The sequence below is a fragment of the Myxocyprinus asiaticus genome, chromosome 40 (assembly GCF_019703515.2).
Source record: "Myxocyprinus asiaticus isolate MX2 ecotype Aquarium Trade chromosome 40, UBuf_Myxa_2, whole genome shotgun sequence".
Lineage (NCBI taxonomy): Eukaryota > Metazoa > Chordata > Actinopteri > Cypriniformes > Catostomidae > Myxocyprinus > Myxocyprinus asiaticus.
In genome coordinates this window covers 1,570,223-1,828,127 of record NC_059383.1, presented here as the reverse complement: position 1 = coordinate 1,828,127, position 257,905 = coordinate 1,570,223, and the positions used below count along the sequence as shown (strand labels likewise).

The following is a 257,905-nucleotide window of genomic DNA, read 5'->3' as shown; positions in this document are numbered from 1 at the left end:
TGGTTAATAAGCGATTTTATCACACTAAAATCATGTTAACTCATATAATGTTTACATCTTGCAGCTATACATTTAAAATTGATTTTAGCATTTATGAACTGGCCCCATTCACTTCCAATGTAAGTCCCTTACTGTAACGGCATATTTTAATAAGAGATGAATAGCAATTATGTTTTGTGGTAATCAAGATTATGCTACAGAAGCTGCTGATTTAGCTTAACTTGTACTGTATCTGCAACATTACATTTTTCTTTACTTTTTATGTTGAACTATTTAGTTAATTTACTTCATTCTGCAAGCAATACCATTGGATTAAGCTGTATATTAAAATAAAAAAATAAAGTTCACAAAAATTATTCCTTGTCAAAACATGCTTACACAGCCTAAGTGTCTTCTTACATGAGTAAACTGATAAAGTTAGAATAACACTATGTAACACAATTTTTGTTCCTGGGTAGTAAGTGTTATTTCTTAATAGCTTATGCCTCAAAAGTATAGAAAATGGCAATTATTCCCCACAAACTTTGCTTTTGTGACCAGGACAGTGATATTTTGAAATGTACTCATTTCCAATGAGAAAACGGGCGAATTTGTGTATTTTCGTTCACATAAAGTCAGAAAAAAACAACATATGAATCCAAAATCCTTCCTTATCTGTGGTCCAAACAAGACACCGGCTTTGACCTTTGCCTCAGACAGCTTAGGGAAGAAGTCTTGACAGTACTTGAAGGCTGCCGACTTCTTATCTAGAGCTCTGACAAATTGTTTCACAAGGCCCAATTTGATGTGCAGTTGTGGCATTAGCACCTTCCGGGGGTCCACCAGTGGCTCCCACTTGACGTTGTTCCTCCCCACAGAGGACTCAGTCCGCTGTGGTCAGTCCCGCCTGTGGTAGTGTGCCTTGGTGTCCCTGCTGTCCTAAAGCCATAGATAGCAGGGAAACTTGGTAAAACCACCTTGGAGACCCATCAGGAATGCCACCATTTTGAAGTCTCCTATGACCTCCCAGCCGTACACATCATACTTCAAGGTGTCCAGCAAGGTCTTGATGCTGTTGTAATCCTCTTTGAGGTGCACCGAGTGAGCCAGGGGAAGAGACGGGTACTTGTTACCATTATGGACCAGCACGGCTTTGAATATTACTTTAGTATAAATACATGTTAATTTGGATTCATATGTTGTTTTTTTCTGACTTTGTGAACAAAAAGACACAAATTCGCCCGTTTTCTCATTGGAAATGGGTACATTTCAAAATATCACTGTCCTGGTCACAAAAGCAAAGTTTGTGGGGAATAATAGCCATTTTCTATACTTTTGAGGCATAAGCAATTAGGCAATAACACTTACTACCCAGAAAAAATAAATACAAAATTGTTACACAGTGTAATCAGCAAAATTCACTGAAGAAATGTACATGAAAGTATATTCATTTATATTGTACTGTATTGATCAGTTTTGAAGTTTAATCTTTTTGCAGTTGCTGTCTGTAAATATATTGCACAATGACTACTGCATCAGAGATGCAATGACATAAAAAAAAAAAAAAAGTCCAAGCCACTCACGTTGTATAGCGATAAAAACCTTTATTCAACCGGGCTAAAACATCTTAAAAATATGTTTTAGGCCAATGCGTTTCAGCTAAAAATATAATTAGGACACAATTTCCCAGTAAAAAGAGGCACAGTATACAGTGCATCCGGAAAGTATTTACAGCGCTTCACTTTTTCCACATCTTGTTATGTTACAGCCTTATTCCAAAATGGATTAAATTCATTGTTTTCCTCAAAATTCTACAAACAATACCCCATAATGACAACGTGAAAAAAGTTTGTTTGAAATCTTTGCAAATGTATTAAAAATAAAAAAACGAAAAAAAATCACATGTATATAAGTATTCACATCCTTTTGCCATGACACTCAAAATTGAGCTCAGGTGCATCCTGTTTTCACTGATCATCCTTGAGATGTTTCTACAACTTAATTGGAGTCCACCTGTGATAAATTCAGTTGATTGGACATGATTTGGAAAGGCACACACCTGTCTATATAAGGTCCCACAGTTAACAGTGCATGTCAGAGCACAAACCAAGCCATGAAGTCCAAGGAAGTGTCTGTAGACCTCCGAGACAGGATTGTATCGAGGCACAGATCAGGGGAAGGGTACAGAAAAAGTTCTGCTGCATTGAAGGTCCCAATGAGCACAGTGGCCTCCATCATCCGCAAATGGAAATAGTTTGGAACCACCAGGACTCTTCCTAGAGCTGGCCGCCCGGCCAAACTGAGCGATCGGGGGAGAAGGGCCTTAGTCAGGGAGGTGACTAAGAACCCGATGGTCACTCTGACAGAGCTCCAGCGTTTCTCTGTGGAGAGAGGAGAACCTTCCAGAAGAGCAACCATCTCTGCAGCACTCCACCAATCAGGCCTGTATGGTAGAGTGGCCAGACGGAAGCCACTCCTCAGTAAAAGGCACATGACAGCCCTCCTGGAGGACTCTCAGACCATGAGAAACAAAATTCTCTGGTCTGATGAAACAAAGATTGAACTCTTTGGCCTGAATGGCAAGCGTCATGTCTGGAGGAAACCAGGCACCGCTCATCATACCATCCCTACAGTGAAGCATGGTGGTGGCAGCATCATGCTGTGGGGATGTTTTTCAGCGGAAGGAACTGAGACACTAGTCAGGATCGAGGGAAAGATGAATGCAACAATGTACAGAGACATCCTTGATGAAAACCTGCTCCAGAGTGCTCTGGACCTCAGACTGGGGCGAAGGTTCATCTTCCAACAGGACAACGACCCTAAGCACACAGCCAAGATAACAAAGGAGTGGCTCCGGGACAACTCTGTGAATGTCCTTGAGTGGCCCAGCCAGAGCCCAGACTTGAACCCGATTGAACATCTCTGGAGAGATCTGAAAATGGCTGTGCATCGACGCTCCCCATCCAACCTGATGGAGCTTGAGAGGTCCTGCAAAGAAGAATGGGAGAAACTGCCCAAAAATAGGTGTACCAAGCTTGTAGCATCATACTCAAAAAGACTTGAGGCTGTAATTGGTGCCAAAGGTGCTTCAACAAAGTATTGAGCAAAGGCTGTGAATACTTATGTGAATTTTTCATTTTTTATTTTTAATAAATTTGCAAAGATTTCAAACAAACTTTTTTCACATTGCCATTATGGGGTATTGTTTGTAGAATTTTGAGGAAAATAATGAATTTAATCCATTTTGGAATAAGGCTGTAACATAACAAAATGTGGAAAAAGTGAAGCGCTGTGAATACTTTCCGGATGCACTGTATAGTTGTGTCTATCAATGGAAACATCAACAGCTGATTAACAAGTGTGAGAGGCTCATAAACTGGCTATAATGTTGCCAAATATTCTGAAGTGAAATAACCAACAAATATATATAATATATATATATATATATATATATATATATATATATATATCACCAAAATAATACTACTAAAAAAATAAAATATCAATTAATATCAATATTTGTAACAACCTAAAAAAAAGGTGTACAATCTTTTTCTTCATAAACTTCAGGCAACATAGTGCCTCAGAGTGCATATTTCCAAAAGTTTCTTTTTATAGTTGATGTTTTAATCTGGTACCACCTCTTATCAAACATGGGATAGACTATTCCTGTCACTCGAAGGGAACTATCACTGCAATGGCCAGCTTCCTAACAATGTGTTGTCACTGGATAAAGTAAACTGAAAGTATGAATGGCATAGGCCTATTTGTGTTATAGTTTAAGGGAATTATGTGCTAATCCGCTCGCAACCAAAATAGACGTGGAAAATGTTTTGGAAAAACTGGAAGATCTCGAAAATAGGAGCCGAAGAAACTACGTATGGATTGTTGGAGTTCCTGAGCATGAAGGCAGAGATATGGTGAAATTCCTAGACAAGCTCTTCCAGAGTCTGCTCGACATAACAGGCCATTAGCTGGAAATCGAACGAGCTCACAGAGACCCGGCTCGCAGATCTGCTGAGGGAAACAGGCCCCGATCAATTCTGGCCAAATTTCTGAGAACATCCGATAAAGATCTCGTGTTGCACGAGTTGAAGAGCAAAGGAAGAATCAGAATATTCTTGGAAGAATATTTCTTGGAAGAATCACAATATTTTCTTGTTCCCGGACTTTGCGAATTCGACGAGAGAAACGCGATTGATTCAAGGAGTGTAATAAACTCTTGCATCAACGGAAGATCGCTTTTGCACTGATGTTTCCGGCCAAACTGAGAATAGAAAGGAAGGATGGCCGCAGGGTGTTTACGTGTCCCAAGCAAGCACTGTCCTTCATGAATACATTGGAGTGAGTAATCCATTTGGTGTTTCTCATGTGAGTGGATTGACTCACTGAAAATACACTCAACAGTCTGAGGAAGCTGGGCGCCATTTTTGTTTTTGTTTGTGTTGGTTCCGCCTAGCGGCTGGAGTTTGTTTTGTGGAATAACACTTCTCCTTCAAGAAACTTTTGCATTGACGGAGGATCGCATTTGCACTGGGGTTCCCGGCCAGATTGAGAGTGGATGCTGGGGATGGCTGCAAAATATCTACATGCCCACACAAAGGATGTCTTTTATAAAGTTGACGGACTGAGTAAGTCATGGTATATTTTTTTTATGCGGCCTCTAAGTGAATCGGGATGCATGTTTTGTTTCTTTTTGTGATGTTCCGCCTAGCGGCTGGAGTTTGTTTTGTGGAATAACACTGCTTCGGGACAGTTGTGGATGAATCTGTTCATTCCTTGTGCTTATGCCTCCTGTTGGCTGGAGTTTGTTTTGTGGAGTATTTTTGCAAGACATTGGAATGATTACATCACCTGCTGCACTCATAAACAGTTGAACACTTGAACACTTGTTTGTCTGTCTGAGGAAACTGAATGGCTTTATAACAGTTGGAATTTGTTTTGTGGAGGAACACACCTTCGAGGCAGTTCTGTGAATGAATCTACAAGTTCTTTGTGTTTATCCTGCCTATTGACTGGGGTTTGTTTTACATAGTATTTTCTGTTATGTAGTTTTGTCTTACAAAATTTGTGCAGAAGCACTGGACTTGAGCAATCCGATGGCAATTTTTTTTGTGGGGGCTCTTGTAGGCGTACATGGACCTTTTAAGTTTAGAGGGATTGACGCCGGTTGGCGCTGTCGTGTGCAGGGTTAATGCGCACGTTTTTCTTTTTTCTGTTTGTTTGGTTCAGGGGGGAGTTCGGGGTTTGATTGTTGCACTAATGTTGGAATGTGGTCTGTATAATCTTGTTTTTGACACAATTTATTTTGTCTATTATATCAAAATGTCAAATGTCAATATGAGTGGGTTTTCTTTCTCCACATGGAATGTGAATGGGTTGGGGCACCCCATAAAAAGAAGGTTATTTATTTTCTTAAGCGTAAGAAATGTGATAAAGGTGTTTCTTCAAGAAACGCATCTTTCCTCACAGGAAGCTGAAAAATTTGGGAAGATGGGGTGGACATATTTTCTTTAGTGCTGGCTCAAATAAGAACAGGGGGGTCATTATATTGATAAATAAACATCTCCAATTCAAATGTCTCAAACAGATTAAAGATAAATTAGGGAAATCATTATAGTTTTAGCAGAAATTCTGGGGCAAAGGTTGGTTTTGGCTAATATTTACGCACCTAATGTTGATGATCAGGGCTTTTTTATTGATCTTGAAGGGATGTTGCAAGCCGCTGGAACCCCTCATAATATAATATTGGGAGGAGACTTTAATCTTTTGATGGACTCAGTCCTTGATCATAGTGAAGCAAAAGTGTGTAAGCCCCCTAAAGCAACATTGGCGCTTCACAGGATGTGTAAAAATATTGGTCTTACAGATATTTGGAGACTTTTGAACCCATCTGGTAGGGACTATACATTTTTTTCCATCAGTCCATAAGATTGATTCTAGAATAGATTTGTTTTTATATATCTAAGTCCCTCATTTCATCTGTTGTGGATTGCTCAATTGGAAACATCTTAGTCTCAGATCACGCCCTGGTGAGTTTAGAGGTGTTGCCACATACGGAGAAAAATAAATCATATAGTTGCCGCTTTAATGTATCCCTTTTGCAAAATCCTGATTTCCAACAAATGTTAAAGTCTGAAATCAATGTTTGTATGGAGACCAAATTGTCCTCAGTATCTTCTGGGGGCGTGGCTTGGGAGGCACTTAAGGCAGTTCTTAGGGGTCAGATCATACATTATGCCTTATTTACCAAAAAATCCAAAGCAAGAGAACTTGTGGAGTTGGAAGGGAATATTAAAAGTGCAGCGCCGAATGTCATCTGATGGCCTCAGAGAATTGACCCGACTGAAATACAGATATAATACTATTTTGTCGCAGAAAGTGGAGTTTTGGTTATTCAGGGCAAGACAGTCATACTTTGAGTCAGGGGACAAATCAGGGAAGCTTTTGGCTAGATATATAAAGCAGAGAGATTCTTTTTCTACCATTCCCTCAGTGAAATCTGCTGGTGGTGAAATTTTTACCTCAGCCATTGATATTAATAATGCCTTTAAAGAGTTCTATCTTGATCTTTATAGTTCCATGTATTCGTCTACTGTTGAAGATATTAGACAATTTGTGGAACCATTAGAACTCCCTAAATTGAAGACTGAGCAAAACCTTGGAGGAGCTTGACGAGGTAATTAAGACCTTACCTACAGGCAAGGCTCCGGGGCCAGATGGATTTGCCGCTGAATTTTTTTAGATCTTATGCTACAGAATTGGCTCCACTTTTGTTAGAAGTTTATACGGAATCATTAAAGAATGGAAAGCTTCCCCCAACCATGACACAAGCCCGGATCAGTCTGATTCTCAAAAAGGACAAAGATCCAAGTGTGTAAAAGTTACCGTCCAATTTCCCTGATCCAGCTAGATGTAAAATTTTTGGCTAACCGATTAAGTAAAGTTATGACACCTCTTATACATATAGATCAGGTGAGGTTTATTCGGGGCCGTAGCTCTTCTGACAACATTAGGCGTTTCATCAATATTATGTGGTCAGTAGCAAATGATCAGTCTCCGGTCGCTGCCATCACACTTGATGCCGAAAAGGTATTTGATATGGTAGAATGTTATTATCTTTTTAAGATTTGGGAAATGTATGGGTTTGGAAGTACATTTATTGGTTGGATTAAGTTACTTTATAGACACCATGTAGCAGTGATACAAACAAATGGATTAATTTCAGATTATTTTACTCTGAATAAGGGCAATCGGCAGGATTGCCCTCTTTCCCCATTATTGTTCTGTCATGCCCTGGAACCATTAGCAGCCACGATAAGAAAGGAGGATGATTTTCCAGGGGTGATGGCGGGAGGTGTGGGGCATAAGCTTCTGCTTTACGCAGATGATATTTTATTATTTGTCTCTGACCCTACTAGATATATGCCTTGCCTCCACAGAATTATTAATTCCTTTTCCAAGTTCTCAGGATACAAAGTCAGTTGGTCTAAATCTGACTGTACTGTCCAGTAACGGCCTTCCAGCCGGGCGCCTTACAGTGGCCCAAACAGGGCATTAAGTGTTTGGGGATTTTATTCCCAGCAAATTTGTCTGATTTAGTCAGAGTTAATTTTGATCCCTTAATAAAAAGATTTTCGAATGATGTGGGCAGGTGTGCTTCATTACATTTATCTATGATTGGGAAGGTTAATGTTATTAAAATGAATTGTATTCCAAAATTCAACTACCTGTTACATTCTCTCCCTGTAGATGTCCCCCTCTCTTATTTCAAACAATTTGATAGCATAGCGAAGTCCTTCATTTGGAATTGTAAGCGTCCCAGATTACATTTCAATAAGTTACATAGGCCGATTGACAAAGGTGGGTTAGGCCTACCCAAGATGTCTCAGACATTTGGCTCATTGGTCGCTTCCACCTGAGAGAGCCCCTCCCTGGTTTTGTATTGAAAAGGAAGTTCTTGCCCCTATTTTGCCACTGCAAAGCCCTTCTATCAAACTAATTGGAGAAGTTAAGTCACACCCTATTATCTCGCATTTACACTCGATATGGACAGAAGTGTCCAGAGTGTTTTACTCGGATATTTATTTAAACGTAGCCTCGAGCATATGGCCGAACCCTAAACTATGTATTAATAAGCCCCTTTCTGTTGTTCAGATTGGATTGTGAGGGGGGTTAATACACTCGGTGACCTATATGAGAGGGGAGTTTTGAAAATTTGATTCAACATTTTGGGATTCCCAGATCTCAATTATATAAGTATTTACAGCTGCGCCACCTGCTCTACACTGTTTTTGGGAGTAGCACGCACCCCCCTAGAGTGGCAGATACTCTGGGAGTGGTGATTGCTGCTTTTGGGAAGGGTGATGAGGCATCAGTGTATTACTCCCTGCTAATTTAGAGTCGGGACGGAGCTTTAAACTCTCTCAAAAGATTATGGGAGGAAGATTTAAATTTGGTATTGGAGGAGGGAGTGTGGGCTAGGATTCTAAAAAACGTCAAGTCTGCATCTAGAGATGCAAGGGTGCACCTTATGCAATTCAAGATTTTACACAGATTTTATTGGACCCCTTCTCAACTGTATAGACTTGGTCTTAAGGACACACCCACCTGCTGGCGATGCCATTCAGAAGATGGAGACACCACCCATATGTTTTGGGGGTGTCGTAAGATCCAAGAATTTTGGTTGAAGGTGCAAAGTTTTGTATGTGATGTGTCGAACACTCAAATCTTGTTCTGCCCCAGACTCTGTATTTTGGGTGATGGGGAGGCCATAAATTTGATTATTGTAGTTTTTTTAGTTTTTTTATATGTGTGTGTGTGTCTATATTCTATTGACCACAGGGGTGTTCGTGGGTGGGTCAGGGTGGGGTGGGAGATTGGTAGGGGGAGGGGTTATAGTGGGGGTTTAATGTTAAAAGTGATTGATTCATTATATACATATATATATATATATATATATATATATATATATATATATATATATATATATATATATATATATATATATATATATATGTGTGTATATATACAGGTGCATCTCAATAAATTAGAATGTCGTGGAAAAGTTCATTTATTTCAGTAATTCAACTCAAATTGTGAAACTCGTGTATTAAATAAATTCAGTGCACACAGACTGAAGTAGTTTAAGTCTTTGGTTCTTTTAATTGTGATGATTTTGGCTCACATTTAACAAAAACCCACCAATTCACTATCTCAAAAAATTAGAATATGGTGACATGCCAATCAGCTAATCAACTTAAAACACCTGCAAAGGTTTCCTGAGCCTTCAAAATGGTCTCTCAGTTTGGTTCACTAGGCTACACAATCATGGGGAAGACTGCTGATCTGACAGTTGTCCAGAAGACAATCACTGACACCCTTCACAAGGAGGGTAAGCCACAAACATTTATTGCCAAAGAAGCTGGCTGTTCACAGAATGCTGTATCCAAGCATGTTAACAGAAAGTTGAGTGGAAGGAAAAAGTGTGGAAGGAAAAGATGCACAACCAACCGAGAGAACCGCAGCCTTATGATTGTCAAGCAAAATCAATTCAAGAATTTGGGTGAACTTCACAAGGAATGGACTGAGGCTGGGGTCAAGGCATCAAGAGCCACCACACACAGACGTGTCAAGGAATTTGGCTACAGTTGTCGTATTCCTCTTGTTAAGCCACTCCTGAACCACAGACAACATCAGAGGCATCTTACCTGGGCTAAGGAGAAGAAGAACTGGACTGTTGCCCAGTGTTCCAAAGTCCTCTTTTCAGATGAGAGCAAGTTTTGTATTTCATTTGGAAACCAAGGTCCTAGAGTCTGGAGGAAGGGTGGAGAAGCTCATAGCCCAAGTTGCTTGAAGTCCAGTGTTAAGTTTCCACAGTCTGTGATGATTTGGGGTGCAATGTCATCTGCTGGTGTTGGTCCATTGTGTTTTTTGAAAACCAAAGTCACTGCACCTGTTTACCAAGAAATTTTGGAGCACTTCATGCTTCCTTCTGCTGACCAGCTTTTTAAAGATGCTGATTTCATTTTCCAGCAGGATTTGGCACCTGCCCACACTGCCAAAAGCACCAAAAGTTGGTTAAATGACCATGGTGTTGGTGTGCTTGACTGGCCAGCAAACTCACCAGACCTGAACCCCATAGAGAATCTATGGAGTATTGTCAAGAGGAAAATGAGAAACAAGAGACCAAAAAATGCAGATGAGCTGAAGGCCACTGTCAAAGAAACCTGGGCTTCCATACCACCTCAGCAGTGCCACAAACTGATCACCTCCATGCCACGCCGAATTGAGGCAGTAATTAAAGCAAAAGGAGCCCCTACCAAGTATTGAATACATATACAGTAAATGAACATACTTTCCAGAAGGCCAACAATTCACTAAAAATGTTTTTTTTATTGGTCTTATGATGTATTCTAATTTTTTGAGATAGTGAATTGGTGGGTTTTTGTTAAATGTGAGCCAAAATCATCACAATTAAAAGAACCAAAGACTTAAACTACTTCAGTCTGTGTGCATTGAATTTATTTAATACACGAGTTTCACAATTTGAGTTGAATTAGTGAAATAAATGAACTTTTCCACAACATTCTAATTTATTGAGATGCACCTGTATGTGTGTATATATATATATATATATATATATATATATATATATATATATATATATATATATATATGTTTTTTCTTTGTGTTAACTTATGAATCAATATATTTGTACGATTGTTGGCTTAGAGACATTTTCCAAGAACATGTCATGTGATTTTTTTGCTGTGTTTAATTAGTCTACAAAACGAATAAAATCTACTCAAATGCTCTTTAAGTGCCCATTCTCTCATGTGCCATCTGCAGCCGAAAGCCTTTCACACATCTGCCCAAAGTATATGCATCTCTTTTCATCCTTCTTGTGTCTGTATTCTTCATATTAACACACTTTTATACACCCATCTTTGTAGTAGTCTCAGTGTCATCATAAACAGTTTAATCGGCAAAAACAAATACAACTTTGGATATTAAAAATATATTACTATATGTTTAACATAACATCAACTAATATTAATAAATGGTTAATAAGTATTGTTCATTGTCAGTTAATGTTAACTAATGTTGTTAACAAATGGAAGCTTATTGTAAAGTGTTACCATAGAATCATTACATTTCTTGCGATTCACATTCCTACAAATTACACATTATCTACTGCACATAAATAACTTGAAATCGTCATTGGTTAGTAAAACAGCTTCTTTTATTGATCTCGTGTGAATTATATTCATAGAATGATTCATGAAGTCATTGATAACACATTTTAATGTCACATGTTGTATATGTAGTCTTGAGTTTCCTCATATTTTAATGTATCTCTAAACCTCTCCCACAACAGTGTAGCGGGTGTATGAATGTTTGCGAACAGTATGTCTTTGCTCAACTGTTTTGAACTTTTTTTTTTTTTTTTTTTTTTTTTGCTCTGAGTGAAGAACGAAGAAGCATTTCGCCATGAGTGTGCTGGGGCCTTGAGTCATTGAAACTGGCCATATATTTGGCCCTGAGGACAGTATTACAATCCATTGATTTTCTGAAAATCTAGGAATGTAAATCATCAATAGGATTTCTGATTATTTTCAAATCAAGAAATGTATCTCAGTAAATGAGTATTCCAAGCTCACTTTCAAATTATTATTGAGACCATTAATAAATTCATGAAAAGTATGAAGTTCTTTTTCTGAACATGTTCAAATCAAAAAGACATCATCAAAATTCCTGCACCACCGTACAGTCTTATCAAGGAAGAGGTTAGCTGAGGAATAAATAAACCTCTCTTCTCACAATCCAAAAAAATAAGTCTGCATTAAAAAAAGTATTTTTGGAGTGCTGTAGTGCTGAGGGCTTCTCACTGTAATCAACTACGATGCCATTAATGCAAACAATCAGTTGTACTTGATTTATCAGCATGTGTGTTCTTTTGTTGAGGGAGAGAGTGGACTTTAACTCATACAAGTTTCTGCTGGTGTCATCTAATGGCCATAACATAAATATGCACTAGATGTACTAACATTGTGATATTTCATTCTGACACTAAGTGTAACTGTGGTGCCATGTTTAAGAGTTGATGTGATGATCATGCAGATGATGATGAGTTTAGAAAAAAAGGAATCGGAGTTCATTATACATCCTGGGTTTTTCATGACTACAAATCACACCAAAATTGGCAACGAGTGACCTGCATTATTACACAATGAATTGAATGTGGATGTCTGCTGTGAAAACTCCATTTCCAAGACTATTACCCACAATGTTTTGCAGCTACCTACTAATCATCAATGCAACTGTTAATGACTGGCCCGAAGACAGTAAACAAACTCTCCTTCTTCATTGTCTCAACATGGGTAAAAAGCTCAACATGGCAAACACTGTTTGCAAACCAACTTCAACCACATGGTCTATGTCTAAAAGTCTAAAAAGTGCTGCATTGAGTGCCGCTTTAAAGGTTTATGAAACCCCCCAATTTTTTTTTAAAGCTAACAGTTATGTACACATTGCATGTAACTGAAAACAATGATAGAACTCATTATGTTTAAAACTTAATGTTTACTTTTCTTGAGGAATTATGTTCTTCCAGTTTAAAAATGAAAGTTCCTTCCCTATCTGTCACTCACTCGACGTTGTGTCAATGTAGTGACACTAGGGGTCCCTATACAAAATGCCACAGCTAGCTGAACTGTGTTACGTTCAATGCTCCTACGAGCATCGTACGGTCCCCTGCACCTCAGGGACAAGTTGACTGCCAAAAAATGGGGACAGGCTACCCCAGCCGTGGCCTCCTCTCTTCTTTTTTCTCCCCAAAAAAAGAGTGGAAATTGATCGACTGGGGGCCATAAGTGTCCACGTCGGGGGGTTGTCACTCCCAAGGGGAAGACACAGCGGAGACCACACTCTGCCCGAAGTTAAAGAGAAAAGCCCCACTCCATGATACAATGATCACACTTCAGAGAGCAACTCGGAAAATGCAGTTATCAAACCACTTATCAATCAACCACAGCTTGATCCTGAAGAGTTGGCTAATTATAGACTGATCTCAAGTCTCCCATTTATGTCTAAAATACTAGAGAAGGTAGTGTCCCACCAACTATGTTCATTTTACAGAGAAATGGTATCTGTGGAAAATTTCAGTCAGGATTTAGGCCCCATCATAGTACAGAGACTGCACTTATCAGAGTTACAAATGTCTTGCTCTTATCATCTGATCATGGTGGCATTTCTCTTCTAGTGCTTTTAGATCTTAGTGTTGCCTTTGACACCATAGATCATGACATTCTGTTGGATAGGCTTGAGAATTATGTTGGTATTTGTGGACAGGCATTAGGTTTAGGTCTTATTTATGCATTACTGCCTTCCACACTTCTGTCTGTGCCTTCAGTTGTCCAGCTACGGGGTCATCAGCAGGGAGCCAACTATCACGGATGTTTCGCCCCATTAATCCCAGTTTATCTCCTGGTTTAGCTGCTGGCCACGGTCGACTATCATTGACCAATCACTTCCCATGTGCCAGGACTGACTTTTCCTCCCTCCATACCGTGCCTTGTGCAGCAACTCCCTTTTTAACAAACTCAATGTAATTCCTCTGAGGAGCATGATGGCCTTTATTCTACACACCTCAAGGATCTCTGCAAGCTTTTGCAGAACCTCATGTGGCCAGCTGTACTGTCCTTGTGCCAAGGCAGTCTTGCACCCAGCCAACACATGCTGCAGATTTGCTCTTGGGGCATCCCAGAGGGGACAACTCTCCTCTTTACCATACCACAGAGACAAATTTCCAGGGATTGGAAGAGTGTCATAGGTGGATCTTATTAGAAAACTTAGCCTGGCCTGGGGTATCTTCCATCCTAAAACTCTTTTAGATGCACCTTCCCATACTGTCCAGCACCCTTGCTGCTGCTGGCTGACTACTCGAATCATATACCCTTCCACTTCCATCTTAGTTACTTCTGTCATTACCATCACTTTCTTCTGTTTTTTAGAGGCTACTGACCACAGTTTGGGAGCCATCCCCCATCCAAGGCCTGCTCTTCCTGGTTGGGTTTTTCCCATGATCTCTTGTTGCTTCAGTCTTGAAACCACCGTGTTTACAATCTCCTCTGCCTTCCAGGAGCAGCCTGTTCTGATCTGGGCTTGACCAGCCCTCACTGACTGGTCTGTTGATTCCCTTAGTTCTAAGAACAGTCTGGTCTTCTCCTACTTGTAACCCAGGGTGATGGACTTTATTGGCAGTTGTAAGGCATTTCTTCCAAACAATGCTATGTCTGAAAAACAACTTGGCAAGCCCAGCCACTTCCTGATGTAACTGTTGGCATTGGAGTCCATCCTTGCCACTGCCGCTGCAGTGATCTAACACATCTTTAGCGGCCACATCAGGCAATGATACAATGTAAACTGGTAACACCAGACCTTGTATTTGCCTGGGAGATGACAATTGTCTATCTTATCCAAGCCCTCTTTTAGCTGCTTCAGAACCAACCCTGCCATGCATTTATCTGACAGATCTGCTGTGAATTCTCTCCCTAAACTTCAAATGAGCTGCTCTGCCAGCACCGGGATTCTTTCACCATCCACCTCAAATGATATCTCTCGGAGGACCACCGGGCTGTTTTTCTTGTATAGGGTTCTTAGTTAGTTAGGGTGTCCCCTGTATGAGGACCTGTGGGTAAAGTAACTAGCCTGCCCACCCCTGTACAGACTTTGCTGCAGTCAGTCAATCTGTCCTAACAGTCTACAGTAAAGGACATTGGTGTTATGTTTCATAGCAATCTATCCTTTGAAAATCACATTTCCAATGTTTATAGAACAACATTTTTCCATCTCAGAAATATTGCTAAGTTACGACACATGCTCTCCGTTTCTGATGCCGAAAAGCTAACTTGTGCCAGGGCCATACCTGCCAACATCGGATTGTGAAAAATAGGAGATTTTTCACGTGTGTGTGTATGTGTGTTTGTGTGGTGGGGTTGGAGGGGTGTTGTGGAGCGAGGAATGGCAGCCGGTGGAGTTTCGGGTGCCCCCCCAGAGTAAGATGGTGGTGAACCACGCAGACTACATAGTAATATATGTATAGGGAGGGACAGTACCGCTCAGTAATACTATATTGAAGATGAATAATACCAAAAATGTACCCTGTATTCAGATGGTCCCTTACCACATCTTTTACAGTTTTAGCAATAAATGCTTTTTGATTTATTAATAATAAAATGTGTATATCCTTTCTAATATGCGGAGAACTTTTGACCCATGACTTTTACAAAATATGTTCTTTGATTATTTATCTTCTTTATCTTATGTATTCATCTGTGTTGGTTTACACCAATCAGCCACAACATTAAAACTACCTAAAACCATTAAAGGACTCAAAATGGCGCCGAGTATGGCTGCTGCGTTGTGAGCTCCGACACAAAATACGTTTTGTTTGTTTTGTTCACAGTTCTTATGTTTTTTGTCTTGGATGTTGTCTGCCTTATTGTCTACGACAGACAAACACTTTTGGACATTGGTTCAGCAATTTCGCACCATAAACCGGACTTCAAATTCCTCAATGCTGACCCGCTATTTACAAACACGCAATCGGAGCCCTTTGTCTGGGCAGTCCAGATGCGGAAACGCAGGAGGAAACGGGGAAACAGAGCCGGCGTTCTCATCAGAGTAAGACGCCGCGCAAATCGACCCCCGCTACCCACTATTCTACTGGCAAATGTTCAGTCTCTGGATAACAAGCTCTGTGAGCTGAAAGTGCAGATCCCTTTCCAATGAGAGACGAGGGACTGCTGCATTATCTGCCTTACGGAAACTTGGATGTCTGCGGAGATTCCAGCCTCAGCCATTGAACCCGTGGGGTTCTCCATGCACCGAGCGGACAGAGCGAAAGACCTCTCAGGTAAAAGCAGAGGTGGTGGTGTATGTTTTATGATCAACAAATCTTGGTGTGATCAGAGGAACGTACATTCTATCAAGTCTTTCTGCTCTCCTGATCTGGAATTTCTCATGCTTCTGTGTCAACCATTCTGGCTACCGAGGGAATTCACAGCGGTCATTATCACTGCTGTGTACATCCCGCCACAAGCCGACACAGACCGGGCACTCAAGGAACTGTATGGGAGTATAAGCGAGCAGGAAGCCACGCACCCTGAGGTGTGACCGGGTTCATTGTGATCGGGGACTTTAATAAAGCCAGTTTCAAATCAGTCGCACCAAAATACCACCAACACATTAGTTTCAACACACGAGGGGACCGGGTTTTGGACCATTGCTACTCTCCCTTCCGGGACGGCTACAAATCCCTCCCCCGCCCACCATTTGGCAAATCGGACCACTCTTCCATTCTGCTTCTGCCCGCTTACAGGCAGAAACTGAAACAGGAAGCACCCACCCTCAGAACGATCCAGTGCTGGTCGGACCAATCAGACTCTAAGCTACAGGACTGTTTTGATCACACGGACTGGGAGATGTTCGAGCTTTATGCTGATAGTGTAATGTGTTTCATCAGAAAGTGCGTGGAGGATGTTGTTCTGACCAGAACAACACGGATCTATCCGAACCAGAAGCCATGGATAAATAGCGATGTTCGCGCGGCACTTAATGTGCGAACCTCCGCTTTCAATTCCGGGAATGCGGAGGAGCATAAACAAGCCAGTTATGCCCTCCGAATCAGAACAGCAAAACGCCAGTACAGGAACAAGATTAAAGGACAGTTTAACACCACCAACTCTAGAAGCATGTGGCAGGGAATTAACATCATCATGGACTTTAAAGGGAATAAAAACTCCGCCATGAACACCGCTGCCTCTCTCCCGGTTGAGCTAAATACTTTTTATGCTCGTTTTGAGGGAAATAACACCACCTTTGTGGAGAGAACTCTCACGGCCGAAGCTACAGAGGTTAGTTCACTCTCCGTCTCTATAGCGGATGTAACCCGATCCTTCCGACGGGTGAATATCCGCAAAGCCGCGGGCCCAGATGGCATTCCGGGCCGCGTCATCAGAGCGTGCGCGAACCAGCTGGCTAGTATTTTTACAGATATTTTCAACCTTTCCCTCTCTTTGTCTGTAGTCCCCACATGCTTTAAAACATCCACCATTGTGCCTGTTCCAAAGCAATCAAAAATCACTTGCTTAAATGACTGGTGTCCTGTTGCTCTGACCCCCATCATCAGCAAATGCTTTGAGAGACTAATCAGAGATTACATCTGCTCTGTGCTGCCTCTCTCTCTAGACCCATTGCAGTTTGCTTACCACAACAACCGCTCCACTGATGATGCCATTGCATCTACAATATACACTGCTCTCTCCCACCTGGAAAAAAAGAACACTTATGTGAGAATGCTGTTTATAGACTACAGCTCAGCATTCAACACCATAGTGCCCTCCAAGCTAGATGAGAAACTCTGGGCTCTGGGCTTAAACAGCTCGCTGTGCAGCTGGATCCTGCACTTCCCATCAAGCAGACGCCAGGTGGTTAGAATAGGCAGCAACATCTCCTCATCACTGACCCTCAACACTGGAGCCCCACAAGGCTGTGTTCTCAGCCCACTCTTGTATTCCTTGTACACACATGACTGTGTGGCAACACATAGCTCCAATGCCATCATTAAGTTTGCTGATGACACGACGGTGGTAGGTCTGATCACTGACAATGATGAAACAGCCTACAGAGAGGAGGTGCACACTCTGACACACTGGTGTCAGGAGCACAACCTCTCCCTCAAAGACAGAGAACACAGTCCCATCACCATCAATGGAGCACCAGTGGAGAGAGTCAGCGGCTTCAAGTTCCTGGGTGTCCACATCACTGAGGAACTCACATGGTCCATCCACACTGAAGTCGTTGTGAAGAAGGCTCATCAGCGCCTCTTCTTCCTGAGATGGCTGAGGAAGTTTGGAATGAACCGCCACATCCTCACACGGTTCTACACCTGCACTGTAGAGAGCATCCTGACTGGCTGCATCTCCGCCTAGTATGGCAATAGCACAGCCTACAACCGCAAAGCACTGCAAAGGGTGGTGTGAACTGCCAGACACATCATCGGAGGTGAGCTTCCCTCCCTCCAGGACATATATACCAGGCGGTGTGTGAAAAAAGCTCAGAGGATCATCAGAGACTCCAGCCACCCGAGCCATGGGCTGTTCTCACTGCTACCATCAGGCAGGCGGTATCGCAGCATCAGGACCCGCACCAGCCGACTTCATGATAGCTTCTTCCCCCAAGCAATCAGACTTCTGAACTCTTGATCTCTCATGATCAATATACATCAGCACTGCACTTTATTACTCTTACTCTTATATCTCACACCGGACTGTCATAAATTATGTTATTATTATATTAGATTCACTCTTAACAACTTACTATCAACTGACAGCCTGAATGTCAATACAGTACAATACAACCTACTGTCCATTCTATATATACTACTATATATACTTTTTAAAAAAAAAATTTATTGAATAATGTGTATCTATATAGTGCGTATTGTATACTGTACAGTGTATGTTATTATTTGTATATTGTTGTGTGTAATTATGTGTATATCAGATGTTTAAATTGTGCTGTGTTAATTTGATGTTATTGTAAATTGGTATATGTCTCATCACTTTCACGACTGCTATGTTGATCGGAACTGCACCCAAGAATTTCACACACCATTGTACTAGTGTATATGGCTGTGTGACAATAAAAGTGATTTGATTTGATTAATATTGTGTAGGTCCCCCTCGTGCCGCCAAAACAATGCCAACCCGCATCTCAGAATAACATTCTGATGATGTTCTTCTCACCACAATTGTACAGAGCGATGATCTGAGTTACCATATACTTTGTCAGTTCAAACCAGTCTAGCCATTCTCTGTTGACCTCTCTCATCAACAAGGCATTTCTGTCCACAGAACTGCCACTCACTGGATGCTTTTGGCACCGTTCTGAATAAATTCTAGAGACTGTTGTGCGTGAAAATCCCAGTAGATCAGCAGTTACAGAAATACTCAGACCAGCTCATCTGGCACCAACAATCATGCCATACTCCAAATCACTGAGATCACATTTTTTCCCCATTCTGATGGTTGATGTGAAAATTAACTGAAGCTCCTGACCCGTATCTGCTTGATTTTATGCACTGCAGCCACAGGATTGGCTGATTAGATAATCGCATGGATGATTGTTGGTGCCAGACGGGCTGGTTTGAGTATTTCTGTAACTGCTGATCTCCTGGCATTTTCACACACAACAGTCCCTAGAATTTACTGCGAATGGTGTCAAAAAACAAAAAACATCCAGTGAGCAGCAGTTCTTTGGATGGAAATGCCTTGTTGATGAGAGAGGTCAACAGAGAATGGCCAGACTGCTTTGAACTGACAAAGTCTATGGTAACTCAGATAACCACTCAGTACAATAGTGGTGAGAAGAATAGCATCTCAGAACGCTATTCTGAGATGGGGGTTGGCGCTGATTTGGCAGCATGAGGGGGACCTACACAATATTAGGCAATTGGTTTTAATGTTATGGCTGTATATGTATTTTTTTTTTTTTTACATTTTTTGTTATTTACTTTATTATATTTTTAAGTTTTATCCTTCACCTGTACTTCTTGTCTTTATGACTCAGTGTAATTTTGTACATCTTTTTGAATATATATTATTATATTGAAACTTCTATAAAAAAATCCACAATTTTAGCACAATATGTGGACTTTTCAGATGACTCCTTACCCACTGTATTCAAAATTTCCAACTTATATAATTGTTATATTAACGATCTGGAACGATTTCGCAGTGATGCCATCTGACCAGCTTACAGGACAAATCATGTCCTGAATTTATTCGATACAGGACACATCATTCAAATTTAAATAAGGGACGATCCTGTATGAGCGAATTGTGGATGCAGAAAATCGTGAGTTTATCAGGGGAAATTATAAATCGGAAGTGTTGGCAGGTATGGGCAGGGCCGGAGTGCATAATCGGGAGGATCAGGGGAATTCCAGGTGGGCCGCTAATTAATTGGGCCGGCAGCATAGGTCTACAAGCTAATTAATAAACATTCAGTCATGTGTGTAGCATAACAGTTGCCAACCGTCCGTATCATCCAGTATTTAAGGGATCAGAATTGCATTCCTCATTATAGCGGACAGAGTCTCATACCAAAACAAACGAGGAAGTGGACTGTGAGAGACGGATCATTGGCTGTTGCGCCATTACACGGATGCTCCACTTGACAGCGTTGGTAAGATCAAGGAAGATCCAATGAGAACAGAAACTTTTAGCTGAATGGATGATGAACGACATCCTTCAGGTAGCAGATCATCACAAGTTTAATAGTGACTGTAGTCTCACAATCTCAATCAGTTAATCTCTGAAATCCTCATTCCTAGCAGTGCAGAATAATAACAATATTCTTTACCGTCACAAAATAAAAGAATACTTAAATGAACACAGATGCAACAGCATGACACGGTACAAAAATAATGGGAATTTACTGCTCTCAAAAGATTAAACTCAACAGAACAAACTGTGTAGAATGCTTTCAATATTGTATTGTGCGCTCAAGCCTGATTCTCTTACAGAGACAGTAACCATATTGTCGTGTCCATAACATTTAAAAGAAACATTCCAAGTAAAAGAAAAGTACAGATTTGTTATTTTTTAGTCTTTTTTCACTCATTATTTCCAAAGTCACTGTCAAACAGCAACACCAGTGGATAAAGTTTCAGAGGGAGGCAGCATCTCTCAAAGCGTGGCTTGAATGTGAGACAGGGTAACAGCTGAATATAGCAAAAAGTCACATGAGGGGAGACATTGGCTCTGGTTAATGCTGATTTGTTCAATACGTTGTCAATCAATCAATGCAATAATGCCTGTCTCTCATGCTTTCGTCGTCGCAGCAGGTCTCCACAGATTGCTACAGTATGAATGGGATGAACTGATGTAAGTGGAGAAACTAGTTGCACAGTAAACAACTAACCGCAGCTAGTGCCTTCATGAAACCTGCGGTGTTTACCAAGTAGATGACAAATTATCCAAAAATAAGATGATACAAATAATAGGTGAACAGATAAAATATACATGAAATATGCTTGTTGCTGCAATTGACTGGAGACCTGTCCAGGGTGTTTCTCTGCCTTCAGCCCGAGACAGCTGAGTAGGCTCCAGCACTCCCCACAACCCTACATAGGACAAGTGGCTATAGAAAATGGATGGATGGATTCTTGTAGGTATTTTTCTTTAAGCAATGTAAAAATAATACTTAAAATACAATGCATTAACTTGACGAGTCTTTGATTTGACTTGATTTAATAAATAGTGTTAATATGAACAGAAAAATAAGTATTTTATGCTTATTTACATTGTAAGTTCATAAGCCTTCCCTTACAAAAATCGGTTATACAGTATGACAACAGACATATATATAAAACAATAGTTCATTTTGTTTGGGTATCCACTGGTGGCCAAAAGTTTGGAATAATATACAGATTTTGCTCTTATGGAAATAAATTAGAACTTTTATTCACCAAAGTGCCATTCAACTGATCACAGTGTATAGTCAGGACATTAACAACATGAAAAATTACTATTACAATTTAAAAACTACTTTGAGTTCTCATAAAAAAAAATCCTCCACATGCAGCAATGACAGCTTTGCAGATCCTTGTTATTCTAGCTGTCAGTTTGTCCAGATACTCAGGTGACATTTCACCCCACACTTCCTGTAGCACTTGCCATAGATGTGGGTGTCTTGTCAGGCACTTCTCACACACCTTACAGTCTAGCTGATCCCACAAAAGCTCAATGGGTTTAAGATCCATAACACTCTTTTCCAGTTATCTGTTGTCCAATGTCTGTGTTTCTTTGCCCACTCTAACCTTTTCTTTTTGTTTTTCTGTTTCAGACGTGGCTTTTTCATTGCAATTCTTCCCATAAGGCCTGCACCCTAGAGCCAGTTGTCCTTTGTCTTTGAAAACTGTAGTGTACACCTTTGTATGAAATCTTCAGTTTTTTGGCAATTTCAAGCATTGTATAGCCTTCATTCCTCAAAACAATGATTGACTTGAGTTTCTAGAGAAAGCTGTTTCTAATTTTGCCATTTTTGACCTAATATTGAACTTAAGACATGCCAATCTATTGCATACTGTGGCAACTCAAAAACAAACACAATGTTAAGCTTCATTTAATGAACCAAATAGCTTTTAACTGTGTTTGATATAATGGCAAGTGATTTTCTAGTACCAAATGATCAATTTAAGGATAAGGTGTTGGAGTGATGGCTGCTGGAAATGGGACCTGTCTAGATTTGATCAAAAATGACTTATTTCAAATAGTGATGGTGCTGTTTTCTACATCAGTAATGTCCTGTCTATACTGTGTGATCAGTTGAATGCCAATCGAATGAATTACATTACCAATTTCCTTCCGAAACAGCAAGATTTGTACATTTTCCAAACTTTTGGCTGCCACTGTATGTACAAAGCCCATTCCAAATGATATGATAATAAAATATGGTTTTAGAAAAATATATGTTGCATATAGGAGAACAGCCATTTTAAGTATTTTGAAATATATGTTGTTGCATTTATGTGCAAGTTAGGGGTGTAAAAATATTTTGTATCGAATTATACAACGCTCACGATTCAATACCATATGTATTGTGATACATAAACACTTTATAGAGTAATTAAAACCAAGCAGCACAACACTGAGAGCTGTGAAACAGTAACATCCCAGAGAGGCGGCACTGAGCGCTCACAGGTATACAGAGCAAACACTTACAGTACATAGGCGAGAAGATAGATGGCAAATGGCTAGTAGATTGTACTGTAGCGGTACAGCTTGTCAAAATGTCCCGGTGCTACAGTACATAAAACATGCCATTTTATCTACGCTGTCATTGTGCAAATCGGTGGATTTGCTAGCCAGAAACAGCAGCAGCAAGTTTAACAGTCGCCTCTCCCAGCCGACACTGAGTGTGACATGCACAACAAGACACTAATAAGTTGTGAGTCATAGCTATAAAACAAAGCTCATTAAAAAAAAAAACTCCAAAGTCAAAAACGCACAATTACATGAGACTTATAATTCTCTGCTTTTGACTTCGAAATGTAAACAGCTTCGAGAACAACAGTTGCGCGAATTGGTTAAGCCGGTAATAACGCAGGTAAAGTTTACAAGCAAAGTGAAACCGGGGGAAGAGTGAAAAAAATAAAAATAAAATTGTGCCCATCGGTTTTTGCCCAAATGGCTAAATAATACTGGATTATGTACATACTGTATATAGTAAAGCCAGAGGTCAGGTTACTCTAGTTTTTTCCACCACTAAATAACATTGATAGGAGTTTTTCCTTGCTACAGTCACTTCAGCTTGCTCACTGGGGGCTTTCAGACAAGAAGGCATGAGTTACTATAAAGCTGCTTTGAAACGATGTGTATTGTGAAAAGTGCTATACAAATATAAATGACTAGAGCAGGGGTCGGCAACCTATAGCACGCGTGCCAGCATTGGCATACCAGCAACGGCGAGAGAGGAATAGACTATTTTATTTATATAAATTCCACACCTGCATTCCAATCTACATCTTGATGTAATCCTTCCTCATGATCACGCAGCGTGTTTTTATGAGCTGAATGGGAGACTAAACTAAAAGTAAAAATGTGACGAGACTGCAGTATACCCAACAGACTCGTGCAGCGTGTGCAAGCCGTTTGCGCATCACGAGCCGGCAGCGCTTCACTTTCGGTTAATCACGTGAGTAAACGTGTCCACTTTGCTTCGGTCAGGCTGTGCAGATGACAGCCTACATTCCGTGTTTCATTTGTTTCTTTTTGCTTTCAGAACAACACGTAATGCAATAAGAAAAACACCACTATTAATCCTTGAGATTTCCAACCCAGCATACAGGTACACCCTCCTTAAACCATAGTCACACTCAAAATTACATTAAGCGGTTAAAAGAGAAAACATAAACCCACATCGTGGAGTTAAAAAAAAATGGCACTCCATGTCAAAAAGGTTGCCGACCCCTGGACTAAAGTGTAGACAAACTTTTTTCTCAAGAAAAACATGAAAATTGTGAGTTACTTTATTATAGAACTCTGCTTTAACAGACTTTAACAAAAAAAAGTCTGTTATAGTCTGTTATAGAACTCTGCTTTAACTGGACTTTAACAAAGCCAGTTTCAAATCAGTCGCACCAAAATACCACCAACACATTAGTTTTAACACACTAGGGGATCAGGTTTTGGACCATTGCTACTCTCCCTTCCAGGATGGCTACAAATCCCTCCCCCGCCCACCATTTGGCAAATTGGACCACTCTTCCATTCTGCTTCTGCCCACTTACAGGCAGAAACTGAAACAGGAAGCATCCGCCCTCAGAACGATCCAGTGCTGGTCGGACCAATCAAACTCTACGCTACAAGACTGTTTTGATCACACGGACTGGGAGATATTCCGGTCCGCCTCTGATGACGACATCGAGGTGTACGCTGATAGCGTAACGTGTTTCATCAGAAAGTGCATAGAGGATGTCATTCTGACCAAAACAATACGGATCTGTCCGAACCAGAACCCATGGATTAATAACGATGTTCGCACGGCACTTAATGTGCGGACCTCCGCTTTTAATTCCGGCAACGCGGAGCAGCTTAAACAAGCCAGTTATGCCCTCTGAAAAACTATCAGAACAGCAAAACCCTAGTACAGGAACAAGATTGAAGGACAGTTTAACACCACCAACTCTAGAAGCATGTGGCAGGGAATTAATATCATCACGGACTTTAAAGGGAATAAAAACTCCATCATGAACACCGCTGCCTCTCTCCCGGATGAGCTAAATACTTTTTATGCTCATTTTGAGGGAAATAACACCGCCCTCGTGGAGAGAGCTCTCGCGGCCGAAGCTACAGAGGTTAGTTCACTCTTCGTCTCTGTAGCGGATGTAACCCGATCCTTCCGACGGGTGAATATCCGCAAAGTCGCGGGTCCAGATGGCATTCCGGGCCGCGTCATCAGAGTGTGCGCAAACCAACTGGCTGGTGTTTTTACGGACATTTTCTTTGTTATTAACATTTTTATTGATTCATAAATTAACACAAAAAATACAACAACATCTATATAATGAATCAAACACTTTAAACTTTAAACCCCCACTATATCCCCTCCCCCTACCAAACTCTCAACCCACCCTGACCCCCCCACGAACACCCCTGTGGTCAATAGAATATAGACACACACACAGAAAACTGAAACAACAACATAAAATAACATACAATAATCAAGTATATATATATATATATATATATATATATATATAAAAAACTAAACTCTAAATTACTTCCTCCACTGCCCCACTTCGAGATTCCTTCAAAAATGCTAAATAATTGCCCCATTTCTTATTGTAAGATTCCCTAACCCCCATCCTAATGCTCGACCCCTCCTCGAAGGCAGCCACCCTCCCCATCTCCGCGCACCACTCCGGGAATGAGGGTGCTACATCCGACTTCCAACTCCTCAAAATAACCTGCCTACCAATCGTCACACTGGTCAAAACCCAGTCCTTCATGTACTTATCTACCAAATCCATGACCTCCCTATCTCCCAAAATACAGAGTCTGGGGCAGAATGAGACCTGAGTGCCCAACACATCACACACAAAACTTTGCACCTTCAGCCAAAATTCTTGGATCTTAAGGCACCCCCAAAAAACATGGATGGTATCTCCATCTTCAGTATGGCATCACCAGCAGATGGGTGTGTCCTAAAGACCAAGTCTGTACAATCTAGAGGGGGTCCAATAAAATCTATGTAAAATCTTAAATTGCATAAGGCGAACCCTTGCATCTCTAGATGCAGACTTTGTTTTTTAGAATCCTTGCCCACACTCCCTCCTCCAATACAAAGTTTAAATCTTTCTCCCATAATCTTTTGAGAGAATTTAAAGCTCCGTCCCCCAGACCCTGAATTAACAGGGAGTAATACACTGATGCCTCATGACCCTTCCCAAAAGCAGCAATCACCACTTCCAGAGTATCTGCCGCTCTGGGGGGTGTATACTACTCCCAAAAACAAAGCAGAGCAGGTGGTGCAGATGTAAATACTTATAAAATTGAGATCTGGGAATCCCAAAATGTTGAATCAAATTTTCAAAAGATCTCAATACTCCACCCTCATACAGGTCACCAAGTGTATTAACCCCCCTCACAATCCAATCTGACCAGCAGAAAGAGGACTTATTAATACATAGTTTAGGGTTCAGCCATATGCTCAAGGCTACGTTTAAATAAATATCAGAATTAAACACTCTGGACACTTTTGTCCATATCGAGTGCGAATGCAAAATAACAGGGTGCGACTTAACCTCTCCAGCTAGTTTAATCGAAAGGCTTTGCAGTGGCGAGATAGGGGCAAGAATTTCCTTTTCAATACAAAACCAGAGAGGAGCTCTCTCGGGTGGAAGCGACCAATGAACCAAATGTCTAAGACTAAATGCATAATAATAAAATAAAATCTTGGGTAGGCCTGACCCACCTTTGTCAATCGGCCTATGTAATTTACTGAAATTGAACCTGGGACGTTTACCATTCCAAATGAAGGACTTTGCTATGCTATCAAATTGCTTGAAATAAGAGAGGGGGACATCTACAGGGAGAGACTGTAGCAGGTAGTTGAATTTTGGAATACAATTCATTTTAATAACATTAACCTTCCCAATCATCGATAAGTGTAATGAAGCCCACCTGTCCACATCATTTGAAAACCTTTTTATTAAGGGATCAAAATTAACTCTGACTAAATCGGACAAATTTGCTGGGAATAAAATTCCCAAATACTTAATTCCCTGTTTGGGCCACTGGACGGCACTCGGCCGGAAGGCCGTTACTGGACAGTACGCTGTCAAAGCCAAAGCTTCGGATTTAGACCAACTGACTTTGTATCCTGAGAATTTGGAAAAGGAGTTAATAATTCTGTGGAGACAAGGCATAGATCTAGTAGGTTCGGAGACGAATAATAAAATATCATCTGCGTAAAGCAGAAGCTTATGCGCCACACCTCCCGCCGTCACCCCTGGAAAATCATCTTCCTTTCTTATCGCGGCTGCTAATGGTTCCAGGGCAAGACAGAACAATAATGGGAAAAGAGGGCAACCCTGCCGGGTGCCCCTATCCAGAGTAAAATAATCTGAAATTAACCCATTTGTTTGCACCGCTGCTACAGGGTGTCTATAAAGTAACTTAATCCAACCAATAAATATACTCCCGAACCCATACCTTTCCAAAATCTTAAAAAGATAATCCCATTCTACCATATCAAACGCCTTTTCGGCGTCAAGAGAGATGGCAGCAACCAGAGAGTGATCATTCGCTACTGACCACATGATATTGATGAGACGCCTAATATTATCAGAAGAGCTACTGCCGCGAATAAACCCCACCTGATCTATATGTATAAGTGATGTCATAACTTAATCGATTAGCCAGAATTTTGGACAAAATTTGTACATCTAACTGGATCAGGGAAATTGGGCGGTAACTTTTACACTCGCTTGGATCTTTGTTCTTTTTTAGAATCAGATTGATCCGGGCTTGTGTCATGGTTGGTGGAAGCTTTCCGTTCTTTAATGATTCCGTATGAACTTCTAACAAAAGTGGAGCCAGTTCTGTAGCATAAGATTTGGAAAACTCAGAGGAAAAGCCGTCACGCCCCGGAGCCTTGCCTGTAGGCAAGGCTTTAATTACCTCATCAAGCTCCTCCAAGGTTATCTCAGAATCAAGAGAATTTTTTTGCACAGTCGTCAGTTTAGGGAGATCTAATGGTTCCACAAAGTTCCTAATATCTTCATCAGTGGATTAAGACGTGGAACCATAGAGATCAAGATAGAACTCTTTAAAGGCATTATTAATATCAATAGCCGAGGTAAATATTTCACCACAAGCAGATTTCACTGAGGGAATGATAGAAAAAGGCTCTCTCTGCTTTATATATCTAGCCAAAAGTTTTCCTGCTTTGTCACCCGACTCAAAGTATGACTGTCTTGCCCTGAATAACCACAACTCCACCTTCTGCGACAAAATAGTATTATATCTATTTCTCAATCGGGTCAATTCTCTGAGGCCATCAGATGACATACGGTGCTTCAGCTCTGCCTCGGCACTTTTAATATTTCCTTCCAACTCCACAAGTTTTTGTGCTTTGGATTTTTTAATGAATGAGGCATACTGTATGATTCGACCCCTAAGAACCACCTTAAGTGCCTCCCAAGCCATGCCCACAGAGGATACTGAGGACCAGTTGGTCTCCATATAAACACTGATTTCAGTCTTTAACATTTGTTGGAAATCAGGATTTTGCAAAAGGGACACATTAAGGCACCAACTATATGATTTCTTTTTCTCTGTATATGGTAACACCTTTAAACTCACCAGAGCATGATCTGAGACTAAGATATTTCCAATTGAGCAATCAACAACAGATGAAATGAGGGATTTGGATATAAAAAAAAAAAAATCTATTCTAGAATAAATCTTATGGACTGATGAACAAAATGTATAGTCCCTACCAGATGGGTTCAAAAGTCTCCAAATATCTGTAAGACCAAGATTTTTACACATCCTGTGAAGTGTCAGTGTTGCTCTAGGGGGCTTACACACTTTTGTTTCACTATGATCAAGGACTGAGTCCATCAAAAGATTAAAGTCTCCTCCCAATATTATATCGTGAGGGGTGCCAGCGGCTTGCAACATCCCTTCAAGATCTATAAAAAAGCCTTGATCATCAATGTTAGGTGCGTAAATATTAGCCAAAATTAACCTTTGCCCTTGAATTTCAACTAACACAATAATTACTCTTCCTAATTTATCTTTAATCTGTTTGAGACATTTGAATTGTAAATGTTTATTTAACAATATAATGACTCCCTTGCTCTTACTTGAGCCAGCACTAAAAAGAAAACGTCCACCCCATATCTTCCCAAATTTTTCAGCTTCCTGCAGGGAGAGATGTGTTTCTTGAAGAAACACTATATCATATTTTTACATTTAAGAAAAGAAATAACCTTCCTTCTTTTTATGGGGTGCCCCAACCCATTTACATTCCATGTGGAGAGAGATAGTAAACTCATATTAACAACTGACATATTGATATAATAATAAAAAAAAAAAACTGTGTGTCAAAAACAAAATTATACAGACCACATTCCCCATTAGTGAAACAATCAACCCTCGAACATCCCCCCGAACAAAACAGAAAAAAGAAAAATGTGCGCATTCACCCTGCGCACGAAAGCGCCAACCAGCGACAATCCCTCTAAACTCAAAAGGTCCATGAACGCCCACGAGCCCCTAAGACAACTTTGCCATCAGATTGCTCAATTTTGCCTCACAAATTTGTGAGGCAAAATTACATAACAGAAAATACTTACTGGGTAAAATAAACCCAGTCAATAGGGAGAAAGAACACAAAGAATGTGTAGATTCATTCACAGAACTGTCTCAAAGGTGTGATCTTCCACAAAACAAATTCCAGCTGATATAAAACCGTTCAGATTCCTCGGACAGACAAACGAATGTTCAGTGATCCAGCTGTTATGAGTTCAGCGGATGACGTAATCATTCCAATGTCCCGTAAAAATACTCAACAAAACAAACTACAGCCAGCAGGAGGAATAAGCACGAAGAACGAACAGATTAATCCACAGCTGTTCCAAAGGAGTGTTATTCAATAGAACAAGCTCCAGCCGCTAGGCGGAACCAAGACAAAAAGAAACAAAACCGGCATCCCGGTTCCCCGGATGAACGAGTCAATTCACTCGGAGGCCGCATAAAATATATACCATGACTTACACAATCCGTCAACTTTATAAAAGACATCCTTTGTGTGAGCATGTAGATATTTTGCGGTCATCCATAGTGTCCACTCTCAATCTGTCCGGGAACTTCAATGCAAAAGTAATCTTTCATCAATGCAAAAGTTTCTTTAAGGAAAAGTGTTATTCACAAAACAAGCTCCAGCCGCTCGGCGGAGCCAACGCAAAAAACCCAAAATGTTGCCCAGCTTCCTCAAGAGGAAGTACAGCGAGTCAGACCAACTCACATGAGAAACATCCAATGGTTTACTCAGACATTGATTCTATAAAAGACATTGCCAGATTTGGACATGTAAATACTTTGCAACAACCTTCGTTTCTATTCTCAATTTGGCCGGGAACATCAGAGCAAACAAGATCTTTTTCTGATGTAAGAGTTTCTTACATTCCTTGAACCGATCTTGTTTCTCTCGTCGAATTCGCAAAGTCCGGGAACAAGAAAATATTATGGTTCTTCCAAGAAAGCTTCCCTTTGCTCCTCGCCTGGCGCAACACAAGATCTTTATCGGATGATCTCAGAAATCTGGCCAGAATCGATCGGGGCCTGTCTCCCTCAGCAGATCTGTGAGCCAGGACTCTGTGAGCTCGCTCGATTTCCAGCTTGTGGCCTGTTATGTCGAGCAGACTCGGGAAAAACTCGTCTAGGAATTTCACCATATCCCTATCCTCCTCATGCTCAGGAATTCCAACAATTCGAAAGTTATTCCTGCGGCTTCTATTTTCAAGATCTTCAAGCTTTTCAAGGAGATGTTCCAAATCAACTTTGGTCGCGGGTGGATTAGCGGTTAATTCCCTCTCCGAAGATTCCAAAAAATCGATTCGTTTTTCAACATCAGTCACTCTTGTACCTAACTTAGAGAATTTTATTTCCATCGCTGTAATCGATCAACGTATTACAGCGAGATCCTCCAAGTCAGCAAGAATCTTTGTCAACATCACCGACATGTTGGACAACTGACGCTGGATTCCTTCTCCCGCCGCGCCATCCAAATTAAGTCCCCGGTCTGTAGACCTGTCGGGGCTTTCATCCTGAACACGTAGTGTCTTTTAATGTCTCCAGAGCCTGAGGATTTTGACTTCTTTGCCATGTTTTGCAACAAAGGGCACATTTGTGTAACTGGGTGCATCAAATTTCACCAGATTATAACATGAGAATAATCGAAAATTCAGCAAAGTGCGCAGAGCTCGTCGCTCACACATCTGCTCCTTGCATGGCGTCACGTGACCGGTCCCTTTACAGACATTTTCAATCTTTCCCTCTCTTTGTCTGTAGTCCCCACATGCTTCAAAACATCCACCATTGTGCCTGTTCCAAAGCAATCCAAAATCACTTGCTTAAATGACTGGCGTCCTGTTGCTCTGACCCCCATCATCAGCAAATGCTTTGAGAGACTAATCAGAGATTACATCTGCTCTGTGCTGCCTCTCTCTCTTGACCCATTGCAGTTTGCTTACCACAACAACCGCTCAACTGATGATGTCATTGCATCTACAATACACACTGCTCTCTCCCACCTGGAAAAAAAGAACACTTATGTGAGAATGCTGTTTGTAGACTACAGCTCAGCATTCAACACCATAGTGCCCTCCAAGCTTGATGAGAAACTCCAGGCTTAAACAGCTTGCTGTGCAGCTGGATCCTGGACTTCCTGTCAAGCAGACGCCAGGTGGTTAGAATAGGCAGCAACATCTCCTCATCACTGACCCTCAACACTGGAGCCCCACAGGGCTGTGTTCTCAGCCCACTCTTGTATTCTCTGTACACACATGACTGTGTGGCAACACATAGCTCCAATGCCATCACTGAGTTTGCTGATGACACGACGGTGGTAGGTCTGATCACTGACAATGATGAAAATGATGAAAGTCAGCAGCTTCAAGTTCCTGGGTGTCCACATCACTGAGGAACTCACATGGTCCATCCACACTGAAGTCGTTGTGAAGAAGGCTCATCAGCGCCTGTTCTTCCTGAGACGGCTGAGGAAGTTTGGAATGAACCGCCACATCCTCACACCTTTCTACACCTGCACTGTAGAGAGCATCCTGACTGGCTGCATCTCCGCCTGGTACGGCAATAGCACCTCCCACAACCGCAAAGCACTGCAAAGGGTGGTGCGAACTGCCAGACACATCATCGGAGGTGAGCTTCCCTCCCTCCAGGATATATATACCAGGCGGTGTGTGAAAAAAGCTTGGAGGATCATCAGAGGCTCCAGCCACCTGAGCCATGGGCTGTTCTCACTGCTACCATCAGGCAGGCGGTATCGCAGCATCAGGACCCACACCAGCTGACTTCATGATAGCTTCTTCCCCCAAGCAATCAGACTTTTGAACTCTTGATCTCCCACAATCAAAATACATCAGCACTGCACTTTATTACTCTTATATTTCAAACTGGACTGTCATAAATTATATTATTATTATATTAGATTCTCTCTTAACAACTTACTATCAATCGACAGCCTGAATGTCAATACAGTACAATACAACCTACTGTACATTCTATATATACTATATATACTTTTTATTGTATTGTGTGTATTGTATACTGTACAGTGTATGTTATTATTTGTATATTGTGTTGTGTGTAATTATGTGTATATTAGACTTTAATTGTATTGTGTTAATCTGATGTTTATTGTAAATTGGTATACGTCTCATCACTCTCACGACTGCTATGTTGCTCGGAACTGCACCCAATAATTTCACACACTATTGTACTTGTGTATATGGTTGTGTGACAATAAAAGTGATTTGATTTGATTTGCTTTTTGTTGTGGAACCGGAAACACTTCTCATATTCTATAACTCTAAAGGGAATGGCATTTATGTTAATAATATTTGTTTCCCTGTCTCTTCCTCAAGATACATATCCTGAGGTTATGAGAGCCTGCCAGATACAGCTCTGGTCCAGCCCACTTCCATCACTATGTTAATAGCCATTGCTGAGCTATGACTACTAACTGCAGTCTGTGCCAACCAGACAGCGAGGACTGCTTTGATGATTACTGTCTGCATTACTTCAATCTAACCTACTCGACAGACATCAGTCTGACTTTAAAAAAGGACACTCAATGGAGAATGCCCTCTTGTCAGTAGCTAAAACCCTGCAACTGGCAAGAGCTAACTCCAAATCGTCTGTCCTCATCCTCCTCGACTTCTCTGCTGCTCTCAACACAGTGAACCACTAGATTATCTTACCCACTCTCTCTGACCTGGGCATCACAGGAACTGTGCTTGAATGGTTTGAGTCATACCTCTCTGGCAGATCCTTCAAGGTCACCTGGAGAGGAGAGCTGACCAATGGTGTTCCTCAGAGATCAGTGTTTGGACCCCTCCTCTTCTCGATATACACTATACCACTCAGACCTATCAAGGCACTTGGTCTCTTCTACCACTGCTACGCAGATGATAAGCAGCTCTACTTGTCATTCCAGCCTTACGACCCCACTATCTCAGCTCATATCTCTGCCTGCCTCTCGGAGATCTCAACCTGGATGAAGGAACGTCACTTACAGCTCAACCTTGCCAAGGCTGAACTTCTCGTGATCTCAGCCATCCCGTCTGTTAACCATAACGTCTCTTTTCACCTTGGTTCAACTACTCTAAAGCCAACCAGGACAGCCCAGAACTTGGGGGTGGTGATGAATAACCAGCTTAACTTCACTGGCAACATCTCAACAATTGTCCGGTCTTGCAGGTTCACACTTTACAACATCAGGAAAATCAGACCTTTCCTGGCTGACAATGCTACACAGCTCCTGGTCCAAGCTATGGTCATTTCAAGACTGGACTACTGTAATACCCTGTTGGCCGGTCTGACAGCTAGCAGGATTAAGCCACTGCAGGTGGTCCAAACACTGTATCGCATCTGGTCTTCAATCAGTCAAAGAGGGCTCACGTCACCCCACTCTTGATTTCACTCCGCTGGCTACCAGTAGCTGCCCACATTAAATTCAAGGCTTTGACTCTGGCCTTCAGGACAGCCAGTAGAACAGCAACCTCTTCAATTCACTCCTCCAGGGCTATGTCCCAACTCCATTAACAAACATCTTATGGAGTTTTGTGTTCCTTGCCACAGTCACCTTTGGCTTGCTCATTGGGCCCCTAAAGACAAATAATTTTTAAAGCATAATTTTCAATCATGTTTTTTCATTTAAACTGCTCAAAGATGATGAAGACATTACAGCATAATTTTCTGTAAAGCTGCTCTGAAACTAAGCTACACACTCTCACGGTGAAATCATAAGGACTCATACAACTTTCCTAAATTTGGCTAATTCGTATGATATCATATGACTGCACTCACTGTATGAATTCCTACGACATTCACTACAGCAAATGATGTCGTTTCCATCTAATACACGACAATTACTTGCTTCTGTCACACACAACAGCTTCCTATCATGTTTACACACTCTACTGATTGGTTAGGTTTAGATAAGGGGTTTGGGTAAGGGCATAATATTAATAAGCATGTCCTTAATGCCCCGTGTGCGAAACTCACGCTTACTTCCACATTAGACATTTGTACATGATGAAATCGTACAAATTTATACGAACAAACTTGTACGAAATCATACGAAATAGCCAACTCGTAAAATATGTACGAATTTTCATGAGACTAGATTGTACTGTTTGTTGTGAAAAATAAAAATGACTTCACTAGTTTGTTGTCTGTGAAGTCCATCCTAGTAGACTGAAGTGATGTAGGCAGTGGAGCACAAAACGCCCCTTGCTAGGAGTCATCTCTCAGTAATACATTTGCGGTGGGAGTGGTACATGAGACTGGACACAAAGCTGGATCTGACAGGCTCTGGTAACCTCGGTAAGGGTATCCCAAGGATAAGACAGGAAAGCAAATGGAATAATATTAGCGAAGATGCCATTCACTTCATTGCAAAGCAGTTATAGAAAATGAGAAGTGTTTTTGATTCCTGAATAATTCTAGGAAGGCTATTCCAGAGTTTATCCAAATACAGTTAATCCTGGCTCTGAGACTCATCAGACTTGCTACACTATATTCACCTCTGGATGTAGTTTATACAGAAGCATAAAACTCTTGCAATGTCTCATTACAAAAGACAGTAGAGAAGGTAGAGTAGGCACATTAAAACAGTGATTAAAACTGACTGGAATTACATGTGTACTCAAACGTTTTAAAGCGCTCATTTCCGCCAATCAGAACAGAGTATTCTGATAGACCATTGTATAAAGGATGATAAAAGTTCACTGAGGTACTCAGGAGCTATACCATTTAGAGCTTTATAAGTAGCAGAATTTAATATAAATAAAATTGATCTGAAACCTAACAGGCAGCCAATGTAGTGATGATAAAATTGGGCTGTTATGGTCATATTCTCTTGTTCTAGTAAGCAGTCTAGCTGCTGTAGTTGTTTAGAACTAACAAGCTTGTTATTGAGACTGCAGCACATCAACCTAGTAGTGCATTACAATAATGTAGCCTGGAGGTCATGAACACATGAATTTTCTTTTCTGAATTCGAAACAAAAATCATGTCATAGCTTAGCAATAGGGTTGTCACGATACCAAAATTTCAGTAGTCAGTACTGTAAAAAGGGGGGCCCAAACTATTGGTCCGATGTCGGATTCCAGTAAAATGGCTGAAGGTTTCTGTGTTGTTCTGTCTTTTCTGAGCGCTGAAGCAAAAACACTTATTAATTTGCACTATCAATTGACTCCGTTATAAATTTTATCTGACTCCAATTTTATATTAATCTGACTCCAATTTAAGTTGAACCTCTAATTTAGATTTAAGCTCTAATTGATTTCTGATCATTCTTTGAATTTAATCTTAAGTTATTAATTACTCTGAATCATCCTAACTTTCATTATCCTTTCATTCGGGTCCTGATTGTCACTCAGAGTCATATGCCGGCCGATTAATTACATAGATCTCACGGACACAAAAATCACCAGTTCCATTCATAGTCAGCAGTTGCAGGGTTTACTAATATCATCTGGTTCGGCCTCCTACTGCTTGCTCATAACCAGATGATAGTTTTATTTAGTCACGTTTCATACAACTTGCTAAGACGGTGATAAGCAGTGACTGGTAGTCTTACATGGTTTCCTCCTATTCATAAGCTCCAGTAATGATCATTATCCTGGACATAAGTTTGCGGTAACAAAAGGCGTCCCTCGCATCTACCGGTGATAAATGATTTCGGAGGAATACAGAATAAATCAAAAAGTAACAATTTATTTTCCAGGAATAAGTTACAAAATCAATCAAAGCCAATTTCACACATGATCAGAATATACAAACATTCCTAAAAATAAAAGACATGTCAAAGAAACATACCTGGCAATAGAAAATGACATGCAGTGATAAACGTGGGATATCTGACTACAGACTCCCTGATTCCTTTGCCATCTCTCCTTAAGTACCAAACAATTCTATTGTTATTTCAGATGTGTGTGTTTGATGTTATTCAGGATTTGGTTTACAATTTAGGGGGTTGTAAGTAGACCTTTGACACTTGTAATTGAGTAGATTGTTTGATGTTTACAAAGAATGCACCTAATCTGCATACAGCATATTGTTCCTGTGAGAGATCTGGGAGGGGGGCATGTCCCTGATAGAATACAGTTTTTTACAAAGTTCTTAAATCTTACTTGTGATTTGACTTTGCTGAAAGGGAATGAGACCATTTTACCAGTTGCACTGAGACCTCTTGAATGATACCAAACATGTTTGATCAGAAAACCTTTTACATTACAGAACAGGATGTGTCATAACTTAGTTTTTGGCGACTCTGAAGTGACCTGAGGTGAGCGAGGGAGCAGATGTGAGTGAGATTTGCGTTTTACTAAGTAGGGTGTGTTCTTTGACTTTTACCGGAAGTGACACCTTTTGGGCGTAGACATCCTGGTGCTAGCCTCACAGTTTCTTCCGCTTGGCCCCCGGGGACACTTCCAGAAGAGTCCCTGTGGGGTCATTGTGTCTTAGTTTTTTAATTTTTTTTTATCTCAGTCGCTGAAGTGTGTGCAGTTGCAACGGGCTAAGAGCCAGTGCCGTGTCGGTCGATGTCCATAAGTTTCTGATGAGGCATCTGAAGTAGCAACACTGGAACAGTGTGAATGTGAAGATGAGGGCACTGTCAATTGCACATCCCTGAAATATCCAGTCCCACCATGTGTAGGCATACAGTGCTGTGCGTGTTGATGAACTCGAAAGGATTTGTGCAGTCTTTTTGGCCAGGTTTGTCTCTATCTGTGCCTGGGTGAGGTGATATTCCATCTGCAAGATGATTCTTTGTGTCAAGTCCATTGTGTCCGCCACAGCTTGTGCACTGTGCTCGTAGAACGTGTCATCCCACCAAGGGGAAATTTCAGTGTCCAGTGGTATCCTCCCTAGGATGTTGATCTGACCCTTAGAAAAGTCCTCTATTACCTCCAAGCAAAAGGAGTGATTGGCAGGACACGTCAGTCCTCCATAAGTGAAGGAATTCATCTCACTGATGACACACCACTGAGCATGTGACACCTGGACTGCGTCAGAAAGGCCATGCAATGACTGAACATTTATGAGCTTAGTGTCATTAGGAGAAAAAGGTTGTAAGGTGTTACATGTACAAACAACATAGTTATGAGTTTCATGACAGCAAGTGCGACTGGTAAATAAGGTCTCAGTACCCTTCAAGGTCATGTACCCAGTAAGGTGGTCCCATTTGATGATCTGATCATTCACTACAACACCCATAGAACATGTAGTAGTGGAATTTGGAAATACTTGGTCTGGATGGATTAAAGGAAATATACCACAAAGTCTGTATAACTAGTATTTTTTATGTGTGTGTGAGAGGCAGGACAGATCTTCAGTGGATTAGTACTTTTGGAATCTAGTCCATTATTTTGTTCCATGATGTGTAGTGGTTGAGCCTGGCTAGTTTTACTGTCTGTACCAGGTCAAGATGTCATGAGAGTATGGTGATGAAAGTGTGGGAGATGGGTGGAACCTGTTCTAGAACAATTGGTGTTCCACAATTCGGTTCCAGTATTAAACCGGGAGGCCATATAGCTATTTTTGTTTGTGTAGTGCTGTGAGGTGTAAATGGCCCCTTTAGATTGCCTTCGCACCCAGCTCCCACATGGCCAATCCGTTGTCCTGGCTTGATGCAGGGGGATCAGAAACATTTTAGCATCTGTCCCTCATGAGATTGTAACCTGAAATGGGAACAACCACAGAGAAAACAGTTAATGTTGAACCTTTAAATAATTTGCATTCAGACGTGTTGGTACTTTCTTTATTTTCCTCTGATGGTCACAGCCAAACTGTTACAGACAGCTTTAGTCTCATACTGTATGGTTTGTGCCATCAGGGGGAAGATTCAATTTGCTTTACAAAAACATGTACCATTACAATGTCTAATGCAAATTTAGTTTCAGAGATCAAATTAGATTGAGCATCCTTGGTGAGATCTGAATTACTGCTGATATTTTAGTGCAGTTTGAAGTGTGTAGCACCTTAAGCTGTTCTTGCTGTTGAGCCTGCACAGTCTGCTGTTGTGAGCACTATAGGCCCCAGTTCTGCTGGGGAACTTTCTGAATTCATGAGTATCTTAATCACCCTTCCACTCATTAGTTCAAATGAGCTGATGCCCATAGCTTTATTTTTTTATTGTTCTCAATACAGCTCTGTGGTCAAAGAATCAGTTCACCTCTTTTGGTGATGTGTCATCTGCTTAGCATTTTTTTAAGGGTGCTATTCACACATTTGATCATCTATGATCTCTGTGGTCTGTCAGGTTTGTGAAATTTCTGCCTGATGTTTAGCATTTCACACACACACCTTTCATTGTCTGCACAGTAGAATGGTTCCGCTGATCAGATTTAATTTGAATTGGTACATCTCAGCGAGAGATGATTTGGTTTATTATCACGTGCCACTGTTTTTACAGCATTGATGCACAGCAAAAAATGACCATATACCCTCCCTCTTGGCACTGATAAGCGAACCAATGAAATTCAATTGCAAGAATGTTTCAGGGCCTGTAAAGTTGTTTGGTGTCATAATAAATATACATGTATAGTATATACACTACCGGTCAAAACTTTTGAAACACTTGACTGAAATGTTTCTCATGATCTTAAAAATCTTTTGATCTGAAAGCATATGCTTAAATGTTTGAAATTAGTTTTGTAGACAAAAATAAAATTGTGCCAACATATTAATGTATTTAATTATAAAACTAAAATTTAATAATAATAAAAATTAAAAAAAGTTTTTGAAATTGATGACTTGGACCAAATAATAAAGAAAAGCAGTCAATAAGTGCCCAACATAGATGGGAACTCCTTCAATACTGTTTAAAAAGCATCCCAGGGTGATACCTCAAGAAGTTGGTTGAGAAAATGTCAAGAGTACATGTCTGACAATTCTAGGCAAAGGGTGACTACTTTGAAGATGCTAAAATATAACACAGTTTTGATTTATTTTGGATTTTGTTTAGTCACAACATAATTCCCATAGTTCCATTTATGTTATTCCACAGTTTTGATGACTTTACTATTATTCTAAAATGTAAAAAAAAATAAAATAAAAAATAAAAATAATAATAATAAAAAATGAGTAAGTGTTTCAAAACTTTTGACCGGTAGTGTACATCTGCATGCCATGCATAACCTTTCCCCGTCTGTGGCCATGCTTGACCATTATAATATAATGCATATTATAATGTGATTATAATACTATTATATTATATTAAAAATAGTATAAATTAAAATAATTTTATTACTGGTCTCTGGAGGTTTTCTGGAATGAGATATTTGTCATCTCGCTGCTCTTTTGAGAATACATGCCTTTTGCCCTGTATCAGATGCATGAGCATGTGCATTGTGTGCACAGCAACAGGTCAGGCTGAAAGCCTTTGATGGACATGCTGCTGTTCACACCCAATGAACTGCAGGCACATACTTACATGGGTCAAATTTCTGCTCAAGCTGCAGAGCTTTTGCGATTACAATATGAAATTGAATGCAATTTTCCCATTTTCTTGAGTTAATATGTCACTAGGTGTATTCTCATACAAATCTATTTGAATATGAAAAGGGGGCTGGGCAGAGTCAGATGTAATGCAAGGCGCAAAGAGTGTTCTTGAATTTTAAAGGCCGAATGAAATTCTTCAGTCTTTTTGAAGTTGCTGAAGGTTAATGCTAATTGTGTAAAACTACTGAGAGTTTGGTAATTGTGTAAAATTACTGGTAGTCACATGAAATTTTGTACTCAATATGGTTTAACTGCAGCTATATGGTAAATAGCACAATGTGCCATATCAGAGAAAAACATATCTGAAACTGATGAACAATTTAAAGAGAAACATGATTACAGTTATTTCAAATTTACACAAGATGAAAAGTCTAGAATGCCTGAAGCATTTACAACCTCTAACCTATGTGTTTCTTGTAACACTAACAGCAGAAACAGTCAAGTGTTTTCAGAAATAAACTGCATTAGCTTGTGTACATGCAGTATCACAAACAACTATCATCACTTGTGTTCTATGATAACAACAGTGTTTAGCGCAGTTGCAAATTTAAAAATAGGCTGTTATAGTACTCTTTACTGATTTATAAACTAGTGACATTTCTTTTGTTACCATTTATTTTTTTCATCACATCACCCTGTTTTGCCCAGCCTTGCTTTTCATATGCAAACACATCAACTTGCAATGTTTATATCTCAATCGCTACTTTTTAGTTGTTTACATTTGCTACCCGCTCATTCTTTTGAAATGTTGCGAGTTCGTTGCAGCAAAGTAAATAAACAATAGCGATGGTGTTCATTGATTTTAGAATTAAAGTTACAATTGCAATCCTCCCTTGAATACCAGAATAAAATTTTAGATGATGTTATCTCAAGTTTAAGTTTAATCCTTTGTCGCGTAAACGAAAAAGGAGATCTTTGAACTAAACGGCAAGAGCCTCCATTACCTCCTCATCTACACTGCTGCTAGCATATCCCTGACGATCCATGTTGATGTCTAATTTCTTTAGCCCCACCGGATTTTTACGGTCTCCGGTCTAACAGTGGGTATTCCGACCCATTCTATATATGTGTATAAATGGGGTGCGTCTGTGTTTTCCCTCAACACTTCTAATAGGCAAAAAGAATGGACTTACCACAGCAGCTGGAGACAGAGAAGTAGAAGCTCAAACCTCATGTCCTGTGTGGAATGTCGCGCTGAAAAGACGTCACTCGCTTGCTGGAGATCATGGAGGTTGGTCACCACTTGTAAAAGGCGTTATCCTTTATCCTTGTTATCCTTTCATTCGGGTCCTGATTGTCGCTTAGAGTCATATGCCGGCCGATTAATTGCATAGATCTCACGGACAGAAAATCGCCAGCCCGTTCATAGTCAGCGGTTGCAGGGTTTACTAATATCATCTGGTTTGGCTGCCTACTGCTTGCTCATAACCAGATGATATTTTTATTTAGTCACGTTTCATAAAACTTGCTAAGACGGTGATAAGCAGTGACTGGTAGTCTTACGTGGTTTCCTCCTATTCATAAGCTCCAGTAATGATCATTATCTTGGACATAAGTTTGCGGTAACAAAAGGCGTCCCTCGAATCTACCGGTGATAAATGATTTCGGATGAATACAGAATAAATAAAAAAGTAACAATTTATTTGCCAGGAATAAGTTACAAAATCAATCAAAGCCAATTTCACACATGATCAGAATATACAAACATTCCTAAAAATAAAAGACAAGTCAAAGAAACATACCTGGCAATAGAAAATGACACGCAGCGATAAACGTGGGATATCTGACTACAGACTCCCTGATTCCTTTGCCATCTCTCCTTAAGTACCAAACAATTCTATTGTTATTTCAGATGTGTGTGTTTGATGTTATTCAGGATTTGGTTTACAATTTAGGAGGTTGTAAGTAGACCTTTGACACTTGTAATTGAGTAGATCGTTTGATGTTTACAAAGAATGCACCTAATCTGCATACAGCATATTGTTCCTGTGAGAGATCTGGGAGGGGGGCATGCCCCTGATAGAATACAGTTTTTTACAAAGTTCTTAAATCTTACTTGTAATTTGACTTTGCTGAAATGGAATGAGACCATTTTACCAGTTGCACTGAGACCTCTTGAATGATACCAAACATGTTTGATCAGAAAACCTTTTACATTACAGAACAGGATGTGTCATAACTTAGTTTTTGGCGACTCTAAAGTGACCTGAGGTGAGAGAGGGAGCAGATGTGAGTGAGATTTGCATTTTATGGTCCTTACTCAGTAGGATGTGTTGTCTCAGGTCTTCTTTGACTTTTACCGCCTTTTGGGCGTAGACATCCTGGTGCCAGCCTTAAAGTTTCGATACCAGTGAAATTTCATGGTTCTTGAAACCAATATCGATAACATAGCAAAAATGTGCTACTATTGTAAGGTGGTATTTATAACACTCCTTAGGCTATTTAAAAAGTTACATTTAAATGTTAATAATAAATTATAACAAATGCATGCATTGCATAAGTGTTTTAAAGTAGAGCCCTGCTGAAATCCATTTTATTTTTCACAAATCCTGTTTTTCATCTAATTTTATTATTTCAGAATTCCATTTTTAAAGTTTAAATGAATTTCATCATCAAAATAATGTCTAATCAATTAATTCTTCAAACTTTTAAGAATAATTACTTTTTAACATGCAATTGCATTTATTCAGCACAACAGCACTCTTGCTTGTATATGTACCTCAATTTGTATTAAAATTATTAGTATTATTAATCAATATTATTATTTATTATTACTACAGTGAATATAACATTTTACTATACAGTTGTAATATATTTCTGTCACAATTTCTTCAATTTCAGGTGTCTAGTTTTAATTTTGATGTGAGCTTTTATTTAAGTGTTTTTGACAGAAGTGTCACAAGTCCGGATAAACAATTAGCTACATGGCCCAGTGTGATCATTAAAGCGCAGATGCTGTGCTTTAATTATATTATAGTCTACATGTGCTGCGCACTTCACAGTGAATGAGTGCTTTGCTCTGTCATCTCATACAATACACAGCGCGCATGATTCTGTGGAGTTTGGAGTTAAAGGGATAGTTCACCAAAAAATGAAAATTCTCATCATTTCCCCACCCTCATGCCATCCCAGGTGTGTATGACTTTCTTTCTTCTGCTGAACACATTTGAAGAAAAACAGAAAAATATCTTAGTTCAGTAGGTCGAATCCAGGGTGTGCTGAGTGACTCAGCCAGGTCTCCTAAGCAACAAAATTGGCCCAGTTGCTAGGGAGGGTAGAGTCACATGGGGTAACCTCCTCGTGGTCGCGATTAGTGCTTCTCACTCTCAATGGGGCGCATGATAAGTTGTGTGCGGATCGTGGAGAATAGCATGAGTCTCTGTGGTGCCATGCACAGCGACACTCAAAAAAAAAAAAAAAAAAAAATTAATAAAAAATGTGTGGATTGACTATCTCAGAGGCGGAGGCAACTGAGACTTGTCCTCTGCCACCTGGATTGAGGCGAGTAACCGTGCCACCACGAGGACCTAGTAAGTAGTGGGAAATGGGCATGCCAAATTGGGGAGAAAAGGGCATAAAAAAAAATAAATAAAAAAATAAAAAAAAAGATTGTTCTTAAGAAAAAATATAAGCAGCATTCAAATTCTCAATTTTTTTTCTTAAAAATCATTGTAAATAACATCTTAAAATTAGGATAACATCACAGTTGTCTTAAATCCTAAAAGGTAAGATTTGTTTATGAATTTATGGGGTTGTTTTAAATGTGACACGTTCTATCATGTTGAGTCAGAAGTCATAATGGGCTGATTATGTAGAAATGTGATTTTAGACTAAAACATGTTTTTGACTGTTTTGTGATTTATTTTTATTTTCAGCTTGTAAACCATGTAAATCTTATCACCAAATTCAAATAAACTTTATTTTGAAGCTTCTTTTTTTGTGATTAACATTTTTTATTGATTCATACATTAAACAAAGAAAAGCAAAACATATATACACAGAATCAATATTTAACCCCCACTATTACCCCTCCCCCTCCCAATCCCCAACCCCACCCCCACCCTGACCCTCAACAAACATTCCTGTGGTCACATATGAGTATACACACACACAAAATAAATAAATTATATATATATATAATAATCACACACATTAACAACTACACCTCTCTCTCCACTACCCCTCACCGAGAGCCCTCCAAACATGCCAAATATTTGCCCCATTTCCCCACAAATGAGTCCAAATTCCCCAGTCTTCTAGATGACCCTTCTACGAAAGCCGCCACCCTACCCATCTCCGAGCACCACTCCTGAAATGGGGGCACTCCAGCCGACTACCATCCCCTTAAAACAGTTTGTCTGGCAATCATGACACTGGTTAGGACCCAATTTTTTATGTGTTTATTCCCTATATTGATGACCGCCACATCGCCTAAAGTACTGAGTATGGGGCAAAATGAAATCTGAGTGCCCAATACGTCACACATAAAACTCTGAACCTTCAACCAAAATTCTTGGATCTTAACACACCACCAAAAAACATGGGTTGTGTCTCCATCTTCTGATTGGCATAGCCAGCAGGTAGGTGTCTTTAAGACCAAGCCTATACAATCTAGAGGGGGTCCAACAGAATCGATGTAAAATCTTGAATTGCATAAGGCATTATCTTTAGATGCAGGCTTGACGTTTTTTAGAATCCTAGCCCACACTCCCTCCTCCAATACCAAGTTTAAATCTTTCTCCCATAATCTCTTGAAAGAAGTTAAAGCTCCATCCTCCAGACTCTGAATTAGCAGGGAGCAATACACTGATGCCTCATGACCTTTTCCAAAAGCAGTAATCACCACTCCCAGAGTGTCTGCAGCTTTAGGGGGTTGTATGCTACTCCCAAAAATAGTACAGAGCAGGTGGCGCAGCTGTAAAAAACTGAGATCTGGGAATCCCAAAATGTTGAACCAAATTTTCAAAGGATCTCAACACTCCACTCTCATATAGGTCACCGAGTGTAGTAACCCCCTCATAATGCACTCTGACCAGCAGAAAGAGGATTTATTCATACATAATTTTGGGTTCAGCCATATGCTCGAGGCAACATTGAAAAAAATTTCAGAATTAAACACTCTGGACACTTTTGTCCATACCGAGTTCAAGTGTGAGATAACGGGATGTAACTTAGCTTCTCCGATTAATTTGATAGAAAGGCTCTGCAGTGGCGAAATAGGGGCAAGAACTTCCTGTTCTATACAGAACCAGGGAGGGGCTCTCTCAGGTGGAAGCGACCAATGAGCCAAATGTCTGAGACCGAATGCATAATAATAAAATAAAATCTTGGGTAGGCCTAGTCCACCTTTGTCAATCGGCCTATGTAACTTATTGAAATGTAATATAGGACGCTTACCATTCCAAATGAAAGACTTTGCTATGCTATCAGATTGCTTGAAATAAGAGAGGGGGACATCTACAGGGAGAGACTGCAGTAAGTAATTGAATTTTGGAATTCAATTTATTTGAATAACATTAACTTTCCCAATCATAGATAAATGTAATGAAGCCCACCTGCCCACATCGCTCGAAAACCGTTTTATTAAGGGATCAAAATTAACTCTGACTAAATCAGACAAATTTGCTGGGAATAAAATCCCCAAACACTTAATGCCCTGTTTGGGCCACTGGAAAGCACCCGGCTGGAAAGCTGTTTCTGGGCAGTACGCTGTCAGAGCCAAAGCTTCGGATTTAGACCAATTGACTATATCCTGAAAACTTAGAAAAGGAATTAATAATTCTGTGGAGGCAAGGCATAGATCTACTGGGGTCAGAGACAAATAATAAAATATCATCTGCGTAAAGCAAGAGTTTATGCGCCATACCTCCTGCCACCACCCCTGGAAAATCATCCTCCTTTCTTGTCGTGGTTGCTAATGGTTCCAGGGCAAGACAGAACAATAATGGGGAAAGAGGGCAACCCTGCCGGGTGCCCCTATCCAGAATAAAATAATCTGAAATTAGTCCATTTGTTTGTACCGCCGCTACTGGGTGTCTATAAAGTAACTTAATCCATCCATTAGTACTCCCGAACCCGTACATTTCCAAAACCTTAAAAAGATAATCCCATTCTACCATATCAAATGCCTTTTCGGCGTCAAGTGAGATGGCAGCGACCGGAGATTGTTCATTCGCTACTGACCACATGATATTGATGAGACGCCTAATGTTATCAGAAGAGCTACGGCCCCGAATAAACCCCACCTGATCTATATGTATAAGAGATGTCATAACTTTACTTAATCGATTAGCCAGAATTTTTGACAACATTTTTACATCTAACTGGATCAGGGAAATTGGACGGTAACTTTTACACTCGCTTGGATCTTTGTCCTTTTTAAGAATCAGACTGATCCGGGCTTGTGTCATGGTTGGCTCAGTCGTCAGTTTAGGGAGATCTAATGGTTCCACAAAGTTTCTAATATCTTCATCAGTAGACGAACACGTAGTTTGATCTATAGAGATCAAAGTAGAATTCTTTAAAAGCATTATTAATATCAATGGCCAAGGTAAATATTTCACCACCAGCAGATTTCACTGAGGGAATGGTAGAAAAAGACTCTCTCTGCTTTATATATCTAGCCAAAAGTTTTCCTGCTTTGTCACCCGACTCAAAGTATGACTGTCTTGCCCTGAATAACCAAAACTCCACTTTCCGCGACAAAATAGTATTATATCCGTATTTCAATCGAGTCAATTCTCTGAGGCCATCGGATGACAAATGGTGCTTCAGCTCTGCTTCGGCATTTTTAATATTTCCTTCCAACACCACGAGTTCTCGTGCTTTGGATTTTTTGATGAATGAGGTATACTGTATGATTCGACCCCTAAGAACCGCCTTAAGTGCCTCCCAAGCCACGCCCACAGTGGATACTGAGGACCAATTGGTCTCCATATAAACACTGATTTCAGCCTTTGGCATTTGTTGGAAATCAGGATTTCCACATTAAGGCGCCAACTATATGATTTCTTTTTCTCCGTATGTGGCACCACCTCTAAACTCACCAGGGCGTGATCTGAGACTAAAATGTTTCCAATTGAGCAATCCACAACAAATAAAATGAGGGACTTGGATATAAAAAAAAAAGAAAAAACTATTCTAGAATAAATTTTATGGACTGATGAAAAAAAATGTATAGTCCCTACCAGATGGGTTCAAAAGTCTCCAAATATCTGTAAGACCAATATTTTTACACATCCTGTGAAGCGTCAAGGTTGCTCTAGGGCCCCCTTACACACTTTTGCTTCATCAAGGACTGAATCCATCAAAAGATTAAAGTCTCCTCCCAATATTATTGAGGGGTGCCAGCGGTTTGCAACATCCCTTCAAGATCTATAAAAAAGCCCTGATCATCAGCGTTAGGCGCATAAATATTAGCCAAAATCAACCTTTGCCCTTGAATTTCAGCTAAAACAATAATGACTCTTCCTAATTTATCTTTAATCTGAATTGTAAATGTTTATTTAACAATATAATGACTCCCTTGCTCTTACTTGAGCCAACACTAAAGAAAGCATGTCCACCCCATATCTTACCAAATTTTTCAGCTTCCTGCGGGGAGAGATGTGTTTCTTGAAGAAACACTATATCATATTTCTTACATTTAAGAAAAGTAATAACTTCCTTCTTTTTATGGGGTGCCCCAACCCATTTACATTCCATGTGGAGAGAGATAGTACACTCATATTAACAACTGACATATTGATATAATAAAAAAAAAAAAAAAAAAACTGTGTGTCAAAAACAAAATTATACAGACCACATTCCCCATTAGTGAAACAATCAACCCCCGAACTTCCCCCCGAACAAAACAAACAGAAAAACGTGCACATTAACCCCGCGCATGAAAGCGCCAACCAGCGACAATCTCTCTAAACTCAAAAGGTCCATGAACGCCCATGAGCCCCCACGACAACTTTGCCATCGGATTGCTAAATTTTGCCTCACAAATTTGTGAAGCAAAATTACATAACAGAAAATACTTTGTAAAATAACCCCCAGTCAACAGGAAGAATGAACACACAACATGTAGATTAATTCACAGAATTGTTTTAAAGGTGTGATCCTCCACAAAACAAATTTCAGCTGATATAAAACCATTCAGTTTCACGGATAGACAAACAAATGTTCAGTGAGCCAGCTGGTATGAATTCAGCAGATGACGTAATCATTCCAGTGCCCCGTAAATGGCACAAGTTCCAGCCGCTAGGCGGAGCCAACACAAAAAGAAACAAAACCGACATCCCGGTTCCCCGGATGGTCAAGTCAATTCACTCGGAGGCCGCATAAAAGTATATACCGTGACTTACTCCGTCAATTTTATAAAAGACATCCTTTGTGTGAGCATGTAGATATTTTGCAGTCATCCGTAGTGTCCACTCTCAAACTGGCCGGGAACTTCAATGCAAAAGTAATCTTTCATCAATGCAAAAACAAGGAAAGTGTTATTCACAAAACAAACTCCAGCCGCTAGGCGGAGCCAACGCAAAAAGAAACCAAAATGACTCCCATCTTCCTCAAAAGCCAGAGTAAGTACAGCGAGTCAGACCCACTCATATGAGAAACATCCAATGGTTTACTCACCCATTGATTCAATAAAAGACATTGCCTGATTGGGACTTTACGATCGTTCTTCGTAAATATTCTCCGTTTGGCCGGAAACATTAGAGCAAACGAGATCTTTCGCCGATGTAAGAGTTTCTTGCATTCCTTGAACCGATCGCGCTTCTCTCTTATCGAACTCGCAAAGTCCGGGAACAAGAAAATATTATGATTCCTCCAAGAAAGCTTCCCTTTGCTCCTCGCCTGGCGCAACACGAGATCTTTATCGGATGACCTCAGAAATTTGGCCAGGATAGATCGGGGCCTTTCTCCCTCAGCAGATCTGTGAGCCGGCACTCTGTGAGCTCGCTCGATTTCCAGCTTGTGGCCTGTTATGTCGAGCAGACCCAGGAAAAGCTTGCCATGTTTTACCTCAAAGAGCAAATGTGTAACTGGGTGTATCGAATTTCACCAAATTATAACATGAGAATAATAAAAAATTTAGCAAAGTGCGCAGAGCTCGTCGTTCACACGTCTGCTTCTTGCATGGCGTCCCATGACCCATGTAAGTGTCTTTTAATGTCTCCAGAGCCCGATGATTTTGAATTCTTTGACATATTGTCCTCCTAGTACAGTTATGGAACAGAGTGTATCAAATCTCACTGGTTTATGTCATTAAAAGTGTTAAAATTAGCAAAGTGTGCAGAGCTTACCGTTCACATTGCGTTACGTGACTCTAATAGCAATTCTTTAACATTTTGACATGAACTTTTCATGTTTACTTCCAGCCATGACCTGATAATACTATATAAGTTTGGTGATAGTGCCACATATTGGTCACAATTTACAAGCAATTTTATTTTTGTTTCAAGTAATTCTACATTTGGCTTTTAAACCACCTTGATAATACCATCTCTGGTGATAATTTTAGGCAAGATTATTGCCATTGTTGCCACTGGTGTGCTTGGTCCCATAATTGCTGCTTCCAGTTACATTTATATTTTATTATAATTTTGTTGATTACTGCTGCAATTCACATTTAAGTCCTGCTTTAGTGTAAACTGCAGTTATGTGTGAAGTAGGGATGTTAATGATTAATCGATAATCGATCAATCACCATAAATAATTGGATAGATTAAGCTTATCGATTGTTGATTAATTTCAGGACAAATGTGTTTGGTAATCATGCCAACAGACAAGGCTGTCTATACAGCCACCCTCCGCTTGTGTGCTGCATGTCACGTCTTATCCGCATCACAGAAGAAGAACCGCACAGACGAACAGATCAGAAATGCACAGATCAGCTCAATGTAAACAGTGTTGGAGAGTTTCTCTATAAATGAACATGAATGTTTTCTGCACACACCATGATAGTGTGTTAAAGTCCAACATGACAAGCACTGTTGATCTGCTAGTCTCCTTGTTTCATCCCAACATACAATTACGTCTGTGAAAAGGGAAAGCACAAAGGCACATTCAGCTGACATCTCTCCAGCACCAGAGAAACGGTATGCTATGTTAGCTACTGTGTTTATGCCGCGTTATTATTTGACTTAATTTCAAATAAACAAATAAGTCCAAAGGTCCAAAATATCCCACGATCCACAACATGAATTTTTATTGAACTCAAATACATGATGTATACAAGTAATATTCTTGTATACAAGTTATTATTAACAGTAATTCATTAACAGTAATTAAACAATTCACAAATTTGTACTTAACATTACCTAGATGTATTAAAATTCACTGAGCATATTCTATTAACCTATATTTTCTATTCACTTTTTACATTTATTTTTTATTTTTTTATTATTATCTCTGTCTTGTTGCTGTATTGTTTGTGCATTGGAAGCTTCTGTCACCAAGACAAATTCCTTGTACGTGTAAGCATACTTGGCAATAAAGCACATTCTGATTCTGAACTAAGAATATTTTAAGAGTACAATGACAATACCTGCTTTTTTAAAATATATTTTTATTTTTAAAATTCCAAAATGTATTTTTCATTCCAAATTCCCAATGTGCTCTAAGTCCTCATGGTGGCGTATTGACTCGCCTCAATCCGAGTGGCAGAGGACGTATCTCAGTTGCCTCCGCGTCTGAGACTGTCAATCCGCGCATCTTATCACGTGGCTTGTTGAACGCGTGGAGGCTTCACGCTATTCTCCGCGGCATCCACGCACAACTCACCACGCACCCCACTGAGAGCAAACCACATTATAGCGAACATGAGGAGGTTAACCCAATATGACACTACCCTCTGCAACTGGGCCAATTTGGTTGCTTAGGAGACCTGACTGGAGTCACTCAGCACGCCCTGGATTCGAACTCGCGACTCCAGGGGGTGGTAGTCAGCGTCTTTACTCGCTGAGCTACCCAGGCCCCCTTTTTAAAAAAAGTTTATTAAGTAAAATGATATTCAAACAGTAGGCTGCATGCACATATTATTTGGAGTCCTCCACATGCTTTTTTCAGTATTAACATAAACGATTAACAGATTATTCATTTTCACGGCAATAGATTATGAAAATGTCTGAAAATTGAAAAGTGCGAAGTGCATGGGTATGTGGTGCAGTGACACAGCAGTAGCACAGGTCTGGTTTTGATGTGAAGCACAGCTTTATTGACTGCACTGGTTGAACACAGCCGAGCGCTGGCAATGATTAAGGCATCACAAACAGCATGCACATACAGTCACATGAACATTATATTGCTCTAAACGACTGCTTAACATGGAAAATGTACAAAAAAAAAAAAAAAAAAAAACGTTTTTTTGCCTGATGAAAAATACTTGTCTTTTTTTAAACTCCTATAAAGATTTCCAATACAAGAAAATAAATATAGCTAAACAAAAGCCTAAAATAATTTAAAATAGCTCTTCTTTTTTCTGTTCAATAGTTCTCTCTGCTATTAACAAATGGCACAACATTCTTTGAAACAAAGAATATATAAAGAGAAACTCCTGCAACATTCATGTGATCATATCGTGATGATTCTACATCCACTCCTGACCCTGATCTCCTTCGAGAAAACAAAAACACCAGAGTGCTCGTGACAGGGACCTGATATTGAATATTAAACAGGCAGGAGAGAGAATGGACCCAGACCCACTTTCATATGACAACAAAAGCATGTTTGAGCAGGTAAAGATCTTTCCTGACGAGCTTCTACAGCAGTTCAGGAGCTCAGCACACAAGTAAACCGAGCTTCTGTCCCAGCGGATTAAAGTTCATTGAGATTTATTGAGAGATTTGAGTGAATCTCACAAAAAACATCAAGAAACATTCAGGTCATATTTGACCCCACTTTTGTTTCTAACTGTATTATAAGCATTACTCTAATGAGAATTTGGGAGGATGTGTTTAACTGTCATGAAAATAATGTATTAATGCAAAAAATATTTTTTAAAGATAGGCTTCATTTTCTTTCTGCACTATATATATATATTAGGGCTGTCAATTTAACACGTTAATTCAGTGTGATTAATTATATAAAAAATAACGTGTTAAAAAAATGAACGCAAATAATCATGTCCCCGGACCGTGATAAGGAACATTCCTTCCATCTGATCAATTCAAGCTTGAATTTGGGGGCAGTAAGCGAAACTTCATCTGTTTGGACAACATGGTTATACAGAGAACAAACCACACTCACTGACAGCAGACAAAACAAGATGAAAACACGTTCTTGCGTTCAAACACAGCTTGATGGAGCGCAAATACGAACGCAGGGATCTCAAGAAGTGTTTTCCTAAGCTTCAAACTATGTTTAACTTGACACAGCGACCAACAAATGGTATGTTTATGACGCGACGCAAACGAGACGCTCCAAAAGTGTCTGACGCAGGTGTGCATTTTTGCATCCTTAGAAAAGCCCTCATAATAAATCTATCTCGGACTGACTGACAAATTCAATTGCAAAATGGATTGTGTGAACTGTAGGTCAATGATAGGCGATGACATAAGTTCAATAATATGGAAATAAACAAAATATTGCATACTAAAGCCACTTTTTGAATTGTTCTGTTTGTTAACATTATTTAATGCATTAGGTATCATGAACAAACAATATATTGTTTACAGCATTCATTAATCTTTGTTAATATTAGTTAATAAAAATACAATTGTTGATTGTAAGTTCATGTTAGTTCATAATGCATTTACTAAATGTTAACAAACACAACTTTTGATTTGAGAAATGTATTAGTATATGCTGAAATTAACATTAAGATTAATAAAAGCTGCAAAAGTATTGTGCATTGTTAGTTCATGTTGACTAATGTTATTAATTAATGTTAACAAATGGAACCTTATTGTAAAGTGTTACCATCTTTTGTAATGCTTTACTCATGTGCCACAATGATGTAATGTATTTTAATTATCTATATTATTATTTTTTATAATGATTTAAATATAACTATTTATAAGTATTTAATCATTATTTATTGAATTATTGTTATTTGAGGGGCTTTCTAAGCAAATATTTATATATACGATCAATTGCGATTAATTTATTGGCATACCGTGTAATTAATTCAAAAAAATGTTTTCATCAATTGACAGCCCTAATATATATATACATATACACACATACACACACACACACACACATATTACCGTGCAAATTGACTTTTTGCTGTTTACTGCATTTAAATTGTCATGCAGTCTGACAAATGAATTTTTTTTAAAAGTAAGAATATTCCATGTAGTCTATCAGTAATTATAAAAGCAGCATGCATAATAATTATATCAGTCGGAAAAATGTTGGTTAAAATATATATCTTTTTTTCTTTTCAGTGTGGGGTGAAATATGACCCAGAAATTGTAATTATGGAATGAAAAATCAACTCCAGCAGAGGAATGAATCGCCGTCACTGACCTCATTTGACCAAAGAAGGTATAAATAAACATCTCCTCGCAAGCTTGAGCCCATGCTGCGGTTTTAACACAGTGCTCAAACCCACAGAAAAGATCTCCATGATATTCTGCCTCTCTACATTCCGGGAAAAACTAAAAGTGGAGATCAAAAAACTAACAATGCACTAGTTAGCCTTTGTGTTTGGAGCTGTTAGCGCTCTATACAAATACATGTGTTAACAAAGAGACTTTGTTATGTTACTCTATTCCGGTACAGCAGGGGTTTGAGGGTTTGTGGGTAGAAACACATTACTTGACAAAAGCTGAACATGTACAGTGGTCAAGCAGTAATCTGAGTATAAGTTTTAGTTTTGGTACACAAACGGCAACTAGGCATGAGAAAGCAGCATGAACCCTTGCAAATGGGTTTAAACTAGATCACTAAAGGCACAGTATCCATGTCTGCGTTTGGTGCATACTGAAGCGTCTATGATGAGTCCTTATTGAAGCAGCTACCATACATGAGATATGTACAGAGTGTTTGTCTGATGACTGTATAATTCAGACAGAGTGAATGAAGAGTCCGAGTGCCGCTTGATTCGGCTGGATGAGTGAAGAAATTTAAAGGGATAGTTCAGCCAAAAAAGACAATTCTGTCATCATTTACTCACCCTTATGTTGCTCCAAACCTCTATGACTTTTTCTTATGCTATACACAAAAGAAGATGTTTAGCAGAATGTTCACACTGCTCTTTCCATCCAATGAAAGCATACAAAAAGCACCGTAGGCTTTAGTCTGGGTAGACTTGGGTGTATTTGATTTGCTGCAAATGAAAACAAGGCTATTCACTGGGTTAAGGTACTCTCTTAAGGTTTAATGCCACTGGGGGCCTGGGTAGCTCAGTAGTAAAGACGCTGGCTATCACCCCTGGAGTTCGCTAGTTCGAATCCCAGGGCGTGCTGAGTGACTCCAGCCAGGTCTCCTAAGCAACCAAATTGGCCCAGCTGCTAGGGAGGGTAGAGTCACACGGGATAACCTCCTCATGGTCGCTATAATGTGGTTCGTTCTTGGTGGGGCACGTGGTGAGTTGAGCATGGTTGCCGCGGTGGATGCCGTGAAGCCTCCACACGCGCTATGTCTCCGTGGCAACGTGCTCAACAAGCCACGTGATAAGATGAGTGGGTTGACGGTCTCAGACGCGGAGGCAGCTGGGATTTGTCCTCCGCCACCCGGACTGAGGCGAATAACTACGTGACCACTAGGACTTAAAAGTACATTGGGAATGGGGCATTCCAAATTGGGAAAAAAGGGGGAAAAAAATCCCCCAATTTTTTTTTTTTTTCTATTAAATTTAATAATCGTCTAATTTTCATCACCCATGTTGTCCGAAGTTTTTTTGGAAAGACATACTTCCAATGTTGTGCCTGCAACAATCAACAAAAAGGTACACAACAGTGGAACTCATTGTACAGTCTGTACGTCTATCACTCACAGTCTTGTTTTCATTCACGTCAAAACAAATGTAGCATCTCCCCTGACTAAGGTCCATAAGGCTTCCTCTCAAGTCATGCAATAGATTTGCGTGAGGAACAGTCTGAGTTTTAAATCAATGTTTAATATTTCAATGAAAATCTTGCCCTCACCCACAAGCTCTCAAATCTCATTCTCAACTTGGCACCTTTGTGTTTTATGCAAGATGTTATTTGCTGACATTTGACAATTAATGTGACAAAATTAGAATATCACAAAAACAATTTGCCAAGTCATGTCAAGTTTGAATATGCGCAAATTAATTTTGAGAGCTGCAGTGCAGAGGAAAACAATTAATGTTTTTGTCTGTTTCTCACAAAATGTGATTGTATGGCTTCAGAAGACACAAATCTTATGGACTACTTTTATGATACTTGTATGGTGCTCTTTTTCTCTTTTGGAGCTTGACAGCCGCTAGTTGCCTTTTACTTTCATTTCCTCTTGTGTTCCACTGAAGAAAGTCATACTGTTTGGAACGACAAAATGACCATAATGTTTGGGTGAACTAACCTTTCCGTGTGTATAAAGGTTGACACTACATCAAATAAGTTACATATCAGTTGCTTGTGCCTAAAAAACAGAACATTTATGAAAATAAAGACATCACTGAACCTCTGATGAAAAACAACCGATTGATGATGCATCCAGGAGTGTTTACAGTACATCCACTGCACAACATATGCTCACTTCATATTCTTTGGCATCATCAAAAACAAAAATAGAAAATCAAACCCACCTTTGTCATTGTACTGAGACAAAGCCACTCAGTAGCCGTGAAAATAAACATTTGCTAAAGAAACACTGTCTGTGAATGTATACGTTTGACTTACATATGATTTGCATCTCTTCTACTCTGTAACCCTGAGATAAACACTATGGGTTGATTCATTACACCAGCCAGATATTAATTAGCAAAGACTAACAATACTTTGGAATTGTAAAATTCAACAAAGAATTAATTGAAGCTGGTTTATGGTCTCTTGGGATCTGGGGTCCATAAATGGCAAAAGCTGTATTTCTATAAGGTTTCCTAGGCACTGCATTAAACCCCTACACTTTAAATGAGCTTTTTGACCTAGCAGATGCTCATTTCTGATTGCCATCGATGTATTGAATAAGTTAAACAAGCTGATTGTGACCTTGATCTGGGGAGCTACAGAAGGCACGCTGACTTTACTGGAGAACGTAAATGATTCTTTCTGAACCAAAGCCAGTGGAACCAAATCGGTTCAATTCACACCGCAGCTGATTGTGAACCAAATCTGATTTCTCTCCCTCATGTGTCACACAGATCTGGTTTTTGAATGACAGTGTGACATTTTCAATTAAGATCTGGTCACTTTCATATGCAGAAATAAATGTGATATGTATCAGATTTTTTGCAGTGTCAGTGCAAACAGTTCATGTGATTTTTACGTCAATCTAATATAATATTTGTCATAATGGTGCACTTCATTTACTCTTGGCATGAAGATGATGTAGGAAAGCAAAAGGCTTTGTTCACAGGCATAAAAATATCTTCTCTTTTTTAGCATATTCGACTCAAATCTGTTTAGTTGTTTTCAGTGTGAACAGAAAGCTCAGAGAATCCAGTTTCTACAAACTCGATCCAAAACTCATGCGTATGTGCTTTGAAATATGATGAAATCACATTTTTTGAATGTCTCAGTCTGAATGGTCAGATCGGATATCAAGTGGGGTTTTTTTTGTCATTCGGGAGATGACGCCTATAAAACATCATATGAAGTATGCAGTAAAGTCTAGAGCTGACTCAGTGCACTCATTTTTGCTCATAGTGAATAATATTTGATGTATTCTATATTCAAATATAATAAAAGTCCTATTTTAGTAGTATTACATTATTTATCCTCTCACAAACAGCCAGTATGTGCTGCGGTGGTGGCGAGAAGGGGTCCCGTTCATTGGATTAGAACGTGCTTCCATGGTGGTCTAATTTGGCCTCATATCTGTCACAGCGGTTGTGCTTTAGAAATTAAAAAAGTGTTGGATGGTCTTTCAAATCTACCAAAAGCAGTTGCGGGACAATCAGGTCTTAATAGAGCAGAGTCAATCACAATGATGGTGATCCGTGTGATTTCATAATTTATGCCAAATCCTGAGTTTGCCCTGTTCCACTGATTCTATCTGAAATCTAAAGAAGCCCAAATCTCCCATAATCTTTGGGAAACGGGGTATTTAAACTCTACAAACAACACTTTTTGGTCATTTTCAGCTCAATTTCAATGAAGTGATCATCTAACGCCGCTCTATTACAGATTGCTAAACGAACCTTGGAGCGTTTGTTTGTAAACAGTAGTTCCATCCATAAAGATGGTGAAGGTCTCATAATTATTCCACGTGCAATTTGACGCCGGTCTTTACGCATAAACTGCTCTCTCCATTTGTTTACCTCTGATGAAGTGTACAACAGAGTCTGTCAGAGTAGCAAATGGGTCGCTTAAGGAGTGTGTTTCAATCAGAATTGCACACTTTGGTTTGCGGTGCGAATGAAGCCTTAAAGGGCTGCACACTTGCAGTGGTCTGGTATGTATTGGGCTGGAGTGTACACTTGGCACTGGTATGTCTAGTCTAGTCTAGTCTCCATCAATGCAAATGAAGCAGTGCGCATGACGGGTATGTGTGCTACATTCCCCCATCACTATGTGTGCTTTTAAAGATGCATCATATTTTCTCTGTACATCATTTTAAAATGAGTCACTTTCTCTGCAGACAAACATAATCATTGAAAAGCAGACTGTCATAATGCCCACATCATCAGCCCTATTCCAGGACAGATCCTATTGCTTCACGAGGGGACACATCCCATAGAGTGTTCATTTCCACAAACCGAGCATCGTTTTGTTTTGTCAAGCGCAAATGGTTACGGTTGCATAAATGTAGGCAACTGACTTACAAACTATAAGAGCAAAACAATTTCACAAGCTATTTCAGTTGATGTATATAGAAAACTGCATGTCCTATTGATGAAGTACATACTATAGCAACGGTACCACGGCATCCAAAAACAATGCCAGCACTGTGTGCGTTTTGATTGAGTTTTAGGAGGCCAGTACGCTTTGCCAAACTACGTCCTCATTCCCTGCATGCAGCTGGGGCAAGCGCAACTTTCGGCTATTGGAGAGCAAATCTGAGTCACTGTGTTCCACATCTGAGAAATATCCGTCCGTTTCAGTGTCCAGTGCAGACCTGATGTTCCCAGTGCGGTTCTGTGGTGAGACCACCGTCATGTGACTTTTAAAGCCTGACTTGCCCTGTCTCGGCAGACGCACACGCAATGCCGCCCGCGAGCTCTTACCGATGTCTGCGTAGGGGCTTGAGGATGCAGCCCCGGTGCTCACAGCGGCATCCCAAGAGCCACGATCCTCAGAAATGTGGCAAGAGTCCATTTTGGAGCAGGGAGGCTGCAGAGGGTCATGTTTGCCCTGGCCGCTGCGTGCGTGACGGTGGCGGTGACGCAATCGCTCTCCTCGCCGGCCCTCAGCTGGAATCTTGTCTTTAATGGTGGTCTGTGGAAGCGAGATGGTCTTCCTGCGGCCCCTCGCCCTGCGGCCCAGTTGTGGTGTTTTCCAGGTGGATTTAATGGAGTGGTCCATCATGAGGCTGAGCAGGTTCTCCTCACCTTGCAGCAGCTGGTCTGACAGCAGGCTGGATGACGGGTCGGTGGTCTCTCCTGACCAGCGGCTCAACATGTTGTCAGCGCTGATGTGGACAGACTGAGCCAGCCAGCTGTCAAACAGGGAACCGTCCAGAGGGAATGATTTGGAGAAACCTGTGGAAGAGACAGTGGACACTGTGGATATACTGTACATTCAGGAAGGAACATCCATTTTCAATACGGAACTGAACCTACAGTGGAATGTCTACTTCAAACTTTTGTTATACCAGTTTTCTTGCACCTCTGTTCAGCAGTCGGTAAAATTTGTGAGCTTGCAGTCTGAATTGAATGTGATGGGATAAAAACAGTGTGTAAAGTGAAATAATGCCAAAACAACACATCTTTCTATTGCAATTTTTTTCTTAACTAGTATTATCCAGTTTATGAACAAATGATTCTTGTGAGCCAGATCTTTTAATGAATGATGAATCCTTCACTGAATGAACATCTGACTCACTTACTGAAATCTTTATTTTAAGATATATCTGACTTCAGATGAAGTAACAACTGTTTTGTGTACTTCATTACCCTTGTCATTTAAACCAGTGATTCTCAGCTGGGAATATGCATACCCCATTTACATTAAGTAGGTGCCAGGAAGTACGCAAAAAGAATTGGATTTTGCTTTGTTTAACCGATAAAACTAAATGTATGACTTAAAAAATAATAGGGGTTAAAATATAGATTTCACAATTAATCATGATGTTTATTTGAACAATCTTGATATTTATTCTTAAAATCCCAAGACCGATCTTTTAATAGGCAACGTTCAGCACAGATAATCTTTTACTGCGTGTTAAGAGTAAAAGTTTGGTTTGACTCATTCCATGTAATTTTTCAAAGTTGAGATCTATGCAATCCATTTGTCATTGAATAATGTCTCTTTTAATACCCTTTCTAATCTCTAAAGTCAGTTGTTGATCAAAAACAACAAAAGAAACATTTATTCGAATAAAGAAGCTGTGTGACTTCACTCTTGTTAAAATGTGCTCATCCACCAAAACAAAACGCTGAACAGCCGGTGCCGTTTTAGCACTTGTTCTACATATGAATACTTGTACTGTAAATAGTACAGATAATGCATATAAACAAAAACATGTAGGCCTAATATATATATATATATACATATATAAACACATTCTCCACGATTAAAAGATGTCATGGTTAATTTAACCGTAAGAATTTAGAACTGATGGTTAAAAACCATGAAATGTTTTATTTACACGTGGCAAAAATATCATTTATATACTGTATATATATTTATGTGCCTGGGTGGTGAGAGCAGTTGTTGCTATGGTTTCAGATGGTGTCTGTGTAGTGCTTTGCCAGGTGTTGCAGAGTGAACTTTCTATTCACATGAAACTAGGGCCACACATGAACTATATAACAGAGGAATTACATCTACCAGACTCGTATCCACTAAAAAAAATATAACCTTTAATCGGCTGTGTGGAAGCATTTTAATGACTGAGAGTTACTGAAGATGAGGGATGAAAAACATGCCGACAGATGTATTATAAAGGTACATATCCTAAACTGAATAAATAACATTCTTATGTGGCCAAATTACACAGTAATTTGATTGAAAACTGTGGAGACTGGTCACTCGAAAAGACAAAAGCATCATTTGATGGGGATTACACACCTGATAATATTAGTGTATGTGAAAAGAACTGCTCATAACATCGTAGCACACTCACTATGATGCTGTGAAAATCGCCTTCTAAGAACTGAAACAATACATTAATTAACGTTAAGTTATTAGCTTTAATTTGCCTTTGAGGAAATGTAGGTGTCCTCGCTGATGTTATACATGTTCATTTTGGAATGAAAGCTGACACAGTTTATTCCATAGCATGCTCTTCTCAAGATTTATTTAAAGAAAAAAAAGAAAGAAAAAAACACTGTGTATCTTCTCTAGGTACCTTGTGTCACTCTTACGTGACCCAGCAACTAAGTTTTTTACATTGTTGGATCATTTCTATAAAATTCCCCTTAAAACTTCTCAACTACACATTACTCTTATAGACTCTCACTGGGAAAAAACAAAAAACAAAATGCTTGTCAGAGAAATGGCAGGTGGCAACAGCAGCTAAGATAGGATTGGTCTAAAACGCTTTTATTGTGGGTCAATTGAGAGATGCAACTTATTGGAATATTTAAGCGTGCTGACAACGCATGGTGTATTTGCATGTACTTACTATCAGCATGGTGAAATTTGAGAAGTTAAATCATCCTCTTAAATAATCCTCATTACTTAAAGCATTGCTTGTGTACACCACATTAAACAATACATTTCAATTTTAGCCATTATCAGACTTTAATTCGCCTGCTGTAAGCAATGTTCACATTTTTATGTGTAGTCTGGAGGTTTATTTGTGAGTTGTTGTCATGTTGGTGCATCTCTTATTATATACTTCCTTTTTATTTGTTGTGTATTTATCATTTTTCCTATTTTAGGACTGAAACGTGTCCACTGATATTCTAATAATAGTTCAGTTGTGATTTGATGTGACCTTTTTTTTGCCTTAATGCTTTTTGCATAATAAGAAAATGTGCAAATAATCATAAAACCAGTTAACCAATTTTTTTTTTTCCTCAGATGGTAATCTAACCGCCAAAAACTCACACCGTGGCATTCCTAGTTGCGGTACAGTCAACGCATCGTGTAAACCCACAATTTAATGGTACATAAAGAGCTTCAGTACTTAACAGCAACCAGAAGTATTATTTGTTCATGATAATTGCAGGGATATTTATAATGTATAACCAGCCACACACTTGCAAGAACCAATTACTCAACTGGTTAGACCAGAAACAGCACAGACCAGCAGTTTTATCAAATGTAAGGCCTTTTTAAGACATGAACAAATAAAATTAATATAACATGTCCATACCAGAACAAACCCACACATTCTTTAAAGAAATAACGTATCACAGATTCTTTTACTTAAAGTGTTATGAAACCCACCAAGTTCAGCACCAGTTATTCACACATCAGACTTAAAAGGCTTTACCTGGGCGTGAAAATATGTAGAAAGGTGGGAGGGCTGTGGGTTGGAATGAGGGAGACGAGATGGGGTCAAGCACTACTCACTCTCACTCATGATAGATATGAACATCAACATGCGAGTGGAGACAAAAACAAAAGAGTTTTGAGGCACTCTGCTGTACATCAATTATGGGACGATTGAAAAGTGAAGACGATAGAACTGTTTGCAATGATTTGGATATTTTATTCAAACTTTTGAGAATGAAATGAGAACAGCACTCCGAGCATAGACTTTTTTTTTTTTTTTTTTTTTTTTACAAGGATTGTTTCGTGTTTAATAGTTAACTCTATTGATAGCATTTGTTGCATTATGTTGATTACCACGCAATGTTTTTTCCGAATCATCCATCTTTTTCGTAAGGCACATACAATGAAAGTAAATGGGTCCAATACACAAAACATTAAATACACACAGTTTCAAAAGTATCGCCACAATACTTAAACATAATACATGTTATCATGACTCTAGTGTGATAGAATCGCTTACTAACCTTGTCTGTGTAAAGTTATTTTAATTTTGTTGTCATGACGATGTAATGCCAGTAAACCCTGTCCAGGTAAATTTTGAATGATGTAAAGGATACCAAAAAGAGTTGACATGACTTTGAGTTTTTGGTTTTCATCATCTTCTGTTTTTGAACAAGTCGTCATGTAAACCAGTCCATGATAAGATGTACAGAGAAGACGCGATGGTTTGTATGCCTCTCTAAACAAACAGCTGCTTCATGTTTGAAACACAACAGCAGAACTGCAACTAACAGACATGTTCGCTCTGGTCCGGTTATCAACTGTGTTCCATTCTGACGAGTGGTTTTGGTCTCACCACGGTGTTTATTGTAAATGTTTGCTCTCATATCTGTTCCGCGGGTGCTGTTGAACTTGTGTCAGCCAGGAACCGCTGTCACGTCTGTGTGTAATTTTTAATTCTCCGCTGTAATGTGAGCTCATGCGTAAGGCAGCGCAGTGATTGAATGGAAGCGTTCCTTCTCATGAATAATGTGGAGAAATGCTCAGAATGTAATGATGCAGACACATCCAATGTCTAACCAATGACACCTCACATGTGACAAATTTTGTGAGACTGCTTTTGTATTTCAACTTAAAAAAACAAAAAAAACAAACAGATTTTTTTGTTGTTGAAAAAAAAAAGAAACTTAGCAAAAAAAGAAACGTCCTCTCATTTTCAACTGCTTTTATTTTCAGCAAACTTAACATGTGTAAATATTTGTATGAACATAAAAAGATTCAACAACTATTACATAAACATAAAGTTTCACAGACATGTGACTAACAGAAATGGAATGATGTGTCCCTGAACAAAGGGGGGGTCAAAATCAAAAGTAACAGTCAGTATCTGGTGTGGCCACCAGCTGCATTAAGTACTGCAGTGCATCTCCTCATGGACTGCACCAGATTTGCCAGTTCTTGCTGTGAGATGTTACCCCACTCTTCCACCAAGGCACTCGCAAGTTCCCAGACATTTCAGGGGGAATGGCCCTAGTCCTCACTAGGGATGTCGCGATTACCCAATTTCACAATTAACCGTGATTAAAATGGTCACGGTTAATAAACCGTAAGAATTTGGAAGCTACGGCTAAAAACCGGAAAAAACAACCATGTTTTTGTTTAAATAAATTTACTGAAAATGAGTCTTTCAGTATGGGTCTAACTACTTGCGCTGCGCGTGTGTCCTGCCCTCTGTCTGGCTGGTCTGTGAGGCTGTTACTATGGTAACGGAGTTCACGAGGTGATTGTCTAGGTAAGGCGGGGCACGCGCAGAACGTGAACTTTCAGCGCGCGTAAAACTCTCGAAATGAATACATGGCGGGACAATGTGATCTCCCGGAGTTGTATCCGCAAATTAAAGAAGCAAATTAAATCAGCTATTTGGGAGCATTTTGGCTATCTAAAAAAATGACACAGGAGTTGTTGAAGAAGGGTATCCAGTATGCAAAACGTGCAGACGAAAAGTGTCAGCAAAAGCGGAGAACACATCTAATATGTTCCAGCATCTGAGGGTCACCATCCAGAGATTCATGCAAAGATGAAGGTAATAATTTTACAAACACAGTAAATATTATATGTAGTGTACTACTTACCTTTTGGTAAAGTCAAACACTGAATTGAAACTGTGTAAATCCAAAGAATTGTATATTTTAAGTTTAAAAGAGGACGGGTTCAGCTTTACATTGTGAATGCAATACCTCCAAATAGTTTTTCCTACTTGAATAAGATTTCAGTGAGCATAAAAGTGCTGTGATTATCCGGCTGATCGTTATATTACTGAATAAAGAAAGAAGGTTCTCCTAGCCTGACACCGTTTTGTTTTAAACATATGGTTTAAGTTATAGTTGTTTTTTTTTGGGGGGGTTTTTTTTGGTTATTTATTTTTCATTTATATTTAATCTTATTTTTATTTATTGAAAGGGTATCCATTTTTGTTGAAAAGGTTTTGGTGTCAGAGGGCAGATAGAGAAAATTGCACCTACTTAAATACAAGTACTTTACCTACTTGTTTTCAACTTGTTTTCAGTTAAAAGTAGGAATATATATGTTAACTGCATGTCCTAACGAATGCTGCAATAAAACTTAAGTTGTGATGTGTTTGTGGAGGTTTTTATTGTTGCATAATATGTAAATAATCGTAAAAATCGTGAAATCGTGATTTTTCAGACAATAATCGTACCATAAAAAATTCATATCGTGACATCCCCCTCACCCTCTGATCCAACAGGTCCCAGACGTGCTCAATGGGATTGAGATACGGGCTCTTCTCTGGCCATGGCAGAACACTGACACTCCTGTCTTGCAGGAAATCACGCACAGAACGAGCAGTATGGCTGGTGGCATTGTCATGCTGGAGGGTCATATCAGGATGAGCCTGCAGGAAGGGAGGGAGAAATGCACAGCGTTGAGATTGTCCACAATGACAACAAGCTCAGTCCGATGATGCTGTGACACACCGCCCCAGACCATGACGGACCCTCCACCTCCAAATCGATCCCGCTCCAGAGTACAGGCCTCGGTGTAACGCTCATTCCTCCGACGATAAACACGAGTCTGACCATCACCCCTGGTGAGACAAAACCGCGACGTCAGTGAAGAGCACTTTTTGCCAGTCCTGTCTGGTCCAGCGAAGGTGTGTTTTTGCCCATAGGTGACGTTGCTGCCGGTGATGTCTGGTAAGGACCTGCCTTACAACAGGCCTACAAGCCCTCAGTCCAGCCTCTCTCAGCCTATTGCGGAGAGTCTGAGCACTGATGGAGGGATTGTGCATTCCTGGTGTAACTCGGGCAGTTGTTGTTGCCATCCTATACCTGTCCTGCAGGTGTGATATTTGGATGTACCGATAATGTGCAGGTGTTGTTACACGTGGTCTGCCACTGCGAGGATGATCAGCTGTCCTTCCTGTCTCCCAGTAGTGCTGTCTTAGGCGTCTCACAGTACGGACATTGCAGTCTTCATGCCTCCATGCAGCAGGTCTAAGGCATGTTCACGCAGATGAGCACGAACCCTGGGCATCTTTCTTTTGGTGTTTTTCAGAGTCAGTAGAAAGGTCTCTTTAGTGCCCTAATTTTTATAACTGTGACCTTAATTGCCTACCGTCTGTAAGCTGTTAGTGTCTTAATGACCGTTCCACAGGTGCATGTTCATTAATTGTTTATGGTTCATTGAATAAGCATGGAAAACATTGTTTAAACCCTTTACAATAAAGATCTGTAAAGTTATTTGGATTTTTACTAAATTATCTTTAAAATACAGTGTCCTGAAAAAGGGACGTTTCTTTTTTTGCTGAGTTTATTTAAAAATAAATAAATAAATAAATAAAATAAAATAATGAATCCTCAGTGAGTAAGCGAGAAATACCCGAATGACCTACTATTTCCAGTGAGATTCTGAAGTGATTCTATTTATAAATGTGTCTCCACCAAATGGCTATGCATCTGATATTTAATTCCCACACTATATGCAAATAAAATGGAAATTACTTCAGTGATTACGCTAATCCCACCAGCAAATTTAAAAGATGTATTATTATTATTAATTATTATTCCAAGTGACTTTGCACAGTGCCCATGTGTGTCTGTGCGCGCTGTGTATTTCTCCCCTCAGGGCTTGTCATAGGTAAGATATATCCATGTGCGTCAGCTGTACTTATTGTCAGTGTTTAATTTTAGTTATAAATAAATTAAGAATAAAGTTCTGTCTCTCCAAAAACATGCATCCGTTTCTTAACTTATTATTTGTTGCGCAATATCAACCCTATGCAAATACTCGGTCACAGCTGTTATGCTTCATGTTTTCTATATGCTGACATAGCGCTGTATGGGTGGTGGAAAGTTTACATACAAAGCCAGATAAATTTTTTACGCTTGGAGTTTCGTCTGGAAAGCGTTTCAAAACCACCTCCAGAGGTGTTTAGAGTGATCGGATTTAAATCAGTCTTGAATCCATCTTGGAGGGCATTTACACTTCGTCTTTTCATGATCCGATATCAATTCAATCAACAAAAAAGCACGAAGTGACCAAGTTTAATTTCCCCCACATATTGGAGTCGAGGGACGATGCCCACATTCCCGGATGAAGTATATCCGGAATCTAATCATACTACTCACCCAAATACCTGAAGAACGTACTTTATTACCAGCCGAGAAGTGTGTCCTTTATCATTTATCGAATTACATTTATGCTTTATGCCTCTGTCCTTTTTAAAAGTTGAAGTTTTGGACCACGTTGACTTGCATTGTATGGACAAAAACAATCATACATCCTTCAAAATATATTGGTTTGTGTGCCGCAGAGTAGAGACAGTCATACGAGTTTAAGATGGCATGAGGGTAACTAAACAATTAAATAATTATCAATTTTGGTAAACTTTTCCTTTAAGACTTGTTATGGCCTTAAATTTTGAAAACTGAATTTAAGACATTAAGGACCCGTGGGACAACTGTATTAACAATGATGGAGACAGTTTCAAGTTTTGGCTGTAAGCACTGAAAGTCCATTGTAAAAGTCTGTCAGTCAGTTCTCAGTTATTCAGAATGAAAAAAAAATTACATACAATTTAAAGCATTAAAACATACATTGGGATTGTAAAATTGTTAGTTAATTGCAGTCATGCAATTAAGTTTTTTACACAATTCTGTTTTTACAGCTGAGGAGACAAGATCACAAACAAACACGTAAATACAATATGGGTCCTAACTAACAATGTTATTTTTTTTGTAACATCTTTCACTTTTTTATTTTATTTATTTATTTATTTTTTTTAACAAAATACAGTTTGTGAATGTGTATAAGTGAGTCAGATGTTAATTCAGTTACAACTCTGGATTCAGCAAGTCATTCTTTGATTCAAACTGATAACTCGTGAGTTTTTTGACTGATCTGTGAACTGGACTACTCAGGTCGTGCTGTGTTTTATGGGTACAACGCAATACAAAAGTGTTGTGAATTTATTCTCCGGGTATTATTTTACAGATCCCAGTCTTTTTTATCAATCAATTCAGACTGCAAACTCGCAACTAAATAAAACAATATGAACTCTTTTGCTGTTGCACTGTAGATTCAGTAGTGGCGCAGGAAACACTGCAGTCATGAAGCATCTTTGCACATGTGGATGAAGCGCGTTTCTGAGCCAGGTAAATTCACTTACCCAGCTGTCTGAAGAGAGAGTTGCTGTCCGATCTACATGTGTCTTTCTTGTCTGGACTCATTTTCCTCCGCTCTTTCCCGCGCTCTCTGACCCCATTACGATGACCTCTCTCACCTCTCAGAGTTTTTTCTACAAAGCACAGCACATCACACAGCAATCAATACACTTTACACTTAACATGTTATGAAACATTTAAAGCTGGGTTTCATAAAACAGGGGTTCGTGAGGGAACTCCAGGGGGTTCGAGAGAGATGTGTGTACTCTACCAGTCTCATCTAAATTAAGGCTGTCAATCATTTAAAAAAAGTAATCTATACAATTACATGATATGCTAATTAATTACAACTGATCAAATTAATCAGATATAATTAGTATTCACTTAAAAAGATAATTCAAAGTTATTACATACATGGGCACCACTGTTTTAAAAAGTGGTGGGGCTGAAATAAACGTGCTGGTTGTGATGTCCTATTTATCTGTTTTGGTCCTATTTACTTAGGTCCTATTTATCTGACCGCTACCACTTTGTTTGTAAGCTTGTCTGATTTCATGAGGACATATATCAATCCTATGTCAGTGTGTTACTTAATGATAATAAACTGCAAAAAAGCGTGAACAAAACCGGCACACTGTTTCTCCCAGATGCAGTTGAGATTTAATCTAAGCACAAACGCAACATTTTGACCAAAATTATCAGTTGTTTTAGTGGAATACCTGTGTTAGTTCAGCTTCAGATGTGTGTGCTTGTCATCTTGTCACCCTGCATGTTCAAATCAGACAGACACACTGAGGAAGAGCCGTGAAGTTCTCAACCTTGGGTATGTAATCGCTTTTTCAAATTTTCCGATCGGACGGTTATTTCCTTTTAAATCTGCACGTAAGTTTAAACTTCTGTTCGGCGGGTGATTCACTGGAGGTGGTGCTTCGCTGCTGTCCAGGATGCATCAGGACACTGTTTTAAACCTCAGATGCGATGTGGTTTTTGACTACCTCTGTATGTGCTTTTTATGATCCAATCACAAAACATTTTGCACCCCATTTACAACTATATTTAGCGCTAACCATTTGCGATCGGATTATCTGAAACACGTCTTATTACCAGCTGTAAACAGGGTCTAAAATGACTGCAGCCAGAGCTAGGGAATGCTATAGAACGACTTCTGGCGGAAGTCCCACCCACATTCGTTTCCCCAGTAAGACCCCCAGGAAAAAGGTGGATTGATAGAACCTAGAATATCAAAATCCACAAAAGGGGGTAGATCCTTTCGTATTTGTCTCCTAAACTATGGAATAGTTTTCTTAGCATGGTTCATGACTCAGTTTAAAGACTAGGGCTGTTACTATCTATTATTTAGGTAATTGAGTAATCTAGCAAATATTCTGACAATTAATCGAGTAATCTGAAAAATTATTTAATAGATTGCATAAAGTTGTCGAGGTGAATTCAAGTTTAGCTAAAATGCATGAATTAGCCTACGTTTTTATGTATTTTACAATTGAATAGCAACAACAAAACAACTGCGCAAACAATATCTAAAGCAACAGACACCCAAAGCAGATCTTTAATATAAAAAGATGTATATTCAAACTGACAGAGATTGGCTTCTCTAGGTGTGCCCAACGTTTTTTAAATGCAAGATCTACTTTTTTCTTTATCTAGTTCAATATGATCTTCCCATTTCAGTCTAGAACTCAAATATGGGAAAACAGGCCATGGAAATGAAATATTTGATCTTTTCAGAAACCATGTCTGCCCACCAATCTTGTTTAACCATATATATGAGTTACAGTATATATATGGTTAAACAATTTTATTGGTTGTTGTTTTTTTTAACTATGACTTATGTGCAAAACGGAATACAATATTCACAGTAAGCGTGTGAGATATATATATATATATATATAATTTTTTCTTTTCACTCTCTTGCATTGAGCTACAAAAGCTTGTCGCTTACCATGTGCCATGTAAAATGCCCTTAAGTATCTGGGCAATCAGTTCCTTACCGAGTAAAAACTTAATTTCACATGCGGAGATTTCTCCCTCAGGTAAGCCAAAGTTTTATATCGCGAGACACGCAGCTGTGGTTTTAACAGCTGACTCACATTGAGCTTTGACTGACAGCATACAGACAGACCTGCGGTTTTATTCAGAAAATAAAGTTCTCTGGATTCCCACATTGAGTTTTACCTGTATTAATGGCCATAAACTATAAAATATTTATCTGAAGTGGGGCACTGCAATCTATATTTTTTAACAATCACCACGCATTACATTCAAATGGTAATTAATTTACACAGAACAGAACTTAAATGATAATTTGTTGAAAATAACCTCCTTAGATCGTCTGGATTCAATCAGATTTACTGAACAGAATGTGTTTGTGCATCCGCAACTACTTGTGTAACTTTAATCAAGTCCGACGGACATCTTTTCGTGACATATTTTGTTTTGCTTCATAAAAGCCTATATTGCAAAATGATTGTGTAGATAAATAGGTTTAGAGTGCATTCCAGTATGTTTTTTGCTGTGTTCAGCATGTCTCGCACAGCGATGAAGGGCTCAACTTCTCTTGCGCATCTGGACATGCAGCACCACAGTCGTATGCAGATGAGTTTACCGTGTGTGTGTGTCCGGCGGGTTTGTGAAAACTGGATGTCAACTTTTCAAGTGCTGTTGCATTGCTGAAGTGATGTTTTTTAGGTCCTGCAGTGTTTTTCAAATCTAAAGTAAAACATTGTAACACAGCTGACACCTCTTTTCATTATGTGTTCACACCCTCGTCCGTGTCACTTCCGCCTTATTTTTGATTAGTCAATTTTGTAATCGAGGAATGTTTTTGATTAAGTAATCTAATTAAATTGAGTAATCGTGACAGCCCTACTAAAGACTCATCTATTCAGCCAGGCATACATCTAATTTATCCCTTAACTAATAGTTATGCTGCATTAGTTAGGTCTGCTACAACCCGGAAACACTTCTCATATTCTAGAACTCTGTTTTAAAAGTGAATAACATCTATGCTAATATTATGCTCTGTTTCCATGTCTCAACCTTGGGATACATATCCTGAAGCTACCACAGTCTGCCAGATCCAGCGTCGGTTGAGCCCGATGTCCCACTGCCACTTCTATGTGTCGACTACTAACTGCATCCTGTGCCAACCAGACAGTGAGCAGTGCTTTGATGATCACTGACTGCATCACTTCCGTATTCTACGATGGATTTCACACAGGATGAACTGCTGCCAACTCTAACAGTAAGACCTGGGATACTTCATTGTCCACTGCCTGCACCTAGGACTTCACCGATATGAACTGCCTAGCTTCCAGCCGAGCTGTGAGGCACACCTCACCGACCTCCGCCAGCATTATCTTGGTCCTAGGACTTTGACTACATTATCTTAAAATGGAATGCAGACAATAAATTTAAGCCAACTAAAGCCTTCATCAGCCAAACAAAGGAAAATGCATCGAAGCACATTTCTGTAGTCAATTCGGGATGGATTTCAAAGAAACGTAATTATCAATTTTACAGTTTGTACAAAATCCTTTAGTTTTTAACATTGCCCACCAAAATGTACTCAGTTCACAACACTTATACTTAGTGCCCGACCGATAAATCGGTCGGTCGATATTAGCCTTTCACCGATATATCGGTCTCGGCGTACATTTTACCGATATGCGGCGATATTAAAACTTTTTTCAGAACATATAATGCAGAAAACAATGCTTTAGAATTGGTGTCATAGCGTAGTTTGTCCAGCAGAGTGTGCTCTGTCTCCAGTGTTTACAGAGCTGACTCTGAACTGACGGTGGCTCTGCAGACAGGGCGGAGTTAAACGGTGTGGATTTGAGGAGATCTGTTCTCTTTAAATTGCTAACTATTTTGTGAAATACATACTGGAAAGTTAATAAAAAATGACCCCATCATTTTATATAACTAATATAACGTCCCTGACAACCATGTCACTCATGTTTATCACATCTGTTTGGTATGTTAGCCAGCTATAGTTTGTCAGTGCAGTCAGTAATGTAGCAGATTTAAAGGTAAACATCACAGCATCTTTTTGCAGCACAGCAGACAACGGTGCGGTGGTGGATTGCGTCTGATGAGTGTTGATTTCATGCTTCGCTGTTACCTAGTTGGTAAAACACAATGCTGGAAAGTAAATAAAGTCCATCTTTCACTCTCCATAGCAACAAGCTTACAGCTAACTTTCATACCTTGTCAGCGTATAAACATATATTCACCAAACTGTTTTGTTCAGGATTCACAGTTTGGTACCCCCTTCAACCGAACAATTCCAGTCGTTGCATTTATAAAATGTAATATTAAAAATTCTGGTTTTCCAGACATTAAAATAGGATACGTAATTAAAGTAGATTTAATAAATAGTATATTTGCCCTGTGTAAATAATAATATATAGGAACTGTATCTAAAATAAATGAGGGGTGATAAATAAATACTAATACAACAGGCTGGAAAAATAGACATTTATTTATTTTAATATCTTATATATATTTTGAATGTGTTGAAACTTGACACCGGGTGACACACCCTAAAAACGGCACTGTTAGATTGGTTTGATGCTGAAGAGCCGCTTAAATGTACTTTTTTTTTTCTCTCCCGTAAATGTAAATGAGTGTAAATGTGAACATCATCATATATGTCGAAAGAACTGATGCCTGTCAACCAAAACATGAGCTCACTGATGTCATTAAATGAGTCTGCTTTTTTATTCCATCAGTTACTCATGGCCGGAGGCTTCCGTAAATATTTAGTTTATACGTAAGGTTACATTCTACCTAAATTTAATGGTGCAACAGTCAAATATTTAGTAGAGTGTAAATTGTGACTTAGTGCCCATTTACGCCACAACTAGGCTAAGTTGTAACGTACCTATAGCTGGTGCAACCGGCCCCTGATGTTTATTTAGCTTTTTATTGTATTTTTATTTATTATTTATTTAAATGGTCAGCATTTGACTGATACTAAACATACAGTACTGATTTTTATTTTATTTTATTTATTATTTATTTAAATGGTCAGCAGCTGACTGATACTAAACATACAGTACTGATGTTTATTTAGCTATTTATTGTATTTTTATTTATTCTTTATTTTCTCAGTGTTCATTTCTAGAATTTGTTGACAATGTATAATAATAATGTCAAATGTTCTTTGATAAAAATATTTGTTTAAGAAAGCAGCCTTCTGAGTACCTTTGCATAGTCATATGCACAATCCACATAGAAAAGGTCTGTTTTCATTCCAGCTCAAAAATTAGCTATATCGGCCACCATATCGGTAATCGGTGAATTCTCCCTCTCTAAAATCGGTATCGGTCTCAAAAATCCCATATCGCAAAACCATTAATTATGTTAGTTATGTTGTGCTCAAGTAATTTCAATTGATCTTTTACTGTTTTGACAAACCGATTTTGTGATGAATTGACCTGTGATGTATTGATCTGGTCCATATTATAGACGTTAAAATGTTAATACATTACGATTAGAAATGTAAAAAAATATATTTAAACTACAATGACATTCTTGCTGACCATTCAAGTGCCCAAATAAACAAGACATATTTAATTTGATAACTTAATCCTTATATTTGCCCCTGTCAGTCAGGGGATTTTATGGGCCTGATCCATTTATAAAATTTTAACCTATGGGTTGTAGTTTGGAGGTCAGCTGAATTATGTTGTTTGCATGTTTCATGGGAATTTTTTCATTTCCACGGTTTTTGTTTCCAACGACTTATCTGATTGCTGGATCTTTTTTCAGTTTTATGGGAGGCATAGTTCTTTACCGAGAATTCAGCTTTTTGAAATTAATGACTTGTGACCTTTACAAAAACATATATCATCACTTTACAACCTCAGAAGACATGTCGGTTTGTTTTAAAAAGTTTCTATGTCATCATGAAAAATTATTTTCTCAGTGGAGGAAATGAATGGGATTTTTACCTCTGGTAACCTCACACGCTCTACTAAGGTGGTTTTACACAGGACGCGGTGGGCAGCAGGCTTTGCTGCCTCTAGTTTGTACAGTGACATGTCTATCTATCTAAAATTGATGTTTCAGACACTTATTGCAGAAGACAAAATTGAAGTAAACGGTCCATGGCCCATCTCACATTCGTCTATTTTCCTAACATAAGCTATACATGTTTCCGTAGTCTATTTTCACCTGGTACACTGACTCGTACACTCTCAGCTTTCCGTGAGGCTGCTTTCCTTTTTATGTCTCTGTAAATGCTCAAAGAAACGTTATATAGGTCAGGAAATTTAGCAACAGCGAGTATGTTCTTCTCCATGTTGTTTTTGACAAAACAAAAGTTATATGTCGTTTGATTGGTTGTGAATAAATTTAGCTCTGATTGGTCAATGACAAGTGGCAGCCGTGGAGAGATAAAATATCTGTATCTTGCGTGTTGTGCGCCACAGGCAGTCGTGCACTACAAAGCGGTAAGATTCTCGTGAACGAGCTTGGAAAGTGGCAGCGCTTCGACTGCCGCCTCCGTTTTGCCGCCTCTCTCTCATTGAAAATGAAATGGGATCGTGAAAAAAAATGCCCTTATGCTGCACACTTTGTTGCATTTTCACTTTATTACTTGGGAACACAGTTAGATGTGTAGTGGGCTAAAACTGTGGCACCAATACAAGCTGCCACTGATGATAATGTCAAAACAAATGTGAGTGTGCATGTGTGTGTACCTCCAGTCAGGTCTTTCTCTAACAGCTGGATCTGCAGGTTAAATATCTTCTCCTGCAGGTTGCATAGAGAGTGTTTGATCTTCTCTCGTCGTGTCACCATGTAGCACAAGTTTCTGACCTGAAAGAAAACAGTTTCAGAGAAAAGCTTCAGACAGAATCTGGGGCAATGCTGTGAACTTCATGAATTTGCTCCAAAACCTAGTGAGCGTCCTCCGGAGGCAGCACTTTAAGACATCATAGGCCCGCTCCCGACGAGAAGGCTGTTCCAAAAGGTAGGTATCTTAATTATGCTGCCTCTTAAGATATCTTGTTTAGGTAACATCGTATGTATCCTTCTCCTGGTAGGCGATCTCAGAATGCAATGTGATGAGCTCAGTGATAAATTCAAGACTGCGGATGATGCGAGAAACTTTTTCCATTATAAATATACTAATAATCCATTCAATACTGCAAAACATAGTTTGTGATCGAAAACGGAATATTTTAGCCACAATGTGTGTGCTATGTGTATTTATGCTGATTAGAGTATTGCCTCGTGTCACCTGTATTGAAATCAGTGAGTTGAGTCTCGTGCACTGCAAGTGAGGAGCACTATTTGTATGACACACTGAGTTGCCGCCTATGTAGAGCGTTCCAAATTGGTCTCGTATGAGGCATCATTTCAGGTAGGATGCTGCCATAGAAGACAGCTCCCAATGTAGGCAGGAGACAATGAGGTAGCTCGCTAAGTAGGCCTATTTTGTCTTGTGTTTTTTTAAGTTTTGTTATTTTTGTGGCAGCGCATGCTGACTGTGTGCTCTGCTTTAGCTTTTAAGACAGTTTGCATAATACCATAAAATGTACCTTAATATTTTTTTAAACGATGTCAATAATAACAGAAATTGTTAGCATTCTGAGTGATTTTGATAATCCTTCATCTTTTCATGACATGATGCATTGAGCACTGCTGCAATTTACATTCAAACACTTTCCCCTCTAGAATGTTCATTTGTAGCCACAAGAAAACGTATTCCTTTAAAATTAAATTAAATGATTTTGAAAATCATATTTTCAAAAGCTATGGCCAGTTGTGCAGTCCACCAATAATATAAGGCCATCTGGCACTAGGAATGCTCACTATTCACGATACTGATCACCGAAGTTTTAATATCATGATTGGCTGATACCGATTTGATCACCGATTTTTCATTTTAAAGTGTCCTTTGCCACACCAATTATCTGTTGTCCAATGTCTGTGTTTCTTAGCACACTCTAACCTTTTCTTTTTGTTTTTCTGTTCCAAAAGTGGCTTTTTCTTTGCAATTCTTCCCATAATGTCTGCACCCTAGAGCCAGTTGTCCTTTGTATGAAATCTTCAGTTTTTTGGCAATTTCAAGCATTGTATAGCCTTCATTCCTCAAAACAATGATTGACTGACGAGTTTCTAGAGAAAGCTGTTTCTAATTTTGCCATTTTTGACCTAATATTGACCTTAAGACATGCCAGTCTATTGTATACTGTGGCAACTCAAAAACGAACACAAAGACAACGTTAAGCTTCATTTAATGAACCAAATAGCTTTCAGCAGTGTTTGATATAATGGCAAGTGGTTTTCTAGTACCAAATGATCAATTTATTATGATTACTCAAGGATAAGGTGTTGGAGTGATGGCTGCTGGAAATGGGACCTGTCTAGATTTGATCAAAAATGACTTTTTTCAAATAGTGGTGGTGCTGTTTTGTACATCAGTAATGTCCTGACTATACTTTATGATCAGCTGGATGCCACTTTGGTGAATTAAAGTACCAATTTCCTTCTGAAACAGCAAAATCTGTACATTATTCAGTGTAAATACAACTATTTATAATTATTTAATCATTATATATTGAATTATTGTTATTTGAGGGACTTTCTCAGGATATATTTATATACTAAATTAATTGCGATTAATTCAACTAATTGGCATGGCATGTAATTAATTCGATTAAAAACGAATCGATTTACAGCCCTAATGCTAATACAATAATAGATAGATACAGAAAGCTACATTTGTTCTGAGTTCCATGTGAACAGGTCTTCTCTCTGAGAAGTTTTGTCTCTTTATATATGTTTTGTTTACTAATACACCGCTGCTACAGCCATTGAAGCCTGCATGTTCACTGTCAGACATTATCCTGGTCAAGCCTGGCCAAAAAAAGTCGGCGTTTAGATTTAAATAAGCAGATACTTAAGAGCCTATGATTGGATCATTATTGCAGTGATTGTTTCAGCTGGCAACAATTCTTTTAACCCTAACTGATGCAGTGTGCAGCTTCTCATTTCTTAAACAACTATGTCAGAAGACATATCCCGTGATCGTGGAAAAGATGTTACTGTGTTTCAGAAGGGGCAAATTATTGTTCTGCATTAAGCAAAGAAAACAACTAAAGAGATTGCTGAAATCAATGGAAATGGGTTAAGAACTGTCCGACGCATTATTAAAACCTGGAAGGATAGTGGTGAACCGCCAGCTTCGCGGAAGAAATGTGGTCAGAAAAAATCTTGAATGATCGTGATCAGAGATCACTAAAATGCTTAGTCACATCATAAAAAAAAATTGACAGTAGAACTCACGGCTATGTTTAATAGTGAAAGTAAGAGCATTTCCACATGCACAATGCGACGAGAACTTACAGGATTGGGACTAAACAGCTGTGTGGCCACAAGAAAACCACTTGTTAGTAAGGCTAATCGGAAAAAAAAAAATTACTTCAATTTGCTAGGGAGCATAAAGATTGGGCTGTGGAGCAATGGAAAAAGGTCATGTGGTCTGATGAGTCCAGAAGGAATCATTTTCACACATGAATTGGCCACCACAGAGTCCTGACCTTAACCCCATTGAAAGTCTTTGGGATGTGCTGGAGAAGACTTTACGGAGCTGTTCGACTCTCCTGTCGTCAATACAAGATCTTGGCCAAAAATGTATGCAACTCTGAATGGAAATAAATGTTGTGACGTTGCCGAAAGGTTGTCGAAACAATGCCACAACGAATGAGCACTGTAATCAAAGCTAAAGGTGGTCCAATGGAATATTACAGTCATTCTGCAGATTCTGTCTGACACTGACTTACTGTAACATAAACAGTTACAGTAAAAAAAAAGTCTTATCAAACTCTTGGATGCCGTGAACTACATGTTGTGTGCCGGCAATATTTATAATAATACAATAATATTTAAAATGTAACAGCTAAGCGCTTTTAAATGTGAGCCGGGATTGCTCTGTGACTCCAAGCACTCCAGTTACAATGAAGCATGTCATTCTGCGTCCGGAATGCTCATTAACAGTTTTGTGCCACTCTGTATTGGAGTCTTTCTTGTTTAAACTTTGTTTTATGTGATAATAGGTTGCCTACCTGCCTATCTTCTGACCTACCTACAGATGCAGCCTCTGAGAATGCACTTCAAAGGGAAACAGATCCTATGATTTCATGCGATTTTCATGGAACATCCAATAGCTTTTGGCTTTGTTAAAGCTTTTTTTTTTGCTTGTTTTTTTAAGTGTGGAAGCTAAAAGTAACCCTTTCAAGTGATTTTAATGAGGAAAATGTATAAAATTATACCTAACAATTTGAGCAAATTAGCTACAGAAAAGTTGACTTCAGCTGAAAGGTGAGTAGTTTGCATCCCTGATTACATTGGGCTTTTTCCGTAGAAAACCATTAAAAAGAAAAGCCATGTTTATCATTTTCCTTGTGGACTTGTAGGAAGGTAAAGGCCATACATGGCAATGAATGTTCTTTATTCCAGAGTCCCAACAAATAACAGAATAACCGCTCATGAACTCTCGCGGTTAACCAAATATTATAAACTGTTACTGTGCACATAGTTAGGCTATTAAGGTATCTTTTGCTTTTTCATTAAACACTTAAACATTTTAAAGTCCTCCATTTAAACCATCAGCTTTGTACACAGGCAAGGTAAACTGTACCTTATCTCTGTGTTTGGAAGCGTTTTGTAAATTAGACGCTGTTTCTGTAGTCCTTCAAATAAACACACTGCACCTGTGACACACATTCCCTGAGCGCGCACTCGAGTGCCTGTGCTCGTGCTGCTGTAGTCCAGCACGCATTCGGCTGAACAAATGGTATTTCACATTAGGCTGGCATTTACATGGATTTATATTAGGTATCTCATGGGTGTAATAGGTACCCCTTGGATTTAGAGGCCCTGGGCTACAGCCCAATCAGCCCTGTGGTTAATCGGTGCCGGACTATCACTGGTGTGATCGTTGTACTCGTGGGTGATATTTCTCTTGTTAATTTTCGATGACGATTAAAGTCCAAAATACAAAGAGCGCAAATGACTTGTTAAACATCCCATCCCATCAACAAGCACGTGCATGTTAAAGATTATTTATGTTTATTTATCAAAAAATGCACTCAAAAAATGATTTAAAGATTTATGCATTTCAATTTCATAACAAAACTCCATTAAACTGAACGGAGTTATCTCTAATAATCATGATCTTTCAATCTCGTTATTCATTTAAACCACACAATGAGGACTTTAAGACATCACAACTTAATTTTCTATTACAGCATAATTTTCTGTAAAGCTGCTTTGAAATGACGTGTGTTGTAAAAAGCGCTATACGAATAAAATGACAACTTGAAATGTGTAAATCTTAAAAAATAGACTAATGTGTAGCCTACAAAACTGTGCTGAACAATAAGGGACTGAACTCCATGCTACTCATCGCATAAAGAATTGTGAATGATAGGCTAATCAAAATCCAGAGGTTCTCAAACTTAAGAATACAACGGCCCTCTTAGAAATCAGGGAATAGTCGTTGTTTTCACCAAACCTTTTTTTATGAAAAGATGCAAGAATTCACAAAATGCTCTTTGCAGTACATATATATATATATATATATATATATATGTACTGCAAAGAGCATTTTGAATATATATATATTTAAAATAGCCTATAAATCTTTTTTTCCCTCTGCAATGCATGCATGTAGCAGCCCACACTTTGGAAACACTGGTCTGGACTCCAGCATTACCCATCTGCTAGGGCTGGACATAATCAGATATCGACGATATCTGACAAATATCCCGATGCCGATCGCAACACTCTTTGTTTGACAACATCGGGAAATTACGAAACCACAGAGCTGGGAAGTCGCCAAATATACAATGTAATCGGATATAGCAATATAAAATATTGTGAACATATTTCTTAGATATTGCCTAGCCCTACTATCTACTTGATTGCCTGCCTACCTACCCTCTTTATCTTGACCTGTTATACACACTCACACTGAATACCAGTGTACCAGATTAAACACAACCTCTACAACTTCTATTCATAAGCACCACATAAAAAGACACTGTTCTCTCTATCTCTCAATTCAATTCAATTCAGCTTTATTGGCATGACAATTGGAGTATAGTATTGCCAAAGCATTACTATATTTCTATATAGATATCTCTATATATATTATATTATCTCTCTCTCTCTCTCTCTCTCTCACACACACACTTGAGATTAATTGGACGCACTACAATTAGTTTTTATTTTTATTATTTTTTTTCAATTTGACCTTTCAATTAGTTTTCATTAGTTTTTACTCTGACTGTTTTAGTTCAATTTTTCACTGTTTTCTAGTTTCAGTATATTTATTTATTTTATTTTGCATTTTAGGGCTGCCAAAGTTAATGCGATGTAATTTAAATATGTTTCAAATTTCTCATGGCAGTTTATTGTTATTGTTATCTAGCCTCATTTTTGAAGCACACAGTCAAAGGCCGGTTTTACATTTTATGATTTACTGTGTAATAAAAACTAAAACAACAAAAATGTTGCTTTTTTATTTAAGTTTAATTCAGTTTGGAGTCTTAAAAATGTAACTGATTTTTAGTCTTTGTTTCATTTTGTTTTTGTTTGAGTTCTCATTCATAATAATAACACTGATTTACTGCTTTATTTGAATAACATAGAAAATACCCACACCCATAAGAAAGAAAAATCATAAATGAGACCTTTTTTAATATCTCAACTGAGATTTAACAGAGATCAAACGGAGACTTTAAGGTCACTTGCACACTGCAGCTAAATTCAGTTGTCAATCCACCTTTGAGTGCTTGGTTATGTTCTGTACACACATAGTTTGGTAAATTAAGGGAGTAACAACCGCATTCTACAACCAGTATAACTCCCAAAATGTTTGGCTGTGATAACCGCATTTTAAAAAATTCCACACAGCGTGTACGGAACAGAACGGAACAATTAGTTGTTAATGCACGCGTGAGATGTGTCTTTCTACTCCTGGTGTAAATCACAATTTCAAGAGGCATGTGCATTTATTCATTCATATATTCCAGTCCACCGTTTCTCTCATCAGCCCTGCGGTCTCTGGGTAACCCGTACATACAGTACAGAGAGAGCGCGCACTCTTTAACAAAAGCTGCTTAGACATGCAAAAACAAAACACAATGATTCTGTGGACGCCAGCTAACTAATCATTACCTGATTATAATACATCTTGGTGGATAATCTCTTTGCTCAAAAACAGCGAACACAGTGCGAGGTGCTGCAGCGTTGCTATGGTGATCACTTGTCAATCATCGCAACTGAAGGAGTAACGTCTGTATTCTGTACACACATGGAATAAAAAATTTAAGGGATTCACTCCCGTGTTTAAATGCGGTTGTCACTCCCGAAACTTCGAAGTGTGTACTTTGCGTAGTGTCCTTTTTCGTAAGAAAAAACTCTAGTAATCTGCCTCCACATTGTGAGATTTCAACAATGTCTCAAACTGTACTCAGATCTGCCAAGATAATAAAGTCTGCAATCAAAAGTCAAGAGATCTAAATATGAACAGTTCAGAACATTTCTCATCAAATTCTTCCAAGACCAAATCATCTGAGCTATTCTGTCCACATTAACTTTGTAGCTCCACAGTCTTAGCAACAATTGTCTCATTTGAGTCTATTTTTATTTCTCCTGAGCCATTTTAAGAGAAACATCTGAGACAAAGTAGATTCTTCAATTAAACATAACTGAGGCCTAAATTAAAGGAATGGTTCACCCAAAAATGAAACGTCTGAACAATTCAAAAGTCCAATTTTGGGTACTTACCCGCTCTAGATCCTGTCGTAAATGAGTGAAGAGTTTCAGTCGGCGATACAGGACGTCCTGCTCCTGTTGGGCCAGATTGTCCACCTCATCTCTCTTCAGGGTCACCAGAGGCTGGTTGAAGTTGGCCTTCCGCCGCAGTTTCCAGTACTGATAGAGGAAGTCGAGGTGCACATCGGGCAGACAAAGACTCTCGGCCACATCCTTGGGGTCTACTAACGTGTAGAAGTCGTCTTCCAGCTCCTGCAGCTTCTGCTTGCGCTCGCTGCTCTTCTGCAGCTCTGCCTCAGAAGGACTGACCCCCGCGTGACGGGATTCGGCTCTGTCAGCATTCCCCCCACAGCTGCTGGTGTGAGACACACTACTATGCTCCAGGCAGTATGATTTGAAGCGCACTTCATCATTCTCCGCAAGAGTAGTGCGCATCTCTAGTCCATGCTCAAACGCACAGGTAACGTGGAAGGCAACAATGCAGGATGGCATGGAGCACTGTGCAACGAGAATGACAACATTAAGGACAGCACTTCACCAAAGAGATCACACAAAAATTACCCTCATGTTGTTCCAAAGAATGTTCACACTGCACTTTTCCTAATATTGAAAGTGAATGAGGTCTAAGATCAAAAAAGTACCATAAAAGTATCATTACCTCTTCAGTTCTGCTGCATATTTTGACTCCACATACAGCAGACTATTTTTTTTATCCTGTCTTTGAAAGCCTGTGATTAAGGCTCTGTTTGCTCTCTGTCCCTGCTAAATGTGTTAATTCATTCCACTAGACGGCAGTGTATGAGGAAAAATAAATTTTTCACAATATACAGGTCTGAAATGCAGATGGTGCTCTAACGCAGCTGAGCACTCACCATGTGATCATCCAGTCTATTTTGTGATTGCACACACCTTCCCCACTGTTTTGTCAAATATCTCGACCTCTGAGTGGACTACAAGCTAAATCTAGGTGCTGTTCGAAAGCTGACATCCTCAGCTTTACAATGATATACATTTCATAGTCGAGAAGATCTGAGATCTAAAATTGGAGTATTTACCCAAGCAAGCTCAAAAACAAATAAAAAGTGGCTTATTTTGAAGACACCAGCCTAAGGTAAAAGCTGATATAGAGTTTGTGGCTGAGAAACAGTGATTGGAGCAGTCATGAGACGTGTATTTGTTGTAGGGATGTGCAAAAATGGCTGACTAGTCGTTCAACAACTCACTAGTCGATTAATGACGTCAACTAGTAATTTTTTAACAAAAAAATATTAAAAAGGTTTTTAATTTTAATATTTAAGACAGTGTGTTAATATTGGAATTATTATAGTTTAAATATTTTTTTAATCACAAATACTATTACGATTAGTATAAATAAGTATAGCATAAACATTTTCATAAATCTGACGGTAGCCACCTCACATTATTTGCAGCAGGAGCTAAACTGTTAGCGTAAGTCACATAATGGAAAACATGTGCTGCATGGACAAGTTTCACAAAAGTGGGAACTGATGTAGTACAATGCAATATTTGTAAAATGATGTCAAGATAATGTCAGTAATGCTCAGAATGTCAAGGATGTGAGCTCAGAGTCAGAATCTTCATCTGGTGTTGCTGAAGTGATAACGGCCATCAATTGTTTTTATTTTTTTTTAATACTACTCAAACACATTTAGCCGACCAACAGAGCTGGAGATATATGATAAAGATCACTGCATGGACCCGGACCAGAACCCTCTCCAATGGTGGAAAATGAATGAGAGTCGATATTTATAATCTCTCACGTATAGCTGTCCCTTCCACGTCTGTCCCAGCCGAGAGTGTTTTCTGCGGCAGGTGTCAAAAGGATTCGCTCACTTCTCCTTCCTAAACATGTAGCTTTTGTTTCTGAATAAAAATATGATGACGCATGAATGATTAAGCCTTTTTTGACAGTGAAATATCTAGATTAGGGCTGCAACTAACGATTATTTTGATAATCGATTAATCTTCAATTATTTCTACGATTAATCGATTAATCAGATAAAAACTGTATTTTATTTCTTGTATTTTATTAAAATATTTTTCAGAAAACTGAAATAAAGGGCGTCAGGATTTGGTTTGCTTTACATTACTGAATTAACGATTCTTTACTCTCACAAAACTTTGAACAAAGCCTGAATCATCAGAAGTTAAGTTTAAATGTATTATTATTATTACTTTCAGGACATATGCGAAACAGTTCCTTTACTTGTAAAACTTAATGAAAAATGCTCTTCATTAAAGAGTAAAATGATCCATCCGGGATGGAGAGGGACAAAAAAATTTGCCCAGCAATGTGACACGAGAATAGAAATGTTAATAATTCTGCCCAGCTGAAAAATACATAATTATGTTAGATACAGTACGCTTGTACGCGGTCACTGATTATATACATTTAAGTATTTTAATATTATAGTTTTTTTTAAATAGTATTTTCACTGATTACATGCTTCTAAACTATTCTTTTAAAAAATATTGTGTATGTTTATCCAGTAAAATAATGTTTGCTATAGTATAAATTTACTAGTGAAATCAGACATTACATGATGTGGCATTATCAGGACCCTTAGCATTATTATACATTATATTCAGCATTATATACAGTTTAATATAGTACAATCATCTGTAAAAGACTCATCCCGGTGCTCACTGTATTACATGCGCTTACATGAACAGGAGGAAACACTTTAAAAACCGGCACACCTTGACTGCTGAGACTTCAGTCTGATATCCATGAAAGCTGCACAATTAATTACACTGAATCTGAAATCATGGTATGATGTTGGACAGTTTAATCAAAATGATTGTGCTCCCTTTCTCCATTGCAATCGGTTTGGCTGACGTGGATGCATGCGCTCGCTTGCTCAGCGTTTAACAGAGACTCAGAGACTTTTGCGAATACGTGGCTGATTTTGAACTCATGACATGTTTACATTATAAAACACAGAAAACAGCAGTAAAATGTAAGTTATGCACTGGAGAGAAACAACTCTCGCGCTTCAAATAGCACAAGCACTCTGTAAACGCACCTGACACAGCAACCGGTCCACATTAAACTGTGTGATTATTATCATCTTCTTTTAAGTGTTTATAAAGTGCTCTCGTGTGCTGGACAATTTGGGTCGTGTTTCTTCCGCTACAACTCGTCTCCGTTGTTTTTCAAACGAGTTTCATAATGCAACCCATTTTTAACTGGGCTGTGAAGTGACGTCACTGACAGGGCTTCTCCGTGCTTACCGCAAATATCCAACTAATCGATAATGAAATTCATTGTCGATGACTTTCATTATTTTATCAATTAGTTGTTGCAGCCCTAATCTAGATTATTTTTATTATTTAATGTTTGCGTTTTTTTTCATGAATAAAAAATATAGTCCCTCAGCAGATATTGCTGGCATTTAAAACACATCTCATTTAAATGTGGTGAGGCCTTTGTTTAAAATTCGATGCCCTGTTCAGTTCTTTATTTATTTAAATGCACTGACAGATTAGTTTTATTTTTCATATATATAGGTCTATTCATTTATCATCATGGTATTTTGAAACACTGATGTTTGGCCTATCATTTATCATTTTTAGTTTCAGGTCTCATCTTTTTATTTGATCTAACATAAATGCAAAAAAGCGATGGAGTTCTGTGAAAAGTTCTGATTCGAAGCTTTCAAATGGTACCACATATGACTCTTTATGTGTCTAGGGACTTCACATTTTAAAAGTAAACTTCTGGCCCCACCCATGGACCCAAGAGTGATGCGGAGCTGAAGAGGTAAGAGTTGTCCATACAACGCAAAAAACTGAATTCTACCCTCCCTACTTCAACTGTGAAGTGTGTATGCGTGCATGTCTCTCACCTGTATACATGTGCCCGTGTGTTCCCTGCACAGACTGCAGGACAGGGCCCATCGACTGGCTGGGATGTGAGATACTTTTGTAATGGGCTCCATCTTCTCAGGGCAGCCGATACTCACCTTCAGCAATATATAAACATGTCACAAACACCATTCAAAAGCATAGCACACAGTCCACTGTACAAAACATGACATTTCTGTTCAATAGAAGGGTTTAAATCGAGAGCTGTGTAACAAGAGCTACACTAAGAGGAAATAAAACCATAGACGTGACAAATAATTCTCATGAGCGCATAATTGTCATGAACATACTGGGTCATATTTCACCCCAAATCAATATGAAAAACAAAACAAAAAAATAATTAGCTTTTTCTTTTTCTTTTTTTGCATTGACAAAATGTTCCTTACAAAATCACAGAATTACTGTGATGTGAGGAAAAATCTTATTCTCATTACAGTATTGATGATGTTGTTTTTTTTGTTTTTTTTTAATTGTAAAGTATTTTTACATCAAGATAACGTTTGTTGTGCTAGATTTAAGTTATGCTGATTTTAATTAAAACAATTACTGAGAATCACCTTATTACATGGAATAATGAGATTCTAATGAGAATCATCGAGAATAATCAGAATTACAAAACACCTCAAAAGTACAATGTCCAAACAAGGGCTAAACTGTTAATCGACTTTTACACAACTAAAACTGTAATTAGTAACGCAGTATTTAAGAATACTCTTTTTACCTCATGCAGGTTGTTGCAACATGGATGTCATATACTGTACAATATGCTGTGAGTGTATATATATTAGGGCTGTGAATCGATTAATTAATCAGACATTTTTCTGTGATTAATCAGGATTAAATTATGGTACGACACATTACAACAAACATGACAAAAATCATCATAAATATATATACTTCATACTTTGTCTCAAAAGAACTTGCAAGAAATTGGTTAGTCATTTATTTTAATTATTTAAATATGTACAGTTTTTGTTTTTTGCAGATGGAGTTAATTAGACACATTTTTACAGGTCTTAATCTTTGACACGTGTCATGTATTCATGCCATAAAATCAGTGGACATGCTGTATTTAGAATTTGGGCAAAATCTTCTGCCGTTTTCCAGTGTACTTTTTTATAATAGGATCAAATGGGCAGATTTATTGGCAAGAGAAACTTAAGTATACATTGCATTGTATTATTAGACACTATACATAAAGATATAAGACATATTGAAATTTGAAGTTTAATTTGCTGGAGTTTAAAATCTCAAAAATGTTATTTTCTCTGGCTGCCGTTCAGTCTCTACAAGTATACGTGACTGCAGACTGATGAATGGTCAGGTCCTTCTCAGTATGTATCGTGCACACGCTGGGTCTCTCTCGGGCGGTTTCGTTTTTGAAATGGGTTCAGATGAAAGTCAGTGAGTGTTTTCGGGTAATGCGAAGAGATACAGCAGCTTGCCCGCATCATTCGCCTGCTTGCGGATGAAGAACCCTCATTCTCCGTACAGTAAATCCGCTCCCGTGTTTATTATGCCCGGGTCATGCATTGCGCACAATGAATAAGCATGCACAGATCAACACAATCAGTTTCTGTGCAAGGATGTGCTGTTGAGTCAAGCGTGTACCTCCTGAAAATTTATATATGCCAATTTTAGTCACAGAAAGTGAGGAAAAACATTGATGAATTTCGCCCATTATACAAATGTGCCTGGGTTTGTTCATGGCAGGCAGCAGATGCCCTAACACCACCCCCACCCTAATCGGAGCCTGTAAGGATGAGTAGCCTGCCAGGAACAACTCGGGACATCTTTCCCCAATCGTGTGAAGTTTCAGGAAGTAAAAAAGAAATGGACACTGCGTGGACAATGCGTTAAACCAAAAATAAAACATGTTAAATGTTGCAGAAATTAACATGTTAAATTTCCCAGTCCTAATATGTATTATATATATATATATATATATATATATATATATATATATATATACAGTTGAAGTCAGAAGTTTACAGTTAGTTAGTCATTAAAACTAATTTTTTAACCACTCCACAGATTTCACATTAGCAAACTATAGTTTTGGCAAGTTGTTTAGGACATCTACTTTGTGCTTGACACAAGTAATTTTTCCAACAATTGTTTACAGACAGATTGTTTCACTTTTAATTGACTATATCACAATTCCATTGGGTCAGAAGTTTACATACACTAAGTTAACTGTGCTTCCCTATCTGTCACTCACTCGACGTTGGTGTCGATGTAGTGACACTAGGGGGTCACTCTTGGGAGCCCGAGACACCTCTGGTCTTTGATAAAAGGCCAATGAAAATTGGTGAGTGGTATTTGCATGCCACTCCCCCGGACATACGGGTATAAAAGGAGCTGGTATGCAACCACTCATTCAGATTTTCTCTTCGGAGCCGAACGGTCATGCTCATTGAGCTGAATTCTACTGTTCATTCACCTCTGCTGGATCTGACGGTGCATTTCAGCGGCTTCTCCCTCCTCTGCACTGGTGCACTGCAGAGAACGCCCCTGGGCGCTTCGGCAGAAAACAAGAGAGTATATTTTCTGAAAGAGCTTTTTTCTCCTCTAAAAGAGTATAAACTTCTCTAAAAGAGCGGCACACACGGAATGTCTTTATAAAGACACGTTTTTTTAAAGATGCCTTTCCGATTGTGTGTTATTCCTGGTTGCGGTTGTTATCTCTCAACTTCGGATGGTCATGATCGCTGTCTTTCGTGTCTGGGTGTGACCCACACGGAGGCAGCGTTTATGGATGGTTCATGTTCTCATTGCGAGAACATGACCATGGCAACGTTGCGGTCACGGCTTGCTTTCGTAAGAAACAAGCCACCCCAGCGGCTCCCCGCCTCGGTCCTTCTACCTACGGGTATGAGGCCAGCGTGGCCAGCACTGGGGGCGATTTGGGGACCCAAATGGGATCGTCTCCGCCGGGTATCCCCCCCGCGGACCTCCCATTCCCCAGCACGTTCGTCCGCCCCGATCGGGCTTCCGGATGAGTTCGCCGGCTCGTCTCACAGCAAGACTGGCTTCTTGTTCGGAGCCTGCGAAGATGATGAGCTCTCGAGCGCAGCATCGGAGAGCGGGCTTGTCCAGTCACAGGCCGATGCCGAGATGACGGACATGCTTTCCCGGGCGGCCGCGAGCGTCCGCTCTCCCCTGAACCCTCGCTGTTTGATGATTGGTTCCTGGGCTCGCGGCGCCACTCAAAGCAGCCACGCCCCGCTCCAGTGCCATTCATCCTAGAAGTGTACGAGGAGCTGACGAAATCGCGGCGGCACCTTTTACTGCCCGGCCCCGATTCTGCAGTTCCCCCACTCTCACTACCCTTGATGGCAGGGCGGCCAGGGGCTATACGGCGATTCCCCCGGTGGATAAGGCGTTCGCAGTAAAATGCCCGCAGAGCGCCGCCACCTGGCGCGGACACCCTAAGCTCACGTCCAAGCCCTGTAGGCTCACGTCGTCCCTGACGGCTAAAGCCTACAGCGCTGCTGGACAAGCCGCCTCTGCCCTGCACGCCATGGCTCTCCTGCAGGTCCACCAAGCCAAGGCGTTGAAAGAACTGCATGAGGGTAGTTCCGCCCCAGATTTGATGCAGGAACTGCGCTCAGCGACCGACTTCGCTCTCCGCAGACCGCCCCTTCGGCCCGGCCCCGGCGTGGAGCCCACTGCAGGAAGCAGACGCCACCCGTCTCACAGCCGGCGTCTAAGAACCCATGGAGGTCCTCAAAGCGCCCCTGAGACGGGCGACCCAGGGATGAGGGAACCCACTCACTTGGAGCTGGTAAAAAGACCACTCTATCCCCCGGTGGAGGGCCGGGCGGAAAATCTTTTGTTGCCTTTTTGTTTGATTTCGCCGCATGCCCAAGTGGCTGCGGTACCCAACAGTTCAGCAAAAGAGCGGCTTCCTTCCTCCCTGGGTCACATACCCGGTGTGTACGGTCGTCACCATGACTACCGTCCATGGGTTTTTTCTTGCAGGATCGGTGCTCCAGCGGTGGCCTTTCCGCCCAAGCGCCCAGCTGTGGCACACAGCTACCCTGATGTGGCAGTCTCCACGTGTTACGAGGACAGGCCTCTTCCTCCCCCATCCCAGGCTGTTCCGGGGGTGGTCACAAGGAGCCAGGTAAGTGCTTCGATGTCCCTAGACTCAGCATGGCCACGACGTGGTGTGGCACCTCGAGCTCCGCCCCGCCACGAGGCCCCACCTGGCGGTACGTCCGACGATGTTGTCCCCTTGGTCCCCCTTGCACGGAACTTGGATGCGTGGCTCACACTTTCCAATCCATTGCGATGGCTGATCCGGACCGTCCGACTCAGCTACATGATTCAGTTCGCCAGGCGCCCACCCAGGTTCAGCGGTATTCACTTCACCTTGGTCAAGAGCGAAAACACTGCTACCTTGCACGCGGAGATCGCTACCCTCCTACGGAAGGGCGCAATAGAACCTGTCCCTCCAGCCGAGATGAAGAAAGGGTTTTACAGCCCCTACTTCATCGTACCGAAAAAAGGTGGTGGGTTGCAGCCAGTCTTGGACCTGTGAGTACTGATCCGGGCCTTACACAGACTCCAAGACACAAGACACAAGATGCTGACGCAAAAACGCATTTTGGCGAGCGTCCGGCATCAAGGTTGGTTCGTGGCAGTAGACCTGAAGAATGCGTACTTCCATGTCTCGATCCTTCCTCGACACAGACCCTTCCTGCGGTTTGCATTCGAGGGTCAGGCGTATCAGTACAAAGTCCTCCCTTTCGGCCTGTCCCTGTCTCCTCGCGTCTTCACGAAGGTTGCAGAGGCTGCCCTTGCCCCGTTAAGGGAGGTGGGCATTCGCATTCTCAACTATCTCGACGACTGGCTAATCCTAGCTCACTCTCGAGACATGTTGTGCACACACAGGGACCTGGTGCTCTCACACCTCAGCCGACTAGGGCTTCGGGTCAACAGGGAAAAGAGCAAGCTCCTCTCGGTTCAGAGCATCTCTTTTCTCGGTTTGGAGTTGGACTCAGTCTCCTTGATGTGGTGCTGGCCTGTTTGAAGGCGTTCAAACAGAAAACAGCGGTTCCACTGAAACTTTTTCAGAGGCTCCAGGGCATATGGCATCCTCGGCGGTGGCCGCCCCGCTCACGTTGATGCATATGAGGCCGCTTCAGCAATGGCTCCAGACTCGAGTCCAAAATGTAAATTGCATTATGACACAAAAATGTATTTTAGATGATAATCGAGTTCAGTTGGTCATTAAAAGTTGCTGGACAAATATGTGGGACATAATGCAGTCGAGTTGGCAATGCTTTAGATTAGATGATTGTTCAAAATAGCCTATTGAATATCAGGAATGTATCATATGTAAACCCTGATATTACACCACATATTTTTCTTTAATAGCTGTGCACACAGCATATAGACATCAATGGATGGTACTTATACTAAGACCGAAAGTTTCCCCCGCTACTTGGTGTAGGTTGCCAGCTTGAACAGGGCCATGACGATTCGCTTTTGGGTCGGAACCGGTGGCAAACTGCGATAGGCGCAATATCAGGACCAATATTACAGTCCTATCAGAAGAGCAACTGTTCCCTTTTGATTGCAATTCCTCATCTTCTGATTGCATTCATTTGTGAAATTAAAATGACAGTAAGCTGGCTAATTTCAATGAATTGTCTCAATACTCTCCCCATTTTACCAAAACTACAGAGGAAAAAAAATAGGGACATCTGGGAGGCGAATTAGCGATAAACACACATTTCTGTATGGAAACGGCTTAAGGGCAGATTTCTTTTGCAATAAACCAAAACTTATGTGACAAAGTGTTTTTTTAGGCATGACGTCATCACACACATCATTTTTATCGATAAAAGGCCATTTGAATGGAAACGGGCAGAAGACGGCAAATGTCGCAAATGTATTTTACGCATTTTCACTGTCGATAACAAAATAGCACGAAAGGTGGATGGAAACTAGGCTAATGACCCCAAGCATACCTCCAAAGTTGTGGCAAAATGGCTTAAAGACAACAAAGTCAAGGTATTGGAGTGGCCATCACAAAGCCCTGACCTCAATCTGATAGAAAATTAGTGGGCACACCTGAAAAAGTGTGTGCGAGCAAAGAGGCCTACAACCTGACTCAGTTACACCAGTTCTGTCGGGAGGAATGGGCCAATACTCCAGCAACTTATTGTGAGAAGCTTGTGGAAGGCTACCTAAAACATTTGACCTAAGTTAAACAATTTAAAGGCAATGCTACCAAATACTAACAAAGTGTATGTAAACTTCTGACCCACTGGGAATGTGATGAAAGAAATAAAAGCTGAAATAAATCATTCTCTCTACTATTATTCTGATATTTCACATTCTTAAAGTAGTGATCCTAACTGACCTAAGACAGGGAATGTATTCTACGGTTAAATGTCAGGAATTGTGAAAAACTGAGTTTAAATGTATTTGGCTAAGGTGTATGTAAACTTCTCACTTCAACTTTGTGTATACTATAGGACATACTGGACATGTTTTCTTGAGTTTCACCCAAATAAATCAGTTAACGATTAATGAGAGGCTAAATATTCTGCTATACAGCAGCAGCTTTGGTTTTAGTTTAAGTGCATTTGCCCTTTCTCTTCTAATAAAAAAAACAGAATGAGATTATGTTTTAATTGTTCAAAACACTCTGGATGACTGTTCAAGATGAACAGCTGCTGTAAAATCATTTTCAGCTGCAGCTTGTATGCTGTTCAGTTCAACAGCGATTTCAAACATTTCTGTCCTTTTACTCATTTTTGTGCAGTTCAGAATTCCTTCTCACTCTTCAATGTCAAGATGTTATTGAGCAGACTTTCCTCATTCAATCTGTCTCTTCATGCCAGTTCTCCTTTTGTCCTCTTTTCAATAAAATATTCTGCAGTCTTATGGAGAGCTCAATGTGGGCGTGTGTGTGTGTGTGTGTGTGTGTGTGTGTGTGTGTGTTTAGCACTACACTTGACTGAACAAGTTTCACATTTCCAGTTGAAAAGCTGTCCTTCCACAAATGACAAGACACAAAGAAAGCCCCGGAAATATTACAATTGCAATGTATTATTACATTGTAATTAGCAAGTTTGCAGTGTCATCCATATGAATGTATTTTTTAGCACGAGTGAACATGAAAAGACGCTAAGTGACGTGCTTAGAGTCCTTGCGACAGTTTCCTGATTTCTGTTTCACACTTCGTACAGTAGTACAATTGTAATTTCCATGACAACTTTTTATAACACCTTATTGCATTTTTTTCCCAGGCCACCTAAATGTTTTAAATGTGTAAAATAAAATGCATTAAACTGCAACTTCCAACCATTTGATTACAGTTTGTTTGTGGGTCCTTTTGTGGTTTGATTGATTTGTGTGATGTGAAAATGAAGAGGTACCAAAAGAGGTAGCGGTAATGAAAATACAAGTGAGGACTTTCGAGTAATGGTACATTTTTTGGGTTCATTCATACACGCAGTGTTACTGACATGCAAGAGAGGCCTGCTTTATTCCTGTGAAGACGATAAAACAAAGAAACTTCTATGGGTAATTTCAAATACCCCATTGGCTCATCTCACTTATGCATCTGTTTGTTGCATAAAAACCTCCTCCCCAGCAAGAAGCCAAAAGTGCAGGAGGGGTGGATGTTATTTATTTAGTAAGTTCATCAGGTCTGAGAAATCACAAAATATAATGTAAGCAAATGCTACAATGTAGTTAATAGTAAATTAACAAAAATAATATCTGGATGTGTTAAATAGCCTTGATATTAAATAAAATGTTATTAATTTATAAAATAATAATTTTACAGACCATTAACTACTTTTAGTGTATGAATCACTGACAAATGTTCATTGTGAAATGTTTAGTTTTGCATTGTTTTATTCAACTGGCATGAAGGAGTTGCTAAGTTTTTCATAAGCTTCTCATTCCAAATCTGGAGAAATACTATCATCTCCTCTGTATCGGTGCATTAGTTTTGTAAGCTATGTTAATTTAATAGCCAAAACATTTGGAAATATGTGAATGAGAAAAAAAGTTTTGTTTCCGTAACAATGCACATTAGGCAAAGTAGAGATAATGCAATTTTGTAATTATTGAAACATGCCATTTTTCAAATTGAATTAATTGTGTTAATGTTCTGGGTTCAATTCAATTTAAGCTCAATCAACAGCATTTGTGGCATAATGTTGATTACCACAAAAAATAATTTGGACTCTTTCCTCCATTTCTTTAAAAAAAGCAAAAATATGGGTTACAGTGAGGCACTAATAAGTGAATGGGGGCCAAATGTTTAAATACTAACTGATTCAAAAGTGTAAACATTATTTTAGTGTTATAAAATCACTTACTAACCTTTTCTGTGTAAAGCTATAGCCAATTTTACAACTTCACTACCATGATGATGTACTGTCAACAAACCCTAAAACGACTGTAAAAATGACAATTTAAACAACTTACAGCTCAAATAATACACAAGTTAATACACATATTTATTTTGATTTTGGGGTGAAATATGACCCAGACATGTTCTTGACAGGTTGCGTGAGACTGAACCACTAATGTTAATTATTCATGTATATGAAACACTATTTTCAATCTCTATTAAGGTTGAAATGAGCCATCAGTTTGTACCTCTGGGATCCATAAGGCACAGCTGACGTGGACCCACTTTGTTCCACTGCGAGTGGGTTTCAGGGCTCCTCTTCTCTTGGGACACAGCAAACATTTGGGCTGCACTCCGAGGGCACACGTGCGGCACAGCCAGTTACCCTTCGGCACCTTTAAGATGCCATAACACGCCTTAAAGATGCAAAAACAACATCTGTGTCAACACAAAAGCCAATCGTTTGAGACTAGCAAAGGTGTCCTCATATTTGCCTGGTTCACACACCTGGTGCACACAAATGTTGCACTTGTCGCAGAACACCATCTCATTGCCATCCTCACCCTCGGGTGAGCGACACACGTCACACACCACGTCCTCGTCGTACTCGATGCCGAGCCCCTCCTCCGTCTCGATGGCTCGCTGCATGTTCTGCTCACACCTGCTCTCCAGCTCCAGCAGCACCTGCTCCATACTCAACTCATCCAGCTCCGGCAGTGCTGACAACACACACAGGTACACGTTCTCATTCAATCATAAGGCAGTGTCCATTATATAAGTTCCATACAGCTGTCTTGCATTGCTTGAGCTGTGTTTGTTTTCACCTTGCACCCTAATCATTCAGACACTTTGCCTTTGCAACAACCAGCTGCTTTATATTGGATTTGTTACATATTCTGTCCCGCTCACCATGATGTTCACACTCCTCAGCGCAGCACAAGAAGCTCAGTTTTTTCTTTTGGGGGAATTTTGTCATATGCTATATCTGGTGGCAGTCTAGGGTATTTAGGCTTCTCTTCTATTACTGTTTATCATTTGACTGTTCACCATACTCGCTATGCTGCATCCAGTAAACAGTTTATCATTTTTTTTGCAAGCAGCAATGCTTTCTCCTTTACAAATGTAATCAGCTCATACCAATTCAACATAAGAGATATGAGAAAAGTCTGCATGGTCCACCAGATTCACAAAAGTACTGCAACAACAACAGTAGAGCATTTCAGTAGGGGAAAGCCAAATACAAGTTATAGTTTCATCTGTGAAACAGTTCTTGCATGCTAAAGTATATTAATGCTTTTAAATTCTCAGGTTCTTCATCAAGCATATTCATTATTATGCATAATAATTAGGCATGTGGTCCTGGTTAACATTTCTCCATCATGTTCAGTCTCTTAATGACTGAAAGTGACTTGCATTCATCTGCTTAATTTGTGTACTATCACGTTTCTTATATTTTTAGCCATGTTCCAACCAACACATTGTAGGTAACTGACCACCGAGACTAATAATCAATGAACACAGAAATATCAGAAATGCTGCAAAAATATATATATATAAATAATGAATAGTGGTGCCTTATTTCTATATATTCCCCACACTCATAGGTTAAGTAGTTTCAGTTATTAGAGGTCAACCTTGCAATATTTTCAGTTTCAGTGATTGCATATACACCGATCAGCCACAACATTAAAATGTCTACGGTAACTCAGATAACCGCTCTGTACAATTGTGGTGAGAAGAATAGCATCTCAGAATGCTATTCTGAGATGTGGGTTGGTGCTGTATTGGCAGCACGAGGGGGACCTACACAATATTAGGCAGGTGGTTTTAATGTTGTGGCTGATCGGTGTATATTGGTTTTATGGCAATCTATTAATATTTATTTATCTGTATATTTGTGTATTTATCATATTTCCAGACCATGCACACGTTGCCCTTTTGCAAGGGTACAAACAATGCTCACCCTTTTGAAAGGGCTAATACGTATCAAAAGCACTGTTTATCCTTTTACAAGGATATTGCACTAACAATGCTCACTCTTCTGCAAGGACTCAAATGCATCACACAGCACAGTTACCCTTTTTGAATGAGTTTTACACAATCCATGTTCACACTTTGTCATTTCACAGGGTTCAGTTTATATATAAATTTTCTCTCTGTTTTTTTAAGATTCTTTTTTTCACCTTGTGAAGACCTGGTCATTGTTCTTCCGAGTTACTGTATTGTTCTCAGTTTTCTTCTTTCAGGGGTATTGTTTTTAAATTAGATTCTAATTTACTTTTGGGGGTCATTTTCTTCTGGCAGGCTCTGACATATCAGGTGAAAATCTGCCACTGAACCGTAAGATGGGTCTTACACCAAATGAAAGTATTCTATCACTAAACTCATGTTAATTCTTATCTGTCCAAGTCTTTCTGGTAGAACTAAAAGATATGTTTGATAAGCTATCTACCATCAAAAGTAGCCCTGTAGTAGCACTTCTGAAATATCTCCAGCGCAGATGGAAAAAACATCCACAAACTGCACTGTCAAAGGTGTGTGGGAAAACCTAGAGATTTCATGTATTAGAGCTCTATGCATGAAAACAAGGTGGAAATACTCATTAAGTCGTGAGACAACAAATAGGCCTACATATAACCACATTTACCGTGAGGCGAGAGCGTTATTGGTGAATGCGAAAATACAGCTGCATGCCCGAACATATAATTGTGCTTCATGGTCAATGTTCATCCCGCGAGTGATAAACAAAAACAGTCACTTATGTATTACGTGACTGCAGACAGGTGCAACAAATCAGGTATGTATCAAAATATCAGATATGAGTGGTGGCTCAGTGGTTAAGGTTACTGAAGGTCAGGGGTTCAAGCCCCAGCACTGCCAAGATGCCACTGTTGGGCCCTTGAGCAAGGCCCTTGACCCTATCTGCTCCAGGGGTGCCGTATCATGGCTGACCCTGCACTCTGACCCCAGCTTAGCTGGGATATGTGAAAAAAAAAAAAAAAAGAATTTCACTGTATGTGCGCAAATGTATGTGTGATAAATAAATAAAATTATTTAAAAAAAAAGACTTTGCAGTGTAAGCGCAGTAATGCAGCCTAATAGACCTGTCACTATCTATTATGTTGTTAATAGTAATACAAAATAATTTTTTTTTATTATTATTATTTTATTAATTTTTATTTTTATGCAACATACTACAAAAAAGAAAACGAGAGAAAAAAAAAGCCAATATCTACATATAAACAGACAGTCATAGTGAACATACAGACAACTCACAGACAATCTCAGCAATTCAGTGATTTGAATTTGTAGTATATCCAAATATGAGATTTGATTAGAATATGAGATAAGGATAAAAAGGTAATACAAGACAATGAAAACCGGGGAGAAAAAAAAAAACCCATAAATTAAATAAAGCATGAGGGAAGACGGGATGGGGGCATGCTCACGAGGCGCACCAGCACACTGCAGACGCCACCCAGTAGGCACACCTCCAGCAATCAAATGCAATCAAATTTACCCATTGAACACACAACTCCCCTCCTTCTGTCTCTAGCTATCGCCAAAAAAAAACATTCTGGTCAACTGAAAAAATAAAGATCAAATTTCAATTACACAATGGTTACAATTGTTAAGAGTTCATGTCACTAAGGAGAGACAGGCTGCCTCTTTTAAAAATCAATTACATACATTCACACAACTCTTTACTGTTCTGTAATAGTTGCACATTTTATTATCACAACTACTAATACCACTACTGTCATTAGTATTAGCAATATTATACATTTACCTCTGTTTCTTTAACACTGCAATTTAAAAAAAAAAAACATCTATTATTATAATTATTATTATCATTATTATCTTCACCTTTGTTATTAACAGTATCCAGTATCATATCTGTCCCTTCCCTTGCTATATTACTTTACCCATTATGGGTATGTTTTTTTTAATTATTATTATGTATTACTTTTCATATTAGATTTATACCTAATCTACTGGCCGTTTTTTTTTTTCTGGCTGTTTTTTTTTCTCATCTCTTTCAAACCTTTTGAAAACTATTGTTATTAGTATTAATTTATTATAATGATTATTATTGTTATTATTACTATAACAGCTATTTATGGCACCTCGAGGTCCTTTTGATCAGGTGTCAGAACAACGGGGGCACCCAGAGGTGCCAGACCACTATATCTGGATTTTAAGAATAATGTAAAAAAAACAATATCGAAAGGAAAGCCACTGACTGCTTTTATTTATTTGTTTTTGTATTAGCCTACTATGTTCTAAGGCAACTTGCCTTTGTTTTAATGTGTTAATATGTACATTAATTTTTAACTTTTTAAATTAAGGAATGGGTTCTAAAGCATTGTGGCAGCGGGGGCGTGGTCAAGCATCTCTCTGGAGAGAGAGAAAGCGGTAAGGGTGCTTACACCTGAGCTAAATTATGTCTAACATCTGTCTCTAATTTCAGTGAGCACGGGGAGAGCGGCATAAAGAGGGCCACGCAGCACTCAGAAGAAAGATAGAGCCTGGGTACTAGAGACCTCATTGTGAAGCCAAGAGCTGATTATTGCGAAGCTGAGAGTTTATTTTTCTGAAATAGTTACTTAGGTTTAAACCGAATTATTGAACACGGTGAAAGCCCTGGAAGAGTGCATTTGCTGCAGTGGGGCGAATAAAAGGCTTACCTGAACCACAAAAATCTGCTTCTTGCCTCCTCCTTTAACCGAGAAGTGTTACACTGGTGCCGAATCCCGGGAAAGGTTCGAAGATGGACGGAAGTTGCCCCGTAGAGTCCTCCCAGTTGGCGGAGATCCTCCAAGCCCTCGCCAGCCTACATCAGAACCACCAACAAACGCTGCTTGAGCTCCGACAAGATCAAGACCGCCGGTTTGTCGAGCTCATGCATGCTCAAGCCGAGGACCGGCAGGCGATCCGGAGCCTCCTCAGCCAGGGGGCATCCTCAGCCGTGACCCTGGACACTCCCATGCCGTTACCCCCGCCAGCATTACAGAAAATGGGGGCGGCGGACGACCCCGAGGCCTTCCTGGATTTGTTTGAGCGGACCGCCGAGATCTGGGGCTGGCCGCTCTGCCAATGGGCAGCCCGATTGATCCCACTATTGTCCGGGGAAGCCCAGCTCGCGGCTCAACAACAGCCAGCGTCGAGCCTCCTGGCCTATGGAGATTTAAAAAGAGCCATCTTGCAACGAGTTGGTCGCACTCCGGAGGAAAGTCGTCAACTCTTCCGGAGCTTGAAGTTGGAGAGCTCCGACCGCCCGTTTGCCTTTGCCCAGCGGCTCCGTGACGCCTGCCGAAGATGGCTGCTAGCGGGGGATCGCGACGTCCAGGGAATTATCGACCAGGTGGTACTGGAACAGTTCATAGTTCGACTGCCAAAAGGGACGGCGGAGGAAGCTATCCGACTTGCGGAGGACCGCATGGCGGCGATCCCGAGGGCAGAAGATCCCTCCTACGTTTTCTCTCCTCCCTCTGTTTCTTCCCCCTCCCCTCTCTCTCTCTCGTCTGCTCTCTCTCCAGGTCCCGTTCCTGCCCCACCCAGACGAGGAGGACCTCAGCCCCTGAGACCAGTTCCCCGGGTGTGGGAGGCGACACCTTCCCCTACTCCAATGCCCCGCCGCTCTCCCCCTCAGGGGGGGGCGCCCGCCGACGCAAGTGCGGGCGTAGCGCCTGGGCCGGCCTGCTGGAGATGCGGAGACCCGAGCCACTTCCGAGATCAGTGCCCTCTGATGGAGCTGGGGACGGTGGTGCGGGTCTCTGACCTCCCACAGGCTGTCCCCGACCGGGCCGGAGCGTACCGGATACCGGTAAGTGTCAAGGGGGGTACTCACCAAGCGTTGGTGGATACCAGGTGACCTAGGAGAAAGGAAAACACTGAACCGTCTAATAGCCCGTTTCTATTGGCCGGGCATTGGTGGCGATGTCCGCAGGTGGTGTGCGGCATGCCGCGAATGCCAGTTGGTTAACCCACCGGCCACCCCAAAAGCGCCATTGCGCTCTCTCCCTCTGATCGAGGTCCCCTTTGAGAGAATTGGAATGGACCTCGTCGGGCCATTAGAACGGTCAGCACGCGGACATCGCTTTGTATTGGTCCTAGTGGACTATGCAACACGATATCCGGAAGCAGTGCCTCTTCGCAACATCTCAGCACGTAGTGTTGTGGAGGCACTCTTCAAAATAATCTCCCGGGTGGGGATTCCGAAAGAAATCCTCACCGATCAAGGCACAACATTTATGTCACGAACACTACGCGAACTGTACGAGCTGTTAAATATTAAATCGATTCGCACCAGTGTATACCATCCTCAAACGGATGGCCTGGTGGAACGATTTAATAAAACACTCAAAAACATGATTCGTAAGTTCATGCACGATGATTCCAGAAATTGGGATAAATGGCTCGACCCCCTGTTATTTGCAGTACGAGAGGTCCCGCAAGCCTCCACTGGCTTCTCCCCATTCGAGCTGCTGTATGGGCGACACCCACACGGCGTGCTTGATGTATTGCGAGAGGCCTGGGAGGAAGGACCTTCAAACAGTAAAAATGAAATTCAGTACATTCTTGATCTTAGAGCAAAACTCCACACCTTGGGGCAACTAACACAGGAGAATTTGCTCCAAGCTCAAGAACGACAGCGCCGACTGTATGACAGGGGAACTCAGCTAAGGGAATTTGCACCGGGAGATAAAGTGCTTGTATTGCTTCCCACACCGAGCTCTAAATTACTCGCCAAGTGGCAAGGACCCTTTGAGGTCACACGACGAGTGGGAGATCTCGATTATGAGGTTAAACGAACCGATAGAGGGGACGCATGTCAAATATACCACCTCAATCTCCTGAAATTGTGGAGGGAGGCGGTCCCAGTGACGTTGGCTATGGTAGTTCCCGAGAAGGCGGAGCTTGGACCGGAGGTGAGTTCAAAACATAATCAGTTCACCCCGGTCATTTGCGGAGACCACCTCTCACCGAGCCAACTCGCGGAGGTTGCTAGGTTGCAACAGGAGTTCGCAGATGTGTTCTCCCCTCTACCGGGACGTACAAACCTCATCCATCACCACATCGAGACCGAGCCAGGGGTCGTGGTACGTAGCCGCCCCTATCGATTACCCGAACACAAGAAGAAAATCGTTCGGGAAGAATTGGATGCGATGCTTGATATGGGGGTAATAGAAGAATCCCACAGTGATTGGTCCAGCCCTGTTGTTCTAGTGCCTAAGAGCGACGGGTCTGTGCGATTCTGTGTGGATTGTAGGAAAGTCAACACGGTGTCTAAATTTGATGCATATCCAATGCCTCGCGTTGATGAGTTGCTCGATCGGTTGGGCACTGCTCGTTTTTATTCGACATTGGATTTGACGAAGGGTTATTGACAGATCCCCTTGACACCAATTTCCCGTGAGAAAACCGCCTTCTCCACACCGTTTGGATTACACCAATTTGTGACTCTTCCGTTCGGTTTGTTTGGAGCCCCGGCTACGTTTCAGCGTCTCATGGACCGAATCCTCAGACCGCATTCAGCTTACGCCGCTGCCTATTTAGATGACATCATCATTTATAGCAATGATTGGCAGCGGCATATGCAACATCTGAGGGCGGTTCTGAGATCGCTGCGCCGAGCGGGACTCACAGCGAATCCGAAGAAGTGCGCGATTGGACGGGTGGAGGTACGGTATCTGGGGTTCCACTTGGGCCACGGGCAGGTGCGTCCCCAAATTGACAAGATAGCGGCGATTGCGACCTGCCCGAGACCCAAGACCAAAAAGGGGGTGAGACAGTTCCTGGGGCTGGCTGGCTATTATAGAAGGTTCATAACTAATTATTCGGACGTCACCAGCCCGCTGACTGATCTCACTAAAAAGGGAGCTCCAGATCCGGTCCAGTGGACGGAGCAGTGTCAACGGGCGTTCACGCAAGTTAAAGCTGCACTTTGCGGGGGGCCGTTTTTACGTTCACCTGACTTCTCTCTCCCTTTTGTTTTACAGACAGATGCTTCAGACAGGGGGCTGGGGGCCGTACTCTCGCAGGTGGTGGAGGGGGAGGAGTGCCCGGTGCTGTACATTAGCCGTAAGCTCTCGTTAAGGGAAACTAAGTACAGCACCGTGGAAAAGGAGTGTCTCGCCATCAAGTGGGCGGTCCTCACACTCCGATACTACCTGCTGGGGCGGGCCTTCACCCTCTGCTCGGATCACGCCCCACTCCAGTGGCTCCACCGCATGAAGGATACTAATGCCCGGATCACCCGTTGGTATCTGGCTCTTCAGCCGTTTAAGTTCAAGGTGGTCCACAGACCGGGGGCGCAGATGGCTGTCGCCGACTTCCTGTCCAGGAATGGGGGGGAGTGGTAGACAGGCCGGATGCCGCCACGGCCCGAGTCGGGTGGTGGGGATATGTGGCAGCGGGGGCGTGGTCAAGCATCTCTCCGGAGAGAGAGAAAGTGGTAAGGGCGCTTACACCTGAGCTAAATTATGTCTAACACCTGTCTCTAATTTCAGTGAGCACGGGGAGAGCGGCATAAAGAGGGCCACGCAGCACTCAGAAGAAAGAGAGAGCCTGGGTACTAGAGACCTCACTGTGAAGCCAAGAGCTGATTATTGCGAAGCTGAGAGTTTATTTTTCTGAAATAGTTATTTAGGTTTAGACCGAATTATTGAACATGGTGAAAGCCCTGGAAGAGTGCATTTGCTGCAGTGGGGAGAATAAAAGGCTTACCTGAACCACAAAAATCTGCTTCTTGCCTCCTCCTTTAACCGAGAAGTGTTACAAGCATATTATCAATTTTACTGTGGTATTGAAATTTTAAATAATAAGAATTATGAAATTTCACTGGTATTGGTACAAACAAAAATGTTGGTTTATATATATATATATATATATATATATATATATATATATATATATATATATGTACATTCTGCTCAAGTGGCCGAAAGTTCCGCCCAATAGAAATAGGATTTGCTCAGCAAAAACAAAAATTAGACAGAACGTTGCCCTGCATGATGAGTAGCTAGTTTTAGACATATCTAATGTCTATCCCATACGTCTCACTTTATAATACTCAATCAAAAATCAATATTGCTCTCAGACTTTTGAACCAAACTATACTTACTTAAACAATATAAGAACTAATACCTGTCCAATACTTGGATCAATTTAAAATAATGTACCTAACAGTTGTACATAGAATTCCCACCCTTTTCCTTAAATTTTCTTGTTTGCCGTGTTTTCATTACCAAACTTTCTTACCTTATGAAAGAAACATTACCTCATAAATCAATCTTACCTAATTGTCTGAATTCAGCATTAACCAGTTCAAGCCAGGCCACGTCCAGATCATCCAGATCATATCGACTAAGTGGTTCGGTGAGCCCACGTGACTCTCCAAACCCAAACTCTGCCTGTCCTCTGTTATAAGTGGGTGAGAAGAATGGGATCCCACTGGCCTTTGGAAGCATTCTGAAAAACAATCGCACATTTACACTCACATGACTACCACACTTGGTACAGGCTGTTTCTTCAAATACAAGCCACTTTTATTTTGCCTTTATGCTATTTAAATGAACAGGGCCTTGTTTTCCGATAACAACTGAGTTATTATACAGTTTTTTAATAATTAAGTTGTTATACAACTGACCAAAAACACTAATGAAAAGCAACATGTAACTAAATAGTATGTTCTTTTGCTAAAATTATTGTGTATGTATGTTGTTTTGTGTACTGCCAAAAAAAAACGGGGAATAATATGAATCAGTAAATTGTTGAGTAATGAATCGTTTATTTATATGAACTGTCTAAAACAACCGAGTCACTAAAATGGATCGGACTTTACAATACTTCATTTAAGAGCAAGAATGGCCATTAGGCTATTATAAGCATGTTTGATCATTGCCTCAGCTCACTATTATAAAAAGAGCAATGTTATATTTTGTCACACTACATCACTGCTCAATGAAAAAAGTAGCTTACTGCAGTACAAGCTAGGGCTGCAACATATTAGTGAAAATGATAATCATGATTATTTTGCTCAATTTTAATCACGATTATTAATCATGATTATTCTGTTATTTGAAAACTTTTTTTATTAAAGGGCTGCACAATAAAAAAAATAAATAAAAAAAAAATAGTACTGCCTCTGCTTAGATATGGATTCTAAAAGAACAAAAAACATAAAATTACATTAAATGGTAGCTCTCATGTTGAACAAGTTGTTAGAACTATAAACTAGTAAATGATTCATGTTTTGCCCATTCTTTACTGCTAATAGAAGCAGTTACTCTGTAAGGAGTTTACAATTGTGTCCTCTTTTAAGATCCATTCTTTTAATGATTATTATTATTATTAACATTATTATATTCCCATACCCTAAAGTAATGTATAATATTAATATTAATTATTATTAAATAATATTGCCAGCAGCCATATCACCCTGTTGCTCAAGACGGGTTGCCTACTGAAGCTAAGCAGGGCTGAGCCTGGTCAGTACCTGGATGGGTGACCTCCTGGGAAAACTAAGGTTGCTGCTGGAAGAGGTATTAGGGAGTCCAGCAGGGGGTGCTCACCCTGCAGACTGTGTAGGTCCTAATGCCCCAGTATAGTCATGAGGACACTATACTGTAAAAAGGCACTGTCCTTTGGATGAGATGTTAAACCGACGTCCTGACTCTATGTGTTCATTAAAACCCCCTGCTGGACTCCCTAATACCTCTTCCAGCATATATATATATATATATATATATATATACATATATACATATATATATATATATATATACATATATACATATATATATATACTGTGTATCTCAAGCCTTTATTTTGAAGGAAGACAATGTGTTGTTTCTGTGTCTTACCAGCAAAGGAGACTTTTGTGCTTCTTCCATGCATGGTGAAATGCTGTTATCTCCTCCTCGCTCCAGACAACCCCAGTGCCATGGGGTTACTTTAGATTTGTTTACACACTTGTTATGGACAAACATATTTGGAATTACGCAAATGTGCAACCGAAGTAAATCCGGAGCGATTTCAATATAACGCTGTCAGCGCACATTAGCAACGCGTACGAACCAAGCACAGCTCTTCTGTATATTACATAAATTATCAAAGCACGAGGTGGAATTAATTTTGTGTGCATCGAGCACAGAACCACTTTGATAACGCTGTATCATTATCTTTATGTGTGTACCGAGTAAGTGTAAAACACTACAGATCAGAGCGATGCACATACAGTACTCGTAAACATCTGACATATTTCAGCACGTGCTCGAAAGTGAAACAGTGATTGGTCAGTGGTGAACTTCTGAAGAGAGTGTGATTGGTCAGGTGAGGTGAAAAAGGACTACGAAAGAGCTTGTGATTTGGTCTATCATCTGTAGACACAACCCATAATGAAAATGAACAACAATTTGCAACTTTACCTGGCGGATAATGTCTGTTTGCAAACTCACTAGTCATGCTTAATTAACAGTGAGGCGGAAATCGTGATCGCGATTAAAATACGATTAATTGTGCAGCCCTAATACAAGCTACACTGCTGTGAAAAAAGCTGAACTACTGTCACACTACTGAACACTGCAGTGAAGTTAGTAGCACTGCTGTGATGATGATTGTTTGATAGAGCTGAATCTTACCTGACCAAAGGCTCAGGAATGGCTTCCACGTTGGCTGGGACTTGAACACCCTTCTCCCACTCCTGCCTCCACGGGTCTGACAGGAAATAAAATTCTTCTGGACTTAACTGTGCTGAATCAGGCAACTTCATGGCTGTTATAAAGTCCGTCCGAAACACCTGCAAGAAGATAAGTCAAGTTATATTACTTTTTACACTAGTTGGCCTGGAACTTACAACATAATCCATGGTTTAAATTGAATAGTAAAAATGATTGTCTGGTGTACAAACAGAATACAAACATTGTACAGAACTGTGGCGACTCATGCGTCATGCATCAATATAGCATTCTGGAACTTGACAGCCACTATACACTTTCTGCTGTAGTTGCTTGTACAAACCGCTAAACGTCTCCCTTTGTGTTCCATGGAAGAAAGAGTAAAGGACGTCAGAATCTTCCTTTTTGGGTAAATTATTTCACTTAAGGCTTCAGTGTAAGCAGCAAAACCTGTTTGCTTTAAATAACAACTTCATGACAGGAGTGCATAATTCTGCATGCAGCTGTTTGTCCGGAATTTGCACAGCTGATTCCCATTTCACACAACTTTAATTTCCATTAAACTTTAACATCAGCTCACAGGATGCAGTTACTTTGCTGTCAGGATGTTTCACATAATTGCATGGGAGAAAATGCTGCATATCTGAGTAAAGACGGTGTCAGTGTTTTGGTCTTGTCATGTTTTACTTTGTTCACTAGATGTCGCCATTGTGTTCTCCCTGTGTTTTCCATGCTTGTCTGTCATTATTTCATTTCACCTGTGCCTCGTTTTCAGAGTTGTATTGAAGTTGCTGTTTTTTGTTTGTTCACGGCTCGGTTTTTGGATGCGAGTTCACTAATCTTGTTCTCTGTGGATTACTTTCTGTTCTTTGGATTTAATTTCTTGAAATACTCCTGTTCCTTGGATTTATGTTTTTTTTGGAAACCTTTGGATTTTTCACTGCTGATTAACTTTTTGGAATCATTACTGAGTTTTCGTTTGGATTAATAAAGACTTATTTTATTTTTATCCCTGACTTTCCGGAGTTCTTTGCACCTGGCTCCACACACTCCCTGATTCCTCCTGTGCTAAGTGCCTGTGACCTTTGTCGACTCCCGACTCTTCAGTTCCCTCGACCTTGCATTACCCTGAGTTTCTGACAGACTGCTGTTGTGTGTAATCACTGTAGTGAGATACTTTAGAGATCGACACTTGAAATAAGCACATGTTTTGTAATATTATATAATGCACCAGTACATTAAGTGCAACAGTTGGGTTCTGGAAATAAAAATGCCATTCATTTTCTCCATTAAAAACTGGATTTTTAGTGATAACATAACCTTTCAAGACACACCTACTGTACCATAAGCTCTGAGGTTAAGTGATCATGTACGCTCCAATAGAAGCCAAAAGTCAGTATGATTTCAATCCCTCTTTCAAGTAATTGAAGTCATCATTTTATTTGTATATCGCTTTTCACAATAAACATTATTTCGAAGCAGCTTTACAGACAATCATAATGTAATGTCTTGAATCTCTAAAAGCCAAAAGAAAATCATGCCTTAATGTCTTTAAGCCCCTGTGAGCAAGCTAAAGGCAACTGTGGCAAGGAAAAACCTCCATAAGATGTTAGTCAGTGGAGAGAATAAACCTTGAGGAACCAGACTCAGCTGGGGAAGCCATAAAAAGTGTTGTTTTGTTAGTCAATCATTAAAAAGAGGCGAGTTTCTTTTGGTTTGGGTTAACTTTATGAAAGAAACAGCATTTCCCACCTCTGATGGTTTCTTCTGCTCAAGGCGAATCCATGTGCTGTTGGTCCCCATGTTCTTTGATGACCGCGACCAGGTCGTCACATGACCTGCAAGAAAAAAAGTGTCTTGCCTGAAATCCCATCTTGTTAAAACGCAATACAACTTTTTTTTATGGCACCACTGGTGTTGTTAGGGCTTCAGTCCCCCTTTAAATCTATAACTTTGCAATCAGCACAATAATATGTGATCGCCCATTATGACCTCTTTAAACAGTGGCAGCACTGCACTAGTTTTAAGTGTGAGTGCTTTGGTGGCTTTTCCCACCTGTAAAGACTGACTATATATAGCGCGAACCAATAGCTAGTGTTGGGTTCGTGTCCACCTTTGTCTAGTCCGAGTCCAAAAGGGTCTGAAAAAGAGTCCATAACAGGCAGAGTCCAAGTAGAGTCTGAATGAATCTGTTCATGAATCTGAATTCAAATTGTAATCGTAAACTCAACATCAATATTTTAAGCTTATTTTAAGCTTCACAACTAAGAAAACACAATTGTCAATATAAATGTAACAAAAACACCTCTATATGTTATTAGTTTCCTGCTGAACAAACTTCAAAGTGGTTTCAGAATGAAAGCATATGCTTTAGGTGTATGAAGACAAAACTGTCCCTTCACTTATTGCGTTCTGTTGACCGTTATTTGTTGCTTTTTCCCCTCCACTCAAACATGGACTAAAGAAAGTAAAAGCTGCGTTAGTCATTAAAACCAGAGTTATTATCATTTCGAATTTTAATTGAGTTTTTTAGTTCTACTTCATTTTCAGTTTGTCCTTTCAATTTAGTTTAGTTTTATCTGAAATGATCCCTATCTAAAGAAATAATATATACTGAGATTTCTTTTTTGTCTCTATCTGCTGGTTTGGGAAAATGAGTCAATACAGTAGTAATTAGCACTCGCTGAGAAGTTACATCTCACGACTTGACTGCAAATGCTGTGATACCTTGAAGAAGCTATCTCACAACAGATACTCATATACTGTATATTCCACAAGACAAAATAGTAACTGAATTTAAACAAATGATCCTGTTCTAAAGTTTACATTCCCTTGGTGTTGTTATAACTTCATATGATTTTCTTTCTTTTTCTTAACACAAAGGGAGAAATTGTGAAAAAGAAATTGTGCTCAGTGATGTCATGCAATGGCAGTATATGGTGACCACTTCTTCAAGCTTCAAAAGGACACAAAAGTATAATTCAGAAGTCCAACAAATTATTGTATGTGACTCATGTCTTGATCTGAATGAATATGATAAGGTTTGATGAGAAACAAACCGAAATCTGATGTATTATTAAGTGAAACTCTTCACCGACCGTTGATCTCCTGTGCGCGTTCATGAGACAGACTGCACGCGAGCTTTAGAGCTACTGGCACGAGAGCAAACCCTTTAATATGGTGTGTGCTTTCTCTATGATTAATGACTGTTTGTGTAATAATTGTTCATGAGTCCCAGCTTTGTCCTGAGCTGTGAAGCTGCCCAGATTTCTTAAGAAATATACTGTACATTCTTTGGTTTCCCAGCATCTTCTGCACATTTGAGTTCTTCCCAACAGTGGCTAAATGATATAGATATCAAGCTTTTGACACTTAGGACAATTGATGGACACAAAAGGTACAAACATTCATTGATGCTCAAGAAGGAACACAAGAACCAAGAATCAAGGGGATGCAAACTTTTGAACTGGATGATTTGTGTAAATTACAGTACATTTTGTGTAATGTAGCTTTTGATTATATATTCATAAAATAAATAATCTTTTATCTCTTATATTTGCATACATTCTGAAAGGGGTGTGAAAACTTATAGCCCCAAAACAAAAGGAGCATGCAAACTTCTGCAATATACAGTTTGTGAAAATGTATATTTTATTTTTATTTTTTTCACCATTTAACCACATTTTAGCTTTTTTTATTTACAAATTCCACGTAGCCTATTCTATCCATATAATTTCATATTGCATGTGTAATGATGAGTAGACTTGTCATGTCAGGTACACATTTTAACACAAAATTCACAACACTGGAACCAAAAATTCAAAATACAATCCCCACATCTCAACATTTAAAGGAATGTTCCGGGTTCAATACAAGTTAAGCTCAATCAACAGCATTTGTGGCATAATATCGATTATCACAAAAATTAATTTCGACTTGTCTCTCCTTTTCTTTAAAAAAAGCAAAACTTGAGGTTACAGTGAGGCACTTACGATGGAAGTGAATGGGGGAAATGGAAGTCAATGTTACCAATTTTTGGAGGGTTTAAAGGCAGAAATGTGAAGCTTATAATTTTTTAAAAGTGCTTACATTAATTCTTCTGTTAAAACTCATGTAAAATTTGAGCTGTTAAGTTGTTAAAATAGTCATTTTTACAGTCATTTTAGGACTTGTTGACATCACATCATCATGGCAAAGCAGTTGTAAAATTAGCTATAACTTTACACAGATGCGGTTAGTAAGTGATTTTATCACACTAAAATCATGTTTACATGCAAATCCTTTACGTCTTGTGGCTATACTTTTGAAACAGTATTTTAATGTTCACAAATTGGCCCCCATTCACTTCCATTTTAAGTGCCTCACTGTAACCTCAATTTTTGCTTTTTTTAAATAAAAGGAGGGACGAATCAATTTATTTTTGTGGTAATCAACATTATGCCACAAATGCTGTTGATTGAGCTTAACCCAGAACATTCCTTTAAGTGCTTGTACTATGTAAAAAGTGCAGTTTAGCTGTCTGAATGTGACACTTGTCTGATTTACCTCCGTGCTCATGGGATAAATGAACATTCAGAAAACACCCCGCTTACATTTTCACATGTTGCGTGAAGACATGGATCAGCTTCTTTCAGCTCGTTGTTGAAAACGCATTTTTGCATTATTTTGGGCATTTGCGCTGACTGACAGGACGACATGGAGCGCGAGCGCCAAGCGCATAACGGCATTGCTATGGTAACCAGATACATTTCAGCTGATTTGCTGAAGACTAGAACGAATGTATAATGAATTTTCTTCTCTGCAAATGATAACAGAGACAACAGCAAGAAGGACAATGGGGAGATTTAATTTAAGAAGAAAAAAAATCAGTGACTCGACCAAAAAACGGGACTATCCTGTGTAATAAAACGGGATGTCTGGTCACCCAATCTATAATTAAATTATAAACAAAACATTTCGCTGCCCAAAATAACTTTACTTTATATTTCATTGTGCATTTTATTGTGGAAAAAACTGTAAAATATAATTTTAAGCAGGTCCTCAATGCTTTTAAAATAGAAAAACAATAAATAGGTGCTGTTTATCTGTTTTTCAGAGTTGCAGTCTGCTTAAGCAATAAAAACAATTTTCCCAAACTATTTAAAAAGTTACAGTTAATTCATCAAGGATCAGTTTAAGTTGACAACACTGCGTGGACCGCAAGAGACTACAGATGCCTACATGTGTGGATACATTACACCTAAAAAGACTTAATAGCCCAATATTAATAATATTTTTCTGAATTTTATTTTTATATGTTGTTTTAGTAAACTGTGAGAAACATGATGTGGGTGACTTGAATTAATGAAGTTCTTAACCACGATGAAACCGCGATGCGAGCACCGTCTTGGAGGCACAAACGGCACGTGCGATTTTACCAGTTGTCAGGTCCCGTGTCGTGCGAAACTGCCTTTCTAGTAGTTTCTAGTACATTGGCAACATACCTGTCTTTGTGTTCGCCATGCCAGCCACCTCGGTAATCGATGTTACACAGCAGTCTCCATAGTAACATTCAAGCGTATTGGTTGAATGGGTGTGCCGCTCTGCAGGTGTGTTTGCTCAACACGGTGAAACAAACTCTGGCTACATCTATGACATCAGGGGGTGCTACAACTGCTTGCAGACAGAGTGTCCATTTGTTTCCATTTCGCTATTTTTACTTATTTATTTTGTTCATTGCATCACAAATCAAATGCCATGGACTCAGAAAAACATCCCGAGTCCCAAAGGCTCAGGTCCGAGTCAAGTCCGAGTAAAAATGCATCCGGGTCCGTGGCAAGTCCATTAAAACTGGACTCGTGACTCGGATTCGAGTCTGAACTTGAGTACCCCAACTCTACCAATAGCACTGGAGTGTGGGCTGTGAAGAAGCATATCATTGGCTTAACCGACTAAACGGACATGCCCATTCTCCCATTTGATTCGTGAACGAGCTAGAATCAGTGTCTGTTGACCGACTGAAGGAGAGGAGGCATGTTGTTTGTTTAGTACAGTGATCTCATTTAACAAGGAGAGAAAGGGGCTGGAAGAATTATGAGTAAAAATGACTGATGATGACATAAGGATGTAACTTTTAATTATTTTTAAGCTATTATTGTTGTCTTTTTGTATAGCTAGACAAATGCACAGCAGTTCATAAAATGACATGCTTTGTCATTTTTAGGAAAAGTGCTTATGATGCTTAAACACTGCTGAAGTCTCTTAGTAAATTTTTTGACATGCAAATTTTAAGAAAGAATAATTATACTTGTTTAGGGGGTTGTGTGGCACCATGCGAGGGGCAGAAGTATGAACAGTGAGCTCTGTGCACTTTGCTAGTTTTTATTAATACTTTTTGTGTCATAAACCGGTGAAATTCGATACACCCTGTTCCATAACTGTTCTAAGAAGACAATGTGTCAAAGAATTCAAAATCCTCGGGCTCTGGAGACATTAAAAGACACTTATGTGCTCAAGCTGACACCCCTGACAGGGCCGCAGACCAGGGACTCAGTTTGGACGGTGCGATGGGAGAGATTCAGTGTCAACTGTCGAGCATGTCGGCAATGCTGGCGAGGGTCGTTGCTGACTTGAAGGATCTTGCTGTAATACATCGATAGATCACTGCCATGGAGACGAAATTCTCTGAGTTGGCTACAAGAGTGGGGGACATCAAGAAACAGATTGATTATCTGGTGTCATCGGAGAAGGAATTAGCTGCCAATCCGCTAGCGACCAAGGTGGACTTGGAACACATTTGGGAAGACATTGAAAATCATAACCGCCAAAACAACGTCCAAATTGTTGGAAATCCTGAGAACGAAGAAGACAGAGATATGGTGAAATTCCTAGAGGAGCTCTTCCCGACTCTGCTCGACATAACAGGCTATAAGCTGGAAATAGAGCGAGGGAGACAGGCCTGATCAATTCTGGCCAAATTTCTGAGATCATCCGATAAAGATCTTGTGTTACATGAGGCGAGGAGTAAAGGAAGGCTTCGGGGCCAGATGGTTTTGCAGATGAATTTTTTAGATCTTATGCTACAGAATTGGCTCCACTTTTGTTAGAAGTTTATATGAAATCATTAAAGAATGGAAAGCTTCCGCCAACCATGACACAAGCCCAGATCAGTCTGATTCTTAAAAAGGACAAAGATCTAAGTGAGTGTAAGAGTTACTGTCCAATTTCCCTGATCCAGCTAGATGTTAAAATATTGTCAAAAATTCTGGCTAATCAAGATCAGGTGGGGTTTATTCGGGGCCGCAGCACTTCTGATAAGACTAGGCGTTTCATCAATATTATGTGGTCAGTGGCGAATGATCAGACTCCGGTTGCGGCCATCTCACGACGCCAAAAAGGCGTTTGATATGGCAGAATGGGATTATTTTTTTAAGATTTTGGAAATATACGGGTTCGAGAATACTTTTATTGGATGGATTAAGTTACTTTATAGACACCCGGTAGCGGCGGTACAAACAAATTAATTAATTTCAGATTATTTTACTCTGGATAGGGGCACCCGACATGGTTGCCCTCTTTACCCATTATTGTTCTGTCTTGCCCTGGAACCATGAGCAGCCGTGATAAGAAGGGAAGATGATTTTCCAGGGGTGGTGGCGGGAGGTGTGGCGCATAAGGTTTTGCTTTACGCAGATGATATTTTATTATTCGTCTCTGACCCCATTAGATCTATGCCTTGCCTCCATAGAATTATTACTTCCTTTTCCAAGTTCTCAGGATACAGAGTCAATTAGTCTAAATCCGAAGCTTTGGGTCTGACAGCGTACTGCCCAGTAACAGTTTTCCAGCCGGGTGCCTTCCAGTGGCCCAAACAGGGCATTAAGTATTTGGGCATTTTATTGCCAGCAAATTTGTCCGATTTAGTTAGAGTTAATTTTGACCCCTTAATAAAAAGGTTTAAGCGATGTGGGCAGATGGGCTTCATTACATTTATCTATGATTGGGAAGGTTAATGTTATTACAATGAACTGTATTCCAAAATGTAACTACCTGTTACAATCTCTCCCAGTAGATGTCCCCCACTCTTATTTAAAGCAATTTGATAGCATAGCGAAGTCCTTCATTTGGAATGGTAAACATCCTAGATTACATTTTAATAAGTAACATAGGCCGATTGACAAAGGTAGGCTAGGCCTACCCAACATTTTGTTTTATTATTATTATGCATTCGGTCTCAGACATTTGGCTCATTGGTCGCTTCCACCTGAAAGAGCCGCTCTCTGGTTTTGTATTGAACAGGAAGTTCTTGCTCCTATTTTGCCATTGCAAAGCCTTTCTATCAAACTAATCGGAGAAGTTAAGTTACACCCCATTATCTTGCATTTGCACTCGGTATGGACAAAAGTGTCCAGTGTATTTAATTCTGACATTTATATAAATGTTGCCTCATGCATATGGCTGAACCCTAAATTATGTATTAATAAGTCCCCTTTCTGCTGGTCAGAGTGGATTGTGAGGGGGGTTACTACACTCGGTGACTATATAAGAGTGGAGTGTTGAGATCTTTTGAAAATTTGGTTCAACATTTTGGGATTCCCAGATCTCAGTTCTACAGGTATTTACAGCTGCTCCACCTGCTCTGTATTGTTTGGGAGTAGCCAACAAATTCTATTGAATATGTGCCATTAAACAACATGAGAAAAGCTGTGCTCATGAAATAATAACATATATTGAATACACTGAAATATGAGCTACTTTCTGAAGTGACTCCTCACGTTTAGACAGTTTAGTATATTATGTTAAGTGTAACGTGTTTTTAAGGACATGGTGTATTCACAACACAAGTTATGCATTCTGACTAGCGCGTCACTTAGTTCATATCAAATCAAATCCCTTTATTGTCACTCAACCATATACACAAGTGCAACAGTGGGTGAAAGTCTATGGTGCAGTTCCTAGCAACACAGCAGTATGACAATTACAATAAACATCTGATTTACACAACACAGTTTACACATCTGTTACACAACACAATATACACCTAATAATATACAATATACAGTATACACAAAATAAGAAGACTGTATACAATAAAAATATAAAGTGTGGTGCTGATATATGTATCGTGACCGATCAGAGCATGTGAGCAGAGCGGTGGAATTATCACCTGAACGGATAGCACCTTTTTGAAGACTCTGCTCAGCTCCCTCATGCCGCTCAGTGCCGCTTTCTCAACCCAGAATGCGCTTTGTGATATGCTGGTTTACATTGTTTTAGTGAAGTTGCAAACCTTATAGCCTAAATAAATGCAAAGTATAAATCAAAGTTAAGAACGAGGAAATCGAAAGGGAGTGTGGAGAGACCGTGAGAATTAGCAAATATTCCTTTTGGAATGCGTCACATTGCCAGAAAGCAAGAAGATGTGCTACGCGAACATGGTAGTGCAGCAAAAGGTGAGCTAGTAGGCTGTACTACTATTCGATAAAAAATGAATAGGTAAGTAAAGTGTCTCGTTGTTTTGCCATCATGTCAGTGCAGCTGCCAGCTAGATGCAGGCCCAGTTCTGTGGGGTTGCGAATGTTAGAGCACCCTCAATTGAATATGTAAGCTTAATAATACTGTATATTGGCAAAGCATTTTTCTTTGAATCCCGGCAAACACACAAAAAAAAATCCCTGCATCAAAACCAATAAACATGTATGATCTTGCAGATCAGTGTGTCCTAATTTGCAGGTGCAGCATTCTGCTTTCATGCCTTTATTGTACAATTGATCATTTGATTAGTAAAGATTTCCGCTCTCACATAGAGTTTCATAGTGGAATTATCTCACTTAAACGACCGCCTGTTGCTTTCGATTTCTGCTTCGGGATAAAGTGGCACATAACTGCTGGTCAGTTTCCCAAAGCCAATTCCACACCTTATCAATAAGTGAAACGTAGAAAAAAAATTTTTTTATTCTAGATTAGTGTTTACAGATAACATCTTCGACATTGCTTGCAGCAGAGAAAAAAGCAATAAATAATTGTCATTAGAAAAAATAAATAAATAAATAAATAACTTTTCTTAAACGAAGGCAGTGTAATTTGTGAATTAAATAATTTTTATTTGTTTTAGGATGATTAAACATGATTTCATCGAATATATATACACACACACACACACACACACACACACACACACACACACATATATATATAGGACAAAATCTCTGCAGGACAAATATTTTTTATTCGTTAAATCCATGGTTAAACCTTACTGTACATATAAAGAGCGCATGCACAACATATGATCCTTTGACGCATATAAAGTCAAGATTCAATTTATAATGCTTTAAAAATATCAAGGAAAAACAAAGGGGGCACATGGTATTTACTAATAATAATTATTATATAAATAACCACAGTCCTTTGATTGCATATGATTCGTACATATAAAATTGTAGGAAATATTAATGAAGCAACAACACTGAAAAAGAGGTGTCAAGGACCCTTGTGTCCTTGATGTCTAAAGAGCCAAGAAATGGACATCTCTCTTTTTATCCCATTCATTCTTTCTCTTACTGGTGTGCTACGAAGTGGCTAATCCAGTCAGATGAACAGTTTGCATGCCTGGGCTATAACCATGCAAGGAAGGCTAGAGAGGATCCCTGTTCCTGTATGGACTGCTTTATAACGCCCTTGCACACAAGGGAGGCGGTTTTACGTTTCTTTGGGGGTAAACACTTTCTCTCCCCTTCACAGCTGGTGCAGCACAAGTGTACAAGGAGGGAGTCAGTCAGTGAGAGTGCCTCATATGTGGGTTCTACGCCAGGTTATTCTCAGGCTGGGGATCCTTTCCCCTCTGAGACTCCAGAGGGGGACATTGATTTATTAACATTGTTCCCCTCTGACGATGAGGAGGGTTTTATGGAACAGCACACTGTATAGGACACAGTGGCAGCTGAGCCAGGTGTTGCTCTTGAATTTAAGGAGTTTATTGGATGAGCAGCTAAGGCCCTTGACATTCTCTCATGCCTGAAGATACTAATGCCCCCCATTTCGGCTTGAGGCGGAGGCTCTGCCTGGCCTGCATATGGTTCCCCTCCTCCCAGACTTTGAGGCAGTGGTACGAAAACAATTTGTTGATCCGACAGCCTTGATGGTCTGTTGTCTAAGATGCACAAGGTCATGGCCATACGAACAAATCTGGCCAACACTGGTGCCATTCTCTCCTTTAACCTGGGTGAATTATCCCATAAAGCTAAGGAGGAACAGGAGGACTCAAGTTTCCTGGAGGAGCTTCGGCAGGTTTCATCGGTCCTTCCTACAGCAATGAAGGAAATGGCTGAGGCAGCAGGGAGACCTATGTCATCCCTGTGGGTAGCGAGACATCACCTGTGGTTGTCACAGTCTTGGCTACAACAGGACGATCGTGACTGTCTTGCTAGACTGCCAGTGGAGCCTTCAGCTATATTTGGGCCAGACACACTTCAACTAATACAGCAGGCCCAGGAGGATTGGCGGTATAGGGACTTCTCAAGTGGTCAGCACAGAGGTAGCCATAGACACAGAACGGTTCAGCCCCTAGACCCTCAAGAAGAGCCTTATTGGGGTCCTAGAGATCATAGGCCTCAGTTTGTGTCATTTCGCAGAGAGCGGGCTCAGCGGCAGGGCAAAAAAATTATAGCAGCTGGGGCCAAGGGCCCTTGGGTCCGCCACCTTGTTCCTGACAGGGCGCTACACTCAGGCTGCCCTCACTCCCCAATAGTGTGGGTTGTAGCATGGGCAGCACTGAGGCCAAGTCCCTGGGTCTTTTCAACCATGACCCAGGGTTATCGGTTGCGGTTTTACCGGGTTCCTCCTCTTACAAGGCTGCCTCCATGGTCCAGTGCAATAGGCACTGCACAGGGAGATGCTGTGTGCAGGTTACTACACTTCTCTCAAAAAAGGCAATAAGGGAATGACGTGACGCCATGCAAGGAGCGGACGTGTGAGCGACAAGCTCTGCGCACTTTGCTGAATTTTCGATTATTCTCATGGTATAATCTGGTGAAATTTGATACACCCAGTTACACATTTGCCCTTTGTTGCAAAACATGGCAAAGAAGTCAAATTCCTCAGGCTCTGGAGACATTAAAAGACACTACGTGTTCAGAATGAAAGCCCCGACAGGCCTACAGACCGGGGACTCGATTTGGATGGCGCGGAAGGAGAAGGAATCCAAGTCAGTTGTCCAACATGTCGGTGATGTTGACAAAGATTCTTGCTGACTTACAGGATCTCGCTGCAATACGTCAATCGATTACGGCGATGGAAACAAAATTCTCTTGAGTTAGCTACAAGAGTGACTGATGTTGAAAAACAAATCGATTTTCTGGAATCTACGGAGAGGGAATTAACTGCTAATCCGCCCGCGACCAAAGTTGATTTGGAACATCTCCTTGAAAAGCTTGAAGATCTTGAGAATAGAAACCGCAGGAATAACATTCGAATTGGAGTTCCTGAGCATGAGGATGGCAGAGATATGGTGAAATTCCTAGATGAGTTTTTCCCGAGTCTGCTCGACATAACAGGCCACAAGCTGGAAATCGAGCGAGCTCACAGAGTGCCAGCTCACAGATCTGCTGAGGGAGACAGGCCCAGATCAATTCTGGCCAGATTTCTGAGATCATCCGATAAAGATCTTGTGTTGCACCAGGCGAGGAGCAAAGGGAAGCTTTCTTGGAAGAACCATAATATTTTCTTGTTCCCGGACTTTGCATGTTCGACAAGAGAGAAACGCGATCGGTTCAAGGAATGTAAGAAACTCTTACATCAGAAAAAGATCTTGTTTGCTCTGATGTTTCCTGCCAAACTAAGAATAGAAACGAAGGTCGGTCGCAAAGTATTTACATGTCCAAATCTAATAGAATCAATGTCCGAGTAAACCATTGGATGTTTCTCATGTGAGTGGGCCTGAATCGCTGTACTTACTCTTGAGGAAGCTGGGCGACATTTTAGGTTTTTTGCGTTGGCTCCGCCAAGCGGCTGGAGCTTGTTTTGTGAATAACACTTTCCTTAAAGAAACATTTGCATTGAAGTTCCCGGACAGATTGAGAGTGGACACTATGGATGACCACAAAATATCTACATGCTCACACAAAGGATGTCTTTTATAAAGCTGACGGATTGTGTAAGTCACGGTATATACTTTTATGCAGCCTCCGAGTGAATTGACTCGATCATCCGGGGAACCGGGATGCCGGTTTTGTTTCTTTTTGTATTGGTTCCGCCTAGCGGCTGGAGCTTGTTCTGTTGAATAACATTCCTTTGGAATTCATCTGTTCGTTCGTCGTGCTTATTCCTCCTGCTGGCTGTGTTTTTTTGTTTTTGTTTTTTTTTTACGAGACATTGGAATGATTATGTCATCCGCTGAACTCATAACAGCTGGCTCATTGAACGTTCATTTGTTCTGTTTGTTTTGTCCGGGGGGATGTTCGGGGGTTGATTGTTTCACTAATGGGGAATGTGGTCTTCACAATTTTGTTTTTGACACACAATTTATTTTTTTTATCAATATGTCAGTTATTAATATGAGTGTACTATCTCTCTCCACATGGAATGTGAATGGGTTGGGGCACCCCATAAAAAGAAGGAAGGTTATTACTTTTCTTAAACGTAAGAAATATGATATAGTGTTTCTTCAAGAAACACATCTCTCCCTGCAGGAGGCTGAAAAATTTGGGAAGATATGGGGTGGACATGCTTTCTTTAGTGCTGGCACAAGTAAGAGCAAGGGAGTCATTATATTGATTAATAAACATTTACAATTCAAATGTCTCAAACAGATTAAAGATAAATTAGGAAGAGTAATTATTGTTTTAGCTGAAATTCAAGGGCAAAGGTTCATTTTGGCTAATATTTACGCACCTAACGCTGATGATCAGGGCTTTTTTATAGATCTTGAAGGGATGTTGCAAACCGCTGGCACCCCTCATGATATAATATTGGGAGGAGACTTCAATCTTTTGATGGATTCAGTCCTTGATCATAGTGAAGCAAAAGTGTGTAAGCCCCCTAGAACAACACTGACGCTTCACAGGATGTGTAAAAATCTTGGTCTTTCGGATATTTGGAGACTTTTGAACCCATCTTGTAGGGACTATAAATTTTTTTCCATCAGTCCATAAGATTTATTCTAGAATAGATTTTTTTTTTATATCCAAATTCCTAATTTCATTTGTTGTTGATTCCTCAATTGGAAACATTTTAGTCTCAGATCATGCCCTGGTGAGTTTAGAGGTGATGCCACATATAGAGAAAAAGAAATCATATAGTTGGCGCCTTAATGTATCGCTTTTGCAAAATCCTGATTTCCAACAAATGTTAAAGACTGAAATCAATGTTTATATGGAGACCAATTGGTCCTCAGTATCCTCTGTGGGCATGGCTTGGGAGGCATTTAAAGCAGTTCTTAGGGGCCGGATCATACAGTATGCCTCATTCATCAAAAAATCCAAAGCACAAGAACTCGTGGAGTTGGAAGGGAATATTAAAAGTGCCGAGGCAGAGCTGAAGCGCCGTATGTCATCTGATGGCCTCAGAGAATTGACCCGACTGAAATACAGATATAATACTATTTTGTCGCGGAAAGTGGAGTTTTGGTTATTCGGGGCAAGACAGTCATACTTTGAGTCGGGTGACAAAGCAGGGAAGCTTTTGGCTAGATATATAAAGCAGAGAGAGTCTTTTTCTACCATTCCCTCTGTGAAATCTGCTGGTGGTGAAATATTTACCTCAGCCATTGATATTAATAATGCCTTTAAAGAATTCTATACTGATCTTTATAGTTCCACGTCTTCGTCTACTGATGAAGATATTAGAAAATTTGTAGAACCATTAGATCTTCTTAAACTGATGATTGAGCAAAAAAACTCTTGATTCTGAGATAACCTTGGAAGAGCTTGACGAGGTAATTAAGTCCCTACCTACTAGCAAGGCTCCGGGGCCAGATGGTTTTGCCACAGAATTTTTTAGATCCTATGCTACAGAACTGGCTCCACTTTAGTTAGAAATTGAATCATTAAATAATTACTGAATCATTAAAGAATGGAAAACTTCCCCCAACCATGACACAAGCCCGGATCAGTCTGATTCTTAAAAAAGGACAAAAATCCAAGCGAGTGTAAAAGTTACCATCCAATTTCCCTGATCCAGCTAGATGTAAAAATAGTCAAACATTTTGGCTAATCGATTAAGTAAAGTTATGACATCTCTTATACATATAGATCAGGTGGAGTTTATTCAGGGCCGCAGCTCTTCTGATAACATCAGGCGTCTCATCAATATCATGTGGTCAGTAGCGAATGATCAATCTCCAATCGCTGCCATCTGACTTGATGCCGAAAAGGCATTTGATATGGTAGAATGGGATTATCTTTTTAAGATTTTGGAAATGTACGGGTTCGGGAGTACATTTATTGGTTGGATTAAGTTACTTTATAGACACCCTGTAGCAGCGGTACAAACAAATGGATTAATCTCAGATTATTTTACTTTGAATAGGGGCACTCGGCAGGGTTGCCCTCTTTCCCCATTATTGTTCTGTCTTGCCCTGGAACCATTAGCAGCTGCGATAAGAAAGGAGGATGATTTTCCAGGGGTGGTTGTGGGAGGTGTGGCGCATAAGCTTCTGCTTTACGCAGATGATATTTTATTATTTGTCTCCGAACCTACTAGATCTTTGCCTTGCCTCCACAGAATTATTCATTCCTTTTCCAAGTTCTAAGGATACAAAGTCAATTGGGCTAAATCCGAAGCTTTGGCTTTGACAGCGTACTGCCCAGTAACGGCTTTTCAGCCGGGCGCCTTCCAGTGGCCCAAACAGGGCATTAAGTATTTGGGGATTTTATTCCCAGCAAATTTGTCTGATTTAGTTAGTGTTAATTTTGACCCTTCAATAAAAAGGTTTGAGCGATGTCAGCAGGTGGGCTTCATTACATTTATTGATGATTGGGAAGGTTAATGTTATTAAAATGAATTGTATTCCAAAATTTAACTACCTGCTACAATCTCTCCCAGTAGATGTCCCCCTCTCTTATTTCAAGGAATTTGATAGCATAGCGAAGTCCTTCATTTGGAATGGTAAACGTCCCAGATTGCATTTTAATAAGTTACATAGGCCGATAGACAAAGGAGGGCCTACCCAAGATTTTGTTTTATTACTATGTGTTCAGTCTCAGACATTTGGCTCATTGGTTACTTCCACCTGAGAGAGCCCCTCCCTGGTTTGTTATTGAACAGGCAGTTCTTGCCCCTATTTCACCATTACAATGCATCTCTATCAAACTAATCGGAAAAGTTAAGTTACACCCCGTTATTTCGCATTTACTCTCGGTATGGACTAAAGTGTCCAGATTGTTTAAATTGGACACTTATTTAAATGCTGCCTCGAGCATATGGCAGAACCCAAGACTATGTATTGGCAAGTCTCCTTTCTGCTGGCCGGAGTGGATTGTGAGGGGGGTTGCTACACTCGGTGACCTATATGAAGGTGGTGTGTTGAGATCATTTGAAAACTTGGTCCAACATTTTGGGATCCCCAGACCTCAGTTTTATAGGTATTTACAACTGCGCCACCTGCTTTGCACTATTTTTGGGAGTAGCACACATCCCCCCTAAGGAGGAAGATGCTTTGGGAGAGGTGATTGCAGCTTTTGGAAAAGGTCATGAGGCATCAGTGTACTACTCCCTGTTAATTCAGAGCATGGGGGACGGAGCCTTAACTTCTCTCAAGAGAGTATGGGAGAAAGATTTCAACTTGGCATCGGAGGAAGGAGTGTGGGCTAAGATTCTTAAAAACGTCAAGTCTGGGTGCGTCTTATACAATTAAACATTTTGCATAGATTTTATTGGACCCCCTCTAGACTGTATAGGCTTGGTCTTAAAGACACACCCACCTGCTGGAGATGCCAATTGGAGGATGGAGACATGGCCCATGTTTTTTGGTGGTGTGTCAAGATCCAAAAATTGTGGTTGAAGGTTCAGAATTTTGTGTGCAACGTGGTGGGCACTCAGGTTTCATTTTGCCCCAGACTTTGTGTTCTGGGCAATGGGGCGGTCATCGATGTGGGGGATGGCCATATAGGGAATTGGATTCTGACATGTGTAATGATCGCCAGGCAGGTTATTTTGAGGGGTTGGAGGTCAGCTGGTGCGCCCCCATATCCGGAGTGGTGCATGGAGGTGGGGAGGGTGGCAGCTTATGAGGAGGTGTCATCTGGAAGACGGGGTGGCTTGGATAAGTTTGTTCAGAAATGGGGCAGGTATTTGGAGTTTTTGGAGGGCTCTCGGGTGGGGTGTGGAGAGAGTAGTGTATTATAGTTTGTATGATTATTATGTGTGTGTGTGTGTGTGTGTGTGTGTGTGTGTATGTATGTTTGTATGTATGTGTATATATGTATATATGTTTAAAAATTTTTACAATGAATTGTAAATAAAAAATAAAAAGGCAATAAGGGAAGTGGGAAAAGGCGTCCAGCAGGCCGAGTTCTACTCCCATTATTTTCTCATCCCCAAACGAGATGAGGTTCTATGCCCAGTATTAAATTTTAGGGGTCTCAGTCCGCTGAAATGCAAAATGTTGACAGTGCCAAGGGTACGGCGGGCCATAAACCAGGGCAACTGGTTCACAACTGTCAACCTCAAAGACGCATACTTTCACATACCCATCTGGAAGTGGCACTTGTGGTTTCTGAGGCTGCAGCATTTCCTGCCGTGCTTAAGGGGCTATCATGTTCTGATCCAAACCGACAGCACAGTGGCCGCAGCATATATCAACAAGCAGGAAGGTCTTAAATGTTGCAGCAAGCCCTTCCTTTGGGGAGTTGGTGCAAGGAACAACTCATTTCTAAGTGCAGTTGCTATCAGACACAAGGTGTCTTGGCGCTGTGGCTTGTCATAATTGCGCCAGGCAATTTACCTAGCCTAGGGGTATGTAAATATGTAAGTAGTGTATATTTGTACAGTTGAAGTCAGAAGTTTACATACACTTAGGTTGAAGTTATTAAAACTCATTTTTTAACCACTTCACAGATTTAATATTAGCAAACTATAGTTTTGGCAAGTAATTTAGCACATCTACTTTGTTCATGACGAGTAATTGTTCCAACAATTGTTTAGACAGATTGTTTCACTTTTAATTGACTATATCAAAATTCCATTGGGTCAAAAGTTAACTGTGCCTTTAAGCGGCTTGGAAACTTCCAGAAAATGATGTCAAGCCTTTAGACAATTAGCTTCTGATAGGAGATGTACTGAATTATAGGTGTACCTGTGGATGTATTTTAAGGTCTACCTTCAAAATCAGTGCCTCTTTGCTTGACATCATGGGAAAATAAAAAGAAATCAGCCAAAACCTCAGAAGACAAATTGTGGACCTCCAGAAGACTGGTTCATCCTTGGGAGCAATTTCCAAATGCCTGAAGGTACCACGTTCATCTGAACAAACAATAGTACACAAGTATAAACACAATGGGACCACACAGCCATCATACTGCTCAGGAAGAAGACACATTCTGTCTCCTAGAGATGAACGTAGTTTGGTGTGAAAAGTGCCAATCAATCCCAGAACAACAGCAAAAGACCTTGTGAAGATGCTGGAGGAAACAGGTAGACAAGTATCTAAATCCACAGTAAAACGAGTCCTATAGCGACATAACCTGAAAAGGCTGCTCAGCAAGGAAGAAGCCACTGCTCTAAAACCGCCATAAAAAAGCCAGACTTAAGTTTGCAAGTGCACATGGGGACAAAGATCTTCCTTTTTGGAGAAATGTCCTCTAGTCTAATGAAACAAATATTGAACTGTTTGGCCATAATGACCATTGTTATGTTTGGAGGAAAAAGGGTGAGGCTTGCAAGCCGAAGAACACCATCCCAACCGTGAAGCATGTTGTGTGGGTCCTTTGCTGCAGGAGGGACTGGTGCACTTCACAAAATAGATGGCACCATGAGGAAGGAAAATTATGTGGATATATTGAAGCAACATCTCAAGACATCAGCCAGAAAGTTAAAGCTCAAATCGCAAATGGGTCTTCCAAATGGACAATAAAGTCAAGGTATTGGAGAGGCCATTACAAAGCCATGACCTCAATCCGATAGAAAATTAGTGGGCAGAACTGAAAAAGTATGTGCGAGCAAGGAGGCCTACAAACCTGACTCAGTTACACCAGTTCTGTCTGGAGGAATGGGCCAAAATTCCAGTAACTTATTTTGAAAAGCTTGTGGAAGGCTACCCAAAATGTTTGACCCAAGTTAAACAATTTAAAGGCAATGCTACCAAATACTAACAAAGTGTATGTAAACTTCTGACCCACTGGGAATGTGATGAAAGAAATAAAAGCTGAAATATATAATTCTCTCTACTATTATTCTGACATTTCACATTCTCCCCTTTTTTCTCCCCAATTTGGAATTCCCAATGCGCTCTAAGTCCTCGTGGTGGCATAGTGACTCGCCTCAATCCAGGTGGCGGAGGACGAATCTCAGTTGCCTCCGTGTCTGAGACCATCAATTTGCGCACTTTATCACGTGGCTTGTTGAGCGCGTTACCACGGAGACGTTGCGCGTTTGGAGGCCCACGCTATTCGGCATCCATGCACAACTCAACACATGCCCCACCAAGAGATAGAACCACACATTATAGTGACTACGAGGAGGATACCCCATGTGACTCTACCCTCCCAAGCAACCGGGCCAATTTGGTTGCTTAGGAGACCTGGCTTGAGTCACTCAGAACGCACTGGATTCGAACTCGCGACTCCAGGGGTAGTAGTCTGCGTCGATACTCGCTGAGCTACCCAGGCCCCCGACATTTCACATTCTTAAAATAAAGTAGTGATCCTAACTGACCAAAGACATGTTTTCTACAATTAAATGTCAGGAATTGTAAAAAATTTTGTTTAAATGTATTTGGCGTATATAAACATCTGACTTCAACTCTATATAATTTGCTTGGTCTTACCCAGTTCTGAAATGTACTGTCTCTGTACAGAGTGTCTAACAGAGTTTCCCTGTACATATGGAATACGTAACGGAGTGAAGAGATAGTATCAATACAATAGAGTACGCTCGGTTAAAATGTAACCTTTGTTCTCTGAGTGAAGAGACTATCTCTCTACTGTGAGGCCGCTCAGAGACAATTCCGATCAATACAAAGCAGTAACTCCATGCCAACACAGGTGCTTTATAGGGCACTAATTAGGGCATGACTGGCACAGCCGAACTGTCTTGAAAAGAGTTTCCACATCACCTGACCCGGTTTGTCATTCCCCGTACATATGGAATATGTAACAGAGTGGAGAGATCTCTTCACTAAGAGAACAAAGGCTGCATTGTAACCAAACATTCTGTTAGAATGGTGTTCGATAGAAGGAAATAAACTAGCCTTGTTTGCCTTCAGATATTCCAAAGATTAATTCAATTATTAAGAACCTGATGAAAAGAAAACAATATCTGTTATGGAGTAGGAAACAAATGATTGTTAACCCTCTGGGGTCTGAGGGTGTTTTGGGCCCTGGAGAAGTTTTGACATGCCTTGACATTTGTGCTTTTTTCAGTTGCTTAAAAACATATTAAAGTCTGACAACACTGTATTCAGCACAAACTGGGCTACAATAATATGTGAGCAACATGTATGTACGTTTGTATTTTTGAGAAAATAACGTGCTTTTTGAAAAAACAAACATTTTAAGTCACTGAAATAAAGCCATATAACACATACTATACATTTGTTCACAAGACTTTTGAGAACTGAATTTTGTAGCCTAGAGTTTTTGCTACAAAATAATGTGAAAACCATCCAGATCACTCATTCATACAAAACAATATAGTCATTTAACTTTTGTAAGACACTTTTAGTGTTAGAAAGGCCATATGCGAGGAGGCGTGGATGATCATGAATACTGATGTGATTCACACCTGAGGAGACAAAGACCCCTCCCCTGAGAGAGAATGAATGTGAGGAGACTTAATGACTGAATGTATTGTTTGTAGCTTATTCACAAAATCAAGTTTAAGTTAAAAGAAGTAATCTGACTATACACTTTCTTTACATAAAGACTTTACTTAAAAACTTTAGACCTACACTACGTTTAAAAGTTTTAGATCGGTAAGATTTTTTAATGTTTTTAAAAGAAGTTTCTTCTGCTCACCAAGGCTGCATTTATTTGATCCAAAATACAGCAAAAACTGTGATATAGTGAAATATTTTTTCTATTTGAATATATTGTAAAATGCAATTTATTCCTGTGATCAAAGCTGAATTTTCAGCATCATTACTGCTGTCTTCAGTGTCACATGATCCTTCAGAAATCATTCTAATATGCTGATTTTCTAATATGGGCATATTTACAGCACATTTTACACATTTACACCCGAACAGATATTTGAAAGCACAAGCTTCTTTGATGATGAGGCAGCATAAACACTAGTTAAAATATAATATAAACATTCATATTATTTTTGTATCATATTACATATCATATTTATATCATACAGCATACAATTTAAATACCTGCTTTAGCCAAAACAACATTTAAATGTAACTAAAACTTGCCTATTAGGACATATTTCAAATTTCAATACTTTGAATAATGGCTGGCAAGTCTGGAAATAGTCCAACTAGTAAAATGTGTAAATGTTTATATAAAATAACATGTCAGCTAATGTAAGTAAAGACTTACTCATCCGAAATTGTATCCTCGGCTGGATCAAGTCGCTCTTCAAACGTTCATCTTCGGAGTCCCGCTCTTCTTCTGAGGAAAATGTGAACTCTTCGTCACTATCCATGACCTTCTGTAGAGCTTCCTCACCTGTGTAGCGTGCCATCTTCCAAACACGCAGGAAAGTGAATGAATCTGCTGATGAACTTGATGCTTTTTAAGGCATTGCTGGGGGCGTTTACCATTTGCATTGATCGCCTCAGCACATTACCGTATGAATAGCGCCCTCTGCACGTGGGTGGGATCACATTAGCGATAATTAGCTGAGCCAGGAGAAACTGTACATCACTTTGTTTCATACAGATTACATTGCAGGAGAATATTTGTTTTAAATTTGAATTGTTTTATTTAAAAGTAGACATTTTAAGCTTTCTTTAGACATATGTTTCATGTTTGTCTGATAAGCATTCGCTGAGTTTCAGTTCATTTTTGTGACGTGTTTCAGAAAGATGCTCGCGGAGACAGATGGCTGAAAGTGCACCCTGTTTATTTTCTTTATTTTACAAAAGCACAAGGTTTTATTGTTATTGTGAGTGTACACAAATAAAAGTAGACCCTTTATAGTGTCTAATGAAGATTACACTTATCTGTATGCCCAAAAATGACGGAGTATTTTAAGTTGTTTCCGCTGTTATGAGATAAAAATCCAGCAGGACGCGCCGGCGCGTCCGTCGACCCCTGAGGGTTAAGGTGTTAATTAAATTAAATAAGGTGTTAATTAAGTGTAGTTTAATTTCACACAGCAGCTTTAAGTTAAAATGTGTCAAATTCAAAAGTTTCCATATACTTATATGATAAAAAATATATTTTAACCAATGTAAATATGAAATGCAATGAATAATGTTATATACTGTATGTTATAAACCAACTTCGATCAAGTGGATGATCCTGCCACTTTTGTCTTTTTATTCTTGTTGTGGCAGGATCATGACAGTCTCCTCTGCCTGTTTGTTTCTTGTGTGTGCTTGTTTCTGTATTTTACCCTCTTCCTCTTTTGTTTGCAGGTACCACGTGGAGAACGCTAGCTCCGTTGATCCTGACTACTGCCCGTTACTCCACCATGCTCGTTATCTGCGGCACCTGCCTCCTATTACCCTTCCCTTTATAAGCTCCTCTCCTGTTCAGTCTTGTGCCAGATTGTTTTGTGTGTCTTCCCAGTTGGTTGGTTCCAGTCTGTTATTGTAACTTTGGTCAGTTATCTGGTTTGTTGGTTTCTAGAGTGTTTTTGTTCTGTGTTTTTTCTCCATTGTGAGATTGTTTTTTTTTTTTTTTTGTACTTTGGTTTATTTGTAATAAAGCCCTTTAACTTGCCTCTGCATTTGGGTCCTCCCTCAAAATCTGTGGCAGATGACTGTATTTGTCAGTCACCACGAAGACCATTTTGACCCAGGAAAAACACTGTTGTTTTTTTATGTCTAAATTGTCATGTCCAAACATTGTCATGCTCAAATAGGTCTCAAAGATCCAATAGCCAAGCCCCCCCCCCCCCCAAAAAATGCAGAACAATTGACACTTTTTCATTCTTTTTTAATTTGTTACAATATTCTTTATTGTTGTACTTTCAGTTTTAATTTATTGAAGTTGATTTTAAGTTGCAAGGGCCTAAAATTACTATATACTGTGTTTTTAGTGACCTTCAAAAAATATTATTAATCTCTTAGAAGGCTGAATGCTTTTTGTTGGGCTCTAATAAAGTCTATTTTTTTCAGAATTCCATGTTTTAAAGTGGACCTTCCAGTGTATTGGCTTTACACATTCACTTTAAAGCAATTTTTGTGTGATCACTTGGAAGGACTGTCAGTCAGACAGCATGCGTGTATCGAATTAACTTGGTTCTCTGCATTACCGGTACCGCAGAAAGAATCGTGACATCTTTTTTATTTTAGCATCGACTTTGCACCGAAGTACTAATACTTTTGAGGGAGTAAATGATGACGGAATATAACTTTTGAAGAGCTGCCCCTTTAAGAGGTATGTGAGTGTGTTACTCACTGTCAGTGGTGTCGGAGTCATTGCTGCTGGTAGAATATTTCCTCCTCTTCAGCTCAGTCTCCATCTGTCAGAACAGAAGACATGAAGCATATAATCACATACTGAAAAACTCATGTGAATGTGCAGCTGAAGTAAAAGCTAAAATTTAGTAAACTCAAACCACACATACTCAAAAATCACAAACTCCTTCGTATCATAGCTAGAAATTGTATAATTAGGCTAAGTGACCCTAAAATAGCCTAAGTCTTTATTCAGAGTACCAAAAATGATGTGTGTTATACAGTAAGTATGTCCAGGACAGGTTCTGTAAAAAGTTCAGGGGACATTCAGCATAGTCTAGGCCCGTATAAAAGTTTTTTTGTGTGTTTCAACTGGTTTTGAGATTGACACACTCGGCTTTACTAGAAGATCTTGCCGCACATGTGAAAGTGCATAAAGAGCATAAAGATACTTTCAATTGTTTCTGAGTGAAAACAATATTTTAAAATGGTGGTAACCAAATAATAATGTTATTATTACCATGAGAGTATCATGAATTAGTATCTTTAACCGAACCAAATCGTGAGATGAGTGAATCGTTACACACCTACATTTAACACGTTACAGTAGGGCTGGGTGATTTTTTCCAATTAAATTGAACTTACGTTTTGACAATTTCTTTTTTTTTTCTTTTTTTTTTTAAATCGAGGAATTGAGGATTTGCTAAAAAATATTAGCAAATGCTATAGTTAAATATGCTGTCAATCCACCAAAGGCTGAATAAGTAAGAGAACAATTTTTCATAGCGCTTTGCTTGATCTGATCTGCTGCATGTGTGTGTGTGCTCCAAATGAATGTAACAGGTTAACAACACTGAGACTGATATAAAAGACACCAGTAATATTTACAGTATGACTGTACAATTTTATGGTAGCTCAACGTCGTCCATCATGCATGACATGTATACACCGGCTTAAGACCATAACTGGCCTCGGCGTTCTGCGCATGTTGATGAATGGTCTCCCTTTTTTTCTTTAAATATCCATAGTAAAGCGTTAGTTCTGTGACAGTTATGGGTGCTTCATTTCAAATCATGGAGAGGCTATTTATGGGAGAATCAAACATCCGCTGCTCCTTTTGCCATGATGATTCAGATAGATTACTAATTATTGCTTTGATCTGTGACGTGTTTCAAGTGTACTACATCTATAGCCAACATTTGGCAAGCGATCATTTTGACAAACTTTGCGAGTTGAATTGTAATGATAAATAATCTAATATTGCTGCGCTGCTCAGCGGTAACCACTAGAGGGTGCAGTTTGCCCAGGACTCTATCGGCAGCAGTTTATGGTTATACGTACAAATCGTTTGATATACAAGAGTACTTTCTAGAAAAACTTGATCTCTAGATATTTATTTCAAGATACATTTCTAGATAGATTTGGTTTAGATAAAAATTCAGGATACAAAGATAAACCCACAGGTAACCGGAGGAGAAATACAGGCTGCTCTGGAAGTGACAGTGTGGTTGTTTCAAGGAGCACAATACTTGTTGACCCCTCTCCAAACATAGCGCTTATGGTTGTGACCATAAAGCTCTATTTTGGTCTTGTCACTCCAAATTACAGTGTGCCAGAAGCTGTGAGGCGTGTCAAGGTGTTGTCGGGCATATTGTAACCGGGCTTTTTTGTGGCATTGGTGCAGTAAAGGCTTCTTTCTGGCAACTCGGCCATGCAGCTCATTTTTGTTCAAGTATCGTCGTATTGTGCTCCTTGAAACAACCACACCATCTTTTTCCAGAGCAGCCTGTATTTCTCCTGATGTTACCTGTGGGTTTTTCTTTGTATCCTGAACAATTCTTCTGGCAGTTGTGGCTGAAATCTTTCTTGGTCTACCTGACCTTGGCTTGGTATCAAGAGATCCCCGAATTTTCCACTTCTTAATAAGTGACTGAACAGTACTGACTGGTATTTTCAATTTTCAATTGGCTTTGTATATCTTTTTATATCCTTCTCCATCTTTATAAAGTTCCATTACCTTGTTACGCAGGTCTTTTGACAGTTCTTTTCTGCTCCCCCGTGGCTCAGTATCTAGCCTGCTCAGTGCATCCATGTGAGAGCTAACAAACTCATTGACTATTTATACACAGACACTAATTGCAATTTAAAATGCCACAGGTGTGGGAAATTAACCTTTAATTGCCATTTAAACCTGTGTGTGTCACTTTGTGTGTCTGTAACAAAGCCAAACATTCAAGGGTATGTAAACTTTTGGTCAGGGCCTTTTGGGTGATTTCTGTTATCATTATGATTTAAAAAGGAGCCAAACAACCATGTGATAATAAATGGCTTCATATGATCACTATCCTTAAATAAAAGACAGTTTTTTTTTGCATGATCGGTCATATTTTCAAAATCAATGCCAAAATTTCACAATTTCTGCCAGGGTATGCAAACTTTTGAGCACAACAGTATGTGCTTCATACATCTTAAGAAGTCCTTTTTACATATTTAACTTCAAACATATAAATCAAATAATAAAATAGGGATATAAGATTTCCTTTTAAGACTTTAAAACTATATGAATGACATTAAAATATGTTTTTAGATATCAAAATATTTCAAAATACTTAAAATAGGTTATAGATTTAATGCATTAATTCAGTGCGATTAATTATTTTAGAGCCGAGGAGGGCGGGGCCGGGTTGGAATGAGACACACCCGGTCCCCAATCAGCCTGATGGGGCGCGCGAGGGATAAAGGCGGCCGGGGACGACAGTTCGAGGGAGAGAGAATTGCAGGCAGCTGTACTGTGTGTTTTTAGTTGTGTGTTTTGGTTGTGTTTTTTTTTTGGTTAATAAATTATTTAAGTTGTCAAGCCGGTTCTCGCCTCCTCCTTTCCACTGAACCCCCTTACACTGGTGCCGAAAACCGGGAAGGAGGAGGGATTCCCGTCGCAGGGTCCTCGACACTGCCGTCCACCCAGGGGAGCGCCGCTGCCGTCCGACGGGGGACGGAGTAGCCCGACCACCCGGACGCGGGGAACGGCCGCCGTCCGCGAGGCGAGTGGGGACGGGACTCCCCGACCGCCTGGAGCGAGGGAGCCGCTGCCGGGGGCGGAGGAGTGCCCTGCCGTCCCCCGGGAACGCGGAGGGGTCGAGAGAAGACCACCGTCCGTGGGGGGAGGAGGGAAGCGACTCCCCGACCGCCTGGAGTGGTAGGGCCGCTGCCAGGGGCGGAGGAGAGTCCCCACGGGACGCCGGGAACGCGGAGGGGCGTTCTGTCCGAAGGGGGTCGGAGGTCTGACTCCGGTCCGCCCGGGGAGGAGCGGCTGCAGTCCGCCTGAGAGGGTGGAGTAGTGATCGAGGACCACGCGACGGCGCATCAGAGAACCGGTGAGTTTCTTTTTCTCTCTCTCCTCTCTCTCTCTCTCTGTCGCTCCGTGTTGGCCTTTCCCTCGCCATTTTGTGTTGTTGTGTTTTCCCCTCCTGTCTCCTCCCTGGTTGTGTTTTTTGTTTAATAAATTGTTATTTAAGTTGTCAAGCCGGTTCTCGCCTCCTCCTTTCCACTGAACCCCCCTTACAATTATATAAAAAATAACGTGTTAAAAAAATGAACGCAAATAATCATGTCCCCGGCCCGTGATAAGGAATATTCCTTCCATCTGAGCAATTCAAGCTTGAATTTGGGGGCAGTAAGCGAAACTTCATCTGTTTGGACAACGTGGTTATACAGAGAACAAACCACACTCACCGACAGCAGACAAAACAAGTTGAGAACACATTCTTGCGTTCAAACACAGTGTGCTGTGTGCATGTGACTGAGGAATGCGCAGGGTAGAAATTCAACTGAATTTGCATTAAATCTGGTTGTTTTAACCAAGATTATGCTGCAAGATGTTTTTGTTTTTTTTCAACTACATTTAAGTTCCTTGTTATAAGCTAACTTGCACTTTTGCAAATTTCCAGTTTATTCCCATTAATTCCCATATATTCCCGTTAATTCCCATGGAAAGTTTCCAAATTTGAAAATTCCTGGAATTTTGCAACCCTATGCCACATTCACCAAAAAATCCAAAGCACAAGAACTCGTGGAGTTGGAAGGGAATATTAAAAGTGCAGAGGCAGAGCTGAAGTGCCAAATGTCATCTGATGGCCTCAGAGAATTGACCCGATTGAAATACAGATATAAAACTATTTTGTCACGGAAGGTGGAGTTTTGGCTATTCAGGGCAAGACAGTCATACTTTGAGTCAGGGTACAAAGCGGGGAAGCTTTTGGCTAGATATATAAAACAGAGAGAGTCTTTTTCTACCTTTCCCTCAGTGAAATCTGCTGGTGGTGAAATATTTACCTCAGCCATTGATATTAATAATGTTTTTAAAGAATTTTATCTTGATCTCTATAGTTCCACATCTTCGTGGATCTACTGATCAAGATATTAGAAACTTAGTGGAACCATTAGAACTCCCTGAACTGACAAATGAGCAAAAAAAGTCTCTTCATTCTGAGATAACCTTGGAGGAGCTTGGCGAGGTAATTAAGGCCTTGACTATAGGCAAGGCTCCGGGGCCAGATGGCTCTGCCGCTGAGTTTTTTAGATCTTATGCTACAGAATTGGCTCCACATTTGCTAGAAGGTTATATAGAATCATTAAATAATGGAAAGCTTCCGCCAACCATGACGCAAGCCCGGATTAGTATGATTCTTAAAAAGGACAAAGATCCAAGCATGTAAGAGTTACCGTCCAATTTCCCTGATCCAGCTAGACATAAAAATATTGTCAAAAATTTTGGGTAAAGTTATGACATCTTTTATACATACAGATCAGGTGGGGTTTATTCTGGGCCATAGCTCTTCTGATAACATTAGGCGTTTCATCAATATCATGTGGTCAGTGGCGAAAGATCAGACTCCGGTCGCTGCCATCTCACTTGATGCCGAAAAGGCGTTTGATATGGTAGAATGGGATTATCTTTTTAAGATTTTGGAAATGTAAGGGTTTGGGAATACGTTTATTGGATGGATTAAGTTACTTTAGAGACACCCGGTTGCAGCGGTACAAACAAATGGATTAATTTCAGATTATTTTATAATTTATAATTTTTTTTATAATTTTATCACACATTATACATTTTGCACATATACAATGAAATTCTTTTTTTCACATATCCCAGCTAAACTGGGGTCAGAGCACATGGTCAGCCATGATACAGCGCCCCTGGAGCAGATAGGGTCAAGGGCCTTGCTCAAGGGCCCAACAGTGGCATCTTGGCAGTGCTGGGGCTTGAATCCCCAACCTTCTGATCAGTAGCCTTAGCCTTAGCCCAGAGCCTTAACCGCTGAGCCACCACTGCCCCCAATTTACCATTTTACTCTGGATAGGGGCACCTGGCAGGGTTGCCCTCTTTCCCCATTATTGTTCGGTCTTGCCCTGGAACCATTAGCAGCCGTGATAAAAAAAGGAGGATGATTTTCCAGGGGTGATGGCAAAAGGTGTGGCGCAAAAGCTTTTGCTTTATGTAGATGACATTTTATTATTCATCTCCGACCCTACTAGATCTATGCCTTCCCTCCACAGAATTATTAATTCCTTTTCTAAGTTCTTGGGATACAGAGTTAATTGGTCTAAATCCGAAGCTTTGGCTCTGACAGCGTACTTTTCAGCCGGGCGCCTTTCAGTGGCCCAAACAGGGCATTAAGTATTTGGGTATTTTATTCCCAGCAAATTTGGGTGATTTAATTAAGAGTTAATTTTGACCCTTTAATAAAAAGTTTGAGCGACGTGGGAAGGTGGGCTTCATTACATTTATCTATGATGACTGGGAAGGTTAATGTTATTAAAATGAATTGTATTCCAAAATTCAACTACCTGCTACAGTCTCTCCCTATAGATGTCCCCCTCTCTTATTTCAAACAATTTGATAGCATAGCGTAGTCCTTCATTTGGAATGGTCAACGTCCCAGATTACATTTCAGTAAGCTGCATAGGCCGATTGACAAAGGTGGGCTAGGCCTACCCAAGATTTTGTTTTATTATTATGCATTCGGTCTCAGACATTTGGCTCATTGGACGCTTCCACCTGAGAGAACCCCTCCCTAGTTTTGTTTTGAACAGGAAGTTCTTGAAGTTATTTCACCATTGCAAAGCCTTTCTATACTAACCGGAGAAGTTACACCCCATTATCTCACATTTGCACTCGGTATGGACAAAAGTGTTGGACATTTATTTAAATGTTGCCTCGAGCATATGGCTGAACCCAAAATTATGTATTAATAAGTCCCCTTTCTGCTGGTCAGAGTGGATTGTGAGGGGAGTTACTACACTCTGTAACCTATATGAGAGCAGAGTGTTGAGATCCTTTGAAAATTTGGTTCAACATTTTGGGATTCACAGATCTCAGTTTTATAGGCATTTACAGCTGCACCACCTGCTCTGTACTATTTTTGGGAGTAGCATACACCCCCCTAAAGTGGCAGACACTCTGGGAGTGGTGATTACTGCTTTTGGAAAAGGTCATGAGGCATCAGTGTATTACTCCCTGCTAATTCATGGTCTGGGGGACGGAGCTTTAAATTCTATCAAGAGATTATGGGAGAAAGATTTAAACTTGGTATTGGAGGAGGGAGTGTGGGCTAGGATTCTAAAAAACTCAAGTTTGCTTCTAGAGATGCAAGGGTGTGCCTTATGCAATTCAAGATTTTACGATTCTATTGGACCCCCTCTAGATTGTATAGGCTTGGTCTAATCAGAGGATGGAGACACAACCCATGACTTTTGGTGGTGTGTTAAGATCCAAGAATTTTGGTTGAAGGTTCAGAGTTTTGTGTGTGACGTATTGGGCACTCGGGTTTCATTTTGCCCCAGACTCTGTATTTTGGGCAATTGGACAGTCATCGATATAGAGAATAGACACAAAGAGTTGGGTCCTAACCAGTGTCATGATCGCCAGACAGATAGTTTTAAGGGGATGGAAGTCGGCTGGAGTGACCCCATTTCAGGAGTGGTGCTCGGAGATGGGGAGGGTGGTGGCTTTTGAAGAAGGGTCATCTAGAAGACTGCGGAAAATGGACTCATTTGTGGGGAAATGGGGCAGATATCTCACGTTTTTGGAGGGCTCTCGGGGAGAGGCAGTGGAGAGAGAGGTGTAGTTGTTAATATGTATGATTATTTTTATATATATATATATATATATATATATATATATATATATATATATATATATATATATATATATATATATATACACACACATATACACATATATACACACATATATATACACACATACATATACATATATACACACACATATACACACACACAACATTACACAGTGTGTAAAGTTTTGAAACACTTATTCTTTATTATAATTTTTTTTTTTTCACATTTTAGAATAATAGTAAAGTCATTAAAACTAAGGAATAACATAAACAGAACTATGGGAATTATGTTGTGACTAAACAAAATCCAAAATAAATAAAAACTGTGTTATATTTTAGCATCTTCAAAGTAGTCATCCTTTGCCTAGAATGTCCAGAAATGTACTCTTGACATTTTCTCAACCAACTTCTTGAGGTATCACCCTGGGATGCTTTTGAAGGAGTTCCCATCTATGTTGGGCACTTATTGGCTACGTTTCTTTATTATTTGGTCCAAGTCATCAATTTAAAAAAAAATGTTTTTATTAAATTTTAGATTTATAATGAAATAAATTAATATGGTGACACAATTATATTTTTGTCTACAAAACTAAATTTCAAACATTTAAGCATGAGCCTTCAGATCAAAAGATTTTTAAGATCATGAGAAATCAAAACTCTCAATCAAAACTCAATCATGTTTCAAAACTTTTGACCGGTAGTGTGTGTGTATATGTGTATGTATATGTATATATATATATATACATATAAATGTAAGTGTCTATAATCATGTATGACCACTGGGATATTGTTGAAGGCCAGGGTGGGGTTGGGTATTGGGAGGGGGAATAGTGGGGGTTAAATATTGATGTTTTGCTTTTCTGTGTTTAATATATGAATCAATAAAAAATTGTTAATAAAAAAAGAATTTAAAAAAAAGATTCCGTATACACTTTTGTTGGAAGTTGAGCCAGTTCTGTAGCATAAGATCTAAAATATTCAGCGGCAAAGCCGTCTGGCCCGGAGCCTTGCCTGTTGGCAAGGCCTTAATTACCTCGCCAAGCTCCTCCAAGCTTATCTCAGAATCAAGATTTTTTTGCTCAGTCGTCAGTTTTAATAGTTCCACAAAGTTTCTAATATCTTCATCAGTAGACGAAGATGTGGAACTATAGAGATTAAGATAGAACTCTTTAAAAGCATTATTAATATCAATGGCCGAGGTAAATATTTCACCACCAGCAGATTTCACTAAGCGAAAGGTAGAAAAAGACTCTCTCTGTTTTATATATCTAGCCAAAAGCTTCACTGCTTTGTCCCCCAACTCAAAGTATGACTGTCTTGCCCTGAATAGCAAAAACTCCACTTTCTGAGACAAAATAGTATTATATCTGTATTTCAATCAGGTCAATTCTCTGAGGCCATCAGACGACATTCGGCGCTTCAGCTCTGCCTCTGCACTTTTATAATTCCATTCCAACTCCACGAGTTCTCATGCTTTGGATTTTTTGATGAATGAGGCATACTATATGATCTGACCCCTAAGAACAGCCTTAACTGCCTCCCAAGCCACACCCACAGAGGATACTGAGGACCAGTTGGTCTCCATATAAACATTGATTTCAGCCTTTAACATTTGTTGGAATTCAGGATTTTTCAAAAGGGATATATTAAGGCACCAACTATATGATTTCTTTTTCTCCATATGTGGCAACATCTCTAAACACACCAGGGTGTGATCTGAGACTAAGATGTTTCCAATTGAGCAATCAACAACAGATGAAATGATGGACTTAGATATAAAAAATCTATTCTAAAATAAATCTTATGGACTGATGAAAAGAATGCATAGTCTCTAGGTTCAAAAGTCTTTAAATATCTGTAAGACCATGATTTTTTACACATCCTGTGAAGCGTCAATGTTGCTCTAGGGGGCTTACACAATTTTGCTTCACTATGATCAAGGACTGAGTCCATCAACAGATTAAAGTCTCCTCCCAATATTATATATGAGGGGTGCCAACGGCTTGCAACATCCCTTCAAGATCTATAAAAAAGCCAAGATCATCAGCGTTAGGTGCGTAAATAGTAGCCAAAATCAAACACTGCCCCTGAATTTCTGCTAAAACAATAATGACTCTTCCTAATTTATCTTTAATCTGTTTGAGACATTTGAATTGTAGATGCTTACTTATCAGTGTAATGACTCCCCTGCTCTTACTTGAGACAGCACTAAAGAAAACATGTCCACCCCATATCTTTCCAAATTTTTCAGCTTCCTGTTCCTTTCTTGAAGAAACACTATATCATATTTCTTACGTTTAAGAAAATAAATAACTTTCCTTCTTTTTATAGGGTGCCCCAACCCATTCACATTCCACGAGGAGACAATACACTCATACTAACATTTGACATTGACATATTAGAAAAAATAGATTGTCAAAAATAAAATTATAAAGACCACATTCCAACATTAGTGCAACAATCAAACTTCCCCCCATCAAACGTGCGCATTAACCTCGTGCACGAAAGCGCCAACCGGCGTCCATCCCTCTAAACTCAAAACAGTCCATGTACGCCTACAAGAGACAACTTTGCTGTCAGATTGCTCAAGTCTGGTGTTTCTATACAAATTTTGTAAGACAGAATACACAACAGAAGATAATCTATAAAACAAGCTCTAGCCAATAGGCAGAATAAACACAAAGAACATGCAGATTCATCCACATAACTGTCCTGAAGGTACGTTCCTCCACAAAACAAGCTTCAGTCCCTAGCGGAACCAGCACAAAAAAAAAGAAACTAAAAGGTGCTCAGTTTCCTCGGACGATCAAGTGGATGTTCAGAGAGTCGGTCCACTTGGCTGCAATGAGAGTACCACAAAATAACTCACTCAGTCCATTGACTTTATGAAGGACATTGCTTGCTGGGGACATGTAAATATTTTACAGCCATCCTTAGCATTTATACTCAATTTAGCCAAGAACATCAGTACAAAAGTGACCTTCCATTGATATAAGCGTTTCTTGCATTCCTTGAATCCATCACGTTTCTCTCTTGTCGAATTCGCAAAGTCTGGGAAAAAGAAAATGCTGTGGTTTTTCCAAGAAAGCCTTCCTTTACTCCTCACCTCACATAACACGAGATCTTTATCGGATGATCTCAGAAATTTGGCCAGAACTGATCGGGGCCTGTCTGCCTCAGAGGATGGCTGAGAGCGCGGACAGCTGACCCTGTGAGCTCGCTCGATTTCCAGCTTAAGGCCTGTTATGTCGAGCAGACTCGGAAAGAGCCTGTCCAGGAATTGCACCATATCCCAACCTTCTTCATCTCAGGAATTCCAACAATTCTGACGTTATTCCGCCGGTTACGATTCTCCAAGTCCTCCAGCTTCTCCCAGATGTGCTCCAAATCCACATTGGTCGCTAGCAGATTAGCAGCCAATTCCCTCTCTGATGACTCCAGATAATCGACCTGTTTCTCGACATCCCCCGCTCTTGTAACCACCTCAGTGAATTTCGTCTCCATGGCAGTGATCGATCGACGCATTACAGCAAGATCCTCCAAGTCAGCAACGACCTTCGTCAGCATTGTCGACACGTTCAACAATTTCCTTCACTTCTCCGGCCAAATTGGCTCCCGGGCTTGCGGTCTGCTCGGGGGTGTCAGCTTCAGCACGTAAGTGTTCTTTTGAATTCTTTGACATATTGTCTTCCTAGAACAGTTAAAGACGAGTAACCCCGCTGCTGAAGAAACCCACACTTAACCCACGCCTGTCACTGAGTCGCTGAGACAGGCGAAAGCTGAAACCAGGTCATCCGTCCTGATTCTGCTGGACCTTTCTGCAGCCTTTGACACAGTCAACCATCAGATCTTACTTTCTACCCTCTCCTCGCTGGGCATCACAGGAACTGTGCTTGACTGGTTTAACTCCTATCTCTCAGGTATGTCCTTCAAGGTAGCCTGGAGAGGTGAGGTATCCAAGCCACATCAGCTACTTACTGGGGTACCTCAGGGATCAGTGCTTGGGTCACTTCTCTTCTCTATATACACAGCATCACTGGGACCCATCATCTGTCTTCAAAAAACGACTAAAAACACATCTTTTCCATGCGCACTTAACCAGTCATTAAAAAAATATATATAAATAAATAAATACAATTCCTGTTGCACTTTATTCTGTTTTGAATACTATTCTGATGCTAGTGAAACTTTGTAATACGGCACTTTTCATACCACTGTCTCCTTAAGATGATTCGCTTATGTTTTCCTCTTTTGTAAGTCGTTTTGGATAAAAGCGTCTGCCAAATGAATAAATGTAAATGTAATGTAAAATGGACCAGGGTGTATCGAATCTCACATATTCGAATAAGGCATAAAAAGTATTAAAACTAGCAAAGAGCGCAGAGCTCGCCGTTCACACATCCAAAACCTTGCATGGTGTTACGTGACTCCCCCCATTAATCTTTGTTAATATTAGTTAATAAAAATACAATTGTTGATTGTAAGTTCATGTTAGTTCATAATGCATTTACTAAATGTTAACAAACACAACTTTTGATTTGAGAAATGTATTAGTATATGCTGAAATTAACATTAAGATTAATAAAAGCTGCAAAAGTATTGTGCATTGTTAGTTCATGTTGACTAATGTTATTAATTAATGTTAACAAATGGAACCTTATTGTAAAGTGTTACCATCTTTTGTAATGCTTTACTCATGTGCCACAATGATGTAATGCATTTTAATTATCTATAATATTATTTTTTATAATATACACTGCCGTTCAAAAGTTTGGGGTCACTTGCCTGAAATGTTTCTCATGATCTTAAAAACATTTTGATTGAAGGCGTATGCTTAAATGTTTGAAATCAGTTTTGTAGACAAAAATATAATTGTGCCAAGATATTAATTTATTTAATTACAAAACTAAAATTTTATAAAAAATAAAAAAAAGAAGTTTTTGAAATGGATGACTTGGAAAAGCAGCCACTAAGTGCCCAGCATATAGATGGGAACTCCTTCAATACTGTTTAAAAAGCATCCCAGGGTGATACCTCAAGTTGGTTGAGAAAATGCATAGAGTACATTTCTGCTAAATCTAGGCAAAGTGTGGCCACTCTGAAGATGCTAAAATATAACATAGTTTTGATTTATTTTGGATTTTTTTTAGTCACAACATAATTCCCATATTTCCATTTCTATTATTCCATAGTTGTGATGACTTTACTATTATTCTAAAATGTGGAGAAAAAAAAAAAAAGTGACCCTAAACTTTTGAATGGTAGTGTATATTTTATTTATAATGATTAAAATATAACTATTTATAAGTATTTAATCATTATTTATTGAATTATTGTTATTTGAGGAGCTTCCTAAGCAAATATTTAATATGCGATCAATTGTGATTAATTCGATTAATTAATCGGCATACCATGTTATTAATTCAATTAAAATTTTAATCGATTGACAGCCCTAAATTAAATATCATACAAAATATATTTTTTATTGTATTTATATAATATAATATTATGTTAAATTAAGCAATTCTAAATATTTCTGTCCTAATTTCTTCACTTTCACGTTATTTCAATGCTCTGATTAAACCCACAAGCCCTTATTTGTTATGAAGCAAAACCTTTGAGATTCTGTTTCATCATTTTATCACTCCGCAGAATTAAAGTGTGTGTCTCCTCCTCTGTGTCACTATGTGTCATTAACACTGCGTGTATGAACCCACTATAACCAGAAACACTTGCCATTGCACGATTGTTTAAATTGAAACTGGAGCGCTTTGCGTTCACTATCATAGTTTATACTTTTTAGTTTATATTTTCACAAGAGTTTGGCATGAGCCTCTTCTGACAGCGCACACAGAGCACTTCACGTGCTCTTCAGGACAGGAGCTGCTCTGGTTCAGATCAGCGGTGCGACTCAGTGACGTTCGGAGTTCAACTGAATGACACACAAATGAGCCGTTAATGGCATTTATACACTCGCTTGAAATTCTCTTATTTGGGCATTTAACTGGGATTGGAATTTGAAGTACTCATTGCACAATAATCGCAGTTATCTTAAAGGGTCATGAAACACTAAACTACATTTTCTGAGATGTTACCAGATACAGTATTTATGTGTTACACATGATAGAAGACAAAGTAAGCATCCATTAATTTAAATTTTAAGAGGAATGTGGTTAATCTAGTGATTGTTTTGCGCCATTTTCATTTTCTGGGTTTAATATCAACATCGAGTCAACGTCACATGATGTGATGTTTCCCTCTACTACAGTGCATCGTTGCGTCATCAGTGTCTCATAAACATAAATGAGACTGCAAGGCCTTATCCTATGAGAACGCGCTGTCTCATGAATATTCATTAAACCACGTGACCAGTGCTTCAAACTCTCAAACGCCTCAGTAAGAGAGTTGATAGAACCGGGACCAATCTAAGCACTTATATTTGTGAATCAACATCTTGGAAAAAGTCTCAAAAGTTATTAGTGTAAAAAACAGAGTACTGAAAATAGGCATTTATTTGCACATTTAATTACAGATATAAAATGACCAGTGTGATACTGTGTAATGTATTGTGAGCTTACAGAACACTGTATACTTTATTTGTGCATTCTGTTATGAGCAATTGTGAGAATCTTTGATGCTGTTAATTGCATTAGTGAAATAAAGTGACTGAGTGACTGACAGTTGTTGTGTTCACTCCCCCTTCTCCCCTCACTCCGCTACTACTGATCACACCCACTTTGGCTGCATCTTTTCAAAATGTGGTGAAAACTAAACTGTGCTGAAACAGCGGGTGTTGTGAACCTTTAAATAACCGTGATTAGATCAAATAACCATAATCAGATAATTATTTAATAAATCACGACAGGCCTATGCACACGTCATTCAAAGTGTCAAACAGCCTGAGCTGATGGAGTCTGACGGGAGCAGTCCGTCAACATAAGGACCACATACAGCTCCATCACACACACAGATGTCCACTAACACACACGGCAGAGCACACCGCATGACACACTGAACACTTCTTGTGGGTTTGTGTTACATTGATGCACAGGGCTCGAAAATAAGGACTGCCCGATGGCCCGGGGCCAGTGTGAGAAAGATTCGGGCCAGTTGCTAGAACTGTCACTTGCCCGATCGAGCCAGTGCTGCATTTATAACATTAGTGCAAGCAAACAACAAGCGAGAGAGCACAAAAATTACACGGAGCGAACAAAGTCTTCTAACCGAAGAGCGAGCGCAAGTATATTTATCTCGCAAAGACGCGCCAATGCATAACATACTGGACGCGCCAAGGCACAGTCGCGTGCATGCACAAGATCGTGCAGACGCTGAGCGCACTCTCCTAGCACTGTCCTCGCTCTTTTCCAAGTGTTTTAGCAGCAGTTATTACCAATGTGTAGAAAATAGCAGAAGAAAAAAAACAAAAACACAATGAATTTTGTAGTGGGATTTAACGTCTTGTGCAACATTTTAAGTATCCCCTCACATTCCGTGTTCACAGTGCGCGAAATCCCCACATTTTTTGTTTTTACATGTTGGTGAAAATTAGTAATCCACACATTGTAACACAAGAAATCGGGAAACAGTTTCTTTCTATAGGACTGAAAATGAATGTCTCTCCATGCATAGGTCTCATCATCTTCTCTCTCCGTGCAGTGTAGACTGTTTAACATGCATGTGCTCTCGTAAAGGGACAGAGCGCTAGTTTTATTCCCACTGTAAAAAAACAAAAAGCACATTTTCTCTCATTAATTTGCCTTTAGAGATGAAGCACCGAATGAGACGTAATAAACTTTGTTAAACCCCAGTATACACGTGTCTGCTCAGTATCCAAAATGTAAGTATACATTTAATTAGGTTAGTTTCAAAATGTAATCATTAATTCGACATTATAATGGCGTTTGATATGAAAAGAAGCAAGATCGCTATGGCTATTAGGCTATTATTATCAGAGCTGTTCAGTTGCAGGGTGAAGATGAATATTCAAAACGGTCTACTTCATATCATCCTCAGTTACATTTCTCATTTCTGGACCGTACAGGTATTTTTGTTTTGTGCTTTGTACATCAGTCTGTGTTGATCTTGTTTGGGTTGTCTGATTTCATGTTATATACACATTGTTAATTCACAGATTAGGTCTAATATCTCTCTAATGTATATTACACATCACAACCGATTTGGTAGCAAGTCTGTTCTCTCAGCCAATAATCAAATCTTTAACTCAGTGACTAAATCTTTGATCCTTCTTGTGAAAACACTACACATGGGCAAAACTTGCATGACAGCATGACTAAATGGGTGACCGAAAACCCATCATCTCCTCCACAGAACTCTTGGCTTAAAAACTCATGTGTAAATGGCAGTATGAGGTTCATATGATGTATTTATGAATTTATATCTGTAAAGCGCTTATATGGGATTACATAAGGCATAAATCATATCTTGCAAATTATAAATGAGATTACATTTTGGGGGACATTGTATTTTGTATTTTCTTCTTCCCTTTTTCTCCTCAATTTGGAATGCCCAATTCCCAGTGCGCTCTAAATCCTCGTGGTGGCGTAGTGACTCAATCTGGGTGGCAGAGGACGAATCTAAGTTGTCTCCGCGTCTGAGACCGTCAATCCGTGCATCTTATCACGTGGCTTGTTGAGTGCGTTACCGCAGAGATGTAGCGCATGTGGAGGCTTCACGCTATTCTCCGCGGCATCCACGCACAACTCACCACACGCCCCACCAAGAGCGAACCAAATTATAGCAACCACAAGGAGGTTACCCCATGCGACTCTTCCCTCCCTAGCAACCAGGCCAATTTGGTTGCTTAGGAGACCTGGCTGGAGTCACTCAGCACGCCCTGGATTCGAACTCGTGACTCCAGGGGTGGTAGTCAGTGTCTTTACTCGCTAAGCTACCCAGGCCCCTGGGGGACATTGTATTAAAAACATAAGATATTTAAAAAATTTATCTTCGGACATATTTTTTAAAGCCATGACGGTAAAAACAGCTATTTGTAATTTTTGTGTTGGGGCTAGGGATGTGCGCTACGACTAATATGACTGTCGTTTAAAAGGAAGTTTTGTAACCGACTAGTCGGCTAGTCTAAAGAGAAACCAACCTTCAGAAAACAGTAACAAAAAAACAAAAACAAAAAAAAATAAATTATAATTTAATGTGACCCATTTAAAATACTTAATCTATTCCAAATCCGACGCTAAATTCCACTGAAAAGGGGCATTTATCTGCAACATGCTCGCCTTGAATTATAATCATTGTACATGAAATATAGAACATGACACGCATTCACTGAATCAACATTAGTGAATATTTAATAGACATATTTATTGAAAACGATTGAATGAATAGTGCAGGATCAATGGAACAACAATTAAAAGCCTGTTCTAAACGGAAATCACCAAGTGAAAGTTACTTAACATATTAAAACAGTCAGGACATTGACGAAAATAATTAACAGGTAAGCCAAATCTATGAGAGAGAAAAAAATGTGCTGAAAAGTCATGCGTATTTCACGACGTGCAGTCGAACATTAACCCTTGATCTAATATGACAGCTGTTCGGTAAAGAACATCAAACAATAACAGTTACGATGTTATAAAAAAAATAAAATAATAAAAATTTTAAAAAAGTAGCTATAGGATAGAAAACATTAGGCCTGTGATGTAGCCTGCAATAAACCTAATGTATTCTAAACATGACATGCACACAGAATAAAAGATTTAACACGTTAAGCAGTCGACACATCGTTGAAAATAGCCTTCTTAATCAGCAGATGAAAATAATGGCATACCTAGTCTAAAACAGTTATTTTCTAGGCTACTTGAAAGCATAATTTTTTGATGAGTACAATTAACCCGTCGACATGGTCCGGTGAAAGACAGGACTTGACTCACCTGAGGCGATTATCCTGCACTTGAAAAAGCCCGCTCAGCGGGAAAATAACGTACAAGCATGCACAGATTTAAAGAACACTCAAATGAAAACATCCTTAGGGACTTTCAAACGTTTGGAAAGCCGATTCCCACACCACCGAAGTGTTTTCATTACTACTTTGCTGAGTTTGCTTGAGTAGCGAGAGGACATTTTCCTGCGTGCGCCGCGAGTGAGAGAGGGAAGAAGCACGTGCAGCCTGAGGTGAAATTAAACTCTGTATCTGCTCCAGATATCCTCTTTCTTTAAATAATATTTGTATTATTAATTCCATTTAAAATATGTAACATTAATATGACAGTAATTTAAGTGCAGCCTCTGTAAAAATATAAAGGCAAACGTAAATGTGTAAAAATTATTATCAGTTTAATGCGGGGAAATATTAACCAACTAGTAATTCCAGTGTCGACTAGCAGCATCAGAACCGTTTAGTCGACTAGTCTTGTACATCCCTAGTTGGGGCCAGTGAAAATTTTGGCAGGGCCAGTAAAAATCTGAAGCAATGGCCCAACTGGGCAAGTAGAAAAAATCCTTAGCATTGAGCCCTTGATGCAGTAGGCAGTTTTGTGCTGAGGAGTGTTGGGGTGCTACTCTGTGTGTGTTTGATGTGTGTTTTAGGATGGGGTGTGTTGGGGGTTACATCAGAGCAAAGATCTTCCACACGCAGTACTTTATGAATAACCCAGATACTGTGACCCATGTGACTGCCTTCATCACCAATCACACACCAGATGCCGGATAACATGACCATAGCATACTTGAGATGCACTATAAAACTAACAGATCTAGTGGCAAACAACTCAAGTCGAAAGCTTTTCTATGGTCTGAATGGAATACTAGAGTACTACTTACTGAATAGTGAATACTGTGCTGTACACGGCTACTCATTTTTACAAATAGTGAGTGAAAAAGCAAGCATTCTGCAATACTTCAAATATTGTTGTCACATGACGTCATCACATTTTGCTGAGAAGGACGACTTGTGTTAAAATGATGGGAGAAATTGGACCGCCTAATATCCCAGGTGTAGAAAAGTAAGTCCAAGGTAAAAGAGCTAATCCCCTTTTTGACTGAGACATTGTCTGTGACTTAACTTGAGAACGCACATGCGCATTAGCTGGACCAACTTGAATAATTTGGACAAAGAAACACAATTTATGATACCACTGTTCTCAGATTTTATTGCTGATTTCAAACACGTTTTTGATTGTACGCTTGACTAGGGCTGCACAATTAATCAAAATAAATTCAAAACCACAATATGACTATGTGTGATTATTAAACCACAAAGGGCTGCGATTTAGATACGTGATAATTAGGGTTGTCAATTTAACATGTTAATTTGGTGCGATTAATTATATAAAAAAATAACGTGTTAAACAAATTAACGCAATTAATCATGTCCCCGGACCGTAATATGGAACATTCCTACCATCAGAGCAATTCAAGCTTAAAGTACCACCTGTTTTCAGCAGGGGGCAGTAAGCGAAACTCCAGCTGTATGTGCAATGCGCAGCTGTGCCGAGAACAAACCACACTCTGGCTTGCTTGACATCAGCGACAACATAAGATGAGAATGCGTTCTTGCATTTAAACACAGCTGGACATAGTACAATTCAAAATGCAGGGATCTCGAGAAGTTTCAAACTACGTTTAACTTGACACAGCGACCTAAAAATCTGTGTTTATGACGCAACGCAACCAAAGTGCTCTAACACATGTGTACTATACATTGACATGTCCTTAGAAAAGCTCTTATAATAAATATATCTCTGACAGATCGACAAATTCAGTTACAAAATTGATTGTTGTGGACTGTAGACCAATGATGTTCAATAATATGGAAATAAATACATTGCCTTCTAAAGTAACTTTTTGTCTTATCAATGCTCGTCTGCCACAATAATGAAATGTATTTTAATTATCTGATTTTTTTTTATCATATATATAATTATTTAAATATAACTATTTATAATTATTTGATCATTATATACTGAATTATTGTTATTTGAGGGGCTTTCTCAGCAAATATTTTTACTAATCTCGATTAATCACCATATCATTATATTTATTTTGATTAAAAAATTTTAATCGATCGATAGCCCTAGTAATAATAAATAGTCTGCATGCGCTGCTAGCTTCAACATTTGAGCGTAGCACTGTTCTGTCTGTATGATATTAATGTAAAACGCATTCCAAGAGCACAATTATGGCTCATAAGGTGTTTTTAGTGCACCACAACAAATGTGCTCCGAGTTGGGGGGTTTTTGGCTTACGTGCAGCATTGCACGGAGAGTGTTGTTATTTTTAAAGCGCTCCAGATTCACTTTAATTTCACCTTTGCTTAATTCCAAATATGTTTGGCCGCTAGAGGTTGACCAATATATCAGTTTTGCCAATTAACTGGCACCGATAACTGATAGTTCCAGAAATCTGTTATAGGCAAAAATTCACACAGATAGTTTTTCCCCGTTGTGTCTGGTGCTAAATTCACGTTTATGCATTCGTTAGCCAGCTAAGTTGCATATTTAAAGCTAGTGACATTAGAAAGCAAATTAGTATCTTCATGCAGCCGAGAGAAACGTATAAACAAATAAGAAATGCATCTGATTTCAATTCAGTTTTTTTATCCTCACTGTAATACGATGACTTCAGATTGATCACATTCTCGCACTAAAAAAGGCTAGACACAGCACAGCAAATACAGTTTAACAAAAAGCAGGTGTCTCAAGATGCTTTTAAAGTTCTTTTTAATTAGACACATCATCTAAAAAAACACTCGCTCCTGCACGAGACACTGAATAAACAAAAACAAAGCAAAACACACTGTGAACTGTCTATTGAAGCGTTTACCCGCTCATTTTACTTTTGACTAAAATAAAAAAAGATTTATTTTATGTACATTAGTTGAAAATTAAATGCTTTTTTTTAACAGCCAGGATAAGAATGTTCTATGCAATAATATAATGGTGCTGAATGTTTTATGTATTTAATACACCCTCTTGTGGACTAAGGAAACAATGTAAATTTAAAAATGAGCTGACTTTAAAATTTGAATATATATTAATATTTATATATTTATTTCATTTTAAAAAGTACAATATATTTTCATGGTTCAGTCAGTACTGTTTATTTTTGTAATAAAGTTCAGCACTATTTTACTTTTGGTGTTATTTTTTCATTCAGTATCAATTTTAAAAACTATCGGTTGATTAATCGGTTATTGGCAGGTACTGCCCAACTTAGTTATCGGTAAAATCCACTATCGGTTGACCTCTATTTGCCGCTACAGGTTAATATAAAAATACAAATAATACACCCCATTGCACAGGGTGTTTCTGGACAGAGAAGGAAAAGACGTAAAATAAGGAGCACATTATACAACTGTTGTGAATGTGAACTCCAAAATAAAAATAAAAGCTAGATGGTTTAGAAGTCCTTGGTTTAACTAGACCGCATAGTAATTACCCTGTGCAGATTAAGATTTTATTACAGAAATAGATTACTACTGTACAATAATAATAATAATAATAATATTACAATAATATTCAAGTTGACTGGGACCAAAACATAATGATGAATGGTGTGCTGAGACCCTATCACAAATTGATCAAAAACAGGTACACAGTGGACATGTACAAATGCAAATACAAAGAATCTTGAAGAACCTGTTGAAATCCTAATGACCGCTCTAATCATAGCCCCGCCTACTACCAACAGATGCTACTCACTGCCACTAATGTGCAGCCCTTTATAAGAGAGTGTGCTTGAATATGGCAGCAGCTCTTTTGTTAGGAAGCATTAGCTGGCAGACTGCTACCTTGCCTTGCTGTCATGGAAGCTAGCTAACCGGCTAATATGATATCGTTGTGTACCGAACAAGACAGCACTGACAATGCAATACACAGCTTTCGACTGAACACAACAGCAACTCCATTTCATCGAAAAGAGATCACACACCTCCAAAACAGAGTATATTTTAAAGGTAGCTTACTTTCTGGAGTTTACTTGTAAACAAACAAGTTATATTTACATTCATTCTTGAGGTCTAACAAACATGTGAAGTGCATTTTCTCCCTCATCAATGGTATGAAATGTAATTGTGATTAATATTGATATAGAACGATGTGAAAAAAACATTGTTTTTAATATTTTTGGCCATATCACCCAGCCCTTCTGCATGGGCAGAGCACACATCAGGTTTAGCACTTAAATTACACATTTTCTGCTGGTTAAGAATACCAAGTTAGTAATTGTAAAAAAAAAACTGTTTGTTACAAATCGTGATTATTGAGACAAATTATTTTTTAAATCGTTGCCCTGATGAAAAAAAATTAATAAATGTTTTTTAAAAAGCACGTTTTAGCTTAATATGCTAATTGAATGATAGATATAGGAAGCTATATGTGTGCATAGTTCCACACAAACTGTTTTTTTCTCCAAGAGGTTTCGTCTCTTTAATTTTAATGCACCTCAAATCCTCTTCTGTGGGTAACATTCCTGTTATTAAACAATCCACAGGTTTATTTGTGAGGTATTGTGGAGAGCATTTTTCAGGAGTCATTTTGCAGATTCTATCTGACATTGACTCCAAACAGGGTTTTTCCTGCATTGAAAATTTTGAAAAGCAAATTGTATGATATAAAGCTGCAAAAGCTAGATGAATAAGCACTTAATATGCTTCTCATGTGGTACGCAGATGTGCGCAGGTGATTGAAGACTGGTATTGCGTGCGTGTCGCGCGTTCCACTGAGAATCTCTCGCATAAGTGATTCGCTCTTCTCTATCCTACTACTGTATATTGGAGCACGCAGGTATGCACGTCAACTGGGCTTCCATCGATATACAAGCTCCGGTGACAGGATAGCGCAGCGCAGAACAGATCACATGCACGATTAAACTTGGCTCCCCTTGATATCATGCCACATTACAAACCTCATGTGACCCATTTGAATTCTACATGATAATTTTCTATTTTAAAGCAAAACTTTTTCATTGCAACTGTGGTAGTTGTATTAAAGTTACGTTTTTAAATGTGTTTAGGCTATTATTATTTATTTTTTCATTACAAATAAACAGTTTATTTAAAAAAAAAAAGTAACAACAGAGGAGCCATCCATGGTTTTAACTATATGGTAAACACAAGGGCAAGTTGGCTACAATGTAGAACAAAAGTCTGGACCTTTAGGCATTTTGAAGAAAGACATGTGTAATATTGTAATATATTTCCTGTTCTAATGATGTTTGATATTAGGAAACAAACAAATTTTGGTTTGGCTTTAGATATTCCTAGAATCACAATGATTCCTAAATCATTAAGAGTCTGATAAAAGAAAAACAATATCTGTTATGGAGAAGGAAACAAACATATTTACTATAGAAGCACAGTCCCAAATCAGTAAAGTGGTTTACTCATGAAAATTATAACTAGCCATATAGAAATAAGGTGTTGAGTTAGTTTGATTTCCCACCGCACCTTGAAGTACAAAAAAGGGTAGAGGGTAGAGTCACATGGGTTAACCTCCTCATGGTCGCTATGTGGTTTGCTCTCGGTGGGGCGCGTGGTGAGTTGTACGTGCATGCTGCGGAGAATAGCATGAAGCCTCCACATGTGCTATGTCTCCGCGGTAACGCGCTCAACAAGCAACATGATAAGATGCGCAGGTTGATGGCAACTGAGATTCGTCCTCTGCCACCCGGACTGAGGCGAGTCACTACGCCACCACGAGGACTTAGAGCACATTGGGAATTGGGCATTCCAAATTGGGTGAAAAAGGGGAAAAAATCCACAAAAAAAAATAAAAAATAATAATACAAACTAGGAAATTATTTTGTATAATCTGAGGTAAATTAGCACAATTTCTGATACCAGAGTTGTCAGATTTCACTGCTGATTTGAAATATGTTCTTCGATTGTGATCTTGACCAACCGTCTTGGAGATTTCAGTCTTTCCCCATTCAAGTAGATAGGAGCTGCACTTGTATGTCGCTTGTTAACATAGAAAATAGCTGCCAGGGAGCATTCTAAAAATGGCCAAAGAGTGACCTAACTTTCTAAAAAAGACTATGGCACAGCGCTACACACAAAGACCGTGCGCTATGTTTTGTCCAATTTTCGTGAGAGCGCTAATTATGTGTCAGCACAAAGTGCAAGTGGGCGTGGGTGGGAGTGTTTGCGCACAAACTGTGGGTGTACTGTTTGGTAATGAAGTGGCGCAAAGTGCAATTTGTTATTTTCTTGAGAAATAGGTGATTGCGATAAGACGTTAGATGTTAGACAAAACTGTTCTATAATAAACATTTAATTTCTAAGAAAAAGGGGTTAACATAGCTTAATATATTGTAACAAAATCGCAATACTTACAGAATCGCAATATTTCAAAAATCACAATATACAGTATATTGAATCAGCAACTACATATCATTAATATCGAATCGGGGGTCTGTGTCAATTCCCAGTCCTATGTTACAGGAAGTTTGTTCAGATTGATTATTTTTGTTTGACTTTATTGTAAGAGATTTTATTATCTGAAGATCTATTGTGCTGTTTAGGCTCATAGATGTGGATTCATTGCTATTTTGAGAAGTGTTTGACGCATATCCATTGTAATAAACGTTCTTTCTTCCCGAATCCCGACAAATGACGGAATAACCATTTGTGAACCCTCGCGGTTACGCGAATATTACAAAACAGTTAAGTGTCATGTGAATGTGCACATCCCCATCTCCTGTGTATTATATGTTCAGTATAAACAAAAAAAATGCACATTCCATGTACAGTAGTTTGTTAGAATACTATTTCAAACATAATCAATGACAAGTTTAAGTAGAACGTTCCAATTTCTCTACAATCTGAATTATTTCCCGTGTTTTAGTCACTGCCATCCGGAATGAAGACTGAGCATGGGTAGCTGACATATTATGGACATTACCTTTTTCCAACAACAGATTTACGTTGAAATGTATACATGATACGTACAGGAAAGTGTATAGTTTATATGCTTTAACTGAATGGCGTTTATTTAGTGAATGTACATGATGATACTCTGCGCTGTCACAGGCAGCAAATGAATGTAAACAACAGCCACGCCCCTCCTGTGTGACGTCACGCCGCCGTGTGCAGTGGGCAGCAGACTGTAGGGGGCGTGGCTGATGACCCGCAGGGCTCGTGCTTGTTTATAAATCTGTACAGAGATGCACGCGAAGTCATTCAGTGCTCAAATCTTAACATGTCACCAAAAAGCATTTCGAAAATCCACATCGAATTCAGCCTAAACAAATGATCGGTGTTAAAGTTAATGTATTTCACTTTCATGCAACTTTATCATGAGCAGTTTGATGGAACAGCAGTTGTTGCACACAAGAGTTTGACAATAATACCATGTCGGATGCGTCTAAATCAGACTGTCTGCCAAATATACAAATGTAGAATTAACCGCAACAATAAATGTATGACTTCCTGGCACAAGTCGTGAAGATGTTATCCCTCTAAATGAGGCGATGCACCTCGTCGAAATGAATCTGCACTTGACAACATGCACACCACACGCACCATGGGTGTAAAACACACATCTGACCTACATGAAACGCAAGCAGCCAATCTCAAACAGTGTGTTGCGATGTATGCAAGAAAGATGCCACATTTTCGTTTTACCTTGTTTGCGGTTTGCTCAAGAGGGCGTGATGTCCTCGGTGCACACAGATGGACCGAAATCAGGAGATCATTTGAGGCCAAGCACATGTACCTCACTTCAGCTCACTGGATGCATGTGACAGCAGCACTGCACGGTGAATGATTTCCCCTCCGCAGCCCGATTAAAACTTCCTGACGGCCGATGTAATCCACAACAGTGCCAAGCCGATGGCCTCCTACGCAGTTCTCTGCAGACTTCCTAAAATTGTTGTTTCCACACTTGTGACAACGGTTATCGGTTCGTCATCCGAAAAACTGTTGCGTATTTTCCTCACGATCCTGCAAAGTGAAGCGCTCTAACTGATCGACTGTCGTGACGACACATCGGTTTGAATTTCCAAAACCATTTTGAATTGTGACGAGTGTCTAAATCCAGTTCAATATCCGTCAAGTGAGGCGTTTTACATGTTGTGTTTGTCCAAAGGTGATTTTCTCCCTACGTACACCGGACAGGGAGAGGTGAAGGAGATCTCGAGCTAACTGGCTAGATTTTCTCTACATAAGCAACACTTATAACTCTTTTGGCGCCATATTAATGACGTACCAAAAAATTTCCGTTACCAGCGAAGAGTGAAAAGACTATTTCTGCTCTCGAGCATCACACACGGCGGAAAAAACAAGCAGCGAAAGCCTTTTACAATACCTGTCAAGTTTTAAAATGTCCATCAAGAAGCGAGCGTGAAGAAAAAAGTGAGCGGCTTCTTTCCTCAAATGAGGGAACGGGGCGGTTCACAAAAATAATCGACCGTTTTACAGTGAGTCCGATGGGGGGAGCCAAGAACAAACACGAAAGAGGAAATACTGTTTGATACACCAAATAGATGGCAACTTCACTTTTCCCCCCCGAACAACTCTCAAATACGAGCGAATGATTCCTACAACAGACACTCTGAACACTGTTCATAAACTGTACATCGACACTTTGACAAGACAACCACATCATCAATCACTGTTTGACATGTGAAGTGCGTCAGGTGTACAATGTGCGTTATAACTAATCTAAATGGGGAATTGACATATAGCATGTCCATTAACTTTTTGCAACATCAAGATTTTAACTGATGTGTAACTGATTCCCTACAGTTTTTGGACTAAGATATGAATTAATTTTATTTACCTAAATTGTGAATTACATTAAAAAGGCCTGTGGTATAATGGTGAGACTGATAGACCAATGAAAAGGAATGGGCTAGTTGACCAACAGTTTTATTGGCTTACAAAAATTACTTAATAATGCTTACACTTGCTATAGCCTAATTATCATAAGACAAGGCTGTCATCATACTTCCACCTGTTTCATTCCCATTTATTCCCACCTCTGTTTGCACAATAATGACAAAATATATTTTATTGTTATATTCAGACTTTTATGATCTACAAATTAAACATTATTATTATTATTATTATTATTATAGAAGATCACTAATAATAACAGTCAAAACAGCACAAAGTTTCACAGTAAAGACCTTAAAAATATCTTTGGAATATGGAATATGTGAATAATGTAGCAATCACTTGATCAATCATTTAAACATCACAGGTTAGGACAGCTTGAATCATATTAAACTTTGCTGTTTTTGTAAACTCATATCACATGAGATCAGGAAGTCTTTAGAGACTGTTGCCAAACTTGTAATAAGGTATATACTGTGTGTGTGTGTGTATATATATATATATATATATATATATATATATATATATATATATATATATATCCCTTTCAATGTCTCAAAGGGATTAAGAGAAAGAGGCAGGGTGCTTATAAACCTCTGGTATTGTGATCTTGATGATCACTGTGTACGAGTTTTAGATTATTTTCTTCACATCCAGTGTTTTCAGAGTTGATTTTATTTATTTTAATTAAAAACCACTTCATATTATCTGCACATTCACCTAAAGAGACCGTGATATCTGGCAGCGACAGGTCACTATAGTGTCTTTTTGTTCAGTGGCATTTTTGCCATGAGCCCTGGTTCATTCCTGTACATGATAAACAGACAGGTGGCGAATTCACCCCAGTAATTTTATCCCACATTCAGTCATGACATTAGATGTATTTTTAATTAATCATAATAACAATAAAATAGTAGCATCTCCAAAGATATGAGAAAGGGAACAATCTTTACAAAAACACAAAATATAAACATGCTTTTACCACTCTTTATTAATCTGACTTTTAAAGAGACAAGTTAATTACAAAAATGCCTTATAAATGGATGGGACAAGTTTGTTGTTAAACTGATAGAGGAGGAAGTGGGAGCCTGTTTCCACAGTCCACATGAGTCACTTTTTATTATAAATAACACAGAAATCACTTTTCAGCATACACAAAACAAAGTCTGTTTTTTCAGCTCCAACAAAACACTCTCAATTACAGACATGCAGTTTCTGGTAGGTGCTTCTCTCCTCTCTGTGTACTAGGCCACTTTTATATCCCCTGTCTCTCACTGCAAACACAGAACAAGTAATTAGCCCCGGTTCACCCCAGGTGGAAACCCTTACCGCTTCCTCTCTCCCTCGGGGGTGCTCGACCCCTACTTCCACATACCCCCACCGCACGACTCAGGCTGGGGACTGTCTGGCCTAGAACCCCCCTTTCTAGAAGAGGAAGTCCGCGACATCCAACTGCACCCCCGTCCTGTGGACCACCTCAAACTTAAATGCTGTAGTGCCAGATACCAGGCGTTGGCATCCTTCATGTGGTGGAGACATTGGAGCGGTGCATGGTCCGAACAGAGGGTGAATGCCTGTCAAACAAATAGTAGCGGAGAGTGAGAACCACCCATTTGATAGCTAGGCAGTCCTTCTCTATGGTGCTGTAATTAGTCTCTCTCATTGAGAGCTTCTGACTAATGTACAGCACCGGGCATTCCTCTCCCTCCACCACCTGGAACAGCACGGCACCCAGTCCCCCGTCTGATGCGTCCGTCTGCAAATGAAAAGGGAGAAAGAAGTCAAGAGAATGTAGAAGCGGCCCACCACATAGTGCAGCTTTCACCTGCGTGAATGCTTCTTGGCACAGCTCCTTCCACCGGACCAGATCTCGCGCTCCCTTTTTAGTGAGGTCAGTCAATGGGCTGGTGACGTCCAAATAATTAGGTACGAACCTATAATAATAGCCAGCCAGACCGAGGAACTGTCTCACCTCCTTTTTGGTCTTAGGCCTGGGACTAGCCGCAATTGCTGCAGTCTTATCAATTTGGGGCCGCACCTGCCCATGACAATAGTGGAAGCCCAGATACTGTACTTCCACCCGCCCAGTTGCGCAGTTCCTCGGGTTCGCCATGAGTCCCGCCCGCCTCAGTAATCTCAGCACAGCCCTCAGATGCTGAATGTGCCGCCGCCAATTATTACTGTAGATAATGATATCGTCCAGATAGACAGTGGCATAAGCAGTGTGCGGTCTGAGGATCTTGTCCATGAGTCACTGGAACATAGCCGGGGCCCTAAACAAACCGAACAGAACATTGGCGTTAAGGGGATCTGACAATATCCCTTTGTTAAATCCAGTGTAGAATAAAAATGAGCCACGCCCAACTGATCGAGCAGTTCATCAACACGGGGCATTGGATAAGCATCAAATTTCGACACTGCATTGACTTTCTTATAATCCACACAGAACCGGACCGAACCACCGCTCTTAGGCACTAGAATGACTGGACTGACCCAATCACAGTGGGATTCATCTATTACCCCCATATCGAGCATGGCCTTTAATTCCTCCAGTACCACTTGTTTTTTGTGTTCGGGTAAACGGTAGGGCCGACTGCGTACCACTACCCCTGGGGTTGTTTAGATGTGGTTTTCTATGAGATTAGTTTGATCAGGAAGATGCGAGAACACACTGGAGAATTCCTTTTGCAACCTGGCAACCTCCGTGAGTTGGGATGGTGAGAGGTGGTCTCCACAAGTGACCGGGGTGACTCGATCGGTGGCTTTTAAATTCACCTCCAGTCCGAGCTCCTCCTTCTCTGGAACCACCATCGCCAGCATCATGGGGACCACCTCTCTCCATGGTTTTAGGAGATTGAGGTGGTAAATCTGACGTGCCCCGACCCTATCCGTTCGCCTAACCTCATATTCAACTTCCCTGACTCGCCGTGTGACCTCAAAGGGCCCTTGCCACTTAGAGAGGAATTTATAGCTCGATGTGGGTAGCAATACAAGGACTTTATCTCCCGGTGTAAATTCCCGTAGCCGAGCTCCCCTGTTATACAGCCAGGACAAACATTCCTGAGCCTGTAGCAAATTCTCCTGCGACAGTCACCCCAAAGTGAGGAGTTTTGCTCTCAGGTCAAGAGCGTATTGAATTCATTTTTGCTGTCTGAAGGTCCCTCCTCCCAATTTTATTTAAAGATGTCTAGCACACCACGGGGCTTCCGCCCATACAGCAATTTAAATGGTTTCCCCATGGAGACTTGCGGGACCTCTCATACTGAAAATAACAGGGGTTTAAGCCACTTTTCCTAATTCTTTGTGCACAAACTTTTGAATCATATTTTTCAATGTCTGATTAAATCGTTCGACCAAGCCGTCCGTTTGTGGGTGGTACACGCTTGTCCAAATCGATTTAATCCCCAATAATTCATACAGTTCGCGAAGTGTACGTGACATGAAAGTAGTGCCCTAATCAGTGAGGATTTCTTTCGGAATCCCCACTTGGGAGATAATTCTGAAGATAATTCTGTTTTTTCCTGTCCCAAGTGACCTGCCATTGGATTATGATGAGCTGCCTGGAATAACATTTCGCAATGGCATGTTGGTACTAATAACTGGGTTGTATCTTCCTTTGCCTGAGCGTCCTATGTCACTCGATACAACCAATCATTTATAATTGAAAAATACAGATATGTGAGTGCAATGCCCGACTGAAGGTGCTGACCATCAATTACTTTCACTTGTTCAAACACGTGCTTAAGGGTTTCGTCCTGTGTCTGCTCCAGGGGGAAATCCCCTACAGGGAATCCTCTAAGGGTGGGGTTAGTCGAGACCTTCCCCTCCCTGGCATCCTGTTGATGCAGATGGTCCAGGCAATGCCTCCCCAGCCAGCACATTGCACAAACCACACGACTTAATCTATCGCAGGACCCATCCATACACAACCCCTTTAATAACATTCGGAAAGCCGACCAATTGGTTCCCAAAATTAGTGGATGAGTGAGGCGGGGAATAACCACTGCCTCAATATTATGATTTTGACCCCGGAATAGAATGGTGAAGGTCACTACAGGATAATAATGAATATCCCCGTGCACACACCTCACCCTCATCCAATTATTTATATCCGATTCCCCCTTTTAAACCATGCATTCATGAATGGAGGTTTGGTTACAACCTGAATCCACCGGCTTGGTATGTACCCCCCTTAATACTCACAGGAATCTGGTACATCCCTGCTCGATCGGGGGCGGTCTGTGGGATGTCAGGGATGCCTCCACCTCCATTACCGGGCACTTGTCTCGGACATGTCCCGGCTCCCCACAACTCCAACAGACTGGCCCAAGTTTCATGCCCACCCCTGTGGCAGCGGTTTTCCCAACCTGGGGAGAAGAGTGGGGCGAGAGAGATTGGGGTTGCTTGCATGTTAGGGAACCCCTGAAGCTGGGGAGCTGGTTTCGGGGAACAGGGTGGAAGGAAGAAGGGGAGGGGGAGGTTACGGGAGCATAGAGAGAGAGAGCGGGGCACGCCAGCCCCCGGATACGCTGCCATATGGTCCTCCGCTAACTGGACTGTTTCATCCAGCGACCCCGGACGGTGGCACTGGACCCACTCCACCATCCCCTTTGGCAGCTGAGAGATGAATTGTTCCAGTACCACATGGTTGATGATGTCATCGGCATTGCTCTTCTTGTGAGCCAGCACCCACCGCCAGCAGGCATTACGGAGCTCAGTGTCAGGGAACGGAACCGCTGGTGGTGCTCTTCTGGACTGCAACTGACCCAGTGCAGGACGGCTTTCCTCAAAGGGGTGTAGTCCAGGAGGGTGGCGACCGGCAGTTGTTGTGCCACGAGCTGGGTTTCCCCGGTCAACAGCGGCAGGAGATGGACTGCCCATTGCGCCCGTGGCCATTTTAGGGCTTTGGCCGTGTGTTCAAACAGCTCCAGGTAGGCCTCCGGGTCATCCTGTGCCCCCATTTGGCGAGCATCACGTGGAGGTTCGTTGCTGCTGGGGTCGTGTCAGATGCCCTCTCCTGGGGTGACAAGCTCCGCAAGATCTGCTGGTCCTCCTGTTGGGCCTGAAGGAGTGCCTCGAAGCGTTGTTGCTACTCCTTCTGCAACTCCATGAGGGCCTGGTGTTGGGCCTGGTGGATGGCAGGGAGAGATCTGAAGACCTCTTCCAGTGGCAGGGACGATTCCATAGCAGCGTATCCTTCCTCCTTTCCTGGGTTTCGGCACTAGTGTGACAAGTTTGTTGTTCAACTGATAAAGGAGGAAGCGGGAGCCAGTCACTTTTTATTATAAATAACACAGAAATCTCTTTTCAGCATAAACAAAACAAAGTCAGGCTTTTCAGCACCAACAAAAGACAAACCAAAAGACACATGCAGTCTCTGGTGTGTGCTTCTCTCCTCTCTGTGGACTGGGCCGCTTTCATCTCCCCCGTCTCTCACTGCAAACACAGAACAAGTAATTAGCCCCAATTCACCCCAAGTGGAAACCCTTACCGCTTCCTCTCTCCCTCAGATGACTGATCGACCGCACCCCTGCCTCCACAATGGAATTGATTTAACTATTAATATAAATGTTTATGTGTTTACATGACCACATAAGCAGCTTTCTCTGAAAGAAAACTAGGTGTGTTAAACCGCTTTCTCTTAATCCCTTAAATGACGTAAGGAAATCAGCGTTCTCGTTTACATGACATTTCAGAACTCCGCTTTCTGCAAAAACCCTGTGTGGAGGTGAGGGCATGGTCGAGCGCCCATCTGGGGAGAGAGAGAGTGGTAAGGACATCCACCCGAGATGAATTGTGACTAATTACCATCTTTTATGTTCACAGTGAGAGTCGGGGGAGATAAAAAGATGGCCAGTTCACAGAGAGAGGAGAGAGACAGGCAGACCAGACTCATGTGAACTGTGGAAACTGGTTCCCGCTTCCTCCTTTATTTGCCCAACCTGAACATTTGTTACACCCTGTAATAACCCGTTTTCTTAAGTGCATGTAAACATAGATTTTCAAAAAACACATTTTTAGCTTTTTTCTTTATTTTTTTCTGGTATTTAGTAAAATGAATAACTGTACAATACATACTTCTTTACCTTTCAAAATATTATCTTTAAAATAAAATATCACATCAAATATACTAATTCATTTCACACATTCATTTCAATTTCAAATTTTATCACAGACACAGAACAACAATACCCAGACTCACTTATTATTCATTCTTGGTGATTTTAACAAGGCAAATCTCACATGTGAACTGCCCAAATACAGCATATTACATGCCCCACCAGAGACAGAAATATACTGGATCATTGCAACACAACAATAGTCCCTAGAGCAGCTGTGGGATTCTTTGATCACTGTCTGGTTCATCTTCTTCTGATCTGCAGGCAGAAACTAAAATCAGCTAAACCTCTAGTAAACACTGTAAAAAGATGGTCCAATTAAGCAGAGCTGGAACTACAAACCTGCTTTGACTGCAATAATTGGAGTGTTTTTGAAGCTACATACACCATCTGGATGAGCTCACAGATAATGTGACATCATACATCAGTTTCCGTGAGGATATGTGCATTCCTACTATGACTTATTTAATACAACAACTAAAAACCATGGTTTACAACAAAATTCAGGCAGCTTTGTCAAGCCAAAGAGGATGCTTACAGAATTGGGGATAAAATATTGTATAATTAGGCCAAAAACAGACTGACAAAGGAGATCAGAGTGGCTGAAAGAAGCTATTCTGAAAAGCTGAAAAAACTGTTTTCAGCTAACGATCCTGCATCAGTGTGGAGAGGCCTGAAAGACTTTACGAACTACAAGACACCATCCCCCAGTTCTGTAGGGAATCAACAATTGGCTGATGACTTAAATGTGTTTTAATATAGATTTGAAAAGCCCTGTGTTACACCCCATACCTGCTCTGACCTATACAGCACACAAATATTTACACCTCCTGCACACCCCCCCCCCCCCCCCACACACACACACACACACACTTAGGATCTGTGAAGAGGAGGGTCTTCTGGAAACAGAAGACAAGGAAAGAACAGGGCCCAGATTGTGTTTCACCCACTTGTCTAAAATCATGTGCTGACGAGCTGGCGCCCATCTTCACACAGATCTTCAACAGATCACTGGAGCAGCTGTGTGAAGTTCCCAGCTGTTTCAAACCATCCACCATCATCCCTGTCCCAAAGAAACCCAAGATCAAAGGACTTAATGACTACAGATCCGTCGCTCTGATGTCTTTGGTCATGAAGTCATTTGACAGACTGGTGTTGGCCCGCCTGAAGGACATCATTGAACCCTTCCTGGATCCCCTGCATTTTGTCTATTGAGCAAACACGTCTTTGGATGATGCAGTCAATAAGGGACTTCATTACATACTTCAACATCTAGACAGACCAGGGACTTATGCAAGGATACTATTTGTTGACTTCAGTTCAGATTTTAACACCATCAACCCCGTTCTCCTATGGACTAAATTAACCCAGCTCTCTGTTCCTGCCACTATCTGTCAGTGGATCACCAGCTTTCTGACAGTCAGGCAACAGCTAGTGAGACTGGGGAAATTCACCTCCAGCACATGTATAATCATTACTGGTGCCCCCCAGGGATGTGTGCTCTCCCCACAACTCTTCTCCCTGTATACCAATGACTGCACCACCAAGGACCCCTCTGTTAAGCTCCTGAAGTACGCAGATGACACTACAGTCTTTTGCCTCATCCAAGATGCCAATGAGTCTGCATACAGAAGGGAAGTTGAACAGCTTGCCGTCTGGTGCAGTCAAAACAACCTAGAGCAAAACACCCCTCAAAGAGTGGAGATGACTGTGGACTGTCAACAGCAGAGAGCCAATCAGAACAGTGAGCATTTACTGTCAAGTCTTAAAGGAGATGCAGCACCAAAACAGAGTTTCTGACTAATGGTCAAAATGAAGATGGTTAATGATCATGTTTTTGTGCAAGAAAAACTTTACTAATATTATAAGTGAACATCAACACCCCAACATTACCCCCGCTCACCATTCTGAACAGCACTGTGGCAGCAGAGTCATTCAGGTTCCTGGGCACTACCATCTCACAGGACCTGAAGTGGGAGACCCACATTGACACCACTGTGAAAAAGGCCCAGCAGAGGTTGTACTTCCTTCACCAGCAGAGGAAGTTCAACCTGCCACAAATGCTGCTGATACAGTTCTACTCAGCAGTCATTGAGTCTGTCCTCTGCACTTCTATAACTGTCTGGTTTGGTTCAGCTACCAAGTCAGACATCAAAAGACTGGATAGTTCAGACTGCTGAGAGGATTATTGGTGCTCTCCTACCCACCCTGCTTGAATTGTACACATCCAGAGTGAGGAAAAGGTCTGTTAAAATCACTCTTGGCCCCTTTCACCCAGCACACTTCCTTTTCAAACTGTTGCCCTCTGGCTGGCGCTACAGAGCACTGAGCACCAAAACAGCCAGGCACAGGAACAGTTTTTTCCCTCACGCCATCCACCTCATGAACAGTTAAAACTACCCCAAATACTTTCCTTTTGTCAATACAACCATGGGCAATATTCAATCCATCCATTCCTACTCATATCCATATTTCATTTATATTCTTTAACAAATCCTACCTCTTCTTCAATACATTGCGTCACCTGCACATAACTGTATATCTGTATATAAAATATCTCTTTTTTCATCTGTTATATCTTTTTTTATGTCACTATATGTACATAAACTCAGCAAAAAAAGAAACGTCCTCTCACTTTCAACTGCTTTCATTCCCAGCTGCTTTCATATTTGTCATGAGGACAAATATTTACACATGTTAAGTTTTAACGTGTAAATATTTGTATGAACATAAAAAGATTCAACAACTGAGACATAAACTGTTTCACATACATGTGACGAACAGAAATGGAATAATGAATCCCTGAACAAAGGGGGTTGGGGGTGGGTCAATATCAAAAGTAACAGTCAGTATCAGGTGTGGCCACCAGCTGCGTTAAGTACTGCAGTGCATCTCCTCCTCATGGACTGCACCAGAATTGCCAGTTCTTGCTGTGAGATGTTACCCCACTCTTCCACCAAGGCATTTCCAAGTTCCCGGAAATTTCTGGGGGGAATGGCCCTAGCCTTCACATTCCAATCTAACAGGTCCCAATGTGCTCAATGGGATTGAGATCTGGGCTCTTCGCTGGCCATGGCAGAACACTGACATTCCTGTCTTGCAGGAAATCATGCACAGAATGAGCAGTATGGATGGTGGCATTGTCATGCTTGAGGGTACTGTCAGGATGAGTCTGCAGGAAGGGCACCACATGAGGGAGGAGGATGTCTTCCCTGTAACTCACAGCATTGAGATTGCCTGCAATGACAACAAGCTCAGTCCGATAATGCTGTGACATACTGCCCCAGACCATGACGGACCCTCCACATCCGAATCGATCTCGCTCCAGAGTACAGGCCTCGGTGTAACGTTTATTCCTTCGACGATAAATGCGAGTCCAACCATCACCCCTGGTGAGACAAAACCATGACTCGTCAGTGAAGATGACTTTTCGCCAGTCCTGTCTGGTCCACCGAATGTGGGTTTGTGCCCATAGGCGACGTTGTTGATGTTGATGTCTGGTAAGGACCTGCCTTACAGCAGGTCTACGAGTCCTCAGTCCAGCCTCTCTCAGCCTACTGTGGACAGTCTGAGCACCGATGGAGGGATTGTGTGTTCCTGGTGTAACTCGGGCAGTTGTTGTGGCCATCCTGTATCTGTCCCACAGGTGTGATATTCAGATGTACCAACCCTGTGCAGGTGTTGTTACATGTGGTCTGCCACTGCAAGGACGATTAGCTGTCCTTCCTGTCTCCCTGTAGCACTCTCTTAGGTGTCTCACATTACGGACATTGCAGTTTATTGCCCTAGCCACATCTGCAGTCCTCATACCTCCCTGCAGCATGCATATGGCACATTCACATAGGTGAGCAGGCACCCTAGGCATCTTTCTTTTGGTGTTTTTCAGAGTCAGTAGAAAGGTCTCTTTAGTGTCCTAAGTTATTTTAACTGTGACCTTAATTGCCTACCGTCTGTAAGCTGTTAGTGTCTTAATGAACGTTCCACAGGTGCATGTTCATTAATTGTTTATGGTTCATTGAATAAGCGTGGAAAACATTGTTTGAACCCTTTTCAATAAAGATCTGTAGAGTATATTTGGATTTTACAAAATTATCTTTAAAATACAGTATCCTGAAAAGGAGACGTTTCTTTTTCTTTTTTCTTTTTTTTGCTGAGTTTATGTTTAAATGTATATGTTTGTATGTATGTATATATGGTTGCATTTGCACTGGAAGCTTCTGTCACCATGACAAATTCCTTGTGTGTAAGCATACATGGCAATAAATCTCATTCTGATTCTGATTTTATCGCAATATAATTTTCCAAATCCTTCCAAAACAATCTTGCATAATACAAAATGTTTCTCCAATCCACAGAATTAACAAGCATATGAAATTTTCTGTTCAAAATGTATCTTCCAAAGACACATTTGGGTGGAGAAAATCCTATGCAATATTTTTTAAGATACCTTTAAACTTCGTTAATGATACAAAATGTATTCTGTATTTTTCCATGCATTGTCCCAAGATATATCCTACTTCCAAATAAAGAAGACCAAAAAGAAAAAAAAAATATCATGCTGCAGGAAATGAAACAGAGCAGAGAGTAAAAGGCTCATTGATTATTGTTTTTTTAAACATCAACATTTTCAATATAAATATGTTCACAAATCTCCTGACGCGCGGGGGCAGTGTGCCAAGTGTCTGCAAACGCGTCATGAGCGGAAGCTGGCGACTGACGTCATCTGTTGGGTCCGGTACAGAGATGGAGAGTGCAGACGTTGAAGACTTCATTGAGCAGAACCTGCATCTGTCGGACCTCGTTGAGACGTTTCGCAGCATCTCAGAGAGCAACAAACACTGGAAGAGCAGGAGAGAGTTTATCTTCAGAAACATCAACGACTATGAAGATCCTCATCTTGATCATCTGCTCGCGCTCTCCATGGTGTGGGCGAATCATGTGTTCCTGGGCTGCAGGTCAATAACAACACATCTCTGGCTCGTGCAACGATTCGCTGCCGTTACTCTTAAAACATTTACTAATGTATACGATATTATGTTATCTAGCGTTAGATCTATACAGCATTAACTCTTTACAGAGATTGTTTGTGTCTGTGTGAACATCGTTTTAACAACCTGGGCTCTCTTTTATATAGTATTAAATAATAAAGATTATCAGTGAATTAAATATGACAAAATAACGTCACGGTGCGAAACAGTTTTAATGGTTCTAAAGAGGTTTTATTAGCTTGAAATGGAATTATTTATTTTTCCTTTGATTTTGGGGTGAAATATTACTTGGACATTTCTTCATGAGATTCACCTTGTTATGATATTAAAATGTAAATGGCAACCCTGTTTTTGAGATTTCAGGAGATGGTACAAGTTAAGTACAAAATTGAATGATAAAACGAGTTTCAGGGACTGTAAAAAAAAATATATTAAAGGTACACCGTGCCCTTCTGGGCTCTCTATTAACATATGTTGGAAACATAAAATTGCAAGTTACTCGCAGAGGATCATTTGAATCTGAAGGATTGAGGTGGTTGTCTATCGATGATAGACAAAATTATATTTTGTTCATTTCCAACAAGAACCCTCCATAGTGTTACTTTAAAAAGACTTTGGACCTTAAAATGTTGAACTGTGAATGTGCAGGTATAATCCAGTGCTGCTGGAGGAAGTGAAGGTGATGGCGGAGGGGATTATTGTTGAAGATGCTCCTGTTTTTAAAACCAGAGATGAACTCATCAAACAACAGCAGAAGGTCAATATTCCCACCATCTTTTCGCAGTTCTTCACTTATGATCTAGACTAGAGTAATTATCATGTGTATTCATAGGCAGCATGTTTGCTTGGCTGATTTTTGTCAGCACCACTTTATGAGCCTTTAAAGTGGTCATGACTTGCTTTTTTATTTTAACATGTTACTTGATGTTCACTTATAATATTAGTCAAGTTTTTCTTGCACAAAAACATGATCATCATCCACCTTCATTTGGACCTTCTGTCAGAAACTCTGTTTTGGTGCTGCTTCTCCTTTAAGACTTGACAGTAAACACCCACTGTTCTGATTGAGCACATACTGTGAGTGTTTAAAAGCATTCATTCATAAATGTCTAGTTTTTTATTTTTTTCCTACTTATGACTAAATTTCTACTGAGAAATAAGCAGTGTAGTTTTTAAATATGAGCTTTTTCTAAAATGGTAAATTCACTTGAATAAGTCTTAGATCATTGGACTAGGGTTGCAATGGAGATTTTCACGGTATGATAACCGTCTCAGAAAATATCACGGTTTCATGGTATCACCAAATTATTATTATCAGTTACAATGACCCTTAAAGAATTTTTTTTTTTTTTTTGGTTGAACAAACGCTTTATTATAATTGAAACGTGAAACCATTTTTTTTTAATGGATGTGTAAAAAAAGTATCCCTTTTGAAAATAAATAGAATAAATAAGAAAGCTAACAGAATTATAATAATAAACCGAATTATAAACATGATAAAAAAAAAATGGTGTGTAACTATAACGTTATATAACTAAAGCATGTTAGTTTACATGTTAGCATAGCATGTTAAATTAACTACTAAATGAAAATAACATCAGCAGTGTTAGCTTTTAAAATACTCGCGCACACAATCTGTCGTTTTTTTGCAAACTGGATATCCGTCCTCGAGGACAACCCCCCGCTCGTTTTTGGGATATCCAAAGTAATCCCACGCTGCTGATTCTAAGTTATTTTTTGGCGGGAGATGGAGATTGGCGATATCAACCTCGCTTCGCTCTGACATATTCTCTGCTGCATGTGTGTTTGTGGCGCAAGTTGATGAGTCTGACAGGTAGTCCAGGAGGAAAGGAGATGCGCACGTGCAAGTGAGATTCTCCGTCCGGTTGCATTTTTTTCTTCAATACCATAGATAAGCAAATGTACATGGTATGATAACCATCAGTTTTCATACCGTGGTATACCACTACAATTCTACATTGGATATTAAATGACAGGTGCCTTAGGTCTTGGATTAGTGCTGTGAAAAAGGTTTTGCCTGACTTACTTAAGCAGACACTGTGCCCAAACATTAGAACTATAAAACCATGTTTGTGATGGATGCGAGCTGTGTGAAACGCTAATAAATAACTACAGGAAGTGCCAGTGGGCTGGTACCAGTTACTACTGACTCTAAATAGGCAATTACATTTTTCACACAGGGCACTGGGTGTTATATAACTTTCTTGAATAAATACAGTAAAAATGTATCTCATTGTTCTTTGTCAGTCACTTTCATGCATTGATAGGTTTTAGTTAAGATTTGAGAAAACATTCAGTACATACATTTCTTTTTCCCCTACAGAGGTGATTCCTGGAGGACTCTAGCATCATTAAACCTGCTGAATGTGGAACATGGGAAGAACATTTGAGAACTGTGGACACTTTTAATTGACCAACCTGGAATGGCAAGCTTTGACTTGTACTGGTTTTCCCTCTGTGCATGCATGATTGCCCATTTTTTAAATACCTTTTAAATGTTTCTATTTTTATAACTTTTTACTATAGTTGTTTTTAAGCTGGTTTATTAGCCATGCTGTGGACGTACTTTCCTACATTAAAATGAACTCATTCATTAACGACTCCCAAGTCTGAAAAAATGTTTATTTATTTTTTTATACAGCATATTAGAAGTATAAATGTTCTTATATGACAAATTCACAAAAACTAACTTCAAAACACTAACTTTGCAATCCTTTAACATGTCATCCAGATATCCACACATTCTTTGAAAAATGACCGTAACCACTGTGTCCAACTTCAGTGTGTTATATGTACATACCCTCTTATTGAATCTGAAGCACAAACACATGTCAGGGGCATGTCCAGGATTTTACTCACGGGGTGGCAAAACCTTGTGCACTTGTGCCGGGTTAAGCCATTGTGCACCTTCTCCACTATACGAGCTAGGTCCGAGTTGGGGTGGCAAAGCTCATTTTTAAGATGGCAGCTGCCACCCCGTGACACCCTTCTGGCCACGCCCCTGGCGTGTAAAATCTTTCAAAGATTTCTCTGTCAACCCTTGATAAGTTGAAGCATCTTGAGATGTTTTGAAATATATTAGTAAGGAGAATAACTTGGAACTTTTTGCCAACAATCGGCATTCCTTTAAAACATCAACTGCATCAATCCAACTGTAGTACATGTCAAATTGTGTTAATCATGCAGTTCAAAACAATAAATAAGCACACAAATATTGTTGGTTTTCTTCGTATGAATTGAGTGTTGGTGGCACTTGTCAGAGATGTTTGCTGATGTGACATTACGAGTCGACCCAGCTCTGCTCTACGATAGCAGACACTCTCTTCTCGTACTCACGTTTGTTCTCCTGATAGAGCTGTGCAGCCTGACTGTTCGCTGGGCTGTTCGGGTTCGGCTCATCCAACAGAGACTAAAAACAATCACATAACAATTACTGAATAATGGAATCTTTCTACTGCAAAACACAAATTTCCAAGGGAGAAAATAATCTCACAATGCAAAAAAAAAAAAAAAAAAAAAAAAAATGTATGGTCTTAAAATGTCTCAATTTCTTTTTTTCTTCTTTGAAATCAGTCAAAACAGTTTACCAAAACCACACACTTGCCATTAGCATGACTTGTGCAATTTCTTGCTGTGACAAGAAAGTATTTAAAATATATTGGACAAATAATACATAAAATATGCACATCAAACATAACCCATTGCAGAAAACAAAATGCTAATTTAAACTGTAGTTAATACAGTGAGCTAAATTAATAATACAAAGTGAATGTGGTGACTGCAAATGCAGGTGTAAATCTGTCACAGACCTGTATGGATGTCAGTATGGAGGAAACATCATATGTGGGACTCCAGCGATTCTGCAGAATGTCTAAACATATACTGCCATCTGCATATACTAATACATGACACAATATCATTAATATTCAATGTGTGCAAGAAACACTACAAAATTCATGAGCATTTATTACTGAACTGTTAACAGCTCACCATTTGGGTGAAACATTTTGGAGATAAAGCGAACTGTAGGAGGCTTGTTTGGATATTCTTCTGAAAATTCAATAACTAGCTTGAAAGTTCCTGCAGAAAAAATAACATCTTTAGCCAAAATTGAACATTAAGCAAATAACAGCATTCCACACTGATCAAAATCCGTACCCTCTTTGATATAATTTACTCTAAATATACCTCTACTGTTCCTGAGGTGGTAATTGCTTTAGATGCTGAAAAAACTTTTGATCGTGTCGAGTGGCCGTACCTTTTTGCCATGCTTAGAAAATTTTGGTTTGGGGAGGCCTTTATTTCGTGGGTGCAGCTCCTGTATGCTCAACCTCTGGCATCTGTACACACCAATGACTCATGATCTGAATATTTCAAATTAGGGCGTGGAACACGTCAGGGATGTCCGCTTTCCCCCATGCTGTTTGCTTTGGCTATTGAGCCAGTCAATTGCTCTGCGGTCCTCTTCGGTGTTTGAGGGAATCACTCACTCTAATATTGAAGTTAAAATGTCTCTTTACACTGACGATTTATTGCTGTATGTTTGTAACCCTACTGTGGGCATCCCGTCAATTATATCTATGTTGAGTAAATTTGGTTCATTCTCTGGTTACAAAATTAATTTGCAAAAGAGTGAGTGTTACCCCGTTAATCAGCAGGCCTTGTGTCTTAAAAAAACTGATGTTCCAATTAAGTTAAATAGGTCCGGGTTTAAATATCTTGGGATTAATGTCACCAGATCTTTTTCATCTCTCTTTTCTGCAAACTATACCTCGCTGCTGGCTCAAGTTAAATCTGATGTGCAAAGGTGGCGCAGTCTTCCTTTATCCCTAATTAATGGTATAATGTCGTGAAAATGAATGTTCTTCCGAAGTTTCTCTTCTTATTTCAATGCATCCCCCTATTCTTACCAAATAGCTTTTTTTCTTTTTGTGGAATGGCAAAAAGCCCAGAATTCGGAGATCATTACTTCAAAATGGTAAAATCAGTGGTGGGCTGTCACTACCCAATTTTAAGTTTTATTTTTGGTCGGCTAATATTCATAAGATTATCTACTGGTTTCATTCATCAACTGCTCCTTGGTGTCGGCTGGAGGTGAACTCCTGTCTTTCTACCTCACTGCAGGCTTTACTCACGGCCCCCTTGCCCATTAACCCTGCACGCTTCTCTAATAACTCTGTAGTCCTCTCTACTCTTAAGATATTGTCCCAGTTTAGGCGGCATTTCAAGTTGAATTCTGCCTCTTCATTAATGCCAGTTGCTATGAACCATTCATTTCCTTCTTCAAGTACGGACCCTGTATTTAAGGTGTGGCGTGATAAAGGACTAAAATGTTTTAGAGACCTCTTTAAGGATGGCACCTTTTACAGTTATAATACGATGTCCTATGACTTTGAGCTGCCAAAGTCCCACCTGTTTCGATATCTTCAGGCTAGGCATCGTTCATGTTCTCTACTTCCTAATTTTCCGTGCTTGCCGCCCAAGCTCGTTTGGGAAGAGTTCCTCGAGCTTCTCTCATAAGGCGCTTATTTCCAAGGTTTACTATCAGTTAATGGAATTAGAGGACTGCTCCATAGTTAAAATTAAAAATGCCTGGGAATGTGAGTTGGGAGAGAGGTTTGTGGAGGAATGGTGGGGGAAGAACTCATTCTAGCTCTATATGTGCATGGCTGGGGCTCATACAGTTTAAAATATGGCACAGGGTTCATTATTCCAAAGCGCGGCTTTCTGCGATTTTCCCTAATGCTGATGATCGATGTGATAGGTGCCATCTCACCATGTAATCTAAGTCATATGTTTTTTTTGGTCTGAAGCTATGAAATTTTTGGAACAGTTATTTTGAAACTATGACTAAAATATTTAAAGTTAATAGGTGCCCTACTACTGCCATTTTTGGAGTCCCTAAGGACTGGACTCAGTTTTCCTCAACTCAATTAGATGTGCTCGCCTTTACGTCTTTATTGGCTAGAAGGCGAATTTTGTTTCTCTGGAAATCTTCCGAACCCCCTGGCACTTCGCAGTGGCTTGTGGACACGATGCACTTCTTGAAACCGGAGAAGAAAAGATGCTCTCGCTTTGATAGATCTGTCTCCTTTCATGATAAATGGCAACCCCTTATAACATACTTCTATTCTTTACGTACTTTACCTGATGATTGAATTTAGATAGTCTTTATCCCCCTTTTATATTTATGGTTTTCTTATCCCTCTGTGTTTTGTTTTTTATGTTGTTGTTGTTAAAAAAAAAAAGAATATATATGTGGAAGTTCGATACTTCGTGGAACGGGTTGTATGACTCTGTCAATTGTTATGTCATGCTCCATGTCTGTGTCTACTTTCCACTCAATAAAAATAAAAAAATAAAAAGAAATGAAAGAATGGGAGGAGTCACGTGATGCCATGTGATGTTCGGACGTGTGAACAGCAAGCTCTGCGCACTTTGCTAGTTTTAATACTTTTCATGTCATATACCGGTGAGATTCGATACACCCTGTTCCATAACTGTTCTAGGAAGACAATATGTCAAAGAATTCAAAATCCTCTGGCTCTGGAGACATTAAAGACACTTAGGTGCTCAAGCAGATGTCCCCCACGAGGCCACGGACCAGGAGATTCGGTGTGAATTGCTGAATGTATTGGCAATGCTGGTGAAGGTTGTTGCTGAGATGTCAATCGATCACTGCCATGGAGACGAAATTCACTGATATGGTTACAAGAGTGGCAGAGGTTGATAAACGGATCGATTATCTGGAGTCATCGGAGAGGGAATTAGCTGCTAATCCGCTAGTCACCAAAGTAGATTTGGAGCGTCTTTGGGAAAAATTGGAAGACTTGGAGAATCGTAACCGGCGAAATAACGTCCGAATTGTTGGAATTCCTGAAGACGAAGAAGGTCGAGATATGGTGAAATTTCTGGATGGGCTCTTTCTGAGTCTGCTCGACTTAACAGGCCACAAGCTGGAAATCGAGTGAGCTCACAGGGTTCTGGCGCGGAGATCCATTGAGGGAGACAGGCCTGATCGATTCTGGCCAAATTTCTGAGATCATTCGATAAAGATCTTGTGTTACGCAAGGCAAGGAGTAAAGGAAGGCTTTCTTGGAAGAACCACAGAATTTTCTTGATCCCAGACTTTGCGAATTCGACTAGAGAGAGAAACGTGATCGATTCAAAGAATGCAAGAAACTCTTACATCAATGGAAGGTCGCTTTTGCACTGATGTTCCCGGCCAAATTGAGAATAGATACTAAGGATGGCCGCAAAATATTTACATGTCCCCAGCAAGCATTGTCCTTCATAAAGTCAATGACTGAGTAAGTTATTCGTGGTTCTCATGTTGCAGCCGAGTGGGCCTGACTCACTGAGCACTGACTTGACTATTCGAGAAAACTGGGTGCCTTTTTTGTTTCTTTTTGTGCTGGTTCCGCCTAGCGGCTGGAGTTGTTTTATGAAGCAGCACTCCTTCGGGACAGTTTTGTGGATGAATCTGCATGTTCTTTGTGCTTACGCCTCCTGTTGGTTGGAGTTTGTTTTGTAGAGTATTTCTTGCAGGACATTGGAGTGATCAGCTAGAGGCTGGAGTTTGTTTTGTGGAGGAACCCAGCTTCGGGACAGTTATGTGGATGAATCTACACATTCTTTGTGTTTATCCCACCTATTGGCTGGATTTTGTTTTATAGATTTTCTTCTGTTGTGCAATTCTGTCTCACGAAATTTGTATAGAAACACCGGACTTGAGCAATCTGACGGCAAATTTGTCACAGGCGCTTTCATAGGTGTGCATGGACTGTTTGAGTTTAGAAGGATGGACGCCAGTTGGCGCTTTTGTGCGTGGGTTTAATGTGCATGTTTTTCTTTTTTGTTTGTTTGGTTCGGGGGGAAGTTTGGGGTTTGATTTTTGCACTAATGTTGGAATGTGGTCTTTATAATTTTATTTTTGACACACAATCTATTTTTTCTAATATGTCAAAATGTTAATATGAGTGGATTGTCTCTCTCCACGTGGAATGTGAATGGGTTGGGGCACCCCATAAAAAGAAGGAAGGTGTAGAAAGGTTCTAAGTTTGGGGCAATGGAGGAGTCAGGAGACAATGAAGCAGGTTCAAGGTCAGTTCTTTAATTTGCAGTTTTTCCTTCACACAAACAACAGTAACCGTCGTTATAAACATAAAGGTAACAAAATGTAGCACACTCTCAGACACTCGGCTGTTGTGCTTTCTGGTTACTCTCTCTCCCTTCTCTGATGCTCTGGCATGCCTTTTAGGTCTCCCTCCACCATCACTATAATGAGAGACAGGTGTTAGAGATAATTATGAGCCAGGTGATGAGCCTTACCACTCTCCCTCTCCCGCAGACCGACACATGACCACGTCCCCCATGCCACACAAAGTTATTTCTTTTCTTAAGCGTAAGAAATATGATATAGTGTTTCTTCCAGAAACGCATCTTTCCCCGCAGGAAGCTGAAAAATTTGGGAAGATATGGGGTGGACATGTTTTCTTTAGTTCTGGCTCAAGTAAGAGCAGGGGAGTCATTATATTGATAAGTAAGCATCTACAATTCAAATGTCTCAAACAGATTAAAGATAAATTAGGAAAAGTCATTATTGTTTTAGCAGAATTTCAGGGGCAAAGGTTGATTTTGGCTAATATTTACGCACCTAACGCTGATGATCAGGGCTTTTTTTATAGATCTTGAAGGGATGTTGCAAGCCGCTGGCACCCCTCATGATATAATATTGGTAGGAGACTTTAATCTATTGATGGACTCAATCCTTGATCATAGTGAAGCAAAAGTGTGCAAGCCCCCTAGAGCAACATTGACACTTCACAGGATGTGTAAAATCTTGGTCTTATAGATATTTGAAGATTTTTGAACCCATCTGGTAGGGACTATACATTTTTTTCTTCAGTCCATAAGATTTATTCTAGAATATATATTTTATATATTTTCTAGGACTTAGATAATAATATATATTTCATCTGTTGTTGATTGCTCAATTGGAAACATCACGCCCTGGTGAGTTTAGAGATGTTGCCACATACGGAGAAAAAGAAATCATATAGTTGGCACTTTAACGTATCCCTTTTGCAAAATCCTGAATTCCAACAAATGTTAAAGGCTGAAATCAATGTTTATATGGAGACCAACTGATCCTCAGTATCCTCTGTGGGCGTGGCTTGGTAGGCACTTAAGGCAGTTTTTAGGTGTCGGGTCACACAGTAAGCCTCATTCACCAAAAAATCCAAAGCACGAGAACTCGTGGAGTTGGAAGGGAATATTAAAAGTGCCGAAGCAGAGCTGAAATGCCGAATGTCGTCTGATGGCCTCAAAGAATTGACCTGACTGAAATACAGATATAATACTATTTTGTCGCGGAAGGTGGACTTTTGGCTATTCAGGGCAAGACAGTCATACTTTGAGTCGGGTGACAAAGCAGGGAAGCTTCTGGCTAGATATATAAAGCAGAGAGTCTTTTTTTACCATTCCCTCAGTGAAATCTGCTGGTGGTAAAATATTTACCACTGCCATTGATATTAATAATGCTTTTAAAGAATTCTATCTTGATCTCTATAGTTCCACGTGTTCGTCTACTGATGAAGATATTAGAAACTTTGTGGAACCATTAGAACTCCCTGAACTGACGACTGAGCAAAATAATTTTCTTGATTCTGAGATAAACTTGGAAGAGCTTGGCGAGGCAAATAAGGCCTTGCCTACAAGCAAGGCTCTGGGGCCAGAAGGCTTTGCAGCTGAATTGGTTCCACTTTTGTTAGAAGTTTATACGGAATCATTAAAGAGTGGAAAGCTTCCTCCAACCATGACACAAGCCCGGATCAGTCTGATTCTCAAAAAGGACAAAGATCCAAGCGAGTGTAAGAGTTACCGTTCAACTTCCCTGATCCAACTAGACGTAAAAGAAGAGATTAAGATTTTGCAAATATACGGATTTGGGAATACTTTTATTGGGTGGATTAAGTTACTTTATAGACAACCGGGAGCAGCAGTACAAACAAATGGATTAATTTCAGATTATTTTACTATGGATAGGGGCATACGGCAGGGTTGCCCTCTTTCCCCATTATTGTTCTGTCTTGCCCTGGAACCATTAGCACCTGCGATAAGAAAGGAAGGTCATTTTCCAGGGGTGGTGGTAGGAGGTATGGCGCATAAGCTTTTGCTCTACGCAGATTATATTTTATTATTCATCTCCGACCTCACTAGATCAATGCCTTGCCTCCACATAATTATTAATTCCTTTTCTAAGTTCTCAGGATACAGAGTCAATTGGTCTAAATCCGAAGCTTTGGCTCTGACAGTGTACTGCCCAGCGACGGCTTTGCTGCTGAGCGTCTTCCAGTGGCCGAAACAGGGCATTAAGTATTTAGGCATTTTATTCCCAGCAAATTTGTGTGATTTAGTTAATTTGGACTCTTTAATAAAAAGGTTTTCGAGCGATGTTGGCAGATGGGCTTCATTACATTTATCTATGATTGGGAAGGTTAATGTTCAATGATTCAATTCAATGAATTGTATTCCATAATTCAACTACCTGCTACAATCTCTCCCTGTAGATGTCCCCCTCTCTTATTTCAAGGAATTTGATAGCATAGGGAAGTCCTTTATTTGGAATGGTATGCGTCCCAGATTACATTTCAATAAGTTACATAAGCCAATTGACAAATGTGGGCTAGGCCTACCCAAGATTTTGTTTTATTATTATGCATTCGGTCTCAGACATTTGGCTCATTGGTCACTTCTACCTGAGAGAGCCCCTCCCTGGTTTTGTATTGAACAGGAAGTTCTTGCCCCTATTTTGCCATTGCAAAGCCTTTCTATCAAACTAATCTGAGAAGTTACACCCCGTTTTCTCGCATTTGCACTTGGTATGAACAAAAGTGTCCAGAGTGTTTAATTTGGACATTTATTTAAAGGAATAGTTCACCCAAAAATGAAAATTTGCTGATAATTTACTCACCCTCAGGCCATTAAAGATGTATCTGAATTTCTTTCTTCATCAAAACAGAATTTAAGACTTTTAGGATTTCATTTCAGGCCTCCTCCTTTAAACAATGCAAGTGAATATCCTCCATTTTTTGACTGTCCAAAATGCATATTTAGGATGCATCAAAATAATCCACACGACTCCAGTCGACAAATAAAGTTCTTCTGAACGCAAACAATTGATTATTTTTAGAAACAAAACAATACTTATATATTTTTTAACTACAAATGTTCGCTTCTGTACATCTCTGTGACGTGCGCTCATGAGAGGGATGACGTAAGCTCATTGGTAAGGTCATGCGTCACGTGGAGGAGGAGTCAGGAAGTGAGTCATTGTTTACAAGAGAAACTTGTGCCGTTCACAAACCAAAACAGTTAAAACAATTTAAAAACAATATAAAATAAATAAAAAATAATTTCCAAATAATAATAAAAAAAGAAAAACAACGTAAACAATGACGCGCTTCCTGACGACTCCTCCACTTGACGCGTGACCTTACCAACGAGCTTACGTCATCCCTCTCATGAGGGAAAATTTTCATTTTTGGGTGAACTATTCCTTTAAATGTTGCCTCGAGCATATGGATGAACCCAAAATTATGTATTAATAAGTCCTCTTTCTGCTGGACAGAGTGATTGTGAGGGAGGTTAATATGCTCGGTGACCTATATGAGAGTGGAGTGTTGAGATCCTTTGAAAAAAAATTTCAACATTTTGGGATCCCCAGATCTCAGTTCTTTAAGTATTTACAGCTGCGCCATCTGCTCTGTATTATTTCTGGGAGTAGCATACACCCCCCTAAAGTGGCAGATACTCTGGGAGTGGTGATTACTGATTTTGGAAAAGGTAATGAGGCACCCTGCTAATTCAGAGTCTGGGGGACGGAACTTTAACTTCTATCAAGAGATTATGGGAGAAAGATTTAAACTTTGTATTGGAGGAGGGAGTGTGGGCTTGGATTCTAAAAAAACGTCAATTCTGTATCTAGAGATGCAAGGGTGCGCCTTATGCAATTCAAGATTTTACAAAGATTCTATTGGACCCCCTCTAGATTGTATAGGCTTGGTCTTAAAGACACCCACCTGCTGGCGATGCCAATTAGAAGATTGAGACACAACCCATGTTTTTTGGGGGTGTGTTAAGATCCAAGTATTTTGGTTGAAGGTTTAGAGTTTTGTGTGTGACGTGCTGGGCACTTGGGTTTCATTTTGCCCCAGACTCTGTATTTTAGGCGATGGGGCAGTCATCAAAATAGGGGATAAACACATAAAAAATTGGGTTCTGACCAGTGTGATGACAGGCAGACAGATTGTTTTAAGGGGATGGAAGTCGGCTGGAGTGCCCTCATTTCGGGAGTGGTGTGTGGAGATGGGGAGTGTGGCTGCTTTCGAGGAGGTGTCATATAGAAGGCTGGGGATCTGGGATTCATTTGATGGGAAAAGGTGCAGTTATTTTGAGTTTTTGGGGGACTCTCGGGGAGGGGCTGTGGAGAGAGACGCGTAGTTTTAGATGTGTATGATTATTATATTATTTTATTATTATTATTTTTTGTGTGTGTGTACTTATGTGTGACCACGGGGATGTTTGTTGGGGGTCGGGGTGGGGTTGGTGATTGCAGAGGGGTAATAGAGGGAGTTAAATGTTGATTCAATGTATATTTGTTTTGTTTTTCTTTGTCAACAATTTGAATCAATAAATAAATTTTAATAGAATTTTTTTTTTTTTTTAACACAAATCTTTAATATGGTCTATATATGATTTCAGCATAGGCTGGAAGAAACATTGCATACAAGACAATTTCTTAGCAACAAGTTTGCTACATATATAGAAACTGCATAATAAACGTTGCCCTATCTAAAAAAAAAATAAAAAAAAAATGGAAGAATGGCTGACTCACCATCTTCAAATGGAGTTCCTACAGGCCTGTAATGAAGTACACAGGAACAGTCATGAGAAAACAAACTACTGACTAAATATGGAAGTGATGCATGATACATGGCTCACAGTATGTACAGCATGAACTGCTTCATATCTTTAATAGTTCCGATTTTTTATTATAGCGCAGTTGATTTCTTTTAAATTCTAGCCTTTTTGGCAACATTTTGGCTCTCAAAATGGGAAATTCCAATATTTGTAGAATTCGAATTTTGATGTGTGCCTAGCACTGACGATGACTTCAGACAGTTCGTGTTCATGTGCAAAAAAGCTAGACAGAGTGGAACAAATATGACAAGACGCAGCGCTCCCGCACAAGACGTCTCCTAGCGCATGTTTACAATGAAAACCATTTGAAAAACAGCACGGATGGAGACCAAAGCAGGTTCGGTGTGAATGGCCCCAGGTGGTGATCTTTGCCCGTTGTACACGCTGTTACCACAGTGAGGTAGAGTCTGAGCCATAAATGAGCTTCACAACCGAATACCACTGGGAATTTTACTACCGTACATATAGCTTGAGTCCAAATATAATTTGAATCTTAGTAATATTTAAGCGGAAATTTGAGTCCAAATATAATTTGAATTTTAGTCATATTTAAGTGGAAATTTGAATTTAGTTTCTCAGCCCTGTTGACAGCAGTAATAGCGGCCAGAAGCACAGGTTATTGTTCTACAAATTATTGATTTTTTTAGATTATAGTTTATGTGCTCAAACAGTGAACTTTCTTCATGGAAATAATTAACCAAGCTCAAAACTGTTTTGCATCAATTATAGTCGGTGAACACTCTGGGCTCGACAGGTGCTTTTACATTTCATACCCTGTCAATCACGTATTTCCCCGTTTGAGTTACTGGCTATTTGTCGCTAAGTTCCACCCATTTGAGAACTTGACCAATCAATCGAAAACTTTGAAATGCACAAAGAGTGATATGTACGGTAATTTAGATTTTTTTTTTGACCATATATTGAACTCGTCATTGTGCCATTTATTTTGAAATCATAGGTGAAGCCGTGTAGTCTTTCAGTAATCGCCACTGATATACGTACCCAAAAATCACAGCGTTCCACAGCATGATGTTATTTTCTGAAGGTGCACCACTCACACCAGTCGGAGGGTCTTCTTGAAGTCTGACAAGATAAACAGACTTGAGTGAAATCAGTCATGCTGTCAAACAACTCCACATTCTACCCACGATTTATTAAACAAACAGCTTCAAGAATAACATTTGTACAGTGCATCCGGAAAGTATTCACAGCGCTTCACTTTTTCCACATTTTGTTATGTTACAGCCTTATTCCAAAATGGATTAAATTCATTATTTTCCTCAAAATTCTACAAACAATACCCCATAATGACAACGTGAAAGAAGTTTGTTTGAAATCTTTGCAAATTTATTAAAAATAAAAAACGAAAAAAATCACATGTACCTAAGTATTCACAGCCTTTGCCATGACACTCAAAATTGAGCTCAGGTGCATCCTGTTTCCACTGATCATCCTTGAGATGTTTCTACAACTTGATTGGAGTCCACCTGTGGTAAATTCAGTTGACTGGGCATGATTTGGAAAGGCACACACCTGTCTATATAAGGTCCCACAGTTAACAGTGCATGTCAGAGCACAAACCAAGCCATGAAGTCCAAGGAATTGTCTGTAGACCTCCGAGACAGGATTGTATCGAGGCACAGATCTGGGGAAGGGTACAGAAAAATGTCTGCAGCATTGAAGGTCCCAATGAGCACAGTGGCCTCCATCTGTAAATGGAAGAAGTTTGGAACCACCAGGACTCTTCCTAGAGCTGGCCGCCTGGCCAAACTGAGCGATCGGGGGAGAAGGGCCTTAGTCAGGGAGGTGACCAATAACCCGATGGTCACTCTGACAGAGCTCCAGCATTTCTCTGTGGAGAGAGGAGAACCTTCCAGAAGAACAACCATCTCTGCAGCACTCCACCAATCAGGCCTGTATGGTAGAGTGGCTAGACGGAAGCCACTCCTCAGTAAAAGGCACATGACAGCCCACCTGGAGTTTGCCAAAAGGCACCTGAAGGACTCTCAGACCATGAGAAACAAAGATTGAACTCTTTGGCCTGAATGGCAAGCGTCATGTCTGGAGGAAACCAGGCACCGCTCATCACCTGGCCAACACCATCCCTACAGTGAAGCATGGTGGTGGCAGCATCAAGCTGTGGGGATGTTTTTCAGCGGCAGGAACTGGAAGACTAGTCAGGATCGAGGGAAAGATGAATGCAGCAATGTACAGAGACATCCTTGATGAAAACCTGCTCCAGAGCGCTCTGGGGCGAGGGTTCATCTTCCAACAGGACAACGACCCTAAGCACACAGCCAAGATAACAAAGGAGTGGCTCCGGGACAACTCTGTGAATGTCCTTGAGTGGCCCAGCCAGAGCCCAGACTTGAACCCGATTGAACATCTCTGGAGAGATCTGAAAATGGCTGTGCACCGACGCTCCCCATCCAACCTGATGGAGCTTGAGGTCCTGCAAAGAAGAATGGGAGAAACTACCCAAAAATAGGTGTGCCGAGCTTGTAGCATCATACTCAAAAAGACTTGAGGCTGTAATTGGTGCCCAAGGTGCTTCAAAGTACTGAGCAAAGGCTGTGAATACTTATGTACATGGTTTTTTATTTATTTTTTTTAATAAATTTGCAAAGATTTCAAACAAACTTCTTTCACGTTGTCATTATGGGGTATTGTTTGTAGAATTGAGGAAAATAATTAATTTAATCCATTTTGGAATAAGACTGTAACATAACAAAATGTGGAAAAAGTGAAGCACTGTGTATACTTTCTGGATGCACTGTACATTGAAAGATCTGATGGAGAAGATTTGATAATGTAACAAATAAAGAATAGCTTATAGTATGAATAAACAGAAGATCACAAGCAAACAGCACTATAATGACAATAAGTCTAGCCAAACACAAAGATAATGGTGAAAAAAAAAAAAATAGCTGTGTGTATACACATATGTCTTTATATAATTATTTTCAGGATGAAAGAACTAGTTTTGTAGGTTTGGTAAATTATTGTGTCTCAAAACCAGGACGGACAACATTTTGGGGCATCATAAGCATTTTCCAATGCCCTTACAAAAAAATGCTGCAGTTGTGCCATAAGATAGTGTTGGTGTCTGATGGTAACACCACAGTACTTAGATATGCTGCACAGAATGATTGCTATATTCATGTATGATGATATTTACAAGGTACTTGGACGAATACAAACAGATGTAGATGTCTAATGCATGGTAATATGATGAAACATGCAAACAAATGAATAAAATAGTATTGCACGGTACTATGGGAGAAAATAAAAACATGGCCCTTGTACTTGTATGTGGGCACTCTCAGTGAGGATTTGTCTGTCTTAGCTGCATTCAGTTCTTCTGAGTAAAGCTCGTTTGACATCAGCACACTCGTCTTACTACACATCTTATTCCTGCCTTTTTCAATAACACGTACGGAGTAATGGCTCAAAATACATGTACATGCACAGAAATGCTGAAGGCCTGGCTAACGCGGCTAACGGCTAGTTATGCATATAAACACACATTTCATGAACACATAGCACACATATGAAGCTCAAATGGCACAAACCTCTTGAAGTCTCTCATGAGTCGCCGTCTCGCTGGAGTGGACATGCTTTAATAGCGCCTTATTGTGTCATAAAGCGAGCAGACACCCGTTAGATTCAAGAAGGTGGTGCGATGCCCTAATGACGTCAAGTGTGACACCATCAACCTGGCTGGCAACAGCCGCAGTGACGTCATAGACTATTTGCTTACATTATTAGCAATGCATTCAATATACATTCATATAAATAACTTGAAAAATACAATATATAATACACATAATAATTCAGATCATTTAAAGGTATTACATTGTTGTAGCAGACCTGATTAGCCATACAGGAAGTTGCTTTAAAAGTCAGTATAGTGTTTGTTTTATTTCCATATCATTGAACATAAGCCCACAGATATCCATTTTGCAATTGAGTTTATCAACAGGGGCGGACTTAGCACTAGGCAAAGGTAGGCATCCGCCTACCAGAACAGGGTTGCCACCCGATCTTCCAGGAACATCCCGGTTTTTGGCCATCTGTCCTGGAAAACAAAAATTCCATTCCATTTAAATATTTTCTCAACAAGTGTAAAAATTAGTCTGATGAGCACTTAAGAGCATGGCCATGAATGTGGGCCACGCTCAAGAGCCGCAAACCTCTATTTAATGCTCTGTACTTAAAAACAAGAGCAGCAGAAACTGAGAGTCGATTAAATAAAACGCCAGATATACTGTTTACCTGCATGTCTGTGAGTAGTCTACTGTATCGGATGGTGATTGATGGGCTTTAAAACACTGAATTCAACATGTTTCTTAGAGAACTATAGCTGTTTGCCTCCAAGGGGCGCCACTGTGTGTATTCCTAATAGGATATTCGTATTAGTCGTCTACATTTAAGGGTTTTCAGTGGTCTGTTCTTAAACCAGTATAATAAACGTTAATTAAAACATTTATTAAAATTGTTACATTTATTGTATTAGTTTACTACAAAGCAGGAAAAAAGAAAATGCATATTTATTTCTTTTTTTGAGCTTTAGCAATAGCTATATTCATCTTAGCATGAATATTGATAGAAATAAAAGTATGTCATTATATATTAAAATGGGTTATGGATATGGGGCTGTTTTTTTTTTATTTTTTTTTATTTTTGCACTCCCTTGTTTTAGTTGATTTACTTGTAAAACATTAAACAATTAAGACAAAGTTTCTAGGATTGTATAATTTGTTCAATGCTAAAGCTTAGTCTCAGTTGGATTTTTCTTTTACACATTTCCAACATAATTCCATCATATTGAATTTAGTAATCTTTAACTAAATTCAAAATGCAAAATGCAAAAAAAAAAAAAAAAAAAAAAAAAAGAATTTCTTTTTGAATGTTTTATTTTTTATTAATTTAATAAAAAATTACACAATTCATTTAGCTGGAATTTTGCTATGAAATTGAAATCCATATCTTAAAAATAGGCTATATATATATATATATATATATATATATATATATATATATATATATATATATATTATATATATATATATATATATATATATATATATATATTGAGTGTACCAATGTTATTGTTTGATTGAAATATATGCTATACATGTGGTAATTTCCATATCAAACAAGGAGTAAACAATCAAAAATAATAGGATTTATTTCTTATATGATGGCCAATCATAAGTTTTTCGACCATTCATCAGTTGTCCAGGTATTTTACAGGGCCGAGGTGGGAACCCTACACCAGAAGCCAAGGGGCCCCTAAAAATACAAACAAATATTCTTTGTTATTATCATTAATGCTAAATAATGTGTGCTGAAATTTTAAATATCACTGTTACAACACTGATCCCTAATGAAAAATCCAGCTTAAGTTTTGGAAGATGGTCGACCAGCTAAGGACCAACTTGGACCAGCTACCATCTTCCAAAAACACAGCTACCAGCTTAAGCTGGATTTTCCAGCAGGGATATGATTGATATTGCAGTTGTTTTCAGCACCATCAAAACAAGCAACGCCCCCCCACGTTTGTAAACAGGTGAAAGTGAGCCAAACCACTCGGACAGTTTTGTGTCATTTTACCATATACTCTGTTGCAAGTTACAAGTTAAGCTCCACTGTTGCTAGCTCAGTTTGGTTTGAATTTGTGTAGAGACAAAAAGTAATCGAGACTGCCTAAGGTAACACTGCTTTCAAAACGGATCAGATTGCTGCACTGCCTGCACTGCCACCCACTGGTGCTTCCACGAGCACAGCACTCACCATAGTCACCAATACACAGTGTTGATGATGATTATGATCTGGGTGTTGACACTCGTAAAAAAAAAAAAAAAAATCTCAGACTGTTGATGTGTTTCCGCCTTATTTAGCAGCATAAATGTCAGACATTATTATTCACTCCTTTTTAGAAAGTTGGCACAACCAGGCAGTAGTAGGAAATCTCAGCAAAAAATGCTTGAGGAGTGATATAATGTTCTGAGTACACTGAATGTTTTCTGTACTATGTACAGGGGGTACTATGAATGCAAACTTTAATACAGTGAAAAATACACTCTATTAGCATAACATAATATATATAAATAAACAAAAATTTCCAACATTCTTTTGAATGTCCATGTACTAAAATAAAATATTTGATGCCATGAATGTATCTTCATTTACTATTACTATTATTTTGAATGGCCATGGAAAATGAAGCAATGTGATGACAATTTTACCTGGCTGCAAAAAGTAGTCCGTTAATTTACCTGATGAACTTTCACCTTTTGCTGACTCTTTATGCTTCTCAGAGCTAATGTGTGCTTCTAAATCACGTGCATCTTTATTAGCAACTGACACATAAGTGCCAGCTTTACATGTCATACATTCTGCTTCCCACGGATCTCGACCTGGACGAAAGCATGGGAATTTTTTGTGCAAATCTTCTGTAAATTTGCACTTTCGTTTGGGCATTGTTTCAACTCAGCTGTCATTTGCTGCTACTGTCAATCAACTGTTTGATGCCGAACACAACAGCGCTTCGTGCGTTCGTGGAGAGATTGACAGGCAGGAATTTGGCCAATAGTTGCTGCAAGCCTCTTTTAATTGACCAATTGGTGTGTGAGAAGGCGGGACTTACAAAGAGGGGTTAAAGCAATGCAAATATGCACAAACACACAATTAAGAATTAGACCAGATGCACATCATAATGCAACTAAAGCAGAATCCCGGACATTTAAAATTTAGAAATCCCGGCCGGACACTTTTTTAAGGTCCGAAAAAGAGGACATGTCCGGGAGAAAGAGGACGTATGGTCACCCTACTGTTACGAATGTTGTATTAGTAATAATACTGTATCATATTATAATGAAAAACTGGACAACAATAAATAATTGTTGGGTTATACTATTAATATGTACTTTAACAATGGAATTCCAAATGTCTTGCTGGGTGAAGTAGTTTTGCACACCGTATTCACAAAAATAAATAAATAAATAAATAAATAAATAAATAAATAAATAAATAAATAAATAAAAAAAGTTTGATAAAAATATATGTAAATAAACTTATTGTGGAAAAACCGGAAAACATGCATTCATTATCTTTAACTAGATTTTTATTTCATTAAACATTTTGAATGTACTTGGCTACAACGGCTGATAGGATGAATTTAAAATTATGATTTAAAATACATTTATGTAATTTTTTAAGCAAAATTATTCAAAATGGGGCCCGGGTTGGTCGGTTGCTTGGGGCCTCAGAAATCGTAAACCCGCCCCTGCAACCAGGGGGAAAGACACAACCGCGGATACATTTTTGTTTGCTGTTTGCACAGTCTAGTGCTGTCACAGAGACTGATGCGGTGTCTCAGGACACTTACTGTATTTCAGTGATATCTTTAGGACGTAGGAATGTTTTCTCCATACCATTCCATAAAAAAAAGGCTTACAGCTCCTTTAAAAAGAAACTGATATAAATGTGTGTCATTAAAGAGGGCCCCATTCCTGTACTTTGCCTAGGGCCCCCAAATCACCAAATCCACCCCTGTTTATCAATAGGATCATTTGAGATGAGCAAGTTCTGTGCAGAACCGATCTGGATACTGCTGTGTTCGAATAATTTTGCGAAGCAATTGGTGCAATTGATTCGAAGTTTCGGAAAGCTTTCTCCCTTCACTATTGTCAGGTGCTGAGGTGATGCAGCAACTGGGAACTAGAGATATTTTCACGACACTGCGGTTACCGTTCACAAGCCAAACAGAACCCTACTAGCACATGACGTACAAGTTACGTAACTTATTCGTCCTTTTTGGTAATTTCATGACTTACAAAATAGCAACGTAACTGCAACGTCACAGGCCCGTAATTTCATTACCATTAAACAACCAATTCACAACGTCGTCCTTATGTCCTCCTAATGTCCCAAACTTACCCAGAATGATCCAGTTACTTAATGTATTCGTATTTGGGTAATTCAGTGACTTACTGATAACTTAACTGCAACATCACAGGCCCGTGATTTCATTACCATTAAACAACCAATTCACAATGTCATCGTAACGTCCTCCTAAAGTGCCAAGCTTACCCAGAATGGTCCAGTTACATAATGTATTCATATTATTTACATTTACATAATATTTGGGTAATTCAGTGACTTATTGGCATCATAACAGCAACGTCATAGCCCCGTTATTTCATTACCACTTCACCTTCCAATTCCAATTATTTTCTTTTTACGTTCTTCTAATGTGATAACCAGTACATGCTGAGTCCAGCTGCAGCACAGGAAAATTGTTTTTCTATCAAAGATAAATAATTTACGTTGTTTAACCTAGATCTGTATTTGGAAGACTGAGGGGATAGGTAATAAGTCTAACAAAATGTGTCAATAATAATAATAATAATAATAATAATAATAATAATAATATATATATATATATATATATATATATATATATATATATATATATATATATATATTTACAATTCATGCATAATTTGCTTTTGTATTCGTTTGCTTTACAGTGTCAGATGATTAATTATTTGGACATTAAATTTCTGAATGCTTTGCACAATTTAAAAACCTGACATGTCAAATTCATGTGAAAAAAAATGTTACTAATGATCTGAATAAAATCTGTTAATTATAAGCAGGGGCGTAGATCCCCCCCCCCCCCCCCCCCCCCCCCAATAATCAAAACAAGCCCCCATTATTTATACCATGATCGATGGAAATATGTGGGCGTAGATTCCCCCCCCCCAATAATCAAAACAACCCCCCATTATTTATACCATGATCGATGGAAATATGTAAATGCTTCACGCTTTTAAAAATATGTAAATGCCAAATCTACGCCCTTGGTTATAAGGACAAAAAATCTGCATTAATCAAGGGCCATATTTACATAATAACACGCAGTAAATGAAACCGTGATGTTTTGTTCTCTTTTAAAATGTTAGATTTTTTTTCTCTCTCTAAGATCATGTTTTTATGTGTATAAATTATATGTGAATATTCTCAACATTCTGACAGTGTATTTTCTGAATGGGATATGTGATTGATATCATATTTCTGAAATATCTAAAATACGTGTCTTTATTCAACTAAAATTTATAGAAGACACGTCTTATGGGGGAATTAAATAACAGGTATATTGAGTGTTTTGTCCATCATAATTATTTTTATTTAAAAGCAACATAATTTAAATTATATCCACTTTATTAACAACAAAGCACTTGAATGTGAATCACACAATATCTGCCTTTGATCTCGTAGCGGCTGATCCACTATGAGAAGTGAGAAATGTCTGACTTGACAGCTCTTATTTCACTCCTCCCCTGACCGCACCAGCCTGCTCTCGTCTACTTTCAAGGCCAGGCGTCTGACATCTCAAACAAGCCTACTATCTTGTCGGTCTCCCCATTTACATATACTTGATTTAATGGTATAAATATCTGATTTTGCATACAGTGATGAATTATCATTATTTGTTTTGATGCTATTAATTGATGTTATTATTAGTAACATTATAGATATATAGGCTATATAATGTATGTGTAGTGATTTGGATATAAAGTGCTTATATATATATATATATATATATATATATATATATATATATATATATATATATACATTTATTATTATTTTATGAGCGTGCAGGCAAACGTGCCGCTGCTCTGATTTTAATGTTATTTTAGCAATAGCAGAAGGTGCTACCGTCAACAGAAATAATCCACGAGCATCTGTTATAGGACAGGCCTACATATTTTATTTAACAGTAAGGGCAATAAAGTTAATGGGCCTCATTCATTAAAATGTCGTAAATATACGAAAAATTGGGAGCAATTTACGCATAAAATGGAGCTTCCTGAAAACTTTGCGCAGGATTCACGAACGCTTCGTATTCCCAGATTTGTTAGTAAAACGTGTGTATGTTATGTTAGTGAATTTCAAGCGTCCGTAAATAGAGCGTGCCGTGCATGCACGTTCATTCACAATTATCACAATCCACGGCCATAAAAACGCCATATAAGGAAGGCTACAGACTCGCTAGTAAATGATAATAAGAAACTTTTAACATCTATGCGAACAGTAATACAATGTTTGTTGTTGTTTTTTACATTGTAAAATATTGATTTAGCCAACACTTGCAAGTTCGTTAGGAACTTACTGTCATCACATGCTTTTGCTGTCATCGGAGAATTATATAGTCCAATGATTTGACATGAAGCTTTAGTTTAAATATTTTTCAGTTCAAGCCGGCAGGAGGATGTGCGGTGGTGCCTTCTAAAGACGGATACAATTTCTAACCGACATGCTCTGCTTCAAGACCGGCGCAGATTGATCGGAGCAGTGCTGCATGAAGTTGAACACACGAGGACGGTTCCAAGATGGCAGCCGGTGCGGTCACAATTCTACGTAGCTGAAACAGTTATGTTTTCCATTCCCTAATTTCTCCTTAAAACTGAACTCGGTCAACCTATAACAGTTATTTATGAATTAGACTATATTTTTATTTTGTCTCAGGAAAAAGTTTGTTGTTTGGGTTAGTTGATTTAACTTTGACTTTATTGTTGACTAAATCCCCCACCGCATGGATGCTTCAGATAGCAAGATGATCTACACCGAAAGTGCTTGTGGAAGAGATGGAATTTGGAGTTCCTGTTGCTATGGGGAATGATTCTGCCTCACATATCAATGTACACCATCAATATTGCCAAAAAAGCCTCGTTCACTCCCGGAGTAAGAGCCCAGTCCTTGAGGTCATGTGTGACCCAGACGTAGATACGCCTGTGAAGCCTCAACAAAAGAAACCGAGAGGAGAAATTTCACTGACAGACTAGCAAGATAATATCATCGTGTCTTTAACATCTAAAATAAAGGAAAGTGCAGATGATCTCAGCAAACTGATAACCAGTAACACTTTGAGCATTGAGGGCCTTAAGAAATCTATTGATTTTGTGTGTGAAGAGGTTAACGCATTGAAAACAGACATGAAAAATTGCAAAACCACAGTGAACCTACACAGCACCAAAATTCATGAGCTTGAGCAAATGCTGAATGAAGCAGAACGTTATCAGCATAGATGGAACCTCCGTCTGTACGGAATCCCCGAACATTCGGAGGAAAACATTAGGCAGAAAGTCATAGGTGTTTGTGCTGCTGTTATTCCTGATTCCAATGTGGCAATCCAAGATGACATAGATGTTGTGCATCGACTGGGAAAGATCCAAGAGCAGAACAACAGGCCAAGTCCAGTGATCATTGATTTTGTGAAGAGATCTACGCTAGACCTGATATGGCGGCAGGCGAAACAGTCAGAATACCTGAGAAATCATAAGCTGAGATTCTCAGAAGATCTGACACAAGCGGATAAATTGATGAGGATGAAACTGTGGCCATTGGTGGAAGCTGCCAGAAAGGAAGGGAAAAGGGCTTTCTTAATCGGTGTGCAGGCATTTGTTGATGGGCAGGCTGTGCGTTCACCACCGTGAATATGAGGGGTTGCAAGTTATGAACATTTGTTTTTGACCTAACGAATGTGCCGCTCTTGTAAGTTTGTAGCCCTTTTGACTGATGCAGAAATAACTGTGTAATGTTTAATATCATTTCTATAGTTTTATGACTGAGATAATTGGTATATTGTTTACTTTATTGTGAAGGGAATGGTTTTTCCCAATTGTTCCTGTTACTTCTTTTTATATATACTATCTATTTATGTCGTTTTCTTTAGTTTCCTTAATGCCAGAGGTTTAAGGTTAAATGTTAAACGTAAAGCTTTATTTTTGTTTGCTAAGCAGCAGAAATCTGACTTCTGTTTCTTTCAAGAAGTTCATTCAACTCCCAACTACATTAATTTCTGGAAAACACAATGGGGTAACGATATTTGGTTTGCTCATGGGTCTGAGCGTAAGGCTGGGGTAGCAATTTAAAAAAAAATAGATTTTCTGGGGATATTTTGTATTCTGAGGGGGACCCCACTGGTCACTATGTTTTTTTTTTTGGTTACAAAATTAGATCTTTTGACTATACTTATAGTTAACTTTTATGGGTACAACTCAAAAAGTGAAAATTATCTTCTGTTTCAGAGGTTAGAGAGTCGATTAACACACGGTTTATCCAAATTCCCAAATTCACTCTTATTAATCGGAGGAGATTTTAATATCACTTTGGATAATGCTCTTGACAGATGGTGCCCTCGTGCTTTATCTTCTTCCAATACCACACTGAAGGCCTTTATGCAGAAATTTGGAGTAATAGACATTTGGAGAGAAGAATTCCCTGGTTTGAAATCCTTCACTTGGAATAATAAGGCGTGTACTGACATGTCTCGTATTGTTTACTGGTTAACCTCTTGTAGCTTACAGAAGGAAAATGTTTTTGTCAGTATTCTTTCCACGCCATTGACAGATCATAAAGCAGTCTCTGTCAATATTTCTTTGCAATCTTCCTTTTCCACTAACCATTATAACTCTTATTGGAAGCTTAATAGCTCAGTTCTGGAACATGAATCTGTAAAGGTGACCATTCGTGGCTTGATTACAATATTGGAATATAGCTCAGATTACTAATGATTTTTATAATAATTGGGAACTACTTAAATTTGAAGTTAGCAAATTCTTAAGAAAATATGGACGTTTATTGTCTAATGCTAGAATATTTGAAGTTTCTAAAATTTCAACTCTCACTCAGATATCATCTCCCAATTTTTCAGACAATGAAAAAATAGAGCTTATTACCCTTCAAAACCAACTAGATGAAATCTATAAAAGGAAAGCAGAGGGGCCTTTCATTAGATCTAGACAGAGGTGGCTAGAGAAGGGCGAACAAAACTCTGCATATTTTTTTAGTTTAGAAAAATTTCACGCGAAGAACACAATCTCACATTGAAACATTTATGGTACTATATCGCATGACCCAAAGACTGTCGCAGATTATTGTTCGTCTTTTTATAGCTCTCCCTATGAGTCAATATTTGTTGAAAGGGATACATTAGATGGGCATTAGACTACGTCTTGAATAGTCTCACTAATACCAAATTTGTAAGTGAAGACAAAAAAGAACTCTGTGATAATCCTATATACTTAGAGGAGGTCCTACGTACAATTGGGGAACTTAAGGTAAACAAATCCCCTGGTGGGGAATGGTTTGACTTCGGAATTCTATAAATGCTTTACAGAAGGACTTGCTCCTTTTCCTTTAAATCTTTTTTCTCAAAGTATAGAATATGGAAAACTCCCGCCCACCCTTACATAAGGTTTAATTACCTTAATACCCAAACCAAAAAAGGACACATCATTTTTAGACAATTGGCGCCCAATTTATCTGCTTAACAATGATTATAAAATTTTAGCCTCTATTTTTTCTGCCAGAATTAAAAAAACGTTGGACTCCATTATCGATGATACACAGTCAGGTTTTATGAGTAATAGACATATTTCAAATAATATTCGTTTGGTATTTGATCTTATTGATTACTCTCACCTGTATTCAGATGAGAGCTTCATCATTTTTGTTAATACTATTAAAACTCTATATTCCAATGGCAATTGTTCGATCAAGTTGCATTCTGGCACCTCACTCAGATTTAATCTTAATCGTGGTATTAGACAGGGATGTCCCATTTCTCCACATCTATTTTTAATCTGTTCACAACTACTTGCAGATTCTATTAAACAAAGTCCATTGAAGGGTATTACAGTTGTAGGTAGTGAAATTATCATTAGCCAATTAGCAGATGATACACACTCTTTTTAAAATATGCAGAAAAAATACCTATAGCTATTAATATTATTCACGCTTCAGGGCTTTTCTTGAATATGAATAAGTGCGAGTTAATGAACACAACTGAAAATGGAGGTCTGATCTTTCTGGATTTTACCACTCTTAACCATACTTTTAAAATTAACTGGGTCAAGCAATTTTTGAAAAAGCCCACATGTATCTGGAATATTATACCTCATTTTATTTTTTCACAGGTTGGTGGTCTTCATTTTTTTTACTCTGTAACTACAGCATTGCCAAACTTCCGATTAAGTTATCTAATTTTCACAAACAGATGCTTCTTTCTTGGAATCTGATTTATAAACAATTTTTCGCCTAATAGATGTTATATCTGGAATAATAAGCATATTTTGTATAAGTCTAAGTCTTTATTTTGTGAGCAATGGTTTTCGAATAATATCATTTTGGTGAGCCAACTTTTTATCCAAGCTGGACTTTTGTTGACTTACTCAGAATTTTTGTCTAAATTTAAAATTCCAATTCTTCCTAAAGATTATGCTGTAGTTATGGATGCTGTCCCTTCTTGGATAAGAATGCTCTTTAAAAGTAATTGTCCTCAATCTCCTTTGCAGTCTTTTGATCCTGCTGACACTGTAGTTGGTCGGGTTTGCTTTTCTTCTCTTGTTAAGAATAATAATCGACTACTATAACTTTTTGGAATAGCTGTGTGGCTAGACTGAAATGGTGCAAAATTTGGAAATTACATTTATTTTGGAGTTGTCCCTACTCGACTTGTTTTTGGTCTGATTTCTGCCAGATTTTTAGAGATCATATCATTCCCAGCTTTCAACTTTGTTTTGAAAATGTTTTATTCGTTTTTTTTTTGGTTATGACATGTCTCTTCATAAGGAATATTATTTGATTAATTTGCTGCTTTTGTTGGCAAAGTTTAGTATTCATAAATGTAAGTATGGTGGTTATAAACCATTATTTTTAACAAGAAAGCTGTAAAGTGTATTGAAATATGTAAACAATTTGATATTTTTATTTAAACTATTTATTTATTTCTCTTATTTGTTTTCCTTTTTGTCTTTTTGTTGTTGTTGTTTGTTTGTTTTAATATACCTCCTAGCTATTGTTGTAAAAGTTTGTAAGCATTAATAAAAAAGAAAGTTGAAAAGTTGAACACGCCTAATACCACACAGTGAAACGCAAAGGAAAATGAAGCGCAAAGGCGAACAGGTACTGTGAACATTTAAAGGAGCATTGCAAAGAAAGAAATAGTTTCCACAAAGTAAACTCAAAGAAAAAATGTGTTGCAAAAGAATTAGGGTAAGATGGGATAAGATGCTCCCCAATTTACCTTTAAATTGTTACACTGTATATAGATAAACTTTTGGTATGTACAGGATGATGATGCGTCATTCAACATATTATCAAGAGAAATAAATAGAAGCATTTGCTAATTTTGTTGTCATATCAAATCAAATCAAATCAAATCACTTTATTGTCACACAGCCATATACACAAGTGCAATGGTGTGTGAAATTCTTGGGTGCAGTTCCGATCAACATAGCAGTTGTGACAGTGATGAGACATAGGTGAGACATATACCAATTTACAATAACATCAAATTAACACAGCACAATTTAAACATCTGATATACACATAATTACACACAACAATATACAAATAATAACATACACTGTACAGTATACAATACGCACTATATAGATACACATTATTCAATAAAAATTTAAAATATATAGAAAGTATATATAGTAGTATATATAGAATGTACAGTAGGTTGTATTGTACTGTATTGACATTCAGGCTGTCGGCAGATAGTCAGTTGTTAAGAGAGAATATAATATAATAATAATATAATTTATGACAGTCCGGTGTGAGATATAAGAGTAAGAGTAGTAATAATAATAAAGTGCAGTGCTGATGTATTTTGATCGTGGGAGATCAAGAGTTCTCTGATCGCTTGGGGGAAGAAGCTGTCATGGAGACGGCTGGTGCGGGTCCTGATGCTGCGATACCGCCTGCCTGATGGTAGCAGTGAGAACAGCCCATGGCTCGGGTGGCTGGAGTCTCTGATGATCCTCCGAGCTTTTTTCACACACCACCTGGTATATATTTCCTGGAGGGAGAGAAGCTCACCTCCGATGATGTGTCTGGCAGTTCGCACCACCCTTTGCAGTGCTTTGCGGTTGTGGACGGTGCTATTGCCGTACCAGGCGGAGATGCAGCCAGTCAGGATGCTCTCTACAGTGCAGGTGTAGAACCGTGTAAGGATGTGGCGGTTCATTTCAAACTTCCTCAGCCGTCTCAGGAAGAAGAGGCGCTGATGAGCCTTCTTCACAACGACTTCAGTGTGGATGGACCATGTGAGTTCCTCAGTGATGTGGACACCCAGGAACTTGAAGCTGCTGACTCTCTCCACTGGTGCTCCAATGATGGTGATGGGACTGTGTTCTCTGTCTTTTCTTCTGAAGTCCACCACAAGCTCCTTTGTCTTACTGACGTTGAGGGAAAGGTTGTGTTCCTGACACCAGTGTGTCAGAGTGTGCACCTCCTCTCTGTAGGCTGTTTCATCATTGTCAGTGATCAGACCTACCACCGTCGTGTCATCAGCAAACTTAATGATGGCATTGGAACTATGTGTTTCCACACAGTCATGTGTGTACAAGGAATACAAGAGTGGGCTGAGAACACAGCCCTGTGGGGCTCCAGTGTTGAGGGTCAGTGATGAGGAGATGTTGCTGCCTATTCTAACCACCTGGCATCTGCTTGACAGGAAGTCCAGGATCCAGCTGCACAGCGAGCTGTTTAAGCCCAGAGCCCTGAGTTTCTCATCTAGCTTGGAGAGCACTATGGTGTTGAATGCTGAGCTGTAGTCTACAAACAGCATTCTCACATAAGTGTTCTTTTTTTCCAGGTGGGAGAGAGCAGTGTGTATTGTAGATGCAATGGCATCATCAGTGGAGCGGTTGTTGCGGTAAGAAAACTGCAATGGGTCAAGAGAGAGAGGCAGCACAGAGCAGATGTAATCTCTGATTAGTCTCTCAAAGCATTTGCTGATGATGGGGGTCAGAGCAACAGGACGCCAGTCATTTAAGCAAGTTATTTTGGATTGCTTTGGAACAGGCACAATGGTGGATGTTTTAAAGCTTGTGGGGACAAAGAGAGGGAAAGGTTGAAAATGTCTGTAAAAACACCAGCCAGCTGGTTCGCGCACGCTCTGATGACGCAGCCCAGAATGCCGTCTGGGCCCGCGGCTTTGCGGATATTCACCTGTCGGAAGGATCGGGTTAAATCCGCTACAGAGATGGAGAGTGAACTAACCTCTGTAGGTTCGGCCGCGAGAGCTCTCTCCGCGAGGGCGGTGTTATTTCCCTCGAAATGAGAATAAAAAGTATTTAGCTCATCCGGGAGAGAGGCAGCGGTGTTCATGGCGGAGGTTTTATTCCCTTTAAAGTCCGTGATGATATTAATTCCCTGCCACATGCTTCTAAAGTTGGTGGTGTTAAACTGTCCTTCAGTCTTGCTCCTGTACTGACGTTTTGCTGTTCAGATAGTTTTTCGGAGGGCATAACTGGCTTGTTTATGCTCCTCCGCGTTCCCGGAATTAAAAGCGAAGGTCCGCACATTAAGTGCCGCGCGAACATCGCTATTTATCCATGGTTTCATAACACAAAATTTAAATTATGAAAAGGGGCCATCTTACCCCACTACATCAGATTTTTACAGAATGTATAAAATACATCTGATATCATTCTTAGTAATGAATTTTTGAAATTTAAAGTAAAATAAATCAAATATTTTATGTAATTGTTTATTTTCACAATTTAGTTGAATAATTGAATAACTAAAAAACAAATCTATTATATATATATATATATATATATATATATATATATATATATATATATATATATATAATATATATATTTTTAATTGAAAGCACTCAGATGCACAGGTAGATGTCTAAACATGCTGGGCATTACTGCCTGCCGCACCTTTGCCTTAAGTTGTCCAGCTATGGGGTCATCAGCTGGGGGCCACCTTTCACGGATGCTTCGCCCTATTATTCCCAGAATATCTCCTAGTGGTGGGGCAGTGGTCAGGAATGTCTCCCTGCCACCCCCTGCAGTTGGACACTGGATCCTTTCGATTGCCTTTCGTTCTTGCTCTCCCATCAAGACATTCCTCATTTCCCGTCAAGACCTACCATACAACCAGGGTTCAATACATCCCCCCATGAGCAGACCAACCCCATGTCCAGGGCCTCTTCTCTGTTAGAAAAAACACAAGCTATCAATCTCAACCTACCGTCCAGTGCTTGTCCTTAAACCAGTCCTCCAACAGATTAAGTAGGAGAGTGACAAGAGAGGCGAGGCGCGAGACTGCGTCAGCTGCCCCTCCAAAGCCTAGCTTGGCCTGGTTTTCCCAGCACTCGGCAGCCAGATCAGCATATTTTAGCTTCTTTCTCTCACAGGCTGCCTCCAGTCCCTCTTCCCATGGGATAGGAAATTCAATCATTATGACTTTCCTAGCTGATGCTGACCATTACACTATGTCCATCCTCAAGGAGGTAATGGCGATCTCAAAAGATGCATCTTACCCCAAGGGTCTAACTTTAACTTGTCACTTCAAAATAAAAACAATATATTTTTTTACTCCAAAAATCTAAATACTTTACTGTGTCCACAGATTCCCCATTAACAAATAGACAGAAAAACTTTTAATATCCAACATAATAGAATGTCACAGATCACTATTTTCCAACAACAGAAAATTTGATCATTTAACCTCAAAACAATTTGGATGGAATAAATCTTACAAATGTTGATATTCAGATGAAATATCAAGATTAAGAGGAGCACAGACATGCAATAAAGGTGTTGAGATGAGATTTAGTGCCATCTATGTTTTTTTGTTTGTTGTTGTTGCAGTTATTACAGCTTTGTCTTTAGCAATACTTTATTTTTTGGCAAATATATGTGGCAGCATTTTGTATTCACACACTGGAGACCGGAAATTGAAAATAGGCTTCTGTTTTGAATTTGTGGAACACTTCCGCGTTGTGGAAAAGGTGGATTCACTGAATAGGGAATTTATGGATATTGATGGATTGCAAGATATGATTGACACGGAGTGATAAATCACATTTTAAAACTTTTCAAATTGAAAAACAAACCATTTCACTGCTGTAAATATAACTACATCCCACAAAATGTGTTCTCCTTTTTCATGATATGTGGGTACAATACTGGAATTTAACTGGAGATATAATTTAACAAATAATAAAATTTCACCTAAACATTTTTTTGTTGAAGAAAATGCAGGCTACTTATTTCCTAGAAACAATGGAACTGACAAAATCATGAGGTTACGATTTACTTATTTAATCTTTTTTTTTTTTACTTATTCCGATACTTAATTATATTTTTTCAGTTTAAAATGATTAACAAGCAATCTAAAAGCAATCTAAATCCTCTGAGTGGTTCAGAATCTCTGCTCTGAGCTGAACACCAGCGCTAGCTGAAGACTGGTTTCTGATTGGTCCAGGGATTTGGTCCAGGGTGTATGACACATCCTTACAGGATTTAAAGGTGCACTCAGTAATTCTAATCCAATACACTTTTTGTTAAATTCTGCAAATATCTCCTCACAGTCTGCTAACTGTCCGTTCTGTGGGTGGGCTGAAAAAAAATCTAGTATTTGTACACAGCCCTGACTCTGTACATGGGACAAAAACAAAGTGGATCAGACCGATCCACACAACACTACTCCAGCCAGTCAGCAACAGGGGGTGGTCCTTGCACATGCACTGGATGTGGGGTGGGGGCAGAGCGAGAGGGAAATTCATTAGAAGAGTGACGGCAAATCTGGCTGATACAAACGTTCTAAACTCCAAGGAGGACAAATGGCTGAGAAACAGACCAAGAGAAAAAGGTCAGACGAATATAAACTAAAAAAGAAGGATTATGATAAGTCGAGGACCAGGAGCCATGTCAACATCGGCAAGGCTTTTCAGTGGTGAGAGACCTCCGTGAGGTCAAAGGCTTGAAGACGGATGCAGAAGTTGCTCTTTTTCTTCTCGATAGGTGGGCAACATAAATTTTGCTATGTTACACAGAACCCATAAATGCTGTTGTTATGATGTTAGATTTAGTAGCAGGAGAGTTGTGAGAGTCTGGAGCTTGTGTGCGTAAAACCGTCTAGCGTGCATAAATTTGGGGGCGGAGCTTCCAAAGGAGCACTGAATGGAAGGATGTGCTTGTTTTGGCAGTTGAGTTCGAATTACAACAGTGATTCTCAGGAATCGCTGAGTGCACCTTTAATTCAGACGCATCACCCATATAAGAAATACGGTCCTTTGATCAGTGCAGTAGGTGGCGATGCAATGTTCCTAAAGAGTGGATTGCCATTAAACAAGAAGAAGAAGAATCACTAGGCTCGTTTGAGATGAGCAAGTTCTTCGCAGAACCGATCACCGGTGATCACCAGCAGGTGGGGGCGTCTCAAGATGGCGGAGTGAACAGTCGTATATTTTGGAGCTGAGAAAAGAAAATAGGATCTACTCATTTCAAGTAAGATTTGTATTATATAGTTGCAAAAGTCAATTGCTCAAGAGTGATAATTGTTTATGGCATTTAATAGTAGTTATAGCTGCTAAAAATCAACAGAGAGGTACTTTCTTATTTGCGGGAGCTAGCAAACTTCAGAAAGACATCATAATGCAGAAATCTGTAGACATGGATGTCGAGTCTGCTGCAAAAGAAAAAAGGCAGATACGTGAAGTCCACTCTTATGCTTGCAAAGCGAAACATGGAGAAATTTGTAAATCTGACCCAAACACCCCAACTAAACGTCCAAAGAGAAAAGCCAAGAACAATGATGGATGTGAACCATCTCTAAGTGAATTGCAAGAAAACATCATTCGTATCTTGACTGCGAAAATTGATGAGAGAGCAGATCAAACTGACATGGCAGTTAAACAAAATACTCTTCAAACTGAAGGTATCAAAAAGTCACTTGACAGCTGCCATCAGGATGTAACCGACTTGAAAAAGGAAAATGTGTGCCTGAAAATCCAGTGCACTGAATTTCAGAAAAAGATTTTGGAAATGGAGCAAAAAATAAATGATGCAGAACGGTACAACAGACGATGCAACTTGCATCTGTATGGAGTTCGTGAGAAACCAGAGGAAATCATCAAAGCGATCATGAAAGACATATGCAGAAAGGTTCTCTCAGAGGCGCAGCACAGTTCTGTAATTGATGCCATAGATGTAGCACACAGGATTGGTAGGCTTCAGGATTTAAAGAGCAATACCCCGAGACCAGTGATCATCAGGTTCCTTTCCAGGTCTGCAAGGGACGGTATGGAAGTCCTCAAAGGCAAATTATTTTTTAGCCCACAAACATCTCCGCTTTAAAGAAGATCTGACCACAGCAGACAAAGAGGCACGCCGAAAATTATGGCCACTTGTGGAGGAAGCGCGGAAAGAAGGAAAACGAGCACATTTTGTTGGTAACAAGGCTTACAGTATATCGACAACAAAGAAGTCCGTGTAACTTAATGCAAGGCTATAAACTATATTCATCTGGAATATGCGCCCATGTAGTCTAGATCCTTGTCTTATGTTGCTGTTGCAAACCTGTTAAAGCTAAATGTTATTTAGCTGTTTATTGTTGTATAAATGTTATTTAGCATGAGCAGTGTGAACACTTCAAAGTTAATCGATTCTGTTGCTGTATCTATACGTATTGTTAAAATATGAATGCAGAAGGTATTTTTGCAAAGGAAATTATAAATAGAAATGAGTGACCCTATTAGTTTAAAAATTGAACACTAACCAAACAAAAGGAATTGTGTAAAGTTTATGTCTGTTTCAATTTTTTCAATTAATGCCAGGGGTTTAAGTAATCTTTTGAAGATATAAACTTTATTTTTATATTGTAAAGGGAAAGGTGCAGATTTTTACTTTGTGCAGGAAACACATGCTTGTAATGAAAAGGAAAAGTTTTGGAGAAGTCAATGGGGAAATGACATTTGGGTTGCCCACGGTAGCAATAGATCTGCAGGGGTCGCAATACTCTAAGGAAAATGTCAAGGCCATGAGAGAGATCATTCTGGAAGACTGATAATATTGCAAGTAAGCACTGACCAGTCAAATTATATTTTAGTGAACACATATGCCACCACCAACAAACAACAAAATAATATATTTTTTGTAAACATCGAATCAAAATTGATACAAATAATAAACAAATTCCAGAATGCTAAAATAATCTGGGGAAGGGATTTTAATTGTGTAAATAATGAGATATTAGATAGATGGCCATCAAAAAGCAATGGTACTTGTGAAATAAAAAATGTATGTTCTCACATAGGGTTAATAGATATTTGGCGTTACAAAAATCCAAACCAAATTATGTACACATGGAGTAATAAAGATCAATCTAAACAGTCACATATTGATTATTTCTTAATTTTGGACACATTAGTAGATTGTGTTCAGTCTGTTTCTATAGAGCCGTCTGTCTTAACTGATCATAAAGGCATAGCAATGAACATAAATAGATATGGTTCAATCAAATTTAAAGCAAGTAGAGGATACTGGAAACTCAATAAGATGCTATTAAAAAATTAAAACTTTAAATTGAAAGCAATAGAAATTATTGATAGGTATTGGACTCAGGCTAAAATAATGAATATCTTTGGAAAATACTGGGAGTACACTAAATATGAAATTAGGAATTTAGCCATTTCAATGGGGAAAGTAATTGCTTTTGATAAAAGACAAAAAGAATGTAGAATTACAAACGAAATTATGGAGCTTTCTAGTAAAGGGAATTTAACTCCCCAAGAATTATTAAAACTATCATCATTACAAATACATTTAGACACTATTTACGAAGAGAAAGCAAGAGGAGCATTTATAAGATCAAGGCATACATGGCTAGAACAAGGAGAAAAGAATACTAAATATTTTTTTAATTTAGAAAAAAGAAATGGAAAGATGTCTTCAGTAAACAAACTACTAATAAACAATACATTATCGGAGGATCATAGGGAGATATCCCAACATGTTACTCAATTTTATAAATGTCTCCATACCTCTAATTTAGTTAATTCTGATTTGAATAAATTTTTGAATGTTTTGGAGAAAGTAAAAACCATTAGTAATGACTTCAAATTATTGTGTGATGAAGAGATAAAACTGGAAGAAATAAAGGAATGTATTGGGTATTTAAAAGATAATCGATCTCCAGGTAACGACGGACTTCTTAGTGAATTTTACAAAGTCCTTAAAGATAAATTAGCTCCGTTTCTGCTTGCCGTATATAAAAAATCTATAGAAAAAGGAGAATTGCCAGATTCATTAAGGCAAGGTGTCATTACATTAATTCCAAAATCAAATATAAATATGTTTCACTTAGAAAATTGGAGGCCTATCAGTCTTTTAAATAATGATGCCACAGTTTTTGCCCATATATTTGCTAAAAGATTGAAACAAGGATTAGATGACATTATTGATGAAGAACAGACTGGATTTATTCAAGGATGGCATATTAGTAATAACATTAGACTGATATTAGATATGGTAGATTATAACGAGTACATTTTGGATAATAGTTTTATGTTATTAATTGATTTTCATAAGGCATTCGATACCATAGGACATGATTTTTTTGTTCAAAATAATTGCATTTTTTGGATTTGGCAAGTATTTTGTGAAAGCTGTTAAAATATTATATAAAAGGATGCACTAGTTCAGTGAAATTGGCCCAAGGAACATCTAACAGATTTGAGAAAGGCAGAGGGATAAGACAAGGTTGTCCAATTTCTCCCTTTTTTTTTTGTTAGCAACCCAAATAATGGCTCTCCATTTAAAGAAAAGATATTTTCAAGGTATTACAGCTTTGGGGAAAGAGTTTGTTGTGTCAGTTTACGGATGACACACTGTTTTTGAAAGATGAACATGAAGTTCATAAAGCTGTTAACTGTATTAAAGAATTTTCAGATATATCAGGGATTGCAAATGAATACGAGTAAATTGGTTCTTTTTCCCTTGAAAAACTGTACTTTATCAGATATATGTGGTATTCCAATCAAAAACAGTGTGACTTATCTTGGAGTAATTATATGTGTAATGATGAGTCAATCACAGGTTATACCCAGGTAAACAAGGCAGTAATAGTAGACAGGCAGCAACAGATCAAAACAGGGTAAACCATCCAGGATCATACACAGATAATTCAGAAAACTCAGCGAATGCTTAGAAATGTCAGCCAGGGCAGAATTATTTGCAATGATAGAGAGTGAGACTTAAATAGCTGAGTAAATGAGAAACAGCTGAGCAGGTAATCAGTGCCAGGTACAGGGATTATGGGAAATGGAGTCCAGAGAGTTAAAGTCAGTACCCAGGTGATGGAGCCCTCTGGTGGTGAGCGGGAGGAACCACAGAGGTGGGATTTGTGACAATATGTAAAGATGAGAATATACGCAGTGATTTAAATTTTGACTCAATCATTAAAAAAACCAACAATAGATTTAATATGTGGTTACAAGGATTTGTCATTACAAGGGAGGATCCTTTTGTCCAAAGCTGAAGGAATTTCCAGATCAGTTCATGTTTCCTTATCACTAAAGTTGTTCAAAAGTTGGACAAATTACTTTTTGACTTTATTTGGAAAAGAAAACCACTTTATTTGAGAAAAGAGGTATTGTGCAATTCGAAGGATAACGGGGGCCTAGAGGTACTAAGTTATGATACATTAAATAATTGTAGAGCCGAGGAGGGCGGGCCCGGGCTGGAATGTCGCACGCCCGGTCCCCAATCAGCCTGATGGGGCGCGCGAGGGATAAAGGCGGCCGGGGACCACAGTCCGAGAGAGAGAGAATGACAGGCAGCTGTACTGTGTGTTTATAGTTGTATGTTTTTGTTTAAGTTGTTTATTAAATCATTATTTAAATTGTCAAGCCGGTTCTCGCCTCCTCCTTTCCACTGAACCCCCTTACACTGGTGCCGAAACCCCGGGATTGAAGTTTGGGTTGAAGATGGATGGAAGTCATCCCGTAGAGTCCTCCCAGTTGGCGGAGATCCTCCAAGCCCTCGCTGGCCTACATCAGAGCCACCAGCAGACTCTGCTTGAGCTCCGTCAAGATCAAGATCACCGGTTTGTCGAGCTCCTGCACGCTCAAGCCGAGGACCGGCAGGCGATCCGGAGCCTCCTCAGCTAGGAGGCGTCCTCAGCCGCAACCCCGGACACTCCCACGCCGCTACCCCCACCCGCATTACAGAAAATGGGGGCGGCGGACGACCCCGAGGCCTTCCTGGATTTGTTTGTGCGGACCGTCAAGATCTGGGGCTGGCCGCTCGGCCAATGGGCGGCCCGACTGATCCCACTATTGTCCGGAGAAGCCCAGCTCATGGCTCAACAACTGCCAGCAACGAGCCTCCTGGCCTACGGAGATTTAAAGAGAGCCATCTTGCAACGGGTTGGTCGCACTCCAGAGGAAAGTCGTCAACTCTTCCGGAGCTTGAAGTTGGAGAGCTCCGACCGCTCCGTGACGCCTGCCGAAGATGGCTGCTAGCGGGGGACTGCGACGTCGATGGGATTATCGACCAGGTGGTACTGGAGCAATTCACACATCGACTGCCAAAAGGGACGGCGGAGTGGGTCCAGTGCCACTGCCCGGCGTCATTGGAGGAAGCTGTCCGGCTTGCGGAGGACCACATGGCGGCGATCCCGAGGGAAGAGCCCTCCCACATTTTCTCTCCTCCCTCTGTCTCTTCCTCCTCCCCTCTCTCCTCTCATTCTGCTCTCTCTCCAGGTCCCGTTCCTGCCCCACGCAGACGAGGAGGACTTCAGCTGCTGAGACCAGTTCCCTGGGTGTGGGAGGCGACACCTACCCCTATCCCAATGCCCCGCCGCTCTCCCCCTCGGGGGGGGGGCGCCCGCCGACGCAAATGCGGGCGTAGCGCCTGGGCCGGCCTGCTGGAGGTGCGGAGACCCGAGCCACTTCCGAGATCAGTGCCCTCTGATAGAGATGGGGACGGTGGTGCGGGTCTCTGACCTCCCACAGGCTGCCCCCGACCGGGACGGAGCGTACTGGGTACCGGTAAGTGTCAAGGGGGGTACTCACCAAGCGTTGGTGGACACCGGGTGTAATCAAACCACTATCCACCAACGCCTGGTTCAACCTGAGGCATTGGTCACAACTAAAACGGTGAAGGTGAAATGTGTACACGGGGATATTCACAAGTATCCGGTAGTGACCCTGATGATTAAATTCTGGAGGAAAAAGCATAGAGTGGAGGCCGTGGTTAGTTCCCGCCTCACCCATCCGCTGATTTTGGGGACTGATTGGCCTGATTTCAAAGTTTTATTAAAGGGAATTTGCGCGGATGGGTCCTGTACGAAATTAGGGAGAGGTGTGATGTGCGATGCTCTGGCAGGGGAGGCGGAGACGGGGCCATCCTCGACAGCTCCACATCATAATGACGAGAGAGGGGGAGAGGCTGCAGCCCCTCCCCTTCTCAGGGAATTCCCTGAGGGGGATTTCCCTTTGGAGCAGTCACGAGACGAAACCCTCAAACACGCCTTCGACCAAGTGAGAGTCATCGATGGTCAACGGCTCCAGCCGGACATCGCCCTTTCATACCCCTATTTTGCGATTATAAATGAGCGCTTGTATAGAGTGACACAGGACACTCAACCTAAAGAGGATACAACCCAACTATTGATTCCAAGGAGCCGTCGGGAAATGGTATTCCTGGCGGCTCATTATAATCCCATGGCGGGTCACCTAGGAGAAAGGAAAACACTGAACCGTCTAATAGCCCGTTTCTATTGGCCGGGCATTGACGGCGATGTCCGCAGGTGGTGTGCGGCATGCCGCGAATGCCAACTGGTTAACCCACCGGCCACCCCAAAAGTGCCATTGCGCCCTCTCCCTTTGATCGAGGTCCCCTTTGAGAGAATTGGAATGGACCTCGTCAGGCCATTAGAACGGTCAGCACATGGACATCGCTTTGTATTGGTCCTAGTGGACTATGCAACGCGATATCCGGAAGCAGTGCCTCTTCGCAACATCTCAACACGCAGTGTTGCGGAGGCACTCTTCAAAATAATCTCCCGGGTGGGGATTCCGAAAGGAATCCTCACCGATCAGGGCACAACATTTATGTCACGGACACTACGCGAACTATACGAGTTGTTAAATATTAAATCGATTCGCACCAGTGTATACCATCCTCAAACGGATGGCCTGGTGGAACGATTTAATAAAACCCTCAAAAACATGATTCGTAAGTTCGGACACGACGATGCTAGAAATTGGGATAAATGGCTCGACCCCCTGTTATTTGCAGTACGAGAGGTCCCGCAAGCCTCCACTGGTTTCTCCCCATTTGAGCTGCTGTATGGGCGACGCCCACGCGGCGTGTTTGATGTATTGCGAGAGGCCTGGGAGGAGGGACCTTCAAACAGCAAAAATGAAATTCAATACGTTCTTGATCTTAGAGCAAAACTCCACACTTTGGGACAGATAACACAGGAGAATTTGCTCCAAGCTCAAGAACGACAGCGCTGACTGTATGACAGGGGAACTCAGCTAAGGGAATTTGCACCGGGAGATAAAGTGCTTGTATTGCTTCCCACATCGAGCTCTAAATTACTCGCCAGGTGGCAAGGACCCTTTGAGGTCACACGACGAGTGGGAGATCTCGATTATGAGGTTAAACGAACCGATAGAGGGGACGCACGTCAGATTTACCACCTCAATCTCCTGAAATTGTGGAGGGAGGCGGTTCCCGTGATGTTGGCTACGGTAGTTCCCGAGAAGGCGGAGCTCGGACCAGAGGTGAGTTCAAAGCATAAACAGTTCACCCCGGTCACTTGCGGCGACCACCTCTCACCGAGACAACTCGCGGAGGTTGCTAGGTTGCAACAGGAGTTTGCGGACGTGTTCTCCCCTCTACCGGGATGTACAAACCTCATTCATCACCACATCGAGACCGAGCCGGGGGTGGTGGTACGTAGCCGCCCCTATCGATTACCCGAACACAAGAAAAAAATTGTTCGGGAAGAATTGGATGCAATGCTCGATATGGGGGTAATAGAAGAATCCCACAGTGATTGGTCCAGCCCAGTTGTTCTAGTGCCTAAGAGCGATGGGTCTGTGCGATTCTGTGTGGATTATAGAAAAGTTAATGCGGTGTCTAAATTTGGTGCATATCCAGTGCCTCGGGTTGATGAGTTGCTCGATCGGTTGGGCACTGCTCGATTTTATTCGACATTGGATTTGACGAAGGGTTATTGGCAGATCCCCTTGACACCAATTTCCCGTGAGAAAACCGCCTTCTCCACACCGTTTGGATTACACCAATTTGTGAAACTTCCGTTCGGTTTGTTTGGGGCCCTGGCTATGTTTCAGCGTCTCATGGACTGAATCCTCAGACCATATTCAGCCTACGCCGCTGCCTATTTAGATGACATCATCATTTATAGCAATGATTGGCAGCGGCACATGCAACATCTGAGGGCGGTTCTGAGATCGCTGCGCTGAGCGGGACTCACAGCGAACCCAAAGAAGTGCGCGATTGGACGGGTGGAGGTACGGTATCTGGGGTTCCACTTGGGCCATGGGCAGGTGCGTCCCCAAATTGATAAGACAGCGGCGATTGCGACCTGCCCGAGATCCAAGACCAAAAAGGGGGTGAGACAGTTCCTGCTATTATTGAAGGTTCGTGCCTAATTATTCTGACGTCACCAGCCCGCTGACTGATCTCACTAAAAAGGGAGCTCCAGATCCGGTCCAGTGGACAGAGCAGTGTCAGCGGGCGTTCACGCAAGTTAAAGCTGCAATTTGCGGGGGGCCGCTTTTACATTCACCTGACTTCTCTCTCCCTTTTATTTTACAGACAGATGCTTTAGACAGGGGGCTGGGGGCCGTACTCTCGCAGGTGGTGGAGGGGGAGGAGCACCCGGTGTTGTACATTAGCCATATGCTCTCGTTGAGGGAAACTAAGTACAGCACCGTAGAAAAGGAGTGTCTCGCCATCAAGTGGGCGGTCCTCACTCTCCGATACTACCTGTTGGGGCGGGCCTTCACCCTCTGTTCCGATCACACCCCACTCCAGTGGCTCCACCGCATGAAAGCTACCAATGCCCGGATCACCCGTTGGTACCTGGCTCTTCAGCCGTTTAAGTTCAAGGTGGTCCACAGGCTGGGGGCGCAGATGGCTGTCGCCAACTTCCTTTCCAGGAATGGGGGGGAGTGGTAGGCAGGCCGGATGCCGCCCCGGCCTGAGTCGGGCGGTGGGGATATGTGGCAGCGGGGGCGTGGTCAAGCATCTCTCCGGAGAGAGAGAAAGTGGTAAGGGCACTTACACCTGAGCTAAATTATGTCTAACACCTGTCTCTAATTTCAGTGAGCATGGGTAGAGCAGCATAAATAGAGCCACACCGCAAGTAGAAGAGAGAGCCTGGGCACCAGAGACCCGAATAAGAAGCAAGGAATTTTCGTAGCACAAATGATGAGAATTTATTTTTGTGAAGCGGTGTGAGATTATAAATTAACTTAGTGAATAACATAAAAGACTTTGAGACTGCAATTGTACTATAGAGAGAAAAATAAATCCTTACCTGAACCAGGAAATCTGCTTCTCGCCTCCTCTTTACAATAATGTATTCAAAATGAATTGGATTACACGATATTTAAAAAAGAAAGATAATATGTGGAACACCTTTCCCAACTTCCTGTTTAAGTCAGTCGGTGGCTTTGAATTCTTGTTAAAATGTAATTATTCTATTGATAAAATTCCAGTGAAACTTGCAAGATTTCATCAACAAGCTCTCATGGCATGGACATTGGCCTATAAGGTTTGATAATAACATTTTATTGGTTAGTCAGTTAATGAACAGCGATGGAGGTTTGTTATCATACACAGATTTGCTTAACAAGTTTAAAATCCCAATTAGACCTAAAGAATTTGCAATTGTGATGGACGCTATACCCCAAAAGGTATTGTTTCTTCTCAAGAATGACTGTAGCAAAAACCCTAACCTTGATTATATCAAAAATATTTTTTTATTGGAAACATTAACATCTTAATAGACAAAGTTTCAAATAATTGCATTAGAAATTTAATAAATAATGTTACATATCCCCCAGCTAGATTTTGTTGGTCATCAATATTTGGAGATTTAAATTGGTGTAAGGCTTTGAGAACAGCTGATAATTCTTTGTTAATAATAAAATAAAGGAAGTTTCATAAAATAATGCATAGAATTTATCCTGTGAAACATGTATTGGAATGTTTCAAATTGAATATTGATTACTCATGTGAATTCTGTAATAATGATAAAGAAACCATTTTTCATTTATTCTTTCATTGTATTTACACAAAGATGTTTTGGGTTGATGTTGAAAATTTCATTAAAAGGAAACTCAATATAGATATAAAACTGGGTGGGACTGATATAATGATATATGTAAATGACTGTGGGATAGAAAAGGATAAAGCATATATCATTCAATTGCTAGTTTTATTGGGGAAGTTTGGTGTTAAACCAAATTTTTTTCATTTTATAAATTATTTTAAACAATACTGTAATATTTTGTGTACATTAAGTGTAAAAATAAAAAAGCTTCCAGGGCTTGTAATATTGTTTGCAAATTCAAAATTTTTGTAATTAACATTTTTATTGATTCATATGGATATGACAGTAGAAAAAAACTCAACACATATATAAAGAATCAACATTTTACATTTAAACCCTACTAATACAGTCCCACCCTGACCCTTAACGAACACCCCTGTGGTCCCACATAACACACACACAATCCAAAAAAATTAAAAAAATTAAAATAAATAAATATATATATTATTTTATGTATGTGGATGTGTATGTATGTATGTATGTATGTATATGTGTATATGTGTATGTATGTATGTATGTGTGTATATATATATATATATATATATACACACACATACATACACAAATAAATAAATAAAATAATAATAAACATACATGATTAAACTAAACTACACTCTCCACATCCCCTCCCCGAGAGTCCCCCCAAAAAACTAAATATTTGCCCCATTTTTTAGCAAATAAGTCCCTAAACCCCAGCCTTCTACTTACCGCCTCTTCAAATGCAGCTACCCTCCCCATTTCCACACACCACTCCGAAAAAGAGGGTGCTCCACTTGACTTCCAACCCCTTAAAATTACTTGCCTGCCAATCATGAGACTGGTCATAACCCTATTTTTTATGTGATTATCCCCTAAATGCATGACCGCCCCATCACCCAAAATACAGAGTCTGGGACAGAGCAAAACCTGAGTGTTCAAAACATCACATAAATACCTCTGAGCCCTCAACCAATACTCCTGGATCCTAACACACCCCCAAAAGACACGGGTAGTGTCTCCAACTTCTGTGTGTCTTTAAGACCAAGCCTATATAATCTAGAGGGGGTCCAATAAAATCTATGTAAAATCTTAAATTGCATAAGGTGAACCCTTGCATCTCTAGATACAGACTTGACATTTTTAAGAATCTTAGTCCACACTCCATCCTCCAATACCAAATTCAAATCTTTTTCCCATACTCTCTTGAGAGAAGTCAAGGCTCCATCCCCCAGACTCTGAATTAGTAGGGAGTAATACACTGATGCTTCATGACCTTTTCCAAAAGCAGCAATCACCTCTCCCAAAGCACCTGCCGCTTTAGGGGGGTGCGTGCCACTCCCAAAAACAGTGCAGAGTAGGTGGCGAAGCTGTAAATACTTATAAAACTGAGATCTGGGAATGCCAAAATGTTGAACCAAATTTTCAAAAGGTCTCAATACTCCACCCTCATACAGGTCACCAAGTGTATTAACCCCCCTCAAAATCCAATCTGACCAACAAAAAGAGGACTTATTAATACATAGTTTAGGGTTCAGCCATATGCTCGAGGCTGCGTTTAAATAAATATCCGAATTAAACACTCTGGACACTTTTGTCCATAACGAGTGCAAATGCAAAATAACGGGGTGCGACTTAACCTCTCTGGCTAGTTTGATCGAAAGGCTTTGCAGTGGCGAGATATGGGCAAGAACTTCCTTTTCAATACAAAACCAGGGCGGGGCTCTCTCAGGTGGAAGCGACCAATGAGCCAAATGTCTAAGACCGAACGCATAATAATAAAACAAAATCTTGGGTAGGCCTAAACCACCTTTGTCAATTGGCCTATGTAACTTATTGAAATTTAACCTTGGGCGCTTACCATTCCAAATGAAGGACTTCGCTATGCTATCAAATTGCTTGAAATAAGAGAGGGGGACATCTACAGGGAGAGACTGAAGCAGGTAGTTGAATTTTGGAATACAATTCATTTTAATAACATTAACCTTCCCAATCATCGATAAATGTAATGAAGCCCACCTGCTCACATCGCTCGAAAACCTTTTTATTAAAGGGTCAAAATTAACTCTAACTAAATCAGACAAATTTGCTGGGAATAAAATCCCCAAATACTTAATGCCCTGTTTGGGCCTCTGGAAGGCGCCCAGCTGGAAAGCCGTTTCTGGGCAGTATGCTGTCAGCGCCAAAGCTTTGGATTTAGACCAATTGACTTTGTATCCTGAGAATTTGGAAAAGGAATTAATAATTCTGTGGAGGCAAGGCATAGATCTAGTGGGGTCAGAGACAAATAATAAAATATCATCTGTGTAAAGCAGAAGCTTATGCGCCACACTTCCCGCTGTCACCCCTGGAAAATCATCCTCCTTTCTTATCGCGGCTGCTAATGGTTCCAGGGCAAGACAGAACAATAATGGGGAAAGAGGGCAACCCTGCCGAGTGCCCCTATTCGGAGTAAAATAATCTGAAATTAACCAATTTGTTTGTACCGCTGCTACAGGGTGTTTATAAAGTAACTTAATCCAACCAATAAATGTACTCCCGAACCCATACATTTCCAAAATCTTAAAAAGATAATCCCATTCTACCATATCAAACGCCTTTTCGGCATCAAGTGAGATGGCAGCGACAGGAGATTGTTCATTCGCCACTGACCACATGATATTGATGAGACGCCTGATGTTATCAGAAGAGCTGCAATGCCGAATAAACCCCACCTGATCTATATGTATAAGAGATGTCATAACTTAATTGGTTAGCCAAAATTTTTGACAATATTTTTACATCTTGTTGGATCAGGGAGATTGGATGGTAACTTTTACACTCGCTTGGATCTTTGTCCTTTTTAAGAATCAGACTGATCTGGGCTTGTGTCATGGTTGGAGGAAGTTTCCCCTTCTTTAATGATTCAGTATAAACTTCTAACAAAAGTGGAGCCAGTTCTGTAGCATAGGATCTAAAGAATTCTGCGGCAAAACCATCTGACCCTGGAGCCTTACCAGTAGGTAGGGACTTAATTACCTCGTCAAGCTCCTCCAAGGTTATCTCAGAATCAAGAGAGTTTTTTTGCTTAGTCGTCAGTTTAGGAAGATCTAATGGTTCCACAAAGTGTCTAAAATCTTCATCAGTAGACGAAGGCATGGAACTATAAAGATCAAGATAGAATTCTTTAAAGGCATTATTAATATCAATGGCTGAAGTAAAAATTTCACCGCCAGCAGATTTCATTGAAGGAATGATAGAAAAAGACTCTCTCTGCTTTATATATCTAGCCAAAAGCTTCCCTGCTTTGTCACCCAACTCAAAGTATGACTGTCTTGCCCTGAATAACCAAAACTCCACTTTCCGCGACAAAATAGTATTATATCTGTGTAACACTTCTCAGTTAAAGGAGGAGGCGAGAAGCAGATTTTCTGGTTCAGGTGAGCGTTTTATTCTCCCCACTGCAGCAAAATGCACTCTTTCAGGGCTCTCACCGTGTTCAATAACTCAATCTAAACATAAACAACTACTTCAGTAAAATAAACTCTCAGCTTTACACTAATAAGCTCTTGGCTTCAGAATCAGGTCTCTAGTGCCCAGGTTCTCTCTCTTCTGAGTGCTGCATGGCCCTCTTTATGCCACTCTCCCCGTGCTCACTGAAATTAGAGACAGGTGTTAGACATAATTTAGCTCGGGTGTAAGCGCAATTACCGCTTTCCCTCTCTCCGGAGAGATGCTTGACCACGCCCCCGCTGCCACATACCCCCACCGCCCGACTCAGGCCGGGGCGGCATCTGGCCTGCCTACCACTCCCCCCCCATTCCTGGAAAGGAAGTCGGCGACAGCCATCTGCGCCCCCGGCCTGTGGACCACCTTGAACTTAAACGGCTGAAGAGCCAGATACCAACGGGTGATCCGGGCGTTAGTATCTTTTATGCAGTGGAGCCACTGGAGTGGGGCGTGATCCGAGCAGAGGGTGAAGGCCCGCCCCAGCAGGTAGTATCGGAGAGTGAGGACCGCCCACTTGATAGCGAGACACTCCTTTTCCACAGTGCTGTACTTAGTTTCCCTTAACGAGAGCTTACGGCTAATGTACAGTACTGGGTGCTCCTCCCTCTCCACCACCTGCGAGAGTACGGCCCCCAGCCCCCTGTCTGAAGCATCTGTCTGTAAAATAAAAGGGAGAGAGAAGTCAGGTGAATGTAAAAGCGGCCCCCCGCAAAGTGCAGCTTTAACCTGCGTGAACGCCCGTTGACACTGCTCTGTCCACTGGACCGGATCTGGAGCTCCCTTTTTAGTGAGATCAGTCAGCGGGCTGGTGACGTCCGAATAATTAGGTACAAACCTTCTATAATAGCCAGCCAGCCCCAGGAACTGTCTCACCCCCTTTTTGGTCTTGGGTCTCGGGCAGGTCGCAATCGCCGCTGTCTTGTCAATTTGGGGACACACCTGCCCGTGGCCCAAGTGGAACCCAGATACCGTACCTCCACCCGCCCAATCGCACACTTCTTTGGATTCGCTGTGAGTCCCGCTCGGCGCAGCGATCTCAGAACCCTCAGATGTTGCATATGCCGCTGCCAATCATTGCTATAAATGATGATGTCATCTAAATAGGCAGCGGCGTAAGCTGCATGCGGTCTGAGGATTCGGTCCATGAGATGCTGAAATGTAGCCGGGGCCCCAAACAAACCGAACGGATGTGTCACAAATTGGTGTAATCCAAACGGTGTGGAGAAGGCGGTTTTCTCACGGGAAATTGGTGTCAAGGGGATCTGCCAATAACCCTTCATCAAATCCAATGTCGAATAAAAACGAGCAGTGCCCAACCGATCGAGCAACTCATCAACGCGAGGCATTGGATATGCATCAAATTTAGACACCGCATTGACTTTTCTATAATCCACACAGAATCGCACAGACCCATCGCTCTTAGGCACTAGAACAACTGGGCTGGACCAATTGCTGTGGGATTCTTCTATTACCCCCATATCAAGCATCGCATCCAATTCTTCCCGAACAATTTTCTTTTTGTGTTTGGGTAGTTGATAGGGGCGGCTACGTACCACCACCCCCGGCTCGGTCTCGATGTGGTGATGGATGAGGTTTGTACGTCCCGGTAGAGGGGAGAACACATCTGCAAACTCCTGTTGCAACCTAGCAACCTCCGCAAGTTGGCTCGGTGAGAGGTGGTCTCCGCAAATGAGTGGGGTGAATTGCTTATGTTTTGAACTCACCTCCGGTCCGAGCTCCGCCTTCTCGGGAACTACCGTAGCCAACGTCACGGGAACCGCCTCCCTCCACAATTTCAGGAGATTTCGGTTCGTTTAACCTCATAATCGAGATCTCCCACTCGTCGTGTGACCTCAAAGGGTCCTTGCCACCTGGCGAGTAATTTAGAGCTCGATGTGGGAAGCAATACAAGCACTTTATCTCCCGGTGCAAATTCCCTTAGCTGAGTTCCCCTGTCATACATTCAGTGCTGTCGTTCTTGAGCTTGGAGCAAATTCTCCTGAGTTAGTTGCCCCAAGGTGTGGAGTTTTGCTCTAAGATCAAGAACGTACTGAATTTCATTTTTACTGTTTGAAGGTCCTTCCTCCCAGGCCTCTCGCTTTACATCAAGCACGCCGCGTGGGCATCGCCCATACAGCAGCTCGAATGGGGAGAAGCCAGTGGAGGCTTGCGGGACCTCTCGTACTGCAAATAACAGGGGGTCGAGCCATTTATCCCAATTTCTAGAATCATCGTGCATGAACTTACGAATCATGTTTTTGAGGGTTTTATTAAATCGTTCCACCAGGCCATCCGTTTGAGGATGGTATACACTGGTGCGAATCGATTTAATATTTAATAACTCGTACAGTTCGCGTAGTGTTCGTGACATAAATGTTGTGCCTTGATCGGTGAGGATTTCTTTCGGAATCCCCACCCGGGAGATTATTTTGAAGAGTGCCTCCGCAACACTGCATGCTGAGATGTTGTGAAGAGGCACTGCTTCCGGATATCGTGTTGCATAGTCCACTAGGACCAATACAAAGCGATGTCCGCGTGCTGACCGTTCTAATGGCCCGACGAGGTCCATTCCAATTCTCTCAAAGGGGACCTCGATCAGAGGGAGAGGGCGCAATGGCGCTTTTGGGGTGGCCGGTGGGTTAACCAGCTGGCATTCGCGGCATGCCGCACACCACCTGCGGACATCGCCGTCAATGCCTGGCCAATAGAAACGGGCTATTAGACGGTTCAGTGTTTTCCTTTCTCCTAGGTGACCTGCCATGGGATTATAATGAGCCGCCTGGAATACCATTTCCCGACGGCTCCTTGGAATCAACAGTTGGGTTGTATCCTCTTTGGTCCGAGTGTCCTGTGTCACTCGATACAACCGCTCATTTATAATTGCAAAATACGGGTATGAAAGTGCGATGTCAGGCTGGAGTCGTTGACCATCGATGACTCTCACTTGGTCGAAGGAGTGTTTGAGGGTTTCGTCTCACGATTGCTCCAAAGGGAAATCCCCGCCAGGGAATTCTCTGAGAAGGGGAGGGGCTGCAGCCTCTCCCCCTCTCTCGTCATCATGACGTGGAGCTGTCGAGGACGGCCCCGGCTCCGCCTCCCTGCCAGAGCATCGCACATCACACATCTCCCTATTTTCATACAGGACCCATCCGCGCAAATTCCCTTTAACAAAACTCTAAAATCAGGCCAATCAGTCCCCAAAATCAGCGGATGGGTGAGGCGGGAACTAACCGCAGCCTCCATTCTATGCTTTTTCCCCCGAAATTTAATTGTCAGGGTCACCACCGGATACTTGTGAATATCCCCGTGTACACATTTCACCTTCACCGTTTTAGTTGTGACCAATGCCTCGGGTTGAACCAGGCGTTGGTGGATAGTGGTTTGATTACAACCGGTATCCACCAACACCTGGTGAGTACCCCCCTTGACACTTACCGGTATCCGGTACGCTCCGGCCCGGTCAGGGGCAGCCTGTGGGAGGTCAGAGACCTGCACCACCGTCCCCATCTCTATCAGAGGGCACTGATCTCGGAAGTGGCTCGGGTCTCCGCACCTCCAGCAGGCCGGCCCAGGCGCTACGCCCGCACTTGCGTCGGCGGGCGCCCCCCCCCTGAGGGGGAGAGCGGCGGGGCATTGGAGTAGGGGAAGGTGTCGCCTCCCACACCCGGGGAACTGGTCTCAGGGGCTGAGGTCCTCCTCGTCTGCATGGGGCAGGAACGGGACCTGGAGAGAGAGCAGACGAGAGAGAGAGAGGGGAGGGGGAAGAAACAGAGGGAGGAGAGAAAACATAGGAGGGCTCTTCCGCCCTCGGGATCGCCGCCATGTGGTCCTCTGCAAGTCGGATAGCTTCCTCCAACGACGCCGGGCGGTGGCACTGGACCCACTCCGCCGTCCCTTTTGGCAGTCGAACTATGAACTGTTCCAGTACCACCTGGTTGATAATTCCCTGGACGTCGCGATCCCCCGCTAGCAACCATCTTCGGCAGGCGTCACGGAGCCGCTGGGCAAAGGCAAACGGGCGGTCGGAGCTCTCCAACTTCAAGCTCCGGAAGAGTTGACGACTTTCCTCCGGAGTGCGACCAACCGTTGCAAGATGGCTCTTTTTAAATCTCCGTAGGCCAGGAGGCTCGACGCTGGCAGTTGTTGAGCCGCGAGCTGGGCTTCCCCGGACAATAGTGGGATCAATCGGGCTGCCCATTGGCCGAGAGGCCAGCCCCAGATCTCGATGGTCCGCTCAAACAAATCCAGGAAGGCCTCGGGGTCGTCCGCCGCCCCCATTTTCTGTAATGCTTGCGGGGGTAACGGCGTGGGAGTGTCCGGGGTCACGGCTGAGGATGCCCCCTGGCTGAGGAGGTTCCGGATCACCTGCCGGTTCTCGGCTTGAGCATGCATGAGCTCGACAAACCGGCGGTCTTGATCTTGTCGGAGTTCAAGCAGCGTCTGTTGGTGGTTCTGATGTAGGCTGGCGAGGGCTTGGAGGATCTCCGCCAACTGGGAGGATTCTACGGGGCAACTTCCATCCATCTTCAAACCTTCCCGGGTTTCGGCACCAGTGTAACACTTCTCAGTTAAAGGAGGAGGCGAGAAGCAGATTTTCTGGTTCAGGTGAGCATTTTATTCTCCCCATTGCAGCAAAATTCACTCTTTCAGGGCTCTCACCGTTTTCAAAAACTCAATCTAAACATAAACAACTACTTCAGTAAAATAAACTCTCAGCTTTACACTAATAAGCTCTTGGCTTCAGAATCAGGTCTCTAGTGCCCAGGTTCTCTCTCTTCTGAGTGCTGCGTGGCCCTCTTTATGCCGCTCTCCCCGTGCTCACTGAAATTAGAGACAGGTGTTAGACATAATTTAGCTCAGGTGTAAGCGCCCTTACCGCTTTCCCTCTCTCTGGAGAGATGCTTGACCACGCCCCCGCTGCCACAATCTGTATTTCAATCGGGTCAATTCTCTGAGGCCATCAGCTGACATATGGCACTTTAGCTCTGCCTCGGCACTTTTAATATTTACTTCCAACTCCACAAGTTTTTGTGCTTTGGATTTTTTAATGAATGAGGCATACTGTATGATCCGACCCCTAAGAACCACTTTAAGTGCCTCCCAAGCCACGTCCACAGAGGATACTGAGGACCAGTTGGTCTCCATATAAATATTGATTTCGGACTTTCGGATATTAAAAAAAAAAATCTATTCTAGAATAAATTTTATGGACTGATGAAAAAAATGTATAGTCCCTACCAGATGGGTTCAAAAGTCTCCAAATATCTGCAAGACCAAGATTTTTACACATCCTGTGAAGCGTCAATGTTGCTCTAGGGGGTTTACACACTTTTGCTTCACTGTGATCAGTCCATCAAAAGATTAAAGTCTCCTCCCAGTATTATATCATGAGGGGTGACAGCGGCTTGCAACATCCCTTCAAGATCTATAAAAAAGCCCTGATCATCAGCGTTAGGTGCGTAAATATTAGCCAAAATCAACCTTTGCCCTTGAATTTCAGTTAAAACAACAATTACTCTTCCTAATTTATCTTTAATCTTTTTGAGACATTTGAATTGTAGATGTTTATTTACCAATATAATGACTCCCTTGCTTTTACTTGAGCCAGCACTAAAGAAAACATGTCCACCCCATATCTTCCCAAATTTTTCTGCTTCCTGCAGGGAGAGATGTGTTTCTTGAAGAAACACTATATCATATTTCTTACGTTTAATAAAAGAAATAACCTTCCTTCTTTTTATGGGGTGCCCCAACCCATTTACATTCCATGTGGAGAGAGATAGTACACTTATATTAACAACCGACATATTGATATAATAAAAATAAAAAATTGTGTGTGACAAACAAAATTATGCAGACCACATTCCCCATTAGTGAAACAATCAACCCCCGAACATCCCCCCGAACAAAACAAACAGAAAAAAGAAAAACGTGCGCATTAACCCCGCGCATGACAGCACCAACCAGCGACAATCCCTCTAAACTCAAAAGGTCCATGAACACCCACGAGTCCCCATGACAACTTTGCCATCGGATTGCTCAATTTTGCCTCACAAATTTGTGAAGCAAAATTACATAACAGAAAATACTTGAAATAAACCCAGTCAATAGGAAGAATGAACACAAAGAATGTGTAGATTCATTCACAGAACTGTCTCAAAGGTGTGATCTTCCACAAAACAAATTCCAGCTGATTTAAAACCGTTCAGATTCCTCAGAGAGACAAACGAATGTTCAGTGAGCCGGCTGTTATGAGTTCAGCGGATGACGTAATCATTCCAATGTCCCGTAAAAATACTCAACAAAACAAACTACAGCCAGCAGGAGGAATAAGCATGAAGAACGAACAGATTAATCCACAGCTGTTTCAAAGGAGTGTTTTTCAATAGATCAAGCTCCAGCCGCTAGGCGGAACCAATACAAAAAGAAACAAAACCGGCATCCCGGTTCCCCGGATGATTGAGTCAATTCACTCGGAGGCAGCATAAAAGTATATACCATGACTTACATAATCCGTCGACTTCATAAAAGACATCCTTTGTGTGAGCATGTAGATGTTTTGCGGTCATCCGTAGTGTCCACTCTCAATCTGTCCGGGAACTTCAATGCAAATGTAATCTTTCATCAATGCAAAAGTTTCTTTAAGGAAAAGTGTTATTCACAAAACAAGCTCCAGCCGCTCGGCGGAGCCAACGCAAAAAAACCTAAAATGTCGCCCAGCTTCCTCAAGAGTAAGTACAGCGAGTCAGGCCCACTCACATGAGAAACATTCAATGGTTTACTCAGACACTGATTCTATAAAAGACATTGCCAGATTTGGACATGTAAATACTTTGCGACCGTTTTTCGTTTCTATTCTAAGTTTTGCTGGAAACATCAAAGCGAACGAGATATTTTTCTGATGTAAGAGTTTCTTACATTCCTTGAACCGATCGCTTTTCTCTCTTGTCGAACTCGCAAAGTCCGGGAACAAGAAAATATTATGGTTCTTCCAAGAAAGCTTCCCTTTGCTCCTCGCCTGGTGCAACACAAGATCTTTATCGGATGATCTCAGAAATCTGGCCAGAATCGATCTGGGTCTCCCTCAGCAGATCTGTGAGCCGGCACTCTGTGAGCTCGCTCAATTTCCAGCTTGTGGCCTGTTATGTCGAGCAGACTCGGGAAAAACTCATCTAGGAATTTCACTATATCTCTGCCCTCTTCATGCTCAGGAATTACAACAATTCTGACATTATTCCTGCGGCTTCTATTCTCAAGATCTTCACAAGGAGATGTTCCAAATCAACTTTGGTCGCGGGCCGATTAGCGGTTAATTCCCTCTCCGAAGATTCCAGAAAATCGATTTGTTTTTCAACATCAGTCACTCTTGTAGCTAACTCAGAGAATTTTATTTCCATCGCCGTAATCGATTGACGTATTACAGCGAGATCCTCCAAGTCAGCAAGAATCTTCGTCAACATCACCGACATGTTGGACAACTGACGCTGGATCTCCTCTCCCGCCGCGCCATCCAAATCGAGTCCCCGGTCTGTAGGCCTGTCGGGGCTTTCATCCTGAACACGTAAGTGTCTTTTAATGTCTCCAGAGCCCGAGGATTTTGACTTCTTTGCCATTTTTTTTGCAACAAAGGGCAAATGTGTAACTGGGTGTATCAAAATTAACCTGATTATAACATGAAAATAATCGAAAATTCAGCAAAGTGCGCAGAGCTCGTCGCTCACACGTCTGCTCCTTGCATGGCGTCACGTGACTCCCCTCTGCAAATTCAGAATTGATAGATAAATGGCATCTTATCCCTTTGTTTCTTTGTTTTGTTTTATAATACTCTGGCATCATTATTTTTATTTGTTTAATTTTTCTGTATCATATTATTTGAATAACTGAATCCTTTGAACCTGAGATGGAAATTATACAATGTTGATTGTGTGGAATTTTCTCTTGATGTTATGTATGTTAATATGCACTTTAAATAAAAAAAATAAAATAAAAAATAAAAAAGATCACCGGCAGGTGCATGCCGGTTAGAAATCTGTCCGACTTGCTGTGATGTCATGACAACGTATGTAAACAAAAAATGCGGCCGCAGTTGTAGCAGACAGGCGGCGCAGTTGCTTTTTCCAAGCTGTGCACGATGGGAAATGACTTGCTAATGACACAGCTTAATGTTCATTGGCTTAAACAACCGTGATGTTTCGTTATCTTCTAAACAGTGGCGTAGCGTCTGTGTATGCAGGGTATGCAGTTGCTCTCTGTATGGGATATGCGATTGTTATCATATTTCTGAAATGTCTAAAATACGTGTCTTTATTAAAATAAACATTTCAGGAAAGACACGTCTTATTGGCGAAATTAAATAACAGGTAGCCTACACTGAGTGTCTTTTTCATCATATTTATTTTAATTTTAAAAACAGAATTTATCCACTTTACCAGCAACAGCGTATGAACCAGAATCCCGCGATATCTTCCTTATATCTCGAAGGTGTCTGATCCACTACGAGAAGTGAGAATTGTCAGACTTCACAGCACTTATTTCACTCCTCCCCTGACTGCAGCCGCCTACTCTCATCTATTTTCAAGGCGAGGCGTTTGACATCTCAAACGAACCTAATGTTCCAGAACTGACTCGTGTGTCCGACAGGAGGCAGCAGCAGTTTCGGTCGGCAGTCAAACGCACTAGAAGAAGAGTTGCGGTCTGTCAGTGAAGGTGACAGTCATGGCGGCGGCAGCAGCGGTGCTTCGTGGGATCGGTGTTAATCTGTCGAAGAATCTGCGTGAGATCCGCCTGCATTTATGCCAGACTTCTGCTGCCAGCCAGGGAACGAGGTACAGCGACTTTTACTTGCGGATAATTATTTTCCTTAGAGAGAAGCGCGTGTGTTTATGTCTCAAAACTAGAGAGCTGACAGCAGTTTTGAGCACCATAAAAGCTATCCTCCATGGACCCATCAAAAGTGTTTGGCGTAAAGGTTTTTTTTTTTATTTTTATTTTTTTTTTATTTTTTTTTTTTTTGGGTATACACACAACATTATAGTGTCTGAAGCAAATGCTTTATGTTTTCAAGGCTACAAGTTTTGCACCGCAGAGGCAGCAGTTTCACGGCTGTATTTGTTTTGTTTTGTTTTGTTGTGTTTTGTTGGCTTTTTAATATTTAATTTTTGTATTATTATTATTGCTTCAACGACAACAGAAAGGCAGTCATAACTGAAAGATTTGCAAACAAAGACTGAGAATACAGCTCAATTTTCACATCGCTTTCTCCACGACATACCATAACAATAAATGAAGGTAATAAATAAATAAATAAAATAGGGGTGTAGGGGTTTTTACTTTACAAAACCATAATTCTCCAATAGAGAATACAAATATTTTGCTTTGGGACTTTTCATCCCTCTCAATTTCTCCAAATATATGGAAAATTCCTCTTTAAAAACAGGTAATCGGGGAGGAGCTTTGAAAAATTTCAACAAAAGCAATAAATTATTCACAATGTAAGATACATTTTTATCCTTAATTAATAAACCAAACTTAATGATTTCCCATGAGATTATCGGCGTAACAGGTATTTTTGTTGTATCCAGCTAAATGCATCATTCTAGAAAGAATGCACCCAATTACACTGAAAAAATCAAGTGTTCAACTGTTTCTACATCCTTCTTGCATATTTGACATGATTTGAATCCCCAACATTAAATCTTATTCTTAAAAATTCTTTTGCTGGGTATATATGATTTATAATTTTAAAATGCACCTCTTTACACTTAGGGGCAACAGGAAATGAGAAGAATTTCCTCCTAATTTCACTCACTGCTTTCCTCTCAAATTGTTGGAAAATATAAGTTCTCCTTACAGGTCCTGGGAAACATTCTTGTGCTAGACAATTTCCCAGAAATGTGTTAGCGCATTTTTTTTATCTACAAAGTTTATATCTATCAATCATAAGATCATACATTTTAGTTATTGCCACTGAGTACTTTAATTGTTCTTTTACTAACTTAATCATTGGAATTGGGATACTTTTAATAATTTTGTCAAAAACTTCAGGGGAACAATTTAGATTGTATTTAAAACAAAAAATACTATGACTCAGTATATTATCAAAGTTATCCATAACATGTGTTACTGACCATATGCCTTTCTGCCACCATCCATCAATAAACAAAGATTTTCTGTTCACTAATATACATCTGTTATTCCAGACTGACATGCCATGTGGGCTAAAGTTATGTTAATTAATTTCCAGTATAATAGTACTTGTTGAAAGGCAGAGAGTTTCACAGGGAGTTTATAAAGCTCAAAGTCACACTGTAATAGAAAACTTAATCCACCACATTTTTTAAATAAGGTTGCAAGAATATCAAACCAGTATGTGGTCTCCATGTTAATGAATGATTTTAACCATTTAAGTTTAAGCACCCCATTCATAATGTCAAAGTCAATCATCTTAAGTCCACATTTATAGTCTTCAGTCATATCACTTTTACGTATATAATGACTTTTCTTTTTCCATATAAAATCAAAATTTTATTTATTAATTGCCTTTATCTTTTTAGCAGAAACTGCTAGTGAGAAACATGGATAAATTATTCTAGAAAGACTCTCTACTTTCATCAATAAGAGTTCTTCCAAATATCGTTGGATATACTTGCAGCCAAGTATTCATAATTAATCTACATTTCTCCAAAAAAAATTTATATTTAATTTTTCTCAATTATCAACACTCTTAGATATCCAGATACCGAAATATTTAACTTAGTTTTTTATTGGAATATTATACATTGTTATATTAGGATGATCGTGGATGGCCATTAACTCACATTTTTACATATTTAATTTTAGACCTGAAGCTTTTGAATAAAAGCTTCTCAATATACTGAAGAGTTAGGGGTATTTGAGTAGTGTCATCAGCAAGTTGACTAACAATAAAATGATTTCCTTCTAAATTAATGAATAAAAATGCTGCCCATTTTAAGTAAAATAGACAACATTTCTGCTACCATAATAAACAACAAAGGTGAACTTGTCTAATACCTCTTTTCACCACGAATCTTGGACATGTGCCTTGAGTAAGAGCTACAGAACTGTTTATATCTTTTATAAAGCATACTAACAATATTTAATCATTTTGGACAAAAACCAAAGGATGTAAGTGTTTGACAAATGAAAGAATGTTCCACCATATCAAAGGCCTTATAGAAATCCAAAAAGAAATTAAAAAACCATCTTCTACAATTAGATGACCATACTCTATAATATCAAAAACTAACCTGATATTATTATGAATTGACCTACCCTTTAACATTCCTGATTGTTGTGACTCACTAATAATTTGCGATAGTCCAGTTTTTAATCTAGAAGCCATAGCCCTAGTCAACAATGAGGAATACAGTTTAGAATTAAATTGAAACACCTCATTTGCTATTATTTTATGATTTGAATGTTCTATTTGGTTCACTATTAGACTGTTAACAGATTTTCTTTCTTGATGCCTTTTTTCCAAGTTAATGAAGAATGAACTATTTTTCCCCCCTCTTCCAGCCACTTAGCCCTGGATCTCACGTATGCCCCTTTTGCCTTTTTAATATAGAATTCATCTAGAATGGATTGCAGCTGAATACATTTTTCCTTTTCTTCTGACATACTAGGATTGGAACAACATTTTTTTAATGTTTTTTATTAACTGGATTTATTTTTCACATTTAAAGGTCATTGAGCATTCTCTCAATTTGTGCTTTAAATATTCCCATCTGATACCACTTGACATCTTTTTTCCTTTAAATTCAGCTATTTGTACAGAAGTCGATCTGATTTAGAAAGTCTGCATTAAATTTACAGTGTCCTTTTATTTTAAAAGATTTCCCACATTGTTCTAGGGCTAAATTAATCACACAATGATCTGTTAATGGGGCACTAGAAATAATACATTTAGTCACATAACTTGAAAACATCAGATCCAAGCCAATAATCAATTCTTGATCTTGAATTGGCATTTGGTTTAAACCACGAGAAATGTCTGGAAGTGGGGTTTAGATTCCTCCAAATATCTATTAATAAACTGGATATACAAAATCTTGAATAATGTTGTTAACATGAGAATTACTAAATTTAGAAAGGTGTCTATCCAAATATTCATCTGGTGTCATGTTAAAATCGTCTCTGATTAAAATATATTCTGTAGGATGGTTAGCTTTGAGGTCATTTATGACATTTTGTTACTGTCGCAAGTAGATTATTATTCTGGATGCAGTTATTATACCCATACACATTTGCTAGAATAAAAAATATTTCGTCCAACTGTAGAACCACTGCAAGCCAATGGCCATCTTCATCAGCTTTTTGAGTAATAATTTTGCCTGAGCATTTGTTCTTGCATATAGTGACACCTGCAGACCGGTTTGAGCCATGACTGAATAACATGTCATCACCCCACTGTTTTTTCCAAAAAGCAACATCTGCCCACTCTGAATGCGTTTCTTGTAGAAAAAATAATTGTGATTTTTGTTTTTTTGTTTTTTGCAAAATAAAAAAAATTGCTTTTCTTTTAACAGCATCCTTTAAACCCCTACAATTTAAAGAAGAAAATGAAATGTCAGATTTTAATGTGAACATGAACAATTGAACATATAAAACTGTAAATTGAATGAAAATTACGAAAATAAAATTTCAGGTTGTTACAGCACAGCCGGTAGTGTAAAGTCTGTGGTATAGAAAACAGAGTCCTGTTTCCACCATCACTACACCTCACCTCTCACCAAAGAAAAGTGATCAGTACCCTTTTAAGAGATACGTTTTCCCTCGATATACCCAAATGGCCCTCTAAAGCCAGCTGCTTTGCCCTCCTTCCTAGTTTGTTAGATTCTTGGCCATACACCACGTCTCAAAAGTCTGTCTTTTCTTGTCAGGTGTTCCGCAAAACGGATGCCAGCTTCTTTGCACACCGTAGACGTCTTGGTTCTTTTCCATATTTCATCTCGCACCACTCTGCGAGCAAAGAGAATGATCACCTCTCTAGGTCGGCTGTTCTCCTTTCTTCCCACCCGGTTCACGGCATCCACAGCCTCCCCCATGGTAGAAGCAAACTCTGGTGTTATCTTGGCAGGTAGTTGAAACGCATCCTCACTTATGCGCACACTGGTGTTTTGCATCCTTATCTCTTCATGCTGTATGTCTACCTTGGTTCCAAGATCTTTAATTGCTTCCAGTATGGCTGAGTTGGACACTTCCTTATTTTCGTCGCTCTCTGTCAGTTTTTTGGCTTTTTGCCCCTTTTGGAGTTTACTCTGTGGGTGGATCTAATTCAGCTCGTCGCTCCCTTTTACTTGAAGCTGCAGTTGTGTTCATTGCGTAGCAGTGCTCCTCCATTTCCTATCATAATATCAATCAGCTCAGGGTATATTCAACTTACAAAATCAGCAGGTAGAGGTGGATTATAAATTGTCAAACTAAACAAACTTTGGATTCATGTGAGAGCATGCAACAGTTTGACTTCTCAGTCCACCATCATGCCGCGACTCATTTTTGACGGAGTTAAAGTCGCCATGAAACGGAAGTTATGACCGACTTTATTACTGTATTGTAACGTTTTTCCGAGTGAGAAAAAAAATGTAGGGCAGGGGACTTTGATTACGTTAGGACAAGGCTGGAACCTTTGTGCAAATACAGATGAATGTGAAACAAGTGGGTAGAAGCTAATTTGTCCTCATATTTTCACGGTCAATTTATTAGGGGGCCAGGCAGCGAAGCTGCTGCAATCCTATTGTAATTGCACTGATTTTCTTCTTCTGTTTTTTTTTTTTTTTTTTTTTCTGTCTTAAATGTGTCTGGGTGTCAGGGACCATAAGTTGTGGAGACACCAAACTCGGCAGGATGATCCCAAATCCCCCCCACTACTCAGGCACACAGACGCACACCTATCTGACCCTAGGTGGCGCTATAATAAACACTTTTGCGTTTTGGCTCATATCTCTGCAACCGTAAGAAAATCTTTTGTCCTCTGATTCCTTGAGTCAAGCCCTACAAAATATCTCCGATTTCATTTCTGTCCGCTATTTTACATTTTTGGAAAAAAATACTTTTCCAAACTCCTCCTAGACCATTTATCCGATTAGCACATAATTTGGTATACATCATCTACAGACCCCCCCACCCCTGCTAAAAAGTTATCAAATAAATTGATATATGAATTCGTTCTGAAGATATTACTGATACAATTCCTTCAGTATAACGCAATTTGAGTAATTGATCAATATCTACTCAACGCAAACTCCAAAAGTAACCAAACTCTGTACACATAGTCAACAGGACGTTTAGAAGATGTTGGCAAAGTTTCGTATAATTTCACCCATAGGGGGGTGCTATAACTAAACAAGTGTCATAACTTTACATCCATTTGAGCAACAGTTCAAATTAAATATACACCTTCTGTGGTTCAAATGCTAACATATTTTTAAAAAATCGATTCGACAAATGAACAAAAATGGCTGCTAACGGCCAATTCAATTTCAGCACCTTATACCTCGTATTGGGAATGGCTTAGGGTTATGGAAATTATTATACACAAGCAGGGTGTCAACTCTAAGCATTTTGTGACAGTCGGCCACACGGTGATAGTATAATTAGCTAAGTCGCGTTTTTGCTCATAACTCCGGAACCGTATAGGCTACAATACAAATGTGCAGCTTCTCTGAATCCACCTGTGCCTCACAATGATATGGTCACTTGAATTCCATTTCCACAAGAAAAGTTTTTTACAATTTCGTTTTATTCGAAAAACCAACTTTTTCAAACTCGTCCTAGGCTGTTTGCCCGATTCTCACGAAACTTGGTATATATCATCTACAGATCCTCCTGACAAAAAGTCAAAATAATTTTGATGTGTCTGATTGTTCCAAAGATATAAGCAAATATGTTTTGGCCGTGGCCTATAATGACTAATTAGCCTGTATCTTGTGAACACAATTTTCAAACTTAACAAAATTTGTACACATGGCCAAGAGAACAGTCTTAGGTAACATGCCAAGTTTCATTTTTTATGCTAGGGGGTGCTATAACTTAAGAAAATCCTATTTTTGCAACTGTGCTCACAGCTGGTGAAATGTCACACCAAAATAGCTATCCACAGGATCTTTTCTGTCAAATGTGATTATTTTGGTCATCTCGCCAATATGTGTTTGGGCCCCAATATTAGGTGCTTGTGGCTATATTTTATTTAAATTTTTTATTGCGTACTTTGCTTATCATAATCAACCCTTGTATTTATGTCTGCCTAAATTTAACAGGCGAGGTCCGTGGTATGGCTGATGTTAGTATAACGGATAATTTTTTTTTTAATTAAAATGTTTTGCCTCTCTTGTAAGGAATGGTTCTCCCAAAATGATAATTCTCTTCTAATTTACTCACCCTTATGCAGTCTCAAACTGGTATGATTTTCTTTCTTCTGTGGAACACAAATAAAGATTTGATAGAGATATGATGTAAATATACAGTATCCATACAATGCAAGTCAATAAGCATTAACACTTTCCAAGCTCCTTAAAGGACGTAAAGGCAGCATACATATGACTCCAGTAGTTTCCTCATGCTTGATGGATGTTTTGTATTTTATTTAACTCATAATAATGTTCGTAACTAGGATGGCCACGAGTACTCGGACGTGGCAGCAATGATCAATCATGAAAATGATGATTGATGGTGATCATGCAGGATGTGACTTCTCACTTAATTCGAAATTCCTCACAACTACACAAACGTGTCAGAGGAAACTTATTTTTAATTTTGAGATTATGTTGTGATTTTGAGGGGTACATTGATTGTCAGAGACGTCTCATAGCAACCAAACTGATACACAACACTGCAGTGCTATCGTTATGATAATCAAAAGAGTGTAATTGACTGTGTTTTGAACACCTGTCTCTGCAAAACGTTTGCTAAACACATTTTATTATCATTTAATGTAAGAACTTTGACTCGTTAATGGATATTATTTAATAAAAGTGAAGGTTTGTCAATGACTGTAAACCTCCCAGCCCTGGGTGCTGAAATGTTTGCGTGATGTAACACACACCTGCATCTCGACAAAATGAGAGTTGAAGATTTCCGCACGAGTTTCCAAGTTAGAAATCTGACAGTGTCATTCCATTGCACTTTCCCCAGTTGAAAGGTGGAAATTCCGACTCTCCGAGTTGAATGGAACACTTCATGAATCATCACAGCAACAACAACACGGAGCATCGTGGCTTTCCCCACAGGAGAGAACACTTGGACACACACACACACACACACACACACACACACACACACACACACCAGGTGTGTGGCAGTGGACTCGACGTGCTGCGATTGTTTCAAACAGCTAGACAGAGCGCAGCAAAATGGAACAGAATGCAGCGTCTTCAAAACTGAACTTATCACACATATTAGAAACGTGATGATTATGGTGTCTTCTGTTAAGCCAACCGCGATTTGAAAATAGACGGTTCAGACAGTCACTAAAAAAACTGGTGCGCGCTCACTAAGATTACTACGGTAACCTGAAGGGAGAACAGACTGATGCGCGTTGTGCACATTCTTTGAGTTGGGCAGCGAATCTTCACATAATGACAAAATATGATACATTATATTTTGATTATGCAATCTTTTGTACATTTTGTAACAGATTATAACAGCCTATAATAATGAATAGACGATACTAGGGCTGCCCCCTAATAGTCGACCAAACGTTAGTCGATGAGAAGAGTCTTGGTCGACCAAGTTTTGATTGGTTGGTTGGTCGCAGAAAGAAAAAAACTCCACAGGAAACCGACGAACCACTGGTTGGATGCTAGGTGGTACTATGGGGTAATTTTCTTTAAGCAGGGTTAGGATTAAGCCTACACAAAGCAAGACACCTTGATTTCAAACTTTGAACTTTATTTTTTATTTATTTTAACTAAAAATTCAAATGAAACTGGAAAAAAAATTAAGTGCAATTAAAATGTGTGTTGTTCAACTTTTTGAAAGATGGCTTTACAACAGTTGTGAAGGACAACATCTCTTTGGAAACTAACCTACTTCATCAGTGCATTCTCTATCAGTTGGGTATTTCGTTGTCTGGGAAAATACATTAAGTGTGTGAATACATTTGTTTTGTTCCCTCCTTCACGATATACAGTTGTGCTCAAAAGTTTGCATACCCTGGCAGAAATTGTGAAATTTTGGGATTGATTTTGAAAATATGACTGATCATGCAAGAAAACTGTCTTTTATTTAAGGATAGTGATCATATGAAGCCATTTATTATCACATAGTTGTTTGGCTCCTTTTTAAATCATAATGATAACAGAAATCACCCAAATGGCTCTGATCAAAAGTTTACATGGCCTTGTTACAGACACACAAGGTGACACACACAGGTTTAAATGGCAATTAATGTTTAATTTACCACACCTGTGGCTTTTTAAATTGCAATTAGTGTCTGTGTATAAATAGTCAATGAGTTTGTTAACTCTCGCGTGGATGCACTGAGCAGGCTAGACACTGAGCCATGGGGAGCAGAAAAGAACTGTCAAAAGACCTGCGTAACAAGGTAATGGAACTTTATAAAGATGGAAAAGGATATAAAAAGATATCCAAAGCCTTGAAAATGCCAGTCAATACTGTTCAATCACTTATTAAGGAGTACAATACTTGTTGACACCTCTCCAAACATAGCGCTTATGATTGTGACCATAAAGCTCTATTTTGGTCTCGTCACTCCAAATTAGTGTTGTCGGGCATATTGTAACCGGGATTTTTTTGTGGCATTGGCTTCTTTCTGGCAACTCGACCATGCAGCTAATTTTTGTTCAAGTATCATTATATTGTGCTCCTTGAAACAACCACACCGTCTTTTTCCAGAGCAGCCTGTATTACTTCTGAGGTTAGCTGTGGATTTTTTTTTTCAAATCTTTCTTGGTCTACCTGACCTTGGCTTGGTATCAAGAGATCCCTGAATTTTCCACTTCTTAATAAGTGATTGAACAGTACTCACTGGCATTTTCAAGGCTTTAGATATCTTTTTATATCCTTTTCCATCATTATAAAATTCCATTACCTTGTTACACAGGTCTTTTGACAGTTCTTTTCTGCTCCCCATGGCTCAGTAACTAGCCTGCTCAGTGCATCCACATGAGAGCTAACAAACTCATTGACTATTTATACACAGGCACTAATTGCAATTTAAATAGCCACAGGTGTGGGAAATTAACCATTAATTGCCATTTAAACCTGTGTGTGTCACCTTGTGTGTCTGTAACAAGGCCAAACATTCAAGGGTATGTAAACTTTTGATCAGGGCCATTTGGGTGATTTCTGTTCCCATTATGATTTAAAAAGGAGCCAAATAACTATGTGATGATAAATGGCTTCATATGATCACTTCATCAATTCTTAATTAAATAAAAGACAGTTTTTTTGCATGATCAGTCATATTTTCAAAATCAATGCCAAAATTTCACAATTTCTGCCAGGGTATGCAAACTTTTGAGCACAACTGTATATATATCGCAATATCCAATTACATCGGCAACCCCAGGGCTGTGGGATCGGTGAATATTCTTGCTTTAGTAATTTTGCATTAAATTCATTTATTTAAAAAATGAAAAACTTAAATCAAATACATTTCTAAATTCAAATTGCACTCCAAACGAAACGAAAAAGCAATTAAAATAATGAAGTGATAAAAGAATAATATATATTATCACCTTTCCATTTACCATCTAAACATGCAGGCGGAAAATTACTTGCACAAATGAAGACATAAAAACAATTATAAATGTACAAATAATCATTATAATAATGATGATAATCACTGAAATATAAATCATGGTTCAAGGTGAATGTGTTTTTGTATTATTTTATGTTTTAATCACAGATGTATAGGCTGCAGAGTTGCTCACAATGAACTGCTCTGTGGAAATAAAGTGAACTGAACTCAAAGCAACTCCTGAGCTGAGATGTCTGAGGTCATTTGTAGCACTCATAGATGTTACTGTTCTCACAAAAACATTTAAAATTCAGAAAACAGAAACAAAGAAAGAGTGAGAACCCTTTACATGCACGTGTTCCACGAGACTGCACGCCTCCATACAAACAGCGCGTCAGACATGCGCATAGACGGATTTTCTGTCATCTGTTCTTAATAATATAATAAAGTGGGTTTCTTAAAGCACGTGTCTGATGTTTCTATATTAATTTGATAATAATAATAATAGCCTAATAATAATAATAATAATAATACTAATTTAATACATTAATGGGAAAACAAGGCAAATATCGTCTTGACATCGTCAAAGGCATCAGCTATTGGCCATCGTCGATCCCTGAGATCATCGTCTGTCGGCACAACCCTAATGTGCATTTCTCTCTATAAATTAACTAAATGTTCAGACAGTCTCCTTGCCGGTTTTTCCGACACATTCAGAACCGCTTTTGTCGCTTTGTGTGTGAGCTTGTAAAATGTATATTTTAAAGGCTCATTATTACGGTTTAGTATTTCTCTGTAATGTAGAACAGTGTTAGCAATGCTACTTATAATATTCTTTCTCAGCCCTGGAACTCAAACCATTTTCTGATGCATACACCCCCCCCATTATTAAATTAATATCATAAACGAGCGACTAGTCGACTAATGGCTTAAACTAACGCCTACTAGTCGACTAGGAAAATCTTTGTTCGGGGGCAGCTCTAGACGATACACTGGAACAACAAGATGCAATGCAGCAGCCAAAGACGTTTGTCAGACATGTTATTATATATACCGTTATGTACATGTCATTGCCCCTCGAGTACTCGATGAGTAGACAAAATGCCCAAAATGCCCATCCCTAGTAATAACAATGACGGTAATAAGCAGGGCCCTTTTCTTCCTATGTCTCTTAATACATCTGAGATGAAATGACTCATTTCAGATCTTCTAATCGTGACAATTCTTCTCTAGCTGTTCTTCAAACGCATGAGCGGATTTGATTAATTTTCAAGATTGAGTTGTCTGAGATAATTAGGCATTCCTGTGTTCACTGACAAGGGCACATGTATCGATACTCAAAACAATGATCAGCAATGCAATGATTGGCTTGCGACATGACAGACCAATGTATTGACGTCATAAACTTTACTAAAAATATTATATAATCCACTGATACTTGATATAAGGGACAAAACATGTATTTTATACAAAAGTCATCTTTATGTTAAAAATCAATCAAGAAATGTATAATAAAAATACTGGAAAAGTTAAATCTAATGGAAATATGTATACTCAGGGCATTTATTACTAATAGATATAAATAATTTAATTAGATTAAAAAAAAAAAAAATGCATGCTCTATACTTAGAAGCACATGTAACTTAAACTGTCCTCAGCAAGAGGTCACAATGTTAAACTGCCCAAAAAAAAAGTGTTTAAAAATGCAACAAATTCTTAAATATAAATATCAAATGATATCTTTAAGTTATCAAATAATACATAAAGTAAACTTTAAATTCTATTTTCCATAAAAAAAAAAAAAAAATTCAATCAAATTTATGTACTCACTTTGCATCCATCAGATGTCCAACTCCATCAGATTTATATATAATCCTGAATAAATCAGACAATGTCATGTTCAGCTATAACCCTGAGGACCGCTTTTCCACTTCCTGCTCATGGTGGATGCAACAGTAGGACACGTTGTCTGGAAATTTTTATATTTGTATTTTTTAAACAAACAATGTTTAAGTCTCTGCGGTCACAGCTTCAACATATCAACTCCGTCATTCCAATTATGACAGTTTCTGTTAGAATTTTGGAATACATTCTGGCATTTTAGTTCAGGTTATTGAGGCAGCTTCAACTGAGGAAAAAAACTAAATGGCTCCAGTGTACAACACATCATTAAGATGGAAAAATATTCAATTTTGTCAACTGTAAAAACAGAAAAAAAAAAAAAAAAAACAATTTATAGAATGTATTTTATCAAAAATATAAGTTATGAAGTGAATAAATGTCAATTTTCAGAAAATAATTTTTATAAAAACCTGTTTCCTTAATGGTTAGTTAGCTGAGACATTTGTCCACAAATATATCAATTTCAAAATAATTTACTATTAAAAAAAAAAATAATAAAAATGTTTTGTCCTTTATCTCAAGAAACAGTGAATCATATGTATTTATTTTTTGATATACACTTATATAAGAAATTTGCTATTTGAATGTGTATAACATTACAAATATATACATAAAAAATAGTTACATTTATACTACAAGATATTTCTGTATTAATTTATAATTAATTACAATTATTTATTAATTGCGTTCTTGCATGTCCAGAAAAAAAATGACTATCATGAAAGATTTTTAATTATGTAAGAGGGATATCATGTACACTTTTCTAATGGCACAAATGCAGACATCGCTCTCTCATTAAGTTCTTTGCATCTGCTGAGCTGTAAAAGGCACTAAGAACCAAAGTCAATTCAGACAGAAAACCATAAAGGTTAAGCACAAAAACAATGGTGAAAATTTTTTTTTAAAAAAGACTTGGAAAAAGCACAAAAAAAAACAAGCAAATGAAGTAGGTTACTCTCTCACGACCAAAATGGTCTATACATATTATCTACAATATTATTACTATTTTATTTGAAATTATTCATAAAATTATAATTATACTAAATTTATTATTGCTTGTGCTTGCAGAGGCTGGGACAGACTTCGAGTATCACATCTGTTTATAAAGGTGCAATCTAATCCTGTTTATGTTAAATAAGCCTGCTCCTGACCTGTTGCCATGACAGCAACTCCAAGATGTTCTTCAAAGAACGTAAGAATCCAGGATCGGCTCAAATCGTGAGTCAACAATGAAATCCAGATAACTCTGTAATCAACGTATGAAGAACGAGACACAGTTTTCTAAATCGTTTCTTCTTAAAGTTGTAGTTTGTTTTGCATTTAAGGCATGATAGAGAGACTGCCGGCAGCTCAATCCACATTTAAATAGTACGCTAAACAAGTAATTCTGTATATTAATAAAATATTGTGTTATGAATATAAATCTGTACTTGCAAACAACTTAAAATGAGCATACATTCACAGGGAACTAATTTAAAATGTCCAGTCTCATTTTGACAGACTACACTGGTGGCCAAAAGTTTGGAATAATGTACAGATTTTGCTCATATGGAAAGAAATTGGTACTTTTATTCACCAAAGTGTCATTCAACTGATCACAATGTATAGTCAGGACATTAATAACATGAAAAATTACTATTACAATTTGAAAAAAATGTTCAGAACTTCTTAAACTATTTGAGTTCTCATCAAAAATCCTCCACATGCAGCAATGACAGCTTTGCAGATCCTTGTTATTCTAGCTGTCAGTTTGTCCAGATACTCAGGTGACATTTCACCCCACACTTCCTGTAGCACTTGCCATAGTTGTGACTGTCTTGTCGGGCACTTCTCACGCACCTTACAGTCTAGCTGATCCCACAAAAGCTCAATGGGGTTAAGATCCATATCACTCTTTTCCAGTTATCTGTTGTCCAATATCTGTGTTTCTTTGCCCACTCTAACCTTTTCTTTTTGTTTTTCTGTTTCAAAAGTGGCTTTTTCTTTGCAATTCTTCCCATAAGGCCTGCACTCTTGAGCCAGTTGTCCTTTGTCTTTGAAGACTGTAGTGTACACCTTCGTATGAAATCTTCAGTTTTTTGGCAATTTCAAGCATTGTATAGCCTTCATTCCTCAAAACAATGATTGACTGTTGAGTTTCTAGAGAAAGCTGTTTCTAATTTTGCCATTTTTGACCTAATAATGAACTTAAGACATGCCAATCTATTGCATACTGTGGCAACTCAAAAACAAACACAAAGACAACGTTAAGCTTCATTTAATGAACCAAATAGCTTTTAACTGTGTTTGATATAATGGCAAGTGATTTTCTAGTACCAAATGATCAATTTATCATGATTACTCAAGGATAAGGCGTTGGAGTGATGGCTGCTGGAAATGGGGCTTGTGTAGATTTGTTTTTTACATCAGTAATATCCTGACTATACTTTGTGATCCGTTGAATGCCACTTTGGTGAATTAAAGTACCAATTTCCTTCTGAAATCTGTACATTATTCCAAACTTTTGGCACTAGTGTATATGTGCAAAAACTTGCATAGTTGTGACTGGGGGTCATAAATGGTCATTCTGAATCACTATGTATATGTAGGGTATTTTAAAAGAAAGAAATACTCAGCTTTCATGAATATTGAGAAACTTGTTGCTATAACTTTACCAGAAACCTCTGTAATAAACACTTGGTGATCCGAACCTTATACATTATGGTTTTTCCTTTATTGACATGCATGCCCTTTAAGCATTCAACATGCTTCTCATCGGAAATACGCATCTGTGTGGCACGATTGACGCAAGGTTTCACGTAGAACCGCTCGCACAAGTGATCTGCTCATCGCTATCCTATCTCGGGGGCATGCAGTGCGAGTCAACCAGGCTTTACTCAATATTGCAAGGCAAACCACAAAACGTATGTGAACAATTAGATTTCTACAGAGAACTTTGTTATTTGAAGCTAGGGTGACCAGATGACCATGACAAAACAATCAGCACCAAAACTGAAAAGAACATGTAGGCCTATGTGTGTAAAAATGTTTTCTCAAACCTTCAAATTGTATACATAAGATGGCTAGAATAAACAATTCTATAACGAATAACTTTAGGCAAGTGTGGCAAAATATCCTAATTTAATTAGGACATTTTGCTTTGAATACATAGGCTATCAAACTAAAAATGATAATTGATCTTCCATGCAGAGGTTGTGCAAGAAATACTTTATCCGTCACTCTAACAGTCTGAGTTGTAAAATTTCCATCATGGTCTATTTTTATCTGTCATAGAGTACTTATTTTAAATCCATTAGTACTAGGTCTACATCAGGAGTGCAGCATCCATTATAATGGCATTTACATGATGACAGTGGATATATGATAGATTAGTGTTGTCAAAACTACTAAATAAAAATACTAAAATATACTATACTAAAATTTAAAAAAAACGTAGCGATACCAGTGATTCTACAGTACCGGTAGTACCGAGCACTGACTCTATCCAGTAATAGCAGTATGACTGACACACGACAGATTTACAATGCTCACAGGCTTATTTTGAATACCTGCTCCGCTACTCATTGTACACTGAAATGGACAATTAATCAAATTAAAACCATGACATGTCCTAGTGTGACCAGTAAAGGCTGCAGTCTTACTGTGGATGAGCTGGGTACTTTTAAATCCGACAGCTCATCCACTAGAAACTCCACAGACATTGAGAATCATTCATGTTATATCAGATGACAGAGCAAAGCACTTATCCACTGTGACGTGACGTGAACTGTTTATCCGGATAAGTAATGATTTCGGCAAAAAATACATGTCATAATAAAAGCACGTTTCAAAATAAAAGCTAGAGCCCTGAAATTGAAGAAATTGTGACAGAAATGTATTACAACTGTATAGTAAAATGTAATATTCACTGTAATGATGATGATGATAATAATAATAACAACAATTAAGCAATATATCACAAGCAAGACAGCTGTTGAAAAAAGTTTGGCAAAAAAATGCAATGACGTTGAAAAAATCTATTCACTTTTTAAAAGTTTTAAGAATTTATTGATTAGACACCAGTTTGATGAGGAAATTAAATTAAACTCTAAAACATGGAGTTCTGGAAAATAATAATAACAAAAAGGAAAACAAGATTTGGTAAAGAATGAAACCGACTTCAGTAGTGCACTACTTAAAAACACTTAAGCAATGCATCCTTGATTGAAAATAGGCTAAACAGGTGTATTCTATAGCACATTGTCATATTAGCATATTTTTGCTGTGGTACCGAAATTGGTATCGAGAACTGTGAAATTTCACTGGTATCGGTACCGACTACAGAAATTGTGGTACCGTGACAACACTATGAGCGTGAGTGTGGTAAAACCAATAAGTTCTTGGATGAAAGTTCTACCTTTCAATCAAACACTGCGATAAAACAAGCGCTTTAAACTTTACCAGTTACTGGTACTTGCCAGATGTTGGCTATAGATGCAGTACACTTGAAACATTTCACATATCAAAGCAATAATTAGCGATCTACAGTGCATCCGGAAAGTATTCACAGTGCTTCACTTTTTCCACATTTTGTTATGTTACAGCCTTATTCCAAAATGGATTAAATTCATTATTTTCCTCAAAATTCTACAAACAATACCCCATAATGACAACGTGAAAGAAGTTTGTTTGAAATCTTTGCAAATGTATTAAAAATAAAAAACGAAAAAAAAATCACATGTACATAAGTATTCACAGCCTTTGCCATGACACTCAAAATTGAGCTCAGGTGCATCCTGTTTCCACTGATCATCCTTGAGATGTTTCTACAACTTGATTGGAGTCCACCTGTGGTAAATTCAGTTGATTGGACATGATTTGGAAAGGCACACACCTGTCTATATAAGGTCCCACAGTTAACAGTGCATGTCAGAGCACAAACCAAGCCATGAAGTCCAAGGAATTGTCTGTAGACCTCCGAGACAGGATTGTATCGAGGCACAGATTTGGGGAAGGGTACAGAAACATTTCTGCAGCATTGAAGGTCTTAATGAGCACAGTGGCCTCCATCATCCGTAAATGGAAGAAGTTTGGAACCACCAGGACTCTTCCTAGAGCTGGCCGCCCGGCCAAACTGAGCGATCGGGGGAGAAGGGCCTTAGTCAGGGAGGTGACCAAGAACCCGATGGTCACTCTGACAGAGCTCCAGTGTTTCTCTGTGGAGAGAGGAGAACCTTCCAGAAGAACAACCATCTCTGCAGCACTCCACCAATCAGGCCTGTATGGTAGAGTGGCCAGACGGAAGCCACTCCTCCGTAAAAGGCACATGACAGCCCGCTTGGAGTTTGCCAAAAGGCACCTGAAGGACTCTCAGACCATGAGAAACAAAATTCTCTGGTCTGATGAAACAAAGATTGAACTCTTTGGCCTGAATGGCAAGCATCATGTCTGGAGGAAACCAGGCACCGCTCATCACCTGGCCAATACCATCCCTACAGTGAAGCATTGTGGTGGCAGCATCATGCTGTGGGGATGTTTTTCAGCGGCAGGAACTGGGAGACTAGTCAGGATCGAGGGAAAGATGAATGCAGCAATGTACAGAGACATCCTTGATGAAAACCTGCTCCAGAGCGCTCTGGACCTCAGACTGGGGCAAAGGTTCATCTTCCAACAGGACAACGACCCTAAGCACACAGCCAAGATAACAAAGGAGTGGCTCTGGGACAACTCTTTGAATGTCCTTGAGTGGCCCAGACTTGAACCTGATTGAACATCTCTGGAGAGATCTGAAAATGGCTGTGCACCGATGCTCCCCATGCAACCTGTTGGAGCTTGAGAGGTCCTGCAAAGAAGAATGGGAGAAACTGCCCAAAAATAGGTGTGCCAAGCTTGTAGCATCATACTCAAAAAGACTTGAGGCTGTAATTGGTGCCAAAGGTACTTCAACAAAGTATTGTGCAAAGGCTGTGAGTACTTATGTACATGTGATTATTTTTTTCGTTTTTTATTTTTAATACATTTGCAAAGATTTCAAACAAACTTCTTTCACGTTGTCATTATGGGGTATTGTTTGTAGAATTTTGAGGAAAATAATGAATTTAATCCATTTTGGAATAAGGCTGTAACATAACAAAATGTGGAAAAAGTGAAGCGCTGTGAATACTTTCCGGATGCACTGTATCTGAATCATCATGGCAAAAGGAGCACCGGATGTTTGATTCTCCCATAAATATTGGCCTATTCATATGATCTGAATGATTTTGAAGTGCCTGTAACTGTCACGGAACTAACGCTTTTTTATGGATAAAAAGAAAAGAAAGGAGACCGTTCGTCAACATGCGCACGCCAAGGCCATTTATGGTCTTAAGCTGGTGTATACATGCATGATGGACGAAGTTGAGCTACAATCACACTGTGTACAATCATACTGGGAATATTACCACTGTCTTTAATATCTGTCTCTGTGTTGTTAACCTGTCATGTTCAGTTGGAGCGCCACACACATGCAGCTGATCAGATTGGGAGCGGCATTACAAGCTATGAATTATTTTTCTCTATTTAGCCTTTGGTGGATTTACAGCTTATCTAACTATAGCGTTTGCAATATTTTATTCAAAACATTGATTTCTTGATAAAAAAAAAATTTTTTTTAATCGTGTCAAAACGCAAATTTGAATTAATTGAAAAAACAAAACAAAAAACCCAGCCCTAGATATATAACTGGGGATGCTGATACCGATTTTGACAAAACTATAGTCCGAAACCGAAATTTTGCCACTCTCCTTTTGTCATCAGACCATGGTTTTATTTAAGATTTATGCTTTAAAAATGTACGATGAGGCACAAAAGCTTTTTTACTACTCTAACAATAAATAATTTCCATTTGAACAACAATGGGATTTGTTGAACACATGACAGGCCAAAATTTTAAAGAAGGCCACAATGAAAGATACATAGAAGATAAACTGATTAAAAAGAGACAAAAATAACTAAATATGATAACATGATGATTGATAACAAAACAGGTTATTCTGTACTTTTAAAACATTGCACTTCTGTTTTTTGCATTGCACTTTACATGTATGTACTATACAGCTCTGGGGAAAAAAAAATAAGAGACCACTGCAAAATTATCAGTTTCTATGGATATTTATAGGTATGTGTTTGAGTAAAATGAACATTTTTGTTTTATTCTATAAAGTACTGACAACATTCCTCCCAAATTCCAAATAAAAATATTGTCATTTAGAGCATTTATTTGCAGAAAATGAAAACTGGTCAAAATAACAAAAAAGATGCAATGTTTTCAGACCTCGAATAATGCAAAGAAAACAAGTTTATATTCATTTTTAAACAACACAATACTAATGTTTTAATTTAGGAAGAATCAATATTTAGTGGAATAACCCTGATTTTCAATCACAACTTTCATGCGTCTTTGCATGCTCTCTACCAGTCTTTCACATTGCTGTTGGGTGACTTTATGCCACTCCTGGCACAAAAATTCAAGCAGCTCAGCTTTGTTTGATGGCTTGTGGCCATCCGTCTTCCTCTTGATCATATTCCAGAGGTTTTCAATGGGGTTCAGGTCTGGAGATTGGTCTGGCCATGACAGGGTCATCCACACCTTGATTGACCTGGCTGTGTGGCATGGAGCATTGCCCTGCTGGACAAACCAATTCTCAGAGTTGGGGAACATTATCAGAGCAGAAGGAAGCAAGTTTTCTTCCAGGATAACCTTGTACGTGACTTGGCTCATGTCTCCTTCACAAAGACGAATCTGCCTGATTCCAGCCATGCTGAAACACCTCCAGATCATCACCGATCCTCCACCTGTTCGTCTAATGGTTAGACAGAGACCTGAAGAGGCCTTCAAGCCACAGTGTCTCGCACCCACTGTGAAATTTGGTGGAGGATAGGTGATGATCTGGGGATGCTTCAGCAAGGCTGGAATCGGGCAGATTCGTCTTTGTGAAGGACGCATAAGGTTATCCTGGAAGAAATCTTGCTTCCTTCTGCTCTGACAATGTTCCCCAACTCTGAGGATTGGTATTTTCAGCAGGACAATGCTCCATGCCGCACAGCCAGTTCAATCAAGGTGAGGATGGAGGAGCACCATATCAAGACCCTGTCATGGCAAGCCCAATCTTCAGACCTAAACCCCATTGAAAACCTCTGGAATGTTCCTCTTTCAAGAGGAAGACGGATGGCCACAAGCCATCAAACAAAGACGAGCTGCTTGAATTTTTGCGCCAGGAGTGGCATAAAGTCACCCAACAGCAATGTCAGGGCTCTAGACTAAAAAAAAATGATTAAGGAGCCATTGACTCCTAAACTGAAACATTTAGGAGCCAAATGGCTGTTTTAGTTGCCACATCACAGAATTACTCGATTTAGATTGTTCAAAAACAAGACAGAAAGCCAAAGAAAAGACAGCTGATAGCTCATTAATCAGGTGTTTCATATATATACTGTATAGTTGAGTGCACAAATTCGCATTCCCCTTTTGTCTCATAAGTTTTCACACCCCTTTCAGAATTTATACAAATATAAGAGATAAAAGATCTTTTAGTATTGACCTTTAGGGCTGCTACTAACTATTATTTTGATAATCGATTAATCTAACGATTATTAGAATGACTATTCGGCGATTATTGCAACGATTAATCATTAGTTCTTAACCAATTATTCAGCTTTTGTCCGGCTTGTATTAAACGCGCTTACTAACAAAAAAGAGGACAAAATCATCTTTTAAAAATACCTCTAAATAACATTCACTGAATTAAAGGGAAAAAAATACTTTTTATTAAGTTTAATTCAGTAAAGAAATTCATGGCAAAAAATCCTATTATCAAGTGTTTGTCTTGTTTTCCATTTAAAATGGTCTAAAAATCCTTAAAACAAGATACATTTATTTGAGAAGCAGCATATAAGATATTTAGACATGCTTTAAGAGAATGTCTTTTAAAAATAAGTGTATTTTGTATATAAGTGTATTTTTTTTACTTGGTTATACAAACGCAGTGCAGTAAGGACAAAATATACTTGTATTCAAGATCTATTCTCCAAAAGCAAGTCTAAATATCTTATATGCTGCTTCTAGGAGTGGTGGTGGCATACAGGTGCTGGTCATATAATTAGAATATCATCAAAAAGTTGATTTATTTCACTAATTCCATTCAAAAAGTGAAACTTGTATATTATATTCATTCATTACACACAGACTGATATATTTCAAATGATTATTTCTTTTAATTTTGATGATTATAACTGACAACTAAGGAAAATCCCAAATTCAGTATCTCAGAAAATTAGAATATTGTGAAAAGGTTCAATATTGAAGACACCTGGTGCCACACTCTAATCAGCTAATTAACTCAAAACACCTGCAAAGGCCTTTAAATGGTCTCTCAGTCTAGTTCTGTACGCTACACAATCATGGGGAAGACTGCTGACTTGACAGTTGTCCAAAAGACGACCATTGACATGTTGCACAAGGAGGGCAAGACACAAAAGGTCATTGCAAAAGAGGCTGGCTGTTCACAGAGCTCTGTGTCCAAGCACATTAATAGAGAGGCGAAGGGAAGGAAAAGATGTGGTAGAAAAAAGTGTACAAGCAATAGGGATAACCGCACCCTGGAGAGGATTGTGAAACAAAACCCATTCAAAAATGTGGGGGAGATTCACAAAGAGTGGACTGCAGCTGGAGTCAGTGCTTCAAGAACCACTACGCACAGACGTATGCAAGACATGGGTTTCAGCTGTCGCATTCCTTGTGTCAAGCCACTCTTGAACAACAGACAGCGTCTGAAGCGTCTCGCCTGGGCTAAAGACAAAAAGGACTGGACTGCTGCTGAGTGGTCCAAAGTTATGTTCTCTGATGAAAGTAAATTTTGCATTTCCTTTGGAAATCAGGGTCCCAGAGTCTGGAGGAAGAGAGGAGAGGCACACAATCCACGTTGCTTGAGGTCCAGTGTAAAGTTTCCACAGTCAGTGATGGTTTGGGGTGCCATGTCATCTGCTGGTGTTGGTCCACTGTGTTTTCTGAGGTCCAAGGTCAACGCAGCCGTATACCAGGAAGTTTTAGAGCACTTCATGCTTCCTGCTGCTGACCAACTTTATGGAGATACAGATTTCATTTTCCAACAGGACTTGGCACCTGCACACAGTGCCAAAGCAACCAGTATCTGGTTTAAGGACCATGGTATCCCTGTTCTTAATTGGCCAGCAAACTCGCCTGACCTTAACCCCATAGAAAATCTATGGGGTATTGTGAAGAGGAAGATGCGATATGCCAGACCCAACAATGCAGAAGAGCTGAAGGCCACTATCAGAGCAACCTGGGCTCTCATAACACCTGAGCAGTGCCACAGACTGATCGACTCCATGCCACGCCGCATTGCTGCAGTAATTCAGGCAAAAGGAGCCCCAACTAAGTATTGAGTGCTGTACATGCTCATACTTTTCATGTTCATACTTTTCAGTTGGCCAAGATTTCTAAAAATCCTTTCTTTGTATTGTATCCTTTCTAAGTAATATTCTAATTTTCTGAGATACTGAATTTGGGATTTTCCTTAGTTGTCAGTTATAATCATCAAAATTAAAGGAAATAATCATTTGAAATATATCAGTCTGTGTGTAATGAATGAATATAATATACAAGTTTCACTTTTTGAATGGAATTAGTGAAATAAATCAACTTTTTGATGATATTCTAATTATATGACCAGCACCTGTAGTGGACTAAAGCACTGAACTGGTAAGCAGAAGGTTGTTGGTTCGATCCCCACAGCCACCACCATTGTGTCCTTGAGCAAGGCACTTAACTCCAGGTTGCTCCAGGGGGATTGTCCCTGTAATAAGTGCACTGTAAGTCGCTTTGGATAAAAGCGTCTGCCAAAATGCATAAATGTAAATGTTCTCAGGTGAATGCATATTTTTTAAAGGATTTTTAGATATTTTAATATTATATTCAACATTCTCAGAGTTTTTTTTTTCTTCTGCAGTATAGCTGCGAAAGAAAATGTACGTTGTTTTAAAGGAGTTTTAGATAATTGCCAAATATCTTCACAATAAGAAATGCACAGTGACACATTATGATTCAATAAGTCGCGAGCCATCACGTTATAATCTAGCTGCAGCAAGCTCGAGGGATGAGCATCCCCATGACAGAGTGTGCCTCAGCCGGGTGCAGTTTCAATCTCTCCCTCTTAGATCGGGACATTTGCGCAACTCATAGAAGAGAGAAATGCCAGTTTTGGAGTTTGTAGTTATTTACATGATCTGCTTCCATATTATTTGTACTTTTATAAAGTTATAATACATTAAATATAACTGCGTTAATAGAATAGGGTGAAGTCTCCAAGGTAACGCGCTCAAGTCACGTGATAAAATGTGAGGATTGACTGTCTCGGACACGGAGGCAACTGAGATTCATCCTCCGCCACCCAGATTAAGGCGAGTCACTACACCACCACGAGGACTTAGAGCGAATTGGGCATTCCAAATTGGGAAGAAAAGGGGAGGAAAAAAAAACAAAAACAAAGAAATAAAACATGTAAAGCTGGGGTGTTTCCTTTAAAGAGCTTTGGCTCCACTTATTACACAACTCAGCCAGCAAGTTCATATCATCAACAGAAAGGGTGCCATTAAACACCCATTAAACTGTACATAAATGTGTTCAATAAAATAGGCCCCAGAAAACAATAATATCGAACCCACAAAGTGAACGAATGAGTTCAACTGCAAGTCATCAAAGGGAGAAAAGAAAAGAAAAAAGGAGAGTCAGGCAGGAGCCTGTGAGCAGACAATAGAACAACAAACCCTCTCTGGCTGCTACAGTAAAATGCACAATGTGTAGTCTGTATTGTTGATTGAGTGCAGGCAAAGTTACCCACTCACTACACTGATTTAATGAAGGCCATAGCTTGTCATAGGCATGTAATTGTCTTATGCCCATCCTTGCCGTCACTTCTCAGTGGGATAAAGCAGTGCGAAGCTTACCTTCTGTTGGTGCAGCAATTTTTTACTCTTTTTGAATCCATCCTGCTTTGCTTGTGTAGCTCTAGCAAAGTCTGGAAAAACCATGATGTTGTGGTCCTCCCAGCACAACTTGCCTTTATTCCTTGCCACTTGTAGAACAAAGTCTCTGTCAGCTGACTGCAAGAATCTTGCCAGGATAGATTGGGGTCTTTCACCCGCTCCAGGAAGCTGACCGAAAACTCTGTTGGCATGCTCAATTTTGAGCTGGCGGTCTGCTGTGTCGATCAAATTTGGAATGAGCCCGTCCAAAAACTTCACCATATCTTGACCTTCCTTTCCCTCGGTGATTCCAACGAAATGAACATTATTACGTTTGCTCTGTTTGTCCATATCCTCTAGTTTTTCCCACACCCGTTCCACATCAGCCTTGGAAGCAGGCAGGTTAGCCTGTAGCTCTCTTTCGGCTGACTGCAGAAACTCAACCTGTTTTTCAACATCGTCCATTCTTGTGATCAGGGTGGAAAGTTTCGCCTCAATAGATTTGATCGCTTGATGTATTTCTGTGAGGCCCTCCATGTCAGTTGAGATTTTCATTAGTGCTGCATAAATGGTCGAGATATCCCTACGTAATGAAGCTCGCTGCTGTCACTATTGTCTGGACCTCTGCCATTTTGATCCTGCAAGGTGTCCAACATGTGAGAGCATAAGTGCTTTTTAATGTCCCCACAGGCCGACGATTTCAAATTTGACGACATCCTGCCCTCCCAGCACAGTTTAACAAATAAAACTATTACAGTTCTCACTGGTTAATATTGCTTAAAAGGATAATTGTTGCAAAGTTTAAGCGGAGCTTGCCTTTAAGGGACCAACCCTCGCATAGCATCACGTGACCCTAAGCACTTTCCTTGTCTTGAATAATTACTTGAAACAATGTTTACCCATTTAACAAATTAATCAGTATTAGTTTTTGCATCGAGAATCATCAAATTTCACTGTTATGTTTCCGACTACTGAAATGTTAGTGTCGTGACAACACTACAGTGTATATTTAAATTGTGTATGGTAGATCTTACTGTAATTGCATTATGAAAAAGTAGAGCTCATGTCATAAAAGTGAGTACCCCTGCTCTAAAGTTTTGCTTCATGAGAAATAAGGGGTCATGGATTTAATCAAAGAGCATTAAAAAAAAATTTGTGAAAGTGAAGAAATTGGGACAGAAATATTTACTATTGCATAATATAATAGAAATATAATTTCAAGACTAGTAAGCTGTCAGTAATAAAATAACAAAAAAACAGCAAAGAATTGAAAAAACAAAATAGAACAAAAAATACAAATTAAGAAAACTTTAAAAGTTTTTAACAGCTGTATCAAGTATTCAAATAAACATTCAGAATGCAATGTGACATAAAACCACTACTGCTCTTCACTGTATGATTATAGTACATTAATACGTTTTAAAAGCTTTTGATTTTTAACTTTTTAAAGTTATCCAGCCAAGAGCAGTAAGTGGTTTTCTAAGTGTATGGCTCACGCTGAGCTGCGCAGCAACATGAGATGATGATCAATGTTTATCATATCACAGTTTGTGGCACAATATATCATTACCCCTGTAAAGATAATATAACTACTATCTCCCTTTTCGTAAAATGTTCAAAAATGTGATGTCAGCCTTTTTAAAAAGAAGGCACAAATAAATTGATGGGTCTCAGGAATGCAATGCTCTCTAAAATGCTGTCGAGTTAGCTCACTAGGTTTTAAGGCAGCCCATAGATGTAGTATTATAGATTATTATGAAGTGGTTTTATTTTTGTTTTCTAATGTTGATATTTTAGGGATTTTATTGAGCAGCATTATGTTACATTAAAGAAGGCAAACCCTGAGTTCCCCATCCTTATCCGAGAATGTTCAGGCGTTCAGCCCAAACTCTGGGCACGATATGGTAAGAAAAATACAATTAAAGCATAATTATTCATGTTTTTAACATATGTATGCATAATGATAATGATATGACTCTTTCTCAGGTTTTGGTAAAGAACACAGCATTTCATTGGAGAACATGAACGTGGAGCAAGTGGCCAAGGCACTGGAGAGCGTTGTAAATGCAAAGTCCTGATCAAACCACATGTAAATGTTATGTCCCAAATTGAATATTAAAAGAAATGTCTTCTAAAAGATCGGCAAAGCAACTTGATGTTCTTTTTAAATCTAATGGGTATTGCAGTTTTCACACCTCACAACTCCCTGTGCATGATCAGATTCAGAAGACTAGGACTTAATGTGGAGGCATCCTTTTTTAAAGGATTTCTGAACTCATAGCCTGATGTTCAAATAAAAATCCTTTCATTATATAACAGCACCCTATGTGTAATGAAAAACTATATTCTGCTTTTACATTTTAGTCTCTTTACACCGGGGTGGTCCTAGATGTCTTGCAACAACATATCAATCACATTGATGGCACATTTTTCTGCAAGAGTAAAAAAAAAAAAAAAAGAAAAAAAGGTCACCAACAAAAATTTTTATGCACCAGTAAATGTATGTGCATCAGAGATGACAGCAGTAGTTATGTAACATACAGGCAATATTCTTTCCTGGTTCAGTGGAAAAACGGCAGCTGGCAGAAGGAAGTGCCTGCCAATGTCTGTCGGAAGAGTAGGAGGAACGTGCTGCTGGAAGCCGCAAATCAACGAATGACAACAGTAAACAGACACTTTTCTCAGTGTAAGCAGTTGAGTTCATAAAATAATTATAACATATTTCTTCAATATGTATAAAGATTCGACTTAATATTGTTAACATTGTTATTATCACAAGTCTTGAATTCTGATTTATATCATTTGAAATTACAACCGCACTAATGTGAAACTGAACTTAAAATGTTTGCATTCAGCAATAAAATATAAGGTTAAATAAATGTCTATAGAAAACAAAATGCTGTCATCATTCAGACAACAGGTATGTAATTCCTGTTTATGATATGAATTGCATAACTAGAATTGCACAGTATTTCTGCCTGAAATTAAGAAAATTGATAACTGAAAACAATGTAAGCTTAATTAAGCTTAATTTTACTGCTCCCAAAAGGCAAAAAGCAGTAGTATTTTGTCAATTTTAAGTTATGACCAAAACTGTCTCTCTATATACAGTGTTTGCTCAACTATGCTCAGATTTAGGGAAAGCGAAGACTGTTTTATAATGTGTGTGTGTGTGTAAATACTTGTGTTGGTGTATCATTTGGCTTTGTAGGGCAGTAGTAGTGAATTGTTGTTTAATGTTAATTTTTATTCTGTTGTTGGTCTTGTATTACTGTCAAACGTATTTGTGCATTTGAGTTGTATTGAAAACTACACAAATGAGTAGCATCCACATATGATTGGGTACAGCGGGGCTAAAGGCACACTAAGGAAAAATTAGCTTTTTTTTTCTGGTCACAACGTGTATCAAGATTTAAGAAATACACTTATTTGTATTGAATATTGATGAAGCAACATCATTTGTGTGAAAAGAAATAACAATGTTGTTTTGAATACAATTCATTTACACACACACACACACACACACACAAAAAGGTGGTGACAAACTACAACACATAGAGACTGTATCACTTAAATATCACATAAAGACTGTGTCTGTTCCCCAAACTACCAAACACAAACCCCTCACTAAATCATTTAGAAAAAATCTGATTAAGGTCAAACTTTAAAAAAACAAAAACAATTAAAGATAAACAACATTTAAAGGTAGGACAACCAAACATTAAATCTCTTTCTACCAAAACACTAATTGTAAATGAAATTATTACAGATCATAGTTTGGATGCGCTCTGTTTGACTGAAACCTGGCTTAATCCGGATGAAAATATTAGTTTAAATGAATCTGCTCCCCCAGGTTATTGTTATAAACATGAGCATCGTCTGAAAGGTCGAGGAGGAGGTATTGCTACAATTTACAGTGAAGTTTTTGGTGTTACTCAGAGGACAGGATATAAGTTTAAGTCTTTTGAACTAATAATGCTTAATATGACACCATCAGATACAAATAAAAAATCTCTTTCATCTGTCTACAGTATATAGATCACCCGGGCCTTACTCTGGTTTCCTTGGTGAATTTGCAAATTTTCTATCAGATCTAGCAGTTAATGTAGATAAGAGCTTTAATTGTTGGTGACTTCAACATTCACATATATAATGAAAATGACACATTGGGATTAGCATTTATCGATATTCTAAACTCTCCTGGAGTCAGACAAAATGTGACAGGACCAACTCATCACCATAATCATACGCTAGATTTATTTCTGTCATATGGAGTTAATGTTGATACTGGAGAAATTCTACCGCAGAGTGATGACATCTCAGATCATTACCTCGTCTCTTGTTTGCTGCAATCAGCTAATGTTACTCTATGGTAAAACTATTCTTTCGACCACTAAAGATAGCTTCACTAATAATGTTCCAGAATGGTCTCACATACTCAGTAAGCCAAAAAGTCTAGAAGAACTTGATGAAATAACAGAAAATATAAATACAGTCTTCTCTAGCACTCTTCATAGTGTCGCCCCCCTTCAGTTAAAGAAAATGAAAGAAAAAAGCCCTGCACCATGGTACAATGATCACACTAATGTTCTCAAGAGAGCAGCTCGTAAAATGGAGCACAAGGGAAGAATACAAAATTAAGAGGTATTTCGTGGTACATGGAAGGATAGTGTCTGTAGTTACAGACAGGCACTAAATGCTGCCAGGTCAGCATATTTTAGCAAACTCATAGAAAATAACCACAACAATCTTAGGTGTTCAATCACTACTGTGGCTAAATTGGTAAGGAATAAAGCCTCAACTAAACCAACTATTCCGTCGCAGCACAATAGTAATGACTTCATGAATTACTGATAAAATTGAAATAATCAGAAATAAAATTGGAATTATGCAATCAACTGTCACAGCACCTCAGAAAACAGTGTCTCATAATTTTGCTCACGAGCAACTTCAATCCTTAGCTGTTGTAGGTCATGAAGAGCTAACAAAACTTATCAAAAAATCAAAAGCCACAACATGTTAGATCCAATACCAACTAAGCTCTTAAAATAGGTATTCCCAATAATCTCAGAACCTCTTGTTAATATTATTAACTCCTCGCGCTGTTCAGGACGCAGGCACACTCATTCAGTTTAAGTCTAGACTAAAGACTCATCTATTTAGCCAGGTATACACATAATTTATCCTTCAACTTACAATTAGGCTGCTTTACTTAGGTCTGCCGGAACCAGAAACATCCATCATGATCTATAACTCTGCATAAAATAGAATGGCATCTATGCTAATATTATTCTATTTGTTTCCATGTCTCAACCTCGGGATTCAAATCTTGAGGTTACCAGAGCCGGCCAGATCCAGCTCCGTTCCTGCTTGGTGTCGGACTCCACTGCTGTGTCGCTGAGAGATAATGACACACTACAGCCAGTGCTAGCCAGATATCACTTCAGTCTTTTGACTTCAGAGGATGAACTGATGCCAACTACAACTTTAAGACATCGGATACTACATATGCCACTGCCTGAACCTTGGATTTAGGATGGACCCCACTGAACCTCACTGCAGATTGAACTGCGATGCACCTTATTAATCTCTGCCTACATCACCTTTGTGTATTGATGGACTACACTCTTGAAATGGAATAAATAGACTATCAATTATTTGCCAACAAAAGCCTTCATCAGCCAACTAACAAAGGACAATCAAATCAAAATCAAATCAAATCACTTTATTGTCACACAGCCATATACACAAGTGCAATGGTGTGTGAAATTCTTGGGTGCAGTTCCGATCAACATAGCAGTCGTGACAGTGATGAGACATATACCAATTTACAATAACATCAAATTAACACAGCACAATTTAAACATCTGATATACACATAATTACACTCAACAATATACAAATAATAACATACACTGTACAGTATACAATACGCACTATATAGATACACATTAATCAATCAAAATAAAAAATACAAATATATAAAAAAGTATATATAGTATATATAGAATGTACAGTATTGTACTGTATTGACATTCAGGCTGTCGGCTGATAGTCAGTTGTTAAGAGAGAATATAATATAATAATAATATAATTTATGACAGTCCGGTGTGAGATATAAGAGTAAGGGTAATAAAGTGCAGTGCTGATGTATTTGATCGTGGGAGATCAAGAGTTCAGAAGTCTGATTGCTTGGGGGAAGAAGCTATCATGGAGTCGGCTGGTGCGGGTCCTGATGCGATACCGTCTACCTGATGGAAGCAGTGAGAACAGCCCATGGCTCGGGTGGCTGGAGTCTCTGATGATCCTCCGACTTTTTTCACACACCGCCTTGTATATATTTCCTGGAGGGAGGGAAGCTCACCTCCGATGATGTGTCTGGCAGTTCGCACCACCCTTTGCAGTGCTTTGCGGTTGTGGGCGGTGCTATTGCCGTACCAGGCGGAGATGCAGCCAGTCAGGATGCTCTCTACAGTGCAGGTGTAGAGCCGTGTGAGGATGTGGTGGTTCATTCCAAACTTCCTCAGCCGTCTCAGGAAGAAGAGGCGCTGATGAGCCTTCTTCACAACGACTTCAGTGTGGATGGACCATGTGAGTTCCTCAGTGATGTGGACACCCAGGAACTTGAAGCTGCTGACTCTCTCCACTGGTGCTCCATTGATGGTGATGGGACTGTGTTCTCTGTCTTTTCTTCTGAAGTCCACCACAAGCTCCTTTGTCTTACTGACGTTGAGGGAGAGGTTGTGCTCCTGACACCAGTGTGTCAGAGTGTGCACCTCCTCTCTGTAGGCTGTTTCATCATTGTCAGTGATCAGACCTACCACCGTCGTGTCATCAGCAAACTTAATGATGGCATTGGAGCTATGTGTTGCCACACAGTCATGTGTGTACAGGGAATACAGGAGTGGGCTGAGAACACAGCCCTGTGGGGCTCCAGTGTTGAGGGTTAGTGATGAGGAGATGTTGCTGCCTATTCTAACCACCTGGCATTTGCTTGACAGGAAGTCCAGGATCCAGCTGCCTCGAAATGAGCATAAAAAGTATTTAGCTCATCCGGAAGAGAGGCAGCTGTGTTCATGGCAGAGTTTTTATTCCCTTTAAAGTCCGTGATGATGTTAATTCCCTGCCACATGCTTCTAGAGTTGGTGGTGTTAAACTGTCCTTCAATCTTGCTCCTGTACTGGCGTTTTGCGGTTCTGATAGTTTTTCGGAGGGCATAACTGGCTTGTTTATGCTCCTCCGCGTTCCCGGAATTAAAAGCGGAGGTCCGCACATTAAGTGCCGCGCGAACATCGCTATTAATCCATGGTTTCTGATTCGGATAGATCCGTATTGTTCTGGTCGGAACGACGTCCTCTACGCACGTTCTGATGAAACACATTACTCTATCAGCGTAAAGCTCGATGTCGTCATCAGAGGCGGACCGGAACATCTCCCAGTCTGTGTGATCAAAACAGTCCTGTAGCGTAGAATCTGACTGGTCCGACCAGCACTGGATCGTTCTGAGGGTGGGTGCTTCCTGTTTCAATTTCTGCCTGTAAGCGGGCAGAAGCAGAATGGAAGAGTGGTCCGATTTGCCAAATGGTGGGCGGGGGAGGGATTTGTAGCCATCCCGGAAGGGAGAGTAGCAATGGTCCAAAACCCGGTCCCCTCGTGTGTTGAAACTAATGTGCTGGTGATATTTTGGTGCGACTGATTTTAAACTGGCTTTGTTAAAGTCCCCGGTCACAATGAACGCGGCCTCAGGGTGCGCGGTTTCCTGCTCACTTATACTCCCATACAGTTCCTTGAGTGCCCGGTCTGTGTCGGCTTGTGGGGGAATGTACACAGCAGTGATAATGACCGCTGTGAATTCCCTCGGTAGCCAGAATGGTCGACACAGAAGCATGAGAAATTCCAGATCAGGAGAGCAGAAAGACTTGATAGAATGTACGTTCCTCTGATCACACCAGGATTTGTTGATCATAAAACATATACCACCACCTCTACTTTTACCTGAGAGGTCTTTCGCTCTGTCCGCTCGGTGCACGGAGAACCCCGCGGGTTCAATGGCTGAGTCTGGAATCTCCGCAGACATTCAAGTTTCCGTAAGGCAGATAATGCAGCAGTCCCTTGTATCTTGTTAGAAAGAGATCCGCGCTTTCAGCTCGCAGAGCTTGTTATCCAGAGACTGAACATTTGCCAGTAGAATAGTGGGAAGCGGGGGTCGATTTTCGTGGCGTCTTACTCTGATGAGAACGCCGGCTCTGTTTCCCCTTTTCCTCCTGCGTTTCCGCGGCCGTGCTGCCCAGACAAAGGGCTCCGCTTACATGTTTGTAAACAGCGGGTCGGCATTGAGGAATGTGAAGTCCGGTTTACGGTGTGAGATTGCTGAACCAATGTCCAAAAGTGTTTGTCTGTCGTAGACAATAAGGCAGACAACATCCAAGACAAAAAACATAAGAATTGTGAACAAAACAAACAAAACACTACTATGTTGTGTCGGAGCTCGCAACGCAGCAGCCATACTCGGCACCATCTTGAGATCCACAATGCATCTATGTAAACTTCTGCAGTTAATCCAGGAGGGACTTCAAAGACATTAGTCATTAATCTTAAAGTTCATAAAAAATCTTTTATTTTAATTTTTAAAACACTGGATCTTAACGTTTACCTAATTTACAAATTTAGAACCATGACTTGCACTGCACACAAATAACTAATATTGGCATTATATTCATGCTGTTAGCCTGGCCCCCACAGTGAGCCTGCTTTCTCCCAAGGTTATTTTTCTCCATTAACCAGCATCTTATGGAGTCACCATCAGCTTGATCACAGGGGTTCTAAATACAATTATTATTTAATTATTTATTTTATACACATTTTACAATCTTATTTAATCAAACTACACACTGATCACTGTAAGATATTATAGATACAGTTTCATTTTTTGTTTTTGTTGATGCATGATTTCCTGTAAAGCTGCTTTGAAACGATGTGTGTTGTGAAAAGCACTATTCAAATAAAAAGACTTGACTTGGTGAGGGGGTTGGTTTATCCCTCGCTTGGGATAAAAGGCCCCCAGGGGGTTTATAGTGATATTGCGTAGATACCGGGGCAATAGTTAAATACATTTAAGACAGCAAGGTGCTTTTTTGAGTAACAAATTAAAATTACACTTATTCAAAATAACCACTTCAGAAAAGGGTGCATAATTTCTTGTTCATTTCAATCACATTAGATTTTTTTTTTACATCAAGAATTCTTTTTTTTTTTTTTTTTAATTTGGAATGCCTAATTCCCAATGTGCTTTTAAGTCCTCGTGGTCGTGTAGTGATTTACCTCAGTCCGGGTGGCGGAGGATGAATCCCAGTTGCCTCCGCATCTGAGACTGTCAACCCTCACATCTTATCATGTGGCTTGTTGAGCATGTTGCCACGGAGACATAGTGCGTCTGGAGGCTTCATGCCATCCACCGCGGCAACCATGCTCAACTCACCATGCGCCCCACTGAGAACGAACCACATTATAGCGACCACGTGGAGTTTACCCCATGTGACTCTACCCTCCCTAGCAACCGGGCCAATTTGGTTGCTTAGGAGACCTGGCTGGAGTCAATCAGCACACCCTGGGATTCGAACTAGCGAGCTAGCGAACTCCAGGGGTGGTAGCCAGTGTATTTTACCACTGAGTATAATAAACAAATCTCCACTGTGACTGGATCAGTCAATGTGCCCCCACTTTGAAGGATTTTTCATAACAAATGTATTCCCCCCACTTCAGAAATGTGTTTTATGGGGGGCTTTTTACCTCAAATACTATCCTTTCACTTAATGGAAAGTTATTTCTTTATTATATACAATTGAAGTTAGAAGTTTACATACACCTTAGCCAAATATATTTAAACTCAGTTTTTCACAATTCCTGACATTTAATCATAGAAAACATTCCCTGTCTTATGTCTGTGTTGTGACATAGGCAGTGTCCTGGCATGTTGCCAACCATAGTAAGAAAATGACACACTGTTCCCGGTTCACAATGGCAGGGGAAACGAGAGGCATTTAATAAGCACCGCAAGGCAACAGCGCCAGACACCTGAACTCTCACTGTTTTTTTTGTTGTTTTTTTGTAAGGCTTAAACAGGAAAAAAAACTTCAAGCATCGCTGTATCAGAGGTTGCTTTGTCCTGTTTTCCTGCCCATGGGGAAAATTACAGTAAACGTAATGACCGGCTTCAGCTTTCACAACAGAAGCGAGCTCAGAGCAAAGCGTTTCGAGTTTTTATGCGCTCACTAAAAACGCAATCAAACTCAGCGAGCTGTGTGTCAGCACAGGCTCTGCCCAGGCAATCACAGCACTTGTGCTGAAGGGTCGAAACACCTGATGTGGATGAGAGGAGGCACGCCAGACTGACCCACTGTGAGAGGTGCAGATCTTGATGGCAAATCTAGTAGAGAAAATCCAGTTAACGTGCAGAGTATGAGAGAGAGATATTGGCAAGATTTTAAAGAGTTTCAGAGATTGGCTATGCCTGCGGGGACAACCCCTAGCGGCTGCTTAAGTGACGCAGTATGAATTACCAACTTGAAAGGGAACCATGCTTCTGGATTGTCCTCTTTGGTTTACTTTAGTTATTTCCTTTTATAAAATCACTGCACTCAGCACGCCCTGGATTCGAACTCGCGACTCCAGGGGAGGTAGTCAGTATCAATACTTGCTGAGCTACCCAGGCCCCTTGTTGACAACATTTCTAAATGTCTTTTGTATGAGTGGTTATTTTTATTCCTCATCACATTGTTGACCGTTCTCCAGTTTTGACAGATAGGGTACAACGGGGCTAAAGGTTAACCGGGTAAAAGACTCCTTTGACTATTTTCTCCCAAAACACTAAATAGCAACAAAAACTACCACAGCACTTTCCTAAATACCTGTTTGTCACTATGCACTGCAAAATTTTCCTGTTTCATGAGATCATTGCGTGTAATGTCTAAATTTTTATTTTGAAGCAATTTGATCTAATATTTAATCATTTTTAAAATATTGCAAATTTATGTAGCTAATGAATATCCTGGAAATTACCTCATTTACTTTGAGACAAAATACTTATTTGTAATTTTCAGGTGATATATACACTATATTGCCAAAAGTATTCGCTCACCCATCCAAATAATTGAATTCAGGTGTTCCAATCACTTCCATGGCCACAGGTGTATAAAATGAAGCACCTAGGCATGCAGACTGCTTCTACAAACATTTGTGAAAGAATGGGCTGCTCTCAGGAGCTCAGTGAATTCCAGCGTGGTACTGTGATAGGATGCCACCTGTGCAACAAGTCCAGTCATGAAATTTCCTCGCTACTAAATATTCCACAGTCAACTGTCAGTGGTATTATAATAAAGTGGAATCGATTGGGAATGACAGCAACTCAGCCACGAAGTGGTAGGCCACGTAAAATGACAGAGCGGGGTCAGCGGATGCTGAGGCGCATAGTGCGCAGAGGTCGCCAACTTTCTGCAGAGTCAATTGCTACAGACCTCCAAAGTTCACGTGGCCTTCAGATTAGCTCAAGAACAGTGCGTAGAGAGCTTCATGGAATGGGTTTCCATGGCCGAGCAGCTGCATCCAAGCCATACATCACCAAGTGCAATGCAAAGCGTCGGATGCAGTGGTGTAAAGCACGCCGCCACTGGACTCTAGAGCAGTGGAGACGCGTTCTCTGGAGTGAGAATCACGCTTCTCCATCTGGCAATCTGATGGACGAGTCTGGGTTTGGCGGTTGCCAGGAGAACGGTACTTGTCTGACTGCATTGTGCCAACTGTGAAGTTTGGTGGAGGGGGGATTATGGTGTGGGGTTGTTTTTCAGGAGCTGGGCTTGGCCCCTTAGTTCCAGTGAAAGGAACTCTGAATGCTTCAGCATACCAAGAGATTTTGGACAATTCCATGCTCCCAACTTTGTGGGAACAGTTTGGGGATTGCCCCTTCCTGTTCCTGCACACCAGTGCACAAAGCAAGGTCCATAAAGACATGGATGAGCGAGTTTGGTGCGGAAGAACTTGACTGGCCTGCACAGAGTCCTGACCTCAACCCGATAGAGCACCTTTGGGAAGAATTAGAGCAAAGACTGCGAGCAAGGCCTTCTCGTCCAACATCAGTGTCTGACCTCACAAATGCGCTTCTGGAAGAATGGTCAAAAATTCCCATAAACACACTCCTAAACCTTGTGGAAAGCCTTCCCAGAAGAGTTGAAGCGGTTACAGCTGCAAAGGGTGGGCCGACGTCATATTAAACCCTATGGATTAAGAATGGGATGTCACTTAAGTTCATATGCGTCTAAAGGCAGATGAGCGAATACTTTTGGCAATATAGTGTATATATATATATATATATATATATACACAGTTGAAGTCAGAGGTTTACATACGCTTAGGCTGAAGTCATTAAAACGCACATTTAATATTAGCAAATTATAGTTTTGGCAAGTCGTTTAGGACATCTACTTTGTGCATGACACAAGTAATTTTTCCAACAATTGTTTACAGCCAGATTGTTTCACTTTTAATTGACTATATCACAGTTCCAGTGGGTCAGACGTTACATACACTAGTTAACTGTGCCTTTAAGCAGCTTGGAAAATTCCAGAAAATTATGTCAAGCTTTTAGACAATTAGCCAATTAGCTTCTGATAGGAGGTTTACTGAATTGGAGGTGTACCTGTGGATGTATTTTAAGGCCTACCTTCAAACTCAGTGCCTCTTTGCTTGACATCATGGGAAAATCAAAAGAAATCAGCCAAGACCTCAGAAAACAATTGTGGAGCTCCACAAGTCTGGTTCATCCTTGGGAGCAATTTCCAAATGC

General features: G+C 39.9%; 5 protein-coding genes across 8 annotated transcripts; 2 read left to right on the top strand and 3 right to left on the bottom strand.

Annotated features, from left to right (window-relative positions):
• Nucleotides 1–36,063: 36,063 nt before the first annotated feature.
• On the bottom strand, nt 36,064–41,112 carry LOC127430692 (uncharacterized). Its single transcript, XM_051680662.1, has 2 exons — nt 41,006–41,112; nt 36,064–38,050 (listed from the first exon to the last, which is right to left on the bottom strand). Exon 2 carries the CDS (start codon nt 37,584–37,586, stop codon nt 36,849–36,851), a length of 738 nt encoding a protein of 245 aa, XP_051536622.1. The 5' UTR covers nt 37,587–38,050; nt 41,006–41,112; the 3' UTR covers nt 36,064–36,848.
• A 2,833-nt stretch (nt 41,113–43,945) lies between these two features.
• LOC127430650 (protein Jade-1-like) lies at nt 43,946–154,238 on the bottom strand. 2 transcript variants are annotated; one of them, XR_007895465.1, is made up of 13 exons: nt 153,446–154,238; nt 128,706–128,769; nt 106,750–106,835; nt 104,962–105,119; nt 102,618–102,790; nt 93,824–94,035; nt 93,565–93,732; nt 84,912–85,028; nt 81,055–81,540; nt 73,953–74,070; nt 67,230–67,358; nt 61,539–66,728; nt 58,502–58,635 (listed from the first exon to the last, which is right to left on the bottom strand). XR_007895465.1 is itself a non-coding variant. In XM_051680576.1 (12 exons), exons 1-12 carry the CDS (start codon nt 153,530–153,532, stop codon nt 57,905–57,907), a joined length of 2,529 nt encoding a protein of 842 aa, XP_051536536.1. In that variant the 5' UTR covers nt 153,533–154,238; the 3' UTR covers nt 43,946–57,904. The 2 variants fall into 2 exon arrangements, 1 of the variants encoding a protein (XP_051536536.1); XM_051680576.1 differs by lacking the exon at nt 61,539–66,728 and having other exon boundaries at nt 43,946–58,635.
• An 11,255-nt stretch (nt 154,239–165,493) lies between these two features.
• LOC127430700 (CDKN2AIP N-terminal-like protein) lies at nt 165,494–168,386 on the top strand. Its single transcript, XM_051680669.1, has 3 exons — nt 165,494–165,731; nt 166,413–166,521; nt 168,109–168,386. Exons 1-3 carry the CDS (start codon nt 165,520–165,522, stop codon nt 168,112–168,114), a joined length of 327 nt encoding a protein of 108 aa, XP_051536629.1. The 5' UTR covers nt 165,494–165,519; the 3' UTR covers nt 168,115–168,386.
• Nucleotides 168,387–168,393: 7 nt separating this feature from the next.
• On the bottom strand, nt 168,394–182,489 carry LOC127430698 (ubiquitin-conjugating enzyme E2 B). Its single transcript, XM_051680668.1, has 6 exons — nt 182,342–182,489; nt 179,772–179,852; nt 178,684–178,709; nt 169,776–169,865; nt 169,595–169,683; nt 168,394–169,194 (listed from the first exon to the last, which is right to left on the bottom strand). The coding sequence occupies exons 1-6, from the start codon at nt 182,383–182,385 to the stop codon at nt 169,066–169,068; spliced, it is 459 nt and encodes a 152-aa protein (XP_051536628.1). The 5' UTR covers nt 182,386–182,489; the 3' UTR covers nt 168,394–169,065.
• A 38,613-nt stretch (nt 182,490–221,102) lies between these two features.
• Nucleotides 221,103–250,376, top strand: LOC127430701 (NADH dehydrogenase [ubiquinone] 1 alpha subcomplex subunit 2-like). Of its 3 annotated transcripts, none has more exons than XM_051680671.1 (4): nt 221,103–221,269; nt 246,865–246,971; nt 247,054–247,156; nt 247,633–250,376. In XM_051680671.1, exons 1-3 carry the CDS (start codon nt 221,160–221,162, stop codon nt 247,143–247,145), a joined length of 309 nt encoding a protein of 102 aa, XP_051536631.1. In that variant the 5' UTR covers nt 221,103–221,159; the 3' UTR covers nt 247,146–247,156; nt 247,633–250,376. The 3 variants fall into 3 exon arrangements, with proteins under 3 accessions (XP_051536631.1, XP_051536630.1, XP_051536632.1); XM_051680672.1 differs by lacking the exon at nt 247,633–250,376 and adding an exon at nt 234,136–234,285 and having other exon boundaries at nt 221,120–221,269; nt 247,054–247,206; XM_051680670.1 differs by lacking the exon at nt 247,633–250,376 and having other exon boundaries at nt 221,105–221,269; nt 247,054–247,206.
• The last annotated feature ends 7,529 nt before the right edge of the window (nt 250,377–257,905 follow it).

Excerpts from the sequence above, each read along its gene's own strand:
- LOC127430692 (XM_051680662.1), bottom strand. The coding sequence starts at position 37,586 with ATGGGTGTTGTAGTGAATGATCAGATCATCAAATGGGACCACCTTACT.
- LOC127430650 (XM_051680576.1), bottom strand. The coding sequence starts at position 153,532 with ATGTGCTTGGCCTCAAATGATCTCCTGATTTCGGTCCATCTGTGTGCA. Across the intron at positions 128,770-153,445 it reads TTGAGCAAACCGCAAACAAG|ATGGAGACTGAGCTGAAGAG; the intron begins GTAAAACGAAAA and ends CTGTTCTGACAG. Across the intron at positions 85,029-93,564 it reads GTGCCTTATGGATCCCAGAG|GTGAGTATCGGCTGCCCTGA; the intron begins GTACAAACTGAT and ends ATATTGCTGAAG.
- LOC127430700 (XM_051680669.1), top strand. The coding sequence starts at position 165,520 with ATGGAGAGTGCAGACGTTGAAGACTTCATTGAGCAGAACCTGCATCTG. Across the intron at positions 165,732-166,412 it reads CATGTGTTCCTGGGCTGCAG|GTATAATCCAGTGCTGCTGG; the intron begins GTCAATAACAAC and ends GTGAATGTGCAG.
- LOC127430698 (XM_051680668.1), bottom strand. The coding sequence starts at position 182,385 with ATGTCCACTCCAGCGAGACGGCGACTCATGAGAGACTTCAAGAG. Across the intron at positions 179,853-182,341 it reads CTCATGAGAGACTTCAAGAG|ACTTCAAGAAGACCCTCCGA; the intron begins GTTTGTGCCATT and ends TTATCTTGTCAG. Across the intron at positions 178,710-179,771 it reads TGGAACGCTGTGATTTTTGG|GCCTGTAGGAACTCCATTTG; the intron begins GTACGTATATCA and ends ACTTCATTACAG.
- LOC127430701 (XM_051680671.1), top strand. The coding sequence starts at position 221,160 with ATGGCGGCGGCAGCAGCGGTGCTTCGTGGGATCGGTGTTAATCTGTCG. Across the intron at positions 221,270-246,864 it reads GCTGCCAGCCAGGGAACGAG|GGATTTTATTGAGCAGCATT; the intron begins GTACAGCGACTT and ends TTGATATTTTAG. Across the intron at positions 246,972-247,053 it reads CAAACTCTGGGCACGATATG|GTTTTGGTAAAGAACACAGC; the intron begins GTAAGAAAAATA and ends ACTCTTTCTCAG.